At 27.2% G+C, this 219,496-nt stretch overlaps 1 protein-coding gene and 1 pseudogene across 3 annotated transcripts; both read right to left on the bottom strand.

Annotated features, from left to right (window-relative positions):
• Nucleotides 1-8,921: 8,921 nt before the first annotated feature.
• LOC112685482 lies at nt 8,922-197,797 on the bottom strand. Of its 3 annotated transcripts, none has more exons than XM_025557395.1 (9): nt 197,589-197,797; nt 190,334-190,397; nt 178,135-178,452; nt 171,047-171,407; nt 166,445-166,644; nt 157,382-157,638; nt 110,184-110,337; nt 73,420-73,559; nt 8,922-11,121 (listed from the first exon to the last, which is right to left on the bottom strand). In XM_025557395.1, exons 3-9 carry the CDS (start codon nt 178,423-178,425, stop codon nt 10,704-10,706), a joined length of 1,821 nt encoding a protein of 606 aa, XP_025413180.1. In that variant the 5' UTR covers nt 178,426-178,452; nt 190,334-190,397; nt 197,589-197,797; the 3' UTR covers nt 8,922-10,703. The 3 variants fall into 3 exon arrangements, with proteins under 3 accessions (XP_025413180.1, XP_025413181.1, XP_025413183.1); XM_025557398.1 differs by lacking the exon at nt 8,922-11,121 and adding an exon at nt 33,796-33,878; XM_025557396.1 differs by lacking the exon at nt 190,334-190,397.
• An 11,638-nt stretch (nt 197,798-209,435) lies between these two features.
• On the bottom strand, nt 209,436-212,717 carry LOC112685464 (annotated as a pseudogene).
• Between the last annotated feature and the right edge of the window lie 6,779 nt (nt 212,718-219,496).

The following is a 219,496-nucleotide window of genomic DNA, read 5'->3' as shown; positions in this document are numbered from 1 at the left end:
ATAATAATAATAATAATAATAATAATAATAATAATAATAATAATAATAATATTATAAGAATAATAATCATATTTATTTATGACGATGTCAACGTGTAATCATATTGCGAGTAGCACCGGCAAAATGGTCCCCACGTGGAAGCTAATATGGGTAATACTTACAAGATTGTCTACGACCGCGTTGGTCATCGGGTGTACGGCACATTAATATTGGACCACGGTCGGTCGGCACACAGAACGCTTTACATAAATGATTTTGAAACATGTTTTCGGATACGGCACACAGTGTATACATCTTTATAACGTTTTCACGGCACACGTCTCGATTATAGAATACATAATAAGATAGAATCGACACTCAAATTATAACTTTTAAAGATATATTTTTTTTTCTTTTGTACTTTTGCTCTTCCAATTATTTTTCATTGGTTTATTGGGGTTTATTATATTTAATTTTTTTTTTTTTTAAAGATCGTAGCACACTCAGTCTGAAGACCATTGATTTACATAATTATACGTACAGCGTCGGGTCAAACGTGCGTCGGCAACATTATCGGTTCGGATCGACAACAGTGAAGTCAACCCTCCGGAACCGGAATTTCTATTGCACCGTATTAATATGGAATAACGATTAGATCAAACGTTTCGCAGTAACAGCAACAGCCGTCTTAATTCATTTCGTGGCTTGTTGGACCGCGGTGTACACGCTGCGTGAAATAACACTCATCAACGTTTACATTGTATAATACAGTATAAGCCGTTTATTAGGAACACGAGCACTTGATACAATCGCGTTATTGAAACAAAATATTTAGAGACCGTATATTAAACAATGTAAATCAATCGGATAATTGAAACAACACATCGGTTATCTGAACAATTAGGGCTAAGGTCGACGATGAATACCGGTCATTTGGCGATAACTAACCAATGCACTGTAAATACAATGTATATTAGCATATGTCATTCCGATAGAAACCAGTCAGAATTCTCGATAAAAGTGTATGGAGATTGGATTGATATGGACTCACACCTCGATGTTGCAGAAGTTCCAACCGAAGAAGAGATCTGCAATGCGGTTATGAATCCTCGAACATTTAAATCGTCAGACGAAGAAGAAAACAGCGTGGCATCAAGTAAGGAAATCGTAGAGCTCTAAGTGTTCTCGGGAAAGCAGTCCAGCATCATGCTAGTGAAAAAGACTTTGGACAAAATTATTTTTACGAAATCGTGACCGTCAAGTTACTCGACGTAAAACAACGAAAACACAAATTTTACATAACACAATCAAAGAATTATGAGTATAATACATTTTTTTTCAAATTAAATACTTTTTTTTTTAAAATTATACATTTTTTTCAAAATAAATAAAACCAATCGCTTATTAGAAACAATCGGGCACTTGATACATTTTGTTTTTGTTCAAAGGTGTTCATAAAATTCGGCTGCTACTGTATTAAAGTTAACACCAGCGAAACGTGTTTATGTAGTAGACCCCTGTGAACGAGGTCGTCATCAAATGGGAGAAAATTCGTTCGGGTTCACGGGCTACTAAATCGGTGTGAACGTGTTGACTTCACGATGGTCATTTGTTATTCAGAGCCGTCGCAAATACATAGAGTGGTACGCATATATACGTGTTATATGTTTATAATAATAATAATAATAATAATAATAATAATAATAATAATAGTAATAATAATAATTAATAGTAATAATTATTATTATAAATGCGTACACCTACTGTGTTCGATGAATAACTACGTTATACATTATACGATTATAAAATATAAATAGAAACAAATCCATATCACAATAGGTACTTATAAATAAGAATCATTATTTTAAATCGTTTTAATTGACAGATAAATAGTGGTCAGAATGCTGATTATTAATATACAATATATTATAGGATTAGGCATATACAATATCGAAAAGCAAGTGTATCGATATAAGGCATTTTGGGCATTAAATACAATATTGAAAACGTAGAACATTTCAACTCAACACGAAATACGAGCACAAGGCGCAAGTGTTACTTGCTTAACGGTTTACTAGGTGGAAGGTTTATCGCCGATTTTTAGAAAAAAAAAAAAAAAAAATATGAGTGTCAACTGTTGTAAGAATTATAAAAGATACAATATGGATTATGAATACTTTCGAAATATTTTTTTAAAAAATAGTATATTTTACTTTTCCTTAGCCTGAGTTCTCTCTCATTTCGCGAGGTAATACCAAACTGCATACATACACAAACTGATCTGTTCACAACGTATACATTCAAATATTTATGCATTGGAAAAGCGTAACTATCTTAAATTTATTTCACTAACAATACCAATCTAAAATAAATAAATATTTTTCTATTACACATTAGGTATAATATTCGAATTGATTCTTTTAATTTTTTAATCCTCTGTAATTTTTTTCTATATAATAATATATGGACTTCTATTAAATGTACTTTTGTAGTTACTAGACGAACAAAATAGATATATAACTTCATAGTGTACTCATGTTACGGTGTTTGATATACACATTATAAGTATAATGCCTAGCCCCGTATATACCTAGATTTTATAAAATAAATATGGTACAGACCAATAGTGTAGCTTTTAAATGTTTAAGATTCACTTAACGTTTAGAACTTATATAGATACACATAAATACGTCTACGTAGAAATTACTAGAGTAACGTTATAAAAAATAGGTTTTATATATATTTTATATAAACGTATGCTATAGGCGTAGCATTAAGAAATTCGCCGTACGTATGAAATGTTTGGGAAACATTTTGTGGAGCAAAACGTCGTCGGAAGATTTTCATACTATTGATTTTTTCGGGGTGATATACACCTACTGCATGTATATTCGCTCAACCGAAATAATTTCTAAAAAAAAAAAAAAAAACGTCCTAGAATAAATCAAACAGAGTTTTAAGACGATTTTGATAAATCCTTGAAAAATGTAAAGCAATAATAATAAGGGACATAGAAATATTGAAAGGGAGTAATACGATTTTCTTACAACGTGTGTTGTAGTGCCCTGTGTATTGAACAAACAATATAATATATGCAAAATATTTGAAATAAAATTACTTTTAAGAATATAATATAATATTAAATAGTAAAAATCGAAAAAATTAAATGTATAAATATTATTAGTATAATACATAGTCTACTTTATCGGTCGTCCAGTGTAGCAAGCAGTATTTAGCTTACTAGCTGTAATCTTCTATCAGAACGTTAGGCTTAATAATTAAGACGTTTAAATAAAACGTGTTTTAAAATTAAATTCAAATTGGAGAAAAAAACAATTTATAAAACGATACAAACCAGTGCTATGTGTACATATAGTTATTAAACATTATCTGACCATAAATTGAATACATTTATTCGGTATTTTTTAAAATAACGTAGGTACCTATCTACAACTATTATACCTAAATTAAATATTACGGAGGAAAGGAGGTCTGGATAAGGTCTAAGTAAACGTTTGTGCTGTTTTGGGATAGAAAATTCTATTGTTGTTATTACATTATTATTGATATAAAATAATTTCTATGCTAATAGGTATGTTCTATGTATAATAATAATAATAATAATAATAATAATAATGTAATACACTACATTCACATATCGTTCCTAAATTATATAGATAAAATAAATAATTTTTCTACAAAACTTCGAGTCATCATCAGTATATTATAGTAATGAAAAGATTTTTTTCTTTTTATTAATTTTTTTTCCCCCGTTTAACAAGCGTTAGAATAAATAAATCATTCAACACAGATGCATGCGCTACGAAAGAATATAATATAGTTATTTAATATAAATATTCACATATACACGTATACCCATGCATATATTTACTATATATTATGATCGGTAAAAGAGAATTTATAATATAAATATTAAAATGTAAAACGTCAGTCGCGCGCGGTGTGCGTATGAGCCGAAGAAATCTTGAAGATATCATGTGCTGCACAGTACACCGACTTTATACGAGCTTATGATGACATTATGAAAAGCCAAAAAATATATATACATTTATATTTATGTACTCACCTGCTCGTCACGATCAAAATGGAATTTGTGCAAAGGTATAGACGTAGACACGCGATCGGACGACAATAACGATGACACGTGTCTTTCGGTACGAAAGAAGAAAAGAAAGAACGAAAAAAAAACGAGATAAAATGCAGAAAAAACATGAAAAAAAAAAATAAATAAATACAGAGAACTTGATTCGAACTCGTAACATCAGCGTCTTGGCATTTGAATGTGCGATACGTGCGTCGAATTTAAAAAATATACCTATACATAACTTTTCGAGTCGGATTATGATTATACCGTATGAACCTTTAAATATATATATACTATACATATAAATAACGTGTACGGGGAACCTTTGAAACGCTTTCCGACAAACGTGTACTAAATATTTTGTTTAGAATTTTTCGCTTAAATTGTTCGTGCTCGTAGTGAACACGCAGGTCCACGTACCGACACGACCGTTTCTAAGTCTACACGGAGGTTAAGGTACATCGAGACACCTGTGTGCGCATGTAACTATACATTTTCAATAATAATAATAATAATAGTAATAGTAAAAATAGTTATCTAGAAATCTGATATTTTCTGATGATTGTGATTGACGAACGAAAGAACAATAATCATTACACATTATTAATTACACACGTAATTACAACACTATTATAGTAGTTAAGAAAATAATGTTATTATTGTTATTATTACTATAGTATAATTCGAATAAAATATATAAAAATATTATGATTCATATTATATTATATCAAATTCACCGATTACTATCTGATAATATCTTCGTTTTTGGACTATAATTTATATTATAATTATAATTATAATTATTATTTTATTTATAGCTTAACGTCGACGACTAATGATACTCCGAACACGTTTTCCGTGTCGAACCTGATTAATTATGTACGACGTTGAGCGCCGGTGTTTCTAAAGAATTTGAAAAACTCGAACATTAAAAGGTCCAACGCAAAACACAATACAGCTGAACATTCCAATAATACCGGACATGAAATTAATAAACGCAAATACGTGAAGAACAAGGACGTTAAAAATTATTATTATCGACTTCTACGTTTTTAAATCCACGTTTTCAAATAAATCGCATGTAATGTTAAACGTAATTTATATATTACATCCAAAAGAGCAAGGAATAAAATACAAACGAATTCAAAAAAAGGGAAATTTCACAATAATCGATTAGAAAAATATAGTTTTATTTGTACAATATTTTTTAGATACTGATCATATATGCGCCATGTCGTACATCATTAATGGTTCAAACCTTTTTTTCCCCCATGAATACATTTTTTTAGAAAGAACATTTAAAAAAGTTATACTGTAATAGATAATAAACAATGTGTAAGTAACATTTGTTAAATTAAGAAACTCAATTATTTTTTTTTTATTTTGCAATACGAATAATAGAATTAAAAAACTTTTAAAATAATATCGGTACGAAAACTGTAAAAACCACAACTGTACATAGTTTGTACTTATTTGATGTAATAATTGATAAAATGAATGAATTTATTATTTTTTTAAATCCAGTATAAATTCGCATTGATAATATAGTGTTTATGTTCATATATTATGAAATCCTGTTGAACCGTTTAATACGTTATCGATTTTAGTCTTGATTGTAAACGAGGAAGTTTAAAAAGTTTTTTTTTTCAAATTATTGTAATTATAAATGTATATATTATATTACATGTTATACGGTTGTACCCCAGAAAAACTGAGAAACAAGAACAAGCGTTTTCGAAAAAATAAAAAATAAAAATCGTAACACGTATACCTAATATTCACGTTATAGCCGAGAACAGATACAATTTTTACGGGATTAATGGAAAATCTATTTTAGTAATATACGTTATCGCCTATATTTTATTTAATCTCTATCGACCGCCGGAATCGAAGGGAACATGTCCGTCTAGGGATTTCAAACTTAATCAAATACCAATCAAGTCTCGTGGTGTTATTATAAATATCGCGTGTTCACACGTGTCACACGATAAATCAATTGAATACAGACGTTCGCCGAATAAACGTATTATCAACGAAAATTCCGGGAAACTCGACGGACACACACCTGGATGAAAAGTTGTGAAAAATCTGCCGCAAATCCGTTTACGCATTATATTCGAATTTGAGTTTACGACGGCAAACAACCGCAACGTATTGGAAATAAATAAACAATCGGGTTTATACATACACACATATAGGTATATGTAACAACGTGTGCTCAACGGTTTCTGATCTTTTGAGTACGAACGTCGTCCCGACGGAACAAATAAAATATGTGCTGTTGTACATAAAATGCAGAACGCAGTACACAACAATATTTACACTAATTGAACATCGTTCCAGGTAGGTATACGAAGAGATACGCAGGTACATTGCTGACAAAAGCACAGAATTCATTGGTAAATTTTGTTTCTTAAATTCAATCAAAACCATGAATATTTTTATGAAAAAAAATGGCGATGCAGTGAAACTTCAACGTAACTACGTATCTTTGAGAACAAAAAAATATCATAGTATCGAGAAATCCGTTAAATAAAATTACTTAAGTATTGATTAACAATGTAGGTCATGGTACTCAAAAATAAGCAGACAATTTCATTAAATAATAGTTTCACTGCATAAAAATTATAATACACATAATGTGTGCGGAATGACGTTTATAACATTCCAATGCCATACCGAATTCGAGTACGAAATTGTATCCATAATGTACGATGAATAACATATGATCTTGCATAACTGCATGTCGACGAATCATGTACACAATTTTTCATCGAACTTCGGTCGTAAAAAATGTTTAAAAAAAAAATAAAAAACAATATCGTCGTTGTTACAAAATCAATACGTCGTATTTTGCTATGTTCAGAATCAAAAACCATAAGTACTATTCTTTTAGTACTTGATTTTATAATGACGTAGTAACACTTCGCGTTGGATAAATACATATCGTTCTCATGAGTTGTACACAGTGAATAAATGACAATATTAAGATATGGAAAAAAATAGAAGAACTATAAATTATCAACCGAAAGAGTAAAAGTATAAAAATTCGAAATTCATAAAATTAATCTTGTATTCACGAGAAAAGAAAAATATCTTACACTTTTAATTTTTTTATCCGTCTTATGCCAAAAAGGGATTAAGTATAAAAGATAAATAAACATGCCAACAATAGTTGGCCAACAGCCATTGTGTCTCCGCAGTGACTTTTATTATTATTATTATTATTTTAAGTTTTAAATAACAACATCAAAACAATATATTATTTTCATTGGATTATAGTTTTAATGTTTACCAAATCAATTTGCGTAATAATGCAACAATAAAGATTATGCAAATAGCAGCGTGCACAAATATCGGACTTTACGAGACGCATAGCAAAAAATGTATTATTTTAGTAAACATAGAAGTTTAATGGAAAGTGGATTAACAATTTGTTGTAAAACAAGGCGCGTACTGGTATCAATCCACAACACGCGCTTTGTCACTATTGTATTTGAAAAAAATAAAAATAAAAAAAAGCAAACAATGGTGATTGGTTGTTAATATGACAGATATTGTTTGATAATATTTAATTGTTAGATTGTCTTTCGAGTAAAAGAGGAAATGTATAAAATTAAATGCCGAAAACTATACTATGAAATTATGAATTATATATAATGTAGTCCAATCAACACTAATAAGTTATGAATATAATATATTTTATATCAATATAAAGCTTAATTAGTTAATATATTTACAATGAGTATATGATATAATAATAAAATGTAAATTTATTAAGATTTTAAAAATAGTTGGAATTTTTTTTTTTTTTAAATGAAATAATTAATATCATATTTTACATTTGTATATATAATTATTCAGTACTTAGGTTTTTGGTGTATTTAAAAATAAAGTAAAAAAACTGAAATGAAAAATGTTGTCCGTTCAATAGAGTTCACAACAAAATGGAATGACTGAAAGTACGAATATACGGACAGTATACATACATATATACATACGTAAAAGAGCCATTTTTCGATTGTAAACGAAAAATGGTCTTACGTTAAAAAAAAAAATTCGATACTTCCTTTGCGCGATATTTTTCGCACAAAGACAAAGACAAAGTCAATAAGCGTTATTCGTACAGTTTGTTATATCATTAACAGACATTGTGTATAATCAATGTTTGGAACGTAAATATATACAGCTATATGGATATATTAGACATATGCAACATGCATGATTGAACTCGTCGAAAATAAATATTATTATCATTATAAAGTATAAATATATTTACAGGAGTAAGTGCCGAAAGAGAAAAACACATTACTCGTTGAACCGTTATTTTCGTTTTATATTTTTTATGAAACACAAAATGATAACATATTTTTTCGAGAAAAGTCTAGCGGACGAAAATGCCCGGAAAACGTACAGTATATCTATGTGCATTATATGCTATGTATTATATTTATGCTACAGATACTTCTAACGTGAGAGAAAAAAAAAACAATCGCATGTAATATGTACATGTCACATCCGTCTAGTGAAACCGATCATTTCCGGAATCCCGAATTGTAATATGTTCATATTATAGTTTTGAAAAAAAATATGTATTCCTAACATTTCAGGTTTGTTATTCCGATAAGGGTGTAATATCCACCCTCTCACTTATAAATGACCTATTTATATAGTGGACAATAATTGAAAAATTGAATATCAGCAGAATCGTAGTAAGAGGAGGGAAGAGGTGTTTACGCCACAAGCGCATTTCCTAGGAGGGCGCAATAATAAAAAATTTGCATTTTATGTTAAAAATTACAACAGTAAATGTTGTATTTTATAATTACAAATACTTCAACGTCCTTTATATCAATTAAAACAATTTTTTAAAATAATATCCAATGGCTTTAATAATTTTGAATGAATAATACATAAGGAGTTGTTTTTAAGTTTCACCCCGGACACAATATTCGGTAACCACAGCACTGAATATTAGAATTGTAGAATTGTGTTTTCGAAAGTAGTCTGTAAATTTGTATACTTATAACCCACTCTCAATATTTGCTAGTTTCAGCCCTGAGGAGGGGTTAAGGATCGATGTAATATTATCTATATTATATCATCTTCCATCAGTTCATCGCTGTCGTAATGTGCAATGAAAGATTTTTGTTTTGTTGTTGCTAGAAACGTTTGAACGAAAAATCAATTTATCATCCGATAATAATACTCGAAAGAACATCGTACTATACGGGTTTAGTCTGTATAACTTATATTTTTATCTGAGAACACTTTTAAAGTTCGAAATTAATGTTGCATAGCAAGTTTACATGGATAGTAAACTTTCGAGTGGCATGACAAAAAGGTAACGGAAAAACTTATTCGTCACACGCCTGCCTAGAGCGTGGTCCCATCGGTATTGTATGTGTGCACCCGCTCGTGTACGGTGTTAATAACATAAGCAATATCGCAACAAGATAATAGAACGAAGGGTTAAAGATATAGACCGCTCTAGTTCAGAAAACAAATGATTTCTAAACCATTAAAATTTAAAAAAAAGAAAAATTAGTGATTACTACTAACGGTACCCTACTTCGTAGCCGAATATTACAGTTTTCGCAGCAAGAGTGGGTTGAAATCCTTTTGATCTGGGGTGGAAACCATGTTGTACACGTGCTGTCACTTCAGATTGAAACTCGACCAAATGTTGCCCGTCTGTGATAAGTGTTTCGATGTCGACGAGAGGACCGATATTGAATATGACATGTGGTACAATATTTAACAACGCGAATTCAATTGATTTATCACGTGCCGACGAAACAAACCGTACTATGTGGTAAGAAAAGAAACGACTGTCACAAATGATGTGACATTTTTGTTAAGTAAAGGAAACACACACTCCGTCAAAGTGCTGGGTCTGGTATAAGAAGGCCACGGTGGAAATACCAATTGGAGGCCCCTTAATAAAAGTTTGTTTAGTATATACATATAAATCTATGACTGTAATTGATTTAATTTAAAAAAAACAACATAAAAAAAAAATGAAATGACAGTTTTTGATTTTAGATTTCAATTTTGGATGCCCTTTAGAGCTAGCAGAATTGGCGTGTGGCACTCCCTACATCCCCACTAGATCAGGTATTACTTTTTCCGTTATCCGAACCGGACGTTTGCGCGACTTAGTTTTCGGTTTTCGGGTTTTGGGAACGAGGAGCGATAGGACGTCCGGTCCGGCGAAGGGCCTACACGCTACATACGTAAGGGCTACATGAAATCGAAACGTCAGCGAACGACCAGGCACATGAGCGAAATGTTTAATAAATATATTTTTATTTTCCATTTTTTCCACCCGAAATCGGAGCCTTTCACAACGGTTTGCGGGCAGGTGTGGAGAAAAATCGTGGTCGGGGGCAGAAGAAGAAAGGTTGTTGTGCGCGCCTGGACGTTCTACGCGCGTTCGCGTTTACATCGTGTTGCTGTTGTAGAGGATGACGCTGAAACGTCTTTGGGCTTTTTTCAACACGGTCGTGACCGCGTTGCTGGCCATCGACGTCCACGTGGCCGGGCCACCGCCGCCGTCCGAGTACCGGTAGTGCGGCGCGTGATGGTGGCCGTCGGTCTCGTGGAACGGCAGCCGGTCTCATGGATGGTGATGCTGCGACCCGGGCACCGGGTGATGGTGGTGCAGCTGGTGATGCTGCTGCTGCTGATGGTGATGGTGATGGTGGTGCTGCTGCTGCTGGTTGTGATGCGGCTGCGGCGGTTGGTGATGTGGCGACAGTGGGTAGCCGTCCGCCGGCGCTACGCCCATAGCCACCACCGGCACGCCAACGCCGTCGTCGTAGAACGCGCTGCCGCTGCCGCCACCGCCGCCGCCGCCAACTTGGTTGTGATGCTGGTCGTCGTGCTGATCGTCCGCCGCGCCCACCCCATCCACCGGGTCCAGATCATCCGAGTACGTGGTGCCCCGGCTCTGCGCCAACGACATGCTCTTTTGGTAGCTGAACAGTTGCCGTTCCAGGCTGTAGTTCTCCGCCTGCAGGGCCGTGATTTCCCGCCTGTCACACAAAAACGGTCCGATTAATAACACCCGTGTCAACGCCGCGTGATACATTTTTTATCTATTTATTTCGTGGACGGTTTTCGATTTTCGTTTATCAAGGATTCGCGGGGATCTATTTGCGGGGAACTTCGCACAGTGGGATGAAATGCATTCGTAGCTTGCCAAAAGTCAATTTTTTAAGGGTTTACTAATTCGTCGATTATCATAAATTATTTTTCCCTACAACATTTGTGATATACGTCTAGTCTTGATAATCATTTCGAGTTACATATCCACGAATTACATGACTTTGACTGTGTAATATTATATACATTTTCTTAATATTTAATTCGATAATAAACAACTTTGATGTTCATTTTTAAGATTTTATTCCACTGCAATCAACTTAATGTTACTATATGTTAATTTAGTCATATATTTACTTCATTTAAACATTTTTGGTGTACAAATTATGTTTGTATTTTTCTTTTTTTTTTCTTAGAATTAAATAATTATTATTTATGAAAAATTTACGCATATAACATTTTAAATAGGCTGTGAATTAAATTTAGCACAATTTAACACTATCAGACCTAAGTCAATTTAAAAATAACGTTCTCACATTTAAAACGAACCAGAATTTGTTTGCATCTATCTGTCCCTCTTAATTTGAGAGATTTCTATAAAAGTATTCACAAAGCTCGCACGACAGACGGGTCACTGAACTCATAGCTCCATATCTATGATTCGGCCTATTATATTTATTAATAATCGTTATCGCATCTTTATCGCCGCGGCGTTTTCGGGATGGCGATCACAATAGTATTCCGATTTTTTCCATTGTCCGTTTTGTTCACACACAGGAGCGTTTCGTCGCCGTCGGAAAAGGGTACAGGAAAATGTTAATTTTAATCCGGATGCAAAATCATCATCGTTCGATATTCAAGAAAACGTGTACCCAATTCAACGACACGTAAACAGACAATGATAAAAGGTCGTCGAGGATTTAGGCATCAGAAGGAGGTGATCATTCAGCATTCTCAAAGGTTCAAACCATTGCTTTCTCTTTTGAAACTGACTACAGTCGTACTTGGTTGACTCAAACTTAAAGAGATCAGAAAATATTAATTCCTATGTGTTTATTATAATAATATATATGTTGTATGTATATGTTTTGCATTTATTGCTGTCTTTTCCGTTTACATTCTTCCGATGTTTATTACTTTTATTTAAGTCGACTAGACATTCAATAGAGAAATTGAGCTTATGAGGGGATATTACTACCAATCCAAATATATCAGACCGTCCGGTTTACTGAAGCGCGTATTTTGCGCGCAACAAATATAGTTTAAGCTTAAATAATAGTACATTAGTTACAAATTACATGCGATAGCGTTAGATTAATATTAAGATTATTAATCTTATTGCTGATATTGACACAGTTGACATTATTTCTGTTAGTCTTAACAAACATTCAGGTTTTTAGAATTTGTGTTGAAAGATTAAAACAAGAATCTAATTAGGTTGTGACCGGATAACGTAATTTCTGGAAACCTGGTAAAGAAGTAATGGTAGTGAAGTTAATGTTTTTTTATCTGAAAAATTTGGTATTCAATTTTTTTTCATAAATTAAAAACCTATTTTTCCAATTAATTAACAAATAATATCAGGTTTAGCTTCGGTTCCTATTAACTACAGTACCTATACAGTAATTTGTATTATTATAATTACTATTAAAAACTATTACGTTTATAATTATCCGTTATCACCATGTTATAATTATTCAAAGTACTTATACCACCTTGTTGATGACTTTTTTTTTTTTTTAAATAATACCGCATGTTCATTTGTATTTCAAACTAACCATATGTATGGTCGTTTGATGTGTTTCTAACGTAAAAAGTTTTTTTAGTCAGGAATGAGTAAAAAAAATCACAGTTTAAAAATATTACGATAAATATGACGTATAAACCACATCATTTTAAAAATTCAAGCAAAATAAAATATGATATAATTTTCACTTTATTATAAAAGCATTTTTAACGTACAGTAAAATAAAAAAAAAAACAAAACTAAACAAAATTTAATGGGTAAATCGGGAAACTTTATTATACCAAGTTCTCGAGAGTGAATTTTTACTAAAATATTTGTTTTATTTTTTAGACAAAATTATATGTATATTGCACATACATCACGTTCAATCCATTCGTATAAGAATGGATGATTATTATTATATTGAGATTGCATCGTCGAAATACTGACGTAGGCCGTTTATTCGATATATCTTCATCGTTCAAATAATGATGATGGCAGCGCTGTTGATATCAACCGAATTCGTTATTGCGTCTTTTTACTGGAGTATGAGCGAGTACATCATGTTCTGAGTTGAACATAACGCATAATCGTTCATCTCAAATAATACAATTCCACAGGCCTAGTCAAGTGCTGATTTATTCCACTCAGCCTTTAAGCTTACACATGGAAGTGTCACGATACTTGTTATTACATGTCATACACTATATCACACGAACATGTTATTGTATTTCAATTGGACAACACTGGATTATATCGATCAATAATTATTATAATTATCACTACAACTAAAATTATTATTAATATTATTGTTAATTTCAAATTGTGTACAATTCGCGTACGTGTATATGTTAAAATAAATTTCAATTGGTCTTGTACCAGTCAGGTACTTAAATATAGTAATAATAATTATAAGTATAATATTATATCGTGTACATAATCGTATACAGCGCAGTCATTCGAGGACGATGACATTTTGCGGTTCGAGAAAACGAATGCGTATCACGTTTGTGCAGTTTCGTGAAAAAGTTGCAAGGGCATTACCACCTCATTCTCTCAGGAACTTCACGTCAAATTTTTATTTAAAATGTAAAATTATGCATTAAAATATCCATCCGGACAATTACATGTTGCTGTTTCGGTAAAAATCTATAGGAACTCTAATTATTATTTAATAATATGCTGAAAAAGAAAAACGTTACAAGAAATATGTACAAAGTTTAAATGAAAAATTAAATGCATACTCTAAAACAAAAAAAAATCTTAACTATAGAATTGTATAAGTGTGTATCAAAAACACTTTTGTGGAAATATAACGCGAAATGAGTGTGAGCTCTATTTTTTCATATTGTGGTACTGAATAGTGATGGGTGATTCTTAAATGTTACATAAATCTATCTTTTGAATCGATTTAAATCAGAATGAAAAGTTTGCGATAAGAAAAAATTATAGTGCCAATACTGTTAAAATATCGAAAATCAGATAAACAATTAAGGGCAATGAATTGATTCGCATAATATATGGTATCACCGATTAAATTTGATTCACTTAAAAAATCTGACATACAATTTAAATCGAACTTCATAAAAATGAATCGATTTTAAAAAATTCGAATCACTAAGGTCGATTCGCATGAAAAAGATCGACCTTTAAAAGACATATTAAAATCACCCATCACCAATACTGAGCAAACATAAATAAACGCGGATATAAACAACAGGTGTTTTGAGTATATTGTCTCATGGCATAGTTTTGATATGTTCAAGAATGTAAACGAAGTAGAAAAATACCCACAAGAAGAAACAGTTAAGAATATTATATGGAAATTATATATGGAATTCCAAAGGATGAAACGATCTTTGAGGTAGAGTTAAAGGAAATGAAACGAAGGGAAAAAGGAAGTAATCGCTATTTTTAAGCCGTGAAGACGAAAGCGTTTATGAACAGACACATACGCACACATTCACGTACAAGTACAAGTATGTATATCTTAAAATATAAACGAATAAATCAAATGTAGTGAGTAGATATAGCCCACGGTAAATGAACAAAAATGAACTGTAAATGTAAATAATCAGTCATTGTGAAAATGAATGGATCTGTTTTATCACCGTTATATCTATATGTGTGCCATCCCTAAGTATCTTTAACCCTTCTCCCAAGAATATTTTGAAACATGTAGAGTAATTAATTTAATTGCGGCCGGCGCAGATAATTATTTAAAACATTCAACATTCTTACGAAAAACTTTACATAACTACAACTGAATTAAATCAAAATTAATTTTTTGCATCACAATTCGGTATGTTGCGTATAATAACTAATGTTATTATTTAGTTTAGTAATTTACAGCGATAACGGAAACCTTAATATATTTTAATAAACTGTGTCTTATAGAAATCTGGATTGATGTATACACGCATCGTAGTAACTGTCCGCCCATCAGGTAAATGTTGGGTGATACAATTATTAAGGTTAAACCACTAGGATATAGAACTGTATTGTAGCCATTATAGAGATTTATGTCGAGATCGGAAAACATAATAAATATTTTTATTACGTAAGATTTTACACAATAAAAACACTTTGTTTGCCGTGTAACTGAGATCCTCTAATAATAGTTCAGCCGACGACGACTATAGATTTTAAAGATTATTCTTTGTTATTGTCAGGCGTAGATACAGGAGTGAAAAAAAGGAGAGGCGAGGCATGATAAATAATTTTAGACCCAGAGTGTAACGGAGGAAATATGGGTATTATAGCGATATAGTTTGTTTTTTCTTTAAAAAAAAATAAGAAAAAAACTTTTGGTACGGTAAAAGTGTTCCAAAAAGTTTTGTATAGAGACATGAAGTGTTCAAACAGTGGAAAATTGAACACAGATGCTATGTACAAACACTTCACAAGTGAGTAAAAATTGAGAAATTTTGAACAGTGGTTTGCCTCTGCTTTGGAAATAGTTTTCAAGGAATGTTTATAAACAAAAAAAAATTGGAAAGCTTGCTGTAAACATTAAATAATATTTCACAGAGTTCTGACGGAAATCATTTTTTGAAATCAACACAGACTAATTTCATAAAAGTATATAAAAATGACTAAAAAGCCATTCTAACATTTTCATTTTAGTATATTTATTCATTTATTCCGGATAGTTACAATTGCTACTTTTAAACAAATCATCTTGACAATATAAGCCATATATTTTCAAATAATATTATTTATTTAGATACTGATAAATAGTAATTAATTTTGTATTGCTTATTTTTATTAAATATATTTGTTTCTATATGCTTTCTATAAATTTTTTGTCATTGATTTTTATTTGATATTTATTATAGATTTTACTGTAAGCATAATGTGTTGAATAAAAACAAAAATATTTTTTTAGTGTTAGGTTGGTTATTTTAGTATATACGAGTATTTTGAAAATACTTTGTTTTTATATAAGTATACACACACTTTAATATTTTGTTAAATGAAACGACTCTTAATATAAAACAAAAAAGGGCTACGATTTTTAACACCACTTATATTTATTGTGTATATTCAAAAATATTATCAACATAATATTTTAAATTGGGAAAGTTATTACTTAAAAATAATGTTTGTATATTTTAGGGCTATAATTATTTAAAACTCAAAACGCTTGATATTTTAATTTAATGATTTAATGTTATTATCAAATAAAATATATTTGTATTTTGGTTTTCTTTATTTTTCTTATGACTTTACTTTTGGGTATCCCAAAATGTGAGCTTATTGGTAATTGTACAGGGGTGTACCGCAAATTTGATCTAACCTAAAAATAAATTGATGATGATTATTCGATAACTTGGAAAGGTATAAAAATATGACTCTGTTAAAACATTATTATTTTTTTAAATTTATAAAAATTAAAAAACTATAAATGGTTTTTTTAAAAAAAAAATATCTTTCCTCGTTGAATATACACATGCTATATACACTATACACGAATACATTGGCACATACATATGTCTTAAGCCACGTTTCCATGACACGTGTACTCAGTGAATGTTCACTTTTCGTGAATACTAGCTGTATGTGGCAACAACGTTCATGATCACATAATTGGTATTTACCACCTTTCCACGGATTGCTCCGAAGAAATTGTTATCACAAAAATAAATATTCCTTAATCCATTCTCACTAGGAAAAGATTATTTGCATTTGGTCTGGGTATCAAATATCAAAACAATATAATTATATCGTAAATAATACTAAATCTCAAAGCAATATTTGTCAACTTGTTGATCACGGTGGAATACGGACGAATAGTTGCATTTGTGCTCAGTAGATATTCGGCTATTTGTGTAGATTGATGATTATTCAGTACTGACTCATGTTGTCTGAATACATGACTGCACGATTCATGGGAACCCGGCTTTACATATGAAACAAAATAATATGATCCACCGTTTCTCCCAACAACGATTTGTTTGTCAAAGTAAAACAATGATAAAATCTTAGTAAAATTATATCATAAACCAATTATGGTTTTATTAAAATACTAGCAACCCACCCCGGCTCCGCACAGGTATTATTTGGATCTGCAATAAAAACATTTTGGAGAAATTTGTGATCATCGGGTTGAAATGGCAGCGAGCTCCCGGCTAAGAGATATACTTGCCCTTGAATTTTAAACGTAGACATAAAACCATGCTTGACGTCTTGCTTACTTTTGAAAGAGGTCATTTGAACTGCGTATATTGCGCATGAATTGTTTGGATTTCGGATGACCATTAGACACTATGTGTCTGTGTGGACGATTTTCTGGCACCTGAACTCTATATCTATCTCTATCCTGGCTGAGGCGAGTCTTACGTTCCGTTGACGATTTTTCATCTCTTATTAAACGTGATCTTTCACTGTACTATGACCTATGATCCAGCGACAACGTCTTCCAAACATGACTTTATAATTTCTGTACAAGGTAAGTACTATTTACTCAGTTAAATAAATAATTATAATAATCTAATCGTATTTTTTTTATAATATACCACACATAATACATTCGTTAATACAGTCTTCAGTCTTCTATTTTTTTTTTTTACAAAAACCTTTTGAATCAATTAAAAAAATCAGCATCAAAATCCGTTGCGTAGTTTTGAAGATCTAATCATAAATAGAAATAGGGACTGACGTGGAAAGCAACTTTGTTTTATAATATTTATATTTATAGATTTACAAAAAAATTACTATGATTTTGACCATGTTTTACTATGTATTTACAATGACAAAATCATTTCTAGGGAATCGATACCTTTTATTCATTTGTACTTTGACTCAAATATTAGTGTGACATCCAGCTTGGCATTTCGGAGTACATTTAAGCATGATGCCAATAGATATGATACATCCATACAAAAAAAAGCTAATTTCTACACGTATCTAATTAACTTTTAAGCATTTTAGTAATTATAAAATTGTCAACATCGTTTATTCATACAGTTCTTACAAAATGTACTATTAAAATAGTTATTTTCAACAAATATAAATTAGAAAAGTGTTAAATTATAATACAGTTAATGTATACTTATTTCCCATGAATTATAATCAAATATGTAAAGTCGGGATGATAGTTTACATAATGTTAAATTGTCACACAGTCAGTTTATTGGCGATGAGATGAAAACCATTTATTCCGTTATTAGAAGCCGTATAATTGTACATATAAAATATATAAACAAATAACATTTTACCGACACGTGTATTATAACGATAAGTCTTTGACTTGATGAGTCAAAGGTGAATTCCGATCAATTGAAATATCGATATAAAAACTATTAAGTCACAGTGAGTGTAGGGGAATATTTGATTTATTAATGTTTATTGCACGTTTTGTACATACTTTATTTAATGAATTTATATAGTAATCGAGGCCTTAGGCAAGGTTAAGGAAGGAGAGTAATATTACATATTAAATGTAATTTATTCTAAAATACTTGGTGAAAATAAATGTTGTTTCGTAATAGAAAAATAAAATAAAATTTTCTAAATTATTATGCAAAAACTTATTATAATAATGTAACAACTACAATTTACTATAAAAGTAAAAATCATAAATAATTAAAGGTAACTGAGAGAAATATATGAGATTCAAGGAAGACATGTTCTTTAGGATTAATATACCACAGTACAAAGTAAAAAATTAAAGTTATGTTTACTTAATAATTTATAAGAAGATAAAATATCTTGGATGAAAAATCTCCGCGACTAGTACAATACAACATCAATAGATTTATTTCGGGCATCACTTGACAAGAATGATATTGCCAATATGATATCCAACATTCGGAACGGATAGGAACTCATAGAAGAAGAATAATTTATAAATTGTAATTTATTAATTATATCTACACGTTTTGTTAAGATAATGTCCAAATGTACTGTAGACACTCTCTGAAATATAGGTCTACGCACGACAATGATTTTTAGTACATTTATAGTGATCCAGCAACATTGCCTTCAATCTTCGTAGTTAATTTGTATGAATCGAGTAAGCACATTTACACGTGGTTATTGTATTACATAAAGTGTATATTTATATGATATATGTATTAAATAATATTTTTCTTTAAATTAAAAAAAATAACCAAGATAGCCATTATATAACGAAATTTATATTCTCTTTGTTCATACTTTGCATTGATTTTTCTCTTCGTATTAAATGTTCAACGCTTCAAGAAGAAGCAATCATCCCATTTAAAGACGTGTTATCTCGTAATGTCCGTGCACCGAAGAATAAAAATGAAATGTTCTTATAAATGTTATGTAACTTAATAATTTTTTATTCATAATTTATTACTATGATGATTTGGTATAGTTATTATATATATATTGGAATAGTATTCGAAGAGATTAAAAAAAAAAAAAAAAAAAATGTATTTCTGATACAAAAATATGATAATCATTTTTCCATTTCCATATTTACTACTTGTCTTTTAAGTCAATGCTCTGAGTAATTATTCACTAAAAAAATAATGAATTTAAATTTTATTAGGAAATGCTTTTTTAATGTAGGTATACATAATCTGAATCATAACAGTTTTGAAAAAAAAATTTAAATATGCGTTATTAAACGATATTAAAAGACTTACCACATAGTTGAATACATTTCATTATAATAACTAAAAACTGTTTAACTCATGTTTTATATTTGTAATGTACTTGTAAACAATATGCACACACCGAATTTGATGATATGGGTTAGCGTACACAAAAGATGAGTTCATTAGTAGGTTAAACTCTCGTTTCGCAATGTCCAATGGCGAAACCACATTACAGACTTCATTAATCAACAAACAATTTGAGGACCATCACTTATCACGTGATGAATAATTAAAGTTTAAATGGTCACAAGCACATGTAGGATACAAATATTGAATAATTATTTCGACTTAACACAAAACGTAACAAAATGTCGTATACATGTATAATAAAATAAATTTATCAAATTTACGAAAGTGATTTGTACTCAGTGTTAGAGTATACGTAGACAAGTTCGGGTTGGCCCATCGGGACACCGAGAAACTTTCCGGCGGGCCGATATGCTTGAGGGCTGATATGAGCGCAAATGGTTTTTAATTTTACCATAAATTGTCATGAATTTAATTTTTACATTTATTAATTTTTATTATTTACTAGTTTATCACATTTTTATCATAATTGACGTAGTTTTTTTTAATTTCTTACACGAACTAAGATATATAATAATATATCAAGAACTAGTTATAGTATATCTTAGTCCATGATTTCTGACATCTCATAAAGGCAACGATGATTATAAGTGTGTAGTGTGCCTAAATAATACCAATGTTACAGCCGCGAATCAAGCGAATATAATTCGATAAAGGAACTATAAAAAGTAATCACGTTATGGCCTGTTAGTATGCAAGGCCAATATAATGGATTTTTGACATGGTTAGGTAAAGTTTCACCTGAAAAAATGCACGTATGGTGTAATAGCCATATTTCTACCTTGGATACGAAAACATTAATATCTGCAGCAATTATGTTTAGTTTAATGAACAGTTTGGCTGTTTTTTAAGAAGTTGAATAAACGAATGAATGTTGGAATGATAACAATCAAGATAATAAAAAAAAAAAAGGCTACAAATTATAGGTGACACTAGATAGTAGTCCAAAGAGTTGTCTCTTCAAAGAATATTTGAAACACTGAACAATTCATAGAATGCTTTGTAAGTTGAAGTCTTAATTTTAGTACATGCTCTTGAGGATTCTGCTCAGTTTACTCCATATGTAAGATTTAAAGACACATATTTTAAGAACTCATTGTTAAAGTACTCAACGTTATTGACTGAATTTTCGTACATGAGAATATTTAAAATAACAATTCCACTCTCGAAATATTTGCAAACATCAGGTATGGATATAAAACCATATGTTTTGGTTGAAAACACTCTAAAATAATTGAAATTATTAAAGAGAGATGAACTTGGCCTAAAAAAAAATGTGCTGATAATTTTATTAACACAGCAAATATTAAATTGGATGAAAAAAAAATAGTGATATTGACTTTATTATTGAAAGCAAATTATCCCCAGTAAGGACAAGAACAAAGAAAAAGTAATTTGATGACAGAACAGAGGTTGAGCAAATGATTGAATCTTATAAAAATGGGTTCGATTCATGTAATTGTCGATTCAATTAATATAATTTGAATAGAACCTTCAACGTGATACTCATAACTTTAAGTAATATCAAAAAATAATAATAAATAAGTTATAACGACTGATACAGTTATATTTAAGTGCAATAGTTATAATTGTATAACACCATAAACATATTTAAAAGGTTGATGGAAAAGTATCAACATAGAGATCCAATATATCTTATACATTATGTACAACAGTTTCAACTCGTTAATAATTAATGATAATTCCGTGGGAAAGTATTTTTCGAACGATAATTACGAACGTCTTATTGAAATTGTTTGAACTGAAAATTATTCGAATAAGATTAAAACTATAACTATAAAATATTATTTGTTCTACCTTGTACTAATTACTTAGATTCATTCCATTTGCAATTTATGAATTATTTGATCAAATAAAATAAATAATCATAAATTAAGTCCATTAATGCGATTGTTGTAATATAATCAATGGTTATGGACTGATATTTTATAGTATTCAGATCGAACTTCATATTTGGAATGCATCTATAATTTTACTTTTAATTTTTTTCTTTTTCATAGATACTTCTGTGTAAGACTCTTGTAGATACATTTTACCGAAAGTAAAATGTTTCACTAAAATTTCTAATTAGTCGCGTCTGTTAAAATATTACGAAAAAAAGTTGACCGACTACTATAAATATAAAAATTTCTATGAACTTTGCCAATAAAAGACTACTAGATAAAGTAGCATAAAGCTATTAAAATTGGTTTGTATAAACAATCCTATGTATCACATCATATTTATAAAAAATAGTTACAGATAAAAATTGAATTTAAATTATCAATATCCACAATATTATATTTAGCTGGTCGTTATAATATCTCTCGTATGCTACAAGAGAGAGAGAGTAGGAGTTTAGTTACCATCATTTTTTCGATATAGCTTCCTAGATTTTTATCATATTTTAGTTTATGAAAATTGATTTTCAAAATCAATAAATAATCTGTTTTATTATAATGCATATTTTTTTCTCATATACTATAAGGACAATTATGGACATTGTAAGTATTTTATTTGAATATCTGTAACTTGAAATTTAATATAATAATCACATTTTACTGATAGCTTAAATGCCAAATATTATAAATTCCTTATATATAACAAGTAAGATATTAAATTGTTTAAAATAAGTTATTCTTATTTGGTTAGTATTGGAAATATTGTTGAAAAATATAATAATCAAAATATTGAAAAGTTCTAGTATGTTTCTATATCAATATTATTTTATTAGTATAGCCACGTCCATAGGTACTCGTATTCGTCGATGTGACGTATCAAAAATCAATCATTATAAGCATCACAGGACAAACTAATAAAGATCTAATATTAAATTATTGTACAAAATTATGGGTTCTATCAAATGAAAGTTTTAACCAATGTAGATAACTATTATAACCCGTTAAAAATTGTCTATCTGTGCGGTTGCTCCTTTGCAATAGAGTGATAGTAATTTGACAAACATTGAAGGTATGAAAATTCTCTTGTCTCCTCTATAATTTAGCTCTTCATATATATGAGGATTACCGTTAATGATTTCATTGATAATGGTTTAAGTAAAGCTCGACATTGTTTTTACAATGAAATTTTACACAGAATTTCGAACAAATATAAGTGTAGTATACGCGTTTGATTTATACGTTACTTAATATTTGTACAATTTATATGATTATGAAATTAGAATTTTAATTAAATTCTTGGATAAGTGGTATTTAGTATTAAGAAAATATTTTAACACATAAATACAACGTTTTGTTTCATTGATTCGATCAATATTATCATGTGAAATAATTTAATTGTATTTGAAAAAATGTGGTTATTCGTACATAACATTAAATGTGTTGTATAAAGTAATATACACTCCAATATATCTTTATTCTATTTCAAATAATCATTCGATACAATTTTTGATTTTTAATATATGTTTTTATAGACAAATAACAAAACTTCGGAAAACCACTCAAATTAATTATGGTTATACGTAATTATATAATGTTATATTATTATATAAATGAACACTTTATTTGAAATATTTACTGTTTTATATTTATTTTTAAATAAACTAACTTTGCTAAAGGAAATGTAAATTTAAAATTTCTAATGTATACTGTAGAAATATATATTATTTATTATAAAGTCAATATAAATGTTGTATATTTAATGTAACAGTATTACCTTAATAGCTAGTAATATATTAAATAAATTAAAGTTATTAAAAATTCAATTAGGTGTTGTAAAAATTATATTATAAAATCATAATATTAATGGAAATTAATTTATGCGGTTTTAACGAAAACTGATACTCTTATTTCGAATTTATGATTTATAACATTCTAAAGTATTTTTAATTTAGTTTCATAAATTATAAGAAAACCGATTTTTTATTATTGACTTTTTAAAAAACGTCAGCCAGATTTTTTATCGTCTAAAACTTGATACGTTTTGATCTAAACATGTTGATTTTTCACTTAAATTTCCAATTTAATAACCAATTGTCTCTTAATACCAATCATTTTTAAATCATTACACAAACGTTTGTTTCATAATGACAATTCAGTTTCCATTGGCTTATTAGTTATTGATAGCATAAGACATCTTTGGAAAAAAATAAATGCGTCATAAAAACACTATAAAGTATATCTATTAAATATTAGTTACATTATACCTTTTCGGTGTTTCTTGGATTTTTTCGTTATTAAACGTTATATATTACTATGAATGTAAACTTAATTTAAAGGTCCTGGTGATCATTGTTCCCAAAATGTATCGAGGATAGGCACCAAAGCGTGAAAAATAATTCAAATGATGTCGATGATTTAGTTGTATCAAACACAAACGTCGTGTTATTATTTACCATTATATAATTAAACTGATTATTAACTATTATTATTATAATATTACTGATTATTATTATTAACTATTACCGACGGGTTTATGGCAGCAATGCTTTGGGTTTTAATTTTTAATCACCTATGCCATATGATCATATGATCACAAGCTTATTGTGCACGATACCACAGGAAAGGAAAGAGCGCAAAATATTTTGAACGCTGAATGTTAGACGAAGACTTCAAGTAATATTATTTGAACTCCGTTAGACTTCATTAAATGTAAAAATGTCAACTATAATTTTGATAAGATTTATGATAGATAGTTTAATCAGTACAAAGTTTTAATATGTTAACTTTCGTTAAAAAAAAAAAAAATGTATAAACTACTCGTATTATGGTACTCACAAAGAATAATTTGAAAATTAGTAATTATAACAATTTTGAAAGAAAAATACGTTTCACTTAATTTTATAAATATACGTTTGCAATAGGTTTTGAATATTTTTTTTCTAAATAATGTATTTAATTGTTTAATGATAACGTCACAGAGAAAAAAAAATTAAAAGATACATATAATACAACAGCTATTGCTAATAAACATGAATAATATTTTTCTTAGTTTAATACTTTCTTACAAAAAAGTTTCATTGTTTGGACAAAAAAATATTTCTGGAAATACATCTTTGACTTGAACGATAAAGAATAGAAATAATTTATTACTTTAGCATGTAAACTACTATTGTTTTTTACGTTCCAAATTTTTTTTTTTTTGTTGAGATCTCTATAATTTAAATTGGGTCATTCGATATTTACAATGTAAATATAAATAAATATGTACAAAATAATTTATTTTTCAAATTGGTCTTTGTAATTTATACAAATGAGTTATTTTTTGATATTTATGCATTACATTCAAAAAATATAGATACGTTTCACATAAAGCTAGGAAATATTCCATAAATAGTTTTATAAGTTATTTCATGAATAGAAAATTCAACGTAATATTATGTTCTGACTGTTCTCAAATTTAAAATACTTTGATTGTTAGTTACCCGTGGTGTTTATAACTAATCACTAAACTTTCGAGATTCTACGTTAAATACGGCTAAAGCCTAATAGTGTGTTGAACTATATTTTTATGTGGGGCAAAAAGATACCCTCCACCTGGTTTAATATTGATCCCAAATATGTACATGTGTAATTTTCACCTAAATAAGAATACGTAATTTGTACCAAAATTAAAATCAATTATTCTTATCACTTATAATCATTATTCTTATTGTATATGTATACTTGATGGGTTTTACAAATATGCGTATCTATCGGTTTGCAAAATTAACCGATGAGAACTTTAATGAAAACAAACATTTGAAAATGTGAACGGTAAAATTCAGAATTAAATTTACTGTGATATTACTCATATGCATTCATTGTAAATGTAGACAATTATGATGCAACTGCCCAAATATGTGTTGTAAACAATGAATTATTGTCTATTTAGTTGTCTGTCAACATAGTCTGTAAATATTTGAAATCTAATATCGGTTGGTATTGTTAAAATAAAGACATAAAAAAAACATGAATCTGTTTCATTAGGGCTTAAAAATATTAATTCGAAAATATAATTCAACCTTGTGGTGTTTCATTATTTTTATACGTTTTACATAATCCTAAATTTTATACTGTTTTTTTTTTCCCAATACTGCGTTAAATGAAATCAACAATCGAAAATATTAACAGTATCCCAAACTTATCGTAACGTGATATGAACAAATTACTAAAAATTATATTTGATTGATGTAAGTTTCAATATTAGACTAACAATTTGACCATCAAGAATCAAAATATCAATAAAATGATCCCATATTTGTTTAGTTTTATTAGGTAATGTTGCAAATACAAGTAGAATTTGATTATTATTAAAATATCTATGTAAAGTAAAAAGTTGAGTAAATTACTTCGGACAATAATCGAATGTCCCATCCATATATATTGTTTCATTTTTACATTAGAAATCATTATTTGATTTGCAAGGAAATATAATTATATTTTAATCAGAATTATTTGATAAAATAAATGGATCAGCTTTATGTATTTCAATAAATCTAGCCAACAGCATTGTATGAACTTCATCCAGTGTTATTGAAAATGATGGTATCATTTTCCTCTTACTAATTTATATATATTAGATCTTATATCAGAAATGTTATTTGTGGTGCAAATATAAAAAAATATTGAATCTTGTACGGATGTTTTTAAAAATGTTGGCTTGTTTTTTGTATGGTGTTTCTTGTGGCTTATTTTTTTATTTATTTTTTTTTGTATACAATTGATTCAACTTATAAACGTTAATATTTTAATCGTGATTTATATGTAAACTTTCATTACGAACGATTGTCATATTTCCACTATTAGTGAATACTTTTGTAGACAATTTTCTTTTTGTAAAATACCAATGAATCATGTTAGCAATTTTTGTTTTATATAAAAAGTACGATTATTATATTCTAAAATATCTTCACCACGATTACTTTTTATTATTTTACATTGCCAAAAAAAATATAATAACAACTTAATAACTGCACGAATGATACTTAATACAATTAAACGGGCAAACTAAAATAATAAATTTATATGATCAGATTATGAGTTTCATTTGCGTTCTATTCATTTACAATGTAGTAACGCGATTACAGCGGATCGAATCCCAAACTTTTTATTGATTACCGCAATAAGGTGTTGGGTAATCCTGAAAAGCAGGTGGTCCCGAAATATTATTATTGTCATTCAAGTTCGTTCACCTTGAATACAAATAAGGTACCGACGAAATAATCGAATACTTATCTTGGAGCAATTTCCAACAACCTGATAAATCACATAGGTACCTTATTTCGGTGCAAATTACAAACAATGTTTTTGACTACCTGTGGTGGTGGAAATTTCATATCTTTATTTTGAAAATTAAACATCCCTACATCCCTACTAATGGCTTTATATAACCCACCAAAATATACAATTTACTATTGTACAGATTTTCGTATATATTTAATTCAAAACAGGAACCGAACAAAAAATAACCGGTTCTGAAACCAGAAACTTTTAAATAATAGGAACCGAAACCTTTTTATTGATCAAGTATCAGATCTCAACCAGTATTTTTAAACTATAAAAGTTTTTTTTAGGTTCCAAAATAAAATGGTTTTATTTAGCATAATTTATTAGTTATTTCTATTTTATAAATATTCAGGAAGTTATTCTCATAATGCCGGAGCCGGTATCAATAAATTCAAACGATTTCAATCCCTGATTTGATTAGTCTATTTATTACATTTCGATATCTTACAAGTTACAATTTTAAATATATTATTATTAATTCTAGTATGATAATATCTACCGATCCACCATTTTTCATTTTCCATTTTTCAAGTATTAACCTTTATGTTTATAAGCGTATGTACAACCATTAAAGTAATTTCGATACTAAAGGGTCGACGGAAATGTTGAACCGAATGGATTTATAATGTGTAATATTAAATTATTTACACTTTGTATAACATTATACTCTTTAATCACGAACGAGAATAAGAAATTTAACATTTTCGTAGTTAATTAAAGCTATTCAAGTATTCCGATAAAAATAATAATAATTTAATAGTTATGAATGAAAACTACGGTGGTTTGAGACATTTTTTATTACAAATAGTTTTTATGTATTAATAATAGTTATGTAACATAATTCAGAGTATAGAAAGTTTATATACAAAATTCAATGATTATACACAGTGAAAACTGCTTATAACAACATAACATAGTGCATATATTATGTTATCAGTTATTGATAGGTACAACGCGGGAGTTCCCTCAGTCCAGGTAAAACTTTTATCTCCCTAGCAGCGTTGAACTTTATTGGTTTTAGCAAATCAACCGGTATTAGCAACAGCTTTAATTTTATATTTATTTTTACGGCCTTCGGAGCCACAGTAACCGCAGAAAGAAAGTCATCGTCATGGTAACTGAAAACCACACGTAACCACTCCGGGATTAGTTGATTTATGCACAATACCTAATCATGGGTAACCTCTAGAATTCCAAATATACAGCAACCATGTACGAATGATCGTTGAAATGACCCTTTTTAAATAACACATTGCATTTTATTGCATGATTGCGTATGAATGACGTAAACGAAATCTGTTGAGAAAACAAAAGGTCAATTTTTTGGAACGCTTATATTATTCGGATAGTATAATTTAAACGTTTTATTATCTTGTTTTATGTAACGTTTATCATGCAGTGTTTGTCGTTATCAATATTAATCTGCTATATTTCTTTCCAAAAAAAAAAAAATCCATGTAATATTTGTCAATGACAATATTATGTCATGTATGCCATTAATATTTAATCTGTGATGACATCGATATTTCTATTGATCCTGCAATCATTATTATAATTTGTTGAATAATTATTTTTTAATTGAATTATATTATTTTCTGTAATAATATGGATCTTAATTATCAGCGCTTGGTTCATTAAAATATACTAATTATGCCGGTAATTATTTTTAATTTTTCAATCTAATTGTGTAATAGTGTACAGATATAATAGTAATATTGACTTCTGCTATAGAGTACTAATAAAATATAAATAAAATATTATTATTTTTTACATGGAATGTAAAATTATTTTTCTTGCAATCTACCATTAAAATCATACATTTGAAATAAGGCTCCTCATTTCACATGTACACGCTTTCTCGTATTCTCGTGAAATTAAGGTTCAATTTTTATGCACCGTTACTAAAAATAGTCAGTACATTTATAATATTATCTACGAGAAGAGCCGTAGTGAGGCTCATCAGTGCCCCTGGCTATACCATACATTACCGCTATTGAAGATTTATACCCTCCCATACACACATGGACAAAAATTGTATACATATTTCCAATATTATTTATATTATATATATTATATTATTATTTTATTTATTAATACATACTTATAATCATAAATGATAATATTATTTATCACGGATAAAAATAAATTCTGAACTTACTATAACATTATATAACATAAAAGTAATTTTAAATTATTTAAATTTTACTTATTCGAGTTTTTGTTGCGAATTCATCAGCTACTTCTTTAAAGTTGATTTTTGAGGCCAATTTACGTTTAATAAATATTATTCCTATATTTGTTAATTTTTTCTAGTGTTATGCAGATCTTAGATAGTTTTCAATAATTTTAATTTTATTTAAACTTCTTTTGCATATTGCAGCTATCACTGGCATTGCTAAATATACCCTGAGTGTTATTTCGATATAAGTATAAACATATTTTAAAGAATAATCATTAATTGTTTTAATACGTATCTCTAAAGAAGTAGCTGATTTAAAACTATTCATCAAGTTATTAGTATGATGTTTTAAACATTATGATTCTGAATATAAATCAGTTCAATTGGGTTTTAACTGTTTTCTCTTTTGAATGAATAAAATTTAGTTAGTATATTTATTTATTACTCAGATATTTTAAGTATTTTGAAAATCATAATATACGTAGAAAATGCTAACATAAACCTTAGGTGAAAATTTCAAGTAATTACGGCTATTAGCTATAGAATAAAAAGAAAAATAGCAAATCGATTTAATCAAAAGCTAATTTTGCGTAAAAAATCCCATTTTTATTGTTTTTGTATGAATTATTGCTTTATTAATAGAAAAATTAATTCACAACACATTTTAGGCATAAATTTATATTTATAGTCTCTGGTTAATTCATTTTATGCATAATTTTTAAATGTCTCATTAATGACCCAGTTGTTCTACCAACACAATAGTATTCATTATTTTCATCTTCATCACATAACTCACAAAACGCCTTAAATTATTCCCGTTTAGCATAATCCCAAACTGAAATTCTTTTTCTATCCATTATTGTAAAACCGTAAATGTGATATTTGACGGATAAGCAGTATCGAAAAAAGTCAGTTGTGAAATTACTTGTTGATGAAATTGCTACTTCTAAATAAATGTATCAATTGCTGATAAATTTAACTTCATATCCACTTAAAAGCATACTAAAAATATAATTGATGGGCACAACTCGAATACGATGAATATTGAGTAACTCGTCCAATGGTTAAGCGTGTGGAAGACATTACGGAAAACGATTCAAAGTAATAATAAATCTGTGATATAGGTACTTGTTTTTTTCATATAAACAAGTATAATGCGTGAATAAACCTAAAATATTTGAATACAGATAGTAATTTTATGTGTAATAAGAACGAAACAAATTAGAGCTCTTAATAAACGTGTCACGTGAAATACGTGTTTATCCAAAATATATATAAGTTTTTACACACGTGAAACTTGTGTTTGTCCAATATATAAATATATATATACGTTTTTGTAATGATAAAATTAGTAATTTTGTGTTTAGTGCTTGAAGTTGTAACGTCCAATATGTAATTGGTATTCTGATTAAATTTATAATCATAATAATAATCACATAATTATCGGTACGGGATGTACACGAATCACCCCTACTCCGATAACAGCGTTCCGCGATTGCCTCCGCATTTACACAAGTCCGGAACGGCATCAATATCCGTTATCGATATGAACAACATTGTGAACCGGCCAGAGATGATTATCTTCAACGAGTCCCCGTATCGGTATACATTAGCTCTCTCATGGTTGGAATGTTGCGGTGTCTTCAAATCTACAAACTTTTTTATCATTACTACCATGATGTCGATCCAGAGAATGTAGCAGAATAAATCGGTATTTCCCGTGGCGAAACGTCCGTCTGCGAACGAAATTAAATGGATGAAGCCGCCAAAGAGTATTATAAAAAAAAATATTATTTAAAAAAAAAAAAAACGTTGTATTTGGCCGGTACACAAAATGAATAAACTTATAATGATTATGAGGAAATGAGATAATGTTTGAAGTATCTCTAAAGACAGTCTTTTTTATTTGTCTAATTTTATCTTGTTTTATTTTTTATTTTATTTAATTCAGTTTTATGTCAGTTCAACTGCAAAATGCAAAGAGCAAAACAATAGCATAAAGTATATGCACTGTTATGCACATTGCTTGAATTAAGTGTTGGTTAATTCTATATGTAAAAAATCAAATTCTAGAGGAAAAGGAAATCAATTAATTTTTAATTTTCCGGGAACTGTTCAATTAATTTATAACTTTATAGAAAATAGTCCAATGCGACATGCAGTACTGGAAAAAGTTGCAAAAGAAACTGGTGATAAACTCCATACATTGAAGTCATGTTTAAATACAAGATGGGCTTGTCGATGAGAAGCTGTGAAGGCAATTATAAATAATTATGGAGTACCTATTGATTATTGCAATACAAAACATTTGTGGAAACTGTTCAGTGCCAGAGATGAAAGATGAGAGCTAAAGGAATTGGTCTATTATAATAATTAAAAACCTTTGGTTTCATTTGTGGTATGCATATGATGAATCTAATTTTGATGTTAATTTTAAAAGTTAGTACATTACTCCAAAAGCTAAAACTGAATCTTGTTTTGGCAATAAAAAATGTTAAAAGTTTGAGAAATACATTAATTAGTATGAGAAAAGATGACACTGAATCAGTGCTCGACTTGAAGGGGAACGCAGGGGGACGGATTACCCCAACTAATTTTCAGAAATTTTAGTGTCCTTCTACTATTATTACACTATAATCATAACGCTCAGCCAGTTTTGGGGACGTTCTTTTTTTTAAAGTAAATAGAGTTCCCCTTCTTTAATTTTGCCAATTCGAGCACTGCATTAAATATAAACAAAAGTTTGATAATTCGGTTATATTGTGAAAGAAACATGATATTGATATCCCAGATAGTAATTCCCGTAAAGTTTCAACTCGTTTAGACCCTAATAATTATATTTGATGAATTATTCATCAAATTAAACTTTTTTTTAATACAGAATTGATGGATTGAAAATTACAGTATTCTATTCATTACATTACAAACTACTTAGTGGGATTGATTTAAGATTTAAGCAGGGTACATTTGAATTGATTAATGCTATGGCATGTATGTTATATATGAATATAACTCAAAATACTACAAAAATATTATCAACATTTTCCAAGGTTCTAGAGGAAGATTTAATTAATGAATTGAAACTTATGAAAAATTTTCAAAATGCTATGCAACTATATGGTGCTACTAGTGAATCTGTTTATGAATGGATTGATTGGTTGAAAACTTCTGGAAATTCACTGTATGTACTTGTGTTTTTAAAACTTTAAAAATGTTTACAATCATACCTGTAACCAGCTGTACGTGTGAACGCATTTTTTCAAAATTAACTGTTGTAAAAATCAAATTACGCAGTACAATGGGTCAAGAACGTTTGGAGTCATTATTACTACTTTTTACGGAACAAGAAATGGTATCAAAGGAAGATTTAAATGCAGTAATAGATGAGTTTAATAGTATGGGTAACAGACAAATGTCTCTTTAAGTACATAAAATACTTTTATAACTTCTATCTATGTCATTCATAATTATTATATTTGTTATACTTTATTTTTATTAACTTGTACCTGTATGATATAAAGTATTGAAAAAAAAATAAATACTTTAAACTATATTATAATTTATAGTTATTATGTTTGTTTTATAAACTGTGTAAGAAAATATAGCACGTGTGTTGATATTAAATAAGTATATATAATTTAGATGTGTTGTATTTATAAAATGGTTGACTAGAGGGCCGATGATAATATATGGGCACAACTGGCTTTTAGAGTCTGCGCACGCCTATGGTCAGTTGAGTTTTTTCTGCAGTAAATTAAAAACCATATTTTTTTCCTCAAATATATTATTTTTTTACATATATCTTTTTGTGTATCACTAACCAATTGTTTTTATTGTATTCATTTGTTTATCCAATATAATTTTCCTGTGTATTATTATTATATTACAAAATCCAGATACTCTAGCCAAGGGCGGATCCAGAGTCGGGAAACTGTAGGTTAAGCCATTTCAAGAGGCCATTTATTAGGGATGAAACTGAATTAGAAATGAATACCTTGTAAAAAAAAAAACACAATATGCTCATAAAAGTGTAAAAGTATATTTATATTACATTTTAGAATTAGTGATACCACCGATAATGACTTATTTACGATTGATAACTATAATCTAATTTTATTAGCGCAACAAACGTACGGTATAAAATATGATTTACTTAACTTTCTACTAAAACGATATAATTTAAAATATAAATTATGAATTAAAAAATGTTAGCTGTTCCCCTGAACCCCCCTAGATCCACTCTTGACTCCAGCTCTTAACAACGTCTCGATACTTGATTGGCGACCCTCTCAAGATTATAGCGGATGTCACCGGGTGCTCATTTTAGGAAAACAAGGATCTAAACGTTGAACAATTTTAGTTAAATACGAGTATTATTTGTACAGAATTAAGATAAGGTTATCTTTTTTTATTTTGAATTTGACACATGATCTTCTTTAATTTCGTGAATACACATATATTAGGAGTTTTAATACAAATTATTCATTCACGTATATACGGATTTCATGTTTATGTATGTACTAATTCACGTCTTCAATTGACACTTTTAATTAGAACATATTTCATGTCACTTTCTTTTAATCATCGCCAAAATATGCCAATCGACATATGGAACCACATCTGTACATCTTTCCTGACTTTGTCTTCCCATATAAGCCGCGGTCACCCCAAAGGTTTCTTTCTTTGTGAAGCGCCACATTGAACCAATCGCACTACTATTCTCTCTTTTATCCATGCATGTTCTGCCCAATGGAGTCTTTTCCTTTTTATTTCTATTATTATATCAGGCCTTTGGTACAGCTGTTTAAACACTTCGTTTTTTACTCCACTCTCTCATGGTTTTATCTATATGTGGCTATACTTTTTAACATTTTCCTTCATAAAATAAAATATATATAATTGAATAAAATCAAAATTTGTTCTGATTTCCGCAATATTCATACTTCATATTCGTATATTATCACCGGACGACTAAGAGAGTGATACATCAGAATCTCTATGTATCTTTAAGATTACTTCACGTATGATTAAAAACTTTATACACATATTTTACGTTACAATATTTTACTTTTAAAGCTACGGTTTATAAGGTACGACATGTCGCGGCGACAAATCATCGCGCCTGACGGCCGCGACCAGTCGTCGCGACACTTTTCGGATAGAGTGGTTTCCAAGACGTGACAAGTCGCAGCGATACAATTGGTATTCGGTCAGCGTCCATTTTTAGTTCGTTTGTTCAAGTGCGCACGTATTTTTCATATAATATAATATATCATATCACAACGAATAAATATATTTTAAATAATAATTCTTCTTACACTATTATTATTAGAAGAAGAACAACAACAAATTTTAGTTATCTCATCGCCAAACATTAGAAAACCTATAAATTAATTATTTATACATCGGAATAGAGAATAATTGATGATGATCAAATGTTATCTTTTTGAATAACATTTTCGTATAAACAGATGTTGACGACTTGTCGTAGCGACCTGTCGCCGTGACAAGTCGTACCTTAGAAGCCGTAGCTTAATGAGAAAACCGTATATTAAATTGAGGCCTGTTGAAAAATATCTAGCAATGTTCGATATTAGTATGTTTATCCAATAGACGTAATAGATATAAGGTAATTTACGTAGAACATATGCATAAAAACGATTTTGAAATGATTTCACCAATCAATTCAACATTTGGATTCATCTGTATTAGGTTTAAATACTTGAGACTATTTTTAATATATCGTTATTTTGAATAATTTTTAAGGTTATAATGTTATCTTAATCCAACGTATAATCAGTTGGTAATTATATAAGTATTTTTTGTATTTTATTTATACAAATAATTAATAACATGCACATTGTCAAACAATAAAATAAAATAAAAGGTAATTAGAAGAATGTAAATAATAGAAATAAAAATTAGAAAATATGATTAAAAAAAGATGAAGTAAGATTTAAAATATTTTTAGTACGATTCGAAAATAATAAAATTGATTTTAGAATATAATCCCTGGGAGTAGGATTAACTGGCGATCGTTTTTTATCGTACGATAACCCATAAGTAAACTTTTGCGAGACGGATGTGTCCAAGACAGTTGCTTTTTTCGCTTCACTTTCTCCGTCAATCTCACAAATTAGTCGGCTTTGAAAGTTAATACCTTTTAGTAAAAATTCTTGTGGGTTGTCTAACTTGATTAATGACGCTGTCAAAGAATTCGTATTCGCAGCAGGTTGGGTGGAAAAATAAGAGACCATGTTTAGTGGGTGTTTTTATTTTATTTATTTTTACTTTTGTTATCCACTCCCTCACTTATAACTGTTGTTGAATAATTTCGATTTCATTACGTCCAAATAAGGTGTCTATACTCAATAGGCAGTTTAGATAGTTAATGAATATAAAAATAGCACAATTAACCCTTTTACCATAAAATATTCATACGTTAAAGACGTCAAACTGGGAATTGCTTTTTTTTACGCCTTTATAGGTATTGTAATTAAATGATGAAGGCCAAGTGATTAACTGTATACAAAAACCATTTAACACTACGGACATTTATTAATGTATTTAAAAACCCAGCTTTATTCGTTAACTTATTTAAATTTATTTGAGATAAACAATATAAATATACGTAAAAAAACCTTGTAAAAACTAAACAAATATTCATGTCAAGATTTTATATTTTTATACTCAGAGCATAAATGCAGTTTAAAATGTAACTGACTATTCTTTCGTTGTCACCGACAACCGTGATGAATACGAATTTAAATCACTTAAATATTTTATTTTTTTAAACTAAATTCTTAAACCAAGAATTTAATTCAAAATGCAAAAGTTAGACATTATTAAACATTCATAAAATAGTTGTGAGAGGTGGCATTTTTCATAACTATCAAATATAAATTGGATAAAATACCTACTATATTCATTTTTATTTTTATACTAATTAAATTATCTAATTAATTAGACGTTTATAGTCTAAGATATAAAATCCTGTATATATATATATATATACCTTAGGTCAATTTGTAATTTTTATTCGAGATTCATATTGCTTATTGTATTAGTTTATAGTGTATCTTAAATTTTGCAAGATTATAGCCACCACCAGTAAAAAATATTTGTAAAATTTTTGATTCATAATTAAACTATTATTAACACTGAAAGAATTTTTTTATTTAAATATGGAAAAATTATTCTAAATAATTATGTAAGGTTCGGTGAATGATTTAGTATTGGCTAAAATATTTAGCCAATATTAAAATAATTTAGAATATTAATTTCAATATTTAAATTGTTGTAATTTGCATTAACATCATTGACATCCGTTAATTTACGCTTTTTTAAAAATTTATCCATTTTTAAATTTAACTTACAATATTTCATGATCAAAATACCTATACAGTATAATGCGTAACAATTACACGTGCTCAATTTTCATTATAATGAGCTCCGGCTATGTTTTCATGTAGTCATTTTAGTATGTGGTAAAAGTCAACGCAACTGCTTGTAATACCCGTATCGGGTAGTATCGGATCCCATGTAATATTATAGCTGTTTTATCAGGACATTTTATCATTTTTTATTTTCAAGGGAATTTTGAAGTTAATGCTATCATAAATATAAATTATAGTTTTGATTATTATATTTAGTTATGCTTAAAATATTATAAAATTATAAAAATTAAACGGTACACCTGAATAATTTCGTGGCACACTTGTGTACCGCGGCACAGCGGTTGGGAATCCCTGTGGTAGAGAAACGAAGAAAAATTCTGAACATCCAAGACGAAAACGTTGAAATATAAAAGTTTTATGTAACCATAAATCAAAGCATTGTGTAAAGTATCATAAGTTGAATTTTTCCTCAAGGGTCTAAAAATATAAACGTAAAAACCAAATCTCTTAGACTACTGAGTTAAAGCAAAGGATGAACAATAGCATGTAATGATGTCTTAAGTAATATTATTGTAACCTAAACATTTTAAAATAAATGAAATAAACCTTTTTGAAAAATATTTATCTGGAAATGTATGAACTAGTTATTTTAAAGGTAACTTATACATTAAATACAAAATAGTATATTTGTATACATTTTTTTCAAAAAAGAAACGTAGGGTGAACCTTTATTAAATATTATATTATTTCTTAAGAACTTATTTATTGTTGTTATTTTTCTCATATACATATATCCTTCATTTATAATAACAGTAAAACCGAATGAGTCATGAATTATTAATACGTACATGAATAACTTGAAAAAAGTCGATAAAATGAAACAAAAAAGAAATAAGAAAATAAAAGAAAGTAAAATTTAATTTTAAACATGTGATTAACTATGTATATTATTATTCCAATCAATTATTTTATATTTGCAAAAACAAAGATCTATCTTAGAATATATCTGAAGTGTGTTCTTATTTTAAAGCATAGTGCATCTAAAACTTACGAAAGAAGTAATAACATTTAATAATAAAATAATAATATAACTTTATTAGATTTAAATATAATCAAAAAAAAAATAATGGAATATGTAATTTATTTATAAATATATTTTTTGTTAAAGGAAATTTCAAATTATGCATGTAATGCGTTTATGAATTGTTAAATTTATTTCTAAACTGTAGTCGAAATTTCTTTCAGTTTACTCATATTTTATACGTTTATGATTGAACCATATTATTTGTACTTTGTTCTTGTATTTTTATACTATTTCAACAATAAGTCAATAATATTTCAATAAGGCAATATGAATATCCACATGGTGAAAAATTATCTCTGATGTTTTTATGCATTACTAGAATCGTATTATATATTTATTAATCAATAAATAGTATAAAATAAAGTCGTCCCGCTTTTACCCTATGTATGCTTAGATCTTTAAAACTACGCAACGGATTTTGATGCTGGTGTTTTTTAATTAATAGATTATTTCAAGAAGAAGGTTTTTTTGTAAAAAAAAAAAAAGAAAAGAAAACTGAAGACTGTATTAACAAATGTATTTAGTGTAATGTGTTACAATGACAATAATATAAGATTATTATTATTATTTATTTAACTGAGTAAATAGTACTTCCTTTGTACCGAAATTATAAAGTCTAGAAGCTATGGTGTCTTATAATGTATAGAAGACTTCATCGTTCGAATATAGGTCTTAGTGTAGTGAATTCCAAAATAGCACGTTTGGCAAGAGATGAAGAATCGTCAATGGAACGTAAGGCTAGCCTCAGTCAGCTTCGGAATAGACATCGAATACAGAGAGCCAGAGAATCGTCCACACAGACACATAGTAACACCGAACTAAACGGAGACAACTGAACAGCCATAGATCAAAGAGAGTAGGTAATTAATTCATGAATAAATAAAGAAAATTTTTCCATGAATTACGATCCTTCGATTCTTTACAAGGACTATTGTATAGTATCAATAAGTGCTATGTCATTAGAGTGTGTATATTGCTTGGCAATGAAATTTGAGGACGAATCGAAAGGCATGTGTTGCTTATAAGGAAGGGTAAAATTAAATGAAATTCTTCTTCCACCTGAACTACTTCACTCTCTTCTAACGGGTGATCATCCAAAATCCAAAAAATTCATGTGCAATATACGCCGTTATAATAACGCATTTCAAATGATCTCTTTCAAGAGTAAGCAAACCGTTGAGCGTGATTTTATGCCTAAAATTAAAATTCAAGGGCAAGTGTATTTCTTAGTTTGGAGCTTGCTACCACATAGACCAGATGATCTACAAATTTATTTTATTGCAGATCCAGATAACGCCCATGTGGAGCCGGGTTGGGTCGCTAGTATACAATATAATTATTTTTCTACAAATTTCTTTAGGTTGTAGTATTATTGATGTGGCCAACATATATTCGTATTTTTAATTTTTTTTTCTTACACCACGGACGCAACTATTTAAAAATACTTTTATTTAAAATGACCTCATTTGTTTGATTTAGGAAGAATTTTTTGATAAACATGCAAAAATAAATATTGATAAATATCTTCCGAAGTTGTAAGTTATCATTAAAGATACATTTGAGATGATGTGATAATCAGCTATTTCAAAATGGAAGGCTAATAACAATGTTGTTGATCCCTTAAAATAATAAAGAAAAATTAACCATATTTTTTTTAAATATTGTTTTACTATATTAGTTGAAATGGGTTTTATTCATTATTCGAATTATATTTTATCTAAATTTACCACATTTTAAAATTAATAAAATATATATAAGCAAAAAAATACCATTTTTATTTAAGATTTACCTTTATTAAATTTTCAAAAGACGATCCTATACGTAAATATAGTTAGGTATGTTGAAATAAAATTTTATTGAATATCATGAGAGTATTACATTTTATTATATAACTGAGAACAATTTTAGGTGCATTGATGGAACTGACTTTTTAAAACTTCGGACTTCAGTAAAAGATGTCCAGTATTCTAAGTATCTTTTAATATCTTACAGATGAAAAGATGCTGCATTGCTCTTGTTCAGTAAAGTAGCCATTACGATTGCTATTTATAGTGTTTATAGTTATATACTATAACATTCAATTTTGACGAATAAATTCGGCATGAAATTTGATATTTGCATAACTGAGATCAACACTATAGATATAGATTTTATCCAATTTATGTGTGTTTAGACTTTTAGATAGTAAAATTAACTATTAGTTTCAGCACTTACATGTACCATCGCGGTTGTGTGTTACATTGTTAATGATAAATTATTCTAAATTACACCTTGAACTCGAACGTTCAAAATATATAAAGGTTGTTTCTTAGTAACAGATCAATTTTATAACTTCATATTATATTCATTGTATCTAAACTTGAACAAAAACTTCAAACATTTAGTCCATAAATAAATAAGTGTCCGTAAAAATCGAATACCAAACAAGTTGTTCGTGTTCCGAATTTATTATATTAATTATTACATATAACGTGATATAGGTGTATGGACACATGATTCTAAACTATCCTCAAAAATATACGCGATTTGAGTGCGTTTATGGGATATTTAGTAATATGACTAAGGTAGATATATATATATATATATATATATATAATAATAGTAAATTATAAAAGTGAAAATACTGTTGGAAGCACCAAACTGGAAAAAAAGGAAATTACTTTGATGTTAATTCATTAAAACTGCCTGTAACTTTGATGTGCATTTTATAATTTATATAATGTTTAAGTATTTTAATATACGTTTCGTATTTTGTTGCAGAGTTTTAACATATGAAAAAATATAAAAATTATCACGTACACTAATAAAAAATGTATTTAACTATAAAAGGGTGATAAATCGGTTTACCCAATATTCAGAATTGGAATACCGAAAAATCCACGTATTATGCTTTATTTTTTAAAACAATTTTATTTTCAGCATTTAGTGGAAATAGTTTCGTACTACGCAAGTTAAGTGACTTACTGACTTCAAACCACTGATGTCTACAACAAATATGAAAATAACATTATTGCTAGCAAGAGTCCACTGTGCTCTGGTAAGATTTTATGTTTCAATTAGTGTTTACCAAATATAATATTAGAGCTCTACATGAGAGATAAAAGTAAATAAAAAAAATAAAACTCTGACAAGACAAATTTTTTATCGAATTAGGAAAATTACAATATTAATTCAAAAAAAAACTATACGTGTTATGAACAATGTAAAGATGCAAATGGAAAATATTTGAAGTAAAATCATGCATTTTACGGAAGTAATCTTAATTAAAATAATTTTTAGACATTGTAATAAAAGCATTCTACCTTTAAGATTTGATTCTGATTTGTAACTCTTTCAATAGTATTTGAGTAGTATGTAAATTGTCAAACATGAATCTATCTATGGCTATAAAGCCATTGATTTAAAACAATTTTAAAATATTTATATACGTTAGACATAGATGAGGTTTGCTAAGGAAGTTTTTCCTTTTTGACTTATGATATAAATATAGTTGTTACTTAACATAGTTCAATGATAAAAATTGTTTTTTAATATCGTTCCTAGTACATTTCAAACGTTAAGGCTCTTCCATTCATCGTCCTTAGTTTTTACTGTGTGGTGTTAAAAAAAATAGTTTTAAATTATTTCGAAAGTTATTTAATAAATGTTAATGTAGAAGTAATAAATAGAAAAAAACAGTAGGCAATGTGTATAATAATATATTCATATTGATATACATGTACAAGATATTTTTATACATAGTTCAGATTAAGATTCAATATAGTTACAAGTTAATTTTTTTTTAATAATAGGTATATTTTTACTACCAATTCAACTTCAAACATTTGAATACTAGACTGTTGCAGTATTGAATAAAAAAAGAATATATATAATAGAAACTTAAAAATTCTACAATTATCTACTTGATCAAGTAATTATGTACATTTTAAACAATTTGAAATATCAATAACTTCTATGGGTGTAACTGTCTAATATTGAATTATTTCATTATAAATCTATTATTTTAACAATTATTTGAACAACAATTGAAAAATCGCGTAATTTAACTGCAGCGTAAATTTCACATAAAGGCTTATGTCTAGCAGACCCTTATGATTTTATAAAATTAACAATGCAATTATAAAAGCTGTAGTAGTAATTGCATATATTGTTATATTGTTATGTGTTGCTGTATAAAATGTAAATCGTACACAAATCAACAATAGTAACCGATTTATTTATATTAGTTTTTGATATTTAAATTTATCCAAAAATGTATATTTATTTATTTATAAACAGTCATGAAACGAAAAATATTAAAAGTAGTAACTAGTTGATAATTATATTAAATTTATTGAATATAATGCGTTGGTTACTTTTTTATTCATGTCCTGAGGGTCACCATTTGGGCGTATCTATCTCCAAGGTATACATTGGAGATTCAATGTTTTATCTAATAACGATGGCCTGTAGTCCGTTGTTTGAAGTATTTAGTCTCGTTATAAATTCGGTAGTCTTGTTCAATAATTCAAATGATCTTCACTTGTGTTATGTTGATCAATATTTACAAGTATATACTAAATCCGATATATATACCATGTGATTCATAAAGAGAGGTAATACATAGTTGAACAATTACTTAACTGATTTCGAAAACAAAAATAAAAACCAAATCATTAAATCCAAAAAAAAATAAAATAAAAAAAAAATATTCCGAGATGATCAATTTACCAAAAGGCTAATGAGTTTTAAAAAGAGATAAAAAATAATGATAAGATGTATTATTAACAATTACAAAACTATAAATATATAATTAGTAATAAATATAATATCCGTATGTTCTGTTGGTTCATTATATTTAAAAGTGGTAGAAAAAATATTAGGTCAGAGCAATATACATATATTGACGAATATTTTAAAATCGATTTTGTATCGCTTTATGAAAATATTTATGGTTATTCATCAGTATATCAGTAAAAAGATACCTATTGGTAAATTAATATAAAAATGTTTTTTGTAAACCTTGTGAACGTAAAATATATTTCGAGGATCCAATAATAAATTATATACGATGTTCCTAATGCACGAGATTTAAAAGATAAATCATTAAATACAGTGAAAACTATTTTGTATTAACAGCATATGATAACTGAATCAACCCTGACGTCGACTTAAGGTTCGTGCTAACGCATTTTTGAAACGAATAAGAAACATTTGTCACTTTTAGATACTTATGAATGATAACGAGAGTTATAAAAAGACATAATCAAAATGCTAAATCTTTAATCCATCTACATCTAAAATATATACGAGTAGTATATATCACTTTATTCTCAAAACAAAATTAACATAAAATAATGCGATTTTAGTGAATATTTGTGAATCTTATGTAAATTATTGGTGTACTCATATATTATGTGAGCAATACGGACAAATTACGGACAAAAATGGCCGGTTAAAAGTGGGGAAGAGGTACCGGTGGGCAAATAACTCGGGATGGCAAAATTATCTCAGATAAATAAAAATAAAATTAATATTTTCTTTCTAAAAAGATTCATCTCAAAAATGATTTTTATTATTATTATTATTATTTTTTTTTTTTTTGATTCACATATATATATATATCTTTATTGTTCTACCTATATGTTGTCATTTTAAATAAAGAAAAATTAATGTAATTAACTAAGTAGGTAGACACTCAATTATACATAATAATTCAATATTAGTTGGTTTATTACACTTACTATTAAAAATTTATAGAGAATGCATATCTAGTTAAAATTACTAAAAATTAATTAGGAACTAAATTTTCAATGAGAAAGGAAAACATAAAAAATGAATTTAGTTTATGGCCCCCGGTGAAAAAAAAATGTGGTCACCATTACTACGGTATTAAAAAAAAATGTGTTGAAAAGGGGCGTTATAAATGTTGTGTCCCGAGGTGCAAAATCACTAAATCTAGCACTGATCGGGCGTAACCAAAAGTAGACCTTTCCCTTTTCCACTAATACCCGTTTCCACCAAAAGTGTATCTTTCCCTTTTCCACCAATATCCGTTTCCACTAAATAAGTTAAAATACCTATACTTTTCTACTTTTCATGAGTTTTTCGAATTGATATAAAATATATACAAATATACATACAATATAATCAATGTATATTGTACATTTATTCTATTTAATTGTATGTTAAACCGTTATCGTACTTATGCATATACTTTTATGTCCATTAACCATTATAATATCTAAATAATCAAATACTTTATAAACAAGTGAAAAGATGGCACGGTTTAAATAGTGCATTACAACTGCGTGTGTGTTAATATAAAACGTAAATTTTAAAATTTATAATTCTATGATGGCTAAAGTTATCGAAAGTAAACGTGGAAATAAAACACTAGTACTAAACAACTTTAAATTTTTTATTGGATCAGTTAACAAATATCAACTAATTATATATATAGTTACAATTTACATAACTAAGGTATCGTATACCATAATATATTATTTTTTCATATTTTTATATCTGACCATTTTTTAAATAAAATTTAACATTTTTCATCCTATATTGTATATATTATATAATGCCTTTAAATTTATTGAATTAATAATATATGTTAAATAATGTTATTTCTGTGCTATAGCTTTAAATTTAAGCGTAGTATACAATTGTTTTGGTAAAAACGTGGTCAATATCTCATTTGGTGGAAACGGATATTGATGGAAAAAGGAATGATACACTTTTGGTGGAAGCGGGTATTGGTGGGAAAGGGAAAGGTCTACTTTTGGTGGAAACGAGCATCGCCCTACTGATCGTATTAAATAAAATATTTTATTAAAAATGCCAAAGCATAATTTGCGGTGACCAATAAAAAACTGGATAGTATATTATATTCGAAACAATATATACCAAGAATGTACTATGATTAAATTAACAATGACGTATTATTTCAATTTAATTGGTTTTTAGATTTATAATGTTTCAAAATGCATGGAACAAAAATGATTTCTTTATGTTTCTGTATTATACCATGAACGTAATAGATTTATTTTTAAATTTCTATGGCCACAATTTTTTATTTTCTACAAACTGATAACAGTTTTATCCAGGCATTAGATATGAGAATTATATTTTTATTTATATATATATAGTATAAACATAATATGAAAATTATAATGTATTTGTCTAGATGCTCTTAACTATAAATATTTTTCATAACTGTCAATTAATCTCTACTATTTAAACATTTTCACTGCGGTCTGCAGTAATAATTTGGTTCTACTTTAATGAAATAAACTATAAGGAAGTAAATAGTAACAATTTATATTTTCTGTCATTTAATAAACACTTATTTACCATAAGAATATTCCACACCTTTAAGAAAATAATAATAACAAGAAACAAATTAAAACCATGTTCCATAACAGTATTATGTTAGCAACAGATTTCCATAACTTAACAAAACTTATTTTAACATAGTTAATTTTAAAATAGATTAAAATGATTTTCAATTTATAGCTTAAGTCTGAAATTATCAATATTACCATTATATCATGATATTTAACTATAGTATCACATATTATTTTATTTTATATGATTCAATGCAATAGAATAATATAGTTAATCACATAAAATTAATATAATTAGTCTAATGGTTAATTAGACTGTTATAAATTGATTATGACAGTATTTAAAAAATAAATAAATTTAAACTTATCTTGAAAATGTATGATGAGCAGGTACTAAAAAGTATTGTATAGTCAAATCTGATTAAAAGTTGTTCATTAAAAATTATGTATGAGTTAATGATTTAATTGAGCACTGATAAAGATAATTATTGTACATTGTTATCGCTAAAACTGAAACTTAAATTGAAATTATTGTAAACATAATACGATTATGTACTATTGTGAATAATTAACTCATACAAAAGAACTAACAGTAAATAAAATCATCATAGTAAAGTGATTTTTATTTATATTAATCGATACTCACAAAATAGGGCATTTTATATTATACATAATGTAAGCGTTCACAGATGGTAATATTTTATACATGAATTTTACGTTCAAATTTTATTTACTATGAATAAGTATAAAATGGCTTTATGTAGGTACTTATAACAAAATCAACGTATGAAATATTATCGTGTTCATAAAATTGTGTTTAATTTATTATCAATCGATTTAATATACGTAAATACAATAAACAGCATACGAGTGGTTGAAATAATGTATAATTATTTAAAAATATTTTCAAGTAGTTAAATAAAACAATTAGGTACATTACTTCGAGTTGACTTATATGTAATAGTTGAACTTAACATGAGTTTTAGTACTGATCGGTCGTGATTATAGATGGGAGCTCAGTAAATTTACTTGTTAAATTTTACCGATATTTTTTTATCCGGTAAATATTTTTTACCGTTCTAAAAATGGAGTGACCATTTATTTCAAATCTTTTCATGTGTACATTAACTTTGGCAACATTTGATTTTTATAGCTAATTTTAAATGTATTCAAAAAGCAAAAAAACATCAAATTTTCCCTTAAACTTCCAATGAAAACCAGATAGGGCTCGTTCATAAATTGTTTAGAAAGTCTTAAAAAAAAAAAAAAATAAAAATAAAAGCATAATACAGAATTTGGTAGTTTCTGATGATATAAATGTTAGTAAATTGAAAAAATATTTAAATTAATTGTAAACATTGTACATGTTTATTTTTGTTTATTTAATAAAAAAAATAGATAAAACAGTGAAACGCAATATATTATCATACCAATATTGGAACTACTCGTATATTGAACATTTTATCACTCTTTTTCGTCCAATAGTTAATTGGATTACAATCCTTGAGAGTGATAGACCAAGACTTTCTGTAGTACCAGAAGCTTTAAATGAAATCAAACAACATTTTATAACTCATATTTCAATTTCCCCATTACTTGAAGTGTAAGGAACAATGTTGCTAAGAAAAATTGATGATCGTTATAACATGGCTATAGATCCAATTCATTTGCATATTTTATTCATCATACTAGCCATACTTATACATATTTAAATATAATACTTGAGGTTAAGTGTGGACAATTCTCCAGTGGTAGTATTGGTTAGCCAAGTTATAAACATGTTACTGTGGTCGTCATAAATTAGTAAAAAAAAAAATATATCTATATATATAAATATATATACACTATTATAAAAATGTATGTAAATTTAAGTAAAATTTACTGGTAAATTTACCGAAAATTTTTATACGGTAAAATTTCCATCATTAGTCGTGATATTGGAAAGAAAATATTTTGTGTTCCCACATTCGATTTCTATTTAAACATTAAATAAATGCACCTAATGCATAAGAAATATATAATGCATTTTTTTTTAATTTAGTGTGGGATTCGAAAAGACACATGAACAGTTGGTTGTGTTTAGTAGATATTTTTACACTATAAAAAATTGCTATAAATAATGACAGTTATTGCACTTCCGTAAATTAGGCCGTACATACACAGATGTACAACAATTTAGTAACAGCAAACGCTTGTAATTTATTTTCGAAATGACCATACTAATATTATTTTATAAATTTAAATGTATTATGCTTTATACGAATATTTATTAAACAAAATACGTTACACGTATCATGTGTATACGATATCACATGTTTTATGAATAGTTAATAGGTACTGCGCTTAAAGGTAATGATTATAATCGTATAATTTAATACGGCTATGAATGTAACTCACAAAACAACTCATATATGACATCTAGTTTCTTAAATCAGCATATTTCGTTGGTATTTCTACATTATTATTCATTTTTATCATCTATACCGATTACGAATGTCATTGGTTTATTATTATATTTTTTATTCTACCAGTGGCGCAATGTTATGGCTGTTGGCTGTAAATTGTACTGTAAGTGTTTTTTAGCATATATGTTTGGTGATCTTGGTCAATTTGTGGAACATGTCTTAGTCGCTGAAAATTAAACGATCGGCCATCCGATAACTAGTTATCTTAATTGATGACAATTATCGAACTGCGCTATAAAATGCTGGTTGCTGAGCTCCGAGATAATATAATATGTCTGATTCTACTCGATAGTCATAAAAAATATATCATTAGTCTCAACCAATTATATTGTGTTAAAGTTTTTCTCAAGTAGATACATACAAATATTATGGTACACTACACACAAATACAAATATTGTGAGTACTACGGGAAATATAAATGTTATAGTTGAACATTACGGGGGTTTCAGCTATGTCATAAAATTATATGAGAAAGTAGTGATAAGAATTGGAGAATACACCTAATAGGCGGGAACGTACAGTATCCATCGTCGATGCAAAAAATCATGATGATCGACACCATTAAGGTGGATATAAATTACTGAGTTCAATTTATTAAAGTGAGTTTGATATGAAAAAATATATCAGTTTATTAACCAGGTGGATTGAAAAGGTAAATTATTTCTTGAAATATGAATTCAGTTTAGAAAATTGTGTACCTAATATAGATATAGCTAACTATATTATAAAATTATTTAAACGAAAATTCCAACAAAAAATATGTATAATTTTTTATTCACAATAATATGATCGAAATTAGCTTACATTATATAGTACACTCCGTTTATTTTTAAAATCAGTTTGGTAAATTTTTATGCTTTTTTTTAATTAAGCAAATTAGCAAAAATCGCTTGTAAAATAATCGAAAAAAATAAATGAATAGACGATGCTTATCATGTGTCATATATTTTTTAGTAAGACAATTTATACTCTAAGTAATCTTGTAAAACGTAAGGTAAAATGTTAAATACTATTTTAATATTGTGATTTATTAATTTCTAGAATATTTTTCGCAACATTTTTTAAAATTCACCATCACAATAAATATTTTAATAAAAATAATATTTTCAAATATTATTTAATTTATATATAACAGATAAAGAACTTAACTAACTTTAACCGAAAAAAGATTGAAAATCAACTTATATTTTTAAAGTAAACAATTTAAAAAAATAACGACCTAGTCATCATAACGTATTTAATATTAATAATTTATACCGTATACATATATTGTATATGTTTTTTTTTATTTTTATTAATTTTGGGTCCATACCAAATTTCAATCAAATACCATGGTAATAATTCTGGAGTGATACAATGTATTTTTCGTAACATCTTACTTTTTAACACTAACCATTCCGCTTCAAGTGTTTATGTAGTTGTGGCTGTGTTTGGATTAATAATATATTCGGAATCATTTACAGTTTAATGATTATAACGCAGGTATTGGAGATCCACATATCATTTCCGCTCGACTGATATTATAGTGAAACTTAATTTTGAATTATTGGTATGAATGTTGGTACGTCATTCAACTATAAAAATATTTTTTCTAGAACGTCAATTTTTCTCCAATTCCAAAAACCCACAGATTTTCGATATATTCATCATATTTTTTTGAAGTTTTTGGTGTATTTTCTTTATCTGAATCAGATTCAGAATTTAAATATGAAAAAGTGTGCAGCTTATATCTTTACGTAGGTTAAAACAGTCTTACAACAGTGCTAGGTGTTCTACCAGTCAATGAAATTATTGTTATTGGTAAGTATTCACACCAATAAAAAGCTATTCCAAGAATTTGACTCAAAACTAAATTTGAATTACATTGATAATCTAAATACCAGTGATAGTAAAAAATGTTTTGATTTTCGAATGGACTGACAGGTTTATATATATAGATTTATAGATGATAGGCACCCTTGAACTGTATAACTCACGGATGTTATTTCACATATTTCACCTGAATATTATCTCTTTTCTTTAATATAGATTATGGTCTTACTTTGAAATTTCATACACAATATTACCTCACCATCTGATAGATAAAATTATGCAACTTCAAAAATGCAATGGTTGTTCTTTCAGTATAGATGATTGAATAAAATTCAGTCGCCAACATATTCAAATAAATCGAACAACTACTCGTAGTTAAATATGACTCCCGACGAGTACAGGTAAACTGATTGTGTAAAATATCAATTATTTATATCAGTGACCTCATTTTAGTTTTAGAGAGGGGGCAAATTTTTGGACCGGCCCAAGATATAACTAACAAAAAAAAAAAAAAAAATCGCTCAATAACTATTACATTACAACTACGTTTGTAAAATACTATATTAGTAATATAATTTTTGAAAATTGATGAAAAATTCATAATATTATATAAATAATAAAATAATTTGAAAAGTCAATTTCTAGTGAGCTTGCAGCCCATACTCGGCACCCGCTAATGACAATTGGGGGGGGGGGGCAAATTCAAATTCTCACCTTGCCACCCCAAATGACGCCACTGATCTATATTCCTATTCCTATACAATAAAATTTTTATTTATGACAATCAAAATACCTAGCAGATGAGCGATACATAGGTTAACATTATACGTATTAATTATATTAATTGAAGATTAAATACTGTAGGTAACACATTAAAATTGTAATAACTGTGTAAGTTACATACTACAACGAAATTGTTTTTGTAGGCCACTTATTGTAAGAATGCCTATTTGTATAATTTTGGTATTGATGACGTACACGGTATTTCATTTAAATTTATTTAACAGTAGTTAATAGGATTTTTTTTTTGTTAAAAGTAAAAGGCTCAATAGATTAAAAAAAATATATATATATCTATCACGAAGTGTGGTCGGTGTGTGAATTTTTCCACAAGCTATTCATGTAATTTTATTTACGCATTCATTATGTATTCTTATTGTACAAATTTTTTATTTCATATTATCAAATAAAAATAAATAAATAAAAATATAATTAAAGTGATGCTTAAGTATGTTCCATTAAGTATACTCAATACTTAATATGTTCTGAACTAGTTGTGCTAACATACGATAATGTACTATGGTGATCGTTGCCAATGGCTACCGATACAATTGTTGTTAAAATATAAACATAACTGAAGGGTATCATTTTCCAACTGTACTATAGAGGAATATATATTGTATACATTATAGTGTATGCAAATCTTTTTATTAAAACGAAACTAATTAAATCACATACAATGGGTTTTTATTATACATTTCATTTCGCATAAAGTAGCATGCAGTATTAAGTACGAGTTGTTTATGAATTCATACTGCATATAGTTTTAATTTAGTAAATTTGAACGTAGTTTCTCATTTAATTAGACAATAGTTTTTACTAGAGCTCTTAAAACACATGTCACGGAATTCACGTGTACACGTGAAATACGTGTTTATCCAAGTATAAATCCATTTTTATAATGATGAAAATTAGTAATTTTATGTTATACACTTTAAGTTTTAATAAAATATTATTAGTACAGTATTAAGTTAAGGATATACGTTTTTATTTTGAATTTTACACGTGACACGTGACACGTGAATTCCGTGAATTCACGTGTATTAAGAGCTCTAGTTTTTACCAGGGCTTAAAACCGGTAACTGGTTTGTAATGAAAACCGGTAAGAAACCGTAAATTTAAGAACCGAAAACCGATAACCACTTTTATTTTTGGAATGCTGGAAGCGGTTATTGGTTATCGGTTATCAAGGTAAGTATCTAAATATTAAGCCTGATTCACACCTGTCCGGCACGGAACGGAACAGCATAACACGTAACGGCACGATAAAACATTGTATTATTAGTTTATATGAGATAATTCTCATTGGTGAGTACGTCACCACACCAGCACAGACCAGCACCGACCGGACCAACCGACCATCATTCGAAAAAATGTTTTGACGGTCCGATTCGTGCCAGCTGTGTCGGTACGTTTAGTGTCGGCGCAGTGTGAACATAGAAACCGATAAACATCGGTGAAAAACTATTCAAACTTACATAATTTTATTTAGAACTGAAAATATTTAGATTTTCTTTATTTCTTTTCGAGTACAATTTGTAATCCTCACGTTAGTTTATCAAAAATACAACATTCTAATACTCATTGAATTTATTCAAGGAATAAGAAACTTTATATCAATTTATTATTATGCTCATATTATTTTTTGTGCTATTCTTATTACCAGGTATAACAACATCTACTAAAAAAATTCAAAACAAATTACAAAATTCTAACACATGAATAATAATATGCCACTACGTTTCAGTCCGGTATTCTGCCGTGCCGTGCTATGCACGGTATTTTTTTCAATTCCGGTTTTATAACCAAAACCTATTTCCGACCAAAATAATTAATGGTTTTTTCGTGGTATTAATACTTGAATTATATCATGATTACATTATACTACTATAGTTGAATTTAATTTTCCAGCTATTTTTAAATATTTTTCCCCAATTAACCAATTAATGTCCGTCGAGCATTGCTTTTCTGTTGTGAATATCATATATATATAGGTATAACCAGGGCTGGGCAGTATCTTAAATACTAGTATTAAAGATACGTATCTGAGATTATTATCATTATTTTAATGTATCTGCTATCGTGGTATCGTAAATACTTTTTGAACTTGTATCTAGTATCTATTTATGATTAAAGATACTAGATATAATCTATTGTTATGTAATAATAATTATCAATAATTTAGGTTAAAGTTTTTCACGTCAAAGACATTCACTTGATAAATGAACAATATATACAATATTTGCTCATAATAAAGATTATATTACATGTAATCTTTATAATGAGCAAATTTTGTAATCAGTAAGTTACATATGGAAATCCAGTTTATCGGCAGAATGTTTTCTTAATTTTATCGCCCTGAAAATTTATTTTAGACTGTTTGATTGTGCGATGGTTAGTTCATATTTTCTATTTACGTGGTATTTGTGTAGTGTCGTCAGATTTTAAGTATCTATTACTAAAAACATGGATATGTAATTGTTAATATTCCAATATCCTTATATGGAACATTCTATACAATTTTAAATTTTGATGAAATAATAAATGTGAATTGAAAATTGAAATTATTTATTATTAATTGTATTTATTATTTATTGATTGATTATATATATATATATATTATTTATCGTTACTAATTGAAATTAGTCTCTTTAAAAGGTAACCAGAAATGTATTTTAAAACATGGAGTTTAACATCTAAAAAAACTTTTACTATAATACTACATATCATTTTTTTGAAATTTAAACATTTAATAATTAATAAATAAACTTCGTAATTTATAAATATATTTATATTATTTTTTATTGTATCTAATGTAAACGAATAAACAAATAAATAAATAAATATTAATAAATGTATAAAGTATCTTGTATCTTGTATTTAGATACTTTTTTTTAGGTATCTTGCCCAGCCCTGGGTATAACTATACATTATAAATACCACCGTAAACGTCGTCGTCGTGGCGCACTGATTCCTATTATGAAATACTTGGTGGAATAGAGGCTTAGTCCATTTAGTATTTATGATATTTTAATACTGTCGTTTTAATATCTGATTATCCAGATTTTGGGGTACTGTATCATATACATTGTATATTATACAATATAATCAAAAAGTTCTAAGGCAATGTATTAATTTTAGTGTCATCTTAGAAAATTATTATATTTAATTTTAGTTTTTTACCGTTATACATAAGAAAATTATAACAATAAAATTTTTTTATGCAATTTAGTTTTTTTAATTATCATTATCTTGATCATAATATGTTTTAAACTTTAAAGCAGTTTGAAAAAATAAATATTGAAATTAAATGAAATTGATCTAATTAAAGCATATTAAGTTTTTGATTTTGTAATAATAAAAGTTATATTATCAATCCACATATCACCTTAATAAACTCTTTTAAAAATATGATTAAAAAATTGAAAATACGATTTTTAAAAACCGGTTTTAACCGATAACCAATTACCAATAAACCTTATCATCAGCTTTTAAATTATTAACGGTTATTATAGTTTTTGAAATATCCTTAAAGTAACGGTTACCGGTTACCATAATATCAAAATTAAACGATAAACGATTACCGATTTTAAAAAATTTTTGACTCCTACCAGAAGTGATTACCAATTTTATTAGGAACGGTTTTAAGCCCTGGTTTTTACTATAAATATTATAAATAATATTTAGAACCTCGTAACATGAATAGGTTATCACAATAATATTTTACATTGCATATTTTTTTTAGGTACTCGATTTAAATTACTGATGAAATAATTTATACTCAAATTCTTTAAAATATAATAGCTTAGTTTAACACCATTTAAGGATAGCATGCAAATTTGAATTTGATTTAATTGATCAAATAGATTTAATAATAAATAGTACATTTTAAAATCACAACAATTCTTCAATTCATTTATACCGCATTATTTCTACAATTCACACCAAATATAAATATTATCTTTTAAAAAACAGCTATAATTAGTATTAAATTATCATTTCATAGTTTTTAAAACAATTATATTCTTCTGCTATCTTATATTTTATATTTTAGATAGAATGTTATTGGATTATACATCAAAATGTGATATATACATTGACAAAGGAGATTTAAATTATAACGTTAAAAATATTTTTCAAGTTGGAGTTTTGTTTATCAAGTAAAGCTTTTGATTCATTAGTTTTTTTAAACACGTTCATTAAAAAACTATCATGAAATGAAGAGTACGTTTATTGTTTCAAATATATTGATCAAGGAAAATTATTGCTTACTTAAGGTTCTGTTGCAACACGACTGCCGTAATAGGTAATGATATAAAAAAAAATAAATAAAAAAAAATGACATACATAATACATTTATTAATATATTATTGTGAAATAAATAGGGTTTCCACCATGCCCATCATCTTAAGTGTCAGATTTTCAAGATAAAATATTATATTATGCAGAATGATGAATGATTCATGTTCATACCTCATAATTGATTTAAATTGATTTACTATTTGTGTATCAATACAATTTATCAATGCGATCGTTCGATTTTCGATTTCTTTAAAATTAATTAAAATATTTACTTCAGTTATGATTATTACGATACTAATTTATAACTGATAAAAAAAAAATATTCTACTGAAAGCAGTTATTTTAAATAAAATAATTAGATACTATAAACAACAGTCAACAATCAACAACAGTCACAACAGTCACTATAACATATTTTAATTATAATAAAAGTTAGTAAATTATGATGTATATAGATTTTTTTTTAAAATAAAAGATAAATATTTAACATATCTACTATTTTTTAATATGAATACGAAAGAAGCTAAAAAGGTGATTTATAAATTTATTGTTTCCCATGAGAATATAACATATACAGGAACAGTAAATGAAAAATAATTTTTTTTTTCAATTTGTTTCATTAGTAAGCATAATATGAATGTATAAAATAAAAATTAGGTAAATTACATGTTCAATCATGGATAATACATTTTAATCTTAATTCTCAAAATTAACAAAAAAAAAAAAGTCCTTGGAATAAATAAAAATTTAAACCTAATTACCGTGATTTCCCTTAAGGACAACAATATATTCAGCATAATTTGAATAAAATTATGTATAAGTGCGGTTTTTTACTGTTTTATAATTGCAAGTTCATTTTTACAACGAAATATAAAAAGACTTGGTTATAAACCATTTTACAAATGCATATTTAATTTCGATTAATGTATCGTGCTATGTAAATAAGATACATATCAAACATACTTAAGTTTTACAATTTCACACCGATATTTTCGGATGTACCTAGAAAAAAAAAAGTCATTTTGGATATTTAATTTATTTTGGAATATTTCCTTACCAAAATATACTGTTGATTAATCATTTTTAAAAATAAAATAGTCATTATTTGCCATCCTGGAACATAAAAACATTACGTAAACACGTATAATATTACGTACAGGTGTTTCCATTTATAAATTAAAACCATTTATATACAGTAAAATAAAAACAAATAAAGGGAAACTATAAGAACTCTGAAAATGGAACACTAATAAATCAAATTTACTTAAAACGCAGTATATTATTGCGTCGGTATTTGTTTAATATATTATTGTCAGAGTTTATGCAGATTAGTTTGTTTTTATATTTTTGACAAGGGGTTTGTTGATTGTTACAGACTTTAAATTCAATTAGTTGGATCCACAAAAAAGGAATTATCATTTTTTTTGTCTTATTAAAGCATAAGATAATCAATTAATTTATTACTTAGGAATTTATTTGAATTATTTTTCTATACATTTTGATTTAAAATTGTAGAGTTTAGAGGTACTAACTACTTAACTATACTAAGTATAGGTATTTTCTTGATGGTTAAAATTGCAGACAAATAATTACGAAATAGTTGAATTATTACTATCATTATTATTATTATTATTATTATTATTATTATTATTATTATTATTAATAATAAAATATTGAACGGTGAATTAGTAAAATGAGTTTTTACAGATATGATCGCTATTTTTATTTTACTGATAAAAAAAAATATAGATATTTAATGGCGTTATATATTTTTACGTTGATTTGTCAATAATGTAAAAGAAAAACATATTTGATACAAAATTATTACCGCATTGACCTAATATCATATAGAAAATAATAAACATTGATTTATATCAGGATTTTGTCGTACAAGATATATAAGAATTGGCAATTAATACAAAGGAGTAGCTATGATAATGGATTTTTTCCTAGTTTAAAACTGAAAATTGATTTTCAGCAATAGTTTATTTTTCTAGAGTTTTTGTTCCAAATATTTTTTTACTAATTACAAACTCAAATGAAAAATCTAACTTGATAAATAATTATTTATAAACCTCATATAATTGTTATACTGAAGGCAATATCAATATATAATTTGAATTTGATTTACAATCACGTATATTATATTTTATTATACTATGTATTTATTAAATAAATCTTTGTAAGTGTTTTAAACCTAAATAGTATATCTATCATAAAGTTTATATTTTATACTACTGAATATAAATATTAAACGTTTCGGCATGATTAATGTACGTTTAAAATAAAATCATTTAATAGAACATCGTCAAAGTTATAGGCGTAAATTCAAATTTTTAAGTTTAGAACAACGAGTAATTTATTTATTTACATTTATTTATGTCTATTGATAAATATATATAAAAGTTTAAACTAAACGTCTTAAAATTTAAAAAACATTGAATAAGAGGTGGTTGGTCAATTTTTTTTTCTAGAATTATAAGAAAGTGGTTCCTTTTAATAAGTAAATTATAAACTGTGATTCACTAAAAACTATAAAATAAATAATCATTACATAAATTTAAATTTTATGATTTTTAATGGATTTATTTGTATGTAAAGCAGAAAGTATTATTATAATAATACTTTCTGCTTTAAAATATATATATATATATATATATTTAGGACACAGTAATTCAAGAGTACTAAACAATTTTTCGTGAACGAACAAAAAATCACGTAAATATTACGTAAAAATTACCTAAAAGAGTATCGAATGGTACCAAACAGCTGTTTCGTTCCAAAAAGTTGTCGGCTAATTCAATAAAAACATATACTCAAAATAATTCGTGGTGAAATTACAAACATCAGGCCGGTTCCCGTATTACCTGGGACCCATACCTTTCATTGTATGTATTGTTTATATTATGAACATAAAACGAGTTTATTGTTCAAACTAATTTAGGAGTGATGTAGTGTGCTATCGTGTGTAGAGTAAAACTCACGTAATATTTCTATGGAAGATTTGGGGATAATCGCAATTGCACTTGACGATGAAACGGAGATAGAAAGTGGAAAACAAAAAAGAGACTAATTACAGTAAATCCGATGAATAAAAAAGGAAATGAAGAAATGAAGAAAAAGACACGTATCGATATTTACAGACCTAACCGGCACAGACAAAATATTCTCCTCAAGTTTGTTGGTCTGTTCCGGCACTTTTCTGCGCGTACACGCATCGTTGACTAACGCTAGATATGAAAATGTTCATAGATACTATATACTTAAATATAATTGTGTCTGACCCAATATGTGTTTGCCATGCGCGGTGTCTACATAATATGTAGACATGTATTATATGAATAGACCTTTATACGTACAATGTTCACTGTGATTTCCAGTAAACCGTAAGCCACGGACCGTCACTGTATTGGCACTTATCTAGATAAATTATCTAGATAGATTTTTTGTCATCTTTTATCTTATCTAGATAAATAACGCTATGTTATCTAATTACTTATCTAAGATAAAATTTTTACTTATCTAGATAATTGTCTGTATTCTTGCAAAGATAAGAGTTATTTTTATTCTTGTACGGAAAAGAATCCAACAAATCAAAGATCATAAAAATTCGTTCAGCCGTTCTTGAATTATAAATTCTGTAACTAACTCTACTTTCTTTTATATATATATATATAGATTTTGTATTTATAATCATAATTCGTGTATTATTAATAAGTAATTATTTTTTGGTATGACATTTTGTTTGTATTTTCATGTCGGGAAAATATTTTTAGTATTTTTAAACTTAATTTCTTATTTTTCCACGGAAGTTCCAAATATAGTAGGTATTTGATTTTTGTAAACACAAGTAACTCATACGCTGAATAGCCAATACTTCACTTTTGGAGCCCGTAAAGTCGTAACTACTTATAGAATAATGAAAATCATCAAATTAAGATAATATGGAAAACAATATTGTTAACTTAAAACAATTTTTTTATGTATTCTGTATTCATCCTGATGCGTACAGAGTAATTTTCATTTTTTTTTTTTTTGTGTAAAATTTTAGTGATTAACTATCATTAAATATTATACATTGTATATAAATACTGCTTAATGGTACACTAAATTACTACAATAAAAATTAAACACCTAGATACCTATTGATAATAATGATTATAATTGAGTCTTTATAAATATTATTACAAATATGAAATATTGACCGAAAACTAAAAAAAATTGAAAATATCTTTTTTTTTATCTAGATAAAAACGAAATTATCTTTTATCTTAATCTAGATATTTTAACTTTTTTTATCTATTATCTTTTTCTAGATGAATTTGGACATATTATCTTTCATCTTTATCTAGATAAATTTTGCATTATCTATTCTCAACACTGCTGTATCACGCAACACATCGTTATGTCACGCATGTGTTTATGATTTTTATAGCGCCTATAATTCGAAACCCCGTGCACGAGTGTACAGATAAAATTGATCGACAGTTTATAAGACGTTTACTACGTGAGTACATACATAGTATTCAACTAAAAACGCATGCGTGTCGTTCAATGTGGTAACGGTGTCACTAATGTAGTTCACTGTTATCTGATGCCCAAGAGATGCAAAATGATTTTTTAAGTGCACGATAACTATTCGCTTTCGCAATTTTTAAAATGATAACCTCGTAGAAATACACACACACATATATACAGAGGTGGAACTAAGAATTTTTACGACCGGAGAAAATGTTCAAATTACGCCCTATCATATACTAATAATCAAATACTCTTCTCGAGAAATTTTTTCTAATAATTAATATACAATCATACTTATTGAGTCTTAACCTAGTAACAGTATTTAATAAAGTTAAAAATATCAAATTAGTTGTCAATAATTACAAAAATTATAAACTCTAATATTTTACGCCTGGGGATGAATCCTCGTCTTCACCCCTTAGTTCCGACCTTGCACACACACACACACACACACACACACACACACACACACACACACACACACACACATACGTTGTTATTCAGCTGTAAGAGTAGTAGTACTACTTACAACAAATGTTGTGAGTAAGGCGGCTCGAATGTTGCCGTATAGGATTTGTTTTACGAAACAAAGGTATTAAACTGTACATTTTTTCACCTCCGTGAAAAAGATAACTCATCCGATTTTCGTCCAAAAACAATACGTCCGATGTCGATCGGACGGTGAGTGATATGGTAGATTTGTTCGAGTAAGTAAAATTTATAAGCTGATGCAGTGTTATCTGAGAAATAGACAGTGTATTATTGAATCGATGCTTTTGTTAAACCCATTATCAATTAAGAACTATTGTCAAGCCACGAACGCGTAAGTAGTGATGGTACAAGGTTAGCCTTTTGTGCTAAGCTATAACAATCGATCACGTTTAGTAGAAACCACTTGAAAATTAACTGCGGCAAAATATATTGGTTTTACTAGTGATTCTTATGTAGTTATTTGTCGTTGCAATGAAAATGTTGAAATAATCGTACCAATATGAATTAATAAAAAAAAAAAGTCCTACAAATAATATATAATTTCTTTGAATGTATTATTTCTCTACCGATGGTCACTGCATAAATGAAAGGATTGTGTTTTGATAAAATATTGTTTTAGAAAAATTTATATAAATGAAAATAAAAATCACAAGAACTGCATGGCCATAAAATTACTCAGAATTAGTGCTGATATTAATAAATTACGTGCAACCTAAATATATTATAGTAATATTCTCAATATCATTAACAAACAATAGTTATATAATTAATAACGTTTTGCTGTAAGTCATCCTCGATATAATATTCTACACGATATGTATTTTATTGAGTGAAGATTTAAATTAATAAATTCGTATTGTTTCATATTTTTTATAATTTATTTATAACTTTATAATATATTCTATTAAGTATCATTGGTTTCTGCGAATAAAATAAAAAAATAAAAATAATAAGAAAAGTTTTATATTTAAAACTTATTGTATTAATGTTTATACAAATGATAATATTTTTAAAAATAATTAAAAAAAAAAAAAGATTTAAAACCTGTTTTGTCCAATGATCATATTTTACATTTTAATCAAGATGTTACAATATACACAGATAAAATAATAAAATAAGTTCACTTTGCGTATGATTGTTAAAAACCTATAGAAATTATGCGTGGATGTATTTGTATAGTAGAATAACATGAAATAAATGACCCGTTTTTTATGAACTTTTTTATAAACGTATATTTCTCTAGCACCACTCCATATTAATTATTTAAACATTTTTGCATTTATATATAATATGAAATTTGTATGAATTCGTATGATAAAAATCATATTTTGTACGAGTTTATTTTAAAAGAAATTTGAAAAATAGTGTGGGGTGCTGTAGAAACGTTACTCCAGCCTTCTCGAAAAAAAGATAAAATTTTTGCAAAACATTTTTACTCAAATATTTAATACGTAATTTTTACGAATTTGTACGTCCACTTGTGAAATTTTCTAAAATTCCTTCCAATCAAAAATATTTTTAACGAATTTTGCATTTCTCCAGCCCTCCCAAAAACTGAAATTAACATTTTGACAAAATACTTCTTCATCACGAAAGTTTAACAATTATTTTACAGTAAAAATTTTCAAGTATTTATAATCGAATATCGAAGCACTATTAATGCTCCAAATCTGTGTCCTGAGACACAAAACTTAATAAAAAAAAAAATTGCATTGTAAATCACAATGTATATTTGGAAAATATTGATCATAGATGTATTTTTATAAAATCTGATATTTAAACTAAAAATAACAATGTATCTACCTATATGACTATGTATGATTATTGTAATACAAAAAATAAAGAAATAAATAGTTGGAGAGATTATGAAAATTAATTTAATTTCAAAGTGCAGGATATACAGTAGTATAATTTAATACGTCGTATCAAAACGTAATATCAATTAAATGACGTCTTGATAGTAAAGAGTCTACGTTTACTAAATGTTTAAATTAACCGTCATCAGAGTCTTTAGAAATGGGTAGGTTGTTCATATGCACAATTCTTTTTCAGAATTTAAATTAAATATTGAAATAATCGTAAATATGAGTGGACTGACTTAAAATTTCTTAGGTATATTCAAGAACAAATCGTATAAGGGAACAATTAATTGTTTTTATTGCAGTATTATTAAATATTCATAAGTATTATGTATTACAGGTCTAAGATGTTTTTTAAACTGCATTCTTCTTCCTTTCCCCTCTTTTTGAAATATTCTATGTTCATTTATGACTATTAATAAAGGTATTATAATATTTAAAAATGATGGTTATGGTAGAATGAAAAATAGTTCATTTTAGATAAAGATATTTGTTTTAGTGATGTTTTTCTCTTCAAATGTAGGACTACCAATTTTCTAATTTCTCTTTTATTATTAAAAAATAACAGTATAGTACACCAAAATACCAATAGTTAGGGGTAGGTTTATGAGGGTGGCTATGGAGGCATTAGCCCTCCCCCATTGAATTTAATCTAACTATATAATAAATTCAAGTATTATGATATATTGATATATTAATAATTATTATAAAATATCGTCAATCGTCATTATTATTATTAGCATATGACATCGGCTTGTATATATGGTAACAAAGTTAAAGATATAATAATAATAGATAAATTAATAAATAGATTATTAGATATATAATAGATTTATTGATAAATAAATTTATGTAGAAAAAGTTAATACAATAAAATATTTAATAATAATAATAAATTATAAATTATAGTCACGCAGCAAGTTCCTCAAGCCAATTCGCTGCGGCTGGGCCGCACTCGTGCAATTCTACCAACCCGTCATCAAACTTTGCGAGCGGGCACGTTTCCACGATGTGCGTGATATTCTGTATCTCTCCACACTCGCACAGTGTTGAGTCAATCATGCCCCATTTATGCAATAGGTAGTTGCACCTTCCCTGCCCGGTTCTAATACGATTTAGTGTTATTCATTGAGATCTTTTAAAACCCCAAACAGGAACTTTTATAAACAGTTTTTTAATCAGGTGTCGGTTACAAGTTTCTGTTTGGCTCCATCGTCTTTTCCATAGACACTCTGTAGTTTCATTGTTTGCTTCTGTATGCCATATAGGGGGTCTGAACTTTAAGCATAATGGTGGGTGTTCAATTATGTCCTTTTTGAGTGGTAAATTAGGTAGACTGTTAATTTTTACTAGTATCTTTTTTGTGTGGGCTATTCTTCTTACATCTGAAGGGGTTCTATTGGATAGTATGGGTAACCATTCTGTTTGCGTTGATCTAACGGTACCTGATATAATTCGCATGGTATGGTTCAGTTGTACATCAACTTTTCTACAATGGGCGCTTCTGGCCCAAACAGGTGCACAATATTCGGCAACGCTGTACACCAAGGCGTGCGCTGTAGTTCTAGCACAATGGTGTGGCAGCTCCAGCTAGTAGCAACTAATTTAATCATAAAATTATTGCGTGTCTTCAGTTTATTTTTGACGCCTTCTAAGTGTTGGTTGTATGTAAGGATTCTATCGAATTTTACCCCTAGGTATTCAGGGCATTCTTTAGAGACGATGTTTTGTCCGTCTATTTCTATTCATAGTTCTCTGTTTGCCTCCCTGTAGTTGAGATAAAAGGCCCTTGCAACTGACTTATTCGAGTTTAGTGTTAATTGCCACTTCTGGAAATTATTTTTGTACTTTTATTAGATCTTCATTCAAAGTATGTTCTAAGACTGCGAATGTCTTGGCTTATGCTACTAGCGCCATATCGTCCGCATATATGGATTTTTTCGAAACAGTATCGGTGATGTCAGCTATATACACATTAAAGAGAATTGGAGACAGTACAGATCCTTGCGGGAGCCCATTTTGGAGAAGTTTGTACCCCGCTTACCTTACCGTTAAGTGATACATGGAGTTTCCTGTTTGATAGTAGATTTTCTAGTACTCTGATCGTCGTTCTACACATTGTTATTTTTGTCAATTTCAGTATTATCCCTCTCTTCCATATGGTGTCATACGCTGATGAGAGATCTAGGAAGACTGCGCCGAACTTCTCTTGGCGTTGGAAACCATTTTTTATATGCGTTGCTAGTGCAAGGGATTGGTCACAACAATTTCTATTTTTCCTAAAACCAGCTTGTTCTGTTGGTAGGAATTCTACCATTAAAGGATGTGATCACGCTAAGATAAGTTTTTCAAAAAGTTTGTACATTGTTAACGACAGGGATATTGGTCGATAGTTTTTAGGGTTGGTAGTTTCTTTATTTGGTTTCAAGATAGCTATCACTTTCATTTCTCGCCATATTTTTGGAAGAGTATTCGTGTTTACTATTTTATTGACGAATTTTGCGATCCAGCTGATGCTCCGGAGTCCAAGATTTTTAAAAAACTCTAGCAGGATTTCATCCGTTTCAGCTACTTTTCCGTTTTTTACATTTTTTAGAGCGGTATAAACTTCTTCATCAGAGAAGTCTGTCATGAGTGCCGACTTTTCTTCGCATTTACTTAACTCCTCTGCAAGTTCTCTTTTTACTTTTGTTTTTTTCAGTTTTTTGCGATTTGATATTCTAAGTTTTGAAAAGAATGTTCGAGATATCATTGTCTGCTACACATTCAATTTTCTTTGAAGGCTGCGCAGTGCCGAGCTTTCGCAGAAGATACCAGCTTTTCCTGCTTGAGTGTGTGTAGTCCATTTCTTCCATCACAGCTATCCATCTATTTCATCTCTCTTCATCCAGAAGTGCCGTTAACCGATTTGCTGTTACCTCATTTCCAGATTGATCATATTCATGTAATTGTGAATCACACTCTTTGCTCCAGCATGGTATGTAGTTTTGTCTATGTCCTCTAGGTATCGCTAAGGTAGCTGCTTTTTAAATAAGTTTTACAAATTTTGAGTAGTTTTCTGGAGTAGAAAGAATGCGGTTTATATTCTCTTCCGATGTATTTAGTGTATTAACCTCCCATTTTGCTTTTTGTAGGTTCCACCTGGGCATTTCAGGTTTATTGATTCTTAGAAAATTGACAATTATATCTACGAGTATAACCACTGGCTTGTATTGGCTTTTGGGGAATTTAGGTAGGATTTTTCGTGAGACTTAAAGGTTGGTCATCCTCATTGATGAATATGGTACCTATTTTATATATTTTATTACAAATAAATAGCTCATTTTTTATGTTAATTATATGTGTATACCTAAATTTTTAAAACGGTTTCAATAAAATGAATGTAAAATTGATACCAATAATATAACTATTTAAAATTTGTCACTATTGTGAAAAAAATTACTTACTTATGAGGGACTCAAAAAAAATATTCTGTAATTTAAAATTGTATGTAGATTTAAAAACAACTAACTAAATTCTTGAACTTCCATTAGCCTCTCCCTTGGTGAGTGATAAAACCCGCTCCTACCAATAGTATATGAAAAATCTAAAGATAATAATCTAAATAATATCTAATAAGAATCTAAAAATAATTTTATATTTTTGTATTTTTATATTATTTACAAATATTGGCATTAATTGCTCGCTACGACATTAGCACCCGTTATCTCAATACTTTTAATCTGATCGTATTTATTTTTAATATTTTTTATCATGCTCAGTATTGTGTTTTATTGAACTATTTGAATTAGTATTTTTTTAAGAACTTAATATATTTAAATCATTAATATTTATTATATATATATTATAAATTAATATTTATAATAATGAGAGGACATAAAGAATCAGTTCATCCTGACATCCTGATTGTCTAAACAGTGCTTGATTACAGAGATCAAATCATTCAGGAAGTTAATGGTATAAAAAGGAAGTCATTTTTATTTTCAAAATTTATATTATTTGCTCAATATTTATTTTTTAACTATTAGTTTATAACTAATAATATTTAATACATTATAAAACTTAACAAATTTTTACACATATTTTTCTTTATGTTCATTATTTTAAAGTTAAATTAATTATATTTTTTGTTACTTAACAATGAATGGTGGCAGTGACTTCGAACCTGACTTAAATAATTAACATATATAGTAGGAATATACGCAATCCGACAAATTATGATTGACTACCATTTGGCTACTTGCATACCATACATTTTCAATTGGCCGTCATGCATTGAAGCTGCATCCAATCCACGGTAAGCGGATTGCAACAAAAGTAATCAATTATAATTTGAAATGACTGATGGCTAGACATTCAAACTTAGGTTAAAACTTTGCGATTTTAAAAATAGTAAATACAAAAAGCACCAGACAAGCAACTATCAAAATATACCTTATAAATTGTAAATATTTGAGTAAAAATTTTTGCAAAAAGTCAATTTCAGTCTTTGGGAGGGCTGGGTAAATGCTAAATACGTAAAAAACGATTTTTGTAAATTTTCTCAAGTAAAAAAGTTTTTCAAAAAGATAATTTTTTTTTTCGGGAGAGCTGGAGAATAGTTTTTACAGTCCCTCACACTATTTTTTGAATTTCTTTTAAAATAAACTCGTACAAATTCTGATTTTTATTATAAAAATTCCATACTAAATTTTATTGCAAACATTTTTAAAAAATCATTATGGGGGAGGAGGATAAACTTACGTATTTTATAATATATTACAATTATTATCTTTGTAAAGAGAAATAAAAGATTATTTCAGTCTTTTTATTTGAACTCGAGTATTACTTTTTTTATTTCCTTGCAGTATAAGAATATATATTTAATGGTTGAAATCATAGCAAAAATAAAAGTATAATTAATTTAGTTAATGTAAAATATTAATTGAAGAAAATAAGTTTATTTTTAGTAAAATAATTAATCAAATCTATAGAAAATACGGAATAAATTAAAATTGTACAAGGTTCAATAGAAATTCATATATTGTGTTCAGTATATTTTTAAATTGTACCTACCTATTTATTAATCCTTATACTCACGTATTTATTTATTTCATAATGTCCTATATTTATTTAATCGTATTTACACATTTATATAGTTATAAAAGATATTAAAACCTAATGTATTGAAAGGGCTGAACAACAGATATTGTTATTTATTACAAAAATAAATTTTACAATAACTACCCCAATAACCATTCATAATTATTATTAATGTATTTGAACGTTTATTATAACTAAAGACCGGAATTTTATGCATTTGCATGTTCATACCGAGTGTATGCACTTATACAAGGATTCGAAATGTGGGCAATTCCGAACCAATTGATTCCATAGATCAAATTTAATTTTGCATATAATAGCATATTTGAAAGATTGAGGCATATTTTTGCATAAGTGCATATAATGTATATATTTTTTAAAATCATAGTAAATAATCAAATTATTTCATGTTTTAATTTTGGAAATTGAAATTTTCAATTACTATTAAAACGGTATAGAATTTTATTTTTTCGAGTTCAATACCGTGTTGATAAACTATTATCTGACAAATAAATTTTAAGGTTACTTCTTAAAGTTGTGTAAAAATTTAATATTCATTTATTGGCTACACTGAAAATTTGAAAAGTGATACACTGATTAAAATTCACCATATTTTACCGTTTCATGTATTAGTGTAGTAGCATGACAATATTGACAATTTTGTCATGTGTAGTAACTAGTAGTGGTGTACATATTATCACGTTTCATTTATGGTTTAATGAAGTTTTTATTCTTATTTTGCGTAAATTAAAAACAATTTGAAAAAATGTCTAAAATACGAAAAAATATTAAGTCTTTGATAAACCAGTGGATTGAATCATATAATAGAGACACTATTGTATTTACAACTGATGAAAACATAGTCTATTATAAGGTATGCAATCGCCAAGTACCGTGTAATAAAAAATTTCAAATCACACAACATATTCATACATCTTTTCATACTGATTCCTTGAAACGAAGTTTAAATAATAAAAAATAAATGCTATTGGGAAATGTTTACAAATCTAATACCAATAATTTTAATGAAGATCTCTGTTTGAGCTAAGTAGCTGCCAACATACCATGGTTTAAACTTCACGTTCCACAATTTAGAGATTTCTTGCAAAAATACACGAATCAACATATACCAGACGAGAGTTTACTTCGAAAATCTTATCTCGAGCCATGTTATAATAAAATAATAAAAAACATAAGAGAAAAAGTAGGGGATTCGTATATTTTTTAATTGTTGTTGAAACAACAGATATTAATGGTACCTACATAGCTAATTTTTTAATAGGTACGTTAAGTAGTGAAAACTCTTTCAATCCCTTTTTAATTGCTAGTAAAAAACTAGAAAAAACAAATCATTCAACTATTGCACGTTTTGTCAATGATGGCTTAAGGATTTTGTGGCCAAGTGGTGGTAATGACGAAAAAGTTTTACTATTATTATCAGATGCAGTCCCATATATGATAAAGGCAGGTAAAACATTAAATGTATTCTTCCCCAACATGATACATGTTACATGCCTAGCGCATATGCTTCAAAGAATTGCTGAAAAAGTGAGAGAATTATTTCCAAATGTTAATACACTGGTAAATAATTTAAAAAGTGTTCTTAAAAGCTCCTCATTGTGTAGAAGTCTACAAAGATGTTTTGCCAAATGTAGCCTTACCACCAGAACTTATACTCACCAGGTGGGGTACTTGGATTGAAGCAGCCACCTTTTGTGCTGATAACTTTGAACAGCTAAAAATAATTATCATTGAAAAATTGAAAGAAAAAAATGTGGTCAGTATAAAAAAATGTGAAGATATGCTTAAGTTAGAGTCTGTTAAAATTGATCTTGCATATATTAAAACTAATTTTTTTATATTTGTTAAAAGTATTAAAAAATTAGAGTCATCTAATTTACCTTTGTTTGATGCGACAAAAATTGTTAATGAAACTATTTTAAACATGGAAATGGTGTCCGGAAATAATGGAAAAATTATTAAAGAGAAAGTTTCTGATTTAATACACAAAAATGATGGTTTTAAAATATTGAAGCAGATATCAGATGTTTTATCCGGGAAAAAAGAAAATTTTTAACCCCAAATTTTACACCCACGATGAGTACTTGTATGAAATATGCACCTATAACATCTGTGGACGTTGAACGGTCGTTTAGTACTTACAAAATGATATTAACTGAAAAAGAACCAACATGACCCCACAAAATATGGAAATGTATATTGTAATTAATTGTTATGAAAACAAAAAATAATAGTTTTTTTTTATACTTAAATATTTTTTTGATTTAATTTGATGTTGAAAGGTCCAACACTCTAATTTTGTTATATTTGTTATGTTATAAATTTATTAAGTTTGTAGTTGATAAAGTAATATAAATTTATAATGCATATTTGAGCATATTTTTCATTTATTTGTGCATATTAATGCATATTTTGACCCTTTTTCTTTGCATATTTGCATCATATTTGCCACATTTTTAGTGCATATAATTCCGGTCTCTAATTATAATAATTCATACATTCTACATTAGTTTTGCAAAAATCAATTATATTAACTATAAATAGCTATAGTGTGTGAATAGATAATATCTATTACTAAATATTTTAATAAGCACCATATTTGATTTAAATTTATTAAAGGATACACTATAGAGATAAACAATGAAATGAAAACGGTATTATAGTATGCAATATGTTTCGAAAGGCTAGAACAATCATAAAAAAAAAAGTTTAAAACCTGAAATTAATCAAAATTGAATACATAAAATATTCATACTTGTTATTTATTATAACTTTACAATGTGACATATTCAAGTTGTACAGGGATTTAAATTTTTATTTATTTGAAAATAAATATATGTTGTTAGATGAGTTGGTATGTGATCAAATTATGATAATTGGTTTATAATCTTAAAATATTCTTTTACTTATAGTACAAGAGTTTATTATTTTATTATAATTGCCAATTTTAAGGAATTTGATTCGTACAAATTACAATTTATAAACTATTATATATTTTATTTTATTAAATTAAGTTTAAAAATGTATTGCGTACACCACGAACTGTTTTGGCGATGATCCTACGTTTTGATAGTTAGTAATTTGTCGTTTTCTTTTATTCGAAAAAGTTATTACAGTAACCCAATATTTATTTCAAACGGTTACCAGTGATTTCTCGATAAATCATATAATTGATTTATGACAAAAGTACATATAAGTACTCTGAACACGCACGCATGAATTCAATGAAAACAGCCTGAATAGGATTTATGTATCACCATAGGACTTAATTTTCCTTTTATCACGTTTATAAACTTTGAACTTAGACAGGAGACACACACATTTTTTTACTTCTTTTTTTTTTTTTTTGACGTTAACTCCATTTAAAGTAGTAAAAAAAATGCTCTAAAAGTTTCTCGCAAGCATCTCATTATAATTTTAGTATACAGGATTGGTGGTACTTGTTTAAACCATTTTGTTTTATTTAAAAGCAAAAATAATTTAAATTCTACAAAATACATTGAGATTTTTAGTATGTGAAATTTTTATTAATATTTCTTATGATGGACAAGAACTTTTCCATGATTACCTACTTTTATTTATTTTCAAAATTTGATATGAAATGTTTTATATCATATCCTATATTCAAAATATTTTATACGCATTGATACTTGTATATATTATACTTGAACACCTACTTTCATACTTTTAAATATTTATATATACAGTAGTCACCGAGCTAGGGTTGCAATTATGATCGATTTAAAATTCAATGGCAAACCCGCCTTAATGAGCAACTTAATTCTTTTTTATTGTATTATACTTAAATCGCTTTAGATTTTACTATATTATTACTCATTATCATTGGCATTTTTAGATGTATTTCGCGCATATTTTCCTCTTTATGAAAACATTTTACACAAAGTGTTTATTTTTTTACCGTAATATAAAAACATTTATTACTACTGAAAAAAATGTTGAGAACAAGTCGTTCGAAGAATTATTCTTTATTATTAACTAAGTCTGACTTATAATGTTTTATTATTATTATTATTATTTTTTTTTTTTTTGCAAAAGTTTGAATTTTTATACGTACAAATATAATTTATCTATTGGAACGGAAAAAACAATAATTAACATGATATTATTTTTTAAATGTCGAAATAAGACGCGTGAAAAAAAAATTAAAAACAATGGCTGTTTCCTTGGATAAATTTTAACGATTATTCATTATTATTATTCATATTTATAATAATATAAAAAATAATACCTATATTTTTATGATTATAATAAAATATATACAATCTACTTGCGTAGGCATATTAATATTTATACACTAATACACTTATATAATTATACTAATTGCGATTTTTTTTTCACGTACGTTAAAAATGACTTATCGTGTTTCATTTTTTTTCTCCCATTGATCCACGGACGTTTAGACTGCTAAACAACGGATGGTATTGATTTAAACCGTGTTCAACCAAACACATTTTTTTGTGGATGCCACAATGCACGTATCGTTTCAAACTCGGACCGTCTATCATATAAACCACGGATCTCCAAACTTTTTCATTCGAGGGCCACATAAAATTTCAAAATCTCTTAACGGGCCAAAATTATGATACAGCCAATACAGGTGATAATCGACACGTGTACGCGGTGCTTACTTTGGATATTACACATACTTTTAAGTTATTTACCGTTTTTTTTTTTGATTTTTTTTTTTTTGGGAGGGGGGCGGTTTAAACTTGTTCACGGACCGGATTCGGCTAACGGGCCATAGTTTGAAGACCTTCGATATAAACTATTCGTACATACGGGTTTGCGGTAATGGAGTTTAACGAACATTCAAAAATGCGATATGTGTTTTTAACGTTACCGCCTGTGCGTGAAATAATAATGCCGAGTGAAAAATACACATTTCAGGTGCGCTGTCAAAACGCGTGACGGCCGATAAAAATAGTTTGGGTATTCGACGTGAATGTTGCTCGCGTACGGTTTACGTTTTCCTCCCCATCTCCCAACTCTACCCACCCCCCCACCCCCCGATCCTCAGCCAACTGACACCACAGTGCGCCGCGTCGTGTACGGAATATCGGTGCATTTAAAGAACGAAAACGAACGGCACACGGCACTGGCTGCGTACTACGGCTCAACGTCAAGCGGGTCTCAGCCGTAAAGTTGACGAACGCGCGCGCCCGCCCAACGTACATGTAGTACACGTCGAAACGTCACGTGCAGTAGTTGTACGCGACCGAAGTGATGGGAAATTTTTTAATGTTGCGTTTAAATATTCAACGATAGTGAACCGCGCGGATCGAAATGTTTTCGAAACTTTCCGTTGGTCCGTATTGTTACACGTATTATTATTACACGCACATTATTATTAAAAACGTCACCCCGTCACCGAAACAAGGCCGTGGCCGGAAAAAAGAAAAATTGCGGGTAGGAGCTTAGTAGGATATCAATAAGCGGTTTTGGCGAAGGTATTTGAACGCGCGCACAGTTTCGATTCGCGTACTCGCATTAAAACACATTGCATGTCGATAGTTTATCTGTTAACCTACTGTTATTTACAACGTTAAATCCCAGCGAGTCAATATCGTTTGATTTTGTATATCTGGGTCGTAGGCGTGCCGGGCGGCACATCCCGAAATCTTGCAAATGAGGCCCTATAACTCAATTCCAAGAATAAGAAGCCCGTGTCTCGACTGACGTCGCTCAAATTAAATATAATTTATTCTAAAATACTTGGTAAAAATAAACGATCTTTCGTAATATAAAATAAAATATTCTAATTTTTTGTGCAAACAATTATTATAACAATAAAACAGCTACAATTGACTACTAAAATATAAATCATGAATAATTATAGCTAACTGAGAAAAATATATGTGGTTCAAGAAAAGCATATTAATTGGGACTGATATACCACGAAATTAAATAATAAATTATAGTTATGTTTACTTAATTATTTATATATAATAATTTATTAAATATATCTCTACACGTTTTATTAATATAGGGCCCAAAAGTATTATAGGCACCCCTTAAAATACAGATCTGCGCTCGCCTAAAACCTGGGTTTGTGTAAATTGCGTTGTCAGATGGTGCACTTTTAATATGATTTTTTTTTTTTTTTTTTTTTTTAATCAAAATCACTAGATTAAACGTACATTTGTAGAATTGTACGAAAATTACAGTAATTTCTGATTGGTAGTTGGGTTAGGACTCTCTTCTAGTTTTAAACGGGCAAAGGCTCCGAAACGACATTTATCGTCTACCAATAATTAAGTCGCAATAAATGTAAAACACTTTGAGGGGGACTTGACTTTCCTCTTATTTGTTTACGGCATCGGTTCGATATGTGAACAATATAGATGTACATCCCGTGTCGATTCGGTTATTCGACGTGTTATGCATGATAAAATAATCGATACGATCTTAAAACATGGTGAACTTCCGACAGCGGACATTACGCAGCCGTTCTATCCTATAGCTAATATTAATTTAACAAGCTACGCTACAGGGCAATGCATTTACAGATTTTTTTAATACGTTGTACGAGGGACCAACGTTACGAACACACAATCCTATAACAACGTTAGTCAGTTCGGGCCAGAGCGCGGCATACATTTTTCCGCCTATGGTAATACCTCCAGGCGTATATTTTGTGTAAAATTAAAATCTTACAACAATGATTATTATTACAGCGTTACCGTGATGTCCGTCATAGGATGTTGTATGGAATTACCTCATCTGATAGTTGTGCGTTCTGCTGACGTCGTCGTACTTGTGGTACGTAGCTTGGAATAGCAAGTAGCTCTCTTCCCATTCCACTTGTACTCTCAATTGTCCTTTGTCCGTCAGAAAAGGGCAACCTGAATCACGGAGCTGTAAAAAACAATAAATAAAAAAAACACAATGTACAGAACACAGTCAAAGTTCATTTTATCCTCTTAAGAACAACGGTTATATAAGTATAAAGTGTTTATAGCGACGCGAACACAATGTTGTGTATGCTACGGGTGTACAGCTCTTTTGTATGACTTTTTTATGACCACTTAATGTGCCACTGCAGTGACGAAATACCTGAGACGTTCCATTGTTTGTTTAATACGTTTTATTGCTTATGTACGTATATATATTTTAGACAATTTTGTGCTCAATATTTTGTCATTTTTTATAGACTTCGACCCACTTTAAATCATTTTTATATATTTTTATTTACCCGATCACACTTATAACTATATAATATATTATAGGTATATATTATGAAGTACCTGATGTGTATAGAGTAGGTATACGATATTATCTTGGTTTTTTTAATTTGTTTATTTACTACGGATATTTTTATTTCATTTTATTTTTTTTTTTAATATTTTTATTTGAAATAAACAATCTATACAGTTTTGCACAGTAAGTTTATAGGTTGAGAGTTATTTAAATGACATGAAAGTTGTGAATTAAGCAACCACCCATTAGTGACTCTTGGCTTTGATTAGTTAGATTTTTTTTTTTTTTTTTGATAATGAGACGTTAGACATTAACGTTTTCTAAGAGGTCACGGCACCAGTTCCTTTTTAGTCTGAGGTTGGGATTTACTGGGAGAGTGAGGATGAAAAGATCTTTTATGAGAGGATTTGGACGAGTTTGGAATCGTTTATGAAATCGTTTGTAGGAAGTGCGTGCTTCCTCATCTATTGTTTTCATATGGAAATCATTATGAAGAGCGTGGTTTGAAATATAGGGCGGAGCATTGGATAATCGTCGGAGTGATATGTTTTGGAAAGTTTGGATTCTATTAGTATTAGATTTTTTTGCTACGCCCCACAGTTGGAATCCATATGTCCAGATTGGTTTTAGTAACGCTTTGTAGATTGTTAGTTTGGTGTTTAGAGTGGAGTTCTTATTTCTAATTAGCAAAGGTCTGAGCATGCGCATGCGATTGTTTAAGGTTAGCCGTTTGGTTTGAAGGTGTTTCTTCCATGTAAGTCTTTTATCAAAGAATAATCCTAAATATTTAATTGTATCAGATGTGGGAATTAATACATTGTTGAGGGTAATGTTTGGACATATTCTTTGTTTAAATGTGAATGTTGTGTGTGTAGATTTGTTTTGGTTAATTTTCACTCGCCATTTTTTGTACCATTCAGACAAGTGGTTAAGATGTACTTGAAAGTTTGATGAGGCGATTAAAGGATCTTCATTGATGGATAAGATAACTTTGTCATCGGCATAATCCGCTACGATGGTTTGTTGCATGGTAGGTTGGTCAGCTACGTAAATGTTAAACAGAAAAGGGGAAAGTATACCACCTTGAGGTACACCCGCTTTGATTGGTGCGATTTCTGATATCGACGAATTAAATTGGACTTGGAAATGCCTATCAGTTAAATAAGATATAATTAATAGGTAAAGTGAGGGGGGAAGAAATTTTTTAAGTTTGAATTGGAGGCCTTCATGCCAAACCCGGTCGAAGGCTTGTGCAACGTCTAGAAAAATGCAAAAGCAATAAAGCTTTTTTTCAAGGGATATAGAAATAACATCAACAACACGATGTAATTGATGCATCGAGCTATGTTGAGTTGCGGAAGCCGAACTGGGTATTCGGAAGTATGTTATTAGTGATAATATGTGGGATAATACGTCTTAGAATAAGTCTTTCTAACACTTTTGAAAGGAAAGGCAAGAGACGTATTGGTCTGAATGACGTAGGGGTATCGAGTGGTTTGTCAGGCTTAGGAAACAGAACTATTTTGGAGAATTTCCATAACAACGGAAAATATGAAAGTCTTAGAATAGCATTAAAAATATATGTTATTAGTACTATGGCTTTTTTGGGAAGGCACCTAACTACTTTGGCTGTAATCAGATCAAAGCCGGGTGACTTTGTTTTATTGGTGAAATTGTAGAGCAAGTTTCCGCGATGATTGGTGACTCGGCAACCCCAGCTTTGGTGTTTCGCGTTATAATCACCACCAATAATAAAGTTATTGGTCGTTGAGTCAAAAAAGTTGGTGAGGTTGTCAATAGTTAGATTATGTCTAGGTGAACTATAGATTGCGGTGATAGTAACAGGAATATTATTAATTGTAATTGAGATGGCACATGATTGGAAATGATTTTGAGAGTAGTTGGCTAGTGGGTAGTAATTAAGATTAGATTTAATGAGTATGGCTGCTCCGCCATGAGCTGTGCCGTCTGGATGGTTAGATTTGATTAAGCTATAACCAGGAATAGATATGTAACAATACTCAGTGAAATGGGTTTCGGAGATTAGAGCGATATCGATGCGCTTATCGAATAGAACACTCTGCAGTTGATTGACGTGATTTTTTAGACCTTTGCATTGAATAATATAATTGATAAGGAATCGTTAGTGTATGACTTATTCATTTTTTTTATTAAGAAGGGAAATAATTACTTGAGTTAGTAGAGCGTTCAGCGGATTAATAAGTGACTTTAGTTCGTCCACAAAGGAAGATATGGTTGAAGTTAGATCAGTAGGGGGGGTTGGAGAAGAGGACAGTGATGGTTGACTAGAAGTGGTCTGAGCATACGTTTTAGGGGAGGCATCAGAATTATTTCCAAATAAGGTTGGTAATGGGTGGTTTGCTTTTACATTATAATTATTTACATTATGTTTAATATTATCATGCAAGAAGTTACTTTTTGTGGTTGGTGTTTTACGACGTTGTAATTTTTTGTAGACAATGCAGCCTTTGTAGTTGGCCGGGTGGTCGCCGGAACACAAGGCGCATTTGGCTGCTGTGTCACGTTTTTTGGTGCATTCTGTGGATGGATGGAATGCGCTGCAGCGAACACAGCGTGAAGGATATCCGCAGTAAGCTCTTGTGTGGCCATAGTCCTGGCAATTCAGACACTGACTTATCACTTTCGGTTTGTAGGGCTCTTCCATTTTGATTTTTGTGTGGAGAAAATCAGAGAGTTTGAAGATTTCACTTGAGTGGTCAGTGGGCTCGAGATCGATAAAAATCAGAGGTAATGGCGATTTAGTGGTCTTGTGTAGGACATTTGTGACCTTTCTTACTTCGAAGAGGCGTAATTCGAGTTCACTTTTTTTTAGTTCAGTGGATGTAGAAGGATGTAAGTTTCGTAAGACGATGCGAACAGGCTTGTCCTCCCTTAGTTGGTACGTGTGAAATTGGGCATTTTGTTCTCTTAGAAAATGGATCAATGTTCTATATGCAACGGGATTTGCGGTTTGAATTTTCAAGCTGTCTGCCGACGATTTGCAGAAAAAATTGTCGACTCCGATTAATTCAATTAGTGCTGCACAGAGATCTGGAAAGTTCTGTATGCCTTTCACAAAAATTGGTGGTGGTGGTTTGGTTGGATTGACAGAGTTAGGAGTTTCAGAGGTAGAGTTTTGTATGTCATTGTCAGCGATAGAGTTTTGCGTGATGAGAGGTTTAGCTTGCAACGATTCGTAGCGATTTCTAGTTATAAATAATTTTTGGTTTTTATTTACAAGGTGATCAGGAGAACGCGGTTCGGAAGAATCTGATAGATTTCTTTTATTAGGCAAATGTGTCCACCCGTCATTCGAAGATTCATCGAAGTTGTCGGTATTGAGTGATATATTATTTATATTTTGTTGCTTGTTCAGGTAACCGACCTGTATATTGGCATTTTTGTTTTTGTTGTTACTTTTGTTTAGAGATTGTGACATGTTTGTCTCGTGCAGAGGTCGAATCTCGCCGTATTTATATATGTGAAAATTTAATTTTCGGATAAAGAGCCAAAGCGAGATCACAACATTTTGCGGAGAGTAATAATACGCATGTGCATCGAACAGTGTGACGTTGGCAACTGATTACGGATATTTAAATATAATTTATTCTACCTGTAGTTGTTCAATGATTTTTGAACATTAACAATAATTATCAAAGTGCCGACTTATACACGTGTTTTAAATAATGTATATAAAGTCACAGAGAAAGAAAACTAACGGATAATGTTTTTCATCAGTCGCAACAGTTTTTACTTAAACGCGTTTCTATAACGATCTACATATATATATATATAGTATAGTATAGTATAACTATTTAAAGTATTATATTATACTACCAGTAGTTCAGCGATCGCTGTGCGTAAATACAAAACATAAATTATCAAAATGTATGGTAACGTGACCGCTATTTAAAATAGAATTTTCGTTTAACGAGCAAACTTTGATGATTTTGCCCACGCAACATTATTACATACTATCATTATTATCGACGTGGTCGAGCTTAAAATGTCATAAAAATTAAGACTCGAGCGAGACATGGCATTTTCAACCATGTCGCCTTTTTACATATAATGTATCAGTATACTTTCCATGCGGTTTTCGGAGAAAAAATGAAAAAAAAAATATAAAAATGTATAACAATAAATCAAATAATGGACGATTGAAAGTAATATTGACTATGACTATATTGACTATGCGATGATGATGTTCCGTTATCGACAACCGTTATACTTTCGACCCACAATAAAATGGGTTTCACACGTCAAACATCGCGCTGCAGGTTGGCACTGAGCCTCGTTGATACTTTGACTACATAATACAACCACCTAAAAGGTATTAGGTTTATCCTGATCATGTGTTTTCCTGTATTTGTCATACCCTGATATTTTACCATACCACTCCCCCTGCTCTCACCACCTACGTGTGTCAATCTGGATTATTACACCCAAATATCAAAGTACGCAGTGGACAAAGAGGTGATGAAATTATCTATATGCACTGTTAACGAACATTATTTATTTGGGTGTAGCAACGAACTATGATATATCACTCGTGCTCGATGTGTGTACATCTGGATCTCATGAGAACTATATTATTATGGAAATACATACATTTTTCGGCGTCATGAAGCAATAAAAAATAAAAATAAATTGATATAAAGTATAATTTTGAAATGAAAACATATTATTCAACATAGTAAAATTATGAGCAATTTATACAACACAAGTTATAATCATATTATATGATTATATTTGTGTAAGATTGGTTCAGATACATTTTCATGGGTTTCACAAAAAAGAATAGGCAAATAATATAATGTGACGTATACTTAGCAGGTCGGAAAAACATATTTCATGTGAAATATGATAAAAAAATTATCGATTCACGGTATGTATAATATACGAATATAAGAGCGGAAAAAGGTACCTTGTGCATTATTTATGTACCGAAAATGTCTTGTGATAGTGAACTCATTCCTACTTTGATTTTATTCGTGACTCAAACCGACAACCGAAAATATTTATCACCGTGATCATTGCTCATCGTTCTTTAGATAATTTTTTTTCTCTCTGATGCAGACTACAAATAGTAATAATTATACATAAATATATTTATTAATAAATGGCCAATTTTCTTAGTTTCTCATTTCTCAATACACTTTAATTGTTTGTATTCGGAACCATTTACTAAAAGAAAAAAGAATTTAAATTCAAAAATTAAATAACACGACTTAATACAAAAACGATAAAATATTTTAAATGCATTACTACTATAATAGTATTTGAACTGGTTATAATATTTTAATATGATGAGTAGTACAACGAATTGAATGTAATTCCAATAAAATATAATTAATACGATTAGATTATTCTGATTATTCTTTATTTATTTTTTTTAATGCTTATAAAAAAAATATTATAATTTTTTGATGTAACAATGGAATGGACGTATTTGATTGTAAACATATTTAGCTAAAAGCGTACGTTATAGTAATGTATTAAGTGTATATGTATAACAACTTAACGTCCATTGAGAAATTTGATAATATGTCCTATTATTCGATATCATGGCTAATGGCTATTGATATCAGTAGTTGACTTTTTTCGTATATTATATTATGGATTATGATCGAGCACATTGATATCCCCCGAAGCAGCTCGTTAGTAACTTGAAACAGACTTAAGACCTTTTACGATTTTTGCTGTTGTTTTGTGGATGAACTGAGGTTTTGATAAACTGGATAATATTTCTCGTAGTACGTGTCGTGACTCAAATTGAATAGTCAAATTGTATGGAATGGTTGCTAAGGAATTTCAATATACATGGTTGTATCTTAAATTATGGTAAATATACAAACATGTTTATGGAGAAGCAAAGAAATAAAAATTGTTTTATTTGTCAAGAATAGTTTCGTTATTTTATAGTATAAATAAGTGTTGGATGGACATTATAGATAGCCAGTAAGTCAAATCGCATCGATGAATGATTGATAAAATCGATTTTGGAAAGTGTCGATTTATGAATCTGGTAGAATTCCTGTATAGTATGCATTATTGGACTAGGAATGCATAATTTGTTGAGATATAATTAATCGGGAATTAAATAAAAATTGAGCTATATACAGTTAATTAGTTTAATATAAAGTTTAGGATAATTTGTTTCATAAGACTCCGTATAGTTGTTAAACCACTTATGAAACAAAAGATCGACTAGGCAATTAATTTGTATTATTAATTAACTACTAAGTAATTATTAGGTATTTAGTTTTATGATTTTTTAAAATTAAATATTTTTTGAATAAATTATTATTGAATTAAAATTAAAAACTATATAACATATAATTGAGGGTTATTTTTAATTATATTATTTATGCAAATAATATATATATATATAATAAAAAATGTGAGGTTATCAATTTTAACTGACAATTAATAGTGATATTTATTACATTTGAAAATAATTTTAAGTATAATTAAAATATATTTTTATAATGCATATACTAACTGACTCGTAAAAAAAAACATAATATATTAACTCTAATTTAAATCAATCTAATATTTTACTAGTAAATTAATTCAAAGTAGAATGGATTTTTTTTTTTATTATGGTTGCTATTAAAATGTATTATGAAATCGATTTCCCGAACGATTCTGTTAAGATATATATGAAAAATGAATAAAGAAACATGTTTGATGATTAGTTATAAATCCGGATAGGTACTAATAGATGAAATTGCCATCAATACTGCTTTAAATAAATAAGAACTGTGCTTGATAGACTAATGTATGATTTGAAAGTAGGTTTATGTCTATGCGAACGAGAATTAATTTTTTCCAGTTTGGGTTACGTATCATATATATACGACCAAATCCATAATATTTTATCAATTGATGATAATTAAAAATGTATTTTTCGTGTAGTCCGTTATTTATGAATTTGAGACTAGAACGTTTTTTATTACAATTATACGTAAAATGGACTTGGGTGGTTTCATTTTTCATTGATTTTAACTTTTCCTTTTTTATTTTTATTTTTCGATTACTTGTTGTAGTAGTTCTATTTTATTTAGTCATGATTGAATATTTCATCTGATGGTGTAATATGACGTGAGTATCACAATATCCAATTGATGCTACCACAACGGGCACGGATAAGAAATAACCAACACAAATAAGAGTGTTATTACATAGATAGACGCAATAAATTTTCAAACGTTGAATAAATCCGGGTCAACAAGAGAGAGTGAACAGTTAACAGCAGTGTGAAATGTGTTTCAAAAATAATAAAATATTATACAGTGCTACCGTACGAGTGTGGATAACCGTCGTCATGATTCTTATCGCTCAACAGCTATTTAGATGTTGGTTTTGTTTTTATAATTTCACTTTGCACTACACTACATCCTGTTAGTAGATTGTCGACAGTTATAGTGACCTCATAAGTTCATTAATTATATTACTCGTATATTATAATTTCGAGAATTACGCATAAAGTCGTCACTCTTAAGCCCGAATGCATTTCGGTGACAATTTGATCTCGAAGACACAAAGTGTCTCATCTGTTATCAAAAGTTTGGAAAAAGTCAAAAATTCTCATTTGTTTATTTTAATAATTATATTTTCTACTACAGATTTTACCATGTAACATATCTGTACAATATAAACCATCTTTCAGCTTTCGCAATACAACTATTACATCGCCAGTAAAATTGTTTCTGATCATTATTATTATTTTCCTATACAATATTTTTCATTGTAAACTTGCAATATTACCGAACAACGTTGACAGCGACAGAGCGCGGTTTAAGAAATATACATATTAACATGAAATATTAACAGTTCCTCGAATAACCATTATAAATTCTAATGCACGGGTCACAAATAATATTCTGTTTGTGTATAGCTAATACCTTTATGTCACACAATACACATCGTTTGCTAAACGACCGCTTGTTTGCGTTTAATATCTGTTGCTCGGTGATCAATAATTTATTGTTCGTGAGATAATTGAATGTATTCAATTAATTGTTTTACACGATCATTTTAACTGTAGACGTATACACAAAGACATAGAGCATGACGATTTTTTCATACTTATTGTATTACCTAATGATATAAATAGAAAACCATAATATACTGCGATTAAAAGATAAATAAATATTGTCACTTTAAAAAATATAATAGGTTTCAAAAGTTTCGTGTATTGTTGTATGTCACTACGAATTAGCGTATACGACGAATGTGTGCGATGTGCACTATGGTTTTTCTTTTCACGTCAACATTTCAAAAAACTCCATCAACTATTTAATATACAGGCGATTCAGTTTTAAATTGTTTGTTTAGTTTAAGATTTTATAAAATACAGCAAAACACATTGTTCCTAAGACTAAGAATCATCACTACGAAACCGATGTGGGTACTGTGGACTCTATAGGTAAGGGTATTAATAAGCCTTAGATACATGAAGTACGTATTAGTATTTGAATAGGTACAAAGTATAGTTTTATTTAATTAATAAATAGGTAAGCATCAAACATTTATTAATATTTCTTTATATGCTCGAAGTCCATACCATATTAATTTTACAAAATCTACAGTGATTACACAAATTTCTAAGCATATAAAGTGTACAAACTATACAAAGTGGATTTATTCAGTTAGAGAAGCTGCACAAATATTATATCCCTTCCAATGTAAAAATTGTACAGAAAAGTTATTAAAATCGACTTTGTAAGTAAAGTCTGTCCCAGTCTGATGATTACGATGACATTTATACAAAGTTATCTTATTTAAAATTAATAATATATGAAGTTTAAAATCGGAGACAAAGGAAAAAGCTCAAAAACACTTAAATTCGTTGTGCATTCCTTGTTTGTCGTTAAATAATTTAAAGGCATATTAATGTGAACATATTATTAGCTAAATAGTTAAGCAGAACAATAAATCCTCTGTTTTCTCCTGTATAATCGAACAATTAAAATCGAAAATTAGTATTGAAAAAAATAAAAGTAAATACGTATAATAAGCGAATATTGTAATCAATAATTAGTCATTTAGTAAATACAGAACGTATAATATTGTTATGACATGACTCTTGTACGGATTGGCTTTAACACACACTCTGCTATACGTTTTATAAGGCACTATGTAGCATATGAATCGGTGCGCCTGAAGACAGACTTTAATTTTTATCCTTTATAAACCCATTGTACCGTTTTATTCATAATAAAAAAAATGTATAAATAACAACGTTAAAATCGTTTAATTGATCTATATTTATAAACAAATCTTAACATCGGTAGTTTTAATATAATACAATTTGTATTTAATATAAACATTCAGCACCGTTTAACACTTCATGCCCTTTCCAATCATATTAATTAAAGACAAACTGCTGTTAGGAAATATTTAACTGGTTTATTTTTCAGTCAATATGACTTAAAAGTTGACGAGACTATAGTATAGACAACAATTTAGTGTCTAATAACCTTTTCAGAGCATATTTTAACATACAAAGTACGTACTCCCCAGTGATAACTGAATGCTACCCAGTGGTGGGTGATCGTGCCACTAACCAACACATTCTCATAACGACCGTAATAAAAGGAGTTGATTTTCCCTGTATGTTCCTCTGCAGAAGAACACCACGTCTAAGAACTTCAATGGTAGCCAATTTTATTGAAATACCACCTACTGAAAATTACTTAAAATATGTTCTGAACCATTTAAATGGTTATTTTAACCATTTTTTTCGTATACGACTACCGTATAAGCATATTTGTAATTTCAATTTTTTACCTGGGGGCTTGAAAAATATATACCATATAAAATTTAAGGGTTGGCCTCCCATACTCCTATAACCAACCTTACTTTCATCATAATATAAAATTTTTAATCATAAAATATAAAATTTTGAAATGTAATGTTCTGGATTTTTTAGGGGCTACGGCTAAGCTCGGGGAGGGGGGGGGCTAAGCCTCCTTAAGGTCTCTTAATTCACGCCATTGCGTATAAAGGACTCAAAAGATGAATAGACGATAGAGTAGTAAAAAACAATCGCTTAGTTTTGTAAAAATAAATCATTAAAAATGTAATATAATATTTAAATATAAAATTTAATAACCGGTTTATTAATATAGCCTATCGGATATACAAGAACATGATTTTATGTGTCAGTGTGAATTATTATTGCTAAAAACATATTATTTGCAATTTAAACTCGAAAATAGAAAATTCCGAATGCTATAATATTAATATGGCCATTCTATAAAAATAATAATACGTTGAACGCTCATTTATCTGATAATTATGCGATAAACAATATATTACTACTATTATTTAATATATACATTTTTCAATGATGTATAATTCTTCCTAAAAATTATAAGATATAAAATAACTTAAAACTTTCGTTTTTACCGCTAAGAAATTACCACCCCTAAAAACTAGTCCCCGGGGACAAACTGTCCCCTTTGCCCATCTTTTAACCCGATACTGATGTAAATAACGATTTTAACACTTTGTCCGACTAGAAATGATTTATATTAATGTAACAGTTATTCGTACGGTCTTCACGACCGGGTCGAAATTTCAAAATACAATAATTGTTGTTACAATTATTGTAGTTTCGTAAAATATACAGTTTCGGACGTAAAACAGTAATATATTACGACGTGTATAGAAAAATATCACTTAGCACTTAACTTTAACTTAGCACAAATGCCGAAGATATTTCGAAGTCTGGGATCGGTGGAAGGAGACGAGACGAGGGGAGGGAGATAAAACCATGAACAATTATTGGGACTGCAAATACATAAGTGAACCGATGCAGGGGGATGTAGCCGCAATAAAGCGATTAAACTCGGAATGGCGGTTAACAATCTCACGAGAACGTAGTCTGATGGAGCCGATTACTAAAACATACCGACGTTTAGTTGCGCTCCCAAAGGAACAATATTCGACTACATCCAATTTACGCGAACCGATGTTGTTAAACGTATTATAGTGTACTCCTATTTACAGTCGATTTCAATCGAAACAATAATCTTAAGGGTCCTACATACTATGATGAAACACGACGGTTTTCATCGTCACGAAAAAAACCATCGGTCAAAACGGAAGCGTGTGGGAAAAATATGACATAGAACAAAATGGTTTTCATTTCTGTCGAGCCTTGATTTCAAACACGACGGATTTACCTCTTGTCGATTCAAATCGTAATATTTAGGTTTTCCAATAAAAACCAACGAGTTTATTTTCATGGGAAGAAATTGCTTCCCTTAATTTAGTATTTTTCTTTATTATCAAAGAAATTACCAAGTTTAATAACTCAAAATAAGTATGCTCATTCGTTTTTAAATAATTAAACCAATCTCCAGTATCAAGCTTCAACTCATTGAACAAATTGATATGAGAAAATTTTCTTTTTTTAACGACCGCTCCTTAGTCCATACCGAACGATTTATAGTAATTTTCTTTTGATAAAACAGCACCTGTCACAGCCACTGCTATCCATTGTGTCAAATTCATGTTGTGCAAAATAAAAAAAAATTGTCAATACCTCAGTTGAAATGAACTTAATAAAACTGAAGCACGACTAGATTATAACACGAAGTATGCGGGTAACTAATTATTGATGATGCAGCACAACGTGAACTTAACGATGAAAACTAAAGTGATTTACTGTGACGATGAAAACTGTCATGCTTCGTCCTAATGTGTGGGTCCCTTTAAAAATAGCCAGGCGACGACCTGTTCCGGAGAATACAGCACAACAAATTGTGTTTGAGAGTAGTTGCAACAAGGGATGCAAAGTATACACCGTATATTGCAGCTAAACTCTATACAATTAATAGAGCTGATGTACACGATTCGGTGGTCTGTTTAGGTAGTTTAGATTAGTTACGACTAGATTTTTCGCATTGATTAAACGTTATCAGAATAAAACGAAACGATCAGAGGTCATAGTGTGGCGCTATGCGTTCGACTGAAAAACGATATACATTTCAGGGTAGCAACACACACAGGAGCAGGGACAAGTGCATAGGCACAGAGCTCAAATATTGAAGGTGTTGACATTTCTGAAAATAAAATTGATGGTAATTCACTGTAATTATTTTAGATTGACCTAAAAAAAAATAGGGGTGCTAAATTTAAAATCAGAGATACTAAAGATCCCCTTGATCTCCCTAGTTGCGATTATGCGTACTTATCCATATACCACTAAGTCACATGAAATATTCCCCTGAAACGTTTTCTCCATTAAAATATTTTCAACCCAGTCTTAAATTTGGAAACACACCGGCAACTGTGATATAATATATATATTATGGACTTATGGTTATGGAATAGGGACAATATATTGATTATATTATGTAGTGGCACAGAATTCATTTAATTTTGTAATGATGTGCATCATTCGATTGTAAAAGACGGCACAAATATTTTATTATGTATACTATTTATATGTACATGATTTTTAAAACCATTTAAAATAAATAAATAACGGTATCTTCGATACCCGCACGAACAACACGGATCGAACAATAAATACTATTGACATCCCTACATTTAAAGGACTGCCCAAGATCCATGCCGCCGCGTGTCCCTATATAACTGGGACACACACTACCCTTCACAGAGCTTTTGATCTTAGGTCGTCAGTGCATGCGCACCAATTATAAGATCGACGACGAGCTTATACATGTGATTTATTTTGACTTATTTATGTTTAATTTAAATAAAAAAATATTAAATTATTTTAATCCGTCCGACTTGTGTTCTTCGTAAGAGTGTTGAAATTAAAATTAAATTCTGCATTTGTCCTTTTTTTTTCAACGTCGCATCGATATCTGAAGGTCTACGGCAAAATAAGTAAGTGCTGCTTTATTTAGCTTGGCAGACTGTACAATTACGCTGATCGGCTCTCGAACCTTCTCAACCCTGAAAGCCCTCCCTTAAACAAGAAGGAAGGTAACAACCCTTAAATACATTAACACCTCACCGCCTTCACATATATACATCTATCTCATCCCATTCTCAAGTTACTTCTCCTATTTTATTTTTTGTATTTTTGGGTTATTACAATTTCGTCATAAAAAATCATTGATTTGGTGAAAATATCATACTAATAAATTATCAGTGATAACATCTTATCAGTGGTCGGGATGCTACACATTTTATCAGACTTTGAGATGCTACGGATTTTTTAAAGTACGTTAACGCTACAACTCTATCGAAAAAAAAAAGTAAAATGTAGTTCATTATCACTACTGTTACTTTTTTAAATTGTAGCACGCCATTTTCAATACTCTTACTTTTTAACTTTTTAAAATGTTGGTATTATTTTTCCACATTTTTTTTAACTTTAAATAATTTAAAGAGCCTATGATCATAAAAAATATTTACACGCGTGTTATAATTACAATTTTTTTCTTGTAATAAATTATTAATTTATTCGATGGTTGTATAACGGCACTATACGAAATAGAATGATGTGTTTTTATAGAGAACTAAAAAAAGACTTTCATACTTAAATTACTTTTAAGCAATTTTTAAAATTAGAATTTAGAACTTTGTTTAATGAGCAATTACAAAATATTCAAGATTCAATTATCGCGGAGTGGCCAGAATTTTCGCTACGCTACTTGTCCATTGTTAGTGCGCTATAGTATTTCTGTAATATTGTGGGCACCTTAGAGACGTTAGATAATTGCTTTAAATAAGATAGCGTGCTTTGTAGCAACTTAAATATTTGCCCATTACATCTAACAACTGGATATTATTGCAAGGAGTTAACCATTGTTACTCAATGTTCGACTGTTAGTTTTAAATCAAGGAGTATATCATAAACCGTTTATTATTTTAATTGTCTAATATTTACTGTATGATATACTAATATAAGATTTATCATATTTCTGCACAAAGAGTTCTAAAGAATTCCATTTTTTCAGGACAATCGTTTTTTGGCAGGAAAAAAGTTCCGCGCACGCCACTCGTATTGAAGTATACCGTCCGACGGTCGTCGTCATCATAATTAACGTTGAATCGTAGTTACATGCACTCCCATCATTGCACAACAACCTATTTGATTATCCTGGACAATTTCGTCGCGTGTACCGTGATGATATTCTTCGTAGCGGTGGTGTATTGTTTCATCGGCATACCGATTTCATGTTATTATCACCGGGAAAAGTTCGTGCGCAAAAAAACAAACAGGAAGCGATTTTTTTAAATAATAGTAGTATTAAATTCGGGTAGCGAAGCAGTGTCCATCGCAGGCACGAAATAATGCTGTTCTTATAGTATATTGTTATATTTTTTATTATGATTATTTTTTTTTTCCATCTCTCACTCGTTTAAATATAATCACAATAGAGTTATATTTGGGGGAGGGAGGACGTGGTTTCAAAAACCATACTTAATCTCGTTGCGTGCTATAAATGCGCAGAAGATGTTACTCTATTATTTTATTTTGTAGGTGTGGCCGACGACATTCATTTGTGAACGCGTTGGCAGTCGCTCGTAAACCCATGACACGATATATCGGCGTATTAAAAATGACGTACCTGTATGTACGAATGTCGCACCTGCAGGATATTGATTAGTGAGCGCGTGGCGTCTTGGGGATGAGATTGTATTCACAACAATCGACGAACTTTGATTTCACCGCCCCCATCGCACATAAATGGATATGTATACTACCCGTATGATACCGGTGCCGAGACACTGTTAAATAATTAAGTTTAGCAATCATTACGAAGACTGCGGACGGACATTGGATAACTGTAATTTTTTTTTTTTTTTCATGTTAATTGGATAGCTGTAATTGTTTAGTAATAATAATTATTTTTCCTCAGGCTAAAAACATGTTTATATCTTATGAGCTTTTTACAAAAATTAATCAACTAGCGATAACGGCAAGAACCCGTATTATATTATTATATTACTATATTATATTATACGTTGCCGATCATTATGTTTTCCAATTTTCGAAAAGATTCGATCGGGCGATCGTATCTGTTTTTTATCGTCGCAATAAAATGAAGCCAACACACATAAATAAACCCAGTTCCGACGAGTCTGACTATTGCCTATTGAGTGTGTGGTGTGACGGCTTTTTCACGTTGTGTCCATCGTTCGTCCGCGGCTGTGTTCAACTCGTTGATTCGCTATCATAAGTACATCATTTCTAGAACGTTCCATTGCTAGAGAACGTTAGCTCATTTTGCACAGTCTTCCGCTCCATCGCCGGCGGAAATTTTACTGACCTCGATGTTCGTCGCACGTGTCTTCAGCACAACCACATGGGTGCAACTATACAGCCTCTACACACAATATTATCTGGTCGGGCCGACAGTATAATTTGGTCTGCTCGGGCGTCATAGCAGGTCGTGTGTAGACATGTCATCTGAATATGATACTATCCAGTCTTGTCAGGAGGCCGTTCCATCCGACCGTCCGACTACCCAATCAACTCATATAGTGTGTAATGCCGTGGGGCAGATTTTCTTTATCAGTCGGCTTTTTGACGTTGTTTCTTTTAATTTGTCTTTATGGTTACGAAACTGTAGTTAAACGAAAGTGAATCGTCATGTAGTCGCAGAACACAACTGTATTAGTAGAAATGAAATTCATCCGACCAAGTCGTGCAGAAATCGTGTTTTTTGTACATAACACCTGATTTGGTCAAGCCATCTGTCGGACCGACCAGATCATATTGTGCGTAGGGGACACCAGATCGTTTAAAGTAACAGCATGTCTGTGACTGTATTATTTTTATTATATTTATATTCACCACCACGGTACTTGTGTCTTGTTTTCTAATATTATTTAAGTTCAAAATATTTATACATATATATTACTATTATTAATATTATTCTTCGCCGTTACTAATTTTTTTATTATATTCTTATCAAACATTTTGAATTATAGTATATTATATATGTATTAAAAATCACGAATTGTTATTGTATTTATTATCCCTTTCCCGAAGGTTTGATTGTGATAGCGACGGGTGAAGCTGTTCAATAAAATCACAATTAAATGTACTCAGTCCATTCGATACTCGGGCCAAATGTTAGTTAGGCGGTGGTACAATATACGCAGTTTTATATGAAAAACGATTACTATTTTCGTACTAATACCTTTATACAAGAAAACGCTGTACTTTAACAAAATCCCATTTTATATAAACACAAATGGAGACATACAGTAATTTTTATTGATTGAAATGTAATACTGTGTTTTGCATTAAGTTAGTATCATGCTTGAACGAATTGAAATCTTGGACACTTTAAAAATATAAATATGATACCCTCACAACATTATTGTACATAATACAATTTGTTTATTTCAAATATTTACTGTTTATTAAAAGTTTATATTTTTATTATATTCTTTACAGCATCTTAATTTAATATTCAAATTAAATGAACTTTATTTAATACATTTTATTTATTTATTTTTTTTTTAGACGGATATAATTAAATTCATTTAATTTTTGCAGACCTGTTTTTATTGAATCATATGTTTTTAAATGGTGCGTCTAATTTTAAAGCATGACAAATGTACGCTATTTACATATTGTATAAAATTATTTCTTCTTGCTTTATTTATCACATAAAAACCCAATAGTGATATATATATAATATAAATCTGGATGGATTGAATTATGAAAATTCCTTTAAATTTCAAAAGGGCAAACAAATTAACACATTCCAAAAATAGTTCTGTTCAAAACATTATTTATTATAATTATTACTATAGTTATTTATACATTTAAAAAACAATTTTTATTAAAATATAAATTTAGATTTGGTTAGGTTAATATATATTTATTTGTGTTTGTCTTATTTAATTTCAATAGCTGTTACTAGAAATTAATGTAATTTTTAATTAGCAATCATTGATATAATATAATGTGTAACAACATTAATATTATTTAATTATTATTAGTAAAACGTATTGGATAAATTATACTAATGAAGTTAATTGTTTATATTTTTTTTAAAATTTCAATCAAATTTACAACGAATATAATAGGTATATTATATCCATATAAGTATTATATTGCAATTAGCCCATAAACTACAAACAATTATATATATTATAGTTACATTAAATACATTTGATAAGCCAATTACCTATATAGAAAGCTTAACTAATAAGATATATGAATATTAAAGATAGGAAGAATTCATATAAGTTATTAATGCAGTCGGAAGGCTAAATTTTGTTTTCGAATTTTCCTTCTTGTTTTTTTTAATGTAATTTTTAGGTTAATTCAAATGATTGTTATTTAAAGTATCAAATGTCTATTTTATAAGTCATCTAATATCTTAATAACACATAATATCTTGTTATATTAATTAATATTAATATTAACATAATAGTTGACTAGAATATATAATTTGCTCGTTTTACATGAGAATATGAGGACATTAAAATTGTTCTAAAATTGTATATATATAGTTTGTTATTGTGTCTATAAGTCTTCTAGTTTTGGAAATTTTAATTAATCCATATTAATTTTTTTTAAATTATACATCTGAATACAAATTATATTGAATGAAACACATAATACAAGGGAATTGAAATCTACGAAAATATAGCGACTACTAGAGTTTACGTTAAAAAGCAAATATTATTGTATGATTAAAATTTATATCCACAAAAAAATAATAAAACTTATGGTTTGTAATGATTTAAAATTATAGTTTTTTTATGTTAATTTATGTGTGAAATACTTATATGTTTTTTAAATTATTACTTATTATATTATAAATATTCGATATTACTTCTCCGATGATTGTATTGACCTACCTGTTGAAAACCGTGGTTGACGTTTGAGGAATGAAATAAGGTAACCAATTCATACTTTAAAATATTAATAACATTTTCTTTTACTCACTTTTAATAATTTTATTTAAACTTATTTATACACACATTAATACTCGTACTTTAAATTTTTACAGAACGTTTTACAACTAATTATGTCTTTCTGCATAGATGATCTAAGTAGTCTTTTACACTCGCCTTTAACCGTCTATGGTATACTAAAGGATAACAAGAACGTGTCTCCCTAACTAAAAAACTATATTCCTTATATATGATGCTATGTGTGTGTGTGCGCGTGTATGTGTGCACGTGTGTATGTAATATCTTATCTTTAATACTTACGATTTATTATTATATTTAATGGCTATCGAATATTATAATTATTTAATTATACATTCAATTTTAAAAATTAAATGAATGTTTAGGCGCATATCATTACAGGTTTATTTATTATATTGTATATAATTAATTACTTAATTATATGTATTATTTAGTGAGAAACAATCCTTATGTTATTTACGTTGCATATACACATGAGTTTAGTGATTTTTGAATTATAATAGTGAACTATTCAAAAGTAATAGCACGTTTTTTAATTTCAAAAATTAAAATCGAACTATCAAGAGCGTTTTTAATACAATACCATAGCTGTGTACATCATGGACATTTGATTATTATAGAAACAAATTTTAAACAATTTGGACTTTTTTTCTTCATTTGTTTCATCAGTAGATGTTCCACAAAAATTCTATTTTAAATATACCAAAGTTTTATTCTATTTTATATTAGCATTATCTAAAATAGATATTATAGCAAGTATAAATATTTATAAATTAAACTAAATCTTATATATTTTAATAATTATCTTTCTTATATTTATATCTGTTTTGCTGACCACGGGTTAACACTTTTTGTTGAACAAAATATGTCTGTATATTTTGTTGAGTTTACTTGTTTTCAATACGAAATTTTGACTTTTCCAACTAGTAAATAAATGTTCACAAATCTATAATTAGTTTGAAAACACAGATTTTGGTGTGTTTTCTTCTTTCGCCTAATTTGCATAATAATTGTACTCTATTATTGTATATAATGTAATTATAATCAAATCAAAATATTCAAATCAAATCAAAACTTTTTTTGACTTAAAAATTATTTAAAATAAATATATTTGTGCTCTATACTCTAGGGTAAATAATTTTTGCTCAAAACTTTACTTAATTTATTTTGTTTGGTATTATGAATAACAAACTGATTTGATTTACATAGACATTATAATGTGGAATTAATAATAAGTTTCATTAAAACAGATAGTTTGATATTTCCTCAGTTTAATTTGAGTATTTTCGGTTTACACAAATTATTAATTCAATTAAAAAAAAAAAAATTATTTGTCATTAACACAAAATACATTATTATCATACTTCCATAATACTATGATAAATGTGATCAATATAACATGTAATATACGTTCGTTGTTAAATTATAATTTACATTTAATCCATTGGTATGTTTACAGTAAGTTGAGTGTGTTTATCGTTGAACAAAGCATAACTGTTTTAGGTTAGTTTTAAATTTTCACAGCATAGACAGCATATAAATTAATATATAAAAATGTGTTACACATATATAACTATATATACCTAACCACTTATACGAATTATTCATATCTATTATGGCAACAATGATTAAAAAAACTCGTGAAATAACTCATTTTGTCTATAAAATATTATGTTACTCTGATTTTTGTTTACTATCTAAAAATAAAACGTGTTCACGCATTACCGGAAAATATATAAATAAATAGAAGAATTTATAAGGTAACTTATAAAAATATGAAAGTAATATAATCAACCATAGATTAGGGTGACCATATTAAGAAAATAAAAAATGGAACAGATGTTACCCCCCAGCTCTACAAAAAAAAACCCTCATTCATATACTTCACACATATACATACAAATCTCGAGAGTTAAAGTCCAAATTTGTCATATTGCAAACAATTATTTTCTTTTTACTTTACCTTTTTTTAGTAAAATAACCTAAACAAAAAAATGTTTTCATTTAATTATTATTAAATATATTTTCTTTTAATTATTCATCAAACAACACAATGTAACATTTCAAAACTATTATAATTTCTTAAACTATTAAAAAAATTTAATTTTTAATATAACAATTAAACTATTAAACAATTTATTGTTACATATAATGATTCTTACATTTTTTTAATAAGAATTAGGAAAATCATACACTGTTATAGCTATTTCCATTATTTATGAATTTTGTAAGCCTTCTTCTACACATTCCACTGTTTTCTTGTACTTTTTGGAAAAAACTTATAGAATTAAACAATTTCGGTTGTTTCAAAAGAAATTCATAAAATTGTGAACAAGTTAAGTTTTTAAAGTATTGTTCGGTAATTATAATCAATCTAAGGGTTTTGACATTAAAATACATGATAAAATAAATATTATGGAAATAACGGGATTAAAACGGGACAATCTTCTAAAAACGTGAAAATAACCGTCCCATTCGAAGTTTGTGGGGACAACGAGACGTGATGAACAAAAAAGGGACAATCCCGTTTTAAATGGGACGTCTGGTCACCCTACCATAGATGGCAATCATTTTTATAATGACACTGTGGACGTGATGCAAATATTTAAAATATTGAAGAAGAGTTATAAAATACTTTATTTATTTATTTGTTCCAGCTTATTTCAGCATCACTCATCGTTCTATTTATATGAATTAAATAAACCATATAATAAATATAATAATTGTTGATGAATGATTGTGTGCTAAATGATTTTAATTAAAATATCAAAGGAAAAATATCGCACACGGATAAGTTGATATTATTTTTCGTCTGGAATGTGAAAACCTAGTTGCAGATAATTAGATCAGCAATACACAAAAAAAATTAAATGAAATAAAAATACTAATATTGATGTATACATTTTCGACAAACAAAATTAAAGACCATTTTCCATAACTTTGTTTAATCTGATTATCAGTGAAATATATTATTCGGTAATATGTGTTATTGAATTTAAATCGATATAACGAACAAATTGTCGTAAAGTTTCTATTCTATTTAATTTTAATACCCTTAAACCAACAATTATTAATTTGATATCCATGTTTAAAGCTATAGTAATTAATCATCGGAATATAACTTGTTATTTTACGATGAAAAACCGCAGTAATTACATTTTTATAGAAGTATTCTTATACATTTTTATTTTCGATACACATTTTTAAAGTTTAGAGTAAAATATTCTGAAATATTGAATAAACATAACATTAAAGAAAATCACTTCAGTCTAATTTTAAATTTACCTATGCCATAATCATTATTCAAAAGTTATGATAATTTAATTGCATTTTATTTTTTTGAATGTAATTTTCTTGTGTTTAAATTCCTATAAATTACTAATTTTATCGCTTCATAATATAATATAAATTAAATTTTATGATAATGTGATAATAGTGGCGTACGTAGATGGACGCTAACGGGCTAAAGCCCGCTCCCATTGTATATATTTATTAAAATTTATATTTTATATTTACTCACAATTTAAAATTGTATTTTAAAATTAAAATTATTTTAAAACTAATGTCCATATTTATGATTAAAATTAAACTGATGTTATCAACATTCAAAGCATCATTAGGTTATTTCTTTAGCTACACCACCAGAGAAAAAATGAAAAAAAGACTAAAAAGTTTAACAATGTAATGGAGGAAAATTTTAATGGATTAATTATAGCAAATGTCAAAAAAAAAAAAAAGAAAAACTCACCGAATTTGAAATTTTACAACATTTTTTAAAAATCTAACCTAAGCGACTACAATTATTAGATTGAACAAAAAAAAAATATTTTATTACCATTTTTTTATGTTAGTTTTTTTTATATATATTTTTCTATGTTATGCTTAATGCGAGCATGAACTAAAAATGTAACTTCTTTATTTTTCAAACTTAATCTTGCGACAGTTGAGCAATTATTTATTTTTAAGCCCCTCCATAGAAAAATCTTTTGTACGTCACTGTATAATGTGCTATTCTATAGATTATAAATGTACAGGGTATTCATTTAGTGTACACATCAATTATTTATAACTTATAAAAAATTTTTTTAAAAAAAATATATATAATAATATATAAAATTTGACAAAATACAATTAGCCAAATAAATAGAAGCATTAAAAGGAAACAATAATATGTTGAGAACAACATTATTAGTTTTATGTGAAATTAGATAAAATTAAAGTATACCATAAATTAAATAAACACACATTATTCTAAAATATAATCCTGTAGTATTAATAATACGTTAAAAGGGGAGTTTCTTTGTTTTCCATTTAGTTTATTTTAAGAACGTAAACATCTATTTTGTTTATGCAGGCCCACGAGAATTTGTTAATTGCACTATCCATGTATGTTGATGAAGTTAATTAAATTATATTTGTTATATAACTCATCTCGCTTAAGATGATAAAAATTAATTTTTTATAATACAAAAATGATTTAAGTGAAAATTATATAACAATCAATTTGTCTTCATTAAATCTAAAGTAGCTTTATTGAGTTGATTTATCGAAAAATACTGACGGTTATACTTTTAGTTTCGTATAGTTTATGATTTCATGTATATCGTTTGATTTAACAGGATAAATTTATTAGACAGGAATTAAATTGAAAATTAATTTAGTAAAATGAATATACTGATAAAAAAATACAATTGATAATACTATATACTATAATATACTATAACATTATTATTTGTAAAAAAAAATATAAAATAAAAATTAGAGGAAACAATATTTATTTGCAGTTAAAAATTCCATGGACACTTAAGTTGAATTTCTATATATTATGCAATTAAACATCTGTATTTGGTTATGACTTATATATTGATGGAGCAGATTTTTATTATTGATTTTATAACTATTTTTGGTTAAACATTTTATTTTATTAAATATTTTAAAATGCTGCGGCGTTCCATATAGGCAAACGTGGTACATTAAAGTACCGGTGTATAAAAATATACTGATTAGGGGAATTAACGTAAAAACCAATAATACCCCAAAAATAATATATGCTTATAGCTTTTTAAAATATTGTTTAGTATTACAATGAATGTATATTTATTCATAATATTAGATTAAATAGTTATAAAGATTAATGTAAATAGTTGACAGATATAGATTTGAAAGTATACAATTAAATGCAAACCCAAATAAAAAAATAAAACGATAGAAAATTAAAAAAAACTCAAGACAAACGTGAGGTTTTTTTGTAATTGACCAAATTAAATAATTCACTAATAAAATATGGAGAATGATGAAATCTTTGACTATCGTCGATTTATTTAATGCCGGACCTATATTCTTTATCTTGGTTTTTTTTTCATTTTTAGTTTGTAATTTGAACGTTTTATATTAATGGCTCTAAATGTAAATAAAACGAAGATAAACTGTTTCACAATAGAGCTGAGAATTAAAATATCGGCATTATGTCTTTCGTATGATGAGATTAAACATAGGTATTTCGGAAACGAAGATTTATTTATTGTTCAAAATTATTTGAAATACAAAGTAAAATAATATTTTAATAATAGTTGAAATAATATTTATAATGAATGTTAAGGAATCGTGCATGTCCGTATATATTTACACAACTATAAATATATCAACTTTTTTTTATAGGCTTTTAATAAAAAAAAAATAATTTATATATAATATTTTTCAAATTTTATATTTTGCATTCAATCATTTTCAATAAAAAAAAGTGATTTATTTGAACTTGTATGTTTTATTATTAAAATAATTAAGCTATTTGTAACAATATACTAAACAACTATTGTTATTACATTTAAAATGTAATACCTTTTTGAAACTAGGACAAATTTTTAAAAAATTGTATCGTATGCCCAAAATTATATTTCATATTTACATAACCAATAAAAATTTAAACATATGAATATTTTTATTTTTTCATTTATTTTAATAACCATTTATAATAATATATATCCAAATTTTAAGAACAAGTATTTTTAAAAAATTTGCAAATAATTATCTTTTATAAGTTATTATTAACTTTTAAAAAACATTGAGTATATGTTTTATTAATGTGTATGTGCGTATAATATTTTATATTTATGAATTTATGATCATGAATAGCTTCAAAAACTTTTTATTTTTTAGATTTCATTAAATAAATATTGCATATTTTATTCGTATATAAACCACCAGTATACTTGGTTTAGACTAAATTAAATTCAAAAAATATCTTTACCCAGTATGTTTTTGATCAAATTGTAAATATATTATGAAAAATCGTTCAACAACCAACTAAAGGTATTAAAAATAAATATCTTAAACTTAAATAAAGATCAATACACTTACAGAATTTATGTTCAAATTCTAAATAGTTTTTGAATTATGTTTATCTAACACTTTCATTAAAAAAATTTAAATTTTTAAGATGCTAAAAAACTAAAAAAATAACTTTAGTAGAGACTACATGAGTATTTATTAATCAATATGTTAACTATAAAAATGAAGTAAACTAATTTAATAAAATTCTAAGATTTTTTTATGACCGTTGTATTTTAATTAAATTCAAATCAATCCGGTAGCAGGTCAATTTTCCGTTTGATATTATATTTTTCCCGTTTCAGTTACTTTGCGTACTATAACATTATTACTTAAGATCCGTGAAAATGGACTCACACGGCTGATTATAAAATATATCTTATACAAGTTACTGTAAATAATTTTATTCCAATGGCAATGTTGCTGAAAATAATTATCGTACTGTGATAAACCGATGATAGAGTAGGATTAACTCGATTAGTTTTTACGGGTCGATGTAGAATGGCCAGTTTCATGAGGATATTATTTTAGATGAGGAAATGTCTATAACACACATGATCGGGATAATTCATTTTGATTTATAAATAAAAATATCGTTATAGTTATAGACTTAGAAATATAATTACCTATTTGCACACATTTTCATTGCAAAAATAGGGACATCGTCATATACACTTTGGTATGAAAGTGTATAGTATAGATCAGTGATTTTCAACAGGTGTATCACCGAGTATGTCCAAATGTGTAGCGTGAAGTACTAATATTAAATGACACAAAATGTACAAATATTTTTGACATAATTTAAAAAAATTAATAAGTATTTAATATAATTTCTATGATGAATAAAAATAGATTACCAGCTATCGACATTAAATAAATGTTACTATCGTAATTCCAATTGATAAACATTGGTTTATCGATATTTATTTTTAAACAGTGTTTAATATAGAGTATATTTATATTTTACATTATCAATTAATTATAAATATTTAATATTACGTATTATTTTTATTTTTTTACTGTGTGTCGCAAAGTATGAAATATTTTAATAATGTGTCACCATAATACAAAGGTTGAGAAACACTAGTATATAGTATAGTCTTAGTATTTAATTTTATTTTAACATTTTTCGTTCTGATCGAAATTTATTAAATTTAGAAATTCAGGTGTTTTGAAATAATCTGTTTGATTTGATGATTGTTTAATTTGAAATTTCAACGGTTTTATTTAAATTATTAAATTATAATATTAGAATATAATACAATACGAGTATACGCATGACGAATAAAAGATAACACAATATTTCAATAGAGATTTAGAGATGCACGTGTACCAAAGAACTTAATAACGCACCGATACACATTAAGACGTACAAAAGACCGTAGTATCAACTAAATTGAAATGTTGTGATTCGTTGGATGGCAATCGCCCACTGTAACAATAGGTATATTTTATACAATTTTTAAGCATGTTGGTATCACGTATTTTCTAGTACCATAAGTTGAGCGTTGAATTTTATTCATAAGATTCAAAGACTTAAATTATATTATATTGTAATTAAAGCGTAACCAATAGTTTTTAGTGATTGCCTCGTTAAAGTAACAGAAGAATTTTTTTTTTTTTTTTGGTGATTTTTCCCTAAGTAGAGCTATTTAAGTACAGCTAGTATACACAACACTAACAGTACTCTCTATCAGTTTTCTCCAGATCATAGCTAGATTAATTAGAGTAAACAACAATAAACAATGAACAAAGTTTGACGCTATAGCTAAAGCAGTACACAAGTAAGTCTATTTGTCAAGTAAAATATATTGATATGAGCTAAAGGAAAATGTAGCGATTGATGCCAATAATAAATTTAGTATATTTTACTACAAATTACTAGTACAAATTATTATTATACTGTTGTTATTTTTGATAGTGTTTAGTATATTTTCTTCTGCATTATTTCTACGATGAGTGACTTTATGTCAAACAAGCAGAAAGCATACAAATTATTAGAACTTCTTGAATAATCTCCTATACTGTGATATAGTACATTAAACGAATAAAGAAACAAACAGTATTGGGATTTATCTAGATAAATTTTCTAGATAGATTTTTTGTCATTTTTTATCATATCTAGATAAATAACGCTAAGTTATCTACTTATCTTAAATAAAATGATTAATTATCTAGATAATTTTACCTAGATAAATGACTGTATTCTTACCAAGATAAAAGTTATTTTTATTTTTGTACGAAGATGAATCCAAAAAATTGGAGATCATCAAAATTGGTCCAGCCGTTCTTGAATTATAAACTTTGTAACTAACCTGACTGTCTTTTATACATATAGATTTTGTATTCATAATCATAATTCGTATATTAATTATAAGTAATTATTATTTCTTGGTATGACATTTTGTTTGTATTTTGATGTCACGAAAATATTTTTGGTATTTTTAAACTTCATTTCTTATTTTTCCTTGGAAGTTCCAAATATAGTAGGTATTTTATTTTAGTATACACATGTAACTCATACGCTGAATAGTCATTACTTCACTCTTGAAACCCGTAACGTCATAACTACTTATAAAATAATGAAAATCATCAAATTAATATTATATGAAAAACAATAATGTTTTACTTTATGTATTCTGTATTCATCCTGATACGTATAGAGCAATTTTCATTTTTTTTTTTTTTTTGTGTAACATTTTAGTAGTTAACTATCATTAAATATTTTACATTATAAATTAATATTGCTTAATGATACACTACATTACTACATTCAACATTAAACACCTAGGTATACCTATTGATAATAATGATTATAATTGAGTCTTCATAGATATTATTAGAATATGAAATATTGACCGAAAAATAACATTTTTTTGGAAAATATCTTTTTTTTTATCTAGATAAAAATGAAATTATCTTTTATCTTTATCTAGATATTTTAATTTTTTTTTATTTATTAACTTTATCTATATAAATTTGGAAATATTATCTTTCAACTTTATCTAGGTAAATTTTGCATCATCTATTCCCAACACTGGAGACAAATAGCTAAAAATTAAATATATGGTACTATTTACACAAGCATTTAAAATAAATGCTGCGGATATTGGAAGAAATTGTCATATTATCTTCGGTGCTAAATAACTGTTGAATTAAGAAAAAGAAAAACGTCTCTACATTTTTTTCTTAAAATAATTATAATTATATTAATAAATCACTTGCATACGGCTAAAAATCTCAATGTTAATAAAAGTGGTTCTGAAGGTGAAATCGTTTTTTAGAGTCAAGTTCTTTTCTTTTATAGTTAAAGGTTTAATTATTTCCAAAAGATTCTGGTAATCATTTTCGAGCAATACGAGTATGCAGTGGTATCTTCTGCACTGATTTCTTTCCGTCATATATTTTTAATAAACAATTTTTCATCCATAACTTCTTCGTTTGTTTCTTATGTAATGTTTTTTTTTCTATCATTCATATACATAATAAATGGATAGCAATGCGTTCACAGTTCAACAATTTTCGTAAGAATAATTGTCATTAACTCTATGCTCTCTACGTGACTGATCTGTTTTGTGTTAATTTCTTCATGGCGTGTAAATACAATTATTATGTAGTCTAGCTCTAATTACATATTTTTTATATTTTTTAAATATCATAATGATGGAGCGAGTAAAAATAATTTTAGTAATTTAACCATTCGAGTACAAAGTACACCGTATAGGTTAATCACTGCAATTTCCTTCCAGAATATAACGTCTCGGTAAGCTTTTGTATTATTGTTACAAAAACGTTACGGACAATTTCTTTATATTTTATCCAATTTGTGTTATATGCTGTTCACTTTGTCTCACACGTGTAACATTCGGCTACTCATTCGTCACCCTCCTCTCTCGTATCATCGAAAATCGTAAACATTTTACGCGCTATACGTTTTACTCATTTAGAGTTGTATACGTTTATTCTTTGTAACTATATAATTTTGTTATTTTTATGATTATATATTTTGATTTTTTTGCTTGATCATAATTACCATTCACAACAAAGGCTATTAGTTAAGGTGGGTGATTTCCAAAATTTATATATATATTTTTTTGTGATTGTTATTTTTTTCTAGTATATTTGTTAATTATATTTCCTTTTGATACTCGATAATCGTAAACTTATAATTTTATGGTATCTGATTAAATAAAAATAATTTAAAAATTAAATTGTATCAAAAATACAAGTATTCATATAAATATGAATATCTTTTATGCTAATATTTATCATACAATTCGAACATCTTTTATATTTACTATTTTTATAGTTTTTATAGTATTATGCTTTACAAATCTAGTAACTATGTCATTGTATCAAAAAGTATTATGACAGAAAAAAAAACAATTACCGTTAAAAATAACGCTGTTATACGTTTCTGGTAAAATTAAGTGTATACTCAATATTTTTATAAATAATCTTTATTCACAGATTTAAGAGCTTGGTTAATACAATCAAAATGAAGGAGTATAATTTAAAATACATGTTCGGTCTATTATTTTTATTTTGAAAAATCGTATGGCTAATAATAATTTTATACAGTGAACGTTTATACGTATTTATTATACTAATACATTTTACGTAATAAACTGCACATATTTGTAATAACTGTTGTGAGTAATTAATTTTACTTGACTTCGGAAACTTGTATTTAATTTTAAAAAATGTGAACGTAATGTTATAACAAAACAAGTTAATTCCTTGAGACGTTTTAAAAAGCCGGATTTATATATATCTTATTTTTTTATGTATTCTAACTTTATGTTTATCCTTCGCGTATTTGCTTTAAGTAAAAATATATTTTTCAAAGACAATCAAACCAATGCAATTCAGTAAAGTAATATTTAACAATTTTTTTTTTTTTGTATTAGACCACGTATTTAAGTAATTTATTTATATAATAAATAATATACATTATATTTAAAGAAAAAATAATCTATAGTCTTGTAAATTTATTTTATATATATTATTTTATATCAATTTAAGTTATCACATTTTTGCAAGGCCATCAAATAGTATATATATACATATATATGTGTGTGTGTGTGTTTAATTTTCTAATGCAAATATTCTTAGGTAACTATATATTGGGCAAAAGTAGAAAAATTACTATTTATACTTAAAATATACTTAGTTTTGGTTAACTTAGTTATAAATTTCCTATTTATAAAAACTTAGGTAATAAACTTATAAAATTACTATAAAACTTTTACTATTTTGGGTGATTATGAACAGATTTGAATAAACGGAAAGTTTCATTTATAGTTTTCGCAATTTATATATAATTTATGATTTATAAAAAAATACATTGATTCTATAAAAAACGAATAATTAAAATCAAATAAATTATTATAAATTATGTTCGAATACAATGTACGTAAGTTTATGAATTTCGTCTATTTCATTGATATAATAGTATTTTCATAAAATGTATTTTTGAAATGAGAAAAGTTTTAAACATCTGAAGTAAATTCTTATGAATTTTAATCATCTTTCTGGAAATCGTATAAAACACGAGTTTGAAGTTTACAGTTAACAAGTAAAATATTTTTTTAATAACAAACCAGAATAAAATATGTCAATTCATTATAAGCAATTAACATTTACCATCGATTCAGTTACGATTATCTATCAACGATTATAATAATACTTAATTTAAAATTCAAACATTAATAGCAATAGTTAGCAATTAATAGCAATTAATAACATTAAAATAGCAAACTATTTTAAATAATGAAACCGGTATGTTATTTTCATTTGATTTGATAGTAAAACTAAATAATTATATTGAAATATCAGTGTGGTTGGTTATTTACCAACCTACAAGCTCAAGTTAATACATTATCTGTGGATCACTAAATTATTTGTATGGCACTTAGCAATTCGATTCGAGTACTAATTAACTAGGCCCTCCATACCTCACTCCTTGTAAATGATGGATTTTTAAAAACAGTCTCGGGATATAATAACATTGGAAGTCTTAAGAAAAAAATGTATTTAGTGAAAATCTTTAAATAAAAAAAAAAATTGCATAACATTAATAATTATCAGTTTTTTATAATTTAATACTCTTTGGTCATATTAAATTATATTATTTGGTTTATTTTCAAAATAACTGAGAATAAATAAATTTTTAATAATTCAAGTGAATGTTTCATAAATGGTTAGTTCACTACACTTTTGACAGGAGACAAAGATAACAAAAGACTTCCCCTAAGGATGTCTTCCCGTACATTAATCATTAATATTACTAATTGCGAGTGCTTAAAATTAAAGGTAGGTATACGTGTACATCAGAGTTTCTCGAAGAAAACAAACTGAGAATTTATTTTAACATGTTTGCGTACGAAAATAAATTATTTCCAAACCAAATTCGTTATTAATAAAAAAAAATAAATAATATCTACTTATGCTAAGACTTTTCGTGTACATTTTTAATCTTTAAATGTAATTCACAAAATTTTATTTTTTGCAAATATTGCCAATAATAATATTGAGTTATATAGGAAATAAAAAAAAAAAAATAATTTTTTAATCAATTATTTTCTAAATTCAAATGTTTTAACAAAATATATTTCAATTAGTTCTACAGTTAAATTAAAAAATTATTAGTCCTATACACGATCATTTTAAGTATTTAAAATTAGTACAACTATTATATATACGAGTACATTCATATAAACGGTTATAAAAACTAATTGGAGAATCATCCAATATACGTGCATTTCGACATAAAATGTAAACAGCCTCGAGAACGGTACAGATGTTTTCATGTAAAATGTATAACTTCGGTAGTTGGATTAATAAAATTAATTTTAAATTAATCATTGAGTTGACAGCCTCCAGGAAGTTTCATTATTTGAAAATTTATTTTTAAAATCACATAATCAGCTTTTTGTACTGTAATACACTCGTCAACAAATTCTATTTACTTTCACGCAGAACTTCATATAGGATACCGTTTGTATCATTTTAAAAAACGGGGAAACTCACTAGCCCTTGGTTTGTATAAACTAATCTAAGACTATGCAATAACCTTATATATCATGAATAGCAAGTTTGGGATTGTTCCGACCCGGTCCAGGGACAGAATTACCATTTTCGGGAGACATATTCCACCGGGACTGTCCATTGTCCAATTATATGTAAACGATTTTTGCGTTGCCAAGGGATACTATTTTTAATTTTTTTTTTTTTTTTAAATATAACTCAAATTCAGCATAACTTTTATATTTACAGGAGGAAATGTTTTATGTTATTCATTTACATTTTTAATATTTCCGATGGAACCACCGCAGTAATCAAATTGAAAAATATAATCTAATAATAATACACATTTTTTAATTCATGCACTTGTTTTTTGAATATATACACACGAAAATATCTAATTTTATAATTAGATGTTAATATGGGTTATGCCGAATAGCCATACAAATAAGAAATAAGAAGAGTGATGTTATTGATCATTGTTGAAATCATTTTTATTACAATCATATTGACAAAAATTTTGATTTAACAAAAAATGATCACATAATATTACACACGAACATGTTTCATATAAAATAAAGATAAATTATACTTCACTGTTATATAGTCGTCTTGGAAACTACCTACAGGTAACAGAAAATCCATAACATGATGTTCTTCATGAGGTACACATGGATTCTTTTTATACCACTATCCGATCTTAAAACTGTTTCTGTTAATTATTTTGAATATAAATGTCTATACTTAAATCAAAACATTCGATATTAGTTAAGTTACATACCATTTGAAAATTTTTTAAAAATTTATAAAAAATCATAATATATTTTAAATAAATCTAAATAGTTTTATAGCCGTAAAATGATGATTTTGTTACTCTATTTGTGTTCTGAGAAAATCAGGCAATGAGTCGGATTTATAATGAATAATATATTATTTTAAGTGCATGTTTAAAACATTTTTAAAAAATTAAACTGAATAGAATTCACAATGTAAATGTTTTGTGTGATCAAGAATTACTAGGCATAATATGTCTAGTCGAAATACTAAAATAAATTCACGAATTAATTTAAATTTTAAATAAAATTGTTAACGTTTTAAAAATACATTTTTTTTTTTTTTTTTTGAAACAAATCAGTTTTTAAATTTATATTCTTTTTTTTCAGTATTTTATTTCAATAATTTCCAATGTTAGGTTCAAATATTTATACTTATTATTCGGTCAAATAATTTTAATTTTTATTTCAAATAATAAACACACACTATGTTTATAATTATTTATTACTATTAATATTACTATGTCGACCTATACTTTTGTTATTGATTAAAACCCATCTCACAGAATACCTTTTTAACATTTTTTTTTTTAAATATCATCGAAAATAGAAAATAATAATTGATTTTAATAATTTTGATGATTACTCTCTCTTTTATATATATATATTTTTTTTTGCATACTCCCCTCCCCAATATATTCCTGAATTTCATTCGATTTAGAGCAAGATGTAATTTTGTTTTAATGTTTATTTTTATTCCACACACGATTTTAGGTCCCAACTGAATCAATTCACATTCTTAATAGCTATTTCAACATATGCGGTTGATATTCACACTCTGTTGTGATAGAATGGAACTTACTTAATTTGGTGGTGATAACTATAATAGTGCTCGTTCGTGTGAGTGACAGGCTTGTGGAGGTAAAGATTCCTACTGATGCTGCAAGGAATAAACGTCTCACAGGAAACAATTCGTGACACATGTCACTTGGATAAAATATCTTTCCTTGACCTTTATATCTCTATTATAGCTTGATGTTCGTTCGAGTGCCGTATCATGATCAATTTCTATAAAGTCTGTTTATTTTTGTCGCCAGATTTCAACGTGTAATCCGAGCTAAAATGTAAAACTTTCTTCCAACTCTAGGACGATTATGATGAGAGACGATACATATTATAATATTATGTTAAACGTGTACCTCGATAGTCATTTATCACGAATTATTCACGCGTAAATAATATCTCCTCCCCTCCCAAAGTCACATGAATTTATTATAATATATAGGTAACGTGCACACGCGTTGCACCGGTAAAACTGTTTTTTGTATTACTCATCGTAGATGTGATTACATTAAAAATTATGAAAGAACAATGCGGAAAAACAATTTGTGAGTGTATTGTAATATACTTACACATATATTGTACCATATAAATAACAAACTGGAATCTTCGAAGATAAAAATATCTCATCCAATAAGAACGATTAAATCTACACTGAAATCCACATCATATTTATACACTGAATACAATATATACACTTCTTATACACGTATGTAATGCGTGTACCCACGTTTGGACCAGTACATCGAATCTCTTTTTTTTTTCAGAATAAGTTATCTGAAACTTTATAGCATTTCGTAGCAAGCTATTTTTTTAGTTTATCTATTCATCCTTTCAACTTAATTTAACGAATATATTATAGAGAAACTATTCTACTAAAAGCTGTTTTTTAAGTAATAACGTCAGACCAAGTTTTATGAGACAAGACTTCATCGAAATATAATATAATTTTAACGAAATTCTGTTACATTCCTTTGTGAAGAATAAAACATTTCAAAATTGAATTCATGAAATAAAAAACTAGCATAAAATTAATATCCGATAAAGCATGATATTTTTAATATACAATTACAGATAAAGTACATTTCGATACACAATATTAATATAAGTATATTTGTATCGAAATATACTATTATTATAATATTTAGTTACAATTTAATTGAATGTTATCGAAAGATTTCGGGTTGGTAATATGTTTTTGCCTTATGTAATTAAAATGTATTAAAATATTTCACTTTCGTTTGAATGCAGTTCATATGTGTATTTAATGAATTAAAAAAATAATTCTGGCAAAAAGTGAGAAAATAATTTTTTGATTATAGTACCAATAATTAAAGTTTAATTTGTGTTCAGTTTAACATAAGATATTTAAAAAAAAAAAAACATTTGAGTTATTATTTTTAATATTTTTTAGATCATAATCTTATAAAAATAGATTTTAATAATTATATTATTATATTATATAAATTTACAGTTTAAGTTTATAAGTTATAATTTTGTACTTAAAACCTACTCATCGATTTATTACAAATAATAATTTATGTAAATTGGTTTATAACTTTTAACTTTAGACATAAAAATGTATTTTATCATATATATATATAGGTAACAAACATAAATATGGCGTATTGTATTTTTAATGAATTTGAACGATTTTTGGGGTGTTCAAATTAATTTAACATTTTAAAAATGCATGTATAAATAATGAATATTGATTATAATACATATAAGTATAGTAAAGGTTGAAACGTCACTGAATTTTTATTATATTTCATAATAATTATAATTGCTTATCGCTTATGCTGCTGATGGGAGTTGCACAGCGAACAGGTCGTATCGTCCAAGCACTGCCAGTCGTACATTTCGGTAATTAAAAAGTAATAAATATTGTAATCTCCCCAAAGATAACTGTAATCGGCCTCCACTGTTGTCACGAAAATGAAATCGGCGCACTGTATGTTTTCCGTTCAACTAGGTCGCGACTCACGACAGAGTGGACGTTTTTCAAATTGTCTTCAACCATACTGAATATTAACATTTTTATCGCTGGTTTTTCGGTCAACCTGATGTCGGGCTAACTACTTACGAGTCCACGGCGGGCATACATAGCCAAAAATACCATCACCACATCTCAACATTCAACACCATCGCAATCAAGTACTTTTTTCATATTTTATAACCATTATGGTAATGCTAGACAAATGTAGTTCCTTTTATTTTTATCATCCCAATCAAATCTTCCTTTAATTTTTAATAAAAAAATCGAAACCATGTGTTCCAAAATTCTAATTTGTAAAAACACTTAATACATATTTATCCTTCATTCTAATTTTAATTTTTGTTATTTTTTTTTTCTAAATTTTAAAATAAGATACTCAAAAACATCTAAGTTCTGTAACATACTTTTCGGTATCACGCAACGCGACTTTTGGGTCATTCACCAGATATACCCCTGGTTGGTAGGTACAAGTATTCTACTAGTTACTACAAGCATGCAGAAACGTTACAAGGTTTTAAACGTAAAGTAAAATATACCTACTACATTTTGTAAAAGTCTTATTTATGCAGAATTCAGGAAGGTGATTCATAAATATAAAATAAAAACATTTAAACGAACAGCCCCAAAGGAACCAAAGGAACGCATTCATTTTTTCATAAAACATGAACGTGAACGTGTTCATAAAAAGAAAAAAAAATGAACCTGAAAATGAACGAGTTTGATTTTTAAACGAAAACTGAAATATATATATATATTGTAATAATACTAGAAAAAATAGGGTACATGATATAGTTGATTTATTTATTATATACTATATTTTAATCAAGAACATTTTTGCTCTTTTAATTTTTTATTTTTAAGCAACCACACCGTCAAGTTGTTGTAAATGAAAAATAAAATATACAAGAAAATCAGTTTTCACATTAAAACAATTTTCAATCACAAATACAAGAGGTTGATTATTCGATAATTATACGTCAAAGTCAGGATAAGGGAAAAGAAGTGAATTTTGAGTAAGCAACTACTTATGCAACACGCCTTGACTTATAATGTCCTAAAATAATTACTCATATTATTACTATCATCATTATTTCAATGATTATTATTATTTTACTCTCTGTATATTTTTCATTATTATTCGCAATACACATTAATTACATTTATACTGTACATGAGTAAAAAAAAAAAAAAAAATTAAGGTAATTCACAACTAATATACCATACTCTTTTACTCATATAATCCTTTTCACATGACTTTACCTTAAAAGGGATTTTAACTGTGAATATATTAATATATATTATACATATATTATATTATATATATATATATATATACTTATATAACCACGTCAACTTCAGACTAATTTTATGAGAATAATATCGACGTACTGCACTTACCTCTTTGACGCTTATATCGGTCTCCATGATAATCCCTTCATCGGTGGCATCGGTCGCATAATAGTGGCTAAACGGTGCGCCCGGTAACGGCACCGGTTCCACATGTCCCGTTTTCCCATGGTACCGCAGTAGATAAGCAGTCCAACACACATATCTACAGAATAAGAAAAAAATAAACAAATAAATAAAATCTCAGTTAAATGACACATCAGTTCTTATCAACATTACTATTGTATAGTAAATTAATTAATTATATATATTTTTTTTTATTAAAAAATATAACCAAATTGTACATATTTTATATAATATGTATGCACTTTTATTATAATATGTTATGGGTAGGGTAAAATTAATTTTGGTTTTGTATAGTACATATATTTTTTTTTTATTATTATTTAGATGAAAATTTATATTTTATTGTTTTTATATTTAATTTTTTTTTTAGTGCATAACTGCACACATATTGCAATAATTTCAAGTGAATATGGTAGAACCCTAATTATAATATATAATATATATACGTGCACGACAACGTGTATATATACGTGGTTTTACTAATCCATGTTGGTATGCACAGGACACAGTATTATGCCATCAAATCGTAGTTACGTACAATGTATACTATAACATATATCGTATTAGATCAAAAACTCAATCATTCATGGCCCGGTGATCGCGTTAAAAGTTTCATGCTTATTATGACAAGATGGTTCTTCAAAATCATAAACATGGAATGCTACATAAATATTTATTTAACGTTCCTTTGCGTGACGACAACTTATATATTGAGTGGTTACCTCTAGTACCTTTACTTTATACTGGATAATTCGTAAGTAAATAAGAAAAAGTTTTACGTAATTCTAATATCCTTAGGTACTTCAATGAAGTTTTTGATCGGAATGTATCCAACGATTCCCGCCTGAAATTATTATAATTTAGATACTTATCCGAAAAATAATTATAAGTGCAAAATACTAATAAGTTATTAGTATTTTCTACTTTTATTAGTAATAACCCATTCAAAATGAACCACTTAAAAAAAAAAACATTTTTTATCAATAATAAAAGATTTCAAAATAAATACTAAAGCTTTCCTTCCATAGTATTTGTACGCTACTGATTAACATCCAAATTCTTATTTTATAAAATAAATTAACTACTTTCAATAGCCACACATCATGATCCATAAGTAAAAGCTAAATGAATTAAATATCAACGTGTTGGTACTTAACAAGTATCGTAATAATACATTTGAAATAAAACCAATTAAATCATATATAAGCTTTATTAAAGATGAACTATATAGGTATTATGACAATTCCTGAGTTAAATCAATTAGTTATTTATAAATATCTAAATCCAGGAATATCCATTGGAAATTTAATTTGTAATCTTCTCAAAACCAAAATGTTTAAGAGAAAATAAAATTATACTTTACTGTAGTATTTCAAACATAATTACAGTATTTTGAAATATGTTTTTATTTGTTTTGCGTCTGTATAAAATATAATATTTGGTTATGAATTTATGTAATAAACAATAATACACAAACACACTCACACGTATTTTGTGATAAATTTATTTTGGTACTAAAATAGTTACCTCTATAAAATATATCAAACTACGGAATATACTTGTAATGATGTTTATAGTTTTTAATATCATTAATTTCACTGTGCTATAAATATATATTTTGATTTTATAAATGTAACAGTAATGCGTAAAAAAGTTATGAGTCTTAATGTTATATGGTTTTTTGTCTAAATCAATAAAAATGGCGGAACAACTCATTTTAAGAACTTGTTCAAAATTAATATTATACACTATTATGGGTATAAGCAGAACTATATTCTAATAACTGGGCGTTGGTCTAAGCTACTAAATACATAAAAAGGTTAAGGAAATATATCATGATTAATTAGTTGAAATTACTATCTGAATAATCTGAATATTGTCATGGTTTTTAGTGATTTTAAATGTAATGTGGAACGCACAATTATTATAGTGTTTTATTCAAATTTTTTTTATCTATGAAAACGTATCTTAAATGGACTCGATTAAAATAGTGTAGGGGAAAAGTGGGTAAAATGGACCCTAAGGGAAAAAATCCTCCACTTTTTAAACTATTGAACTTTAAGAACTTTAAAAACTCAAAAAACTTTCTCTTATAAGTTCACTAAACATCCATGTTGTGCAGTCCTCGAATAATTTTTCGTTTTTTAATTGTTTTAAAAATTTTTATTTTGCCCTATTTTAGACGTATGTTAGGTAAAAACTTATTCATGTCTGAATTAACTGAGAAAAGTGGCCTAGTTTAATAAAAATGTATAGTTTCAACAATGATTATGAGCACTGTTGGGAGTAGATAATGCAAAATTTATCTAGATAAAGATGAAAGAAAATATATACAAATTCATCTAGATAAAGATAATAGATAAAAAAATTAAAATATCTAGATAAAGATAAAAGATAATTTCATTTTTATCTAGAAAAAAAAAAAGATATTTTCAAAAAAATGTTATTTTTCGGTCAATATTTCATATTCTAATAATATCTATGAAGACTCAATTATAATCAGGGGCGTATTTAGAAATGTCTTATGGGGGATAGGGGCACAAACAAAATGTTCAAAGTATATATGTTGAAATATTTCAACTTAACTCGCAAACTAGTTTACTATTAAAATAGTTTGCTAGTTTACTAGCACACTTAACTAGACAATGCTTTTTTATTATCAGTTAGTGAACTAGCTTACTAGTTGCTAGTAAACTAGCATCGTGTAAACTACGTTTTAGATAAGTAATTAGATAACTTAGCGTTACTTATCTATATAAGATAAAAGATGACAAAAAATCTATCTAGATAATTCCTAACACTTCATGAGTAATTTTTAAACATACTTGAAAGGACAATACATTTTCCCGTTGTTTACCGAGTTGTGTGAGTGTGAGGTTCACTTTATAAACGTAGAATTAAAACTGAAAATTTCCCTAATATTTATTCGTTTATCTATTTAATTATTTTTGAACACAACCAAATTCTGTAGTGTAAATTACTTTACTATTAATATCATATTTTACAATTATAATTCAATATTCCATTATTTTTTGTCTATTAATTAACACGTAATTTCAAATGAATATTTAAATTTAAAATTTAATTTAATACATGAAAAAACAAAGAAATATTAACTCATAATAAATGACGTATTTCTTTCCGTAAAAATTAATAACGATTGTCATTGTGTGTATTTTCCTGATATAGATAATTGTCCATGTACATATGTTTTTACAGCTGAACGAAACCAACAAAATTAACAAGTAAACATTAATATTTAATCATTCTACTTAATTGAAATATATTATGCAAATATTAAGCTATTTCTTTTAAATGAATAATATTAGCTATCAAATTGCCACAAACAAAAAAAAAAAAAATAATAATTGTTTAGATAGTCAAATAAAGTAATTGTTTTCATTGTAAATATCAATTTATAGACCTGATATTAACACCAAATATTATTATAATTTAAGAATATTTAAACAATTATAGAGAGTTTCCCTGATGTAACTTTCAGCTTTCTAGGTTAGTGAGAATGAATGTCTTCAGTCAAGTTTAAATTTAAATCAGAGCTTTATTTTTATTTATAATAATAAACTGAATTATCTACTAAAGTATAAGAACAAATATTAATTAGAATATTCAAGAGAGTTCAGGTTTGATAGAGACTAACGAAATTGATTTTGTGATATTAGACTATCAAAATAACTAGATCTCTCAACAATTAATGTTCAAACAAAATTGTATTTACTTAAATATTAAACGTAAAATTTATTTAATTCTTTGAACAAAAATGTACCTATTTTAAGTTTATAGTCACTTAAGTTCAATTAAAAATTACTATGGCTTCGTTTCACAGAAAAAATAATAATAATAAAGAAAATTGTAAATTACAAATTAGACATTAATTAATTTCCCTACTCAAAATCTAAAATACAAAATGAGATAGCTATCAATTTTAAAAATTTAAAACATTATACTTTTCCATATATCATTTATATCTTATTAGATATTTTCGAAAAATACTCCAATATAATATTTATCATAGTTGTTTTAATGTTAAGATAAAACATTATGCCGAGCACGTTAAAACAATTGTATTCAATTTAGTTATATTTTTTAATTATATTATTTTATGACAAAAAAAAAACATCATAATTTTGGTATTAAAGGAAAACAAATTAAGTTGCACTGAACACTCTCTATTGAAAATGAGTTTTTACGATGGTTAGACATGATAATAGTACTAAAAGTTATTTAAAAATGGTCATTCTAAACACGGTTATGTTTTAATATTCTCAAGTTGCACAAGATCCTAATTACTTTTAAATTATAAACTCTAAAGAATGAACTTTGATTCAACTCTTCTGTTTTGGTTTGATTTTCTCAGATCGTTTATTTCTCGTGTAATACATTATATATATATATATATATATATATATATATATATATATATATATGACTTTAAACTTAAATTCAATAACAAGCATTTTTCCTTTTTTAGTGTATTGATTATAAAAGATAAATTATCATGTGAATACGCATAACATTTTTAACTTTAATACTGAATACATTTTTCTTAACAATTCTGCAGATATTTTATGAATAAATGTCCGAAAATATATTGTTACTGAATGGGTACATTTTGCAACAACAAATATAGTCTATTTGATAGTAAAAATATATCAAATCAATATCAAATTTATCAAAAATATTTTTTTTCTTTATGATAAGTTCGTTTTAATGTAATATTAGCTTATATATATATATATATATATATATATATATATATATGATAAATATTTGTTTTTTCCATTGATGAAACGGAATATTTTAAGAACTATTACTATGTATTTAAAATAATCGATTTCAAGATTGACTAAATGTTTCAACGTATTTAATCAGAGAAACCATACGTATTTAAGCATTTATTAATTGTTATATACTTATATTTATATATAATTATATACTATTAATTATTCACTAGAATTTTCAATGTACTTTAATCCGATAAATTCGTGATTGCGTAATAACATCTATTGTACAACGACCACTGTTGAACGACATCGATACATTTAAGGGTTTGCCTTAGCTTTTGAGTTAATAATACGAAGTTTTGGTCAAAATATTTATCATCATACGTAAGAACTATCACCTAGTAACAGAGACTGTGCTTTTGAATGTATACTTTATTTCACAGAGCACTTTAATCACGTTGCAGTCTGAGGACTGCTTACAAAATTAGACACATTTGATCAGTTAGTGTTCACTGTATTATTATTAACCTCTATGAACTAAGAACTAATGTATCTTATAATTTAATGGAAATATAAGTATTAAATAATGTAAGTAAATTTCATCTTGAAGTTTTGGAACCTGATTATATTTTTATTTAATTTAATTTATAATGTAAATCAGTATATTAATCATAAAATAGTAAATAATTGTAACAAAAAAATTAAAAGAAGAATTACCTTGTATTTTGGAAGCATCTAGTACCTCATTTATGTTTAAATATTAGTATCAGCAAACGCAAACGTGGTAGGTTTAGGTGCTATTACAAGAATGCAGCAAAACGTTTTCAAACAACAATATAACGAAATATAAGTATTTCAGCGTTGCAATACCTTGATAAGCAAGATAACAGGGATATAATTAAACCATACTTGTACATGATACTGCGCAAATGGCATTTTGTTGAAAGGAATCTAGGTAAAAATGTCTATGTCAAAAATGTCCAAATTCGTATATAAAAAAAATCAATATTATTCAAATATATAAGTAAAATCGGTAGAAATGAATAATGCTTATTTATTATTATTATTATTAGTTATTACTAATGCTGATAATTAATTTATAAAATAAATTTAATAAAATGCAAGTCATTTAATGAGTAAAACATGATTATGTTTGTATGAGGAATTTCGGACTATGAATCCTAGCTAATTTTTAAGATCAATCAAAAGCATATCTTATTGAAATCGTAGAAATCGTAATCTTATCGATAATTATGTGCAATAAATTAATCATATCACGATTGTCTCATTATAAAATGTAGAAAATCCTATACATATATATATTCAAGTGGCATAGAAATACAGTTGATACTTTTTACGAGGTTATTTACATAGATACTAGAATAAAGTTCAGAAAAAATATACATACTCATTTTCAAAAGAGAACATACCGCTTTCGTGCGAATCTACTGACGGTTGTCCGTCGTCCCAAAGCCGATTTCTCACACTGGCACCAAAACGAGGCATCGATCGTGCACAATGGTCGCTGATCAAAACCGTCCCGATGAGCATACATCGTATTTAATTAAATTGTTTACAAATTATTTGTCATACCCGACGAGCGCGAACAGTTACACTAGTTGTATATGAGTTAAAACGAAAATCAGTCGCTAAAACGGTATGTTCTTTTTTGAAACGGGGAATAGGTACTACCTATACATTTGTCATGTAAATACGGTTAAATTAAAGTAATTATGAAATAATAAATAACTTAATTTTTATAAACCCATTTTATTATAAAATTTAATGAACTATTGAAAATTATATTTTGGTACTTAGACATCCATATACATGAATATTTTTATACATTGACAATTCTGTATATGTACATTTTTTACTTAGACATATTTCCGTGGACATTTTTGACATAGCAATTCTTACCGACACCCGTTGAAAAAGGTTTTCTTGTACTTAATGAAATCGATGGAAAATCAATTTTATTACAAACCTTATGATGAAATATTTATTGATGAATATAATTATATTATACTATTGAGATTTGAGATTTTATAATTAATAATCAAATTGCTAATTTTTGGTTATAATTAAGTAAACTACTCGTTTAAAATATTTGGTAGAAAATATTAAAATAATACAAAAATATAGTTTGAATCATGAACGCAAAAACCATAAACAATAGTTCAAGTAATGGAATTTTTTTTTTTTTAATTCGTTTTATATTATTAAATTTATATAATTTATACGACTGCTAGCCAGGAAGTTTACCTATTACTTATTAAATATACGCAAATATAATTGTATCTAAAATAGTTTTTTCAAAAAATGTTTTCAGCAGATTATAAATTCACTTTAACCGCGAATACTTTAAATACATTTAAAACTAACATATGTGAGGTAGCATTAATCACACAGCGACTAAGATAGCCGGATTCAGGCGAGCTTAATAAATCTTTGTAATTCATTGGATGTATCGGTTATTTAGCCAATTGGTTTTAGTAAAAAAGGATACAGTACATTTCAAAATTAAATTAATTGTTAAAGTTGTTGATTTACTTATTATTTATCTTTCATAGACCACTGAAAAGTATCGTTTCAATATATCTAATTAATAAAACACCATGGTTTAATATATTTTCACGCTATCGCCCCTTTTATTTTTTCCATTAACCTAAAATTTTCATTAATTTACTAATCTAAACTAAGTCATCGAGTGAATATTATTTGACGGACAAAACTCAAGTTTCATGGCACTATCACCATACGGCTGAAAACTTACAAGTCCAAAGCAAGATGAGAAAAAAAAATTAAGACACGTAGGTTGAGGAAAATTAGCTTTAAACAAATTGAAATTGTCAATGATAAAGTAAAAATATGGCATGTTATATAAATATACATGCAATAAAATGTTTATGTAAACGTAGAAAATAACAAAAATGGTTGATCTCTGAGGTGTCTTAAAAGGTGCAACACAAAATGTAGGAGTATAAGTTTAATTTATGACAGTATACTGTTTAACTTAAACGTACAATTAATAATTATTTGTTAAGACAGTCATGTTTTATACAAGAAATTTTAAACACAAATTAAACAAATTAAAATGATTAAATTACACTTCTGTAGAAAAAATAAAAACTATAACTATAAGAGTTTTAAATTTATTTTTAAAACCACTAATAATTAAAATATTTCCTTTTCGGAAACATTTTCTTATAATTGTTTTCAGTAACACTTTTTTTTTGCTTTTAATTATGATAGGCACTTACTCTAATATGCATAATAATTTTATGAAAATATTTTAATATTATATCAAAGTTATGTCATTGTAGCGAAAATAAAAATAAATATTCGAGAAAAGAGTCCATTTTATTGATTGCTCTGTAATTGAACGTTTACGGATGACAATAATTGAAATTTAATTTTATAAAAACATATACAGTTAAAAAACCTGTTGAGGTAAATAAAATAATGTATTTAAATTAAATTATATTTCCAGAATTAAAACACAAATTTTTTTTGATATATTTAATGCTTAAGCGAATATCATTAATATTACCTACTCGATATCTTAAGAGATTTTGCTCTATCTGTAACAGATAATCAAAGAAATCGAAATTAGGGTTGAGGATTGAAGAGTATACCCTAATGTTATTTTTTTTCGGAAAAACTAATGGCGATAAAGTTTTCTATCTTTGTAACTGCTATATTATTTACAAGAGCCCATATCCTACTCCTTTGCACTAAAGCTCGTGATATTTCCTACAGGAACTATTAAGTATTTATTTATGTATAATAAACAGATTATGACCATTTTGAGAGAACAATAAGTATGAGATAACTATTTAGGTAATTTACAGTTAAAATAATAAACGACTGATTTAAGACATTCAATTATCATATTCATGTGATTTGTCCAAGCTATATTGAAAATTTATTTTCCTATCATCCAATAATATTACGTTTATATTTAGATTTGTTTGATGCATACTATTTATTTATAGAGATAAAATATATATATATATATATATGTGTGTGTGTGTGTGTGTGTGTAATTATTATTTATACGATCATTCCATTTCATGTGTTATATATTAAAAATTAAATATAGAATATAAATTAACACCATTAGATATACTCGTGCATAATTCTCATATTATCTAATTTTTAATAATAGCCCACAGTATTTTTTATTAATGTATTTTAATTTTATTATCATTGTTCTAGTTTTTTTTAATTGTAAATCTATCATCCTTCCGCTAGTATTATAAAGTCTTAAATTCCTACCGGTCAGAATATTTGCTGCAAACTTTTTATCCACAAAGGATGTTGATTAAAAAACAACTGAAATAACGTAATAGGTATCTATGGCGGTCGGTCGGAAAACAGAAATACGTAAAGAAAAAGAATCATATCAAAAAATAACACACTTTTAATTTAGTAAGACAATAATTGTCTTAAATTATTTAAATAAACGAATATATCGCTTTAACTTATAACAGTTGTATAGTTTAACTACTTGAACACCACGTTTAATTATATTAAATATAACATTATTATAGTTTTAAAAACGCTGAAATAAGTTTAGAAAATAAAAAAAAATTACAAATATTTTCAGGTTATTTATTACAGATTATTTTTTTAATCAACAATAACTAAACGTTACCGCTACATTAGTATATTTTATATACATTTAATTTTAATAATCTTTTAAAACGAGAAATAAGCAAGAAATTATAATTACATCATTTAAAAACAAGCGTTTTTCACTAATTAATAATTATAACTTTTATAGAATAATTTTAAAAATTAAAATAATTTTATTGTATTATAAAAACATGCAATTATTTGAAAGTTATTTCTAAACCTACGAGTATATAGATTTTTTTATTTAAATATTTCATTACAAATAGGAAACTATACGTATAGTTATAATGGACAAGTCATTTATTTTATTTCAATCAACATTTTATAAAAATGAGGGCTAATTCTTATTCTGTATTAAAGTTATAGTATTGGTTGAGTAGTACCTAGAATATTTTTTATATATTTGAAGTAGTTTTAAATGTATGGTTGAATTTTAAGATGAATATAATATTATGTAGTGTATTAACCATTAATTTAATACTGACACTAAAATATCATTAAAATTTTAATTTAAGCATGTAATACCAAAATTAGGAATGCTAATTTATATATTGTTTAAAGAAACTTTATGGTTCATAATTCTCAGCTTAAAACTATATAATATAAAATAATCAACCATTTTTTATCAGTAATTCATGATCGCTACAGTTTATTTACAATGATAAATATGATTGATCAAAAATGAAATTATAATTTTATAACGTATTCAATCATGCACGCATCCATCAGAAACCTAAAGTTTAGTAGTTTTTCATAATATTGAATGTATTTGTTTATTATTAAAAAATAAAAAATAAATTAAATTAAAATGCCTAACAAAAATGAGAATTGATGAAATACATAATATTTTTTTACTAGAAATATAATATCACCATGATTTAAGAATAATTGACTTTTTCGAAAATTATTATATTGCACACGGTGTACAAGTTAACTTTTTAACAAGTATAATGATTATTGTCTTACAGCTGTTTTAAAATAATTCATTAAAATTTAACCCTAACATTTATTATTGTTATAATAAAAGAATATTATTAGTGTTTAACTACAAAATTTAATTTATAAATTACTACTTGTTAGTATTTGGTATTAGTAAATTTGTCAAGCCCGTTTTGTTTAATACTTTATTAAATATATTTATTATAAATTTATTAACATTCGATCGAAAAACATCAATTTACGATGAAGTGTCATATTTCTTTTCTATCAACTTAATATGATTTTTACACAGAGAAATCTTCCACATTTAAAAAAAAAAGTTTTTATTGATCTAAATTACATCGGCAACTAGACTATAAGTTTTTATTTTATTAATTTTTATATTACTATTTATATTATTAATATTGCTGAAAATTAAAAAAAAAATATAGACACCCATCGTAGACACATCATCATAGACACCCAAGTAATAATTATGGTAAAGGTTTCATTTTAGCATTCAGGATTATAAATTAAATTATAGTAAATGTTATACTTACTAAAATATGCTTGTCGATTATCATAAATCTATAAATGCATTATCGTCATTCCTAAATTAATTTTGTATGTTTAATAATCATACTTCTATCAGTTACTATATGGTCGTTAATAAATATAATCGTAAAAAATATAAATAATAACAGCATAAATATACATATCATTAATATAAAAAAAGATTTGCCAGTCCTAAAGTAGATAACATTAAAATTGTAAAACTACAGTTAACATCTTTGAAAATTCAAATGAATAAAAAAAAGTTCACTGTTCATTTACCGATCCTAATTTTTAAATCCGAAATTTTTAATTTCCTTATCTGTCTTAAGATAGATTAACTTTTAATTATTTATAAACTTTTTAGTAATTAGCATATTTTGTAGGGCAAAACAGAAAGTTGATAATGTTCATTATAAATGTATCATTGTGTTGAAATGATAACGTGACTAAAAATAAAAACATAATTACAATTTGCTTTTAGTTTTGGACTCTGAAATACTTTATAACTTTAAAGTTATACTGCATGAGTTTTTAACAAGTATATTTATAGTACATTGAACTCATTATCAATTTTATTTATTAATTCAAATCAAAAATTGATTGTGATGATTCACCAAAGTTTGGATTATACATTTATTTTCAAAGTCAATGATGTCAATTTTATTACGTTAATATATACATATATATAAATATTGGCATATCTAACATAGCTATAGGTATTGGGTAAGTACTGTATTGATTTATTCGTTAAATTAAATTACATAAAATAAATGCTAATTGTCAATTTTAATGACTACTTTTTATTTTTTGCTTTCTTTGCTTTGGCCCATCACATTTTAAATTCTATAAATTGACCTTCAAGCTACTTAAAATTGACTCATTCCTGAGGTACAGCGTTAGATACAAAGAACACAAATGGAATTTTGAAATGAAGATTAGGTTTTAATGAAATAAAATCAATGATACAAAACGTAAGGTTTCTAACCCCATTATATGTTACATGATTTTATGGTAACGTTCCTCATCTAGCTAAAATAATATTATAATGACACTTCAAATACCAATTATAATGTATTCCTGTATGTAATTCCTTTGCGGGCAGTATTAAACATATTATAAGACAACCTAAACTACTAGACTAATATTTCACATAATTTGAAATCACTTCATATGTAATATGTATTATAAATACTTCAAATTTAAATAGTTAATAATATAACTGTTTATAGGTATTATAGAATTGTTTTAACGAAATCGTTTACACATACGTACGTTCATCTCAACATGTATTTATTAAATACATTCAACAAATTTACCATTACTGTGTGAAAAAGAAAAGTTAAAATTAAATAAAATTAAATAAAATTTTTTCTAAAGAAATGTCGTGTTTTTTTTTTTTTTTTTAAATAATTATTTTTAATGAAAATAATCAACCGACCGTTATCTATACGCATTTAAGGATAATCGCAATAGTCATTCAAAAGGTCCATTATGTGCACGGGGAGATTGATAACTAACGGTAAATTATATTTTCTGTTTATTATTATTATTATTATTATTATTTGATTACTGTAGTTGAACGATAACAAACAAATTAAAAGATCTAAGTAAGCTATAAATATAAAAAGTAAAAATGTTTTTCTTCTCAACATACATATCACGCATATTCATTTAATTTTATTAGGAAGAGTTATATTTCTTATTGTTATGAATTACTGAAATCTTGTCCTATGGTCATCCTAAACTATAACTGTAAAACAATTTTGAATTTTCAGTTATTACTTTAATAAGAAGAAAATCATTTGTTTTATTAATTTCGTATATTCAATGAGTGCCTTTGATCAAGGTGTACAAAAAGATGTAATAATGTGCATCATTCAATATTAAATAAACAAATTCAAATAGTACGACAAAAGAAAATTTTCAATATAAATAAATATTAACAACATTTTTTAGTAGAAAATTGATAGTAAATTAAGAAAAATTCAAAATAGATGAAGTCATGAAATTGAACACTCTTTGGAAAAGTCATTAAATAAAACGAATATTATAAATATATATTTATTTAATTTATAATAACTTATAATCTTAAAGATTTTAATTTTACACTTTATAAAACAATTAAAAAAAAATTCTGTATCTTAAGGATATATTTATATATATATATATATATATTTATTTATTTAAATATTTATTTAAACTAAAAATAAAAAATAAAACTGTAATTTACTTTGTAAATTAACGTAATAGTAAATTACGTATAATGTTATAATCTTTAGCGTATTATACTAAATTGGCCTTGGTTAGCGTTTGGGTTATAGATAATGTCGTTAACTATATACAGTTACTTTCTATCTCTGTTTAACTATATTATAGATAGGCGTTTTAAATTTCAAAGAGCTTTCATAACAAGGTATTGTTCTGAAAACTATAGTTAAGATACACCGATTTTGTGATGAAAAATTAAAATATTTTAACAGTTGTGTAATGATAATTTCATTTTATTTTTTTATCAGAATTACTTTTTTGTAATAAATTTATTCACAGAATACATTTGTAGTAGTCTCAACTTAAGTACTTCTAACAGTACTGTATGAAAAATAGTATTTCGATGTTCAATTCTGATGTTCTTTATTGAAATAACATAATAAATTAAGTATATGTCCAGGAAAATGAATTAAAATCAAATGTTAAGGTATTATAATTATTAAAAATTATAATAAATGAAAATGGTGAAGAATATAAAAAATGTTCAAATCAATCAAGAAAAAGTTATGGTAAGAGGTGAAGGATAAAGGTAAGAGTTACAAATAAAAAAAAAGTGAAAACGTCAACAGTTGCTTTACAAATACAAAATTCCCCGAACATTATAAATAATGTACGATGTCAGTATAGTAATTATGACTATTTACGAAAATGTGAAACGCTTTGAATTAAAATATGAATTTTTTTTTTTGAATATCATCATATAACTTGTAAATTTAAAAACAGTGGACACGGTAGTATAACGGCGGGATGATGAAAATATGCAGAACCGTAAAATTTTTATGTGAAAATAACAATGATAATATTACTTAAGTTCAGTATGGGCTTAGTCGCCTCAAAACTACCAAACACAAATCGTGTGTACAACAAAAAGATCAACTTTTTTTTTTGGAGTATACAACTGTATAATTATATTATACTAGCTAACCCGGCCATGCTTTGCTATTGCTAGATTTCAGTACATTTATATATGTTTAGGAATATGTGAAAAGTTTGATATGAATTATATCAGATATTTAATTTGATTAATTTGTTTAGTATAATTTTATATATACGTGTGGAATATATTTGTTTCGTTATGATGTATGATGTATGATTTTTTTTTTTTTTTGTTAATTATATCAATTTGTCTTAAGTATTAAATATTTCTGGATACACCACGTTAAGTGTCTCACCTTCTGGGGCCATCACAAATAGATTTTGTTTGTATTTAAGTTGTAATTCTACATTGTGCGTAGAAAAAAAATTGCATGTAAATGATACAATATGTTTTCGAGTACTGATCCTCCAACAAAGGTTTTATAATTTAAAGCTCACAAGTATAAAAGTGCGATGATGAAGTGTTTTCGTTACTCTTATCGCGTATTTCATATAGATCATATCGATTACAACCACACACAGCGGGATGAGATTAATTTACAAATGGATAAAATGAAACATGATGACATCGTTTGGCTACCAAAGTACTCACGAAATGCACCCCTGCTGTTTCCTAGTTATGGACGACTGGGCGTCGGTGGAGAAAAAACATGTAGCACATCACTAGACTTAAGAGCGTTGATCCAAGGGATGATAGATAAATGTTACACTTCTTCAGAAGTTGCTAATATTTTGGTCAATTGAATCAACCATTGGCTCAACGGTACGGCAATATATTATATTGTAAACGGAACCTTCCGTGTGCTTCCTGTATACACAAAAAACTAACGATGTTCTGTGATTCGTTCTCAAATGTTAGAAAATAGTGGAAACAAAAAAAAACTATTATCCCACGCTTTTATTTAAATGAATCATACATTTTTTACAGTATACATTTTCATACAGTTTAATTTTTATCGATTAAAAATACTTGTCTGAATTAAGTACTTCTCTTGAGCGTGTCTGAAAATGAATTTTCAAGAAATTATTTTTATTATATAATTTAAAACACTCTGAATATTATACGAGATCTTTCAATTTGTGTAATTTTCAATAACTACATTTACAATATATAAATGATGGCAAGCTTGGGGACTAAATTATCAGGGATCCAAAAGCCGCAAACCATAACCAATGTAGTCGGTAGTCCATTGAGTTTCATCAAGTTTACAGAATGTACACGTGAACAACACTTGATGTACAAGTGAAGCCTCGCCCATAAATAACATAGTATTGTACTAAATAAATTTGAAGACGTAAAAATTACATTAGCTTGTTTTCAAAAGCGATAATTATGTAGTATAACTCGGTTGGTTTTAAATGAAACGATTATTTTTTTTTAGATTTTTATAAAAACAGAAAATATACAATTTGTAACATATGTACAATAAGAAAATTGAATATTATGATATGGAAAATGTTTACATGATAATTAGATAATTAGAAGGAGGAGGAAGGCTGTCCAGTAACAGAACACATTTAACAATCATTGCATTATAATTATATAGATTTATTACATTTCAATTAAATTAACACATCATCGTCGTTGAAACTAAATGAACCATATGAATAAACTAAATCATTAAATAAAACATTTTGAAATTCATAAACAATAATAAAGCATTCAGCTTCATAGTATAACATTGTGATAGTTGTTGTGCAAATAATGTTAGAATAAGTAAAGAAATAATGTTATTGGTGTATAGCGCTTAGCTAGAATGTAGTAAATATTAAGAAAATGGAATCATATTCAATAGAAAATATAAAATTGTTTTTATTGATTTTTCAAATAACGTATACATTTAATTTCAAACTAGTTATAACTTTTTAATAAAATAATAACCTCGCTTATATATTTATTTATTTATTTTTTTTTATTTATTGAATAAACGGGCATGAGCCCAGGTTAAAATAATTAGGTGTACAATACAATCAAACAATAACATAACATGAATAATACAACAAAGTATAAAATATAAAATTAAAAATATAAAATATAAATTACTAAACAATGAATACAAAAGTAAAACTATTAAAGGAACAACGGATCCTCATTGGCTAATTTCATTAATCTCGTAATAGGTTCATTTTTTAGATAGTTTCTAGTGCAGAGAGGTATTAAGAAAGGATGATTATTGCGAGTGGACCTAACAGGAACTCTAAAGTTAATATTGAAGTAGATTTAATGTTGTAACAATTTAATTAATTCAAATAATTAAAAAAAATGAAGGTATGTCAAAATTATTTTAGATTTCAGTAAGATATTAACGGTTAATAAATACAAGTAGAACTACATTTTAATTTTAGTAATAACCATTATTTGAAAAGAATATTTTTAAATTTTTTTTTCAAATTACTCATGAATACAAATAGTAGGTATTTAAATGAATAATGCTAGTTATACATTTTCCTATTAACACTTTGTTATATTATTATTTAGTCAAAGGTTTTAAATTAATTTTATTGTAAAGTTAAAAATATGACTTATGTTTAAATTTTCCTTACTGTAGTATGGTTATAAATTAGTTTTGGCAAACCTAATGTTCTTATTTCGTTTAAGTTTTCACGTGACAGTTTCATAACAGGAATAGCGTACAATAGTAATAAATGAATACATTTTTTATACAGAGAAAGAGAGTACTTCTAACTCGGAAAAGTTGGCCGATTTATGAATTGGTATAACATCTGTGATCTCCAGTAAACTTAGCATAGAAAAAGGATATGTCTATTTCACTATGTTAATTTTTTTGTTTAAAATTACTGTAAGATATTTTATATATTTGTTGATCCAGATATATTGTCTCCGTTGATTTTTTAAGTAAAAGTTTTGATGGAGAGTAAAGAAGACTTCTTCACAAAAAGAACGGCATACTACATATTTTTTTAAGGTATACACATTTAAATCGAGTTCTCTAATAAAATTATTAAATCATAAAAAAAAAGGAAATTTATATTTTATAATAGGTTATATGAATAAAAATAATAATTGTATCAAATAATATAAGGTAAAATTAATGAATAAAAAAATAACATAACAATTAAATGTTATGTTTTCATATACTCCACTATGATTATAACAATTGGATAATTTTACATAATAATACATGATTTGGTTTTCGTTTAAACAATTCCTTAAATTCAAGTTAGTGTGAGTGAGTGCAATTAAAAATTAATTATTTACGTGAATTGTTCATTGTATATCGTCAATTGAAGAAACCACAAGAAAACTGTCGATTTCATATTGTTTATTATATTTTATTTATTATTATTCATTGGATGCGTTGTTATATAAGCAATATATGTTTTGTGAGTTAAGATATATTTTAATAACTACGGATTGTTTGTTCCAAACTTGAGATTGATTCATTTATTATGATCTAAGTATTATGGATTTGTTTTCGGTTTCACGTGATGAATATTTTACCGGAGAACTAGTTAAGACACTCTTTCGTAAACGTTATGTATAGTTACTTTTCATACATTATTATTTTTGGCGATAATCTATAAAAAAACCTGCGCTTAAATCAAGACCATATTCTATCAATATATTTCGAAAATAAAAAATAAAAAAATAAAAATACCTCACCGGAAGCGCACGTAAATAAATTTAATTTCCCGGGCACTGTCCCTATAAATATTGATTAAAATTACACATAACGCTAAGTTTTTGGGTAACACGTGCGTCTTCATGCTTGTCTACTTGTTCGCCGATAAGTTACGAGGACATTGTAGTAAGTACTCTAATGTACATAACATTCTGCACACGGATCGCTGTGTTACCCTGACGTCCATTATTATTACCAGGCATATAGCGGTGAAAAAAAAAAAAGGATTATATTAAATCTAAATCACATTCGTTAAATCTTAAATACTTCGTGGCCAATTTGATAAGATCTCGTTTTTTACGCAACTCTGTATGGGATACACAATTTTTATAATAACTCTGACATTTATCTAATAACGATTCAACGTTTTATAAACGAGTGTTTAAAATATAACATAACCCGCTGAAGCCATGTTGATATTAAACAGACGTATAAATATTTCTCGATTAAAATCATACGAATAATACGCTTGATATTATTTTTATTAACTTTATGTCATTCTGCATTTCAAACATATGCTGACTTATTATAAAAGTACCGCATTTATGTATACACAAATGTAAAATGAAATCTCTATTTTATGTATAATACACGAATTATTAGGCATGATAATTTATATTAAATAATTATACTCTACATTACGAGTAATAAGAAATTATGCACTGTTATGATTGCAAATTTTATTTTATTAGGTAGATTTGAAAAAAAAAAATTTATTTTTGATGGATTATAAGCAATATGTATTAAGTACATTTAATATGTTTTTAATTTTTAATTCTTATGCTTTTTTGATAATAATCAAGTATTGCTGTATTACATATTTTACATTATTACATTATTAGTAATCAATAATCATTTATAGTTAATTATGATTTAATTTTTAATTTAATTATTATACTTTCAATTATATTTATTCAATTTCATGTGAAAATTTGCAAACTAAAAATGTTTAAGTAAAAGTTTCAAACATTGACATATATTCTTAAGTTCTGTAAAAGAAGTTATTAAAAAAATCCTAAAGTTTACTAAAAAAGAAGTTTTTCTACCAAAATTATAAGTTTTTTAAACGATTTGAACAAAACAATCAAATTTCGGGTTTGCCAAAATAAACTCTAAAATATGAAATAGCTTTTTGTAAATAAAAATTAAAAGTAATTAAAATAAAGTATTAAGATTATATAAATTGAATATATTGAATTCATATTCAAATTTGTTGCCAACGTCACACTGTTCGATGCACACGCGTATTATTACGCTCCGCAAAATGTTGTGATCTCGCTTTGGCTCTTTATCCGAAAACTAAATTTTCACATATATAAATAAAAATAAAATAAAATACACGTCCACTGTTGCTTTAATTATCAAAATTGTTAACTTAAGTGCGTTAAAAAGCGTTCTATTGAAATGTAAATTAACTCAGTTTGCGCAAAACCACCAGTGACATTATTATAAAATACACGTCGCGTTATCGATGTCGAACGGCGAGATTCGACCTCTGCTCGAGACAAACATGTCACAATCTCTAAACAAAAATAAAAATGCGAATTTAACCTAACCTGAACAAGCAACAAAACATAAATAATATATCACTCAATACCGACAACTTCGATGAATCTTCGAATGACGGGTGGACACATTTGCCTAATAAAAGAAATCTATCAGATTCTTCCGAACCGCGTTCTCCTGATCACCTTGTAAATAAAAACCAAAAATTATTTATAACTAGAAATCGCTACGAATCGTTGCAAGCTAAACCTCTCATCACGCAAAACTCTATCGCTGACAATGACATACAAAACTCTACCTCTGAAACTCCTAACTCTGTCAATCCAACCAAACCACCACCACCAATTTTTGTGAAATTTTTGTGAAAAAAAAAAAAAAAAAAGAACTTTCCAGATCTCTGTGCAGCACTAATTGAATTAATCGGAGTCGACAATTTTTTCTGCAAATCGTCGGCAGACAGCTTGAAAATTCAAACCGCAAATCCCGTTGCATATAGAACATTGATCCATTTTCTAAGAGAACAAAATGCCCAATTTCACACGTACCAACTAAGGGAGGACAAGCCTGTTCGCGTCGTCTTACGAAACTTACATCCTTCTACATCCACTGAACTAAAAAAAAGTGAACTCGAATTACGCCTCTTCGAAGTAAGAAAGGTCACAAATGTCCTACACAAGACCACTAAATCGCCATTACCTCTGATTTTTATCGGTCTCGAGTCCACTGACCACTCAAGTGAAATCTTCAAACTCTCTGATTTTCTCCACACAAAAATCAAAATGGAAGAGCCCTACAAACCGAAAGTGATAAGTCAGTGTCTGAATTGCCAGGACTAAGGCCACACAAGAGCTTACTGCGGATATCCTTCACGCTGTGTTCGCTGCAGCGCATTCCATCCATCCACAGAATGCACCAAAAAACATGACACAGCAGCCAAATGCGCCTTGTGTTCCGGCGACCACCCGGCCAACTACAAAGGCTGCATTGTCTACAAAGAATCACAACGTCGTAAAACACCAACCACAAAAAGTAACTTCTTGCATGATAATATTAAGCATAATGTAAATAAATATAATGTAAAAGCAAACCACCCATTACCAACCTTATTTGGAAATAATTCTGATGCCTCCCCTAAAACGTATGCTCAGACTACTTCTAGTCAACCATCACTGTCCTCTCCTCCAACCCCCCCCTACTGATCTAACTTCAACCATATCTTCCTTTGTGGACGAACTAAAGTCACTCATCAATCCGCTGAACGCTCTACTAACTCAAGTAATTATTTCCCTTCTTAATAAAAAAAATGAATAAGTCATACACTAACGATTCCTTATCAATTATATTATTCAATGCAAACGGTCTAAAAAATCACGTCAATCAACTGCAGAGTGTTCTATTCGATAAGCGCATCGATATCGCTCTAATCTCCGATACCCATTTCACTGAGTATTCTTACATATCTATTCCTGGTTATAGCTTAATCAAATCTAACCATCCAGACGGCACAGCTCATGGCGGAGCAGCCATACCCATTAAATCCAATCTTAATTACTACCCACTAGCCAACTACTCTCAAAATCATTTCCAATCATGTGCCATCTCAATTACAATTAATAATATTCCTGTTACTATCACCGCAATCTATAGTTCACCTAGACATAATCTAACTATTGACAACTTCACCAACTTTTTTGACTCAACGACCAATAACTTTATTATTGGTGGTGATTATAACGCGAAACACCAAAGCTGGGGTTGCCGAGTCACGCGAATCATCGCGGAAACTTGCTCTACAATTTCACCAATAAAACAAAGTCACCCGGCTTTGATCTGATTACAGCCAAAGTAGTTAGGTGCCTTCCCAAAAAAGCCATAGTACTAATAACATATATTTTTAATGCTATTCTAAGACTTTCATATTTTCCGTTGTTATGGAAATTCTCCAAAATAGTTCTGTTTCCTAAGCCTGACAAACCACTCGATACCCCTACGTCATTCAGACCAATACGTCTCTTGCCTTTCCTTTCAAAAGTGTTAGAAAGACTTATTCTAAGACGTATTATCCCACATATTATCACTAATAACATACTTCCGAATACCCAGTTCGGCTTCCGCAACTCAACATAGCTCGATGCATCAATTACATCGTGTTGTTGATGTTATTTCTATATCCCTTGAAAAAAAGCTTTATTGCTTTTGCATTTTTCTAGACGTTGCACAAGCCTTCGACCGGGTTTGGCATGAAGGCCTCCAATTCAAACTTAAAAAATTTCTTCCCCCCTCACTTTACCTATTAATTATATCTTATTTAACTGATAGGCATTTCCAAGTCCAATTTAATTCGTCGATATCAGAAATCGCACCAATCAAAGCGGGTGTACCTCAAGGTGGTATACTTTCCCCTTTTCTGTTTAACATTTACGTAGCTGACCAACCTACCATGCAACAAACCATCGTAGCGGATTATGCCGATGACAAAGTTATCTTATCCATCAATGAAGATCCTTTAATCGCCTCATCAAACCTTCAAGTACATCTTAACCACTTGTCTGAATGGTACAAAAAATGGCGAGTGAAAATTAACCAAAACAAATCTACACACACAACATTCACATTTAAACAAAGAATATGTCCAAACATTACCCTCAACAATGTATTAATTCCCACATCTGATACAGTTAAATATTTAGGATTATTATTTGATAAAAGACTTACATGGAAGAAACACCTTCAAACCAAACGGCTAACCTTAAACAATCGCATGCGCATGCTCAGACCTTTACTAATTAGAAATAAGAACTCCACTCTAAACACCAAACTAACAATCTACAAAGCGTTACTAAAACCAATCTGGACATATGGATTCCAACTGTGGGGCGTGGCAAAAAAATCTAAAACTAATAGAATCCAAACTTTCCAAAACATATCACTCCGACGATTATCCAATGCTCCGCCCTATATTTCAAACCACGCTCTTCATAATGATTTCCATATGAAAACAATAGATGAGGAAGCACGCACTTCCTACAAACGATTTCATAAACGATTCCAAACTCGTCCAAATCCTCTCATAAAAGATCTTTTCATCCTCACTCTCCCAGGAAATCCCAACCGCAGGCTAAAAAGGAACTGGTGCCGTGAACTCTTAGAAAACTTTAATGTCTAACGTCTCATGATTCAAAAAAAAAAAAAAAAATCTAACTAATCAAAGCCAAGAGTCACTAATGGGTGGTTGCTTTATTCACAACTTTCATGTTATTTAAATAACTCTCAACCTATAAACTTACTGTGCAGAACTGTATAGATTGTTTATTTCAAAAAAAAATATTAAAAAAAAAAAAAATATTCAAATTTATGTTGGTATATAATATTATTTTCCACGTAATTTCATTCCATTTTTTTTTTTTTTTTTTATAATATAATATGCTAAATGATATAATTTTTCAATTCGTAAAATGAATGTTTATTTTAACTTTTTTTAACTGGACAACAATTGAGTATGCCATCGTGTTTACAATACAAAGTCAATACTAACTTTCGGCAAATGAAACTGTTATAATAATATAAAAATGTAAATATAAAACAATAATAAATATGTAAATTAATTACAAATTTTATGTATTCTGTTTTGTAATTCATTCACTATATAAATATATCTTATTAGAATTAAATAAAAATAATTGACATTAAATGTGATTAATATTTGCAAAACAAATGATTGTGTTATTTTTTGTTGAAAAATTATTTTGAAACTGAAATTGGAACACAACTCTATTGTTTGTATTTTTCTTCGACTATTTCTTTCACTTGTTATATGAGTATAATTTCAAATGAAAATCATTACACAGTAATTGTATTATAATATTAGTGTATCATATCGCAAAATAATAAAATATCCAAAAAAAAAACATTTAATGTAAACTAAGTTTAACCATATAAAAGATGCAAGTTGTTAGACTAACAATTTGTATGTGTATGTATATGTATGTGTATGTGTGCACGTGAATGGAGTAAGATACTCCAAGATACTTCAAGTATATAAGAAAAAAACAAAGAGAGAGAATGAGAAATATTGTACGAAAGAAAAATAATGGTGCTAATGATATGGATGAAAGTGTACAAAACAGTACCTGCAAGAAAAACAAACGATTTTCATAACAAGGAAAAGAAAAATGTTTGTTATGTGATAACATTTACATTAATTATCATAATTTGTTTTCAAATTAATTTTTTAGCCAATGTGATAGTAGCAACAGAAAAATTCAATCTATGTAATAGACACTCAAATTTTTCTCAGCAGGTTTTTAGCCAACACTTCCAAACAACACTACAAAAATAAAACATCGACTTTGACCTTTATTTATTTAAATTTATAAAATCAGTTATAACATTAAAATCATTAAAATTACATAGTCTTTAAATTTCCGTTGAAGGAACTCTTTTCCTGTTTAATTAAATTGTTCATTCCTATAACTAAACTAAATTTTTTTTAATAATATTTATAATATTGTACATGTTTGTTCTATCGTTGTATAATAAATTATTATACAACGATAGGTCATTTCATCGCGAATGTTTCGTATATATAATATTTATAAAAACATGTTCTTAATTTTCAACATAAAAAATAAATTTAAAAAAATCTATTTTTCTCTAGGTAATAAAAATGGATATTTTTAATAGAATTCTAAAATATCACTGTTAAACAATTAATTATATTATAATAAATTATGTGCTAATTGAATTTCTCAATACATAAAATGAAGACTCTTTGTTATACCAACATACATATAGAAAATTTGTAGGTAAGCATTACATGATACTAATATATGCCTATTTAAAAATGAAAAAGATATTTTCATAAAAACACTAAAAACGAAAAGCATATAATAATTTCATAATTCTTGTCACATAAAATCAAGCCGTAAACTTAGATCATACATACAAAATTTGTTGTAAATTTTTCTTTCACAAAAATGTTGTTTTTCGGGATGTGTTCATATTATCTAAAATAATCTTCTGCCCCAGAGTATGCAAGCACATAGCTGTTTATAGACAAACGGAAATTAATACTCCAAATAGGGCTTGAAACCGGTATTTGATACCGTTTTTTGAATACCGTTTATTTAAAACCGATAAAAAACGAAATCGGTATTAAAAATGAAATCAAAAACGAAAAAAAATTAGTAATGGTATTCAAAACCGAAATCGAAATCTTAAAAACTAAATAACAAAAAGCTAAAACCGAAAACAATTTAAAATTAATATATCACATTTAAACTAAAATAGCCAAGCTGTTATAAATACGGTCAACTAAGGAGTGTTGGGTCGTCCGACAAAAATAAGGTATAAATATAGGAGTCATGAGATGCTGGTAATTAGATTTAAAATTCAGTCTAGATTATAATATATACTCTGTAAACAGTAATATATTATATTATGTACTCAATATAAGTAATAACTAATAACTATTAGAAATTTATAACTTATAAGACGTAATAGTATATAAATGTAAAATGTTATAATGTATACCTAATTAAATTGTATATATAACTATAATTGTTTATGTATAGTATTGATGTAAGTACTTCGGTAATTTATTTTATAAATAAACAGGATGTTGAAATAGGTTTGGCCATATTATATGGTAACAGGTGTATAATTTATAAATATCTAATAATATTATTTCAGAATTAAAAATAAATTTAATTGATTTTTTACGAGTATTGTATATTTTATCATAAATTCTACATCAATATAACTTCTACTAAAGATGAATCAAAAATGAACCCGAAATTGAAAAAAAAAATACTAAAATCTAAAACCAAAACTAAAATTAAAAAAAAGAATACCGATATTCAAAATCGAAATCAAAATCGGAAAATATAAATACCGATATCCAAAACCGAAATCGAAATCAGAAATTTTTTTCGGTTTCAAGCCCTCTAAATTCTGTTGCAGAGCTGTAGAGGTCATAAAATATATTTCATTTAAATCAAGGAACATATTAAAATTGATGTTTCACCACTCAAAAAGTGTCAGGGATGAATGCATGTAAAAAGTCAGGTGGTGAGGTTTGAAAAAATATCATAACCTTAGTATTAATGTTTATAAATTTTTAATGATAATTACATAATTGGTATTAATATTTTGTGAGAAGGTTCTCTTCACGGCAAAATATCCGGATTCATGATGTTTAGTATAAAAAACCAATTATACGTATATAAAAATATCAATGTAAACAAGTTAGTTTAAAATTTTTCGAGTGATGAATAAACTGTAATATATTCGATTATAATTATGCCAACGTACGTTAAGTTCCTATTGAAAACGGAGTGATGATTGCTTACTGTATACGATTCTTATTATTTACCATTGACCTTATGCTATAAGGTCTATGTTATTTATAGAAAATGTACTATGTAAAATTCAATTGACCTATAGATGAATAGTGATTACACATTTTTTCAATTTTATAACTCTTAATAGATTGATGGATAATAACAAAACGTAGGAGGTACCTACTGCATTTATATTAGTTATAAATACGGCGGTAAATGACATTGGATCGTAATTCATAACATACCATATGTTCGTTGTCGATAGTTTATCAAAGAATTCAATCAATTCCAACACCCGAGATTCATCAACTAGATAATAATTATTATTAACACTTTCTGTGTTTTGTCGCCTCTCACCATAGTACTTTCACATGTTAATTAAATACTTGCTTAAATAAATTCTCGAGACATGATTTATCGTTCTTTGAAAATGTAGATTATTTTAAAAATATTTCATTAGATCGGAAACGTAAGATAACCTTATTCAACTACATGGGATATTACCTGAGGGTGACTTTCTCGACTATGAAATAATATTGAATATTTCGAGTATTACATAGCATGTTATTTTAAGGATTTATTCTACCAATGATTTGTTTATGGATATTTTTTTTCTAGAAAAATAAAAAATTTTCCGAAATGATATTTAATTCGTTTTTTTGTAAAATAGAAAATTTATAAACTATTTATACTTAAATTGAATTTATTGGGACAAAAATTGTATATCTTAGAAAATTATAAAATGTAAAAACTATGTGCGACCAAGAATATCAAGAATATTGTTGCCCAAATATGAATGTAAATTATTACAAAATAACGAATCTATTGAACTGCAATGATTTGTTATTATGTAGTAAATAATAATGGTATTATTGTAATTATAACATACTAGCTTAATTACCCGGCTTCGTACGGAACATTCTTGGCCGTGCATAGGTTTTAATGGATTATTACTTTACACTATTTAAAGTCGAATTTGGTGTAACTGTTGGTGGTAATAAAACAAATAAAACGAAAATTCAAATGAATCAGTATAGTAATTTTGGTAATACGCTGAATTACCTTTGAATTATCGTATTTGCTGGTTCCAGTATTTTTTAAAATCCCTTCATATTGCATGTATTGAATATTGCAGAGACCACCATGTCAAATTTCGAGTTCATATAATTTTGAGATATAGCGATGATCAATGAGGAGTAACAACTGACATTCGTTGAGAAAATTGTGAGTGTTAAACTCTTTTTGGGTGTTACCGTTGAACCCATAACTTTTTAAGTATAAATCACCCGAAATAACGATTGAAATATTAATTTGTTATGTTTTATAATAAGTAAATATTAAATATAGCCATGTCTATCACGCCTTGCTGTACTGTTTACTATATTTAAGTATATACTAATATCCTTACAATAATGTTAAATTTATTTTGGATTATTATTTTTTTATTTATTCATTTTATTGAGAAAAGTCTAACAATTCGAGGTTTCAAATAAATACAATTTATTAAAGTGTACTTGGATTATACAATATTTTTTGTTTTTATTTTTGTGGTGCGTACACAAATAAATCAGAATGTTTTCTGACGCGTGAGCAGGCCACACACAGTAATCCATATGAGACTATAGAATATCCATGTATCCAGTCCAAAACTGTTTCGACCCTTAAATATGCGATTTTCAAAAAATCCTTTCTTATTACACGGTGAAAGTATTAGAAGACTGTTCCAAATTTTAGGTGTGTACGTTGAATAGTTTTTAAGATACAGTTAGAGTCAGTGGAATTTGGATTTTATATTTTTACTATATAATATGAGTATTAGTGTACGCGCGATGCATTAGATTATTTTTATCGATAAATTTCTCGGAACAATTATTCTTATCTACACGATGACGACAGACAAAAAGGATAGGTTGCAAGTAGCTAGAAATCGGCGGGCCGCCGTGCCGTGCAACACGTATTGGCGGTAAATGATTATAATTGTTAATTACTCCACTAAAACACAACATTTTTGAAAATCGTATCTTATTGCATGGTGGAAATATGAGAAGAACATCTATTCCAAATTTCAAGTCTGTACGTTGCGTAATTTTTTGAGATACAGCTATCAGTGAGTGAGTGGTATTTGGACTTTTTATGTAAAGATTTATGAAACAATAGGCTTAAAAAATATCACTGTTTAAACTTTGTAAAAATAGAAATAATAATTACCGAGGAATGAATTTATAAAATAATAAAAATTGATTGTAGAACATAAATTCACGATCAATTATGGATTATACGTGGACAGTATTATATAGTTAAGAAAAAATTATTCATTAATTTGATAAATGTTTAAAAAATAAAGTTATTATTTACAATGATTGGTTGGGAATACGAAAATAGATCAGAAATGTCACGTATAGATAAAGTTGCTTATAATTGTAAACTTTAAAGGCCATAAATAATAACACATTGATATAAAACAAAAAATATTCAAAGTTACCAAAGTTTAAATATTTCTTCAAGGATGTATGTGTTTATAATAAAAAAAATCAGGATATACATGTATATATTACAAATGAAAATAAAAATGAATACCATCAAAGTTTCACTGTGTTGCTGTATCGAAAATGATATGTTAATATTTTTAAATTTTCTTTCGAGTTTCTTTTTTGGTTAATATGTTTACAAAAAATTTCTGCTTAGGACATTATCATGTCACACAATGGTGTATTTATTTATATTATTTCTCTCCAAGAAAAACGAAGAAAAAAAAAACAATTTAAAAATTAAAAAGAAAATTATTTACACACCATCACCTTTTTTCTTTTTCTTTTTTTTTGATTCTGAATAACATTTTATACACGTAACTACATTAGAATTCGTTTATGGTTCACACACAATATTTGAAAAACGTAGATAAAAACTACATTATAATGAAAATTAAATCTGCACATGCGATAAGCCTGATATTGAGTTTTAAATAAATAATATGTTTAGTATGGTGTATGCATATGGTATGTACTTATATATTTACAAAACATTTGAGTTAAGTGAAATTTCTGCATGACAGATGAGCTAAATAGTCGTGAAAAAATAACAATGATAGTACCGAACCTAAAACGATCGACAAACGATGGCTGATCAGTTCTGTTTGATTCAACTTTCCGTTAGCACATTTAACACATTTATCTCAATTCATCAAGTATAGTTCAAGGAAATTGTGAGGCCAATCGACAAACAGGTAGCCGGATGAGATTTAAAAACGATATCGACAAGGTACAAAGGGTTTCGATGACTTTGCACTTGTCATTTATCGATGTGATTAAAATCAATTTGAGCAAGAGTATTAATGCACTATAGATACTGAACAAAAAGCACTAAACGGTGTTTTAAATTATTAATACTAATATATATATATATATAAATTATAGATTAAATCATAAATTCTGAAATCAGCTGCATTTACAGTTTTATAAACAGTTTGTGATGAAAGGATAAATTACACAAGCATAACGATATGAAAGAGAGATACTAAAGCACCTAGTGATGTCACCCATCATTTGATGAAAAAACTTCTTATTACGCATGATTATGATTAATATCTTATTCGTTTAACTGTAAATTATAGTCTAATATTTATATCAATATTGCGCGAAATCATTATTTGAAAGATAAAATCGGAGGTTTTTTTTTAAATTTACCAAATTATTAAACCTATTGAAGAATTAAGAGCATAGAAAAGTTCTTACTGATTATAAATCAAATTTAAAAAGTTATTTTTCAAAATCAAAAAAATATAACCAATTTCATTGAAATAATTTCGTTTATTCAGTTCATTTATTCTTTATTTTTTTTTTTTTTTTTTATGCCGATGGACATATTTGTATTGAATTTTCCTAGAAAAATTCTCCCAAAACTGAATTTGTCCGCCATCACCACACCTGACAAAGATCATTATATTATCACGCTACATATCGTTAAGATAATCTAAGGCGATCGTCTTATGCGACGAACTTGAAAAACGTAGAACGGTTTCATAACGCAATCGTTTAATGGTAATATAGTTGATGCTAAATTTAAAGTATTAAACGTGATACCGTTCACTAAAACTCACCTGTTCCCTTTCTTGAATATATAACACAGAAAAATGAACTTTAAAAAACGTGTATTTTCTACAGCTCTAAAGAAAAGCCACTATAGAGAACTTTATCATTAAAATATAACTATAATATTATGATATTATAATTACAATAAATTTAAAAAATATTTCACTTTTCATTTAGAATGCAATAGTAGTAACATTTTTGATATAATCAAATTTTTCTAACATTATGGTAACGATAAATAACGATATATATTTTTTTGATACTAAAATCCAAGGCAAAAATAATTTAATGCACTTAAATTCTACAAAACTAATAACTAAATAACTGATAATAATATTGACGGTATTTTAGTGGTCCTCATTCTAATCTTGTGATAGAATATTCAATTAATAGCAATAAATTTAGAAAATATTGATGTTTTAATAACCGACTCTGCAGAACAGTATAAGCTATACTCAACTATATTTTCTTAGTTTTTAAATATTTTTAATTCAACTGTTGCGTGTAAAATTTTTCAAATAAAAAAAGGAAATTTTTCTATAAGAACCAAAAAATTAAATGAAAAAAGGGTGCTACAATAAATTGGAAAACTCAACACATCCAACTCTTGTAAGATATTCAAACATTTTGATTGCCATTTACAGTACTCGAATACTTGAAAATTATAAAATATGTATTTCTCTCCACACATTTTTTCATGATGAAAAATATGTGAAACGTGACACAACCCTTTACAATTTCATATTTATCCATTATTAAAATAAACGTAACACGTATAAAAAACGTATATATTTAAAATTCAGATGATCAAAAGTTTTATTGAATTAATTATACAAAAAATACTGGAACACACACCACTTGATATAAAAAACTCATGTTAATATTATCGTTTTGATTTTTTCTACAGCAAATCGTTAAAAAATAAAAAATGAATAGTTCAAAACTTGTATAATGAAACCTTCACCTTCCGAGCGCTATCTAAGCGTTTCGTAATCGTCTGGATCTCGAAATCTTCATTCTGTCACGTAGACTTGAAACTAATGGCCCAAATTTATATCTCATAGTATTCCTAATAACACTAAGCTGATGGTAGTATTTCAGTGTGTGATCTAAAATTAATGTATTGGCTTACGTAGCGGATCACAAAAGTCAATTGGTGGCTATCAAGAAATAAAAACAAAAGTTTCACTGGAGGGATTAAAAACGGCTCCCTGTTGCATGTTTACCGAAGTCAAGGCAAATTCGGTCGATGGTGTGATTACGCTATTATTCATCTTAAGTGTTGAACTAATTTAACTGTACGAGTGCGTTGCTCCTCGGAGTTTCATGGAGTTATCATGGAGTTTTCGAATATATGTATATATTATACATTTAACGTACATTAATTTCGAGAAATACTGCCATAAATGTAAGTGCATCAATGTGAAATCACTCAAATAACCATATTTAACAAAAAATAGGGTCAAACATACAACGGGCAAATCGCTGAAAATTAATACAAATACATTAAATTAAATGTCTACGAGGATAATAGCTTATACACCAAACTCAAAACTTGGCTCAACATTTTTTTTTCACTGTCTCTTTAAAACTCACAATATAGCAGAATACCTAATTGCGAAGGTACAGTACTGCTGACAAATTAACCGAATCCTGAAAATATATTTAAACATAGTAACAATGGCTGGAATATGTTCTGCATGCCCAATCTAAACTATTTCAATAGCGCTATCGTCAACAACGTTATGTGCAACGAACTATTAACGTTTTAATTGAGTTTCGTGAAATGATTTGGGGGAAATTTCAAACTTTCCATGGTAACACTGAATGACACACATGAATATCTCAATCCTATCGTTTGTGCAGCGTAACTCAAACCCGACAAAAGGTAACTGATAAATGGCATGAGAATACATGTGAAACAACAACACCACAGAATCGAGCATTACGCATGGAACAAATATTTATGCCTCGGATGAAATTAGATCCAACAGGAAACATTTTATATACATTTCACCATTGAAATTACTATTATGCACGACATTTCTATTGACAAGGTGATTGCTTAAACATTCGTGAGAATCGTGTGAGTAATTAATAATATTGCAAAATACTTTAGGTATTTTTCGATATTTAGAATTATTATTTTTTTTATTTTTTAATATATATATATATATATATCGTATGTTTTGGGAAAAAAGCAATGTACAGTCTACTATTATTAAACTGTACTAAACTCATAATAATTGAAATACATTTAAAAAAAAATATATAGTACCTAAATAAAATATTTTATTTAAATTCAATTAAATATCGAATGGATGCATTTTTAAGTTATTTATAATTCATAGTAGAATGAGATATTCTGAAATATTAATTATAACAATGTTTAAATTCAAAGTATATAAAAAGTAAAACTATAAATTATCATAGATTTTAAATTTATAATAAATAAGTTTTAGTTGAATATTTTCATGATACTATTTTTTTTTCTTGAAAGAATTTTACATACATTAAGTTTGGAATTTTTCAGAAAAAAATGTCCCTAATAATAAAAGATGCAAGCATATTTATTAATAAAAGAAAAAAAAGATTATAAAGTACGTATGATGAAAAAGGATATATTTTTTTTATATCACTACTATATCTACTCGTATTTAAGCCAAAAATACTATCTACCAAATTTTTATTTGTACAATAAATTTGTTATTTTTAAATGAATTTGGTTAAAAACATACTGAATAAAATGTATTACGTATTTATTTTAAATACAGTTAATGTACGTAAGAACAAAATAACCTTTTTTTATCACAATTGTTTTATATATCTATACACAGAAGATAAACGAAAAATTATTTTCATACATTTTTTTTAAATTGCAGTCAAAAATAAATTTTATTTTTTATGTTCTAAACAAAAAACTTGAAAATTACTTTAAATTATTACCGTTATAATTTTACTGAAAAAATTTACATTCTGTTAGTTTTGTTCACATTATTTTTCGTTTATATGCATATACTTATATATATTTATATAGTTTATATAATTAATATAATCTTAGAAAAACAGATTATCTATTTAACTAAATAACAATTTAAACGTTATTATTTATCCAAATAATAATCTGCAATTATTATGTATTATATGTATATTATGCAAAAAAGTATGAACGTTTCTTATGATTATTCAGTAAGAAACCTATATTTTTTTATTTTCAACGAATAAATATATTCTATAATGAGATAATCCATGATGTAACACTTTTTAATTTAAAAATAAATCTTATATTATTTAGCGAAATAAATAATGATAATAATCATCACAAAAAGTTCTCAAAAATACAATTTATTTTTATAAAAATTTGGATATTGTTGAATATTAAAAAATTAAAAAAAGAAAAACTTAACAGAAATACAAAAAATATTTTTAGACTGTCACGCACATAGTAAATTATATTAACAAATAAGTAAGCTAATACGAGTATATAAATACTAATTAAGTTTGGATATATTTTATAATATTGATATATTCGATTAATATTTATTAGTATTATAGTTTAGCTCAAATACTTGAATTATTATAAATAAAGTAGTTAAGGACTTAGGATATATTTTAGAAGTTAAATTCTTTAGAATATTTATTTTTATCTACTGAACATTTTAATGTAGCGAAAACAAATTGTGAAATTGTTCAATAGTGTCATAAAATAAGGTATCAAATAATATTTAAATGTATCACTATATATTATAAAGCGATACATTCAAATACTGTAAACGAATTATCTTACATATCAAGTACGAGTAGATACATTACGATGCAGTAAATTAATTGAATCCGAGACTTACTTTATGTATTAGTTGAATCAATTATTAGGTATTTACTAGTTGATTCTCGGGTCTTTAAGAGTTATGCATGAGTTGATTCCCTATTGTACCTAACCGTAAAGAGTTCGACCGTCACACACAATACGCGCTAATATTCACTGAGACCATGCCAGAACTTACAAAAAAAAAAAAAAATCATTACACGTTCCATATGCGCGCGCGCGCGTGTGTGTGTGTTGATTAAGCACTTTATCTCATAACTAGATATTAATTTTTAAAAACAATGAGTTATATATTTTTACCAAATTACCAAATTTTTTTTTATAAATAATAAATAATTAATAAATAAAAATTGAATGATTTTCTAAATAAGAAAAAACTAAAAAGAACAACATATTTGAGAAACTTGTCAACCAACCACCTCGAGGTGTTTCTTGGGTTACGCTAATAGACTGAATATTTGAATAAATATTGAAAAAAAATGTATAATGAACCGAGAATCAACTTGTACATACATCTTGATGATCCGTGAATAAACTAGTACGTATTTCTTAATGACCCGAGAATCAACTCAACGTTATCAGTGCAGGTGAACAAGTACCCCGTTAATCTACTCGTATACAGCCCATTATGATTATGATCTATAATGTAATGTCATAGTATGAACAATTTAAAAAACGTGATACTCGTTTGTACACAGTATACAATTTTTTACCTGGAAACTGACGACTCGTTTGCATACAACTATTGAATCTCATTCTCAATAGGACTTTAATTGTAACTTGCAGCTCCTTATAATACGATTTATCTAAAATATTTTGATAAGATATACGTAACTAATCCTAAAAGTTTTTGATTAATGGATGTTTCGGCTACGTTTAGAGTTTTCAAATCATTCAAATCAAGGTACGTTTTCCTAGGACTGCGTTTTTTGCGCCGCAGAAACCGATCACGTTGACGTGACAGCTCTATTACGTATTACGCGGCGTAGAAGTGTTTTCCTACAAAGCTAGTGGCAGCGCGTTGAACAAATCATTTGACTACTAAAAGTGTGAATAGTGTGTTGCATATACCATATTGTAATTATCATAGATGACTGCTGCGAGTAATTCATCAATCATATGGTAATTTTATGATTGCTAACGATTTCGATTCGTTGTCGTTTTCGTCCGAAAAACGAACGTCCGTCCCAACTAAATGATTTTTTTTTTTTTCACATTATTACTTAAAAACACTTACTATATTAATATTAATATATTAACACTTTAATTTAATTTGATATATATTTGACAAAATAGAAAATTAAAATAGAAACAAAACAACCGTTCACAAAATGTACATTTGTACGCAAACGAGTTGCAAAAAAGTTTAAATATACGCAACGGGTATGTACCATATCGATTAAGAACAAAAAATCTTGTTAATCATATCAGTATTTTTGTAAATAACCCTCGCCAAATATTGGGAATACTTAAAACGTGTAACAATAATATAATTCCATTAAGAATCCGTGGATATAGTAGTGTTCAAATTAATAACATTTATTACATTTTATATTTTTATCATGACATTTTGGGAATTGAAACTATGGAAGGTAATTAATTTCATAAACATCATAATTTTCTAAAATATTTTCATTCGTTTAAAACACAATTTTTATTCAGTTTGAACAAAACTGAAGGTAAATTAGCACGAGAATTACAATTTAATCGAATATTACCAACAATGACTAGACTAGATCATAAGATTTTGTTAATAAATTAATCATTATTTATATTTTAATAATTATTGTTTTGAGTGTAATTATAAAAATCAAACGAAGTTCTCGGTGTTGTCAAATATTTAATCATCGTATTTGATCGATTATTAGAACTAATATGTAAATACATTCTATATTTAAATATGATGAATATTGCTTTATACTCAAATCTTCTTTACATTTATATTCATCAACAATAACAATTTAATGTTTGATTTCTAAACACTAAAAAAAAAAAACTACTTCTTAAGTAGTTTTTCTCTAAGTAGTCTTAAAAAGACTACTTCTCAAATTTCAATAAATAATTCTTCTGTAAAGTTAACACAAAGCAAGAATATTTGTTCATAATATTATATTAGCTATAGGGCCTATAAATGGTTTGAAGGTAATTTTTTACTCGCAGACAATGTATAAACAACTTAACTGTATTAAACAGTTAATTGAGACTCCGTGTACTTCTATAAATACAAAAACAGAATAAAGTACGTAATTAATTTATAGGGATTGAAATATTTCATTGTTTCACAAAATATTTTATCATTGATAGATTATTTTACAAACTAATACTAATAAAGTATCTTAATGTGTAGTAAAAAAATATCAAATTGTTTTGTTCATACTATAATACATTGAATATAGTTATAATCATTAATAATTATATTTCATTTGGAATAACTAACTATTAATATGTGAATACATTTTACGTTTATATAGCTATGTTACATCATACGTAAAATACACTGTTGAGTCTAGTACTAGAACTTTTCTTTATACTATCGTTGTATTTTATTTAATGCAACTCATTACGCCAACGTGTTTGAGAAACAAAAATTGTCTTATTCTGTATTATTTAAATGATCATTTAAAATTTAAATTTAAATTTTAGTCTAATATCAAAGATATTTAAAATCAATCACCGGTTACATGTACCATGTGTTAGTACATGATTTAGGTGAAGCCCACTCAAGTATAACTAAAAATTGGTAAAATAATAATTTTTGAAATTTAAAGTAAAAATAATGTTCTACGCGTAGTATCATTTTTTAAATTATTGTAAAACATTAAAATTATAATTAAAAAAGTAATTATGTTTTTAGGTATGATGTGAATATGTAAATAAATCGTGGGTACTCTTATAAGACGGTTTCTTATTATGTTGATAAAGATTTCGGTACAATTTTACAGGATATATTAAAAATTCTATACTAGTCTAAAGCCATGTCAACATCTATTTTACATTGCTATATAACAGTGTTATATAACAAAGTTATATACAAATTTTATAAAAATGTTATATAACATATATAACATACATGCCATATAACCGTTATATGTCAGAAAATTTGTTTTTCGTCGACGACGGAAAATAATACAAAATAAAGGAATAACATATAACATTTGATTAATTTCAAGCATAGATATGTAGATTAAAACAATTGTTCTTAAGTTTATTTATTTATAAGTTCAACTAACCGACGGACAACTCGGTAGATTCATCGTGTGAAGTAAATGTAAAAAAAAATTATTTTTTCATCGTAAGGAATGTATAGGATGTTAAAATTGAATGTACTACAAGAACAGATTTTTAAAATAGATAGGTCAAGTTTATAAGATTTATATGATCCAACATTTTTATATTGCTATAAATTTTACTTTAACGTTAGATATTTATCGGCTATTTTTCGAGAACGTTTTAATGGTTTTTATAATAATATATTCAATGTATTTTTGTTTTGATTCAACAATAATCATCATAAAGTACACCGATACCTGATAATAATCAATCTAATTAATTAAATTTATTATTTAAACAAGTCTACAATAACAATACATTTCAAATAAGACTGATAATAAATACCGCGAAATAATTAATACGATCTTAAGCAAAAATGTAAACTTCACTTGGCTTCCAGGTTGTTAAGATCAATGTCAATAGCATTGAGATCAATTTTACTATTCAATAAATAACCATTAATTAAACATTGAAAAGTGATTAAGGTACATGTTTTAGATTTTGCTTTATTGTATCCTCATATCGTGTTATGGATATTTCATTTTCTACTCTACGTGGAATACATCAACAAATTATTGGGTTTTTTTATTGGTACGATGAATAGTGAGAGAATAACTATCAGTGTTGGTAATAGATAATGCAAAATTTATCTAGCTAAAGATGAAAGATAATATGTCCAAATTCATCTACATAAAGATAATGGATAGAAAAAATTAAAATATCTAGATAAAGATAAAAGATAATTTCATTTTTATCTAGATAAAAAAAAGATATTTTAAAAAATGTTATTTTTTGGTTAATATTTCATATTCTAACATCTATGAAGACACAATTATAATCATAATTATCAATAGGTACCTAGGTATTCAATATTTATTAGAGTAATGTAGTGTTCTATTAAACAGTATTTATATATAATGTACAATATTTAATAATAGTTAGTCACTAAAATGTTATACAAAAAAAAAAAAAAAATGAAAATTGTTCTATACATATCAGAATACATAAAAAATATTTTAAATTAACGATATTGTTTCCCATATAATATTAATTTGATGATTTTCATTATTCGATAGGTAGTTACGACTTTACGGGTTCCAAAAGTGAAGTAATGACTATTCAGCATATGAGTTACATGTGTATACTAAAATCAAATACCTACTATACTTGGAACTTCCGTGGAAAAATAAAAAATTAAGTTTAAAAATACCAAAAATATTTTCCCAACATGAAAATACAAACAAAATGTCATACCAAAAAATAATTACTTATTAATAATACACGAATTATGATTATAAATACAAAAATTATATATATATATATATAAAAGAAAGTAGAGTTAGTTACAGAATTTATAATTCAAGAACGGCTGGACCAATTTTGATGATCTCTGATTTGTTGGATTCGTCTCTGTACAAGAATAAAAATAACTCTAATCTTGGCGAGAATACAGACAATTTTCTAAATAAGTAATTAGATAACTTTCGTTATTTATCTAGATAAGTCTCAACACTGATAATTATATTGTATGTTAAAAAGTTCATAGTTTTTTTTTTTCAATAATTTGTGATAATCAATAATACGTAGATAAGTCAATTTACTTTTATAATTTAATTTGAATAAATTTATTATAAATAGAGATAAACAACTATAAGTCAGCAACGATCTGATTAGGATGGATTTTATGTATTGTGAAGTTTTTTTTAACATTTTGTTCATTATTTTCTTTTTTATTTTTACAAAAATTCTGTAAAGTTATAAACAGGGACATTTGGAAAATTACTCGGTATAGCTACTGTTATTTATTATTTGCAAAAGTAAAAAGATTAAAAATAGGTTGTTGAAAACGATGAAACACGATTGCGCCTAGCTAATTAGCTCGATAGCACCAGGTTTTACCTTTTTACCTGTAAAAAACGCAACACGATTGCGCCCAGTGAAGTAGCTCAATAGCACTCCGAGAAATATAAGGTCTTGCCTTTCTAACAATTTTCAAATATACTATTTAAAAATACGGTCAGTGTGTAAACTCAAAGTTTAAGTTAGGTTAGATTATCAATTTTCCATCGAGTGTTTATGTTGACAATGATATGACAAAAGATCTTAGCGTGCTCAATGAACCTCATCACCACATCATTTCAGAAAACATAGTTAGTTAACAAATAATAAATTGCAGAATAAAAAAAATGTGAAAACGACATCTTTACGAGACCGAATAAAATAATGGCATAAGAACTACGTAGCACAGAAAATTATCAGTCCTAAGCCTGTAAAATTGGGAAGGAAAATTGTTAAAATGATAATTTAACCTAATTTAAACTTTGAGTTTTACACTCTAAATGTATTTTTAAATAGTTTAATTGAAAATTGTTAGAAATGCAAGACCTTATATTTCACGGAGCGCTATCGAGCTACTTTTCTGGACGCAATCGTGTTGCGTTTTTTGCAGGCAAAAAAGTAAAACCTGGTGCTATCGAACTAATTAGCTGGGCGCAATCGTGTTGTGTTTTTTTCATGTAAAAAGGTAGAACGAGCGCAATCGTGTTACTATCGTTGAAAATTTCAACTTATTTCTTAATTGATTGAACAGTTTAAAATATATAGTTTATATTTTATTTTTTATTGTTAATTTCAATAATTTCAAAAGTAAGGACTTAATCATTCTCATAATTAGAAGATAATGCGTCAGTTGAGAAAAGAAATATTTAAATATTAAAACAAAAAAATCACATGTAAATTTTTCGTATAAACTATGAATAATTGAGATTTCCTTAATTAATTAATATTAATTTCCTTAATAATCAGCTATTTCGATAATTCTTAATTTAAAACATAAAATCACTTAATACCGTTTTCATTTTTAACACTTAAAATTTACAAATATATTCAAATAATATTTTAAATTACGGAAAAGGAATACAGGTATAATTATTATTAAATATTATAAAAATAAAAATAAATATTAATTATAAACGCTACACAATTCGACCACAATTTATCTTTATAACTTTTGAATTAATTGTTATAAACGTATTATAATTTTAAAACAGCTTTTAGATACATTTTAATTTTTATATTGTTTTAGTGATTACCTTCAATCCATATACAGATAAGTAGGTAAGGTATGACTTTAGTACGATAAATTTTACTCAAGTGACCACTGGATAACGATTATTTTCAAATTGAAATAATCATTTGATTTAATAACATGCACATAATTGCAACAATCAGAGCACGCCTTTATCTTATAATTATATATATACATACACATACTAGATTTCAAACTGTGTTATTGATTTGGTATAAAAATATAAATAGATGTATACATTACAAGTATCGTTTTTAACTGTATTCTTTTTTATTATATCCAATATATACTATCACACAATTTTATAATTTTTAATTTGTGCTTAAATTATAAAAAATATATTTTTCATTGACAACTATCGGACTTAAGATCAGTTTAAATTATACAATTAAAATTTATACGTTTCACATTGGTGTTTTTCTGTATCTGTTGTATCATACAATAAACATAGTTTAAGTTTTAGTTTTTCAAATTGACTTTAATAAAACATAGTATTCAATCACAAAGTAAATAAATAAATCTCAGACTACGGCATAGATAAATACGATTGAACTCATAAAAATTAATTCTTAATACAAAATGTCTCCAAAATACACCAAAACTATGCATCTTTAAACCATGTTCATTAACCTTTTTGTAAAATGTCATAATATACTCGTATACTAATATAAATTTATAAGTAACTATAAAAATAAATGTAGTATATTTTTAAACAGAATATTAAGTTTAAAATAGTTTTTTTTTTGCTTTTATATCATGTTTTGTATACAGTTTAGCTTTAATAGAAACTTATATGTTTACCATGTAGTATTGGGTAGTAATAACCATTTTGTAACTTACACTCATAATTTTTCTTTTCTTATGATTTTATTATTTTCCGTGAAATAAAAATAAAATTCAAAAAGTTTTGAAATAAATCATCATTTTTTTATTTTTAGTGTTTTTATTATTACACTTCTACAAAATATAATAAAGTATTAATGCATCATTTATATTATTACAGCTAAGCATACAAGCAATTAATTAATGTATTAACGTAAACAATGGTTGAATAGTTATTATATACGTTTTCAACTAATTTTATAGAGGCGCGGATCCAAGGGAGGGTCTAAGGAGCTTTAGATCTCCCCCATTTTGACAAGTTTTATATTATATACTTATGTAATAAATACTTAATAGGTATGTCTTTAATTGAAGATTAGTCAAAAGACTAATGAATTTATTAATTTTTCATATGATATAATTTTAAAATATATGTATTTACTAATATTATATATTTTGTCTTTCTGTAAATATAAATTAGCTTCTTAATTTAATATTTCTAGATTCATCCCTGATTTCACATGAATAAACGAATTTTAATAGTTTACGAGTAGATAATCATAAATATGATACTCGATGTTTAAGAATTATAATATAAATAATATATTATAATATAATATTTTAATAATTTAATATTTAAACTGTATAAATAAGAATAAACAATATTAAACAATATACGTTATTCAGTAAAAGATATTCTGTATTTTCGTTATATTTTAACGAAATTTGTGCTAATTGTAGGAATTTGAAATTTTTGATTTTTCCAAATTGTAGTGCGTCCATTATTATTATTAAATAAGTATATATATTAATATATAAGCTATAACTTGGTTACCGTGTATACTTCAAAAATTATTTTTAAAACTAAATTCAAGCTATGTGATAAAATTGAAAGGCCATTCTCCAAAATCTAGAACATTTCTATAGTCCTATTTTATAAACAGAGACAAAATTTAATTTAATTGAATCAACTTAATTTTCATCATCTCTTAACAATATATTGATAATTAATAAAAAATTGTTTTAAAAAGTCTATACAAACGACTATATCACAAATGGCCCGAAAAATTCAACTGATTAAAAAAAAAAATATTATCAGGTTATCCTTATGATCATTATTATATTTAATTATAATTTATCTAATCGTTGACTCACATTGATATAAAACCTTTTAGTATATTTCCAATCAGGTACTACCCACATAAATCTAATACTATAGCTAAAACGTGCAACATACACAACAATTTAAAATTACTCACAACAATGGTGGGTCAAGTACATCGCTATGACATCACAGAATCATAAGTATTGAGCAAAATATTTCTTAAATTAACATCTTCAAGACTTACAGTATAGTTCATAATCCGTGTCAAATCGGATGGTTTTATGTATTCCCGGTGTGCAAAACCCTATAGCATAGTAGTCGCATAGTTGTCACACTGGCGGTTGAGAAGTTACGAATAAGTGCCAGTTGACTTCTCAGAGATGTGTTATGGACGCTTAACGCCAGGTTGAACGAAGTTACTGTATACGATATCAACATGTGATTACTATGAGTAGTCAATAATGTCATATTGAGAGATTAATAATGTTGGTACATAGCGATTAACGAAACTTCTCATTTTCTGCGTATAGACTTCGCAATGATTTTGTTCAGAAAATAAAAAAAACCGTAAGTTTTTTTTTTTTTTCATGCTTGCCGAGATTTGAACCGTTCACCCCTACCTACCTATTCTTAGACCTATACTACTGGGACACCCTATCGAAATATTTGGTTATAAATAAATTAGTAAAAGTAAAAGTAAACATTATACAATGATGCGTTTATAAATAAATCGGTGATGGTTTATTATATCGAAACGGGTGATAGCTATACTTGTATTTACAATACATTTTTATTTTTATGGTATATTATAATAAATAAACTATTCAGTATTATTAGGAATAATTTTCATAAATTATTTTGGTATATAATTTATGATATTCATATTTAATAATAAATACTTTACTACTTTATTGTCAAACATAAAACATAAAATGAAATGTAATAAAATAGCGTGCAACGACCACAAAATAAAATAATAAATCATAAAACATAACCAAATCATAAGTATACGACAGCGACCGTCGGGATGAAGAAAATATACAATATTCGATAATAACATAATTATATATATATTATTGTTATATATATATATATATATAACAATAATAATATATTCGAAAAGACGGCAATTAGAATGATACAACTTGATATGATTTTGTGGGTAAAACCCTTCGTGATAATTCTTATAATTTATTATTATACAGACGCCACGTACACAACAGACCAATAAATGCGCGTTATTCGATTTACTTTGTTCATCATACTATTATAGTCATTATAGGCATAATGAAAATGTTAAATATAATCTTATTTTGTAGATAATTTATATAGATTTACCAACAAAAATCCATGGTCCAATAATGGCTAGAGGCACGACAGGTTCCGTTTGTATCATTATGGTTATTACTATAGTCTATAACAGCGTTTCCCAAACTGTGGTCCGCGGACCTTTAGGGCTCCGCAAGTATACCGGAGGGGGTCCACGAAAGTAAATTTAAAATTTATAAAATATTATTATATATTAATGTTTTTAATTTTTATTTGTACTAAGAGGTCCGGTAGAAAAAAAGTTTGGTATTTCAAATTATGTTAATTGACTGCAAGGAAACGTTATATATATATATTTTGGTCTTGTAGCATATTTTTTGCTTAACATGGTCGTTACTCATTACAAACTGAACTACGCATGGAAGTCCTTAATGTAACTAGATTATCTCGAACTTCATGCGATGACTCATAGAAATTGAAATGTGTAGTCAATTTTGGGACCCAAACAGTACTTCGCATACAGATTAATAATTTACATTACATGTTCAATCCAAATGTGTCTACGTATGGAAGTCTTTTTTGCGATGTTTTTAGTGATGTTCATGAGATGGATAATGGATATAAAACGGGGAGGTCACATTTGAGATCTAAACAGAATATCATATAGTAGTGGAAGTCACACTATTGCACACCGGGTTATGCCAAAATGTATACTTTGTTTCATTGTATAGTACTGATTTTATGCAATAGAGATAAGTTTTATTGCTATTAACAATTTATAATTTCATTGTATAATGAGAAAATCCACATCCCTACATAGTAGTTTGTTTTATCGTTCACACCATCTACTGGCGCAACACAGTTCTCTAAAATCCATTTGTTTTTAAAACGTTTCATTTTTACTATTCTTATTTTATGCTCTTAACTAATATTTTATGATAGCTATAACTATAGTTCTATAGATTACATTGATTAATCATATTTGTAAATTTAAAACAAGAATTAATTCGTATGAATTTAAATACCTTGTAAGTACCTTGAAACTTGTATAATAATTGGTACTTTCCTGTTATACGAGATTACGACTGTTATCACGACTACCATCCAAGACTACCTCCGTTATAACGACTACCTTTAAATATTCGTCATGCATCACAATCCTGTTATCATAGACTACCTAAAATGGTACTTTCATTGTGTATTTTTTAATAATATTTATTGTGGGGAAAAAAAATGAAATAAAGAAAAAATGTAAATACATAGTAGTTATTCATAATGTATTTTACTTAAATTTTACAAAGTACCAAATTTTAAAAAAATTAAATAAAGAAAAAATTTAAATACAAAATACAATTAAAAAAAATGAATTTTTATTGTCTTTAAAATGTCGATGAATTTATATTCTTTTGTGTTTTGTCTCCACATGAATTCAACTAAATATGATTTTAGATGATGACGCGCAGTGCAACAATGTTTTTTATTCCGCCATTGCTGATCCCCATAGACGTTCTACACTTTGAGTATGTGCTCCACTTTGGGGATCTACAAAGTTTTTGCTGAGGTTTTCTGTAAAATGTTTAAAACCCGCTATTTAAAGTTCACTAGAGTTGTATGCCCGCCAACAATCAGAATAAATTGGTGTCCAAAATATCAACTTTCCGAAGTATAATTTATCGTCATGACTATTCTTTGTATTGTCTTTGCGTATGTAAAATACCGTGTTCCTGAAGCAGCTTTATTGCATCCTCTTCACTTTGAGATAGAGACCACATGTCCATATCGTATTAATTAATTAATTAATAAAAAAAATTAGAAAACACAATAAACGTAACTAACGATAATACGAGACAGACGAGACGACTGCAGCGAAATTACTGCAGAACAGTCTACTTTTAAAAAAAGGTAATAATATATATATAATATAATAAATATAATCGCAACTTATGAATATTGTTCATATCAGCTGAAAATTGAGATAGGCCTAAAATTCCCTAAAATTCGTTAAAATAGACCGGTTTAAAATTATGCCACATTATCCCGGTCGCGATAACGGAGGTAGTCTTGGGTGGTAAGGTACGGTTTCCAAGCTGTGGCTGGCCGCAACGATCAGCCGTAACAACTAAACGTTGCGTGCTGACTGGTTTCCTAAATACGACTAGACGTTGCGGCCGGAGTTCATTTTACCTTAATATTGTGTAGAGTACAGACGTGTTTTTTGGTAAATAATTTATTTATTATACTAGTTTTTTTGTTAATTGTTAGCTTGTTAACAAAGTATAGTGATGGAAGAAGTTATTGATAATATAATATAATATCTTTATGTATTCGTGGGAGCAATCATATAATACGGATTGCTTCTCAACTTCTTCCACCAAAACTTCATCATTGTTCGATGAAAATGTAGATTTTGACATAGTTTTTAATTAAAATGCAAAAAATACAATAAAACACTATATGACACGCACCACGACTCACGCAATGTACTGCTACCAGACCACTATAGCCGCGAGTCGCAACGACTATTTAAATCACGCAATCGTCGATTGCACGTTGGAAACCACGCTCCGCAATTTTAAATAGTACAGTCAGACTACGTGTGCCGTTGCGGCTAGCCGCTGCGGCCAGCCGCAGCTTGGAAACCGTACCTGTAGTCGCGATAATAGCCGTAGTTTCGTATAACAGGAAAGTATCATTTTTGTTGTCTTAGATAACAGGATTGTGATGTGATCAAAAAACAGGGTAGTCTCGTATAACAGGAAAGTACCTAATAATTAAATTGTGTCAAAAATCAATCATGAGTTTCTAAAATATTATTAACGACTATCGTTAAATATTAGTTTAAGATTAATACAAATAATGCAAGAATTATGTACTTCAAAATTCATTTTAAATTAATACTTTTTATGGAACTAAGATAGTTAATACAGTAATATACTACTTATTCCTAATGTTGAAACATACTTAATGAAAAAACTGATGGAATATTTAATTTAAAATTTAAATCATAATTTTATCGAAACTATTTGATTAAATACTCGTATATTAAATATAAATAAGTGACGATTTGTGATTAGTAAAATCTGTTAACTAAAATGTAGCGATTTAAAATTAACTTTTGAGGTATACAATAAAATGCTTTTAACACTCCGTAATTTAACAAGATTAATGGATATCAAGACGAACGTAAAACCAAACTTGACCAAACCTAATTAAACTTATGAAACATCACCGCTACGAGGTAATTTTAAATTAAATTATACAAGGTCTAATATGTACTGTGGTAAAAGATAAATTAGAAGGTTTAAATCAAATTTGTATTTCAAAAAAAAAAAAATTAAAACCTCATAACAGATGATATTATTTTTGTTGTCTGTATAAATATACTGTATATGTTCTATACTGAAATATGGTTATATTTTTAAAAACGAGACAAAGTGTTAGGCAGCTGTTTCGAAAATCCATTTCGTGTATAATGGTTGATATTATATTATATACACGAGCCTCATCGAAGCCGTACAACACGTCATCAGAACGATAAACGAAGTATGTTAATGTTATTAATATGTTAAAACAGATATTTGCTTGTACCGAATGTATTGATATATGTAAACTGTTCCAATATTTATAGTTAGTGCGTGTACCTATTCTACGACATCGTAAACACCTACCATGTCGAATATAATTTACTAAGTGGTACCCGGCGACCGTAGTATCGAAATATTTTCTTTCGGGGACCGGAGTGCGATTTTATCGATTTGCAAAACGCGATTGTGTATGCTCGGGCCATAAGAAAAACGGTTTTTGTAAATATTTTTTTTGATTCCAACCGTTGCACCGAAACGCGTATTGGGATCGCGTACGTCGCGTCGTGATCGATTAATTCGTACTCCCATCATTCTTGCTTGACTGCGCAGATGGTCGTAACAATGACACGTTAAAATATTGCACCGAGACCCTTGTGCAATGCAGTGACCATATACGTACGGTGGAAAATCGTCGCAGGTTGCCCCAGACGCGGTATTTCGGGCGCGCGCGCGCTCAACGGGCGAAACTACCGGTTGCCAAACTGCTTAAAACGGTCGGCGCGCGTGTGCCGCGATACCACACCCGACCGCAAGACGCCGCGTCACGCGGTCAACTCGTACCGTCTGATTTATCACTCACCTGAGATGGTTCCTGGGAACGTTCTGGATATCCTTGTAGACCATGTGAAGTCTGACCGTTTCCGACTGGCAATCGCTCCTAATGGACCACGCGTGCTTGTCCCGGTCGTAGCACTGCGTTTTCGTCGGTGACGCCACAACGCCACTTGACGCTGCTGGCGACACTCCGTGCTGGTTGATGCCCGTTATCACTATGCTGGATATCACTTCGCTGAGAGTGTTGGCCAACAGCATCTCGAGATGGACCCTGATCGTGCCCTGAAACGCCCGACGCACACAATAAATGACTGACAGTCGGATGTTCGATCGAAAGTGTTTATAAACCACGGAAGTGTACACTGCTGTGCGCATTTCTGTAACGCGTACCGCGGTGCTGGTAAATACCCGAAACAAGTTTGGACCTTTATCATTTCGGTCAATGTAACCGCACACTGTTAATTATTGTACCAATACCAAATCGGTATACCGTACGTGATATTGTACGATCATCATGGTTCGATGACGTTTGAAAAAAAAAAAATATATCAATTGGAAAGTAATAATAGATTCATTGATATTCTGTCGATTACAGTTTATTAACGATTCAAGCGATTTGACTGACGATATTGTTGACAATAAAAAATAACGTTCCGAAATAAGTTAGTGAATTATTTCATTACAGATGTGTAGTAATTAAATAGATTTCTATTTATTTTCACTCTGCTTTAATATTTTCACAAAGTGTTCGTGTAAGTCATGGAAGTGGGGCGCAAATATTGATGATAAACTGATTTTAAATAAATATTTAGTACAAGTAATGGTTTATAGGTGAGTACTGTTTTAAATCCAATTAAAATAATTTAAGCCAATTCTTTCGTAATAATCAGTTAAATACTTTGTGTTTAAATCAAGGACTGGAACCTATAGGTTTTTTTCAGTTCCGATTTCGGTTTTGGTTGTTCAATTAGTTTTTTAAGGGTTCTGGTTTTGGTTTAGGTTTTTTAAAAGAGTAAGGGTTCTTGGACCGGTTAATTTCGGTTAATTCTGATTATTAGAGATTTATTAAAAATTAATATGAAATTATTTATTTATTCTTATTTAAATTGTAATTGTTTCATTTGATATTAAATTATTTTATTTCAACTCATAGTAGAAAGTAAAATATTTTGTAATATTGTGAAATATTATGATTTGATGAAATAAATATCTTTAATTTAAAATTTTATTTTAATTAGGAATCAAAATTAATACTGGCTACTGTTATAGCTACAAATTTGTATAAACATTAATTATATTGAATACTTAATAAACAAGATAGATGATATACTCATTATAAATTGTAATATATTAATAAACATACAAAAATAATAATAATAATAATATTACAAATTTACTTATATGCACTATAACAGTTTACAATACAAAATAATAAAAACATAAAAATATTTGACTTTTATTTTTCTGATCCGACAAATGGACAAATAAAATAGCCATTACCATAGTTTTACTAGTCTAAATAACTGACCTAAATTAATCATTTTATAAATAAGGTTACGGTTACATTTATGGTTTTTTATTTTTGGAAATAAAGGTTTCGGTTTCAGTTATGGTCCCTAAATTTTAAAGGTTAACCGGTTCCAGTACCGGTTCTTTTTGGTAATGATTCTGGTCCCTGGTTTAAATAGGAATTTAACAATTTTATTTTATATTTTAATCGGCTAAATAAATTTGAAAATTCTTAGGACATTGAAAATTAAAGAAATTTTGATTTTTCTTTTGTTTCTCTTAAAATGTATACCATTTCTTTCGTTTTACACTCACTGTACCTAACTATAATTGATTCATAGTACATTGCAATTTGATACTTGAAACACCAGATAGTTATCATGATATCACATAATATTAATATATCGTAATCAATTAACCGGCTTTGGCAGATCATTTTAATAGAAAATTATTTACAGTTAAATGCCCATATAGACTTGTCCATTATATTAATTGTAGCACAATTATGATAGAAGCCATATTGTGGACAATACTACTACAATATCCATTACATAAAGGGTGTTTGTGAAGTACAAAAAACTACATTGTTTTAGATGTGTATCGATGAAAATACATATTAATAATTTTAGTTATCGATTAATTTATAATGCAATGCAGCGTGTAACTATTTATTGATATTGTAACGATGATAGATGAGTTTTAGATTAGAAGACTTTTAATTAGGCTATCGAAATATGTTTTGCCGCAGAGAGGTTTTTAATAAGTAATTTTTTATTTTAATTTTATTGAAACCATTTTTAAAGAAAATTACAACCTGTATGATTGTAATAAAATTAATAAAACTAAGTAAAATCAGATAAATACATTTTTCTTTGTTTAAAATATACGAATATAATATACTCGTATACTTTTAGTTAATGAAAACCTTATTACATAAGTGGTTATGAAATAAAGTTTATATAGTATAAATACCGCATTAGATATATTATTTAATGAATAATATTTAGATAGATTATGAGTATATTTCTTAGTGAAAATAAAGCTTAGTCAATGGCTTCATCAAAATAATTCGAACACAGCTTTTGCTGAACCACTTTGTTTTAAGATTTAAATAGTTCGAGGAATCATCTGGTCCATTAATAAATTTATAACTGGCATGACAAATTAATACTATTGATGAAACTTTGATGAATGACACTTTTGGAGATATAAAAGTAATATATCTTACTTTTTTTTTTTTTTTAGCTTTTACGAGCCATTTAGACTCTTTGCTTCTAACACCAGTTTTCCCCAAACATCTCTTGTGTAGGCTAGATATATCTTACTATAAAAACCAATTTAAAATATACCGAAATTTTTTTTTCAGTTTCTGCAAAAGTTGACGATATAAAATCTTCATAAATAACTTCTTTTATTAATATAATTTATAACAATTCTCATATAGAACTCGTATAATATGCAATAACTTGTATACATAAAAAAATAGTAGAGTGTCCGAGAATAATTAAATGTACTATAAATATACCTATAAGTTAAAAAATGGCATAATCAGTATGAAACATTGAATAATTTTAACCAAGTGTTCCGATATTGAACAATTGTTAAGTAAAATGTAAAATGTTTGCTAGGTATAATCTAGACATTGGTACATTTTTGCTTTAAAAAATACATCAATTTATTTGTGTTACAAACATTTTTATCCATCGGATTTCTTTAGATGCATATAAATGGCCTAAAGAATAATTTTGAATAGTGAAACTTTAATTTATATTAGTTTTCATAGATAGACAATGCTTTAATGGAAAACAATTTACGTACCAATGTCATAATTATAATGCTTTCTACGAAATATTTGTAATTTATTATTTTCGTTATTATAATAGATTATTGAGAGTACTTGTTATAGTTGTACAGGTATGAATGACCTTTGGGTTGTGTTTAAGATTCCTCTGGGGATGTATATATATATACGTATTTTTGAGGTCTGTATTAGGCAGCTTATTTATACATTAGCAAATTAAGGATTTGCACCCAAATGGTTTATTAGGGTTCTAGGCGTTTGTTATATTCAGGGTATTTAAATGCTATTACTAAAAGTTAAAATTATTTAGTTGTCTGTTATTGGTCATGTTTATTTGACTAAAAAATGAATGCCTAAATAAATTAATTTCAATGAATATTCATTATGTATATGGTAAATGCTTAAATTAAGAACGTTGATTATATATGTATCAAGAAGCTTAAAATACATGTTATGTCAAAATGAATAATACTTCCAAATATACTAAATTATCAACTGTTTTTTTTTATCATATACAATTATATAACAAAAAATTAGAATTTAAATTTTATAAATATTAACACTTAAAGCATTTAAATCCCCTTAAAGTTGTACAATTTTGAACTATTTTAAATTTTACAATTATTGAAATAGAAAAATATAATAGTATACATTCATTAGGTCTACTCTTATGTACAATGTGAATCCTGAAGTACAGAACAGAAAATTATTAAAAGTTTTAATTATAAATTCACTGTGGTCATTTCGCCGTGAACCGTTTCACCATAGTCGAAAATTATGTATAAACTCAAATATTATTTGTTATATTATTATTGGTATTATTAGATTTTCCTTATTTATCTTGTTTTATTTTGAAATGTATACATGTCGTCCATGGTTTACGACAATGATCAGGATTACAAAATTCGTATTAAATGTACATTTAATGTGGCAATACCATTAATCAGTTTTCATCTGGCGACAAAACTTGTAGTCAATTTGTTAGATAAATAAAATGAGTAGGTAAAACATAATGGAAACTCAAGTAATATCGACTCGTAGTCATAAAATATTTGTGTGTGTTGGCTTTATGTATGTTTATAATAATATTAATTTTAATTTGTTTCAATACGGTTTTGGCGTTGCCATATTAGACATTTTTGTGAAGTGCGAATTTATACAGAAATAAATAATTAAAAGTCATAAAAACTATTAATGACCATTGTCATGGTTCAAATCGTCAAAAGCAGATGTTGCAGTGACAAATCTAAAAAGAAAAGCTACTAAAAGTGTGGAGTATACGTCTATTATGATTAACATGTGTGTTGCTCCATTGTCTAAAGCAGCCAAAGTAAATAATATGAATATAAAGATTTTTAAATTTAGGTGAACATTTTATTTCATAACTATTATTTATCTATTAGACAATATTACAAAATAATGTGGCATTCAAAAAACAAGTTCGGGGCAAAAGACAAAAAATTCTAGGTACACCTTAAAATCCGAAAAATTTAGCCATATTAGAATTACCAGCTTCATATGGTACACTTCATCAATAAGAAATTAATAACTATTTTTGCAAGATGATAGTGGTCCGGGTCCGAATAGAATATTCATTTTTAGTTGTTATCGAAGCCTTCATATATTACATAGCTCTAAAATATGGTAAATACTATTTACTAAATAGACGGTACATTCAAAATTACATCTCTTCTGTTTAGTAAAGTATATTTAATACTTGCCGAATATCTAGAAAATTTATTTTCATTATTATATGTTTTATTACCAGATAAACAATCAAAAACTTAATATAAAATGTTTTCAAAGTTAAAAAATGTAAGACCCAATTCAAATCTATTTCTGTTTGAATCTATTTCTGATTTAAACAAGCCCCTATAAATCTATAAAAATAGCATTTCTTAACGTTCAAATATTTTTGATATTTATTTCATTTGACAAAAAATTTTAGAAAACAACTCGGAGAATTACATCTCATTTCTCATCATAATAATATTTCCAACTTTACAGTTTCTGTAAAAATCATTATAGCAATTGGCGTTTATTAAATTAGAAAATCTTGATGTTACTGTTGACGCATTGGCCGAGTACCTTGATGAAAAGTTTCAAAATGTATTAAAATGGTGTAAAAACCACAATATTGGGAAGATAAATAGAATGGTAGAGAAATAGTAGAGGTAGATGCCACGCACGTTTTCCACCTGATATTTAGAACCTTCATAATAGAGTTTTAAATTCCCGAGATAGGACTAATAACCATGCAGGAGCTGCTAATAAACGAATTAATGTTGAAATGGAAGTATGCCATCCATCCATCTGGGCTTTTATTAGTTGTTTAAAAAAAGTTCAATCTGGCCATAATTATTTTTATTCTCAGTTAACTGCAGGAAAAAGTCCACCCAAAAAATTATATCAATTTGCCGACTTGGATAAACAAATCTTAAAAGTAGTACAATATTATAACAGTAGAGACTAAATTTCAAATTTGAAAGGCATAGTATATAATAATATTATATAATTATTATTATAATATTTTACTATTATATAATATTATTATTATTATATTATATTATATTGTATTATATATATTAGATATCATCTCACAACCATGATTATTGATTACCTTATTATTATTACGAATATGATAAAATATACAGTTAATGCGTTATTATTTTTTAACCATTTATTATTATTATTATTCTATTTTTTTAATTAAGAATATCAGGAAAATATTTAAAATCCACGGCTAAATATCCTCCCAGCGAAACGGTCACAGCGAAATGACTACGGCGAATTGTCCAAGATCCTTTAAGTATATTCTATATCTTATTTTTCTCCGTGTGTTTTAAAACGATACCGACCAATATATTTGCCCATTTCACCTTCAATCCATTGCTAATGTCTCCCTTTCAACATATTCTTTTCCTTTGTCCTCCCACACATTATTCTTGATCTTCCTAATTAAGTTAATGCTGCAACAGTAAATTAGATTGACTAATTATTTATTTTTAAAAATGAGCTTTTCGGTGGATAGAGGAATAAACAATGTTTAATATTGGTGATTGTGCCGTTAATGAAACATAGTTTTTTAGATGCAGCAACAACTGAGGTATTCAATTATGAATAAGGGAAGTAAAGTACTTATTTTTCTGTGTATTAAAAGTATTTTTTGAAAGGTAAAATCATATTTGAATTATTCATAAGTTAAAAGTTATGTTAAAGTACTAAACAAAGTTTAGTATAAAGAAAAAAACCGTATAACATCCATTTTTTTCTTTATATTTATCATACTTGTAGTATTAACAAAAGCCATATTCTAAACTACTGTTCTTCGAACAAAATTAATTCAATAATTTACACAATGAATAATTATTTTAAAAATTTAATCTTTTTAACATGCTAGTTGATCGTTAAAAAAATTACTTTATCACAATTAACTGCTGTCAATGTTCACAAATAATTTATTAAAGCTCTACCAGAAAATAAATATTGACATGAATGAAAAAAATATAACTTATATTTATAGTAATATATTTATACTTAATTTCAATTTACACGATATAAGTATACAGTAAATTTCATTTATGTTTTAAGCCAATCAAAAAATGTATAAGTATTAAAATGTTTATTATTCATACAAACATTATTAAATATTTAATTTTTATTTTTTAAAATGCAATATATTTTGTTCAGTAATATTAAGTTTTCAATAGAAGGCAATATTATAAAAAATTTTTTTCAAAATTTAAATATAATAGCTGAAGTTCACTTCGAATAAAATATTCTTAGAAGCAGCAATCAACAGGTTATTTTTGTTTAAAAATAAAAGAAAATATTTCTAGAAATATTGAATTGTATTATTACAAAATTATTCTAAAATTTTAATAAAAAAAAAGTTAGCATTTTTAATTTAATTTGATTGTATATGTTTAATATAAGTTTTCATACAATCTAAAAAATCTTCGTTATAGTGATACACGATTGAAAATAGTTTATCATAGTTTTATTCTTTAAATGTTAATAAAAATATAATGTAAAAATGTAACATAGTTAAGAAAGTATTACATTTATGTAACATAATAAACTCTTTGAAAGTACTACTTTTCAAAGTTATTCTCAATTTATTAGTTATTTGCTATCGGATAATTGAAAACTTTTTTTAAATCTATTTTCTATTATTGTTTTTGTATACACTGTTTTTTGGATTTGGTGACAATATATAATATTTACTTCAATAGACTTTTTTTGTTTTATCATTGGTAATTTAATCAATAAAATTAGATTTTGGATCAAGACGAAGTTGTTTTACTAAAATTATCTTTTTATTTTTTTTTCTAATAATACGATGTTTAACTTTTTAGTAAGGAAACTACCGGTTTTAAAATGTACCATTAGATCAAATACTGAATATTTAAGGCTCATTAAATACTTAAACTATATTCTTAGTACAAGTAGTTTATCAATATACAATACCACTTCGGAGTCATTATAGAATATACCTGTAATGACTCCAAAGTGATAAATCATGCTTACCTGAGGTATCTCATAGTTTTTTGTTATATTGATATAATTGAGTCAATTATAGACTTAAAATACATTTGGATTTATAAAAAACGATTAAGAAAAGTTACAACCAATAAATAACTATCAAAATTCTATTATTTTAATAACTCAATAAATACCATATTTCAATAAATTAATTTAAAAAGTCTACAAAATACAAAATAATACCATGCAATAATACAATAATAATAAATTTATTAAATTAATATATGGTCAAAATACTATAATTTATAATTATTAATATTTGTATCCATATTTCCTTTTATGACTTGACTCGTTATTAAATATTTATGTATTTATAGCATACTCGTTCATTGTGCATAATTATTCAATATACAAAATAATAAAAGTTTTACCTTTTGCTTATACAATTTTAATAACCTACACACTTATGTAATTATAAGGAGTATGATAATTATAAATTAGAATAACAGAAAGTATTAACATAATCCAGATACTAGGTACAAAATGTATAAGTGTTTGTTCCCAAATCAAAATTTATTGATATTGATTTAAATCAAGAAATGGTTGATTTTTTCATATCGATTCCAGAAAATAAATATAGATTATTTACACTTATCTTAGTTTTTATGACCATTGTTAAGTCTGAATCCTCCAAAGAAATATCTTTTGAAAACCTTTGTATTAAACATCATTTTTTATTCTATTTAATATCTGTACTAAATATACAAACAAGATAAATACTTAATTGATATATACAAATGAAATATATCTTAGACAATTCCTACTACACTTGTGCTATGTACACCATTTTAAAATTAAACGATTGTATATTTTCATGTTTAATTAGAACATAAATATGCACCAAAAACATTGGTTTTAAAAAAAAATAAGTAAAGTAAAAAATAAACTAAATTATTCGTTTATGTATGGAAGTATAGTAAAGTCTGTCTAAGATTAGTTTAAAATCCTATTAATAATTTATAATTTGTCTAAGGTGGAATTTTATTTGGAACAATCACAATTAAATAGAGGATAATACACTTAATAAACCACAAGTTATATATATATATATATAATAAAACCATTTTGAATATAAAGTTATATTTAATTTTCACTGTTTATTTCCAATTGTTAACATGGAATTCTTTAATCTAACCGACCATCATGTACGAATAAAAATAATATAAAACATAAAAATTATTTAAAATTATTGATTCAATTTATTCAAATTTCTATACTAATTTAATTCGTTACCTTGATAACCAGCTCAGAAAACTTATATCTGGGATGCCAGCCATAGCTTTTTCCATCTGAGTCGGATACATCGTCCAATATTCCAGAGTCCAAACGTTTGTCTCCATCGCCCAAAACTAACATATAACGAACACGGCATTGATGATCGAATCCCGTGCATCGATTCAAATACACTGATATACGACCTTCAGCAGAAGTACCTACAAAGAAATTATATTGAAATACTATTTATAATTTATTTAAAAATTGTATGGCTGATTGATCATAATAATATACAAGATTACAATAAATAATAATTTGATACGCATTATATTTCAAGACAATTACAAATGCATATATTTAAAAAAAAACTTCTTTCTGCCATTTATTACTTTTTTTGATGTTCAAAAAACTTTCAAAATATATTTTTTACAGTGGAGAAAACAATTTTAAAGCTTGCATTTACCGATTTACCATTGATTATACAAAATTCCTACAGTAAAGACACTTAGATTAATTTTAATGGAATTGTTACTCTAATATACCTAAGCTAAAATAATTTAAGCTTATAGAAGTAGGTGTGTAGTTAGATATAATTCATATACATTAGCATAGAAGATATTTTTATACATTATGCGTTTAAAACCTGTATCCAGCAATAATACATCAATGATAATTAACTGTATTTTATATATTTATTACTATATTTGTTAGAACAATGATCTAACACAATTTACACTTAACAATTAAAATGATAAATTAATAAAAATGTTAATATAGAACAAGCTGTAGTTAAATAAAATATTGGCTCAGGGCTTGGATCAAATTTTATGTAAGTAATAATATTTGTTTGAATTTTAAAACGATGATAAATCAACATATATAAATTAAAACTCGATCAAAAATTGATGTAATATATAAGTATCGATATTCGTTTTGTCTAATATTGAACTGTGACTGAAATGTAGAGTTAATAAAAAAACGTTTTAGAATCAGGAATCTCATTATTTATTTACATTTTTAAACTTGATTCCTAAGAAATTGATTCAAAATGTAATTCTTTTAAGGTCCGACGGAGTTCTCTGCAGTTTTAACAGGAGGAAAAAAAATGATTCACACAGATATTGTGGTAGGTGTGTACACACATTAACTGAATGGACTACGATTTATCAAAAAAAAATTTAGTCAAAAGAAAATTGGTCAAATGAGATATCACAGAAGTAAAAACAATACCTGCATTTATTCCTCGATTTAAGTAGTATTTAAATAACCAAAAAAAAAATAAATAAAACTAAAGACGTAGAATTCTACTAAGCCATATAATTTCACATCCTATAATTATGGATCTTGTTATTTTATGATCCATAATGCCTAAATTAAGAATACATTAACTGCTTCCCATTAATATTATTCCATGAGAAACTCAATACTTCTGTTACCATCAGAATGCGCTGTATTCATATAAGAAACTGAGAGTAACTTAGAGTTTCATTTAAAATATGATTTATTCACAAATATACCTACTAGGTTATTTTATATGTGTTCATCCTAAGCTAAAACCTAAAACCATAGTTTCTCATTAAAATTCGTTAACAGATAATAATAATTTTACCTTTAAGAAAAACGAAGAGAGACACTATTTGTTAAAAGTTAAAAAAAAATAAAGCTAAACGAAGTCCAAAAAAATTGAACAAAAATTAAAATATTTGTGCAATTTGATTGTACAGTAAATTTTTCTCCGATTCTAGGTTAATATAAAGAAATATCCACATAAGGTTTCGTGAATTTTATGTACATGTTATTGGAAGGAAGTGATGTTTTTTTATTCCGAAAGCTAAACAAAGTATGTATGAACATATAAACACAAAGCAAACAATGTTGATATTTACGAAAGTGTATATAAATTATTTGATGTAGGTACAAACAGTGTCATGTTTGCATTTGTTAATTGGAAATTATTCTATAAAATATATGAATTTCTTAACATTTCATAGTAAGTATCAAGCAAAATTAAGTATAAATTTTTAGAAAATTACTTTATTTAATGAACAAAATTTAGTAAATAAGTAAACAATAAAATTAAAATAATTACACCTCATAGCTAATCAATTCAAGAGTTCATATATAGAAATCATTATTGAATTAATTTTAGGTAATGCTTGAAAGAGCATTAATTTGACTTATAATACGAGTAAACAATAGTATAAGGATCAAGATAGTCTCTAATTTAATTCAATCATCCAAAACATATATAATGTATAAATATATCCACAATCAGTTACTGGCAACATGTTTATTTAACAATCAAATGATAATTGTAAACAAATAAATTTAAAAAATACAACTAAAATATTTTAAACTTTAAACAATGAGCTAGAATTAAAATAACATAAATTGGTTATTTTAAAAATTTTAGATTAAATTATCTTCTAAAATGTTTATTATAATTATTTATGTGTATTAATATGTATTAAGTTATCAAATTGAATATTGGTTACTAACTCAATATTATCAATATTTTGAACAATAACTGGAGGTATAAAATTTGTAACGTATATATTCATTATTGAATTTAAATTCAATTTATTTTAAGTATAATATTCCACATAATAAAATTATCTAATATTTAGTAATATATATTAGTATGATATTTTAGGAATTTAACATTTCAAATAATTTTGAGCATTCAGTATATATGAATAAATTAATATGTAATTTGATTAATTACGTCTCATTAGAACATAGCTTTAAATTGTGTTAATATATATCTTATATCTAAATAAAACAAAAGTGTAAATGTATTAAGAATTTTGACTGTCACCGGGATTAGAATATTAAAAATGATCACTGTTTTAAGATAATTGTTGAATACGCGTTCATTGAACTTTATAATATGCAAACAAAACAGGATATATTAATTGTTTTACTCACAATTAATATGCGTTATAAACTTTAAATTAAATTATAAACTTACTTATGACTAACAATTATCATAACATTTATAATTACATAAATACATGTCAGATGACAGTATGCTATGAGAGGAATATTTTAGGTGTAATATCACAAATAGTATTGTTAATTTCTCGCTTGTTATTCTGAATATGAAAGATTTTTATTTTAAAACTTAATGGTTTTTTTTTTTTTTTTATATATCGAAAAAGTCTTTTGTGACACTATAACTACTCGTATTTCAAATATATCATAAAACAAGGCTATCAAAAAATTGGGCATTGAAAATGGATCATATGGTACTTGAAAAGTGTTCCGAAAAACTAAAAAATAATATGGGAAAATGGTGCAATGATATATTTTTATTTTTGTGTTAGTGATTAAATCTTGGATAATAAATTTAAACTAGCAGTGTCATACTACATACTTTTTCGATAGAAATAGGATATGGTTGGTTGTTAAAATAAAAGTGAAATTTCTCAATTATATCAGACTATATGACTTAGCATAAAGAAAAACACTAAAAATATAATTCAAAATTTTGTTCTACGATCGTTTATATAAATTATACCAATAAAATTAGTTTAACCATTAAAATGGTTTGGATATAATAATTATCCTTAAATTATTTAAGTACTCAAAGTTTAACCTAACCTAAGCATTATTAGAAGAATTGGCCCAATAAATTTCTTTGGTCAGTAATTAAAATGAAAAATATAACCAAATCATTGATTTTTGTTTATTTTTATTAATTAAGTTTTTTTTTTACTTACGAGAATATAATGTTTTTCTCTAATTCATTTAATTTTTTCAGAATTGTTTTTTAAATACGATCATTGAAATAAATAAAACTAACAAAGTTATGATTTAAAAAAAAATGTTATATTCATACCTAGAACTCTTATTATAAAAAGAAAAATAAGAATATTTTTTATATTTGATGATGATCTTTAAATCAAAACCAATCGTAAAGATTATTAAATAATTAATTATAATAAAACAATACTGCGTGAAAATGATGATAAAAAATAAAACCATTTTCAACCAATTAATTTTTATCCACATTTTTATATTATAATTTCTAAGGTCTTTTGCACAGGATACAATCATGATGTTTAAAGATATACTACTCGTATGTTTTTAAAAATTTAACAAGTGTAATTTAAATGCAATAGAGCATGCCTCTCATAGCATCACTACGTCAAAACAATTAAAAACGAGTAACAATTGTTCAGAGACTTTCTTACAACCATTTTAATTTAATGTATTCATTCAGTTGTAAGATTCGATTACAATCGGGTTCGTCAATTAAATGGCAATTATTATAATTCCTTTTTTGTTGATTAAATCGTCATATGTATTTGAGGTGGATAACTCGATATAACTCACATGTTTGGTCTCCGTCTAACACAAATATATACGGAATACCGAATTTTGTTTCGGTAGAACTAAGATTTTTGACTGTCATATCGATCTATAATATAAACCTCAAAGAGGAGAATGTTATCCACGTGTTTTTGTCGGTTTTCAACGATATAAAAATGTCTAACTTAAAAAAAAAACTGTATAATTGTACATGATCAAATTTACGTGCAAATTTCGTCGTCGCCTTAGTCACCAACGCTCGTGCATTATACAGACTAATTTTATGATCGGCAGCACGGTACTTACACGACACGTCTTTGACCCCGTGCGGGTACAGGGCCAGGTTCCAGTCGAAGCCACCAAATGTGAAGTAAGACGTCTCCAGCTTGCACTTAGTGCCCCGGGGTGATGCGCTGCCATACTGGTGCTGAAGCGCGTTGCCGGCCGCGGGATTATGGTGGTTCTGGATCTGATGGTGGTGGTGCATCAGCCGGGACGTGAGTGACGTGGGAACGCGGAACTCGGTGTCGTACAGCGTGCGCACGTGACCGATGGACAGCTCCAGCTGGAACTCGCCGTTCGCGTCCGTGAAGTTTCTGCCATACAGGTCGCTAACCGGTATGTAATTTCTGTTTCCCTGGGCCGGACAGTCCGTCGTAAACTTTACCTGCGGGGCAAAACGAAGCAACGCACGGGTTGAGAAACATCGTCGTTAACTAGTGTGTACGATAATCGCTGTTTTCGCTGCATGCATATAAATATACGGGTACAAATCCAGTACGTCCGCCTATGCCCCGTCCAACAACTACTCCATCACCTACCGGCGTACCAACACCCCTTGCTCGATCCAACCCCCACGGAACCGCAAGAGCTGCGACGGGTTAACACGGGCTGCACGTACCGGTCGCGGTTCTCGAAGTTTAACAACGGTTTTACGTGTAATAGTTATTTAAGTGCGTCGTAATAATTATATCGTCGCGGGTGTCCGAAGCACGCACGTACGCACGCATGTAATCACGCGCTCGATGTGCGGATCGAAGTATCGTAAGGGTGGCAATGTGCGCTGAACGAAACACTAAAACGCGCGTTTGAGGGATAAAACAATTAGCCATAATTATTAATTCAACCTAAACCACTTTGGTTAGAACTTATTCGTTTCGATACAAACCATAACGTTGTATAAATCGATTAATATAGTTATTACGCGCTACGACGTGATTACTTTTCGTTTAGATTTTTCCTATTTCTTTCATTGTGCTGGACGAATAAAAATAAATCATTTCCGATCGGTCGTTTATTTGTTGGGCATTTCAAACAATGATTGTGTCTTCAAACATGTTGAGATGGATGCAGGGTTTTAAAATCATGCAAACCGAATCGAATACGTGTACATATATTAGATACGTCGTGGACGGTTCAACGTGCCTCGACCGCTGGACGAACCACTATATCGATACGAGTCGTAAGATTAATTAATTAATGTTTAATTAATGTAAACAACGTAAAATACTCGGAAACCCTATTGTTGTGTTTTAAAAATTCTCTATTCTAACTTTATTCTATTAACGATTCCGTTATTCGCAATTCATCGTAATCGTAAGACCACGTATAACATACATCATTAACAATATTGCGCGTACACGTTTGCTTTATACATACATAATAAACGGAATACGGATGAACGGGGTGCGTGGGCCCATCTCTCTCACCCTCTATCATTCTCTCTCTCTCTCTCCCTCTCTCGCTGAACGCGCCACTGCGCACACCTGTGCAATACTGTAGTTAACCCATGCGCAAGCATTGTAGACAACGCCCCCGCACGGTGTTCCGCGGTCATGGCGCATTTCCATGCGCTTTCACGTGTTCTCCTACGGATGTAACGATCACATTTTCATTGTACATACCACGCAGAAATTTGATGTTCCGTTCCGGTGACGGTATACTCGTGCGTTTTGCAATACGTGAAGCAACAGCAACGGCATCGTTATCCCTTCCGCAAGAGGATTTATAGGAGCTCTCGGGGTAGTAATGCAACAGGTGTAGTTGCGATACTAGGAACGCTTTCGTTCATGCACCCTTACACCTTACGGTGTTAAACATGTATCTGGTGGATAAAGCCGTAAGACACTTCGTTGAAATCGATTTTATTTTTTTTTAATCCAGACACGAGTAGATAAAAATGCGGGTAGTAGGTCAAACTTTTTTCTTTTTTTTTTCGTTAAAATTTAATGTTTACATTATGCTTTCGGAAATAAAATGATAAAAAACACTACCTTCGGTGTACGATTTGCAACTTTAATACTATGGACGGATTGGTTTTATCTAATAAAAAATGAAAATAAAATATTAAAATATGAAAAATAAGGACAATTTAAAAATTCAAAACTTAGGGTTCAAATGTCCGGTTATAAATCTAAATTTGAAGCTGTATTATGGTATAGGGTATTCATATTCACAACAGGTCGAAATATCATTGGAATTCCTTTATTGAAGTTAGAAATACTAATTTTTCATAAATGTACACAATTAAAACCTGACAGAATATCGATTTAATTACTAACTTAATACCTTCAATCTAAATCATTCAACAAGTATTACAAAATAAACACCTTAATACGTACACCAATAACATAATAATAAATAAGGCTGGAAATTTGATGTAAATCTAGCTTTTTTTCTACATTATATTGATCAAAGTTAAAAAATTGCAATTTGTGATGTATTCAATATGCTAATTAATACTTTGTAGACTGTATAATTAAAAATTTAGTATACTTAACCTTTATTTATCATCAACAGAAAAAATTTAAGGACAAATTCTTGTTTAAAATATTTATCATTGCAAATTTTATTTATACATTTATATTACTTCTGTTGATGCTATTTAAACGTGAAATAATTAGCATAAACTTGATTTATGTATTTTATTTGAAAATCGCAATGTTTCAGCCATAGATTTAAATAAATCATTAAGTAAATTATTAATATGTTCACAATAATATTAACACTATTATAGCTCTACTAAAATATGAAAATGTTTAGCATATTATTTTCATATGATATTTAGACTAGGACTTAACTTTTAAAAATCCATTAGTTTATCCATTAATTCATTATTACAATGGTTTAATATTATAATTATATAGTATTTGAATGAGGAACTTTTATAATACGTTCAACTATAGGATAATTTAACAATAGGAGTGGCAAATAATTACAAACATTGTACTCGTAAATTAAAAAATAAAAGTATAACTATAAGTTTTATAATTATGTATAATACATAAAATATAAAATATTTTTCTATAGCAACGAATACATTTATGTTTGTTTGTGTATAGAATAAGTATGTATTATACACACACATTTTAAAAACATAACTATATGTATTGGAAATCATGATTCCACCAAGTAAAACGTAACTGCATGTCGTGAACTGAAAACTCAAACTAAAGTATAAGAAAAATATATTATATATAATATATTGTGATAAGTGATTACGAATATTATAGTTAATTAACAACTATAAACATAATATATTTAGGCGAAGGTTTTATTTATTTGTAACCAAAATCATTAAAAATTATCAATTGCTTAAGAATTAGTAGATTTTTTCGCATAAAATTGAAAATTATAATGAGTAATAAAATGTCTAATAAATTAACTTGTAAATGTATAATTAAGCTCTTCCTATATTTACCTTTTTAATATAAACTGTACCTCACATGGGTGACAAAATAATTTTGAATGTTGAAAATATGACAGTTATTAATTCTTTTATCGAATTTAACTCAAAATAATGTTCGTAATTTGTTGAATTTTGTTACCTACAAATAATAAAGAAACGATTATAATTACAAATAACACTATTAGATTACTTTTTTGTTCACTATATGATCTATTTATAAAGATATTCTCAAAATTATATTTTTGACAGTATTGTTAATATTAATCTCTTGTATAGAAAATCACTTATGTATAATTAAGTTAAAACGAATTATTATTATAAATTATTATATATTATATAAAACACATGTATAATATTATTTTGATTACAAATTATAGTTAAAAATTAGTGTTTATAAAAATAAAAAGAGAATTCATAAAAATGTTATGGTTTGATAACTAGATTTAAAATATTTTGTATTCAAAACTCGATTTTCTTACGATCAGAGTTGGGCATAATTTTATCTAGATAATTATTCGAATAAATATGTATTCGATTAAAAAATGATTCGAATAATTTGCGATCATAGTGTTATTCATATTACAATATCATAAAATTATTATTTAAAATATATATATATATATATATATATATCTAATTCTTCACTTTCTTCTATTAATCTATATTTGTTTCATTTATAATATTTTTAAATTTTTTCGAATAAAAAGATTTATATTATATAACTTTTAAATGCAATGCAAACTATTCTTTATAAATTATAATAGGTGCTTGTTTTACATTATGAACCCTATGTTTACCCAAACAAAATTAATGAAAACTATTCGAGTATATTTTTATTCAAATGATTGTGAAAAAAATCATCCTAATAATAATTTATTCACATAAAATGTTATCTAAATAATATAAATAACATTTTATTCGAATAACGCCCTGCTCTGCTTAGGGTTGGTTTAATAATTAATTTAAAATTATCAGACTATATATTATTTACGTAATTATATTGTATTTTACTAAATACTATTAGGTACTGATCTACGATGAACATAAATTATATATTCTCATTTTTTAATTACATTCAATAATTGTAAGATGTGATACAATATTTAACAATCACATGTATTGAAAAATATAAGTAAATGAAAAAATCGTCGGTATCTTTTGTATTGTATATTAAATATAATACTTTATCTTTTTTTGGTTTTATCTTAAACAATATTTGAAAATTACTAAGTATCTACTAACTTACTGTTCCAAAAATTCTTATTTACCAATAACTCCAATACTTCTTTTACAATTATTAATTTATATACCCTTGCATTGGAATCTATTCTTAAATTATGTCATACATTTTTTTTAAAAAAAATACTTAAAACTGTTTTATTATACTAACAACTCGTTTATAAATATATTATGAACAAATATCGAAAAATATTACTTGTCAGTTTGATGATTAAATAAAAATAACAAATTGTCAAATCTAAATAAAAACTGTCCCTTAGTGTGCCTAATGAAACAACCAACATCGAAAACGTTAATAAACAACTAATGTGGAACGTGATTTAATTGGGTAGAAATTATGATTAGAAACATGCCATTATTATATGATGGACGATCCCTATGGCAGTAAATAGCCAAATTTCCGTGACAGTGTGATAAATTTATCGTCCTCAGAACCTCCCGTGAGAATCAACAAGGACGTAAACCACGAATATGGAACGCTGGGAAAATTCATTCGTTGGAGGGATTGTATATAGAAAATAAGCAAAGAAGGAGGGTGTTAGAAAATGGGTAATATAGGCTTATGTATAGAAGGAAATCTAGACTATATGTTCAGGTGAATAATTTATCGAACGTCCTACCATAGGAATTATTCAAACAGGTACAAACATGACACAATTTCCTTTTATTATATTATTTTATAATATCTTCATTTCAATAACTGATATAATCTATGTAGGTCAACTTGTCACCTGAATCAAAATAAGAATGAATTGGATTGAAAATGTCGAAAAAATTAATGAGACATCAAAATAAAACACAAACATTGTATTTGTGTATCCAAATAATTCAGACGTGCCGACCTATAAATTAAAAAATATATTTTCTCATCCTTCTATAAATAACCGTAAAACACATTTAGTAAAACAATAAATACATTTATATTTACAAATTGTTTTTGTATAAGAAATAATTATATAATACAAAACATAAATAAATATAGATATTTTTTGATTTATTAAATAAAACACATTTTACCATGATTATAGATTGTAATTAAAAATAGTAATAAAATATAAATTTTATAAAAATATTATTATTTTATTGAAAAAAAAAAAAAGCAAAAACATTTTAATAAAATAATAATTAAACTATAATAGATATATTTAACAAAATACTTAGTTTTGAAAAATATATTTGGCCTAAAATAATATACTTTTATACTTAACGAAATACAATGGAGTTTGCAACAGGCCTTATTGATCTTAAGGAATATACCAAAAAAAAAAAAAAAAAGGTAAATAAAAAATAAAGCATTCCATAAATATGAAACTTAAATCGTTTATTTTTTAGGAATAATATTACAAAAATAATTTTTACCGTTCATGAGCCGTAATAAAAATGTTTGAATAAATTTCTACTTTATTTTTATTCTTTAATGCTTTTAATTTGAACTTAAATTTTTAAATTTAAATTTTTTATTTTAAAATGAAATCATTTGATATAATACCTATTAAGTTATTAATAATTTTGTTTGAATTTTATTAACTTTAAAAATATTTTTTAGCTGTTTCTTAAGATAAGTTCAAAGTAATGGTTTGATTAATAACGGAGTCCTTTTTTATATGTAATATGTATTAAATAAGTCATTTTGTTTTTCACTTTTATTTCTTATGTATATTTTATCAAACAAAATCTGATATATTTTTATGATGTTTAAAATATGGAGATAATCTTTACAAATATAATTTGATTTTAAACGAAGCTAAACATTTGATGGGTTTTCAATGATGTATGAATAATTTTTTTTTTATTTTTTTTTTTTTTTATGTATGTTTATATAAAACATCTACTCCAATATTTATCTTAAATTTTTTTTAAATATTTATATATTTCAAAGTTTCTTTTAAACCCTTTAAAATTAAATAAATGTAATCAATTCAAGTTTTGAATTAAAATCTCAAAAATTCTATAAATAAATAATTCAATTTTGATCATAACAATTTATCAAATTTTAAATAAATCATTGATTTTGACCCTAAAATTGTAATTTAATACTGTTAAATAACAATAATAATATTAATAATGTATAGTAGTAATAAATACATTATATATATATATATTAATTTATCATATTTTTGGAAAAATAATGGTAAAAAAAAATATTTTATAATCAAATACAATTTCTGTTTGAAAAGATATTAAAACAAAATTAAAGATATTTATTGTTGGTTTATCAAACTTTAAAAACATTGCAGCCGGTACAATTTATTGATTGATATTAATTACACCCATAATAACTAGCCCACGTGATTTCATTAATGCAGATACGAGCAGTTGACGTTTCCGACCAAGGTCTTATAAGGTAAAATATTATTTACCGTTTACGTATTGCTATTTATGGTACAACTTTCCCGTACATAGTAAAAATATTTGAAATATGATGTAGTAAGCTGAACATATTTTAAATGAAATGACATCTACTTACTTGTTTACCGGCAAACGACTCATTGACGCTGAAGTGTTCGCGGTTGAGAATAGTGAACGCGAAGTCCACGTAAACACGCACAGACTCGGAAGCGCTCTTCCACACCAGATAGGCACCTAACATCTTATCGGTCCGCGAGAATGTGATGGACCATTTTTGATGGCCGCATGCAAACTCTTTGGATGTAACGTCCCGATCGGGGTCGCGCGTTACCGATTTGGTCACCACAAACGTGAACACGTGGGTCTGAACGCGATCAGGCAACTTAACCAACCTGTACAAGAGAGCCATGGTTGAAAGATGATCGCATTACTTGGCCTGTAAACAGAACATAACGCGTTGTAGATTAAAACCATCGCAGTGCATCGAGTATGGCAATTGTTACAGTAACAGCACGTGTATGGTTTTTATTTGATATCGTCTTTGTTTGATGTGAAACATAAACAATACATATGTATATTATATCTGGAAATGTTCGAATACCCTTTTTTAAATACAAATAGAACCCTTAAGAAAAAATGTCTATAACCTAACTATGTGTCTGATTGTTTTCTATTCAATAGTTCTATTATCTGAAAAGTAACCAAATTTAATTGATTTAATTTTGGATTCATCTTCGAACGCATTTTAACAAAGTTTCTATTGGTGGACCAAGTCACCTATATTTGTACCTATATTTTATAGTCAAACTCAATATACTTTAAAATTAATAAATATTTATTTCTAAAAAATATGCATAAGAATAATAGTATTGGATACGTAATAAACAAAAAAATAATCTACTCAAAATAGCATAAAACTTTTTTTTTTTTGGGCTATTAACAATAGTGGCTATAACATTAAGAGATATCATTATGAAAAGTTTGATAAGTTTTTTATTAGATTAAGATTGAATTATAATAACAATGGGTTTAATTAGTATAATAAAAAAAATACTGAATAAAAAAATATTTCAGCACCATGTTTTCAATTACGATGAATTTACACAAATACCAGTGTAATAAATATATAAAGTTCAAATAAATACGACTAAATACAATATTTTTGTATAGAAATATTAGATTTTTTTTTCTGCAATGTTATATTGTATATTTTGAAACCCAAATCTGTCATGAAATACATATTTACGAGTACAATATATGTATCATATATGCTCTATACATTCAATGTAGAAAATATACCTAACAAAATTTGATTTATATTTAAGTCACTAAAACTAGTTTAGGTGCGTAAGTACCTTAAACCTAGTTTAATGTATTAACAATATTATTTATTTCAACCGCATAAACTTACATTGACTAGCTAATTTAAGCATATAGTATTTTCATACTTAAATAATAATTATTCAAGAATAATATAATATTATTTTGGAATTATTCTAGTGTTCTTTATACAGAATTGTATACAGAGTTAAAATTATCATTAAAAATAAAATAATTAATAATTTTGAAATATAGTAAACATAATTGTATAGATTAAAAAATGTAAATTAATTAATTGTTTGCTGATCACAGTTTATCTCAAAGGTTTTAATTCATTTAAAACAATTCATAAGGTTTTTTTTTTTTACACAATTTTTTGACTGTTTTTTGTTTATTAAGGACTACGAAATCCCATCAAAAAATTCAACTAAGTAGACTTAAAAACTATTTCATAACCCATTTGTTATGCTTATTTCATTATATTTTTGAATTAATAAGTGTCAGGAATTTAAAAAAGAATAATAATTATTTTAGATAGGATCAAGAACATTCTTATCCCATTCGAAAACAACTTTTATCATAATATACAAAATATGAAAATCAATTTATTTAATATTAAATTCATATTAATTTTTATTATACTGAAATTAAATTAAAATATCTTAGGATTTTATAATTTTTGAACTACATTAATTATTACTTTTATAACAATTCTTTGAATGCGAATAACGATATATAATCAAGTAAAAGATATATATTCATCATCTCCATTTTACTGAAGTGGCCACAAAATATAGTTAAATAATTCTGTTGTCTCGATACGAGAAATGTTCTTTTAGTATACTTTACCCTGAATTATAAAAGGTATATACTTAGTATAATATTATGCAACATATATTTATATCATCACTTTAAATAATACAATAATATAAAGTAAAATGTATTATAACTGACAAAACATACACACACACACACACCGATACAATTAAATGTAAAATTTAATATACAATATTCAGATGGTTATAGAGTAATACAGTTATCTTGTCAGACATGAATGATTATGTGTAGACTGTTACAACATTACATAACCCAATAATTTAATTAATTTAAGTTATTGACTTATAATTGTTCTTTTTCATAAAGACCACGTTAATTTAAATAATTATTATATAAAATATCTATTTTTTTTGTATAATTAATATACGCTATAAAGACTATTATTATCATCAATATAAATAACAAAACTGTATATCATACCAACTGTTATCATAAACTTGAAAATATTGTATGATAAACAATCATCAAAATGATTTATTTGTAATAATACACTTGTCGTGATAATTTTTTTCTACTAAACAAACTGTACAAAGGGTTGCCTCTAGGGAAGGATGACGGAGTCTTCACCACTCTAGGCTCTACGCTTAGTTCTAAATTTACATTTCTCCCGTTTTCATCAATAATAATTTTCATAAATATACAAAGATACTTACATATAATACTTACTTAATATTTTAACAATAATTATAATAAAATCATTATTTTGAGGGATCCTTACTATTTATATTTTTTAAATTTTTTTAACTCTTAGTTATCTTATATTATGTACAATAGATATTATAATTATTTTAGATTTAAATATATATTTTATTTTGGGTGCATATCTATTATGTTATATGCCATATTATTTATTCCATTTATTTTAATAAAAAGTAACTGTTATTTTTTATTTTCAATCTCTTCAGAATAGTTTTTTTTTATTATTTAATATTAATCAAGCTCTTTATTTTGTGTTAATGATTCCTTGAGTTATAATAAAAACATAACATATTCCTCTATAATATGGTACATTACTAATGAGCTTAAATTGTATACTTCTTCAGGTGATAAAGGACAAGAGATGAACACATTTGTTCTAGTAATCAGTAGGCACTCCATCACCTTAAATCTACACCATTATTTTGTGAAAAAATTTTATTAATATAATTTAATGAGCTATTTTAAATTCTTATTACTTATCATTTTCATTACTTCACTAGCATACAATAAATGTGTTGTATTTTATACTCATCTTGCGTTATTTTTGTAACAATATTTACATCATTAGCTTAACTATACAAATATACGTACACAGTCAAAGGAGTTAAATTTAATAAGTACATATTTCAGATAAGTTCCTACATAAGTTTTATATGAATATAAAAACGTATATGAGGCCAACAATATTTCTCTTTGTAATATAATGTAAAATTTATATTTAATTACTTGTACGAAAAGCAAAAAAAAAAAATTATATTATACAATAAAATTAAGATTAAAAATTATATACATTTTTAATCTTAATTTTAAATTAAGATTTTAAATAAAATGTTTGATAATCAGCACTAAAAGTAGAAAATAAGATAAAAAAAAATAGAGGACTTCATTTGTTTGGTAAAAATCTCAATTTTCCTGTATGCTAACAAGGAATATATATATATATATATTAAATGTAATGAAATAAAATAGATAATTCAATTTTGTTCTAAATGTTTAAAATAATTCATAATCTTTCTAAATCTAATTTTAGCGCTAGTAATTTTAAAATGTAATTACCTATATTAATTGATGTATCAAATGATTATGACAGTAAAGAATTAACTAATTGTATTTAAAATCAAGCATTGGGTGTGATATATAAATCTTAGAATAATTTTGATACAATTTAGAAAATATATTTGAGCTAATTAAATATTTACAAAACTAATTCATTAGTTCACAATGCGGACAATATTGCCTTTTGGTCGGCGATGATCATATGTAATTGTAGTTATGAAGTGTGATATGAATAAAAGAAACACTATATTGAATTATATATTTATTTACTCGTATATCTATTATACATATTCTTATTTTTATTTTTAAGGGGCATCAAACAATATTTTGCTTCTTAAAGGTTTGGCAGCTTTAAGAATGTTGAGGACTATTGAATTAATTCAACGATTTTTTTTTAATTCTGAGTTTAACAATCAATCCTTTGAAATAGGTACTCTTATAAAGTCGGTACACTATTAGAAATATTGATTACATTTCGCAAATTAACTTCCCACAGCTTGTGACAGTGTAGCAAATACATTTATGATTTTAATATAACAGTCAATATTAATTTTATCGACAACGGCTAGGTTAATTTTAAGTATCCGCATTGTTAAAACCAAAATAGTGCTTTTATGGCCATTTTTTTTTTTTATAAATTATTATGTTTATATTACAACAAATATATTATTCAATATAAATCGTGAAATAAGATCAAGACTTATAGAATTAATTTTATTCATTCGTTTAATGAATAAAATTTCAAGTAAATGATTTCATTGTAATATATTCCAATGATTCTCAAACTTAGTGGCGTGCTTTCCTTGGGACACTTCAGAACTCAATATAGGTGGTACAGAATAAAAATGTCATACATTTATTGTTGGACCATTTTATTTCACAAATAAAAAAATTTGAATATTTAAACAATAAAGATTCAAAAAATTAATTGTAACCAGTGACTTATTTTATTTTTCGTAGAAGCCGGAATAATTATATTTTATAATTACAAAGCCTTGAATAAAAAAACATTTGGAAACCACTGTTACGTAAAAGATTACTTTAATCTCAAAACCATGTTTTATTAATAGTGTGATTGGTATATATTTAGAAATATAATTAAAATAGTTATCTTTGTTGTTATTTAACTATTTTCTGAACGTCTTTGCTGGAAAAAATTATGGAATTAATCCACATATTATCTAATGCATTTTTAATTAGTTTTCATTATTTTTACTGTGAGAATTTAGTATAATTGTGACTATACTTAAATTTAATAATTAATAAGAGTTAAAAATAAATTTTATTAGGCTATAACTATTAAAAAATAATTGTATTTTGGAATATATAAAATATATTAAAACTCCCATATGTGTTAATTTAGAAAGGTTACGAAAGTACCTATTTTGTTTTTAACCAAATATTAGTATATTATATTAGCTAACATATACTATGTGCATTTTTGATCATCTTTAGGAGTCATAAACATCAATAAATTTTTTCTTAAGCATTCTCCAGTAACTCAAATAAAAAAATTATTAACAATAATAAAACATTTGACATTATTGATGATCAATTACTAGTATATAAATATAGATATAACTATTGATATAAAATATTAGTTAAGCAAAAAAATGATAAGACTCAGTTAACTCAAATTGTTTTAATTCTAAATTTGCGAAGTATTAATAAACATTTAGAGTGTAATAAAATTTAAAATGTGCTATCAAGTTTGGATTTAAAATCTCGTGTAAATGATCTACCATACTTTATTTAAGTTTAATTTATCCAAATATTGATCCGGTTCCATAAGAATTGTGGAAGTAGATAACTTTTTCAGCATAATTACAAAATCAAACATAAGAAAATAATTTATGTAAAACCAATTTTCCACAATCTTATAAGATCAAAAAATCTTGTGTAAACCATTTGAGTTATTTTTAATTTTTTTTTTTCGTATAGCAATACATACTGCTATAAAAATTATTTTATTTTATCTACAAATATGCACTTAAACATAATCTAAACTTTTTCAAGAATATTTAAGTATTATTTGTATTTTAAAATACTTTTTTATCCTTAAAACGAAGAAATTTCACGGTCTAGTTTCTTATACATACTAAAATGATCTCAATAACGCGATACCATCATTAATCGGAAACGAAAATATTATCATTATGACAAAAATAAAAAAAACTATATGTAAACATTTATTACATGTTATTATACATGTAATACAATAAATCCTCTAAATAATAAACCCTCAATAAGATGGATATATATGTTATTAAAGTGATAATCTTGTGATTGGAATAACTGTTAAAGTTTTCAATTGTTTTTTTTAAATTATGTGTTATTGGAATTAACCACAGAAAATATAAACTGTATCACCTTTAATAATCAAAACTAAACTAATACTCCAAATATTTTTTTCTTAATAAATATTGAATCAAAAATGTACGAATTTACCATAAAATGATTTTGATTTTGAAATTATACATGCATTCAATTTTGAGTAGTTTTAAAACAATTTTTTCGGTCTCCTTACAACTGAAACTACTTCATAACAAGAAAATCAGTTAGTCCTGAACGATTCTATTGAAAGGTTATAGTAAAGTTATCATTAATTATTTTAAGGTCCAAGTTATTCGTAGAATGTTTGTAACTTTTTAAATCGTTCAATAGAACATTATCACTCACATAGTTCAGATTGTAAATATTTCCATACTATGGTAATATAGATGAAAAAAAATCATTATAATATAATAAAACTACAATTATCTTGTTGGCATGTAAAAAGTTTCGTCAGGCTGTATTTTCTAAGCCAACAAAAATATATGACATTGCGGTAACCAGCATCAATAGAAAAAAATTAAATGGTAATTACAGTAGCTATATACATGTATTGAATATAAATTCCATACAGATGATTAAATTTTATATTGATAAGGTAAATAAATATATACATGCAGGACAATAATATATAAAGATATCCAGCAATAGCGAAGTATTTCTGACGAAGTTAGTATATTTTATACTATAAATAATGTATAAAATTAATTTATTATTATATAGGTGTTTACAATAAAACAAAAAATCATGTTCATATAAAATTTAGTATGTTGATGTAACATAAACAGTCAAACATATTTTTTTTTAAATGTATTTCGATGAATCGTAAACAATAATAATACTGTATTTTATAAATATAAATGTTAAGGACGGCGTAATCTATAGGCAATTGTGGTACATGTACGACGTGCGTTCAGATTAAAGTAAATATACAATGTTTATTCACATTTATAATATTGCTTTTTCATATTATTAAATTATTTTATGAGTATATATAATTACATCTAGATACATCCATATCAATATGTACTTTATACTTAACTTATCTTTATATTTTTATTTTGTACAATTTTCTTTACGAATTATTTGATCACGAATAATATACAAATAATGATATCAATATTTTCAATAAAAATTAAGATCATTATTAAACATTTAGAAAACATTGACAAAAACCACAATTTTTCCAAAAAATATATAAAAAAGGAAATACATTTTTTTTTTTTTTTTATTTATTAAAATGTAGTGTTTATCGAAAATTGAATTATTACAATCTTGCTTGATTGCGCAACATTGGAAGTAATTTTACCTTTTCAGGTATCAATAATTTGCATCAAATAATATAATATATAATGTGAATCATATCACATCTTACAACAATGTAAGATAATTTTCACGACAAAAAAAAAAATAAAAAAATATTTTAATAATAATAAAAACCTATTTACCTAAGACAAAATACCTGGAATAAAAGTCGAAAAATCTGTTGCGCATCGTTTCTATAAAATCTGTTATGGGTCGTAGCTAAAAGTCACAGGCAAGTATGTATATCGATTGGTGAAACACGGAAGATAATAAAACTAGTAGGTGGTGTACGACGGTCAATCGATTATGTGCATTGGCAGTCGAGTAGAGGCCAAAAGGACATAAGGCAATCCATAGGTAGCACAAATAAATACGTAGATGTGTGTATTCAATGCTGCTACCAATCACACAACATCTGATAAACGACAACTTATGATTTATTATTAATAGGTTTATTTTATTATCCAAGAAAGATGTAAACATAGTTCAAATACTCAAAACTTAGTCAACAAAATAGATAAAAATTCATGCTGTAAAAAAATAAAACAATAAAATTCAATTTTTATTTACAACTTCAAAATACATAAAAAATTTTTTTCTTTTTTTAATGTATGAAATAATATGTATGTTTCATTATACCAACGAAATATTTGGCACCGATTTGATTATACAATATAGAGTATTGAAAATATATTTTGGTAATATGATTAATTGATTCTTAAAACTTATAGAAATTATTTACTATTCAACACAAGTAAATCAAAATGCAGATACAAATTCAGTACTACAGAAAAAGTAATAAAATAAAGTAACACTCAGAGTATTATTAATGGAATTAACTATGCATTTTTAAAAACCAAGAATAACAAATAAACTAAATAACTAATAACAAAATTTAACTAATTTAAACAAAAAATTTCCAAAACTATTTAAATATGTACTATACACTATATTAAAAATTAAATATTTACTAAATATTTATTTTGAACCTGAGAGTTGAAAAACAAAATGGCAAATTACATAAACGTCCTTTATATAAAGGCTAACCTAACCAAACTTTTTCAAGGTTAAAATCAGAGACAACAGTGAGTGTTTTGATTCTGATGCCAAGTAAAAACATCAATCGGGTCAGAAAAAAAACTTTCAATTCACTAAGACTATAGAATGCAAGGCAGGTTTAATCTAATGTGAAAACAATGTTGGTTTTATTTATTGACGTTTAAAGAATTGTCCATTCAGAGCTCGTTCAATATAGAAAGATTTTAACTTTTCGAGAAAAGTTAAGTTTTAGGACAAAGGTGATCGATCCCAAATAGTTAGGAGAAAGGCGAGGGAGATGAAGAAGAAGTAGGTGAAAACTTTCAAAATACCCAGAGTAGTAGGTATTTATATGTTCTGAGTATTTTTTTTACAGGGAGTGTGCGAATATTTTCACCATCATTTTTACATCGGTTACCTGATTCTTTTCAAAACCTATTCTTATGTTCTGAGATTATTTAAAAAAATATATTTTCAATAAAATAACATAAACACAATTTTTACTTATTTTTTTTTTTTTTAATAGTTTTTGTATCTATAGGTATTATGTTACTAGCTGGATTACCCAGCTTCCCACGGAAAATTCTTCGCAGGGATATAATTCTAAATAGATTATTAACTTACACTATTTAAAGCCTAGTTTGGCGTAACTGTTGATTATAAAACAAATAAAACGAAATTTTAAATTAATTTGTATAGCAGTTTTAGTTGTACACTGAATTACCCAGTTTTGCATCATGGAACCGTTTTTGTCGGTGCCAATTTTTTTTTTTTTTTTTTAATCCCTTTTTATTACATTTCTAGGATATTGCCGAGACCGCTATATTAAATTTCAAGTATAAACATTTTATTGTTTTTGTGATGTAGCTATGACAAATGAGTGAGTGTTATTTACATTTTTTTCAAATAAATTTTTATTTATTTATAACTGAATTACCCGGCGTTGTTCGGTAAAAAATTGTGAGTGTTCAGTTAATTTTAAAAGTTACTTACTTTGGAAAGTACTCGTATGTCTTTTTAAATGTAATTAACCCGAAATGGCAGTTAAAATAATAATTTGTAATTTATTATAATTTTACGAGTATATTAAATTTAGCCAAAAATACGGTGAGTATCGTTTGTGGATGATAAGGTAATCGCTTTTGCAAATTATTTACAGTAAAATAGACACATTCACCATTTTCTAGGTGCACACTGAGATGAATGACAGTGAGGTTCCTTTCCGTTTTTTCAGTTGATATTGCAACAACAAAACCACAACTGCTTGTTCGGGCCTAATCAAGTGTACTGATGCTTCCCTTTCCTTTTTTTGTGACAAAACATAGCCTATGTTCTTATTCAAAGTCTAATCTATCTCTGTACCAAATTTTATCAAAACTGATTAAGTAGTTTTGAAATTCATAACAGACAAAGATAGAAACAATGTTTGCGTTTTATAGATATAGATTGAAAATATTTTTTTAAATGGACTTAGAAAAAACAAATAAATTTTCGACAAAAAATTACCATGATCATAATGTAAAAATTGCCTGACAAATATTCTCATTCCCTTGGTAAAAATGAAATCAGAACATACAAATACCTATTATTATTTGAGTGTTACAAGGACATAAAATGGTTGGTATCTGCTGTACAATAATAAATCAATTAATATTTTAATAGGTCTGAACGTAAATATATCTTAATTATGCTATACTTGAAACACAATAAAAGCCGATTGAATAAATGCACTTTGTTGGGCAGCATACTAATGGGGTATGATGTAAAAGTGAGATAAATTATACAATGTATAAGTAATAGGTAATTTTTTACTATTAGAGGTGTGTTAGAAACCTATATAGTGTATACATTTAAAAAATATATTAAATTATAACAATTCACATTTTACATGCAATCCTAGGCAAAACATCAGTACCTACTATAAAGCAACAAATATTTCCAGTTATAAAAATTTACAAAAATAATTTTAAATATAAACTAAAAATAAGAAATTTAAATTTTATTTTAAACTTTGTTATCAGTTATAATATTTATAAACTAACCATAATTCAAAAAAAATATCAAAAAATTAGCCTTCACTAATTTTTTTAACTATAATTTAAAACGAATTAGCTTTTAAAAAACTTGCAGTATTAATAAATTGTCCAATGCATTCAATTAATAAAATTTCTTTCAAGAACTTAAAGTACAACAGTAAAACTATTTATTAAAATAATATAAAATTATGTATCTAAATGGTTACGATATTTAGGAAATCAAGCAACATAAAATTATTGCATTTTAACCGAAGCGTCTATTTTCAAAGTATGAACACAGTATTATATTATGTGATACATTTATATGGTATAACTGTTAATTGTATTTAATTAAATTATGATTAAAAATTTTACACACATGATATTAAAGAATACTGCATTATGGCATAATCAAGAATCATGCGAGAAATATATCTATGTAAAAAAGTTAAGTATTCAAATTTAAAATTAATGATTGAATAAATGTAAGTTATAGCAAAAAGTCTTGTATCATATATCTATCATTATTTATAATATTTGGTAATAAAGTGTTATAGACAAGTTGTCTAAGAGTTAATATTACCAATAAAGAGTCAATTTATTAATTCAAAAGAAAATCCCACGTAATTCATATTTTATCGTTATTAAAATATTGCTTGAATTTGGAATAACAGTGTTTATTGAATTGTAACTGTAGTTTCATTTTTAACGATGCTGCCAACAGTATAATATTTACAAAAATAAGTTTTTTTTTTGTTTTAAGGTATAAAAAGAATCAAAATTATAAAGGGAATTATGAAATAATTAAATGTAAATAAATAATTAAAAATATTTTATTAAACTTTTACACTCTTACTGGTTTTGTCTCCTCTCTCTTCATCGCATGCCAAAAACCCAAACCATCTTAGTCTATTTTCTCTCATCTTATCCACTATTTTAATAATAATCAATAAAAAATAAATATTGACAAAATTGACAAACATCATGAAAACCCACATACATTAAAATACATGAAAATTAGATACAAGGTTGTTCATATAATCATAAATTGTTAATTCTATTTTTGCAACATTTAAAAAGTTAAAAGTTCAATTTTCCTTATTAATACATTTTGTTCTACTTCTATATCCACCATGTTTAGAAATATAAATTGACACCTTAGTTGATCTCTAACCTCTTGCACTCAGAATCGTTTTTTTTAGAGCAACGGTAAATATGTTTTAAGTTTAAAAATTAATATGGCGATATAATTTACCTTTCCATGTATCCCATCCTGACGAGTAGTGTCGCCTGACCTAGGAGTCCACTCATTTTTTTATTTTATAATTCCATTAAAATTATTATTACCTAACTTTTTTTCGTTTAAAAAAAAGGATAGTTAAAATTAGTTAGAAATGATAACACTATTATTCCATTTATAAAATCAAACAAATTTTGGAAATAACTTTTAAAAATCTGGTCCATTTTTCATTTTGTTTGAACTCATATTATTTATAAATTAGCAAAACTAAAATGATGAAAGTTAAAAAGTTAAAATTAAATTAAAGCAAATTATAAACATTTAGCTTATAAAAATACCATAATATATTTCGCCCATGTGGTTAAAATTATATAAATAAATCAAATTAAATTGTTAAAATTTAGAAACCTCTTCATATTTTTGAATAATCTATTTATTCTAATAATTTATATTAAATATAGTTCCACATGACATACCATAAAAATTGGTGTATTTAATTAGTTTCAACCACGGAAAATGATCAGGTATCGTTGAAATCACCTAAAACAGATAAAAATATAATACATAAATGTCAGTATGACTATTTTTTGTAGTGAAATAAACCTATTGGATGATACGAATAAACCCTCAAAAACAATTTCAATTGAAATTTATTTGCTATAAAAATGTTATAAGATATTTTTGAAATTCAACGTATCCACAATAAAATAAAGTTATGAAGTATTCCAAAATATAAAAAACGATATAGAAAAATTATGGTCTTCTGTATAAATTTATGTTGTATTTTTTAAAATTTTGAGTATACATAAAAACCTAACCTCGGATGAATAACAATTAGAAGACAATTTTTTGCCTGAAGATCAGTCGATAATTGACTATAGGATAAAATGAAATTATAAACGGCTGTATATGTATAATGAAATAATATCATACATATATATAATACAACAAATGTATTATTATAAAAACTATGAACGCAATATTTAAACTTTTTTTTAACCAAATCTCTCATATATTGATATTAGTGTTGAAAACGACAAATTTAAACGATTACAAACAATCGCAAAAAGTATATTAGGTAAATAAAAACTTTTATTTTAATATTCCGAACAACGACAAGCGTTATTATGCAATAAATTAGCGACATAAGCTTCCAACCATCAGTTCGGCCGTAATGTTTAATATAAACGCTTACATGTTATGCCATTTTCGCTCCGTTATTCGTACGCTTGTTAATTATTATTAATGCTATCGTCAATATTACCGGTCGGTATTAATAAATAGCGTCATCATGAAAAACCAAAGTAAAAAAAAAGTGTGCTGTTTTGACACCGCTACGAACTATTATCAAATCCAAACGAAATTTTTCTAATTCATTCATCTCACACAACCATTATGATAAAAAAATCTCACCAAATATATACGCCGCTTTCAATACTGATGATTTTAACACAAACACAACTACCATGCCTTTTTTTCGCTCTAATTCCCTCTACTACTGATCTCATCCACAACATCATAACGATGAAGGTCCAATTTATATCAACCAATATCACCAATTTATATCAAATTACGCATCATTCAATAAATAAGCAATGATATTAATTTCGCTTGGTACCTAGTATACATATATGCACTACACATTTATGTAGATTGGAACACTAAAAATATTATTATAATACGAGTTGTTTTGACTTAATAACTAATCTAGATAACATTTTATATATGTTTAGAATATGGAATATTTGTTGATTTATATGGGCATTTAATATTAATTAATTAAAATCCATAAACAATATGGTTCTATTGTGCTTAAAAATTAAGTTTAAAAAATCTGGAGTAAACATAATATTTTAATGTAAACATAAAAGTTTTATTTTTTAAATTATTGAATAAAGAATATAAAGAACTGATCAAACAATTACAGTTTAATTTTAGAAATTAGACTTAAAAGATATTAGTTAACCTAAAGACAATATTTATAATAATCTTTGAAAGTTTTAAGTACAAACCACCTAACTATATTCAAGCATCGGTGATTCTATAATTAATATATATATTTTTTTTTTTTTTTTTTGATAAAATAAAGAATTCTAAATTTTAAACTTTTAAGTCAAAATATTTTATTCGTCACATTATGTCGTAATATTATTGAGAAATAAATTACAATAGAAACCGTTTATAATTATGAAAAAGTTTTAATGACCTTAAATTGAAGGCCATGGTACAACAATTTTTTTTTATACATATAATAATTTGTATCAGTTCTTATGACATCTGAATAACAACTGAGTGACTGTGCAGATGTAATGACGGTTTTTATTTTATCTGTAATGATATTACATTTATCGAAGGTAACATAACAACCGATAATATTCATTGTATTGTTTCATAATTTTTTCGTTAATATTCCGTTTTAGTGACGTTTGTGTACTTGAGCATAGTCAACGTGCGATGGATTGTGTTTTGTGTACATTATTAGTGGTTGAATTATAGCAAGCTGAGCAAACGTAAACAATGCGCAATTGAAGAAAGAGCCAAAGTAATTTTTCGTTTAAGAAAAGGTAAACAAATTCCGACATAATAAACGAGGGAGGCATAAAACAGTCAATGAGTAATTTTCAACATGTAGAAAGCCCAAGAAAATACAACAGGAGATTCAAAACGAGAAATTATTTATTTTTTTAATATAAAAAATTTAATTAAAATTATATGATTATTTTTACAGATAGAAATATTAAAATTACTTTTTAATACAGTTTTCAGTTTTAAAATAATTATTAAATCTAGATACTGAAGTGACAATAATTCATTCTTTGCTATTCATACTATATAAACATTTAAAATCGTAATAGTATAAACTATATAAACCTATTATACACACATTTACATACCATGATAATACTGGAATATAGAAAACCGGAAATCATAATTTGTATTTATTTTAAAGAATATAAATTTGTAAAAAAATCAAGTATCAACATTTAAACTTAAAGACTTGTACTATTTTAGTACAATCGATTATTAATATTATTTTATTATTTATAAGGATTTTTTTTTTTTTTTTTAAACGATATTTTAATAATAATATTTTAAGCAATATATTACATTATATTATGTTTGAGTCTATTCAAAATAGTGACAATCGAAATACATTATTCAACTTTAGCAAAATATTTTGACATTTGTAACAATTACTATCTTAATAGCTTGATATATTTAAAATCAATAACACTATTTATATATATCCATAATAAACACATTTTCTGTCGTTCTGTCTTTTATTAGTATTATTTTGAAAATGAGTAAGTTCAATTAAATACCGAAATTCTACAATTTTAAATATTTTTATATGTATGATTGAATATATACACTATGCAAACAATAATTATTATTGCTCCTCAAATATCAGGGGGTTATTTACAATAATAATTTTTTAAATACAATACAATTGTAGTTAAATATTCTAAAAACGTTCTATGTTTGTTCTTATTTCAAGAGTAAGACCGGATGCATATTGAGACATAGTAACGTAGCACAACGCAGAGTAGCATAACATAGTTTTTTTAATTTATTATTTAGAACGTACTATCGCATATCAGGAATCAGGATAGGACAGAGCAAAACTGTACCTGTGTCGAACTGCATCACGCAGTGTCCTGGATACAATAAACTGCGCGCACTGTGCTACACTACTATATTTTTCAGTTACTACCATAATTTTCACTTTCTTAATATTTTTAATGTGGAAGAGTCTGTAATTGAAGCCGTCCGATATTACAATGTCTTATATGATACTAGTCATATCAACTAAATGAAGATAAAATTAAAATGTGAAATTTTTTTATAAAATTACTTTTCCACAGTTTTTCACGTATACTTAACAAATGTAATAAAAGAAGTTCATAAAATTTATCATCAGAAACTGATTTAGTAGTTAAATTTATTAAATTTTCTGCTATCGTTTTGCTCATGACTGGGTGAACGGTGACACAGAATTGCATAATAATATGCACTCACATTGGTTACACATTTTTTCCAGCACTTTGCTGCCCTACGCTGTGCTGCGTTACCTTTTACTGTTACAAAATATGTCTTTTTTACTTCATAATTGTATTTTTATATTTCATATTTTATCGTATGTTTGGAAATTTATGTTTGGAAAGTAACTAATATTTTGGTATTGTTCCATTTAACCTTCATTCCCTGGTTTTCAGATGAATTCAGTTATAATATGTAATTCAAAAATCATTATTTAATAGCAAACTAGTTCATCATAATTTATTAATTCTTAATTAAAGCTTCTGTACTTAAAACTGTATTAATAAAGTGAGATGTATCTCTATCTTAATTTTTATTTCAATCAAGTACCTTATGATTTAGAAACAGGATGTCCAAAGGATAAGCCGTTAATATTACATGAAAATACAGAATATTTTAAAACTAAATAAAATTATTATTTATAAAAACAGTATTTTAATTAATTTGAGAGTTTTTTTTTAACCCTCAAAATTTAGTCAATTATTTAGTCTAAAATGAAATCTTTATATTTTAATAGTATATGTATCGTATGATAAATTATAAAATTCAAACAATACAAATTGTTTTCATTTATTTTTCTAGTTTACACTTATAAAATTGTTTTTTATTGTTTTCTAGTGAAATCGAAAAACTTAATGCACGAATATTTCATCATTGTTATGATAAGTGGTTATCTTCTAGAGTTATCCTTTAGGTATACATTTTATTTATTGAAAGAAGTAAAATAATATGACGTGTTGAACATTCGTAAAAGCATAAAAAAACCTTGGTTATATTTTTTTTTAAACCCGTGTGTTATGACTTTGTAAGTAAAAGCTATTCAAAATATTTTATAAAGTTTTGTTGAAAATGAGTGGTATATTGGAATAAATATTATTACTTAAGATAACTGATATTTAAAAATATAATTAGTTCAATAAAGTAGGGAAATGTTTCGGGCTTCTGGTAAAAATAGCTTCAAAAAAAATGTTTCTAGGTACAAATAACGGTGTAAGTAAAGGTATATGGCTTAAATGTAAGAAAAACTTTGTAGTCGAATAGTATGTAATTATAAATAAATCATAATATAATTCATAAACATTAATAAATTAAAACAAGTAATGTTTTAATATATTTTAATATTTAATCACAATGTATGATTAAATCTTAATCGAAATAGTACAAGTTTTTATTTATATTTTAAAATATTGTAGAAGAAATTTTATTATAATTTCCATTTCAATAAAAAAACACATGCTTTTAAAATAATTCATTACAAAATTAAATAAATTTTACAAATTTAATTTACACATTCTTTTACACAAAAACGATCAATTCCAAAGAATTAGTATGAGTAATAATAATATACTTACTTCTTTTTATCAAATACAAATATTCAACAGTGTAAAACGAAGAATTATAATATTTATTTATATTTAAAATTTCAATAGGAAACTTAATTGTTTCATAATATTTATAATGTGACCAATGTGCCGCATGTGTTTTTCGATTTCAAATATTTTATATATAATATTTTAAAAATATTATAAACCATATTTTGATATTAGATACTGATAAAATTGTATGAGTTATTGTACCAAAAAGTGTTTTCGACTTAATAAAATGAAGAAACTATTCAATTTTAAGCTGCTAATTGATTTAACAATTTTTTTGATGTACACATAATGTAAAATCTTTCAATTTAAAAAGTTTTTATCTGTTTTTAATATTACATTTTTATTATTATATTTTAATATATCTTTATATATTTTTATGTATCTTTACCTTATTACTAATAAGTATACTGTATCATGATATCAACCATTGCTAACCGGTATAAACTAGATAACTACCAATAGTATTATTAAATTATAATAATTAAACTTTTACATACAAGAAGTATATATATACATATAAAATATATGTAAATATGATATATGTATATTATATATATTTGACACATTAATTTACTTCTCTAACCTAAAATATAAAAACATGCTTTTACTATAAAACCGATTATTTTAATTAATATTATACTGTACAGCGTAATTTTTAAAATGTGTATTTATTTTGATCCCATGTATTAAGATTTGATGATTCGAAAAATTATTATTATTTTTGACGCGGCTGCTGTTGAAGTTTATTTTCGGTTCAGATGGTCCAATGGACGATAAAGTTAATTCGTGTGTAGAATATAAAAATGAAGCACTATTAATTGCATAACACTACATATGTTTTTATTATTCAAAACAAATACTAAGATAAATTTAATGTATATCTTAAATATGTTATGTATTATATTCGATTCAGTTAATGAACATATTTTTATATATAAGGTGATTTAATTCAGAGTACCTACTAAACATTACTCTGTAGAAACGACAATAAACACCTACAATTAACAGAGTTATTTTGTTCCAAGTGGCTTAATATTGAATACAAAGAGGGTATTAACTTGTTAGTAAAATTCCAGGACAAAAATCGTTCATAAAATTATTGTTTAGTGCCAATTTAATACAGTTGTATTATAAAATGTTAACTACTGCATCGAAAAGAAATATCCATATCTTTTTTTGTTTATCTTGCTGAATATATTAATATTATGTAATTACCTACATGATTATTTCAACATTGCTTAAATTATTATAAAATCTAATTTATTCAATAATTTAAACACAATTAACGAGATAAAATTTTCTGAAAATCATATGACATAATTACATAGCTAGTCTATAAAAGCGCATTCATATGGTTTGAATTTCATCAAACGATACATGAGTAGATGAAATGATTTTAATGAAATTGCTGTAACTTTGTTTACCCACATTTGTAAGAAAAGAATCATGAGCTATCGATACAATAATAAATAATAACCAGAAAATAAAAGGTAAGCACTTTGGTATTTTACATCATGGAAGAAAACCGACATGACACTGGACTTTTGCGGATTTTTATTTTACGTCGTCGTGAAAAAATCAAATTATCAAATATTATAAATAATCAAATTCAATAATAACAGTCTTAACGAATATATCTTTATGAATAAGCTATATACTTTGTCATACTCGAGATATCATGTAACTTAAACATCAAGAACGATTTCGATAAAACATTTTATACGAGACGGCTGTTTCTAATAACAAACGCACCGCTGGAACGGTATTGGATTTATAAAACAGGTAAATAACATCTAAATGCGCGAACAACAAGTACATTAGGCGTTCTCGGTGCGATCCACTCGTGGTCTTTCCTAACCTACCTAACCTGGTGGTGGTGAACGATGATAATAAACGCGTGTGATAAATATTACGGTCAGGCAGGGGCGAACGCAAAAAAAAAAAAAAAAATTCCAGGAAAAAGGTTAAAAAAAATGTAAAATGTTTTGAAATGTTGATGAATTGCACGCTTTATTACTCGTTACGTAACACACAGATTCGTATATTTCATTTGCAAGTCTCGCGGGAAACTTTGAAATGAACCGTTCAATTTTTAGGGTAGTATTTTTTCTCGTAATTCGGGAGGGAGGGGTAATTGAGTCCCCTGCATTCTCGCCTGCACTCGGGTTTTTCGTTTGAACACACACGTTGCGGGGGGACGTTGGCGAAGGGATGTTATTTTTTTTATTTATATTTTTTTTTTTTTGTTATTATTCTCGATGACTTTTCGTCTATAATTCGTCTACGCAGTGAACATGAAAAAAAAAATACGTACCGTGGGACGAGTAAAATGGTTCGTTGCGAACGCGGAAAAATAACGGCTACACGGTTCGATCACGCGGCCGGTCGGCGCACGGGAACTGGTCGCGCGCGCGGTGCCTTGCCGTCGGAACTGTCGAACGCGGACGCTGGTGGTTTCGGGCGACTGTTCGCACTGTTCACGGCGTGTTCGCGCGCCGGACGGAAGCGAGCGAGTGGTCGCCGTACGGGTGAGCGAGCGAGTGTCGCGGCGCCGGTGGTGGTGTTGGCGGCGACGGGCGACGACGACGACGTTCGCCCCTCACGTATTGCGCGCACTGCCGCGGCGGCGCACGGTCGCGCGACGCACGCCAACGGAGCCGGCACGGGTGAAACCGCTAGGGCGGACGAGAATAAAAATCGCGAGAAAAGCGGTCGGATCGCGCTTGTGGTGTGGGTGTGGGTGGGGTGGTGGTTGAAATCGCACACAGGTTTCGACGGTCCCGTGTTCGCGCGGCGTACGGAGTTCACAACGTTGCGCGTGCGACGCGTTTCCGAAGGATTTTTTTTTTTTGCTCTCCACGGCGGCGGCCACGACGCGCGCGCAATTATGTTGTACATCCCGATCGCGGCGGCAGCGCAAACAAGTGGTTCGCGCAACAGTGTACGCGCGCGGTCACCGACTGCGCACCGGCAACGACCCACTAACCCGTCGCACCACCACCCCCCCCCCCCGCCAGTTCGTCGGCGGTAAAAACCCAGTCGCGTTTTATTGTTTATAGCAACACGGCGTATGGATACGTTCGCCCGCCGCCGTGTTTCGCGTACACGTTCGGAACACGAGGCGGTCGTATCGAGATTTAGCGGGCGGCGCCGAAGCGGGGTGGATATATGACCTGAAGGGCAACGCAACGGAACAACGGACGCCGGCGAACAAAACGGACAAAAACCGAAACGAACCGTTTCCCGTCAACGCGACGTGCATCCCGATTGAAACGTTCCAAGCTTTGGGGATTGAAAAGTTACCTATGAAAATGCAAAAAAACATTTCGCCGTATAGTTGTGTATAAAAATCGAAAACACCAGATAAATCTGGATCGACGCACCGATCCGGCAGCCATTAGATTACTCGATAACTGTCAGGGCACCAAGATGTCTCACACGTCAGAGACCGTGTGACTTAGTGTAAAGTATTAGACTTGGACCGGGGCAACCCAAACGTTTATACGTTTATCAAAATATTATCATTAATATTTATTCGCACTTTTCAAATATATTGTTAAACACCATCGATCGTTATAAGAAACAGAGCGGTGTTAAAAAAAATAAATTAATAATATACTTGCATATTGATATTTAATTTGTACTGGAATCGATTAAATACGAGTATTCAAATTCGTAAGTTTTAAATAGCATAACTTAATATGCTTCGCTGTATCAATTTTCGTTTTGTGTCAATCAACTTACCTCGCGACACAGTGGTTGAGAAACTGGTGTGATAGGGTTACTGTACCTACCTGTTAGTTTAAGTATTGTTGTTGCTGCTATCGTTGTTATTTTTCACAGGTCAGAGGCGTTTTCACGCATACAAATGTGTGCGATTTGTGATTTACATTTCTTTTGTATTCTATCCGTCTATCTTTATTTGGGCCGTGCTTTATGGTTTCTTATTGTTGGGTTTCCATTTATTTATTAATATAATCATTACACAAGAGCTTATGCTAAGTCATAAAAACCGTGTTGATTAAAACAACCATGTATTATAGAATATTATTACGTGGATCTAAAATTTCTAAAATGTATTCACAATATTAACGGTTTTCTATTAAGTAATTTTTATTTGTCGTGCATTCGTTAAAATCATCCCCAATTAAGCTCATTCCGTTGCCGTTTAAATGTTAGACCACGACGTCCTCGGTTGCAAGCCGTTCGTCTTTCAGAAACATTTTGCGTTTATAAACTGCTATAGAAGTATGAATAATAAATTGTTAGTTATCAAAAATCTGAAATTATAAACAACATAATTAAAAAGTGAGAATCGATATTATATTATGTTATGTATTTTACGAAGGTATATTTCATATTAGCATAAGTTGTCATCGACAACAAACGGCATTCATAAAGATTTTTTTAGTAAATAATACTTATAATTTTTATTTAATAAAATTACGAAAATAAAATACTCGTATGTTTGAGACAGTGTGATAGTTTATAAATTATAGTATTGGTTCCAACTACCATAAAATGATATTATCTATTGTGTCTATCGTACATCGCATAAATCTATCGTCGTCAATTGATAAACCGTTTTCTGGAAAAAAAAAAAGTATGTAATATAACTATAAATAAGAAAATAAATAAAGTAGACTGAGATGATTTGAACATGTTATGAGGTGAGTGGGAACAAATGTAGTAAGAATTGTTATGAAAATGAACGTTGAAGAGAAAAGAGAAAAAAGAAGACCAAAAATGAGATGGTTGGATACGATTGAGAATGATATGAGGGCCGTTGGTGTGTGCATAAAGGATGCAGAAAATCGAGATGAATAGATATTTAGGACAAGGGTGGCTTATCTCAAATAGTTGGGAGAAAAGTAAAAGAGAAGAAAAAGAAAAAGAAGAAGAATTTAGCTATAAATAAACGGAAATTGACGTTACAAATAGAAACAATTTTAAGATCTAATGAATAAAAAAAAAAAAAGGAATCAATAAACTAGTATTGTATTCAATAGTAAAATACTATTCAATTACTTCTAAAATAAAATTATTCGAAAATGTATTACATAGCCTAAAAATTAATTGAATACTTTTACTGATTTATGTAAAATTATAAAAAATTTTCAGTGACATTTGTAATGTTTTGAAATAAACTAGAGGTCAACTAATTCACTACATAGGCATAAACGGGGAGAGGACGAGAGGGGGAAACTTAATATTTAAAGGGCCAATGCTCCCTTTGGTATTTTGTTTAATTAGAAAAATATGATAGAAAAGGCATTTTAGATTTATAAGAATTATTTTATGAATAAAAGTATAATTTGTTTAAACTATTAACTATAAAAAAAAATTAATAGATTAATCAAAATGTATTTATTCATTGGCATTTTTTATCACATTACATCACAATGCAGATTAAGTATATCTGGTATAACAACATAAAATAAAGCTTACCCCTTCATAAGAATTGCCCATGTTATGCCCATGATTCACTAGATTTATAGATATGCGTGTCAAAAAAAAAAAAAAAAAAATGAGTCGTGTTTGTTCGAGATAATATTCATTATCGTAGCAGCACTTTTTTTTTCACTTAGCGTGTCTAACGACTGTTGCACTGGATATAAATATACTTGGTACGTAAAAATAAATATCTGTTTTTAAAACCAAAATTTAAACAGAAATAATAAAAACCTACTTTTAAAATCAAAATTTAAATCAGAAATTATGAAAACCGTTTTAAAAAACTAAAATTGAAACCGACAATCGTTAAAATCAGTATTTAAAACTCAAATAGAAATTATGTAACCGAAATTAAAAACAAAAAATCTGCAAACCGGTAGTTATTTAAAACTGAAATAAAAAACGATAAAATTTAAAACCGAAAATCAAAATCAAAACCGAAACCAAAATCTATCATTTCAGTTTCCTACCCTAGTATATTCTGTATAAAATGATTTAAGTCGTAAATTAATTTATTTGATTATCATACTCAGTGGCATGCCCGAGAATTTTTAATGGGTTGGGTGATTTTATGAGTAATAATACATTTAAATAAATTATAGTGGTATTACCAAAAACACAATTAAGGTACTTAATATTTCAAGCTCTCCGAAATCGCTTCTGGCTTATAATTATGTACATTTGTGAATTGTTCTATAACTAAAATGAAATGAAATTATAACAATCTAATCAGGGGTGGTTTCACATTTAGAAAACTTTGGGCCTGGATATTTCAAAAGATAACATATTAGGTCTGAAACTGGATTATAAATGTATAACATATTACGAGTACAATAATCACAATATGATCATACAATTTGTATTTTTAAATTATTCATGATTATTATTGAAAAAACATTAGCATATATTTCATTATATGGAGGATTCCGTCTTATATGGGGTCCGGTATAGAAATGTTTAACAGTAGTATACAATAAAACCACTTACGCCATTTTGGGGGAGGGGGGTATCAATTGGGAACTGACCCAGTCTAGTATTAGCTTTAACTTATAGTCGGTACACTTGAAAAATATAAGAAGTCTTCAAGAGGCTAACTATGTCAACAAATATTAACTGTGTATTAGATAGCATCCTGAACCGTTCCCTCCTAAATCCACCCCTGACTCTAATTTCAAGTTTTTCAATTAAAATAACAGCAGAGGTGACCAACAGGAATATGTTGACGATCCACATAGATAAATACAATGATATAAAGAGCCAAAATGTTTATAAATACATTTTATAATTTTTATAATTTGATCTAAATGATAATTATCTTATTTTTTATTTATTTATCTGTATTTATACAATAAAATATTTTTTTAATATTGTATACAAAAAAAAAGTTCATAATAACAATAAATAAATAATAATAAATGAATTTTGATTTTGTTAATAAGACACGAAACGCATGCGACTAAACGCGATTCATAAGTTGGTCACCCCTATTATATAGTATAATAAGGGCGATAGTAAACTCCGCCAGAATATCGGTTAAGATAAAAAGGTAATAAAAATTCTAATGTAAACTTCGCCAGTTTTTTTTCTTACCTATAATGGGTATATGTAAACTCCGCCAGTATTTTTCTTGTATTTTGCCTTTGAATCCTTTCATAATTATCTAAGAAATTCGTTTAGATAATTTGCTAAATAATTCTATTATTTTACAAAAACTAATAAAAATATTTACTCCAACAGATTTACTTAGGAACTATTGAGTAATTGCTATTGTTGATGTACCTCTAGGCAATTCTGTCTTTGGAATATTTTTAAATAGTCTGATTTCAATTTTTAATTCATCAATACTTTTGATATTAAATATAAATTGTTAGTTCCTTTAAGATTTATTCGATTCCAACTGCAGAAATTATATTTATAGTTTCTTGAATAAAACGTGAATTTAAACATTTCATCTATTGTTATAAAATAACAAAAGTACTTAATTTTTTCTTATTATAGCATAGGTGGAGATCGGAAGGGGATTACGGGGGCTTAGCCCCCACAAAATAAATAATTTGAAGTGTAAGCTCCCTCCCCTAAAAATATTAAACAAACAATATCATACTTTTGTAAAGTTTGCAGAATTTTTATCATTTTTGTATATTCTTATATCCACAATTATATAAGTGTACCTAGTTTATTTATGAAAGAGGCGATATTAAAGATATTAAAAAGAATATTTCACCTCAAGTATTTCCTAATTTTTATAAAATGATACAACTTGCTTTAACATTACTTATTAGTTCGACCATGTGCGAAAGAAGTTTTTCTGCTATGAGGAAAATAAAAATTGCCTAAGAACATCTATACATCAAAAAAAATGTAATGAACTTTCAATATTACATATTGAAAAAGATAAGACTAAATCTTTAAGCTATTTTAAATACTTTTAACAAAAGATGTAATAGAATAATAAGATTAAGTTAAAAATGATAATTGTATTTTATTAATTATTTTTTTTTTATGTTTGTAAGTACTTAAGTTATTATGATAATGAAAAAAAATGTTATGAGTGATTTAATGTAAAAATTAGTTTTTTGAGGGCGGGGGGCAACGCCTCTACATGTTTGTTTGGCATCAAACATTTGAACCCCCCTTAATATTTCACAGGATCTCCACCTATGTTTTTTAAATTCTGTTATATGTTGTGTAGCTTCATTAAGCTCAACTATACATGCATTTTTCATTTCTTAATTTTTAGAATCTTTATATTAAATTCAAACTTTTAATTATCGTCATATAATACTTTGAAGTTTTTGTCATTAGATCTAAATTTTTCCATTCTATTATCAAATCAACGGTAGTTGGTTATTCGAATTTTTCCGAATCCGAATATTATTCATCACAATTTTATAACATATTGGCGCAAATCACCTTCATTAGCATTGAGTTATCGAGATGAAAACATAAATAATAAAGAAAAGGATAGGACTTTGGTTTTACCAATGAAATAAAAGAATATTTTATTATAGCCTTCTTATTCACAGATATTATACAACAACAAATTTCATATAATTAAAAATAAAACGAGGAAAAATTAAAATAACATTTTTCAGAAAAAGTTTGGAAATCCAGATTTAAGGAATTACAATATTAATACAAAATTACAGGTGTGGCACAGGTCGTATAACTCGTACCCTTTCGCATGCCAATTATCATATATATATAGAAAATGTATACTGGTGTGGCTTAAAAGTAATAATTTATTGCTAATGACTAATAAAAATGAATAACTCTAAAACAGTTTTAATAATTAATAAGATGTTTTCTGTAGGTCAGAAAAAAAACAAAGGAGAAGTTTTTTACTAAACTCGATATCTAGAAACTCTGGAAACTCGGGAATCTTTATTTTCATTTTTTCATTAAATTTAATTTTAAGGTACATTCAATTTATTTCAATTTTTATTAATTAAGAAATCTAAATTTAAATTGCTCATAATTTAATTATTTTTGGTCAATTACAGTTATATTAGTTCAAAGTATAATTAGGACGATTATATTGTTTTTATATGAAATTTTGTTTGATGTTTTTTTTATTGTTTTTGCAATGACTTTTCCTCTCTCCGTCATATCAACTACATTGATACTACAGTCTTAAGAACTACAAGAAAATTTAAACCATTAAATACCTATGATATCGATAATGACAAATTAAAATAATTGCATTATAATTAGTAAGGATTATAAACAATTATGTGGTCGTAATAACTTATTTTTGACGGTATCAAAAATAAGATTGAAAAATAGAAAAATTTAAAATATAATGCCACTTGTGGAAGCATACACGTTATTAATAGAAACTCTCTTTAAGAAATATATAATTTCTAACCTAATTATAATAACAAATGATTTCATAAAATATTATTACATACTATGGACCAAGGTGCAAATATGAAACGAATGTTAAATACATTTATGTACATTTTGATTTCCGTAGTTCGAAAATATGCATAGTTTATTGAGATATTGAGATATATTCATTGAGATAAGAATCCTTCATTTTATTTAAGGAATTGGTTAAACATTTAGTTTAATATAAAAATATATAAATATATAGTAATAAATACATAAAAAAATGTGTATAGATTAAGAAAAATCGAATTGATATGGGCTATGATAAGTGAATTGAAATATTTAGTTTATTTCATTCAATCAATTTTGTGGATAAAAAAAAACCTAATAGGTTTTGATCAAAATCTCTTTCGAATATACTACATCTTTATATTTTTTTAATCGATTTTAGGATTGCCTATACTTGAAATCTATATTATTTCAGAAATTTCAAATTATATTCAAATTACCTAACACTTGGCAATAGGAAGTTACATAAATATAACCGATTTCAATCGTCCCTATACTCTCTTGGGAGTATTTTTATACAATCTATGAATAGTCTTGACTTGACCGTTTTTACAAAATAAACATTTTAGAATAAATATAACAATAAAAAAATAAAATAAATATGGCCAAAATATATTCGAAAATAAAATTAAATTTAATGCTAAACAATTGATATTAATTTTATTCTATAATATAAAATAAAGCTCTTTTATAAAATTTAAAAATTCAGAAATATTGTGTTCATAAAAAGAGTTTAATTAATTAAAAGAGTTAATACAAAAAATTGCTGGTGCGTTATTCAATAAAGGTAAAAACAAAAAATATAAGGTTATAAAAATGTCAATGCATAATATTAAAAGCACATGGATATTCACAGGTAGGTATACTCGTATAATTATTTTAATAGTGTCAGAAAGAAAAATGGCTTTAGGATTATGTTTTTATTATTCACGTAGTAAATACCACTCTTCATTGATATAAAAAATGTTTTATTATCCTATAGTAATAATTAAATTAACTTACGAATAATCTCGGATTTAGTGTATTATAATTTATGGACTATTGGTTTCCCAGTATGTACGTAATATTCATATTCTACAGTCAAAGTATAGTACAGTAGATTCTTAATATGTCGAACGTTGCTATCTCGAATTACTTTGAATTCCTCTTGAAACTACTATTACACTTTATAGTGTTTTTCTCTCGATAACTCGATATAAAATGAATCGTTTTTCGTTATTTCGAGTTCACATATAATTTTTTTATTACGGTTAAAAGAAGAATTGTGCAGTACATTAATGCAGTAAATTGCATACATTGTGCAGTTTAGCGATTGTGATTTAGCGCGTTGGTAGTAAGGTTTGTAGTCTTTCATGGTTCGTTTGTTCGTTTGTAGTGAAATGGAAAAGAAACGTAAATTAAATGTCCTTTAATTTCGGACAAAGTTCGTTTTATACAGTTAGTTGAAAAAGGTGACAGTAAAAAATGTGAAATTGCCAATAAATTCAAGATTCCACCAAACACATTATCGTCAATTATTAAACAGAAAGAGAAAATAATGAAGTTCAAATGTGGAAATATGAAAAAATGAGGATTTCTCCTTATTTGGACATTGATAAATGTTTACTAAAATGGTTTACTCAGTGTCGAGATAAAAACATACTAATAAATGGAACAATTTTACTTGAAAAAGCAAACAAATATGCACAACAACTAGGACACACTAATTTTAAAGCTAGTAGTGAATGGCTTACAAATTGGAAAAAAAAAGACATGATGTAGTTTTTCGAACTGTTTGTGGAAAAAAAGCTTCAGTAAACACACATTATTGTTCAAATTGGATCAAAAATCTTCCTGACGTCTTAGCAGGTTATTCATCTAGTGATATTTTTAATGCTGATGAAAAGGGATTATTTTTCAAATGCTTACCAGATAAAACATTAATGTTAAAAGATGAAAAATGTTCGGGTGAAAAATACGATAAAAAGCGCATTACAATTATGCTAGGAGCAAATATGTCTGGAACTGAAAAACTAAAATTATTTGTCATTGATACAGCAAAGAAACCTAGGTGTTTTAAAGGAATTAATCTTTACCAGTTGAATATAGGTCAAATAAAAAGGCTTGAATAACTTCGTCATTATTTAGTGAATGGCTTTTAAATTTTGATAGAAAAATGAAACTAGAAAATCGAAAAATTCTACTATTCATAGATAATTGTCCAGCTCCTAATCATGATATTGAATTAAGTTCCATTAAAGTACATTTTTTACCACCTAATACAACATCTATACTTCAGTTTATGGACCAAGGCGTTATACAGAATTTCAAAATGTATTATAGAAGAGAAATAATTAGACGATTAGTCGATAATATTGATAACAACAAATAATTTTCTATAAACATACTTGAAGCTATAAGCATGTCTGATAAGGCTTAGAGAAATTTAACACTACAGATTATATTAAATTGCTTCATAAAAGCCGGTTTTAAAGATGGTGATACAATTGCATTAGATAACTCAACTACTATTTGTGATGATAAATGAAATTTTGTTGCTGATCATCTTAATTTAGATGACAGAAGTTATTCACATTATGTATAAATGGACTATAATGTAAACGTATGTGGAACATGGTCAGATAATGACATTTTATCAGAAACCATCGAAAATACCAGCGAAAGTGAAGGCGAACCACAAAATGAGGAGGAAGTCATTTTTGAAGTTACAATTCAACAAGCTAAACATGCTTTAAAAACACTAAGGAATTTTGTTGAAACTACTGCAGGTATGGAAGATAAGGCTTTTTCTGCATTATCTAATTTGGAAGACGTCGTGGCAGAAATAAGTAATATTTAGCAAATTTTAATGACAGATTTTTTTAAAAAAAATAATTTATTCAGTCATTTCAGTATTTTAAGTATTCAAATTATATATTTTGGGCATTCGTATTATTTATTATTCATATACATTATACAACATACATTTATATTAATTATTTTTTATTTTTTAATAAATCTCGATATCTCAAAGTTTTCGATACCTCGAACTTTTTTCTGTTCCCCTTGAGATTCGACATAACGAGAATCTACTGTATTTAGAAAAAACGAATCCTTAAAAATAATTTATAATCATTTGCAACAATTAAGTCATATGAACTTTTGTAACTTTTGTTCTTTAATTCGCTATAATTTTCCTAATTAAATTATCTTAAATAATTTATTAGTAAAATAAGTACATACGTTAGACTACAAAATTAATAATTTCATTGATGTACTAAACGTCAAAATTTGAGTAGGTAATAAAAAAAAACCAGCGTTTTAATATATATTTACCATACCATATATAGGTGCTTAAGTTGTATAAACAAGCTTCAAAATGAAATTCATTCATAAAAAATAAAGATTAACAAAGACATGTGTCAATCAACTACACATTAATATAATATTGCTTTATAGAATATCTACATATCTTTAAAAAAATATGTAACTGGATCTTTATTATTCATGGGCGTGCATAGAGAGTTCGGTAAAAGTAACTTGCGTTCCAATAAAAAAGTCCCCATAACAACATACGTAATTTGTGACCCGTGTTTCTGTTATGTATCAGTTGATTGCGTCCGACGGAAAATCCGTAAAAATAGCATATAATAATATATAATGTTTTTATTGATGACAAGGTAATGAAAATTCGTTTCAAAAGAGTATATCCGGTTATCTATCTAGTAGATTTTACTATAGAAATATTACATGCAACGAACACAATTAGTTCACCGATAAACGTTCTATAGGAGTGCACGTGGAGATTTTTGAAAATAAACGTGAATAATACAATGAAAAGTGAAAAAATAAAACTTTAAAAGTGATTGCTGGTCATAAATTTCGTTTTCACAAGTTTTTAATAAATTATGTGTAAAGTGACAAACCGTGTAAGTGCTTTGCAAAATTAAATAATACTTCGATTGGAATTTTTAATGAACGTAATCATAAGCCATTACAAGAAAATATTTTATCTAGACGAAAATTTAGTAACAATTTAAATCGAAAAGCAGTTGATGATACGTTTACTAGATCATCAAAAATTGTACATTCTGGACTAAAAAATAATAATATAGAATATATAACTTCTGAAGATGTTTTGTTAATAAAATTAAATATACATAATATTCAAAGTTAACCAATTTATTAACTACATTAACACAAATTCACGAGACTTTAAAAATATGGAATTTATGACAATTAAAGGTGAAGAATTTTTGTACATATAAATATAAAATTACCCGGGACAAAATTTATACATGCGCAAAAAATACTCTAAATACAATTTACATACATCCCAAAAAAATACTATAAACGCAATTTACATCAAAAAGTTATATTGGGACGCAACTTACATTTTTCTGCAGAGATTCAAGTCGGAAGTGAATATTTTAACGATCCATTTTTTTTTCATAAAAACGGCCTATGCTTGACTAGTAGCCTGTAATAACTTTGTTATTTTATAACCTATAACCTATTTAAACACAATTAGCTTGGTAATTGAATACACTTTTCGGATCAGTAGCGTAGCCAGAATTTTAAAATGCAGGGGACCAAACCCAAAATACTAAAAAAACATAATCAACAATTAACGATAAGTTTGTTAATATAGTAATTTTTTATATTAACCTTATCGTATTTAATATATTTTATTTCATTATAATTATGATACATTTCAATTTATTAGTTTAATTATTTTGACTAATCTAACAATAAAAGACGTTTATGAGATTTTGAAAAAAAAATGTTTTATTATTTATTTCTACCAAAAATCAAAACAAACAATTGGTTATAGTTGATGCAAGCTTCTATTTTTGTTCATATCAGTTTTCTTTTGAATTGAGGGCCCAAAATCACGAAGGCCTACTGCACCACTGTTACACCACTGTGTAACACGATTATTGATTAATAATTTAACGATAAAACAATATATGTCAGTATAAAACTTACCAAGTCAATAATAATATTATCGATTTCATTTTTGACTATTTCAACATAATCCTTGTGACCTTTAATCAAAACTTTATTAGAATTGGAATTAACTTGTGGAAATGTAATAGTAACTCCATTATGTTTCTCACTTATCTGGTTTATTACTTCAGCGTGGGGATGGGGCAATAAAATGATGATGATATTTTGGAGGAACGTTTATTGTGACTTCAATTATGTTTTTCTATAACATTTTAATGTATTAAGAGATTATAATTATTATTATAATTGTATTATGATTCTCATATATCTATTATTTAAATAAATTTAAAGGTAATAAATGTTCAATTATTTTTTATGTAATAACTGTTAGTCATAGGTTTTTTTTATGACTTTAATAATTTCAATAACTATAAATAAAAATATTTGTATAGTAAATACTAACCAAGTCTTTAACAATTTCTTCAATCTTACGTTTCGCCTCTTCAACATATATTTTGTCACCTTTTATGATGACAACACTATTACTAGAAGCTATTTTCGGAAATGTTATAGACACTCCATTGCAATCATTAATAATTCGATTGATAATTTCACCACGTTTTGCAACAAAGTAATTATGATACTTTGGATCAACATTTACTACGGCTCGAATAGTATTTTCTTAAATTAAAATTGTTAATGATTATATGGTTAACTTATTTAGTTGTATTTAGGTAAATCAATGATTATTTTAATTGTTTATCTTAAGTTATTTTATTTTATATGACATATATATCAATAGTTCATTATTGTAAAGAAAACTATGAACAATTATGTAAATATAATCTCAATACAATTTCAATAAAAAATAGACAGGTTAGTTTAATACACGTGCATTTGTATTGAATTATACATACCAAAACTTTAGCATGGTCTAAAAGTCATTGTTTAGAAAAAGCAGCATTTGCTTTGCTATCACTGATCACAACTCTATCTCCAGCACCAAGATTAGGAAATTCAATTTTAACATCGCCATATTCTTTTTCCAATTTGTGTAAACATTTTTTTTGATTGACCACTTAAGTACCATAATATTTTTTATTGATTTCTACATTTTCTTCGGTGACATTACCAATATCGGTTATCATAACTTCAAATTTTGCTTTTGCTTTATTAACATTCTCTTTTTTACCAACAATAATTATATTTTCATTAGAGGAATTAGTTTCAGGTGGGAAAATTATTCTTGTATTCGTTAAATATCTGATCTGGAATCCAAGTAAAAAATCATAAATGAACACATTGTACCCTTATACTAAATTATTTTAACAACATACCTTTTTAACATTGAATCCATTTATTCTAATTAAATATTTGTGAAACTTCGGAATTACTTTTAAATCATACACATATTTATGAACTTCATCAACCATTGTCTGAATTAGTGTAATAACATTTTTAACATCATTTTCAGGTCCTCTGATAATTATAGTCTATGAATTAAATTTTAGCTTTAAAATAACTGTTTACTATTTTTTTTATAGATTTTAGCATTTGAGGAATTTTCTTGAAAATTTACTTATTGCATTAGGGAGAGGAAGCAGTTTCTTCTCTTGAAACAATCGTCTCCTGCTCAAAGAGAGAAATTGCCAGAGGCCAGGTTCGAATCGATGTCTAAGTGTATATCACGCATATAATAACTTATACAATTGGTTAAATTGTCATTTTAATTTATAAGTTTAATAAATAAGTATATTCTTACATTATCTCCTTTAACAGTTGGTAAATTCAATGTCACATTACTACCACAATCTTCTTTTATAGATTGAATGAATTTATTCCCAAGATTTACAATGGCATTTTTAACTTTAACATTTCCCAACACCATTTCCTTTGTTATTATATCTCTCTAAAAATACATGATTGATAAATTAATAATAAAATTGAAAAGTAAGTTATCTTTATAAAAAACCAACTATTTCAATTTGTATTTCTTTAACCATATCATAAGCGAATAAAACTTTTTTTTATTTCCCATGACTTTAATAACACCTCTATTGTCTCCTTCACGTGGTAAAAAAATTTTTGTATCATTCTCTTCTCTAATCTAGAATATTAAATTATATAAATAACAATATTTCTAAAGGTTGAATCACAAAAGTTAATAAATAATAATTACATTTTTAATAAATACTACTCTCTTTCCAGCACTAAGTTTGTGAAATTGTTTAAAAATAGGAATTTCCAACACATAGTTGGTTTCATCCAATTCTTTGGCCAATTCAGCTAATGATTTAAATGCTTTACTTACATTATCGTTCAAACCTCGTATTTTAACTAAATTATTTCTAGTCTCGACTAAAATATCAAACCAAATATTATTTATTAACGGTCAAAATACAAAAAAAACAAACATATTAATATTATTAATACTATAAATTACTTGGACTGGGGAATATAATTTGAACATTAAATATTTTCTGAAGTTCTCAAACTTTTTCACCCTTAACTCCAATTATCGCTCCGTGGTGACGTTGATCAATTGTTATTTCTTTTTTAATTTTACTTTTCAACTTAAATATAATTTCCTCCAATTCCTAACTAAAATTTAAAGTATTACAAAATAACGAAAATACTTTTTTATGGAAATTTGTTAAAATACTCGATTTCGTTAATACATAATACTTGTAAATCAGTTCGTTGTTAGACTCCGTACAAACTACACGTTACTTATCGCGTTTCACGAGTACCGATTTTAATAGCTCTCGATAGCAGTATACTATACACGCACCATATCGCAGGTAATATGCTCGTTATTAATACTTCTAGCTAATATACGATATACCCAGTGGGCGCAAGCCCATAACACTATAAAATGTTTACAAAACTACCAGCTTTAAAAAGCCCCTCCATTCGTCAACCAATTAATTCAAAATATGAACAAAAACAAAAAAAATAAAACGTCACCAACTACACCCAAAACCTTACCCAAACCAAATCCACTAAAAATCACATCAAATCCTTAACCACCACATCAAATAACACCAAAAAAATGCACCCAACGTCAACACTTCAACCAGCTCTATCAACACGGATACCAACAAACAATCATTCGGCTCAACTGTTGCAAACAGCTTAATATCCAAAAAAGACCAAGCATTATTAATTGATATAGACGACAACATCCCACACAAAGATTACACATCATCGCTATCGGCAATTTAGTCTAACCGCCTAACATTCTATTTGCATCCCGTATATCTAAAGGTCGCATATGTATCTTCCTATCAAGCAGGTCATTAGTAAATAATCTAATTGATAATAACCCATTTATCAAAATACAACATCAACAATTCAAATTACGTAGATTTTTCAATCCGAATAAAAGAATAATATTATCTAACGTATATCCTAATATACCATCTGACTTAATCGCAAACGAATTTATCAAATTAAATATACCTCTTTATAGCTCTATAACACCATTAAGGGCCGGTATTCAGGTTAAAGATTTCACGCATATTTTAAGTTTTCGTCGACAAACATTTATCTAACATGACGACCTTAATAAACTCTCAACTTCCATGCTTTTAAATTACAAAGATACCAACTACAGGATCTTTTTATCAGATGACTCCCTAACCTGCTATTTATGTAAGACCCAAGGTCATATTGCGTCTCATTGCTCAAACCAGATTAATTCGCACAACACAATAACACAGGTAAACAATGATCAACCCATTGTAAACACACCGTCTAAATTAGATGATTTTTCTAATACACATAATACCTCTATAGTACCTACCTCCACATCGGATACCGAAACATCTCCACTTCAAACACCCAATATCGCTTCTAAGCCTACATCGCCATCAAATCTTCTACCAACATCCTCTATCACATCAAAACCAAATCTTCAAAATTTAGAAGCGATTCCAAACTCTAACGTTGACCCAATGGATATTGAACTACCATCAGGCACTAAAAGATCTTTACCAGACTCATTTCTAACTCACTCTCCGCCTCCATCTCCATTAGAACCGAATGGAAACTTAAATGCGATGCCTGCTCCACAAAACCCAGTGACCCCCAAAACGAAATTACCGAAAAAAAAAGAAAAATAATAAGAAATTGAAATCAATGGCACTAACAAAATTTTTAGAAAATATCGAAAAATATTTAGAACCAGGAAAAAAACTCGTCACCGATCAAAATAATTTTAAAATCGACTTTATTACCATTAAACACATTTTTGAAAATAATCAAGGCCACTTCGAACCACTTACAATTTACAATGAATACAACATATCAAAAGAAGATTTATTAGACATTATTATGTCTATCAAACCAACCCTACAAAACAGTAACATCAAAAACAGATTAACCCGTTTCACAAAAACGTTAAATGCAGAACCCTATGATTCTAACGAATCAAAAGCTTAATTCATATTTCAATATATAAACAATGACACATATTAATCCTCCACACAACCGTAAATCTAACATTATAAAATTAAAACCTATAATGCAGCACAATAATACAAAATATAATATACTACAATGGAACCTAAATGGTTTCTACAAAAGAATCAGTGATTTACAAATAATAATAAACAAATACTGCCCTGAAATCATTTGTCTTCAAGAAACAAATTTTTCAAACTATAAAAAAAACACACTAAAAGGTTATACAAATTATATTAAAATAAGAGCTAACGCAATCCGAGCTAGCGGAGGTATCTCTATATTCATAAAAGACTCATATTCTTCCGAAGAAATACCAGTAAATACTCCACTTGAATCAGTAACCATTTCTGTTCAACTCAAACAAAAAATTACGATTTGCAACCTTTACCTATCTAACCAATTACCTTTCACCGAAGCAGACTTAAAAAACATCATTCAACAACTCCCTCTGCCGTTCATTCTCTTAGGTGACTTCAACAGTCATAACAAATTATGGGGCTGCATTACTACAAACACAAGAGGGAAAATAATCAAATCGGTCATAGATTCTGAAAACTTAATTACACTGAACAACGGTAAACCCATTCATTTTGGCACAGCATCCGGTATGCAATCAGCTATTGACTTAACATTCATAACACTTTCTCTTGCTCCTCATTTTACATGGGACATATTGTCTCATTCATATAGAAGCGACCACTTACCCATAATCACAAAATTAACTTACAGAAATACAGAAGACATTCAAGTAGGCAAACCAAAATGGAAACTAAACACTGCTGACTGGAATCTATTCACATACCTCTTAGAACAAAAAATAAACTCAATTGAATTTGAAAAACCAGAAATAAATAACATAAATGAAGTTACACAAAATTTCACAAATGCTATATTAGAAATAGCGAACTTAACAATAGGACAAACTAAATTCTCAAGTAGAAAGCCCCCAGTTCTTTTGTGGAATTCTCAATATAATGAATCTATTAAATCAAAAAAGACGGCCTTCAACAAATTTAAGCACACTAAATCCCAAGCTGATTTCATAGAATTCAAAAAACGCAGAGCTTAAACCAGACGTACAATTAAAGACAGCAAAACAATGAGTTGGCGCGCCTACACAAGTTCAATCAATTCTAAAGCAAACCCAAAACAAATATGGAACAAAATTAAGGCTTTTAAATGCATCAAAAAATACGACAATATACAAATCCTCAAAAACGAAAATGACACAATATATTCAGAATCTTCAGAAATCGCAAACGAACTTGGCTCCTTCTTTTCAAAAGCTAGTAGTACTGAAAGCTACCCCCTAGATTTTCAAAGATACAAATGTGCTCAAGAAATTATACTTCTCAACTTCTGCCAAAATCACGATAACACACATATTAATAGTCCTCTCACTATCCAAGAAATGGAAACAGCCCTCGGTACCAAGAAAAGCAATGCTTGCGGAATAGACAACATACTCACAATCTTTCTTCATAACCTTCCAAAAAACGGAAAATTCTACCTAGTCAAGATCTTTAATCATATTTGGATAGAAAACCAGTACCCAACAACATGGCTAACTGCTATAACCAAACCGATCCATAAACCCAGTAAACCTAAAAACCTCGTATCTAGTTACCGTCCTATATCCATAATATATGTTCCATGACAAAACTACTAGAAAGAATTATTAACTCAAGATTAATGTGGTACCTAGAATCTAACAATCTATTAACCAATTTACAACATGGTTTCCGCAAAAATAATTCTACTTTGGACTCTTTAGCAATTATTGAAAATGAAATTAAAGAAACTTTCAATCGTAATCAATACTTGGTATTACTCAGCCTTGACTTACAAAAATCTTTCGACACTATATGGCGCCAAAGTCTTATTAAATATATGAAACAGTTGAATCTTACGGGTAATATAATTAACTTTATCATAAATTACCTCTCAAATAGAATAATACAAGTATCTAATAATGGTGTACTATCTTCACCATTCATTCTTCAAAATAGCAGTCCTCAAGGCTCTCCTCTAAGCTCAACTCTCTTTCTGTTGGCTATCAATGACCTCCCATCTATCATAAAACCCCCAAACAAACTTACATTGTACGCAGATGATAGTAATATATTTTGCAGGGGCAATTATCTACCAACATTAATTCAGCAAATACAAAATTTTATAAACAACCTACTACTATGGAGTAAAATCTCAGGTTTTACTTTCTCTCCAGTCAAATCACAATTCATGATTTTTTCAAAGAAAAACATCCCCTACAACCCATCTCTTAAAATGGAAAACACAAACATTCCTAGAGTATTCAACATAAAAATACTAGGCTTAACCTTTGATTCAAAACTAACATGGCAAACTCACATAACTAATATAAAAAATGAAGCATAAACTAAACTCAATATAATAAAAATACTAAGTAACCTCGAATGGGGAGCAGAGTGTAAATTATTACAGAGAATACACAACGCATTAATCCTCTCAGCATTAGAATATAGCTCTATAATATATGCAGGAGCATCTGCTGCTACAATCAAAACTTTAAATCCTATTCACAATACAGCCCTAAGATTGTCAATTGGTGCTTTCAAAAGCAGCCCAATTCTCAACATCATAAACATCACAGGCTCAAAATCACTAGAAAAAAGAAGAATAAAACATACATTGGAATACTCTTCAAAAACATTAATAGCAACAAAAAATCCCATCAGCGTAATATTAAGAAACTCAATCAACCAATTCCGAAATAACGATCTAAACAATCTTGGCACTCGTACAGCCACCTATGCCTCAGACCTCAATATTATTTTTACAAACCAACTTAACCTTCAAATCTCTGAACAGCCCCCATGGATTAACTCAAATCTTCTCATCTATTTCAACCTAACTGCACACACAAAAAAAGAAACCGATTCCAACATTTACAAACCAAACTTCTTCGATTTTAAAAACAGCCTTCCACCACATCATGAAATATATGTTGATGCATCCAAAAACACAGAAGGAACAGCAATCGCAATAATCTAACCAAACTCCCAAACAGCATTTCAGATCCCATCAAACAACTCAATCTATACAGCAGAATATCTAATTCTTTTAAAAGCCACAGAATTGGCTGCCTTCTCAGATATCCAATCTACAACCATATACACAGACTCTCTCAGCGCCCTCACAAACTTAGCAAATCCACAAAAAAACAACCCTATATGCTCCCTAATATTGAACATTCTATTCTTATCCAAAAAAGATATCAGATTCCTATGGGTACAACAGCCTTTGTGAAATACTAGCACCGAAAATGGAAAGAACATCTTCACTCCTAGAACTTCTCAAAGAGATGAACCTGCTGCAAAAAATATAATATAAATACTTAACATACCACATACATTATATATCGATTTGTATCATATTAATTATCTTATATACATTTTTTTTATTATGCTTTATAATCCTTATGTAAATTATAATTAAACTATAATATGTATATCTAAAACGACAATAACCCTGGCAGTTGAGGCGTATTTCTATATATATAAAAAAAAAAAAGTACTTGTAAATTTTTTTCTAAAAAAAAAAAACATATCGGAAATTTTTTAAAAACTTTTAAACCTATAATAATAAAATTAAAAGTTCGTTGAATTTGTATAAAGTTATAACAAAATTCAATATTAAAATCCTCATTAATTTGTTTTTTAAAAGTATAATAAAAATTATCGACATTTTAATTTAGAAATCGTGAAATTCTCAAATATTTATTAAAAAAGATTTAATTTTAATATAATTATTAAAATAAATAAACTAGTACGATCACAATTAACTACTTTAAAAATAGACATTATCTGTTTTGTCAATTTTTCTCCAACCTATTCATTCCAGCCATTCTTTTCGAAAATTAATTTACTTAAATGTGTTAAACTTAAATTCCGATTCATTAAAACATTTTTTTTGATACATACTTGAACTGCTTTTTTCGTGGAATTCTTTGTTCCAGTTATATAAATTATGTTAGACGAATTTTTCTTACACGGTATTTGAACACGTGATCCTGTACGTTTTTCGATACTTTTAAGATTAAGTCCTTGTTTGCCTAATACCTAATTTTGATGTTATTTTGGATACTGTGTAGTAGTAGTTTTAATCTGAAATTTTAATGTTTTAGTTAAAATTGCTAAAAAAAAAAATATTTTTTTATTTATTTATCTGTAAAAAAAACTATAAAATAAATGATTTATCAGACATATTTCATTAATATTCACATTTATGTATTATAATATTAAAAAATAATAATAATAATAAATAATTCATAATTTATACACAACAATATAATATATATATATATATATATATAATAAATATTATTTTTATCAGTTTATCTTATTAATTCCAACTTAATTAAAACTTATTTACTTGAGGTCGCATGCGATAATCTTTTGTTTTGCTCGTTCAATATTACTTCTATTGCCGCTGATTAGTAAAGTCAGATGGATAGTTTTTGAAATAAAAATTTCCATTCCTACATTATACTCTTTCCCAATTTTTATATATACTTCCTTACATTTTTCTTGCTCTAATTGACTATTCCTGTCTCAATTTCTGTTTTGGGCAGGTATTGTAATTATCTACAAATTTTACAAAATAAAAATAAAGATATTATTTTATTTATATTCTAGATATAAATCAACAAAAACTTTCTAAACTAATACTATTCATACAGAAAAATGTTATTTAAAATCATAATAATGATATAATAATAATAATAATCATAATAATGTAAATTACCATTCTATAATTTTTATTTTATTTTTTTATTTTTTATTTAACTTTTAACACAAAGTTATTACAGCTCAATAATTAAATCATGTGAGTAGGATAACTAAGTATGCATTTTAACATTAATATGCAATAATCAGAATCATAAAATAATATTAGTAAAATATAATAATTTGAAATAATTATAAAATAAGAGTTAATTTTGATTGACCAATTAAATTTTACAAGTAACGAATAATACATCAAGTTGTTAAGGATGTGATAATTTAAATTAATAAGGTGGAAAATAATTTAGGCTTAGGAGTAAGGTGATTGCGTAGAAGAACTATAATAATAAAAGAAGGGAAAATATTAGATTTATTAATGCCAGAAGACCTGAGAAAAATCGGGAAAATGATATATCGTCCATAGGCCTATTAGGTAATAGGATATTATTAGAACTAATGATAGAAGCGCAAAAAGCTTTGAAAAGAGGTTTGATAAGAGAAGACGTTAGTATAATATTTTTATTTTTATGATAACAAGTGGGTTGTTTTGCAACGTTTAAGAAGTAATTTATGTTTAGGACAACCTTTATAGTTAGAAGTATGATCACCCGCGCAAAAGTTGGTTTGAACATTTGGTTACACTTGGTTGAACTGTTTTTCTCTTTGATGTAACTGTTTCCGGAGTGATTTCCCCCACATTTAACACAGC

This window comes from Sipha flava, unplaced genomic scaffold (genome assembly GCF_003268045.1).
Source record: "Sipha flava isolate LNK unplaced genomic scaffold, YSA_version1 277_pilon_pilon, whole genome shotgun sequence".
NCBI classification, from domain to species: domain Eukaryota; kingdom Metazoa; phylum Arthropoda; class Insecta; order Hemiptera; family Aphididae; genus Sipha; species Sipha flava.
This window is presented reverse-complemented; position numbering and strand designations above follow the sequence as displayed.

What these genes read in the sequence shown, in the direction of transcription:
- LOC112685482 (XM_025557395.1), bottom strand. Translation starts at nt 178,425, where the DNA reads ATGGCTCTCTTGTACAGGTTGGTTAAGTTGCCTGATCGCGTTCAGACC. An exon ending in AGTCGTTTGCCGGTAAACAA is followed by an intron (nt 171,408 to 178,134) that starts GTAAGTAGATGT and finishes TTTGCCCCGCAG; the next exon opens with GTAAAGTTTACGACGGACTG. An exon ending in GTTCCCAGGAACCATCTCAG is followed by an intron (nt 110,338 to 157,381) that starts GTGAGTGATAAA and finishes CTTATTCTGTAG; the next exon opens with ATATGTGTGTTGGACTGCTT.